The following is a 288,358-nucleotide window of genomic DNA, read 5'->3' as shown; positions in this document are numbered from 1 at the left end:
TACACCACCATGGAAGCAAGTCCTTGAAAAAATATGGCAAGCTATGAGAGTGGCAGATATGCAAACTCCTCAGCAGGAATGCCAGAAGAAAAACCATACTGATGAAGACCAGGGGAAGTTCTTTCAGCCTGTGAGAGCTTCCCTTTCATATACATAATTAAGTTATAATTTTCAAACTGGATGCTCGGTTTTGAAGCAAACCAACATCAGATGATATTGAGGGCCAACTGATGGGGCCTCATCCAGCCTGGGCTTCCAACCTGTCCTTCGGCATATTATCTGATTGCAAGGATGCCCGCCCCACACTGTCCCGCACCTCCGTTGCTTTCCTTTGGGATGGGACACAGGCTTTATAGGCTCTATGGACTCTTTCCTCATTGTTGGAGTTCTCTTATCCATCTCAGCTGTGCACCAGCCAATAGACAGACTCCCATACTGCAACAAGTAAGTACAATGCCAAAACCAGCCCAGGAGCTGGATCCAGCCCAATCGCCTTCTAAATCTGGTCCATGGACAGTCCAGGAATCAGCACATTTTTACATGAGTAGCATGTGTCCTTTTATTTAAAATGCATCTCTGTGTTATTTGTAGGGCCTGCCTGGTGTTTCTACATGAGTAGAATGTGTGCTTTTATTTAAAATGTACCTCTGGGTTATTTGTGGGGCATAGGAATTCGTTCATTTTTCTTTTCAAAATATAGTCTGGCCCCCCACAAGGTCTGAGGGACATTGGACTGGCCTCCTGCTCAAAAGGTTTGCTGACCCCTGGCCAAAACCACTGTTGCTATATAGTTTGAGGAAAGGAGGGTGGGCTATAAAGGAGCCTTTTGTTTCACATCAGAAAGGACAGAACAAACATCTCTAGCCCTTGACCAGCTGTTTAGTTAAAGCACAGTCCTTTCTATAAATTCATTTCTGACTAGGGCCATGTAGACTCGTAGCAAGACCATAGCTAGAAATATTATGGTAAGCAGGCTTAATGTTTGTTTAAAGTTCTTTGACTGTACTGCCTAGTAAGCTGTTGAGCAGAATCCCTCTGACACATTTCCCCTTATATCTCCACAAGTATGAAACGGTTAAAGAGAATTTCTTAATGGAAACTGGAATTTCGGGGGGGGGGGAGTAGGAGAGACTGGAATTCCTTGAGGAGGCTGGGCCTTTGAAGGTCCCCTTGAGGCTGCAGCCGTGAGTCACACAATGGTAGACTGCGGTACAGAGTAGCACTCCAGAACTGAGATACTGTTGTTTACAGTGGGAATGCTGCCTGCTTATGTTTAACTTGCATGATAACAAAACCCTAAATAGTAGTACATTATTTATCACCAGTTGTAGCCATCTGGCTCAAGAAAACAGCTCTAGCAATTTCGGCAGCTCATCTAGCTGAAGAGGTGTCCAAATGCATTCCCCACACAGTACGCAGAGACAAATCCTGGCTGGGTTTGCAGCCTGCAAAATCTAGGGAGATTGAGTATGTCGAATGCAAGCAGACTGCCTCTTTGGACTGAAGTATATATCCGTCCCAGTAGACATTGCTCTTTGCAAGGAACGGTGTGTAGGCCTCTGTGTTTTCTGCTTGGTTCCTGCTGGGAAATGAAAGCTTTTCTGTTCTTTGTCCCATCTCAGACCAGGGTTCCCTTTCTTTCTAAGCACTCTGTGAACTTAGGCTTTCCAAGCTGAAGTTTTGATATCTCAAGGTGTTAAACTGTTGTTGTTGTTGTTGTTTAGTCGTTTAGTCGTGTCCGACTCTTCGTGACCCCATGGACCAGAGAACGCCAGGCACCTCTGTCCTCCACTGCCTCCCGCAGTTTGCTCAAACTCATGCTGGTAACCTCGAAAACACTATCCAACCATCTCGTCCTCTGCCGTCCCCTTCTCCTTGTGCCCTCCATCTTTCCCAACATCAGGGTCTTCTCCAGGGAGTCTTCTCTTCTCATGAGGTGGCCAAAGTACTGGAGCCTCAGCTTCACAATCTGTCCTTCCAGTGAGCACTCAGGGTTGATTTCCTTCAGTATGGAGAGGTTTGATCTTCTTGCAGTCCATGGGACTCTCAAGAGTCTCCTCCAGCACCATAATTCAAAAGCATCAATTCTTCGGCGATCAGCCTTCTTTATGGTCCAGCTCTCACTTCCATACATCACTACTGGGAAAACCATAGCTTTAACTATACGAACCTTTGTTGGCAAGGTGATGTCTCTACTTCTCAAGATGCTGTCTAGGCCTGTCATTGCCCTTCTCCCAAGAAGCAGGCGTCTTTTAATTTTGTGGCTGCTGTCACCATCTGCAGTGATCATTGAGCCCAAGAAAGTAAAATCTCTCACTACCTCCATTTCTTCCCCTTCTATTTGCCAGGAGGTGATGGGACCAGTGGCCATGATCTTCGTTTTTTTGATGTTGAGCTTCAGACCATATTTTGCGCTCTCCTCTTTCACCCTCATTAAAAGGTTCTTTAATTCCTCCTCACTTTCTGCCATCAAGGTTGTGTCATCTGCATATCTGAGGTTGTTGATATTTCTTCCGGCAATCTTAATTCCGGCTAGGGATTCATCCAGCCCAGCCTTTCGCATGATGAATTCTGCATATAAGTTAAATAAGCAGGGAGACAAAATACAGCCTTGTCGTACTCCTTTCCCAATTTTGAACCAATCAGTTGTTCCATATCCAGTTCTAACTGTAGCTTCTTGTCCCACATAGAGATTTCTCAGGAGACAGATGAGGTGATCTGGCACTCCCATTTCTTTAAGAACTTGCCATAGTTTGCCGTGGTCGACACAGTCAAAAGCTTTTGCATAGTCAATGAAGCAGAAGTAGATGTCTTTCTGGAACTCTCTAGCTTTCTCCATAATCCAGCGCATGTTTGCAATTTGGTCTCTGGTTCCTCTGCCTCTTCTAAATCCAGCCTGCACTTCTGGGAGTTCTCGGTCCACATACTGCTTGAGCCTTCCTTGTAGAATTTGAAGCATAACCTTGCTAGCGTATGAAATGAGTGCAATTGTGCGGTAGTTGGAGCATTCTTTGGCACTGCCCTTCTTTGGGATTGGGATGTAGACTGATCTTCTCCAATCCTCTGGCCACTGCTGAGTTTTCCAAACTTGCTGGCATATTGAGTGTAGCACCTTAACAGCATCATCTTTTAAAATTTTAAATAGTTCAGCTGGAATGCCATCACTTCCACTGGCCTTGTTATTTGCAGTGCTTTCTAAGGCCCATTTGACTTCACTTTCCAGGATGTCTGGCTCAAGGTCAGCAACCACACTACCTGGGGTATACGAGACATCCATTTCTTTCTGGTATAATTCCTCTGTGTATTCTTGCCACCTCTTCTTGATGTCTTCTGCTTCTGTTAGGTCCTTTCCACTTTTGTCCTTTATTGTGGAAATCTTTGTACGAAATGTTCCTTTCATATCTCCAATTTTCTTGAACAGATCTCTGGTTCTTCCCATTCTATTGCTTTCCTCTATTTCTTTGCATTGCTCGTTTAAGAAGGTCTTCTTGTCTCTCCTTGCTATTCTTTGGAAATCTGCATTCAATTTCCTGTATCTTTCACCATCTCCCTCGCATTTTGCTTGCCTTCTCTCCCCCGCTATTTGTAAGGCCTCATTGGACAGCCACTTTGCTTTCTTGCATTTCCTTTTCATTGGGATGGTTTTCGTTGCTGCCTCCTGTATAATGTTACGAGCCTCCATCCATAGTTCTTCAGGCATTCTGTCCACCAAATCTAAATCCTTAAACCTGTTCCTCACTTCCACTGTGTATTCATAAGGGATTTGACTTAGATTGTATCTTACCGGCCCAGTGGTTTTTCCTACTTTCTTCAGTTTAAGCTTGAATTTTGCTATAAGAAGCTGATGATCTGAGCCACAGTCAGCTCCAGGTCTTGTTTTTGCTGACTGTATAGAGCTTCTCCATCTTTGGCTGCAGAGAATATAATCAATCTGATTTCGATGCTGCCCATCTGGTGATGTCCATGTGTAGAGTCGTCTCTTGTGTTGTTGGAAAAGCGTGTTTGTGATGACCAGCTTGTTCTCTTGACAGAACTCTATTAGCCTTTGCCCTGCTTCGTTTTGATCTCCAAGGCCAAACTTGCCAGTTGTTCCTTTTATCTCTTGACTCCCTACTTTAGCATTCCAATCCCCTATAATGAGAAGAACATCCTTCTTTGGTGTCACTTCTATAAGGTCTTGTAAGTCTTCATAGAATTGGTCAATTTCAGTTTCTTCAGCACAAGTAGTTGGTGCATAAACTTGGATTACTGTGATGTTAAAAGGTCTGCCTTGGATTCGTATCGAGATCATTCTATCATTTTTGAGATTGCATCCCAGTACAGCTTTCGCCACTCTTTTGTTGACTATGAGGGCCACTCCATTTCTTTTATGGGTTTCTTGCCCACAGTAGTAGATATGATGGTCATCCGAACTGAATTCACCCATTCCCGTCCATTTTAGTTCACTGATGCCCAGGATGTCAATATTTATTCTTGCCATCTCATTTTTGACCACCTCCAACTTACCCAGGTTCATGGTTCTTACATTCCAGGTTCCTATGCAATATTTTTCTTTACAGCATTGGACTTTCCTTTCGCTTCCAGGCATATCCGCAACTGAGCGTCCTTTCGGCTTTGGCCCAGCCGCTTCATCAGCTCTGGATCTACTTGTACTTGCCCTCCGCTCTTCCCCAGTAGCATGTTGGACGCCTTCCGACCTGAGGGGCTCATCTTCCAGCGTCATATCTTTTATATGCCTGTTGTCTTTGTCCATGGAGTTTTCTTGGCAGGGATACTGGAGTGGCTTGCCGGTTCCTCCTCCAGGTGGATCACGTTTGGTCAAAACTCTCCACTATGACCTGTTCATCTTGGGTGCCCTGCTCGGCATAGTTCATAGCTTCTCTGAGTTCTTCAAGCCCCTTCGCCACGGCAAGGCAGTGATCCTCTTCCTTTATTTCCCCCTTGGATTCAAACTGGAAGGACTAGTATGGAAACGAGCTTAGAGGCTCTTACAGGCCTCCAGATGTTGTTGGTCTTTAACTCCCATCAGCCCCAGCTAGTATGGACAATGGTCAGGGGTGATGGGAGCTGCAACCTTGTTGGCTATCCTTATGATAGGCAAGCTAGTCCAACCCCCTGCTCAGTACTGGAAATCCACAACAATCCCAACAAATGACTACCCAGATTCTGGTTGAATGCCTCCACTGAGGAAGAGTGCCACCCCCCACTCCTCTAGGTAATTGGCTCTGTCAAGATGTTTCTCCTAAAACCCACCTGAAACCCACCCTCCTATAATTTGTCCCATTAAATCTAGTCCTGCCCTCTAGGAAATCTTTGCCCTCTTCTGCATGAGAGCCATTCAGGTATTTGAAGAGGGCTATCCTGTCTCCTCTCAGTCTCCAGGCTAAACATACCCAGACCCTTCAACCTTACCTGATCTGACTTGTTTTCCATACCACTGACCATCTCCATTACCACCTTCTGAATCCACTTCATTTCGTCTACCTCCACCTAAAAGTACGACGCCAGCTCCCCTGCTTTTCATTATGGATAGACAAATCTGTCAATGTTGGTTTCTCTGTTTCTGATTTTTCCACTCTTAAATTCCATTCTCTGCATTCCCACAGCAGTTTGCAATGTGTTGTTTTGTTTTGTTTTTTTAAAAAAAGAAGAATCCTAGTGAAAATTTGTCAAACTTCTAGTGCAGGTTTCTCCTTATACTGTTGTATACAGTTTTGAGGATTATTCACATTTTTTGAGCATTTCCCCCTGATATAAAGCATGTTTGATGTTATTTTCACTGACAAATACATTTATAGTGTATGCACATTTTCCCCTAATGCATACATTTTTCTACATAGCATTTGCATGGAGAATTGCGTTGCAAAATTTAGAGAAATGCAAATTTCAAAGGATAGCTGGGTTTTGCTATGCATTTCGGTTTGAAAAGTATGAACTAGGTAGCTTCTCATTAAAATGCAAACAGAATTGAATTTCTTCTCCATCTCTACTTTTCATATCCATATCAATAAGGTAAGTGTTCTTGCAATCATCATCCAAAGGTCATCATTCTCTATTCATGTATTCTATTATAGTGTTATAGAGACACAATTCCTTCTTATTCCTTAAAGCAGTAGCACAAGGAGGTAGGATGTGGAAAAGGAAGAAATGCAGCAACACACACACAAAAACTCTGAGAGAATTGCATTTCCTGCATAATTTGCTAAATGTAATATATGCAATAAATGCAATATATAAAACTTTAGGTTTTAAAGTTCAGATAGGCCTGATCTCTATAACAACTGAAGTAAGGTAAGGTAAGAAACCCACAAGAAATGTTCAAAAGGTGATGACAAAGGAGAGGGCCTTTTAGGTAGTGGTCTCATCTATATAGGGATGCGGGTGGTGCTGTGGGTTAAACCACAGAGCCTAGGGTTTGCCGATCGGAAGGTCGGCAGTTCAAATCCCCATGGCTGGGTGAGCTCCCGTTGTTCAGTCCCAGCTCCTTCCCACCTAGCAGTTTGAAAGCACGTCAAGGTGCAAGTAGATAAATAGGTACCGCTCCGGCGGGAAGATAAACGGTGGTTCCATGCGCTGCTCTGGTTCACCAGAAGTGGCTTAGTCATGCTGGCCACATGACCTGGAAGCTGTACGCCAGCTCCCTCAGCCAATAAAGTGAGATGAGCGCCGCAACCCCAGAGTCGGTCACAACTGGACCTAATGGTCAGGGGTCCCTTTACCTTTACCTTACTCTATATGGAATGCTCTCCACAGTGAGGTCTACCTGGCACCAACATTGTCTTTTTGGGTGCCAAGATAATATGTTCCTCAACTCCCATGCTCTGAGTCAAGACTGGTGTATCTAGAGCTGACATAAGTCTCCCATAAGTCTCTGAGAGAGGGAAGGGGCAAAATTGGAGGGAAGACTTTAGTTGAATCCTAACACCATTCAGTCTAGTCACGTGACTTGGCAACCCAACAGAACATACACCAGCAGAAAGGCTGGTATAAGGCTTGTTTTCCCTTTGCTATGCTTGGGCCAGCTTGGCCAGCATTAGTCTCTTGCTCCTAAACCCCCTTAAATTATGGTGGCTTCCCATACTTAGCATTGCTTGCTAAATACCTAAAGCAGAGACCATTTTATCTCCTTGGAAAAGCTTGTTGAAACAAAAATATATTCAATTGTTTCTGGAAAATACAAATAGTGGGCAACTGGCGTATCTCAACAGGGATGCTGTTCCTCAGAATCCGTTGTATGACTGAATCTGCTATAAGATGCCCTGAGTCTTTTTCTGAAAAATGGCATCTCATTCAACAATCTAAATTAAACCATCCCTCCAAACAAAAATACCTCACAGCTCAAAAGTCATACAGCCTTCTGTCCTTAAAATGATCCTACCCCAGGTTAAGGTTACGAAAGCACGATGTTTCACTTTTCCTGTAGGGAGCCATCTCCTCAACCTTGAAATCTTCAAATGCTGCTCACATCCTAGCTAGCCCCTGACAGGGCACAATGGGAGCCTGGGGGCATGGGAGAAAGCAGGAAAAGAAAGGGAAACAGGATAAGAAAAACTGTGTTTTGAGAGCTTTGTTCAGTGCCTGGCAATAAATTGGTGCTTGTTTTCTGTTGTGGCTTTGTGGAGTCATGATTCAGCGATATGCTCTTCAGCTGTTTCTAGGCCCCTTCACCAAACTAAGAGGCTTCTATTTGTTTATTTTTATTGTCTATTTTAATGGGAGATTGAGAAAACAAAACCTGTCATTGAATGAACATGTGCCAGGCTGGGCCAGGGTCTTAAAGATAGAAACTGAGACACTGTCTACTGTGGAGCAAAGCCTTTTTTATTATTATTGACTTTCTTTGGTTTATTATGGAAAGGTTTCCCTCTCTCTAGATTACGTCTCACATTCACCAATTTGCTTTAGTTTCACATTTGGGAAACTGACCTTATGTCACCACCAATTTTCTACTTATTATACTCAGAAAGGGTAGGAATAAATGGAAGGGGGAACAAGGGCTTCAATCAGATTCACTTAGTCTTTCAATTCTCCTTTGCTTTTGTTTGATCTGTCTTCCCACTCCCCCTGTCCAAACATGAAAGTCAGCGCATACTGAACTGTTGTGGCCTATGAGTGACTGTTACCTTATAATTAACTGCAACTCATAGGTCCATGAGAGACATTTCTGAGCTCTTCCATTGCCTGGGTGAACAATGGAAAGTATTTTCTCAGTCTGCAAGAGTTTTCGTTCCACCCACCTCCTTCCTAGCAGTCTCCATAAGGAATTATAATCGGATCTGAGGAGTGGCACAAGAGAACAGCCAGTTTTACAAGGTGCTCAGAGATCAAGCACCATACATAATACTTCCAATGAATCATTCCTGTCTCCCATATAGCTTTTCATGCCATAGGTGAGGAGCAATGTATTTGGCTGTGGTCATCCCATTTGAAGAAGACTGGTCAAAAATTCAGAAGAGTGTAAAACTGGTACCAGATTTAGAAGAATGCATGACAAAACATTAAATAAGTAGGGTATCCATTGAGGCAGTATGGTATAGTGGATAGGTGTACAGGACTTGGATCTTGGACAACTACTTGTCACCTGCACACCCCAAGAGCACAACATTGCCTTGTCCCAGTCATTACCTCTCAGGCTAACTGTGGTGAGAATAAACTAGGGTGGTCTCATGTATGAAGAACTTGGAATGTCCCCTTCCACTTTAAAAGATTGCAGCATAAGGGTCCATAAGAGGGGAGGGAAGTCAAAGGAGATAAGATGCATGTACTTTGTTTCTTTTTTGTTGTTGTTATTGTTATTGTTTGTAAAATCAAAAGTGCAATAACGATAGATAGATAGATGATAGATAGATAGATAGATAGATAGATAGATAGATAGATAGATTACGAAATAGATAGATAGGTTACGAAATTCTGAAGAAGTGTGCATGCACACGAAAGCTCATACCAAGAACTGACTTAGTTGGTCTTTAAGGTGCTACTGGAAGGAATTTTTTTTGATAGATAGATTAGATGATAGATAGATAGATAGATAGATAGATAGATAGATAGATGATAGATAGATATGATAGATAGATAGATAGATAGATAGATAGATAGATGATAGATTAGATAGATAGATAGATAGATAGATAGATAGATAGATAGATAGATGATAGATAGATAGATAGATAGATGATAGATAGATAGATTAGATAGATAGATAGATAGATAGATAGATAGATAGATAGATATGATAGATAGATATAGATAGACAGATGATAGATAGACGATAGATAGATGATGGATAGATAGATGATAGATAGATAGATGATAGATGATAGATAGATAGATAGATAGATAGATAGATAGATAGATGATAGATAGATAGATAGATAGATAGATAGATAGATGATATAGATAGATGATAGATAGATAGATAGATAGATGATAGATAGATAGATAGATAGATAGATAGATAGATAGATGAATGATAGTAGATAGATGATAGATAGATAGATAGATAGATATAGATAGATAGATAGATAGATAGATAGATAGATAGATAGATGATAGATAGATAGATAGATAGATAGATAGATAGATAGATGATAGATAGATGATAGATAGATAGATAGATAGATGATATAGATGATAGATAGATTGCAGCATCCAAATGCAGAAAAGAGACTGTCTGTGCAACACGGCTTTGACTGAAACGTGGACTTGGATGTGCACCCTAGCAAACGTCTCCATCCACAACGGGATGCACATGCAAATGTCCATTCCACTGAAAGCAATAAAGTGCAAACACACAGGATCTGTTCTGGGAGGGACGTCTGATTTAGGCTGACAAATTCCAGTTTAAAGGATTCTAAGTATCGCCCCCCCCCCCAACACACAAACACAAAATCTGGATTTTTGCACATCTCTTGGGGATCCCTCTAGCCTGCCCAGACCCACTTCCTACCCTCTTTCTTGTTTTGGCATCCAACACATCTGCACTTGAAGCATCCTCTTCACAAGCCTCTTCTTCCTAAGGCTTCCAAATCCAGTCTGAGTGGTAAAACAGCAGCTGCCTGTTAGATACTGGGGTTTGGGAGGAGTGCAGGCCAGGTCTTATTGAAAGATAGATGGAGAAAGGGGAAACAGGACACTTCAGCAAGAGCAACTTGTAGTGTGATCCTTCATGTCTACTCAGAAATGGGTAACATTTGGGGCTTACTCTGTGGTAAGCGGGTGTAGGGTTGCCAACGAAACACAATGGTAAAAACAGAAGTGAACGAAAGAGGTTCCACCAGCATTTGACAAGCACACAGCTGGCTAAGAAAGGGAAGCTAAGTTTCAGGATCCAATGCAGGATCTTATTCAGAGCAACAGGGCATCATTTTAATACCTTGCCCAGAACATTACAATATCTATGGTCAGCCCTGCTGTCAGCAGTATGCATAAGATGGATATATACACACAGAGAAGGGGGGGTTGCATATATATGATTATTAATACTGCAAGTCTGTAGAAAGTGCCCAATGCCACAGAATATGGGAGCAGTTTAACATGGTTTGGATTATGAGCAACAACACTTCACAAGCATATGGAGCAACGGTGCCAAGACCTCCCACCTCATGCTGCAAGCAGAGATGGAGAAGGGGGCAGGGACTTAGCTGTAAGTAGAATGCCAAGAGTGCTGGAATCTAGAGGTTTTTCAAATATTGTTTTATGGGCAGTGGATAGATTGGAGAGACAAAGCATCTGAGAAAGTTTTGGGACTTGGCCTTATTTCTCATGAGTGAGTTTCAGAAGTCGGTCAATAGGAAAAACTTGGCTTAATTCCAAATACTTTGGCTTAACTGCCTTGTGGGTCAGACTGGAAACTAGAAACAGGACAGATTACATCAATATAAAAATGTCAAACTCAAACCACTGTGATCTGTGTTTATTTTTGTGATTAAAACCCCTTGAGTGCCACCAGTTTTGATCTCTTGAGGGTCTTTGACCTTCAAATTATTCATTTATGTGAGATTATGTGAATGACAATATTTACACAGTGATAATGCTGAGATTGGGCACAATCCGCCATGCACTATTTGTTTGTTTGTTGTGTTTATTGATTTGCCTTCCTTTCCTTAAGGTAGTGTTTATTACTCTCTCTCCTCCTCCATTTTATCCTGAGAACAACTCTGTGGGATAGGTGACAAGTACAATGTCACCAAGCAAACTTTGTGGCTGAGTGTGTCCTACCTCACCCACTCAGATGCAATTCTTGGCTTGAGACAACGAGAAAGCTCCATTCAATAAACCAGTACACAGTCTTAGGAATCCTGTGCTTTGAGCTAATGCTAAGTCTACAACAGATCTTTTAGGTTCATGACTAGATGATAGCTAAGATCCTGATGTGAAACTCCCACTCTACTTTTAAACAGCAAGCCAGGACCAGTCATTTGTACAGTTCTTTTTTCCAAGCACAAAGACTAGTTTGCAGGCGTAAGTTCCAGAGGATGGGCTGTTCATGCTAGTATAGACAGTGACATGCCTTTGGCAACAGGACTTGCATCTGTCCTGCCGAGTCCCCTTCAGCCTCTGCTTCAACCGGCCCTGCCAATTGGCTTCCCATCTCTACAACAACCATGGAAACCCAACTCTCTGAAGGAGGGGCAAACACTGGCACACAAGGTTCTCAATCCCCTTCTGTGACATCCAGCATTAATGGGGTGGAGATCTCTCTCAACTCACTACTTGGGCTTCCCCCATCTCCAGATCCTCCTTCTTCTCTTGTCAGGAGTGTGTGCAGGAGCCAGGCCCTGTGACTGGTAGGGCCTCGCAGGACTGGGGCCTTCCTCAGTTTGGCCTGGAAGGTGAAGCTTGACAGAAGACTCGTAGCACCTGGTGGCAAGGGCCGGGAGGGGTATGTAAGACCAGCATTTCCCTCTGGCTCTTTGCCACAGCAACAAGTTACCCACCTAGCTGTGCTTCAGCTTCCTGACTCCTGGTATCCTGATTCTTGGACCCTTGGCTTCCTGACTCCTGGTTTCCTGACTCGTGGACTGCCTGTAACCCAGACCGTGACACCTCTTCTGATACTTGCCACTCTTGCCCCTAGTACTAATCCAGCAATTCTAGCAGATTCTACTAATCCAACAATTCTAGCCACTACACTGTACTGGCTCTAAGAGGAGTGGAGCAGAGGAAACTTACAATGCAACGACAATGTGTCACATCTTTTGTTCTGACCCAGATCCCAACCAGTGACTTGGACACTGAACATAAAGGGATAGATGGTAGGTGTGTGACATCAGAAAGGCTGGTAGCACAGACCACTGAGGCACTGGATCAGCTCCTGACATTGAACCCAGCATCCAGGGACTTTCTCAGCCAAACACTACCCCATGAGCCAGAAGCACCCAAGCTGCAATATCAGAACAGAGCCAGCATCTCACCCTCACCCAAGGGTTTCATACTCTACCAAGTCCAATCTCCACTTGCCATTCCAGGTAGTGTTCCCAGTGTGAGATAATGGTGTTGAAGTGTGAAGCACCATGCTAGAGAACTTCCCCTTTAAGGGTCTCCCTTCCTTAGCAAGGGGTTGGACCTGGAAGGGGAAGTCAGACTCAGAAAGCCTATGAGTTAACACCAACCACTTGACCATACAAACCATCTGCTCCCTAGGACCTGTCCAGGGTTCTGAAGGACTTATCTCCTTGTTTTTCAAGTCTGGTTCTCTGCTTTTACGTACATTCTGCCTATTAGGACCCCTGTTCTTGTTACTGCTCCAGACCATTGCAAGTCCCATTTCCTCCAAACTCCTCCACTTGCCAGGACCAGGCAAAGACAGACAGCTTGTGGCCAACACAACTAAACCGCTTCTGGTGCAATGGAACACCGTGATGGAAGCCAGAGTGCACAGAAATGCCGTTTAACTTCCCGCTACAGCGGTACCTGTTTATCTACTTGCATTGACTAGTATGCTTTCGAACTGCTAGGTTGTCAGAAGCTGAGACAGAGCAATGGGAGCTCACCCCTCATGCAGATTCGAACCACTGACCTTCTGATCAGCAAGCCCAAGAGGCTCAGTGGTTCAGACCACAGCACCACCCATGTCCCCTTTACCTTTACCTATAAGACAAACGTGTTCTAACACATGGAAATCTTCAGTATTGGCAATCTGTGCTTCTGGCCTACGCCCACTACACTTCTTACTGCAATGCATCTAATGCTGGGGCAGTAGTTCTTTCCCATGTGGATGCCAGAGCAAACGAGGAACTTAATAAACAAGAAGGATGATAGAGAGAGAGTGGAGGAATTCATTTTTTTAAATAACCAAGCACATCTCCTCAAATTCTCTCCTTGCATCTCAGGTGTCTTCCATGAACATGTGCAAAGCTAATATCTAAGCCAGGGAAATTAAAGCAAATACTTATCAAGGATCAAAGCATGTATCTATTTCCCTTTTTTTATCCTCCATGCACAAAGCAAAGGATGCTTCAACCACCTGTTGACACAGTCAGGATACTAGTGGTGGCAAATTCCAGAGAGAATCCCCACCCCCAAAAGCCCAAGATCAGTTTCTAGAAAAAGGAAACTGATTTCCCCCACCAATCCATCAGGATATGTTTCATTTCCTGAATGGCTGAATGGCAAGGAAGGCTGCATCTTCTTCTATATACCCCAGTTCACTGGGAAATTTGGCTCTTGAGGACAAATGACTACACCATCCATATCTTCCTGATTAAAATGCCCACACTCGCCACAGAAACAGAGGAAAATTGTTTTGTGCAAAAAATAACAATTAGTACACGTGCAGGTTTTGAAATAATCATGACCGTAATTTAAATAGAACTACAATTATGTTTCTTCATCTGTGAATAGGGTTGCCATATTTCAAAAAGTAAAAACTGTGGGGGGGGGGGCGCAGGAAAGTTGTTGCACTTTCTTTTTACGTAGATGCCAAAACAAACACTCCTTTTCAATTGACTTGCCTAAGATCCAGGACAAAGCACCACCTTCCCCCAGGCATCAGTTCTGCCTTTGGAATCCTGGTAATCTCTGGAAGTATGGCAGTCCCAATCTGTAAACCAGACATGAACTGGATAGTCCTCCTTCAAATAGAAAGTTGTCCTCTGTAAAGAAATGCCATTATTATCGTCGCACATGTCACATAAGATGGGATACTGATTATGGTTTTCAGGAAAGAGGGATCATGGCTTATTAGATGTATTGATGGGGACGAGCCATAACTAGGAATGGACAAATTGCCAATGTTTGGGTTCTCTCTGTTTCTCATTTCTCCAATCTTACATTCAATTATCCACCGTCTTGCACTAGTTTACCTTTTTTCTACATCCTTACAGGAAAAAAAACTATTGACATTTTACTGCATATTTCTCCTACTATGCACATTTTAATGTATTTTTACCCAATATACACTTCTTTTACAAGCAATTTCCCCTAATATAAAGCATCCGGGGGGAGCAAACAGTGGAAGTGCTTTCCTTTCTCTTGTCTTGCTCTGCGAGGCCTTGTATTTATATTCTGATTTTAAATATTTATTTAAAATTTGAGAGCGCGGCTGGAAAGCAGACAGCAGATGGCCTCCTCCCATTATTTCAGAGAGGTAAGCTACACATACAGAGCTGACTTTCCTTGGGCTTAGGGTTGAAACTCCTTTCCATGTAGTCCAGTAAGACTTTGATGTGGTGGCTGTCAATTCCAAAATTACCCTGGGCAAGAAGGGAACAGAAAGAGGACAAGTGATTCTTGCATGAGCTCATCAGAAACCAGTGAGGGGAATTATCCACTTTAAAAGGGGGCTTGCATTACATGGTAGAACAAAGCTGCATCTCCACAGAATGCCAGAGCCTTAAGAACACCATAATTGCAGGATCTGAGGCAAAGTGTGCTGAAGCCTTTCTGAAACACCCCTGGAGTTGAAAGAAACATTTCTAAGAAAGTAGAACGCTACCACTTTAACCACCATTTTTTCCTCTTTTTATTCTGCTCTGGGGTACTTGCTATTTCCCCCTCAGCTGAGTCCCTCCCCCCCCTTCCACAAAATGTATTTCAGCAAAGCATTAATCCTTCCCTGAGAAACTAGGATTTTTGAAGAATGAGGAACAAAGGAGGCATTCTGCAGAGAGGCAAGCTAAATCAATCAGCATTTGACCAGCTCCTCTGAATACCTTCTAGCAATGTCTTGAAACAGAGGTGGGACTACTAGATTGCAGGGGGAAGGAATGCACTCATTTTGTCTGTCTCCCTTTCTCTTCCCCTCTTCCTTTCTTTCTCCAGCCCCCTAATGGATCTTCAAGTGCTTGCCTGGGTGCTTGACGGCTGGAGGCCTGGCTCCTTTCCAAAAGCTGAACTCTCCCTAGTAAGCCAACTCTCTGTAAATCACACGGATCGGTGAAAGGAGAGCATATCATAGTCCAACTCACCAGACTCTGTCTCTGAGATCATTGTACCAGGGACAGTAGGCTGCAAAACAGACACACGCCAAACATATTGTCATCACAGAATTAAAGTGGCTTTCCAAAAGTGATTCCCCCTCCTCAAAGAACCATAGATCTGTGAAGAGGCCGGAGATCGGGGATGTTGTAGAGGCATACTGCCTTCAACAGAAGAGGCAGATCATGGCCATTGTGACTAGTAGCCATTGAAGGTCTTATCCTCTTCCATGAATTTATCTAGCCCTCTTTTAAATACATCCAAATATGTGAACTGCTATAGAGATGCTAAGTGTTGTCTTATTACATTGCATGCACAGAGGAGGAACTGGTTTTTGAGATATCGTGTCCTCCATTGTGCTGCGGTGAGATCACTGTAAACTGTCTCTCTGTGGTAGGTATTGGACCGTTTGGTTGTCCGCAACACCCCATTGGTTGCCCCTCGGTTGCTGGGGCAATATTTGGCTAATCAGGATGGCTATTGGCTGCCAGGGGCTATATAGTTTGCTGCACATCGCTGGAGAGTTTCACTTTCTTGCGACGTGCAGCGGTTCACCCGCCCTCCCCTCCCTTTTGTTTGGGATGTTCTTTTGGCCTTGCAATGCCTGTCTAGGGGTCATCTGTTTTTGGAGCAGGGGCCCAGTAGGATTTTTGCCATTTGGTCAATTGGCTGGTGCCACTTGGTTTTTGCCTACTGTGTAGCAAATCGTCACGACTTTGTAAGGTTAGGCATTGGTTCAATGTTGTTCGGAGGGGAAGTGGTTGGCTGTGCCTGCCGCTCCATTGCTGCTGCTAGGGAATTCCATTAAAGGAATCCAGGGGCTCACCTTGCTTTTGTCTGAACCCTGTCAAGGGGCTAGGGCCACGCCAGAGCCCCTGGGAGCATCTGGGGTGAGCTGTGAGATCGAAGCCACTTCTAGTTCTAGTTTCCCTTACTGACATATGGTGGTGCCCAGTGTCAGTCCTGTCCCTGCCACCGTGCAGGTTCATGTAGTCTGGAACCAATGCCTAAGCAACCACTCACATGCTGCAATCAATAAAGTTGTGGCCTAAGTTATGCCAAAAACCTTAAATTAAATTCTGTTTCTATTGTGTCTTTATTTTGGGTGGTTTGGGGGAAGAAGAGCCTTCTGTAATGGGACTTCTTGTTGGGGTTAAACCCAGGTAGCTGAAAGGAGCCTTTGATATATTATCCCACAAAGAGAAGTCATGCTATAACGGCATCGAGGCCCCTGATCCCATGGGCAGCTGCATTCCATCACTACCACAATCACAACCACCACCACTGATTCTGAGCTGCAGGGCAGATGTGAAATAAATGGTCCAAACAGAAGGGGAGTCATGCCAAGCAAGCCCCCCCCCCCCGTCCTGTCCATGCGTAGATGGATACAGCTGAGGAAGTCAGCTTCTCATGTGTAGCCTGCCCCTCTGAAATATGGATGGGAGGCCATCTGCTGTCTGCTTTCTAGCCGGGCTCTTGAATTTTAAACAAATATTTAAAATCAAAATGTAAATACAAGGCCTTGCAGAGCAGGACAAGAAAAGGGAAAGCACTTTTACTATTTGCTTCTCCCGGATGCTTTCAAGACTTTCTCCTACCATTCCGGAGCCCCTCCTTCTCCCTGCCTCTGCCCAAGCTTAGCTGTGCCTGAAATCTCTATGAGGTGCATTGGATAATGGGCAGGAGAGTTAATTTTATAGTAGCTGGTGAAATAAATGGTTGCCAAGGGTACCCAAGACTGTACCCACTGCAGGCATAAGCAATGGTGGGGAATAGAAGAAAGTGGCGCCTTGTGAAATGTGGTTGGGAAAGTGAAAAATGAGCTTAGTAGTTGCATGGGGTGGGAAGGGGCAATTCTAAGGCATTAATCTGGTGAGGGATGGCAGGAGGTGTTGATGAGCAAGGGCACACACCCTACTCGTCTATATAAGGACTAACATTGGAAGAATGAGTGAGCTATTTGTTCCCACAGACAGATCGTACCTGGTCCATGACTTTCAGTTTCAATAAGACTGAATCACTAACTAATCTAGCAGGAAATCCCCATTCTTCATTCCACAGATGGGGATTAGCAGGCCCTGAATGCAAAACAAAACACACCCACCAAGCGTGTCCAAGGAGAAAACCTTTTATTACAGCCCAACGTAATGTCTCATCTCAAAGCTCTCTAAGTCCAACTGCCCCCCACTTCCCCAGGAAAGGGGCAGATCCAAGACCTTAGCACCAAACAAGGAATAGGCTGCATCCACAACATGCATTTAAAATGCACGACTTCCCCAGCCCAGCCCAAGACTCCTTAGACCTGTTTTGTTAAGAGTGCTGGGAACTGTAGCTCTGTGAAGCATAAACTACAGTTCCCAGGATCCTTTGGGGGAAGCCATTGTGCTTTAAATGAATGGCGGCTATAATTGGCGGATATGTGTGATCCATTCTCGCCAATGGGGGGGTCTGCAGCATTGGGAGGAAGAGGTTAACCTTTTCCTCCTGCAGCATTTCCCCCATCAAAATGCCCTCCTCCTTTGAGAGTTGCTACTAGTTGCTGGGGATTGGGGGACAAAACAGATACAATGCAGATATTCATCTTCCTTCTCTGCTCTGGCTAATATCAGCTTTAGGGAGGTATTTCTAGGAAAAGTACAGGGGACAAGGTATTAACCCCCTCCCCAAGCACCATGGCCCCAGTCCAAACAAGGCTCCCACGCGGCAGCTTGCAGGCAAAGAAAAAGATGCCAAAAGATCCCATTATAGATCTCCCATGATGTTTCCAGCCTGGCCTTTGGACCAAAACAAAAAACCCTTTTCCTGCCCAATACAATCCAATAGATTAAATCCTAAAATGGGCCCTGCAAATTACTTGAAAATATATCATTCTAGATAAAACTAAGGGAAATTGGCCCATGGCAGCTTTAAAGCTTCTCTTTAGATGTGGAGGATTAAAAGGGACTGTAGCAATCCCTCCTTAAAGCAACTTCCTTCCCCTTTCCTCTCTCCCTTTGGGGAAAGAAAGTGTGGAATAATCCCATCTTTAAATAAAATCCCATCTAAATCTTGTAGGGTTTTCCTGTATTTTCTTTCCAATGACTGCTGATTGCATAAATAAAAAATGTGTCAACACAAACCCCACATTCAGATTTCTAAGGCTGCGTCCGGCTGATATTATTCAGATTTAAACGCTGGTGCTGGTATCTTTTATTTTAAACCAATATTACCAGGGATATATTACACACATCCAAAAAAATAATAATTATGCGGCTTATCGCATGCTGTAAAAAATAATAATAGTAAATTCATCCAGTAGAGAGGTGCCAGAGAAAGAGCAGTCATGTTTTATATTGTCCTGTTAACAGCATTACTTACCACTTACTTGGATTCTTATCACTTGTGGTTTGGTGCAATTGGAGGGTTTTCCTTCTTCATTATGTGTCTGGAGACAGGCTGTAGACTTGGAAACAAAATTCTCTATGCGCTTAACTTGACACTGTTCTCCTGAGACAATCAATAAAGCTATCCATGGCTATGAGCCATGAAGGCTATATTCTGCCTCCACAGTGCTTCTGAATACCAGTTGCTAGAAACTGCAGGAGGAAAGAGTTTTCTTGCATTCAGGTTCTGCTTGCAAGCTTCCCATAATTATCCGGTGATCCACCGTAAAAACAGAATGCTGGACTAGATGGGCCATTAGACAGATCCAGCAGGTTGTTCTTATGAGACCCGGTTCTGGGCCAGGGTTGGCACCAGAAGTAGGCATCGTTGGTTACTTGCTGATGCCTATGGCTCGCTGACACTATCTTGAGGTCCTTTGTGTTGCTGCTAATTGTTCACCTGCCTTCTCCAAGCATGCCCTCAATGCCAGGAGTGCTGAAATGGAGGAGACACATCCTATACTTCCCTCTGGGCACTCGTGCATATTGGGCCAAGAGAGAGAAAGTGAATGGTCAGTGGTGCTTTGGAAAGGAGGAGGGGCACCACAGAGAGAAGGTCTACTGAAGCCCGCTTGGCCAAGGGTCCCACAAAACCTGGAGTCAGCACTGTTCTGGGAACCCAAGTCTCCACTGACCATCTGAAAAACAGCAAGGGAAGGATTCAGTTTAAAGGAGGGACACAGCAAGCAGGAGAAGGGTGCATAACCCATACGCTGTCATGGCTTCCCCCCGCCCTGCAAGTTCCTCCTTCAGCTCTATCATCATGTGCAGTTCCTGCTCACCAGATCACATAACTCACACGCATAAAAATAAAAGTTAATTAGTTTTGTTTTGCAAAAATCCTTGATCTTTGAGGATGTCCACTCACTCTTAAAATTATTCTCCTGTGGTGTGGAGACTAACAGATAGGCAACAGAAGTGAAACCTGTGAGCCCTTATGGTTGCAAAGGGATTTATTCTGCAAGGCACTCATCACTCACTGCCTTCTACATTTGAACATAAAACTTATGATCATCAATATTGTTTGGATACTTGCTTTGACACATGGACTGTCTATATTGTTTCATACATTTCAGCCAGGATTGCTGGGATATTTTTACTGTTAATGTCAGCTGATGATGTTCCTATATTTTCTATTTTCAGTTTTTGAAAATGAAAACACGCTGGTGAAGGGAATCCTTCGTTGTTCTGCTCCTCACTCAGCTCAGAACCAGGTTGCCACCAAATTATCCAGAGAGATTTTTGCTTGGACATCCCTGAATCTAAGTTGCCACCCCAGAGGGCACTGACAGGCTGCATGTTTTCAGTCACCAGCTTTGATTTACCGGTAGTTCTCCAGCTGAGAATGCGGAGTGGGGAGAGAACGTGTGTGGTTTAATGGGAAAGTCTGCCCATTTCTTACCCACTGAATGTAGAGCAGAGAATGGGCATAGCGGGGGGGGGGGGAGAGAATTGTCCTGATAAATTAGACACACAGTTGGGAATGAATAGAAGTGGGAGTGCAGGAAGAGCTGTGCTCATTTACAGCGGAAAAGGGGCGTTTGGAGTGTCAGTGCAGAAACCATTTCAGGGGGAAGCAAGGAGGAAACAGGCCTCTTTGGGAGTGACAGCATCACCTTTTCCTCCAGTCTCCAAGAGGAGGTTTTTCATTCCCTTTCCCTAGTGAACTAGGAGCTGGCAATGCTCATCAAGTCGCTCTGCAAGGAGAGCAAATATCAGAGCTGAAATATACTTTGCAGCTGGTACTGAAATGCTAGCCTGCTTCCAGACATGCTGTTTAATGAGCATCCATCCAGATTTGCATGGATGTTTTATGACTTCCGATCAGTCATTGTCCTACACTTTCTAGTGCATTTCCTCTTCACGTTCCCTAATACAAAAATACTTTTTTTAAAAAAAAGTGAAGGGTTTTGTGCCAGAGCCCCAGAGCACTTCAATTCACTTTAATTGTGTAAATCTAAATGTGTCTGTTTGCAGTTGTAACTCTTCTGTAAAATAGAGATAGTCTGGAAATGACTCTAGTTCCTCTAGCCTTTAAAACAGAAATTGTGAAGCTGAGACCATCCAGATGTTTGCTGGACTACTGAAAGATACATGAGAGACAAAGGGCAAGATTCGCCCAACCTGCCCCATCAACAGAGGCCCTCTACAAGGACTTTTGCTTGTGCAATGGGATTTCCCCTCTCCTCTGCCCATGTGTGTTCCTCCCCACCCCCACTGGCTTGGGGAAATGTGTCGGGGAACCCTCAGAAGAATGTATGATGGGGAGAGGGAAAATCATTCCACCAGGCAAGCACAAATACTTGTACTGACAGAGCAATCTCCTTAGCACTTATGCTGAATTCCTCCCAGTGGGTTGCATCCAACTACTCAGTGGAGAGCCACTAAAATAAATAAATGTAAATTAGTCATGCCCATTGATTTCAGTGGGTCTACTCTGAGTAGGACTAGCAGTGGAGACAACGCATTAGTTGAATCTGTCTTGTTGTGTTTTATTGCTCTTTAGTTTCTGAACAAGTTCCAGGTTTGTGTGTGTGCTCCTGTGAATACTTAAAGTCAAATATAATATTTATTCATAATAATTAATCCCAGAGAAATTTATTTCCAGTGAAGTATGCTTAGGATTGTAGCCTTTGTCCAAATGATTTCACATAGGCTGAAGTGGTTAAGCCATTTTTAACTTGGATTGTGAATCAATACCTGCTTTGTGTCACTCGTTCTGTGAGTACATGATGATAAAAGAGCCTTGTTCCAAAAATGTAGTTATAGCTTAAAAACTCCAGATATCGGGATAATGTCTTCATTAAATGTCTGCAATGAGGCAGATAGTTGGGTTGAAATCTAAAAGTTCACATAACTAAGAGATCCATTTGCCAGCCATTTCCCTATGCCTATCTGTACCTTTTTTATTTGTCACAGTGATATCTAAATTGCATGCAACGTACTTGCTAGGCCAAACCAGATGTCCCGTTTAAAAGAGATTAGAGGCACTCCTAATCTGCTGCTTGGAGGTTCTGCAGCACATTGAGCAAGCTGCCCTTTGGCACTCCTTGCTGCTAAGTGGGCATGCTGTGTTTCAGAGTGCTGTTTAAGTGGGCCAGTGCAGTGGGCCAGGAATTCTCCTTGAGCCAGCTAGGAGAATCGCAGAGTGGGCCTTGAAGGGTAAAGCAGGCCTTTCTGTCTGGCCATCCAGGGGCCCAACCTAGCCTTCCAGAAAATGGGCAGGCTGGTTTCAAAGCAGCCCACATTGAGATTGTCAGCTGTTTTACACTGCTCTGCAGTGGGGGGTGGGGGGAGAAATTCTGTTTGTTGTTGTTTAGTCGTTTAGTCGTGTCTGACTCTTTGTGACCCCATGGACCAGAGCATGCCAGGCACTCCTGTCTTCCACTGCCTCCTGCAGTTTAGTCAAACTCATGCTGGTAGCTCTGAGAACACTGTCCAACCATCTTGTCCTCTGCCACCCCCTTCTCCTTGTGCCCTCCATCTTTCCCAACATCAGGGTCTTTTCCAGGGAGTCTTCTCTTCTCATGAGGTGGCCAAAGTCTTGGAGCCTCAGCTTCAGGATCTGTCCTTCCAGTGAGCACTCAGGGCTGATTTCCTTAAGAATGGATAGGTTTGATCTTCTTGCAGTCCATGGGACTCTCAAGAGTCTCCTCCAGCACCACAATTCAAAAGCATCAATTCTTCGGCAATCAGCCTTCTTTATGGTCCAGCTCTCACTTCCATACATCACTACTGGGGAAAATTCTGTTTGGTTCCGCCAACAATACGCAAACAGAAAAATAACTCAAGTTGGTAGAGCGTAAGACTCTTAATCTAAGGGTTGTGGGTTTGAGCCCCACACTGAACAAAAGATTCCTGCATTGCAGGGGGTTTGGACTAGATGACCCTTGAGGGTCCTTCCAATTTTACGATTCTATGAAATGCAACCCATCCTTCAAAATTCACACTTCTTGCAGTGCAGTTTTCCAACCAAGGAATGCACAGGAAAATGCATATATCTGTGACGACATACAAGGCATTATAAAGTGGTACCTCGGGTTACATATGCTTCAGGTTACATACGTTTCAGGTTACAGACTCCGCTAACCCAGAAATATTACCTCAGGTTAAGAACTTTGCTTCAGGATAAGAACAGAAATCGTGCTCCGGCGGCATGGCGGCAGCAGGAGGCCCCATTAGGTAAAGTGGTGCTTCAGGTTAAGAACAGTTTCAGGTTAAGAACGGACCTCTGGAACGAATTAAGTACGTAACCAGAGGTACCACTGTATTAGGTTTGCAAAAATGTGTTTATTAGGCAAGATTGCATACAAAATTGTGTATGTTGGGAGGAATTCACACAAGATGCTGATGAATTTCCGTGTGGGTTTTTTTTTGGGGGGGGGGAGAATTCACAAACTAATGTGAAAAACTGAACTTCAGAAAAATGAGACACTAATTAAAACCAAAAATTGACAGGTAGCCCATTCCTACTGTGGAGCCTGGCATGTAGAAACCAAACAGCTGATTTTTTTCCTTCCTATCTCCATCTCCTTAAGTTCAGAAACATGAAGGCACATTTTTATATCTTCATCCTTTATGTCCAGTGTGTTCGGGGCTTTTACTGAAACAGAAGACAAAGGAGAGAATTTCCGGGTCTTCTCAAAAGAAAAACAAACAGCTATTCATTTTTATTTAACAGTTCTTGGCCCACAGCTCCGCACTTCTGCTCCAACATCTGGAGCATCTTGGATGCAAACTGGAGCACTAGGCCAGTGTGCTATGAATGCTATAAACAGAGAGGAAAATGCTTTAGATTTAAAAGGGGGTTGTGTAGAATGGAAAGCAGAGGCCATTTTTAGATGCACACATGTCAAAGATTTTCCATTTTATTTCTTGCCCACTCAGTGGGGATTCCTAGATATTTCCACATACTAAGAATTTCAAAGCTGAATATCACCTTGATGAAAACCGCGCTTTGAAGATTTTGTGCAGAAGCATCATGCTAACATTCCGAGGGGAGGGAATGTCTTCTAAGGCCCAGATAAGGAGCAGTGACACAATGATTCATGGGTTTTAGGCAAAAGAAATCCTGAGGACCAGACACTTGCAATACCTATACGTGTGACTTTGATCAAGTCACAGGAAATTAGATTTTTGAAGGAACTCATACTCATCTATTAAATCAGCATCTATTAAATCTATTAAACCCTTCCCCCACCTTAAATACTGGTATAAGATGGTTTCCTATGTTCCAAACTGAATGTCTGAATTTGCATTACTGAAAGGCAAAAAGGGGCAGGGTTTTACCAGAGCAACCAAGAAATCTGTCTCTGGTTGATAGGGACAGCTGGAGGATATGTCTCAGCCAGCCTTCAGCTGAACATCAGCATGCATCAGTGCTAGATTTATGTATAAGCAAAACAAGCTATAGCTTAAGGCCCCACTCTCTTGGGGGTGCAAAAAAAAATTAAAGGGAAAAAAATCTGGATTTACATTTCCAAAATATAAGATAAGTTCAACAATTACTTTGATAAAATACATATTTTGTTATGTGCAAATGGCACTAGATACCTATTAGGTCCATAAATTACCATATAGCATATATTCAACACAAAAAAACAGTGACAATTTGTTGTTGGCAAAGGACAGCTGGACATATAAAGGGCCCTATTACCTTCAGTAGCTTAGGGCCTCATCAAACCTAAATCCGGCCCTGGTATGTACAGTGGAAACCACACAATTTGTTTGTGGGTTTGTTTGTGTGTTTATGTGTGAGAGAGAAAGTATGGCATGCTATCATCTCCTCTTTTTTATGCCATTGGCAACCTTTTTGTGCTGACACCCACAGCATTGTTATCAAGATATGAGTACTAGCACCTCCAAAAAAGGTACCCCCAAAAAAGGACTGAATGTGCATATAATTTTTATTCAACCGTGTGTGTGTGTTCCCTCCATGAAATCGAGCTATGAGTGAAACCAACCAGCCACGAGACTGACACAAACTATGTGAATTTAATGAGCAATGTCACTCTGCTAGGAACTTTCTCAGTTGAGGTTATCACCATTATTTGTTTCTCTCCCACCCCCCAGCCTTTTTGAGGAGGAGAGGAAGAGGAGGGAGGCAAGGAGAGAGATTTGTGCTACTGGACCAGTGTCTGAAAGAGCATAGGGATGCTGAGCCCTCTGAATGTTGTTAGAATCAGATTCTTAGGTGTGTGGGTTTTTTTCAACCCCCACTTCGCACTCCCCTGTGCTATCGCTATGGACTTACAGATGTCCCGTTCATGTCAGAAAAATGTACAGTGCCTCAGGGGGCTCTGAAATACCAAGGTCTGGGCACTGCTCCTGACCTCTCCTGGCTGGAGAGTAAGGCTGAGATGCGCCTTGGGTCACATGTCACTGAAGTCTGGTATTTGCTCGGCTTGGAGCGGCCTCTGAGCAGAAGCAGGAAACATAAAAACAGGCTGAGCTGCTCCTGCCAGGAGTCGAGGCTGATGAGTACGAAGTGACTGCCACGTCTGTGAAGAGAAACAATGAGCCTCCTCCGCCACCGTTGCCAACTGTCTAGAACTGTCCCCAGAATATCTAGGAATTCACATATAATCTTCTGGATGCTGCTACGAGCAAAGCAGAGGGATGAAAGGAAACCCAGGAGCGGCTTCTGAAATGGCATTGGGAACAGGGCGCTAGGCTGATTTTGTTATCACCTCCTGGCCTGTTTTCTATGCCCTTGAGGGTTTATATTCTAGGAGTTCCTGTTTACGATTTGGTATAACACACACTACTGTTACTTGGCATTAGGGACAAGTTGACAGCTCTGTAGTCAATTAGACCCTTCTAAGTTAGTCTTCCAAGTTGTTGTGCCAAGGAATGATGCTTCTAGGAACACTTCCAACAAGACAGAATGGCCCTCCTTTGTGTCTCTCTCTTTTTCCCCCACCATCTTTTTTTGAAGATGGTATGGCAGAGGGGTGGCGCTGTGGGTTAAACCACAGAGCCTAGGACTTGCCGATCAGAAGGTCGGCGGTTCGAATCCCCGCTACAGGGTGAGCTCCCGTTGCTCGGTCCCTACTCCTGCCAACCTAGCAGTACGAAAGCACGTCAAAGTGCAAGTAGATAAATAGGTACCACTCCGGCAGGAAGGTAAACAGCATTTCCATGTGCTGCTCTGGTTTGCCAGAAGCGGCTTAGTCCTGCTGGCCACAGAGGCTGTACACTGGCTCCCTTGGCCAATAAATCGAGATGAGCGCCGCAACCCCAGAGTCAGTCACGACCAGACCCAATGGTCCCTTTACATTTACCTATGGCAGAGCCATGGGTGCCTACTGAGTGCATACCATCCCACAGTCATTCTGTGGAAGAATCTAGACGGCCACCAATTCCAAATCAACCTGTGAGGAGAAAATGGTGCGCATTGTGTGGTAGCACAACAGAACTCAGCAGTGGCGTAGCGTGGGGGGTGCAGGGGGGGCCAGCTGCACCGGGCGCAACATCTGGGGGTTAGGGTTAGGGGGCGCAAATCCATGGGTTAGGGGGCGCAAATCCACGGGTTAGGGGTCACATTCTCTTCTAGGCAATCCTCTGAGGCCCAGATGGAACTGGTGTGCAAGGCCAGAAGCAAAATGATTGAGGGAATCAATGTTAATTCAGACACACATCCCTCCCTGTCCTCCATCCAGGCAGACAAGAGGCATTATTAGAGTTCAAGGGGGCATTCTAGCTAGGCAAAAATACTCAAGGAGAGTGCAAAGCAAAACTGATGAGGGGCTGTGGCCTGAGGAGAGTTATAAGGGCCAGGTATAAAGTCCTGGAGGGCCACAATTGACCCCCAGGTCTGAGGTTGCCTAGTCTTGCTTTAGTTAGATCAGGGCAACTATTGAAAGGTTCTTATCTGTTGCTTTATCTGCATCAAGAAAAATACATGATCAATTCATTTCATTGCGGTTACGGGCCTTCTTGATTTTTAAAAGCTGTACAGTGCACATTTAGAAATATTAAGCTATAAGAACTAAGTAATCAAATCAGAATTTGAATGTATGTAGTCTGTCTTCCCACATTCCATAGACATTCTTACAACTGCAAACTTCTTATGTGTAAGCTGAAGAGAAGCTTCTCAGTCTGCTATTGATAGGTTCATAACTGACATTTGGCATTCACGCATTTTGGCACAATCTAATGTCATCCATTTTCACTGGTTGACAGATGTCATCGCACTTAAAAATATCATATCTGGATCAATGTCATTTCATAGTGTCCATGTTGGGGTTTTTTAAAGTCAAAGCTGTCAAAATGAATTACAGTATGTGGGAATTGTTGAAGTGAGTGTTTCAAAATCAGGATTGTTTAAATGAATTACAATACAACCTCATCACCAGTCCCAATAACCAAGAGGACATCCAAAATATTTAGATAGACTGAAGTGCTGTTTTTATAAGACCGGTGAATTTGGATAGCTAGATGTGTTTATAGTGAAGGACCTATTGCATTCAAGATACTGATTTTCAAAGGGCTAAAACCTAATGCCAACACTGTTCCAGGCAAAGATATTACTGAATGGAATTTCTCAAAACACTGTATCAACTTTTTGCCTTGCCTGTAATTGCACTTACATGATGAGTGACATAGAACTGGGCAAGCACCAGAAGAAAAGTAAGATTAAAGATGAATTAAATGAAACTCATATTTTGCATCAGAGTATTGAATGAACCTTTGATGTGAGATGCAAAGAAAGAAGTTGTCCCACAAAATATGAAACCCAAATGCTGGAAACCATTGGATATGATAAAAGAATTAAATACTGGGCAGTACAAACAAGATTGCCTAGACCTTGAGCCTGAAAGGGACCACACTGCCAGTCACCCTGAAGAGCCAATGAAGCTGGACATCCCTGCCCCTGCTGCCTGGCCATGTCTCATCTCCCTTGGGACTACAGGAACAAAGTAGATGGTGAGCCAGGCAAGAACTTCAGAGCTGCCACCATAGTGCTCAGCTACTAGCCAATGAAGCTACTCTGCAAGAGGGAGAAGCACATGGAAGTACCTGCTAAGATCAGAGTCTGGCTGAGAGCCATGAAGGGATGAAATGTCCAGAGCAAAATGAGGACAAACGACCAGTAGTTTAATTCTTTATTGGCAAAGCACAGACCTACACAGCTTCTAAGGTGCACAGAACAAGCACACACACTTCTGGCAGCTAAATAGCTGGTTTCCCCTCCCCAGGTTTCTGCTCAGACCTGGACTGGTGGAGCAACAGCTTAACCACTTATGTACTCTTGTTTGGTGAGGTGTGTGCAAGCAACCTATGACTTCTCCTACATGGAAGCTATTGCAGTACCTGACTCTTCAAGGTGCTCCTGGTCCTGGCGCATTTATTGTTTCTACTTCCACTACTGCCACAACTTGTAACAACTGTATTTTGCAAATATAAGCCCCTAAGAAATTCTCAACTTCTGCCAATTCTGAAAGGCACTGGGAAACATTTAAATTTTGGCTCATACCCAACATTGCTCATGGATTCTACAAAAACCCGAAATCAGTACTGTTTTGAAAAGTTCTTTCCACCATCTTGATTCAAAATGGCAACCAATTGTGTCTGAAAGTAGTCAAAAACCACCTCCTTGATCCCAGGCACTATTGTGCAAAATTTGATTACCATAAATAAAGAGGTATCCAAATGCATGGCAAATGAACAACTTTCCAAAATATATAGTAGAAACATAACTTCTTCTTTTTCAAAATTTCTCTACAGAAAAACTTTGGGGGAAAACGTTAAGTTAAATAGTGTATGAATGAATGACAACTGGCATTGTGGGCCCTGAGGGCCTCTATCCCCCTTTTTCTTTTCCCTTAGCCAGCTGTTCCTCCACATACATTATATAGTAGAACTCTGTAGTGTAAACATCATACTGAAGGAAAATGATAGCTCATAGACTGAGGCACGTTTCTGAGCCCTAGGGGGGTAGTCTATTACTTGAGGATGTCAGCTTAACCCAAATCACATTACTAATATTTCATGGTCAATTCAAACTTACACACATCCATCACTGAAGGACTGGATCAACTACAAATCTGTCAGGATGCATAATGACCTCAGCAGCAGAAAGAGGGCTTGGTAACTCCACAACTTAAGAACATAAGGGGATAAGAAGAGCCTGGTGGATCAGGCCAATGGCCCATCTAGTCCAGCATCCTGCTCTCATAGTAGCCAGCCAGATGTCTGTAGGAAACCTACAAGCAAGATCCACACGCAAGACCATTCCCCACTGCCGCAGTAGTCTCCTGCAATGAGTATTCAGAAACATGCTGCCTCTGACTATGGAGGCAGAACAGAATTATCTTGGCTAGTTGATAGCCTTATCAGCACAGCTGATTCCTCTCCATATATCAGCACAGCTGGGCCACCAGCTAAAGCTGATGAAAGGCACTCTGCACCACTGAGGCCACCTGAGCCTCAAGTGACAGCAAAGGATCCAGGAGTACCCCCAAGCTACGAACCCACTCCTTCAAAGGAAGTGTAACCCCATCAAGAGCAGGCAACCTCCCATCCATCTGGTCTAGGGAACTGTCCACTAACAGTGCCTCAGTCTTATCTGGATTGAGCTTCAGTTTGTTGACTCTAATCCAGTCCGTTACTGAGGCAAAACATCAGTCCAGAACATTCACGGCCTCGCCTGCAGGTGTAAAGGAGTAGAGTTGTGTGTAACAATGTGCTCCAAAATTCTGAATAGCTCCACTCAGTGGTTTCGTGTAGAAGAATTTCTATACTGCACACCCTCCAAGTGTCCCTATTTTCCAGGGACGTGCCTGATTTAAAGAAGCTGTCCCGGTTTCTGATTTGATCCCAGAATGTCCCACTTTTCCTTAGGATGTCCCTATTTTCATTGGAGAAATGTTGAAGGGTATGGAGTTATCTGACCCTCTGAAGGCAATCCTGTATAGGGAAATTTTTGCTGGGTCAACCCAGCAAGATGTGTCAGGTATAAATAGTATAATTATCATTATGAAATTGGACGTCCCTATTTTGATTAGAGAAATGTTGGAGGGTATGATATTGCCCTTCACCCAAGGATACGATATGTATGTGTGGGCTTCACAAGGGAGGCTTATTAATTGGCATTAAACTGCTATTAAAAGAATAAAAGAAGAAATAAGTAACCTGGACAAGAGTCATAGTCCAGGACCTGGCACTCAGCTGTGCAAGACTTAGCACCTTTAGCTAAGTTGTTCATCTTTCATTATGGAACAAAGAGGCCAAGAAAAATCTTTCTGACATATTCTCTGGAAATGTCTCCCTTGCTCCCACCTCAACACCCTCTAGTGATATCTCCCCTCCACTCCTTGTCAACACACACACTTGTTCTAAAGTCTGCTGGTGAAAGAGAAAAGTCTCCAAAAGTAGCAGGTGTCCTTAAGACCTGTCAAAACACATCAGGAGTGTATTTGGAACTCTGCTGGCCCTCAGCACTCAGGCTGACCCCTGAATCCAGCCGTGCCAACCTAGTCCCTGCGGCCCTGAGGTAATTAGGGCTTGAAAATGAAGTGGAGGCCAGTTAGGAATTCTTAGTGTCCAAACTAGTTAACAGGATTGTGTTCCCCTCTCCAGTAACCAGCCACACTGAACATGGTCTTCTTCAAGCCCACTCTCTCATGCGTACAATGAGCAGGTCCACACTAGCCAGTTTTTCTGTGCGCAGGTGGGAGTGGGGAGGGCTGTGTACTACTAGCAGGTTGAGGAGCAATACCTTATGCTATGGAGTCCCAGTCCGTGATGGGACTCAGAACCATTGCTGAGGTACAAAGGCCCATCACACTAGCAACATTTCAGCAGACGAGGAAGGGTTGTAGTTGTACAACACACGTGTTGTAGTTCAGCACCAGAGCAACTGCAATGCACGTAGAAGGTCCCAGCTGCAGTTCTCAGCATCTCCAGGTAGGGATGGGGGAGACTCCTGCCCGAAATTTTGAAGACCCTCTCCTAGGCAGCGTCAGTAATCCTGAGCTAGATGGACCGATGGCCTGCCTGGTATAAGGCAGCTCCCTGTGTATAAATATTTCCCAACACCTGACCACTTATGCTCCAATTCTTGGGGACAGACAAATGGGGGTGGTCATCAAACTGAAGATGTTCTTGTTTACTCAGGAATTTGCTGGGCATTAATGCTGGAGACTGCTGAAATTGTGAATAATGATTATTACATATTTTATATGTTTTTTTAACTGTTATGTACCCTGCTCTGGGATTGTTCATAACAGTGAAGGGAGACTAACAAATATTTTAAATGCATTAATTTATACTTGTGGGCATCTAAAGATACCCATCTCTCTCTCTCTCTCTCTCTCTCTCTCTCTCTCTCTCTCTCTCTCTCTCTCCCCACACATGAAAATATTGAAACATGCAGTGCCCACCCTCCATTGTGAAATGATGAGGTACCAAGAGGGTTCTCCTGTTCTTTTTCTGAATGCATACAATGGGCGTCTCTTAACCTGGCGATGGAAAACCTTGGACCCTGCAGATATTTTGCATAACTCCCATAAACACTGCCCATTGGCCATGCTGGCTGGGGCTGATGGGGACTGGAATCCAACAGAAACCAGTGATGGTGAACCTCAGGCCAAATGCAGTCTACCAGGTCTACCTGGCCCTTGAGACTCCCCCCAGGCCACAGCCTCTATTCCCAGTCAAGACCTTTCCATTCCCCTGCTCTGCACTTTCCTCAGGTGCTTTTGCCCAGCTGGAATGTGTGTGGGGCAGTGTGTGGGGCAGTGTGTGGGGCTGTATGTGGAAACCTCTACCTTTTACTGTGCAAAGGTAAGAGGCACACCTGTTGCTCCACCCACTTTGCCCCCTACCTCATCCATCCACCATGGGCAGCTGCCCTTCCCCAAAGGTTGTCAAATGATGGAATGCAGCGCTTAGGCTGACAAAGGATCTCCTGAGCTGAACCTTTAATGTACATCCTGACATGGCAAACCTATAAAGTGTATCCCAACCCCACAGTTCACTGTGGCTATGGAACTCTATTTAAATAAAAATAAAAATAAATGGTAGATCAGTGCATGAGTGGGACCTGGAATTCTCCATCAGATTCAAGACAATATTTCATCTGAGAGCAGTGAAGAGCAACAGCTCACAGGGAAATAACATGGGAGCTTCTATCTTGGATTTGACCCATCCTTCATCTGTTAGCAACCAGCACCAGATGTTTCAAAGCAAGTAATGATCTTTGCAGTAGGTAAGTGTTGTATAGGCTGTGTTTTTTCCTCCACAAAAGACTCTTCTGAATACAGTAACAGCCATAATTCTTTCACTGACATTGGGCCAAACTGTACACATAGACATCCCTCCCCTCTGACTTTTTTTTTTAAAGATAGTTCCTATTTTGTTGTTTTAAATTATCTACATCCCCTCTGCGCTTGGCTTTAGCCACAACTATTTGGCTGCACGAATGTCCGTCACGCTAACATCTGGCTTTACATTCCTCTCTCCTAGGCGATAGCAGGTGGCATGACCTATGATCCCCTAACCACTTTCATTTCCTTTGGGAGTTCAGCTCCGCCTCCTGCTACCATACTTCTACGATCTTGGCATAGATGAAGCATGAGAACAACCGCCATCCACACCTTTGACCTTATGATCAAGACTGCAACTTTTGACTGATAATGTCCCATATTCAGTCCTGAAACCATGATCCAATGTAACTATACAGCCATGTTTGTTCATTCATGTTTCTGCCCTGTAAAGGGTGAGGTGTGAGGAGGGGCCTCGTTTTTACAATGAAATGTACACAGATGTGTGGTGAGTTGTAGCCTCCTGCCTCTTGCTTGCTGCTTTCTATCACTTTTAGGCACTTTTCTCCCAAAGCTGACTCACTTTGTGTTATCAGAACCAGGCTGAGAGGAAAGTGACTGATAAACCTGACTGACTGACATTTCCTAAAACAATCAGCTAGCTGAAACACAGCCATCTTCCACAATTTGCACTTCTGCAGATCTTGCAAAGCACTTCTCCATCCAAGCAATGTGTTCAAAAATACTAGGTAAAGTGTGCATAAAAATGCATATAATTGTTATTTTAAAAAGGATACAAGGACATATAATATTATTGAAAACTGCTTTGCAAAAGATGTGTGTATTAGGCAACACTACATACAAAAACATGTTTGTTCGGAGAAATGCACACTAAAACATTGGCAGATTTTCATGAGGAAAAGGAGGACTCACAATCCGGGTAAGGTGGCCAAGAGAGTGCCTGTGTCGCTGCTGCTTTGCCAAAGCCCCTAGACATTCTTCTCTTTTTTTAATGTGTTTATAGTTTATCTTAACTTTCCATTTTGAAATTTGTTAAAGAAAAGTTGAAAGGAATTCAAATGCTGTTTTTATTCTCTTATATGTTTATAAGCTGCCTAGGAAGGACATTATCCTGTAAGGCAGTCCTTAAAAGTTATATTAAATAAACAAAACAGATGAAATCTGGAAACAGATCGTTAAGGTACTTGAGCCACATGCCCGGGTCTACTGAGAAAGACACCTAATGGTCACTGCACGGTAAAAATGGCACTTGTGAACTAGGTCTTAACGTTGGAAGGTTTGGGATGTTGTGCACCATCTTTGACCAGAAACGTCAGTGGCATGCAAACCAAATTCACCCTTAACATCCTTCAGGTCTCCTTTAGGATCAAGAATGTACGAGTGGCACAGAGTAAACCAACAGTGCCCCCTAGTGAGCTGAGTTGGTGGGATTCATTCCATTCTATAAACCAAAAGGCATAATCTCTGGAAAAAGTAGACCCAACCCAACAAAAGGTGCTTAGTCTTTTTCTCTCCCCCCCCCTCCCCTTTACATCAATTTGCAAATGCAAAAACTGCATTAGACTTAGAATATAAATACTGTTATAGTTTTCTCTGTAGTTTTATGACATCCACATATACTTGCAATGGTGTAAGAAGGGCATTGTAGTGCGTGAGTCATGTGAAAGCAGGCTGCAGTCTGAATGAGACAGAGGAAACATTCATTTCTTGGATCTAACAAGACGGAAGCCAAAGTATACAAACAAACTTTTTGCTATTCAAGTGCTGATCCCCATTACACCACTGTAAATCTTAAAACAGTTCCATTGACATCAAGGAATAATTCTGAAGTTTTGCCGATGTAGCTGAGTCCCTAGGGCCACGTAAAATATTTGCAGCCAAATCTAAGATGACATAAAACCCACAAAACTCAATTGGTTTTGGGTTTCATTTCAACTCCAGCTCTCAGATCAAGCCTCATCAAAAGATTCTTTCAGGTTCATGAACCTTTCAGTCAAATCTTGGCCTGGTTTCAAACTAGCCCTGCTCTGATTTACAGTTTTGCATTGGAATAATGTGCCGCTCATGGCTTTGGCTCATTGCGATGCGAAACTTGTCATTCTCAGCTGTGTTTAACTTTGAGATTGAGAGGGCCCAGAGGGTTAACCCGAAACTCAAAACCAAATTCGTAGATAGGGTGGCATGAGAAACTGCGCAGATTAAAACTAAATAAAACAGATGCACAAAAAGCTGAATGCTGAGAAGACTGAATGCTGAGTTCAGCATTGTAGACTATGACCCCCACCAAGAACCAAAATCAAAGAGACCCAAACCACATCTTTATGTGAACATTGCTCCAAGGTCTCTATCTATCCAATCCATACTGGGAAAGTGGGCAAGAGTTCAACTACAGCTTACTTGGCCAAAGAAGCACTTAGGATCAGTTGTATCTGCTGGATGTTGAAATGTGTGAAGATACATTAGTATAAAACCGTTTGAAAAATGGTGATGTATCCCCATAGGAAATTATGATGAAGTCCCAAAAGTACAGTAAAAAAAACACCAAACCAGCTTCCATTGTGTAAAACAACCTTCTTTTCAAACATTCAAATTATTATTATTATTATTATTATTATTATTATTATTATTATTATTATTATTATTATTTTCATGAGGCTCTTCAATGCAATTTACAATATAAGGACAAGTAGAACAGTTACATATATAAAAAGTTAGCAATCCTGTCATGCAAGTGGAAATCCTTGCACTGATAGGACCACGATTTATCTGGTTCACTCAAACCTTGGTTCCCGAACAGCTTCATTTTCCAACATTTCGGCTCCTGAACACTGAAAAACTGGAAGTAAATGCTCTGGTTTTCAAACGTTTTTCGGAACCTGAACATCCAACGTGGCTTCCCCTTGAGTGCAAGAAGCTCTTGCAACCAGTCAGAAGCCATGCCTCAGTTGTCGGATATTTTGGAAGCCAAGTGGGCTTCTGGAACGGATTACATTTGACAACCAAGGTCTGACTGTACTTTGAAAGTAACCCTGGGAATCCAATGATTATTTTTCACCTGGGGGCAGAGACACTATGGGAGTGGGTGAACCAACAAAACCAACTGAGTCTGGAAATATTTCAAAACAAGCTAATAATTTCCCAAATGTGCTCTAAGTCCCAGGAAAATATATATACTGTATATCTAGACTCCTGTGGTTCCCAGCTTTCCCGGATGCACCACCCTTGGCAAGAAGTTCATCGGATGGACTTACATAGCAAGGAAGCAGCCCTATACCAAGTGAAAAACTGATCCAACTAGCTTAGAATCGTCTACACTGACCAGGAACAGCTCTCCAGGGGTTCAAACTGGGTTGTCTCCTAGTCCTACCTGGAGATGCTGAAGATTGAACGTGGAACCTTCTTTGTGCCAAGCAGATACTTTACCACTGAGCTGTGGCCTTTCCCCTTCCACAATTGCACTTCAGAATTGTGGGTGCAGGTCACACAGCCGCACACCATCTTGGCTCAGTTACATAATGTGGAGGGTAACTGTGAGGGCCACAGCTAAGCATGAGGCCTCCTGGTCCTGGCCTGTGGCACGACACAATACAGTTGTACCTCTGGATATGAACGGGATCCGTTCTGGATCCCTGTTCGCATCCTGAAGCGAATGCAACCTGCGTCTGCACGTCTGCACATGCGCGGGTAATGATTTGCCACTTCCACGCATGCGTGTGGCGTCATTTTGACCATCTGCGCATGTGCGAGTGGCGAAATCCGGAAGTAACGCGTTCCGTTACTTCCGGGTTGCCACAGAACGCAACCCGAAAGCGCTCAACCTGAAACATATTTAACCTGAGGTATGACTGTATAGGACCCAATATGGATTTATCTTGGGATAAGATCTGGACCCCAAATGACCTGGAGTCCTGTCCAAAATGGACCCACATGAGAATGAACCATTCCATTTAGAAATTAGCACCACTATGCTGATATTTGCCATTCAACCATGTCCTAGGTTTGTCTACAATGGCAACTCGGGACATCATTAGTAAACAACACCAAGAGGCAGTTGCCAGGGCCCAAGCTTACCCCCTTTTAGAAAGTGGCTTGGTCTGGAAGCCACCATTTAAATTTCCCTCAATGCCATGAATTGAGGCTACATGAAGGAGGCTCTGCAAGCCTACCTGCCACTACCAGGCAAGCTCACTTACTTAGGAGAGCTCCTGTCTATAGACCCTTTGACAAGGAACCCCTCAAACCTGGAACCAAACACAAAGGAAGTTGCAAAGCACTGACAGAGTTCCAGAGGAGGCAGAGCCATGGATGGTCCCATTTAGCTGCTAGAGTCACTTGAGTGAAATACTTAGGTCACATTTTCTTTTCAGCATATGATGGAGAGAAGAAGCATTCATCCTACCACTCCTTTGCTACTGGAATGTCTCCACAGCAGAAGTAGGAAATGGGTCAGTATTCTTTCCCAGAGGCACTTTGGAGGAGGACAACAGCACATCTGCCACCATGACAAATTGCAACACACTCTTCATAATAATAGTTGGCTGGTGATTTGGCAAATGACTGATGATTGGATTTGCTGATCCATTAGGGATGACAGAATGATGCATTCATTTGTCTGTTGGCTGGCAGTGGTGGCTGTGCATATTATATGCAGGGGAAAATGTGAGGGGGGAGTATTCAATTAAAGAAATAATTAATGGCCTGCTTTCTCACCCCATGTGACTTAGAAGCTCATAAATCCCACAACATTCAGAAGCAATTACAAATTTGTAGATGACTCCAGGAGCGTGCCCTTTGGGATGTCAACAAGGAAGATTAGTAGTTCGGCAATGATTCACAAAAGAAAGACGGAAAGATACAATGGGCTGATCTTTAGGCAGTTATGGGGACTGAACAGAAGGCCTTCCTTTGGAGATATATTTATTCTGACTTGCCATGTTTTGACAACGTGGGCCAAACCCCGGAGTATGTAATGCAGGAGTGGTCCATCTTCCGAAATGGGCCTGCAAAGTTAATCCTGATAAAAGGTCGGAGCCAAATCCTGGAGCCAAAAAGGTTCCCCACACCTGGCTTGGCATGTCATCCAAACCCAGGTTCATGGTTAAGCTCTCTCCCACTTAATCATGATCTGTTGAGCATTCATTCTGATCTGTTTACGGAGAGATTAGATGGCATTGGCTATCTAATGAATATTCGTTCTGATTTGTTTGTGGGGAGGTTAGATGACATTGCATCAAAGCATGTGTTATTCGGCCCATTCCAGCTCATTTCCCCCACACTTTCCTTACTGCAAAAAGCTGGTTCTTTTGAGGAAGCAGGTTTGTTAAGTGAGCTTCCAGTCAACTGCAATTGCACAACCTGAATTTGCTGGGATGTGATTGAATCCCACCCCAAAACAGTAATAGTCTGAAAGCACTCCTTTTTCAGTGAATGCCAACCATCTTTTCTTGTTTTGAAGCAGACCTTCAATGTTCCTCTCATTCACCATCTGGCTAATTGTGCTTTAAACACTCAAAAGTCTTATGAGTTGTGTTGGTTCTCCAGTTAAGAAGTGATGTGGATTTCCTGCTTAGACTTATGAATGGAAAAGGAACTCTGTCAGGGAGATTGAAAGCCTGTCCTCGTGCCTCCGAAGAGCCTGGCTTTTCACAAGCTCCTCCTCCGGCAGTAATCTTGACTTGCAAAGCTTCATCTGGAGTGCACATATCACAGGAGGTTTAGGGAAATCAACCTTCCCCCAGTCCTGAAGCTTTTCTCCTTTTTTGCATTAAAATGTTGAACATGGAGCCAAACCAGATGAGAGGTTGGAGATCTTTAACTGGAGCTCCTATCTCTGCTAAAAAAAAAAAAAAAAGCTGTTGTTGAGGGCAATTGGATTGGGACCACAAAGCTGGAGAGAGAAGGTGAACCCTTCCCAAGCGTGTAGTTCTGCAAGATGTAATGTACCCCATTAGGGAAAGCATAGCATCCCAACAGTTCTCTTGATCCAATGGGGGGCCACAAGAGCTGCTTTAAAAAAATTGAAAGAGGCAAGAGATCTGGGCACAGGTCTCCAATATCTTGTCAACTTTGGCTCCAAGAGCTACCTGTTAGATGATTCTGAGGATGGAAAAGTCTATGAGCCACAGTTCCTTTGCATGTGCATGAGTATCCAATGGTAAACATTTAGCTTTGTGACTATGCTGTGGTTTGGAATCGCAGGTCAAAGACAAGCTGGGGGTGGGGGTGGGTTTCTAACCACAGTCGGTTGTAACTTTGTACACTTGTCTCTTTGGAAAATGTAATTTCCTTGTAGCTTTGCAGTGTGCAATGGACAAATAATAACCATGTTAAGCCAAAGCTGGTAGTCCTCAAAATGGCATGTGCTGTTTGATTTTATGTTTAATTCTGGTCCTGTATTTTGGTGTGGGGTGAAAAGGTTACAGTCCAGCCAGGGGGTCTTAAAGTGTGGTGTAAGTTTTGAAAGCCAGTGTGGTGTAGTGATTAAGAGCAGTGGACTCATAATCTGGTGAACCGGGTTCGCGTCTCTGCTCCTCCACATGCAGCTGCTGGGTGACCTTGGGATAGTCACACTTCTCTGAGGTCTCTCAGCCCCACTCACCTCACAGAGTGTTTGTTATGGGGGAGGAAGGGAAAGGAGATTGTTAGCCGCTTTGAGACTCCTTTGGGTAGTGATAAGGCAGGATATCAAATCCAAATCCAAATTCTTCTTCCTCTTCTTCTTCTCTCTCAGCAAAAAGGAGCTCAAGCAATAGGGCACCATTTACACTACCATCCCCTGTATGCCCACAGGAAGCTCTGTGGGTGTATATGTGCCCCCAGCAATATGTTGCCAGCACTAGACCTTGTTTCCTTGCAAGCCATTTCTGCTGGATCAAGTGCATAGGAGCACTCTCTAAGCAAAAGGACATGTGGCCTTGATGTGATTCACAAACATTAAAGCTCCATGTGGGTCATATGCATGACAACTTTTATATCTGCACACCTGGCTTCCATGCTATGGCAAGCCTGAGTCAAATTGTGGCATATCATTGTGCATACACAGAATTAAACACCCACACAGGCTGTTACAAGTGTGCAATCCTATTTACCCGAGAGTGAGCCCCACTGACTTCATTGGGACTTCCTTCTAGGTAGAGTGTACAGAACTGTCCTGTTAACGTGTCTTTCTCCCTTGCAGGAATTTGGTAACATTTGTGAAATTCACTTTGAAGCAAGTGTGTTTAGAAAGCAAAGAGCAACTATTCCCATTGCTTTTTAAAGAGCGGAAAACTCCTGAGATGTTAATTGAAAGTTGATTCTAGGGAACTGTAACCTGTTGGTGGACTGTAAGCTTGGGCATATGGCTATGATTGCCTGATAATTGTTATTTTTAATAATAAATTTTGATGCATCCCTTCAACTTTAATGATATGGTTGGTCATCATTCTGCAAATCTTCAGTTAATTGTCCTATGAAGCATCTCCCTCTCCCCCTGCTATGGCTGATCATTCGCTGCACATTTTTATTATTAGCTCAGCTGTTTGATAGAACAAGTAATCTATTGTCGTTTTCATGATGACTAATTTGAAGTTTGGTTGGATATTGCCTGTTAAGCTAATTGAAAGCATCTGCCAGCAAGCTGTTTCATAGCTTTCCTGTCCATCAGTGTCCTTTTGTCTTGATCCCTTGGCTGTAAGGTTTCAGGTTACCCAAGGCAAGCAAGATCATAAGCTAGGGCCAAGGTCATGCAAAAGTCAAGGCCAGAAAACCAGGATGAATCCAGAGCAAAATGAGCAGAGGAAGCCAAAACTGAAGCACAATTCATGCTCAGAATTAGGAAAGGGGGGAGATACATCAGAAAGGAATATTCCAGGAGGATGGAGGGGGAAAGAAATACATTTACATAGCACTTTGCAGTCTTCATTCCCTTTAATCCTTACAACAACCATGTAAAGTTGGCCAATAGTATAACCCGCATGCTACAGATGGGAAGGGTTGCTAAGAAAGAACAACTTGCCTAAGGTCACCTAGAGAATTCACAGCAGAGGCAAAAGATGAACCAAAGACCTTTCCATTCATAGTTTGGAGCTGTTCCACATTTGGTTGCTAATTTTTTTACTGGTAGTATCACTTCTTCCTTCTTTGTGATAAACAGGACAGACTGTTTTGTTGATACTGCTCATTTTGGCTCTTTATGCAAAGACGTTTTAGACTAGCATTATGCTGCCTTTTCCTGGAATTACTGCCTTTTGCTGCTGATCTCATGTGCATGGACATCGTAGTATCACTACCAGATACTGGTGGGAGTACATTTGTCCCTGAAAAACTGGTTCCACACTTCAGGCACCAGGCCTGTTGGCAGACTACATTACAAAAAATGTCTGCAAAACGGGCATGAAGGCTCACAACATCAACCCCCCCATGTGGGAATCCCTTGTAGATGACTGCTATGTCTGGAGACAGACAGGCCATGCATCCACAGCAGTGACCAGGCAAGGAATGGCCGCTGGAAGGAGCACAGAGAGAAGAAACACCATGAAGGATCTGCAGCAGCAAAACCAGACATCTTCATCTGCCCCAGCTGCAACAAAACATGTCTCTCCTGCATTGGTCTCTACACCCACAGCAGGTGCTGTAACTCCGTAACAGTTTGAATTCACTCCTCTGTTGTCTCCCAAGACAGATGGATGCCAGCATATCATTAGGTTGCTATGTGACTTATAATGATCAAGTTTTTACATATTTATTTATTTATTTATTCATTCATTCATTCATTCATTCATTCATTCATTCATTCATTTACCCCAATGGTATAGCATGGGTTGCCAGCATCCGGGGCCGCACGAAGGGGGTGGGGTGGGAAGGAGGGAAACCGAGGGAGTACACATGCACATTCAACTGTCTAACAGCCTTCATGTCACCCAGGAGATCGCAGCCGCAGAGAAAGGAAAAGAAGAGTCGTTCCATTGTCTGGAGAGGTTATTTTCTGGTTTGCATGGAGAAGCTGTTTTCAGCAGAGCCCAGTGACAGAAGTGCCCGGTGTATTGAGGCAGCACCGGGTGTTGAAATTTTGCACCCATTAAAAATTTTGCACCTGGGGCAACAGCCCCTGTGTCCTTCCCCCATGCGACCCGACTGAATTATCCCCACTGATTGCAAATGTGACAACCCGATCCTTTTGTGTGGGGGTACTTAATTTTGTTGCATTGTTTCCTATTTCTTTATTCCTGTTTACTACAGGAATGGAAAACCTCTTGCTCTCCAGATGATGTTGTTGGACTCCTATCAGTCTGAACCAGCACAGCTCAATGGTCATGACTGATGTCCTGGAACATCTGGACACCTGGAGTTCTGGAACATCTGGAGTGTCATAGGTTCCCTATTGCTGCATTGCTACAACAACCAGTTTGATGCTGTTCCAGAAAGTTAGCGCTGCTCTCTGCTTCTGTCCAGTAGCCAACCTACTAAGATTGATGGCACCCTTCCAACCAGGACAGTACTTACCCAATCCCCCTCCCTCTACTCCATTTATACACAATATGTGTTTGCTGTTCTCCCTTTCATTGCAGGTCATTCATTTCTGTTTCTTGGTCTCCTTCCTTGCTTTGCTCTCAAATCGCCCATTTGGGAACATCAATCTCTCAGCAGCTGATAAGTTCAACCTATCGAGCAAAAGTAATTCTCTTACTTGCTGGCACGCTAAGTGCAGAACATCACCTCTGGGAGAGAAAAGCTTTCTTGCTGGAAAGGATGAACCTATTTCTGGAAACCTCTTCCAAGTTGTAGCTCAGTTTCTTAAGCCCTGGCACAGTTCTTTCCTGACCTTTATCCCACCCCCCTTTCCAATTATTCCACTGGGAGATAAAGCAAAAGCATTTCAGGTTTAGAAACAGGTGGTGATGGTAGCTCTGTGCTAGGCCTAAAAGCGGGCACTGGAAACGGGATTAGGGGATCCTGGCAGAAAAGTACTACTAGAAATCTAATAATAATCCCAATTTATTTTTTTGCATTGGCTCCTTTATGCTCCTTTGTTTGGGGCCAAGACTTAGATTCACACCCCCAAAATGCCTTTTCCCCTATAACGCAACATTACGTAATCATCTAGGTCAGCCAAAAAATTATATTGCTGTAAATGAGAGCTGTGCTTATGACCTTTTTATTAAAGGATGCACCCATTCAAGTAAGGGGGAAAGGCAGGTTCTTTTCCTTGTCTCCATTTGAGAAGCGCTTCCCAGCGCAACCTTAATCCAGAAATAAAAACCTAATCGAGCCTCAAATTTTGTATTACTCTCAGTGCCCAGCAACGCAACCGTTAAGCTGTTTTGCCTCCACCTTCTCCTCTTCTGGGCTCTGACCTTGAGGGTTTCACTGTGCCATCAAAAGGACCCTGGAACTGCAGGAGGTGCTTTCATTAAGAAAGCTATGGGGAAATTCGCCTCCACCAGATTTAAAGCCAAACATCTCTGATGGGGCTTTTCCGTTCACTGAGCAGATCCGACGTTTGCCTTAAAATGGTGTTTTGCATCTACCAGTTAGCATCCCCATCGCAACACCAGCACCAACCCTCATAAACTGCAACACCATAGCTAGTAAGGATGCACCAGGGAAAAAAACATGTTCCCTTTAATTGGTGAAATCCCATTCCATTTCAGATTTTGCTTCCATATTTGTGCTCAAATTCATCTTAGAGTAGTTTTGAAAAACTGCTGTGAGGCTTTTGTTTCATTTGTTTTTCCTGCCTTTTAACTGTGGCAGGAGGCAGAACTTAAAGACACCCGTAACACATCCTAGTAGTTGCTAGGGGCAGAAGGATTTTGGTTCTCTCCATTTCTCATTTTACCTGTCTTAAGTTCAGTTCCAGCAATCTGCATTTTTTTAAAAAAAATCTGCATCAAAATTCTCCAGCATTTTACTACATACTGTATTTTTCCTAATAAACATGCAGTTTTGACTAATGTATCCATCGGGAGGACAGGGGTCCACTCCTGGCATCCAATGAAATGTGGACATGTTTAATGGAGGGGCCAATATAGCAGAGGCCAAGGAAGAGCAAATAGACTCTCGTATATTGTAGATTTTTTTGAGGGGTTTACTGAGACCTTTCACAGACACCATGTTGCTGACTCCTAAAACAGAAGGAAGGAATAGATGAACAGGCTCCAGCTTGTTTTGCCCTAAGTGAGGTCCACCTAAAGGTTCTGAAGTGGATCAGGCAAGTATGCCACCAAAACTGCCTTTATAAAGAGTCTCTCTCTCTCTCTCTCTCTCTCTCTCTCTCTCTCTCTCTCTCTGGCAAAATAGTTTGGCAGCTCTCTGGATGATATGAGAAGTGTTGACTGTAGCTAGCGCCCGCTGACAAGACCCCAGGGAGACTCCCGAATTAGCTTGTTTACTGCTCGCCCTTTCTTTTATTTTGTCTGGCCCTCGTTGTAAAACATTCCCAAAGACAACACATCAGAGAATGCATCCCTCTCCATTTCCTGTTTATCAGACTCGCCCAGCTGGAAGGCTTAAGAAGGAAGCATCGCTGATGGTGTCTTTGTTCAAACTGGACTTCTGTTGTTCACAAGGCCAGCAATGCTGGACTACTCATGTTCGTGAGTCTCCTGCAGCAGCGGCCATTGTCACCCTCCTTTATCCATGTCTTCACAAAATACCAACTATGAGTCTTGCTGTGGGCATTCGCACACCAAAAGAGAAGATCCCAACATCAAAACGACTCACAATCTCAGGCATTTTCCAAGTGTGATTATAGTCTTGTGAGACCCTTTTTAATGACAAGGGAACGCCAATGAATAGAATTCATCCTAAGTAAGTGAGGTGAGTTGTTTTGATACTGAGCATAACGATGCTGAAGTTTCCCTTCTTTATAAATAAAAAATGAAAATAAACAAATACCCCTGGCTAAATGCGTGCAGGAGAAGGGAAACAGACATCCTACCAAAAAAAAAATGGTAAATTTCTTAAAATCCAAACAAAGTTTTTTCAGTATGGCACATTGCTTAAAAATAAAATAAAATAAAACACCAGTTGAACTTCAAACAGGAGAGTGAGTGAGTGAGTGAGTGAATGACTGCTCTGCCCACTGCAACATGCACAAAGCAAAACTAACCCTGAAAGGATTTGTAGCTGCTTTTATTCCTCCACCCTTTTTTGCCTCTGGGCCTGCCTACCACTTGCACATGGCCCTTGGAAGGTTTCCCAGAAAGGAAAGTGGCCCTCAGGCTGAAAAAGCCATGGTTTAACCTACATCACAAGGTTGTTGTGAAAATAAATGGGGGAGGGAACCAAGCATGTGGTCTTGAATTTCTTTGAAGAAGGTTGGGATAGATATAAATAAAATCATCATCATCATCATCATCATCATCATCATCATCATCATCTGTTCCTAGCGGGGAAATGCAATGCAGGGAGAAGCTTTCACCTATGTAATTGCTGCTTAAAGGTAAGGGTCATGTGGCCAGCATGACTAAGCCACTTCTGGCGAACCAGAGCAGCGCACGGAACCGCCGTTTACCTTCCCGCCAGAGCAGTCCCTATTTATCTACTTGCACTTTGACGTGCTTTCGAACTGCTAGGTTGGCAGGAGCAGGGACCAAGCAACGGGAGCTCACCCCATCGTGGGGATTTGAACTGCCGACCTTCTGACTGGCAAGTCCTAGGCTCTGTGGTTTAACCCACAGTGCCACCCGCGTCCCTAATTGCTGCTTACCACACATTAAAGACATGAGAGCATGCCTGAATAAAATTGTGGCAATCCTAATCTTCCATATCTTTGTCTAGGAAAGGGGGAGGGGAAGCCCCAAAATGCCCAAGTAAAATCATCCTTAGGCCTGCAGGGAAAGCAACAATAAACAGCGGGAAACGTCTTCAAGCATTCAAAAAGAGCACTTAAAACAATGAAGAGTATAAACAGAAAGGATGCAAAGTACTTGGCAATGTCCTTTTAAATTACTAAGGTAATTTGAAAGCAGGTTACTTGTCTGCACTGCCATCTGGTGGTAGTCAGTCCCACAAGGCACCTGGCTATTTCTTCATAGCTTCAAAACAGGGATGAGGGTACCTTTGGCCTGGACTCCCTTAGAGATGGTGAGAGTGGTAGGTCAGCAACATCTGGAGAGCCAAGGGTTTTGAATCCCTGCTTTTCAACGACATGCAGAAAATGTTGTGGTGGTCACCCTGTTCTGGTGTTCTTTGCTCCCACGTTCAAGATGGGCTACGCTGAGCAGCTCTGCCCCCAGCCCTGCATTCCATCTAAGCCATCTCATGATGTTTGTGTGTACAGTCTGAATATCTGTAGGGATATTCACCTCCACACATGGTAGCTTTCATGGAATCTGCTCCCCAATCCGGCTCTGTTCCTTAGTCCCATGTTGTAGGACAGAGGAGTGAAGGATGTTCATGGAGGGGCTATGTTTCTCACATCGCATATGGGTTGCCATTTTCTGCTTAATGTGCTTTTCAACACACTCTTTGGCCAAAAATGCCCCCTTATATAAGATCAGTAAGAAACAAGGCAATCCTAGGTCTCAGGCTTGCAATATAAAACACAAAAGGAAAAGAGGTTGTGGAGGGGAGAGGAAAGCAAACGAACTTGGACACAAGTTCTTAAAGTTACATACATTCAACTAAGTTTTTCTCAGAGCAGACCCACTGAAATTAATGATGCCCACCCTATCTCAGGAAGCAGCAGCAACAATGTTACCAGGAGACCAGTGCCACAGAACCCCACCTCCTCACAGGCTGGTTGTAAATATAGAATGGGGCAAACCCATATATGTCAATTTGAGTTCATTGAATGAAAAGTGGGATGCATATCCCATAAATGAAGTTGGCCTTGTCAAAAATTAACTTTTCAGAGTAGTAAGGTAAAGGTAAAGGGACCCCTGACCGTTAGGTCCAGTCATGACCGACTCTGGGGTTGCGCGCTCATCTCGCTCTATAGACTGAGGGAGCTTCCGGCGTACAGCTTCCGGGTCATGTGGCCAGCATGACTAAGCCGCTTCTGGCGAACCACAGCAACGCACGGAAACGCCGTTTACCTTCCCGCCGGAGTGGTACCTATTTATCTACTTGCACTTCGTGCTTTTGAACTGCTAGGTTGGCAGGAGCAGGGACTGAGCAACAGGAGCTCACCCCATTGCGGGGTTTCGAACCACCGACCTTTTCGAACGGCAAGCCGTAAGCTCTGTGGTTTAACCCACAGCGCCACCCGTGTCCCTTTCAGAGTAGCAAGGTGCAGCATATTTGTGGTTCCTGATTTCAAAAATGTTAATTGGTAATTTAACAGAAGGGTTAACTGTGAATCCCAGCTTTGGCTAATCCATAACTATTCTGAGGTTTTTTTAATTCAGTGAATCCATCTGTTTCAAATTCTGTTTTGGCACATATGTTTCTAGATTACTACTGGCCTGCTGCTCATCTCTCCTTGTCTTCCTGCTTTTCCACTCCTCATCTGTATCCTCTTGCAGGCTGCAGACTCATTGGGTCACTGTGTGTTTGTACAATATCCAGTGCAATGAGGCAATGGTATTGGATCAAGCTTCTGTGGATTAGCCATCAGCCTCATCAGAAGGACAAGAACAGGGACATGTTGCATTAAAGGGCTGCCAGATTGGGAAGAAATCCTAAAAGGCATTTTTGCTAGAAATAAATTGGATATAATCTAGTTTCTAAAATCTTCTAATAGCTAAGAGTTCTGACGGATCCTAAAAGTTATCTAGTCCAACCCCCTGCTGATGCAGGAAATCCAGTACTTGAGATCTTTTCCTAGATAGGAGGCTGATGGGTCTAAACATCTGGAGGTTGAGGAGTTAGAATGCCAGAATAAAGCTGAAACTAGAAGTGACATTTGTCACACAGGGTAGTCTTCATGTGCTGGTCTCGGGGGGGGTTTACCGTGAGGCGTGGTCAAAGTCCGGTCCTGGGCCGAGGGTCTGGAGACTGTCCACCAAGGGGGAAGCGGGGTCCAAAGCAAGAAGCCGGGCGTGGTCGGGACTTCCGGAAAAACAGGTCTGGGTGCTGGCAGAAACAGGTTTCCAACGTCGTTGCTCCCGCAACCTGGGACTGAGCTGACTGGCCTTTATCTCCTCTGAGGCCAGGGGTGGTCCCGGCCCACAGGTGACCCGCCTCTCCTGGCCTTAAGGCGAGCACTCCTCCTGAGAGAACATAGTTCCCTCCGCCTCTCTGCCCTGAGCCTCTGCAGCTCAGGAGAGGCTAGAGGGTTACTGGACCCAGGAGCAGCTTCACCTTCCCCTGACAGGGCTGGGAGAGGCGCACCTGCAGGCAATGGGTCCTCAATCACCTCCAGAGCCAGAGTGGATGCATCTGGTGCCTGCTCCTGAGGATCCGGCACAGGTGCAGGCCCTTCAGATTCAAGCCCCAGCCCCGGCTCAGCCGGCCCTGGAGGCGGGGACTCCCGTGCAGGCTGGGACTCCTCAGATTCAGCTTCTGTTTTTTTATATATATATATATAAATATTTATTAAGATTTTTGTAAAATAAAAACATAAGTAACAAACAACATTGCTTATATCAAAACAGAATTTCATAACTTATTTAGACTTCCTCACGTCTCCTGCTCCCACTTACAGTGTTAAAAAGTTTTTTCAAGCAAATTATCATCTTGTTTGCAATCTTATATCCACTCGTTTAAATATAATCTAATAGTTCTCCCGAAGGGTTTGTCTTTTCCTTAATCTCACTTATCATCAAATTCCAATCTAGTTTAGTGGTGGCCAATTATTTATGGTCAAGCATCCTTCTTAACATTCAAACAAATTACAATATTTTTGTAAATAAATTTTAAATTTCTTCCAGTCTTCTTCAATCCTTTCTTCTCCCAGGTCACGGATTCTGCCGGTCATCTCTGCCAGTTGCGTATAGTCTATCAGCTGCATCTGCCATTCTTCCAGTGTGGGTAGATCTTGAGTCTTCCAGTTCTTGGCAATGAGTATCCTTGCTGCTGTTGTGGCGTACATAAAAAATGTTCGGTCCTTCTTTAACACCTTCTGGCCGACAATACCCAGGAGGAAGGCCTCTGGTTTCTTAGTAAAGGTATACTTAAATACCTTTTTCAACTCATTATATATCATTTCCCAGAAGGCCTTCACTTTAGGGCAAGTCCACCAGAGGTGAAAGAATGTTCCTTCATTTTCCTTACATTTCCAACATTTATTATCAGACGAATGGTATATTTTGGCAAGTTTAACTGGGGTCATGTACCATCTATATATCATTTTCATTAGATTTTCCTTCAAAGCATTACATGCAGTGAAGTTCAGCCCAGTGGTCCACAACCTTTCCCAGTCCTCAAACATAATGTTATGCCCAATATCCTGTGCCCACTTTATCATAGCAGATTTAACCATTTCGTCTTGTGTGTTCCATTTTAACAGCAAGTTATACATTCTTGATAGTACCTTAGTCTTTGGTTCTAACAATTCTGTCTCCAACTTCGATTTCTCCACCTGGAACCCTAGTTTTTTGTCATTTTTAAAAACTTCTTTAATCTGGGCGTAATGTAACCAGTCTCGCACTTTACCTTCCATTTTCTCCAGACTCTGCAATTTCCAATTGTCACCGTCTTTTTCTAATATTTCCCAATATTTTGGCCCCTCAGATTCAGCTTCTGAATCAGATTCCCAGGCCATCACACTTCAGCTAAGTGCTATTCCAAGTAGACTCATTGAAATTAATGAGCCTAAATTACTGATGCCTATTAACTTGAATGGCTTTACTCTGGGTAGAACCAACACGGAATACATCCTATATTTCACCCTTCCATGACTGACTTTTCTTTATAGCAAATCAGATAGTCCCAAGCCAGATTGGAACACACTTCAAGCAGGTCATTAGACATGTTGGACCTCACAGCTTCACATCAGAATTGCTGGTGTACAAAGCAGTTCACAAATGTACAATGTGGTCTTAAAATCCTATGGCTTTACTTGGCGAGCCGATGTGTAACACGCTGCCAACATCTGGCCTTAAAAGATGCTCCTCTTGTCTTTGAACAACAGCATGGCTGAGAAATATTCAACGGGTGTGACAGAATACTCCAGCCCTGTTAAAACATAACGCATCCTTGCCAGAGCTGGATTTAACTCAAGGGTCAGCCCCAGAACATGGTTTGAATGCCTCCATGGGAATGTATTGTGTTTTGAGGAAAGGACAGGTGATAGGAAAACACTAATTGTGGGTTTTCCATCTGCAATGGCTGTTTCAGTCATCAAGTAATGAGCACGAACATATCTCAACATTCTTCCAAAAAGGCAAGGCCATTAAATACGGAGTTCTCCCATTTTGTCCTCACCGCAGAGCAGTGGTGATCTCCATTGCTACCTCTGGAGTTCCTTGACTTATTAGTGATCTGAAGTTCACTGTTCCCAATTCAAACAACAACATTACAACAACATCTGTCTTTTCCACAGACACATCCTTAATAGTCCATCGGTAGTCATTGTGTCTCCAGAAGATAAGATGGAGCCATTTTCTGTGCCTTCCAGAATATTTATCTTCTGGACTTAGGCATCAGTGCAAGAATACATGTACCCTGAGGATCAAATGGAACATTCCTACACATTTTTGCAAGCTGGTAGTATCTTGAAGTTTAACTATGTCTCCCATTATTTCATTGGCTGAAGATCAGAGCATGTTTGATGAAAGCCAGAAACCAGTGCTGGCCTTTGCGAATAAATTCTTGAACTTCCCTCTAAATCCAGCATGTCCAGGTGTGAGTGCGCATGCGTGTGCATCTGTGTAACACACGGCCCTGTTTTTATTTTGTAAGGACAGCGATTAGCAGGGAGGAATGTTGCTCTTTCATTGCTGCTGTTCCTCAGAAACCCACTGGAAAATTCTCTTTCATGTTTCTCTAAAGCACCTGTGGTAGGATTGGGGTTTTTCATCCAGGAATGGATTGTAACTGCTCCAACCTGCTTTGCGTTAAAGTAGTCAGCTTCTTTATGAAGGTTAAGAGTTACCCAGAAAGTAAAATACAGAAATATGCATCAAGATAGGAGATAGGTCTGTCAGTGTCCATGAGGCAGATTCACTGAATGGAGCCTCTGTATTTAAGAACAGTATATCTCTGGTTACAGGTAGGTAGCCGTGTTGGTCTGCCGTAGTCGAAACAAAATAAAAAAAATTCCTTCCAGTAGCACCTTAGAGACCAACGAAGTTTGTTATTGGTATGAGCTTTTGTGTGCATGCATCTGATGAAGTGTGCATGAACACGAAAGCTCGTACCAATAACAAAGTTAGTTGGTCTCTAAGGTGCTACTGGAAGGATTTTTTTATTTTGTTTTGAGTATATCTCTGATTAGTGGATACTGGGAACAAACAACATGGAGAAGGAATCAGACTCTTGCCTTGCTTGTGAATCTCTAGAGAGCCCAGCTGGCTGGGGCTGAAAACCAAATGCAGAATTAGATGGGCCTTTGGTTATCTTGTGATGTACAGAGGGTGGACCATACATACTTCCTGGATATGACAATGTGAATTAGGGATCCAATATGCACATAATTTTTATCAGTATCATTTATTTCTTATTTTATCACTATTATTTATTTCTTATCTGACCTTCCCGCTACAGTTCCTGGACAGGTTAAAACAATGTAAAAATAGAATATTAAAATAAGTGAAAACACAGTCCAAAGCAGTAATACTTCTGAATGCCAGTTGTTGAGAATCACAGGTGGGGAGAACACTGTTGTTTTCAGGTCCTGCTGGCAGGGTTCCCACAGGCATCTGATCGAGAACAGTTCTGCTGGCCCAGATGGGTCATTGGCCAGATCCAGCAGACTATTCTTATGTTCTTAATTGGTCAGCGGCATCATCTGGGGGGGAGCTGAGGGCCCCCAAATTTTCAAGAAAGGGCCCGGGCCTCCTCAATATTCCACAGCAACATGCACAGATTACACAATTGCCATGCACCGTGCTCACATCACTTGCACATGCTACACAACATGCGCACAACATGTTAGCACATGGCATGCACATGACACAGCAGCACATTGTGCAGCATGTGCATGTGACAAGAGCATATTGTGTGCATTGGCTCTCTTAAGTGCAGGACTGGTCCATAAGAGATATATATCGGGGGTCAAGGGTCAGGGCTTCAGCATGTGACAAAAACTATACAAGGAAAGTGAGGGCTGCCGTAAAGATGCCCTCTCCCAAGCTGCCTTCCCCCAAATTTCTGAAGGTGGTGGAACTACCAAGAGGATCCCAAAAAGAGGCATTATAAGTGCAAACTACAGGCAATGCGGGGAAATGCGTCTATCGGTATTATTAAAGCTGAAAAGCATTACTGCCAGCAGCAGCAACAAAAACTTTGGAGAAGAATAACAGAATCATATAATTGCAGAGTTGGGAGGAACTCAGTGGGTCAACTAGACCAATTTTCTGCAATGCAAGAATCACAACACACAGTCCCCCATCCAGTTGGAAAGCACAAACTGTAAAGATAAAGCCTGTTCACACCTGATGATGCTTACAAGGTTCTTTCATCTCATGTGACCATACCACCACCAGGCACCAGACCCTAACAAAATCCAAGTATGGAGACCAATGCAAGCAATTCAGAGGCACTTCCTTGTGTCCTAGCACTGTGCTGCATCCCTACCTTGAGAAGATAAGGAGAGTTGCCTCCTTGCCTTGGCACCAAGGTGACTCTATTCTTCAAAGCTGCAGAAAGAAAACAGGACAAGCCAGAGTCAAGTGCTAGAGCAGGTACTCAGCTTGCCAAACATTCCAGGTTCGATTCTCAGTGTCTCCAGGTCTGGTCTGGTTGTGAGAAACTTTTGCCCGGCAGGCAGTTGCTTCTGGTTGGCCCTGGTGTGAACAGGATGCTGGACTAGATGGCCACTGGCCTGATCCAGCAGAGCTGTTCTCACATACTTATGCCAGTCAGAATTGTGGTGCTGGAGGAGACTCTTGAGAGTCCCGTTGACTGCAAGAAGATCAAACCTATCCATTCTGAAGGAAATCAACCCTGAGTGCTCACTGGAAGGACAGATCATGAAGCTGAGGCTCCAATACTGCGGCCACCTCATGAGAAGAGAAGACTCCCTGGAAAAGACCCCTGATGTTGGGAAAGATGGAGGGCACAAGGAGAAGGGGACGACAGAGGACGAGATGGTTGGACAGTGTTACAGAAGCAACCAACATGAGTTTGACCAAACTGCGGGAGGCAGTGGAAGACAGGAGTGCCTGGTGTGCTCTGGTCCATGGGGTCATGAAGAGTCGGACACGACTAAACGACTAAACAACAGATGGTATAAGCTTGGTATAAGGCAGATTCCCATGAAATCTTGATTAAGTAACCGGATGCCTCTCCTGGTGCAGCACTGGGATGGAGTGGGGATTCGTCAATGAGGTTGCAAACATCTGTACAGGAATTGATTTTGCATCCCTCAAATCATGCCCTGAATTTTTTCTGATGGCTGATACATCACCTCTGCCCTATCCTCTTTACCAAAAAGGACAATGCCAGACCAACAAACTGCCACAGGCATTCCTTTCCCATGTTGTTTCTTTGGTTGTTCCCGGGGAGGTGGTTGCTCTTTTATTCTTATGGTTACCCGCTGCGAGTGTGAAAAATGCTTTCAGCTGAATGGGTCTGGGGGTCTGGTTTCTATCTCATTTGAGAAAGCAGTGGGCCTGGAGCACAACCAGAAACAATAAACATTTAAAGATGATTTGATGTGATTTAGCCCTTTACAGCAAGGAGCTGGATTTATTGGCATAGGCGCCTCACCGAGGGAGCGACTTTGATGAACTCTCCCATCTCTCTTTGGTGAACTTTTAAACAAACTTTCACACATTAACAAGTCTGCATCCCCTGTGGTGCCGTGGTACTAAGGCTGATTCTTTTGCCAAGGTTTAGAGGTCTTTAGAGGTCCTCTGGGCCGTAGAATCCAGTGGAGAGAAGGGTCAGGACATGTTCAGCCAATGACCTGCAATCACAGAAGACCTTGTGTCTTGTGGGCCTAAAGCTGAAGGACTTGTAAGAAGAAATTGCAGCATTTTAGGTGCATACACATAACATTTTATTCTAGAATCAGTGGAGACTGAGTATTTGTTTTGCCTGCATAGTCCACACATTATCTAGATCTATTGCATTATATAATTGTTTGCCCTTGAAAAGCCCTTCTTGAGAAACTGATTTCATCCCATAAATTAAAGCTCATTGCAGATAGTTTCTGCACTACCCTGCAATGTGTCCATTTGGAAACAGATATAGGTGGTCCTGAAAAGATATATAGGTGGAGATATCCACACCTGCCCAATCATCACTTTGTCCTTCATTCATCTGGGGCATGTACACATATCCTGCAAGTGTCCTGTAAAAACTGGGACATCCCTGTTCTTTATCATGAGATAACAGTGGCCATTTTGGTTGCCATGATCTTGCACAATTTTACGGTGCCATCGCTTTTTTCATGGTCACAATCTTGTGCAGTGTCCTAGAACTCGTGTTTTAGGGCACCATGCCCCCAAAAGTGCTTTTTTGGAAGGGGAACCATGATGCGAAATTGCACGAGATCTTGACAACCAGAATAGCATCCAGGAAGATGGCGTCCCAGATTTTGACTTCAAAGTGCTGGAGCATATGATGTGCAGGGAGGGAAAGGTGTGGGTAAACTTATCAAGGGGTGAGTTTTCAAACACATATCCTGTGACCACACCCACCCTTGTGGACAGCAGGCTCTAAAATTTATCTAGATTGAAAGAAGTGTGTTGAGGATCATAGAATTGTAGTGGGAAGTGAACCAAAAGGTCATCTTGCCAACCCCTTGCAATGCAAGAATCACAGATCCTAATTGCACATGCTTTTCTGTTTGGTTTGCCTCCCATTTTGCAACTTTGGGAAACGAAGGGTTCATTCAGGTTTGCAAAAAGTGCAACACAGCTGTAGCAATGGGCTGTGTCTGATGCGGCTGAATTATGAGGAGTTTGGGGAGTTCTACAGCTGTGGGTTGCTGAATCTTAACTGAAATAACATGATTTCCCACCCTCTCTTGTTGTCCCTTCCCCGAGATTTGTCCTAACTTCTGCCTTCTGCTGGAAATATGGAAGAGGCAGGGGAGCTCACAAATGCTTGGAGGTATCCATCAGTAATGAAAAATAGAATCCAACTTATGTATTTTTATTAATATTATAATAGCGGGAAATTGCACATTCCTTTGGCCCTCAGCAGCTTCTCTTGGAACGAGTGCCTGGGATTTGGGTGACCTCATGCTGCTGGAACCCAGTTCCTTGCACCATAACCCAAAATTCTCTCCCTCCATGCTGGGACACTGGGTCACCGCTGCCTCTACAGAGAGGAATGTCAGCTCATTATACAGATTAAGAAGCTCGTAAGAGGAATGCCGTCATGATGTCACCCTTTCCATTTTAGATATGAGTCTCTCACATCTTCACCTTGATTTAGCCTAGTTATTCCCAGAAATGCCTTGCATTGGCTGGAGATTACAATAAACACAAATGGCACCTGTTAGCGAAATAATGCAGAGTGGAACAGTCCTGTTCTAGCCAGGCAGTCCTGCCTTCATTCAGGACACTCTATGCTTTCCCTGCACTGGGTTTCTGTTGCCATCTGCCCAAAAGACATTCAGAATTCTGCAGCCACTGAGCATGCTCAGTCCTTATTGGGCTGTTATGGGTGGTGGTTATGATGATGTATTTCCTTATGGCATTGTCTTTTAAAATTACGGGCAGAGTTGGTCTTGTTAATTCATTGTTAATAAAATCCTGTAACTTACTGGGGCTGCAAACCTGTATACACTTTGATGGGAATAAGCCTTACTGAAGTCATTTACTTCTGAGTGAGTAAATTATTATTATTATTATTATTATTATTATTATTATTATTATTTCTACCCCGACCATCTGGCTGCGTTTCCCCAGCCTCTCTGGGTCGCTCCCAACAGAATATTAAAAACATGATAAAACATCAAACATTGTAAACTTCCCTAAACAGGATTGCCTTCAGATGTCTTCTAAAAGTCAGATAGTTGTTTATTTCCTTGACATCTGATGGGAGGGCATTCCACAGGGTGGGAGAAGACCCTCTGCCTGTGAAATATACTCAGAGTCGCAAAGTGATTTCATGCTCTTTATTCAGCTCATATTGGTGAGGGGGAATGAATGAAAGTCCCCTCAAAGTATCTGCTTTATATACATTATTTACACAATGGGCTGCACATGATTGGCTAATTCTGGAATTCTACTGTAAGCCAATCAGGTTGTGGATTCACTTATATCTGGAGCATGATTGGGTGGTTCCTGCCAACCAATCATACTGCTGCATTGTTCTAGGACCAATCAGACTGCTGCATTCTGAATCCTATTGTTCTAGGACCAATCAGACTGCTGTAGTTTGGATCCTATTCAACTCAGTACATAACAGCCTGGTTCCCAGTAACTTCACTTCTCGCAGTGAGGGAACCATCAGAAGGCCCTCAGTGCTGGATCTCAGTGTCTGGGTTGAACGATGGGGGTGGAGACATTCCTTCAGGAATACTGGATTGTAGGTTTGTACTGAACATCTCACTGTGCCTAAAATGAAAGGGCTGTAACTCAGGGTGACAACTAGACATCCATGTTTGTTTGTTTTTTAAATGGAAATAGCTACAGCCAGTGCCAGATTTAGGGTGGTGCAGGCGGTTCCCCTGCACAGGGCACCAGACTGAGGGGGTGCAAAATTGAGAAGATCCATAATTAAGAAGGTGCATTTGGGGGCACCAAATTTTGGCCTTGCACAGAATGCCATGTTACAAAAGATTACCAAAGTCTACCCCTGCTATAGTCTATGCTGGTGTTGGGAGGGTGGCTCCAAAGCTTGGCCCCCGCCATGCTACAACACTACTGCCACTGATGCACTTTGCATTTTTGGAAACCTGCCTACCAAGTGTAAGTTGCATTTGATGTTGCCCCTAGCAGTTTTTGATCACATGATCAGCTTGCTGGCTATCCTAGGCTTAATTCTCTGCATTTTCTGGGAGAGCAGGAAAACAGACTCCAGCTTGAAAAGCTGGGAAACCTCTGCCAGTCTGTGTGGGAAACCTCTGCCAGTCTGCAGTCTGAGCTCAATAGCAACACCCTGCGTTCTCAAGCTGGCCTTGGCCACAGCTTTGCTTTGCACATGCGAGATCTGCTTCATGTGTGACCCTTCTCATTCTTCTGGCCCATGCTCAGTTTTGAGTAGACTAAGGAGGAGATCCTGCAAAGTGGTTGGAACCGTGACATTTGGCAATAGAAACATGCTCCTACTGTGTGTCGTTTTCCATCTGGTAAAGATGTGCCACTGCTGTTTTGCTAATTTGTTAATGTTGTGGGAAGTGAAGCACCTTCAGCACGCTGGTTAAGATCAACAGAATAATTCCGAGCATCCCTGAGGCTGTCAAGAACCACCTTTAACAAAATGCTAAGCAGACCTGCCAAAAACCCTGGGGATCCCAAGTAGGAAAACCAGCCACAAGGCATATTTTGACCTTGAGCTAGATCAGAATCCGGTGGCTTTCAAGCTCCTATCCCCTAATGGCTCAAGAAGCTCAAATGCAATAAACAGCTTTTTGAGAGAGAAGCAGAACTAGAATAATTTATAACAGATTCCCCTTTGGCTACAGCTCGCAGGGTTGTTTTGCTACTACAGGAATGCTGAAAGCTCTGTCCGTGGACAGCTACACTTCATTAATGGCTACTGCAATGTCTAGCCTTCGGGATCTTCTTGTCTGGATCTTACAAACCTGATTCATATACTGCAAGGAGGTGTTAGGTATATACCGTACACCAATGTTTTAACTGTATACACTTGAAAATGTCAAGTGGTCAGAGCCAACCTGAACTGCTGAATCAGGCCCCAGATCAGATCGGGGCTGTGTGTGTGTGTGTGTGTGTGTGCTCAGTCCAAGTTGTATCACATGCATGACTTCCTGGAATGGCAAATGAATACATTCTATAAAAGGTAACAGCTTCCTACCTGTTTTGCACTCTTACCCTCAGCCATCAATCCATCAGTAATTACGTATCACCAAATCTACCTTCTACCAGAGCTTGAAATGTTCATTTTCAAAATGAACTAGTTCAACATGTCCAAGAAGGAACTACCGTAGTTCCAGTTCACATCTGTCCCTTTCAAAAGCAAACATATTTCTTTACATTCAGTCCACTGTTCAATTCAAGTTCATCCAAATAATCGCTCATCTTCCTCCCTACCCTCCACCCAGCATTCAGAACATTACATGCTGCTGTGCTGAAGTATAAAATATACTTAAGACGACGAAGAAAGGGGTGTACAGGGTATTAGGGGAGGGGTAGTACCTCTGGTGGGGGACACGTTGTGCTCCTTCAGGGGTAGTTTGTCCACCTTTGGTCCCCACCATGCACTCAGCAATCACCTGTGGCCCCTAGAGGCTGTCCGCATGCAACAGCAGCACCAGAGCCCAGGAAATGGTTTTGACTGGCTGGCTAAGCCAGGTGAGGGTAGCTGATGGATCTCAAACCCCTGAGTTAGGGACTTCCCCTGCATACAAAGACAGGCTCTGGTGGATTGAGCAGATGAGACCAACAGTGGGTCCGACAGTCAAGAAGGTAGCCCATCTAAGAGAAGGAAAAGTGATTCTAAACCTCTGCTGCCTTGTGGTTATACTCATTCGTGAGAAGGATCTCAGGAGAAAAAGCCTAAAGTGTGTGTGTTTTTAAGCCATGTATTATTTGTTACTTTGTTTGTTTGTTTTTAAAAAACAAAGAGAGAATGAACTTGAAGATTCAATAGAAATTAGAGTTCTACCACAAAATGTTCATTTCACCCAGGAATTATGGGAACTACTTGAAGATGTAGTTCAGAGATTTTTGAACTAATTCAGTAAACTTCATTAAACTGAACTAGTTAATTTTGAGTGCTGCATTCTACAGACAGAGGAGATGAATACAAATACTACAAAACCTGGTTACATTTTTGTCTCTCCTGCTGGGCCATGGCAGAAGTCAGCTGGCTCCTGGTGGATGGGGCAGGAGTACAAATTCCTTAAGGAATAGGAATCCTCCTCCCAAGCTGGTGTCCTTTTCTTCCTAGGGCTTTGAGAAATTCTGAAGAATGCAGGCGCTGTCAATCTCTTTCCACTGAGTGTGCATCTTACCTGACTGATTCTTCCAGAGGTGAGGGTATGAGGAATAGGGAAGAAAGCATGCTGAACTCAACATTGACTCATGAAGCAGTCAATGCCAACATAGTTGTTTGGAAGCATACCAGTGTGGGTAGATAAATTCTGCAGCCAGAAGGTAAACAGAGTTTCCATGCGCTCTGGCTTCTGTCACATTGTTCCATTGCACCAGAAGCAGTTTAGTCATGCTGGCTACATGACCCAGAAAAGACTGTCTGTGGAAAACCCCAACTCCCTGGACCTGAAAGCAGAGATGAGCGCTGTACCCCATAGTCGAATTTGACTGAACTTAACTATCCAGGGTGCCTTTACCTTTACCATGAAGCAGAGTCAGAACCATACACTCCAGAAGCTCTTTCCATCTCTAGCATATAACTTAGCACTTAAGCATAAGCCCAGTCATGAACGCCCTGGGGAAGAGTCACAAAATAGTTCCCTAAGAGAAACAATGACACTCGTTCTTTCTGTGTTTTTATAAAACGTTACAAACATGTGCTTCAAAGATGTATATGATCTACAAACAATAAATAATAAAAACATGACACCATGACAAGGGTGGTCTGCCATTTTCCCACATGCATAGAAAGGAATAATTACAGGTGATAGCTGTATTGCGTTAGAGTCTACAATTTTCAGGTAAGAACGTCACTCCAGAAAGAGGCACATGCTGCTAGAGGTGCAGTTTGGGACCTTCTTTCTGAACACTGATGAAGAATGGAAATCATATTTTGAGGAAATCATCCTGTTTAACCATCCTTCTTGTCAATCTGTTTTGATGTGTTCTTCCAGAGCTAGCTGCCACCTGGGCTTCATAACCATACTTTAGCTTTTCAGTGTCAAACCATTTCCAGTTTTGCAACCATTAGTGAAAGAAGAGGAGGAGGAGGAGGAGGAGGAGGAGTTTGGATTTGATATCCCACTTTATCACTACCCTAAGGAGTGATAACTAAGCGGCTAACAATCTCCTTTTTCCTTCCTCCCCCACAACAAACACTCCGTGAGGTGAGTGAGGCTGAGAGACTTCAGAGAAGTGTGACTAGCCCAAGGTCACCCAGCAGCTGCAAGTGAAGGAGCGGAGACGCGAACCCAGTTCACCAGATTACGAGTCCACTGCTCTTAACCACTACACCACACTGGCTCTAGATAACTAGCAGAGCAATCCCAACCACCAACCTTATGATAGGCTGACATTCAGTGGGTGGGAGGTGCACTCATGTGCAGGTGGGTGAGAGATCCACTGGCAATCTCCCTGGCAGCAGGAAGTTCTGTAATAGGGTGAGGGCAGGGAGGAGGCAGCACTGAGTTGGCTCAGGTCTGGATCCAGCATCAGCATCTAACTTTGGGCTGGATCCAGATCTGACAGCTGTGCCAGCCTGGAGTTGGTGCAGGTAATTGACCCAATTGTGAACGTGCAAGTAGCAGTTCCTCTTAAGGTGGTAAATAAACATAGCAATGAATCCCATATCATCACAAGTACCTGATGTTGCGAATAAGTCACTTTATTCTTGTAACGGGTGGGCTTTTTGGGTCAAATTCAACTATATGGTCCCACCAGGGGAAGCCAGTGCAAGGACCCTCTTAACCTCAGGATCATGGGTTCAAGCCCCACGTTGGGCAAAAGATTCTTGCATTGCAGGAGATTGGACTCGATGACCTTTCATATGTTGGCAGTTTTTTCGTTGCTACCTTTACTTCTTTATCAGCTACCCTTTCTACTTTACAGGCTTTCAATATCTCCTTCTGGCTTACCCCACACCTGAAAAAATTGCCTAACTAAAATATGGTTTGTGAGAACAAATGTTGGAGATCACACAGATGAATGCAGATAAATCGTATCTAACGGAGGAGTTTTCTTCCCCAGTAGCTGGACAGCTATGAGATGCTTGGCAGAAGAGCAGAGAAATGTGGGTTGGCAAAGCAGAATTCCCAAAAGGCTTTGAACAAGGCTGGGATGGGGGAGATGTTTGCCCGGGCTCATAATTGTGATAGCTTTCATCCAGCAATGTCAGTTAAACGCAAACTTGGAGAAGGGAAGACTGAGAGGTGATATAATAGCCATCTTCAAATATCTGAAGGGCTTCCACATGGAAGATTAAACGAGCTTGTTTTCTCCTGCTCTGGAGGGACCTGAACAAATGGATTCGAGTTACAAGAAGGGAGATTCCCTCTAAATATTAGGAAGAGCATCCTGACAGTAAGAGCTGTTCACCAGTGGAACAGACTAACCAGAAGGTGGTAGACTCCTTCATTGGGGTTTTTAAAACAGGTGTTGGATAGCCATTTGTCTTCAGCTGTGTTTCCTGCATTGTGGGGGCTGGATGAGATGACCCTTGGTGCCCCACCCAACCCTACAGTTCTATGAATCTATTTTTGGTCACTGTCAATGCACATGTCCCATATACCTTGCTCCAACTGTGACATATGCTTGGATGATCAAAATCAGCTGCTGTGATGGCCTGGGATTCGGATTCGGATGCTGAACCTGAGGAATCTCAGCCTGCACAGGATTCCCCGCCTCCAGAACCAGCTGAGTCGGGGCTGGGGCCTGAGCCTGAAGGGTTCTCACCTGTCCTGGATCCTCAGGTGCAGGCACCAGCTGAGTCTGCTCTGGCTCCTAAGGGGGTGGAGGACCCATTGCCTGCAGGTGCTCCACTCTCAGCCCCGTCATAGGAAGCTGAGGTTGCCCCTGGGTCCGATAACCCTCCAGCCTCTCCTGGGCTGCAGAGGCTCAGGGCAGAGAGGCGGAGGGAACTAAGTTCCCGCAGGAGGAGTGCTCGCCTCCAGGCCAAGAGAGGCGAGTCACCTGAGGATCATGGCCGCCCTATGCTTCGGGGCAAATAAAAGCCAGCCAGCCCCAGTCCCAAGTTGCGGAAGCAACGTTGGTGGTTGTCAGTTCCTGCCTGACCCCTGCCCTGCACCCAGCTTCAACTTTTATGGACTGCCTTCATGTTGCTTCATTGACCACGGACTGGACTTGGACCTTGCCTATTGATTAACCCCCAGGACCAGCACAACTGCATGGGCAAGAGCAGTAGCTTAGTGGTACAGCATCTGCTCAACATGCAAAAGGTCTCAGGTTTAATCCTTGATATCTCCAGTTGGGCTGGGAAATATCTCTATCTGAAGCCACAGAGAGCCATTCAACATAGACAGTACTGAGCTACATAGACCAGTGGTTTGACTCAGTACAGTGGTACCTTGGCTTAAGAACTTAATCCATTCCAGAGGTCCATTCTTAACCTGAAACTGTTCTTAACCTGAAGCACCACTTGAGCTAATGGGGCCTCCCGCTGTCGCTGCGCCACTGCTGCCCAATTTCTGTTCTCATCCTGAAGCAAAGTTCTTAACCCGAGGTACTATTTCTGGGTTAGCGGAGTCTGTAACCTGAAGCGTCTGTAACCACTGTACAATAGAGCAGTTTCCTATGTTGTTGTTGTCTGTTGGCATCCATACTGGAAAAACCATGGGACTTGGAGACAGAGATCTGGAAGACCTTCTGAAAAAAGAAACTGATGACAAGTCTATTGTGAAAACCTGACTTGTATGAAATGCATATTTCTCCTCTCTTAAGCTGCACGTGCTCAGTTACTCTGAGGAGGTTTTCTTTTATGTCATTGCAGTGGGAACAATAATGTGGAAATCAGCCAGTGACACTGGACGTTTTCCATTATTAACTGTTTATTCAGTTTTTCAATCAGTTGTTTTGCTGCCAGTTAGCTGGTGGGCAGAGAATTACATCCTGCTCAGATCCCTACAGAGAGATCTACACCTAGCAGCTAATGAGTAGAGAATTTGCCAGTGTGTTCCTGGTGGGAATGCCTTCCTATCAGTCACCTGGCATCATTATGATGTCAGGTGACTGACAAAGTTGCCCACAGGTGATGGAGGGAGAGAGATCTGACCTTATGGACCATACAGGTCCCCCAACCTCTGTTATACATGTTGATGTCACTGTCCCACACTGCTGTAAATTCGCCTTCATTCTCACTTTTCATCCATATCACTTGTTCACAAACTGACACCACAAGCAAGTCTGTGTGAGAAAGGACTGTAACTCAGTGGTACAGCATCTGCCTTGCTTGCAGAAGGTCCCAGGTTCCAACTAGAGCTGGAAGAAACTCCTGCCTGAAACACTGGGGAGCTGCTGCCAGTCAGTGTAGACAAAATTGAGTTAGATGGGCTACTGGTTTGACAAGTAAAAGGTAAAGGTAAAGGTACCCCTGCCCGTACGGGCCAGTCTTGACAGACTCTGGGGTTGTGCGCCCATCTCACTTAAGAGGCCAGGGGCCAGCGCTGTCCGGAGACACTTCCGGGTCACGTGGCCAGCGTGACATCGCTGCTCTGGCGAGCCAGAGCCGCACACGGAAACGCCGTTTACCTTCCCGCTGGTAAGCGGTCCCTATTTATCTACTTGCACCCGGAGGTGCTTTCGAACTGCTAGGTTGGCAGGCGCTGGGACCGAGCAGCGGGAGCGCACCCCGCCGCAGGGATTCGAACCGCCGACCTTTCGATCAGCAAGTCCTAGGCGCTGAGGCTTTAACCCACAGCGCCACCTGCGTCCCTACTGGTTTGACAAAGTATAAGAAAAAACTTTCCAAGGCATTTGGTGGCTGAAGAATACTATTCTTGGAAGCCTTCAAATCATTGAATGAAAGAGTGGTTATAATTGTAATTGCTTTTAGAATATATTTTTCCCTGTAACTGGTTTTAGATGTTTTTAATTGTGTTTTTTTTTAAAAAAAATGTATAAATCTGTTTTATAATGTTTTTGCTTAGATAGATAGATAGATAGATAGATAGATAGATAGATAGATAGATGATGTTTGTTACCCTGGGCTCTTTGGAGAGGAATGGTGGGCTATAAATCCAATAAATAATAACTAAATTCAATAAATAATTATATTTCTAGCCAGCCATTTCCCCCCTCCACTCCCCTCTTGCAAATTCTTTCACAAAGCATGCAGGGGAGAGGATGCCAAAGGGCCTCTGTCTTGGCAAAGAGGATAAAAACAGGAGCCCTTCAGAAAGGAAGCCTACCCGAGGATGCTCTACCTGTCTGCGGGGTCCCTTTCATCTCTTGAGGCAGACATAGCATGCCAGGCACATTTGGCCACATGAAGCACCTACTGCTGCGGGAAAGAGGCTTAAAAGAAACTTGTGTGCAATTATCATGTAATAGGGCAATGAACCCCAACCTTCCCCACTTTCATCTCTGCCACATTTCATTTGTCAAGGATACAGATGTGCAGCAGATGTTCCCAGGTTATCAGAGAGTCGGTGGGGATGTGCAATAAACGGGGCGGTGGTTCTTAGCAGGGAAATCCTTTGAAGAAATGGGGAGAGAAATTTAATGTGAACAGAGAAGCTGAATTCTTGCTGTTGCGCACCATTTCCCCTTTCAAAACTGCACGTTCAAAGCAGAGGTTTTGGCCCAAAATATATAAAGCTCTCAAAGAAAGAGCCAGTTCAGACATCGCTGGCTTCTCCTTGTGAGGAAGCGCTCACGCAAGTGGATTACGTGCATAAGCAGTGTAACATCAGAAAATAGAACTCATGCAAGATCACCGCTCCATTACCATGAACACGAAAAAATTAACTGTTCTCTACTTGCATATTAAACAAATTCAGGCATCAAGAACACCTCTGACTATTGCAGGCTAAAAGAGCTGTGGTGGTGGTGGAGATGTCTGACTGTATCTGTGACTCCCTGTCCTCACTTTTAAGCAATTTCAGGGGACTCTGAGATATATGGAGTCAGAGGACCAGCACAGGGTAAAGTCATAATGTCCTGTGGCTTTCAGGGATCAGATGTGCTATACTCCTTACATTAACTGTATATATTTCTTCCTTTTTGTGGACATCTCTGGCAAAAGTTGTCAAGCAGTTTGCTCCTGTGATTAGTTTCAGCTGTTCTTCCTAATATTCAACCCAAATCTGCTTACCTGACTTTCAGAATCTTTAAAAGTACAGTGGTACCTCGGGTTACATACGCTTCAGGTTACATACGCTTCAGGTTACAGACTCCGCTAACCCAGAAATAGTGCTTCAGGTTAAGAACTTTGCTTCAGGATGAGAACAGAAATTGTGCTCCGGCGGCGTGGCAGCAGCAGGAGGCACCATTAGCTAAAGTAGTGCTTCAGGTTAAGAGCAGTTTCAGGTTAAGAACGGACCTCCGGAAGGAATTAAGTACGTAACCACAGGTACCACTGTACTAGGGGTGTGTTTGGACCCAAAGATTTACCTTGTATCTGTGTGGATTTGTAAATTCTGATCTGTTTCTGAGTTGTTAGGTACAGTCTTCACTTCAATCTATGTTTCAGCTTTCTGATCCACTCTGTATAAAACAGAGCTCTCTGGTCCTCATTCATTATGACAGGGAATGAAATTTGTACAGTCGAAGAAGCCCCTCCAGAGTGGCAAATTGCAGACAAATAGGTCCAGGGGTTTTCTGTGGGGGAAGTAAAAGGGTTTCACTTACTTCCACAGTCCCTTATGGGGTGGGAATAAGGATTTATCTGTTTCACACTTAAAATAGTTAAGAGGTAGCCAGGTAATGCAAATTCTTGTTTGTACTTTTTTTAAAAAAAAAAAGTTTGCAGCTTCACAGGAGCCTTTTTTCCTGGTGGTTGTTTGCATTCTCCTATAGGCCTTACAGCCATATAGACCTTGGCATGTCCCCAATGGGTCCTTACCATGGGAGACAGTCTAGAATGCTGCCTATGAAGTTCTGCAGAATGTCAAGTTTGTTTGTGCATTTGTTTGTTTTGTTAAAGCAGAACAATGCAGCATTAAGGGGGAAAGTTAACTGATGCTTTTAAGTTGTTGTGTTTTTTTTAAAAAAAAACTCCTCCACTGCTATTATTTTACAAAAAATAAATAAATCCAGACTTCTTCAGTGTTGCACAGCCTACATTTTGAACAGACTCACTTTTTGTAGAGCCCAGAGACCTAGGAAAATATATAGCTATAGAGTGCATACAGTACAGAAAAATCAGGAGCAACTCAATGGAGCAGCACAAGGCTTGTGGGGTGGGGGCAATCCAATTCAGTATACTGACATCACATTTTGACTTGGGAGTGCTGGGAGATCCCCAAATCATCCTGATTCACCTACTTGTTTTGTCCACATGCAGAGCCAATGCACACCCCTAATACATACCAGCTTTCTTGTTTTGCTACATTATCTATCAATTCTGTGAAACCTTTAGTCGACTAGGCATTCAGATTCCCAGACATTCAGATTACAAGTGTTTGGGAGCTTGATTTGATAATGACTCTCAAAGTTCCCATGACAAGCAAAGTGATTTAATGCAAACCTCCTTTGATCCCACCCATCTGAATGTTTTGCATTTCCCCACTGTGGTAAGTGACAGCGAAAGGAGCTGTGAACTTTTCCAGTGTCAACCCTCCCAATCCCTGTTTGGGACCATAAACAAGAGCCATAGAGGGTGGGAAGCTCAAACAAATGGGACGGATTTACTCTGCCCCCAAGTATTGTTCTTCTCTTTTTCTGCAGATCCGAGAGACATGAGACCAGATCATACCTCTTTGCCCACCCCAAAATCCTCAAGGATGTGGCAACTCCAGAGCTTGTACTAGAGAAATTCATATTCTGTAATAATGTTCCAGATTTCTGTGCTGAGAGTGCCTTGGCTATACAGCTAAAGGTAAAGGTAAAGGGACCCCTGACCATTAGGTCCAGTCATGGGGTTGTGGCGCTCATCTCGCTTTATTGGCCAAGGGAGCCGGCGTACAGCTTCTGGGTCATGTGGCCAGTATGACAGAGCCACTTCTGGCGAACCAGAGCAGCGCATGGAAACACCGTTTACCTTCCCGCCGGAGCGATACCTATTTATCTACTTGCACCTTGACGTGCTTTTAAACTGCTAGGTTGGCAGGAGCAGGGACCGAGCAACGGGAGCTCACCCCGTCACGGGGATTCAAACCACTGACCTTCTGATCGGCAAGTCCTAGGATCTGTGGTTTAACCACCCGCGTCCCCATGGCTATACAGCTACACAGCTGCAAATAGAACGTTTTACATGTATTTTAAGTGCACTATACAAATGCAACACTAGATGATGATGGTGAGCTTATGGCAAATTCAATATCTTTTTCAAAACGCTTTAAAGAAGCATTTTTACGGTGTTTTTAATACGTATCTAGATTCCACCAAGGGCTGGCAAAAAACAACACCCACTTTGCAGCACCAATTGGAGGCTGAGAAAGCAGAGAGGCATCTCGACTATTTTTCAGAGGATGAATTTCAAAACTCTTTTTTGGAAGAAAAAGATAGAATGGACACTACAGCTAGGTGACTTTAGAACACCATTTATTTACAAATATAAGCTGTTTTGACATCACCAGGACCTGCCTTCCATGACATCACCACCTGATGACATCCTAGGCAGCCCATCTGTAGGTCTCAAGTTTGGAACTTGAACTCTGAGAGTCTGAGATGCTCCTGACCTAGCAGCCCTAGTCCACCATCTTGGTTCAAAATGGCATCCAATTGCATCCAAACATAGAGAAAATCCTGCAGCTTCATCTCAGGAACCATCATGGAAAGTTGGCTATGATATCTTAAGAGGTGTCCAAACTGGCACTGCGCACCAACAAATAACTTTCTAAAATATACAGCAAATGATTCTATTGTTCTGCATTGCAGAACCTGAAAGAGGGGGTGCTTTATACATCATTAATGGTCAGTGGAGCAACAGCAGTGCCAGGTTGGTGGGTTGATTCATTGCTAAGGCCTTCTTGGCCTGTCATGTGGAACATATAAATGGACTTCTCTTCCTGGCTCATAGTCTATTGATTAGGTGCTAAGCTATTTTCCTGGCCATGTCCACTTGCAAAATGCTAGTGTGAGCTTTGTTCACAACATGGCAGTTGTGCTGTCCTTAATAGTTACTCGCGTATAAAAGAGGTGCTTGGCTCCAGAAAAAGCAGAGTTATGGGTCTTGTGTCACTTCCTTTCAGCTTTGGGGAAACGCAACTGAAATCTCATTTGCAAAGAATTGCTAGCTTTTACATCCTAGGACTTGTTCCTTAGAGGACAATACACTGGAAATCTCCAATGTGCTTTTAAATTGTTATGACATGTTTCAAATATCCAAAGTGTGTGTGTGTGTGTGTGTGTGTGTGTGTGTGTCTTGCAAATTCATTTCAGTGGGACTTCACTTAGGGTGGAATTCAACATAACACTAAGGAGATTTTAATGTCAGCTCAAGCAATGTTGTTTGCCCAATGCAACTATCTCCTCTCCCCTCCCTCTACATCCTGTCTGGGGGTTCTCCCAACCTTCCAAAGTGGTGCAAGGACATGTGGGCAAAGGAAAGAGGGGAAAGCCCCATTGAACAAGCAGGGGTTCTTGCATGGCTTTTCTCAGGGTAGCTGTATATCAGCCCAAGAACAGGAAATGACCTTGGGGAGTTCTGAAAAGATTGTTAAAGCAAAAGCATCACTCCTTCAGTGGGCCAATGCCAAGCTGAACCATGCAGGAGATGTGTCTGGCCTGCATCATCTGCACTAACTATCTGTTGAAATGGATGCATCTGTACTGCAGCTTTGTTCTCCTGTACCAACAACTGAACCTGGCTGAAGAGCAACCTCAGCACCGAAACATGCTGCACTGTATGCAGATTGAATTCTTCTGAATCCAATCTAGCAGTGAATGACTGAAGCTGCCTTATACTGAGTCAGACCATTGAGCCATCTAAGTCCAACTGTCAGCGGTTCTCCGAGGTCTCAGGCCAAGGTTTCCCCTTGCCCTGCTAACTGGGATCCTTTCAAGTAGAGATGCTAAGAACCCGAGTCCTTCTGCATGCAACTAAGGACAGGGACAGCTGCTACTAAGAACAGGGAAGGAGAAATGCAAGTCTAGGAGCCAAACATGGCTCTCCAGGTTTCTTGACCCCTGCTACAACCTTCCCGCAGTGCAGGTTTTGTGTTGCATAGGGTGCATTTTCATCATCCTGCAGGGTGGGGTGGCTAAAACACCTTTCTCCTCTTTCCCCTAGTAAGTGTAGGATAACCAGCCTCATATAACCAACATTCTTAAGTCTGGTTAATGCATGAAGGGGTTAATACAATAGAGTAAGCTGTCCTGCCAGGCTTAGCTATGTCTACTTCCCCTCACCTTGGGAGAAAATAGGTAATCAAGCCTAGTGTCCATCACCCCAGTCTACCTCAGAAGCTCAATATGTGAAAAGGTTTGAGCTGGTTGCTCCAGCTCAGGCCGCATGGCTCCCACCAGCCACTCTTGAGTTCCTATACCAATAATTTTGAAACTTTCACCACTTTGTAACTAAGGTTTACAGCCTGTGTTCAGTAGCATGTGAACCTGACTTTTGAAGAGAACACCCTTCTAAGTGTTCTTAAAACATACAGGTTAATAGCATCTGGTCTGCAAATACTCAAACACACAATTTGTTATACATAGATATATATGACACAGTGTATTTTATAGATGGTTTAAAATGTGTATGTCAGTGGCAAGGAGCCAACTCCTAGGGGCCAAGGGGTCTTTGTCCCCCCATAAAATATTTGAGGCCCCTCAAGTTGATGGACATTGCCATTCAAATGGTGTGTGTGCACCGTGTCATGTGATCAATTATGTGGGGCAGGGCTTACCTCCCCCCCCCCCCCAATTTTATTCATTTGTTTGTTCATTCAATATCTCACCTTTCTCCCAGTGCAGGCCCAAGGCGGCTCACAGCACAAATTAAAACAGATCCAGTTGGAAAAATAAATACACGGTTATTTCACCATGAAAGAATCCTGTGTGGAGGTCTGTAGTTTAGTAGCAGAGAACATGGTTTGCATGCAGAAAGAAGGCGACAGATTCAATCCTTGGCATCTCCAGGCAGAGCTGGAAAAGACTCCTGTCTGAAACCCTAGACAGCTACTATCAGTCAGTAGACAACAGTGAATACATAGACCTATGATCTGACTTCCGGTAAGGCAGCTTCCTAGGAAGAGCAATTCATGGATGTAAGACGGGCACCATAGTTTAACTAACATAGTCAGATGAAAAACTCATTATCAGTGCTCTTTCTTCAGATGTCCATGCTTGTACAAAGAGGGGGCTCTTTCTTCTTTTGCAACAATACTCTGGTTGGTTGGTTGGTTGGTTGGTTGGTTGGTTGGTTGGTATGTATGTTTGGCTACTTGTGAATCTTTTGTGGTATGAACAACAACCCATGTACTCAAGATGCTGCTCAATGTCTATTTTCCAGCAGCGGTTATTGTAGCAGATGCAGCAGGCTCGTGTTCTCCTTCAGTGTGTCAAGTTGATAAAGGCCTCTTCTCACGCAGATACGGATAGCCAAGTACAAAGCCTATGGACGACTTGCTTTTACAATTAAGGCAGTGTGTGTGTGTGTGTGTGTGTGTGTGTGTGTACAAAATACACAGAGACAAGGGTCCCTGTTCCTTTCCCATTCCCCACTTCTACATATTTTACAGGGGAAAGCAGCACTTTCAATGGGCCGGTGTATGTGTGGCTCCTGTGAGCAGATACCCATGCAAAACGTCATCCAATAAATGACTGTAAGTAAGGTAATCCCTTCTTAGTATAAGCAAAAGGACATTTTCCAAGCAAAGCCTTCTGCAGGCAGCAGCCCAAACTCCACTTTCAACTGGAAGGGAAGGAACAATGTGTGTGTACACACATACATACATAATTTAACACAAAAAAGTATTCCAGCTGCAATTCATCACTGCAAGATTCCCCCCCCCCCCATATAATAAGGAAAGCAAATTTGGGCCAGTGCTTAATAATAATAATAATAATAATAATAATAATAATAATAACCCTAACATTTCTGTTGGCAGGGCAGCCAAAAAGGTCCATTGCCTTACTCAGGCAAGCAGGCAGGCAGGGTTAACAACAAGCTGCTTCAGACCTCTTGGAACAAAAGGTGTCTTTCATAACCCCTTGCATTACAGGGAAAACCATTTTGTGTGTGTTTTCCTTCACTTCCCCCACCCCACTCCCTGCTTTCCGGGCAGCTGCTTAGGAGACCGAAAATACGCCGAGGAAGGCCGGCGAATAGTTGCTGCTGCAAATTCCACAAGAGATAGCACCCTGGAAAAGGAGGTTGGGTTGGAGTGGATAGAGGAAGAAGGAAGGGGGAGAAGGCGATCTTGAAAACTCATTTGCAAAACAGCCTGAGAATGTACTTTTAAAAGAGAGCAGCTTGTGGAAACCCATTAGCTGCTGCTGTTGCAGGAACCATGTCAAGGAGCGTTTGCCTGCTGTGTGTTCTGTATCTTTCATAGCCCCATTAGTCCTTGGAAGGGCATCAAGTGAGGAGGGGGAAGCAAGCTGACATTCCTGGTAGAACTAGAGATATTGATCCTAAAAAGGGCATTGTTAAGAGAATTTTTACCAAACAAGGAAAGCTGTGGGACCCACCACACACACAAACAAGGAGGGGAGAAACTGCGAGGAGGGGGAGTCCTAAAAGCCAACCAGATGCAAAATGTCCCTCCAATGAATCCCGCTGTTCTTTCTCAGAGGCCAGACTGTGGTCTAGGGTTAGGCATTCCACTGGTGCTATAACAATATATGTACATAAAGGATAGATATATCTGGAGAAGCAACACCTGGCAGGGTGAGGATGGGGGAAGACGAATTGGGGAGGCAAGGGGGGAAAGGGAATGGAAGATGCTCAAAGGGACCACCCAGTGGGTTAAACGGCAAACTAGCTTACCCATTGATATTACCACAGATGAAAAACCACTGCACAATAGCAAGCTAAGAGCATCTTGCTGAACCAGCCCATGGTTCTGTTTGGTCCAGAGATATGACCCTCCAGATGTTGACTTCAGCTGCCATCAGTTGTGGTCTGACAAATTAGTGGAAGTCTGTCACATTCCAAAGGCAGGGGAGAGAGATTCCCAGCTGTCAGAAACCATAGCAGTGTTATTTTCTTAAAGCCCATGACTTCCTTTTAGCTTCCAGATGATAGGCCCATTAATGGTAAGCAAATCAGCCAAATCATGGTTTCACAGCCTATTAAGAGCTGATTTGGCCATCTTGGCTGATTTCACAGGCATCCCCTGAAAGCTCTGATTTACATATGGAAAGCAGGCTTCAAGAGGTACCCCTTCTGATCCCATGAAACTGTGGACTGGATATTAATCAGTTCAGTTCCAGGCTGCTAGACCACCCCTCATCTTGGCTAGAAGAATGAGAGCGTGAATTTAAAGGTAAGAAGTAAAATGGCTTTTTATCGCTCTCTCTACTCCAAATCTTTCCCGTCATGCCTGCTGCATGGAGAAATGTTGGTGCTATTAGGAGTTGGAATTTAAGCATTTTTTAATAAAAACAACACCACACACACACACACACACACACACACACAAAACCTCCCAGCCCCTTGTGTTTACTGAATGTTACTGACAGGAATATGACATCATTAGAAACCAATGGGAAAACTCCATTTCTCTGCTGGTGAGGTCTCCTGCTATTTCACATGGTGTTTTAGCAGTTCAGTAATAGGATACAGATCAAGCACACTCAGTTATCAAAGTGTAGTAAATAAGATTTTAGTAGTCATCTGGCACTTATTTTATATGTTATAGCCATCCTTTAAAAAGAAATTAAAATTCAAGAGTCGGGGTATTTAATTGCACCAGCAGCTTTCTGGCTTTGGCTCTCTCTCATCTGATGATAATAATAAAGGAAATAAATAAACATGCTTCAGTTACAAGGGGAAGGGGGGAAAACAGAGTTTGGTGGTGTAGGGAGTAGGGGTGAGGGAAATTGGATCACTTTTTAGATTTATGGCCAAATGCAGAAGCCTTAGAAGCTGTAAGGGCAGAAAAGAAGTTCTTTGGTGCTTTGAAAAAGACCAGCGCCATCTTAAGTCTGTCCTCCTCTCATCTGACATCCATGCGTTCAGGCAAAGCTATGAATAAAAACCAGTGCACATACCAGACACATATACTGTACATAATCTCTTTCCTTGCCACAGAGAACCCTACAACCCGCAAGATTCTTGGTCATACACAGAAAGCTGAGGCAAGGGTTTGTCTTCGTCCCAAGGTGCAGAAGTCAAGAGGCGCTGGAACTCACCATAAACGCCTCCCTTGTTTGTTTGTTTGTTTGTTTGTTTGTATTAGTTTTTATTAAAGTTTTTGTGTTACAAAACAAGAACGCCTCCCTTGTTGTCTTATAATGGCACTGGCACCCACCTGAGAGGCGCTGGAACTGAGTTCCGGCAAGTTCCAGCTAAAAACAACAACAACAACAACAACCCTGGGGTTAACCTTCCTCTGCTGATCCCCGCCCCCTGCATGTGTCATCAAAAAGAGCTAAGCTCAACTTGAGGAAAAATGATGAATTCTTATTATCAGCTGAGGGAGGGCTAATGTTTGTGGATTTACGGTATTTATTTTTTTCGTTTCTAAGCAGATGTCCTTATCTGTGATGGTTTGTGTATGCTCTTCGCAATAAGCACCCTCTGCTCACTCAGAGACGTATTTACAGTTCTTTATTTTACATACGTAGGGACACAGGTGGCGCTGTGGGTTAAACAGGGTTAAACTTGCTGATCAGAAGGTCGGAAGTTTGAATCCCTGTGACAGGGTGAGCTCCCGTTGCTTGGTCCCTGCTCCTGCCAAGCTAGCAGTTCAAAAGCACATCAAAGTGCAAGTAGATAAATAGGTACCACTCCGGCAGGAAGGTAAATGGTGTTTCCGTGTGCTGCTCTGGTTCTCCAGAAATGATTTAGTCATGCTGGCCACATGACCCGGAAGCTGTACGCCAGCTCCCTCGGCCAACAAAGCGAGATGAGCGCCGCAACCCCAGTCAGCCACGACTGGACCTAATGGTCAGGGGTCCCTTTACCTTTATTTTAAATATGTACAAACAACACAGTACAACATGCATCCAAATCGTCCAGTTCAGATTCGGGGAGTGGTCTTCTCCTGCTTCTCCTCCAGCAGAAGAGGCGGGGAAGCCTCATGGGGCTCTCTGTCTGTCTCTGAGCTCCCTGTGCTGTGCTAGGGCTCTGCTTCAGCATCAGAGAGCCTTGACACCTCCTGGCTCCCTCCTGCTCTCTCCCCCTCTCCCCCTTCCGTCATTTCCTGACCTTCTCCTTCTGACTGTTCCCGCTCTGACTCTTCTCCTCCCCCAGACTCAAAGGCATTCCTTGGCAGTCCCGTGACAATATGTCAGATGCTACATCTGGTATAATGGTGTTTCATTACCTAAAATGCACACTAGCACTTCAAAAGGGGGGCCGTGAGATGCTACCTTCTCTACCTATAGTTTTGGCTCCAAAACTATTGGTCCCTCCCTGTTCCCCACTAAGCAACTCATGGACTACATCTGGCTATTGATGCTCTCTTATCAGCCTATACTGCTGTTTATCTTTCCTCTGCTCTCTACCATGTTGTTGTTATCCAACCGACTAACCATCAAGGATACCTCTGCATCTCCTTAGGGCCAAAGTGATGCTGAAGGCTTGTTGCTGTTTGTTGTTGTTTAGTCATTTAGTTGTGTCCAACTCAGTTTGGTCAAACTCATGCTGGTAGCTTCAAGAACACTGTCCAACCATCTCGTCCTCTGTCATCCCCTTCTCCTTGTGCCCTCCATCTTTCCCAACATCAGGGTCTTTTCCAAGGAGTCTTCTCTTCTCATGAGGTGGCCAAAGTATTGGAGCCTCAGCTTCAGGATCTGTCCTTCCAGTGAGCACTCAGGGCTGATTTCCTTCAGAATGGATAGGCTTGATCTTCTTGCAGTCCATGGGATGCTCAAGAGTCTCCCTTGTCATGGCGAAGCGGCTTGAACAACTCAGAGAAGCTATGAGCTATGCCGTGCAGGGCCACCCAAGATGGACAGGTCATAGTGGAGAGTTTTGACTAAACGTAATCCACCTGGAGCAGGAACCGGCAAGCCACTCCACTATCCCTGCCAAGAAAACTCCATGGACAAAGACAACAGGCTGAAGGCTAGAGATGGGGAAATCTATCCATTTCAGGTTTCTCTCACTTTCTCATTTTTCCAGTCTTAAATTCGGTTCACCACATTTCCGCGAGTTTGTGAGCTATTGTTTTCAAAGTGCTCGTGAAACTTTGTCAGCATTTTACGGTGCATTTTCCTTAAATGCACATCTTTGCATGCATTTTCCCTCGATACAATGCCTTGTGTGTGCTATTTTCAACGATGCTTGCAATTCATATGCACTATCCTCTAATATACAGCTTTTTTTGTACACACAAGTTTTGAAGGATAACTTCCTTTTGGTTTGTGTATTCTTCCAGAAAGTGTGAATTAGGTAGGCTTGCATTAAACTGTGAACTGAACTGAATTTCTCCCCCATCTCCTGAGGATGGCATTCTGTATTTACTCACAAAACATCTGTCAACCACATGTTACCATGGCAACTGAGCACAGCATGCAGCAAGATGCCTGCGCTGGATGTTTGCCAATATATTTCCCCCTCAGCATCCATCTTTGGCATTCTTTAGGGCTGTGAAGCAGTATGGTTAGTTGACTCCAAGCCATGCCTTACTGGAAAAACAATCATAGCTCCTCATTTCCAGAGGGAGAAGAAAAACCAAGCTCACAGCTCTGTTATGCTGTTTGTTTGTTTGTTTGTTTGTTTGTTTGTTTGTTTGTTTGTTTTTATTTAGCAAAATTTATATACCACTTGATTTTTTTTAATAAAAACACACACACACACACTTCTAAGTGGATGACAAAAACAAAAGATTAACACTATTAATTTTAAAAAGTTACAAACAACTGTTCGAAAACACTCAAAAGATTATTAAAATCAAAAGTAACCAAAGAGAGATAAAACCCATGCAACGTCTACATGACTGGATAGGCTCACCTAAACAAAAGTAACTAACAAATTCAGTAAATAAACCAAGAAAAATGTTTTAAGCAGGCACCAAAATGAATACAGCACAGGAGCCTGCCTGATGTCAATGGCATCTTGCGAGTGGATATGGAAGTCACCCAGCAGTATCACCTTGAGATCCCCCAAAACAACACCAGAGACTCCCTCAGTCAGCTTGGGCAGGGATGCCACTGGGGAACAGGGTGATTGATTGACCAGCAGCCTCCTCAGCACATCTGGGATGAATGGACATTGTCTTCCAGGTGAGGAGATGAGTGGTGGAAGCTATCATTCCATCTTCTCACTGTAACCTTTCCCCCCTTGCATCAGAATGGGTACCATGAGGCTAGGGCAGGGGTCAGCAACCTTTTTCAGCCATAGGCTGGTCCACCGTCCCTCAGACCATGTGGTGGGCCAGACTATATTTGGGGGGGGGGAATGAACGAATTCCTATGCCCCACAAATAACCCAGAGATGCATTTTAAATAAAAGCACATTCTACTCATGTGAAAACACGCTGATTCCCAGACTGTCCGCAGGCCGGATTGAGAAGGCGATTGGACCACATCCGGCCCCCGGGCCTTAGTTTGCCTACCCCTGGGCTAGGGCCTTGCAGTTCTTGATTCTGTAAATCCATGACAGACTGCTAGAACATCCTACAACTTTCTTTTCAACCTGCGGGAAGAGAAAAGCAGCAGCACCATACACGCATGTGCTGCATCTCCTGGCTTTTTAACGCCAGGGAAGGAAACATGTTTGCATGGTACTCACTCATTTGGCATTTGGGTTTCAGTAACTGATAAGTGTACGTGTGTTAGAGGGTGACATTTCTTCTTCTTCTCAGACTGTACCATGTTTGTATATTATCAGTAAACCTCAGTATTGAGGATCAACTTTGTTTTTCACTAGAACCCCGAGGGTGCTGATAATGCCAAGGTTTCAGGTTCGATCCCTATTTCTGCATTGCAAGGGGTTGGACTAGATGATCCTCAGGGTCCCTTCTACTGCTAAAATCTTCCTAAAAAAAAGATGGCACAAAATCCTTTCCCGGTGTTCCTCTTTGCCATTTTTTTTAAAGGGATTGCATTATTTGCATACTCTAAAACCAATTGCAAGTTTATTTATTTATTTTGCAGATAAGAAAATATGCCGAGTGTGACCTATATTCGTTGTAGATGGCTGCTGTGGTAGCAGCCCTTCAAAACATATTTATGGAGCTGGAACTTTCCTCTTCTTTTAAATTGCTGCAGGTGAAACAAGGAGCATGTAATTGCAGCACCCTCTCCAGGACAGATCAAGAATTTCATTCCCCTGCTGATTTGTGGGGCGTGAGTGTTTAAAGTTTGGCAGGGCAGATGAGAATTTCAAAACTTTGTTTATTGCTGGAATGTCTTTAAATAGTTATTATATATAATATTATTATCCATTTCTAAAGCTGCAATCCTAAACACAATTACTGTGAAATAAGCCGCATTGAACATAGTGGAGTAAACATCTGAGTGAATGCATAGGATTGTATCTGTAAGTATTGCTGCATATCCTAAGTTGTCAAAATGTGCTGAACTAAAAATTTAAGACTACAGTAACTCAGAAAAAGATGAACAGAAAAAACATAATACAGTGGTACCTCAGGTTACAAACGCTTCAGGTTACATACGCTTCAGGTTACAGACTCCACTAACCCAGAAATAGTACGTCGGGTTAAGAACTTTGCCGGTGGCACGGCGGCAGCAAGCTAAAGTGGTGCTTCAGATTAAGAACAGTTTCAGGTTAAGAACGGACCTCCAGAACGAATTAAGTATTTAACCCGAGGTTCCACTGTACATATTTATTTTTTACATCTATATTGTTGTGGGTTGGTGGGGTGTCAATCTGGATGGTGCCCTGAGCCCCTTCCAATTCTTGGGATCCTGTGCCCAGTTGGGGGTTAGATTCTTAGAATCTACTAGAGGAGGTTGCTGAACTTATCAGATTGAGGGAAGCCAATGGGATTAAAACCCTAAGTGAGTGAGTGAGACAGTTCCCCTGCAGGCAAAAACAGGCTCTGGAAGATTGAGCAGACAAGACCAACAGTGGATCCAACGGTCAAGAAGGCAATTTCTGCATGTGCTTTAGAGCAGGGGGAGGCAACCTAAGGCCCGGGGGCTGGATGTGGCCCAATCGCCATCTCAATCCAGCCCATGGACAGTCCGGGAATCATCATGTTTTTACATGAGTAGAATGTGTCCTTTTATTTATAATGCATCTCTGGGTTATTTGTGGGGCATAGGAATTGGTTCATTATTTTTTTCAAAATATAGTCCGGCCCACATGGTCTGAGGGACGGTCGGCTGAAAAAGGTTGCTGACCCTTACTTTAGAAGGAAGTAAGGGACAGGTGGGGCTCATCTACCTGGGAAGATATCCCATCTAGGAGAAGGGAAACTCTGATCCCAAACCCCTGCTGCCTTGCGGGATAAATTTTGGAGAAGGGAAGGCTAAGGAGTAAACCCTACACAAATCTGAAGTGGAGTCCCTAAGACACCTTGTACGCCTCCTTCTGGCAGCTTCTGTGGCCAATGTGGTGCCAAACATATTGCTCTGCTTTCCTTTGGACCTCATCAGCAAGGCTGAGAAGGGGGTCTTGTCATCTAGGCAGCCCAGGACCTCCATGTTCACTTACCAGCCTTGCGCTCCATGTCTGTCACTTCAGTAGCTAACACAGCTGAAATATACTCGGAGTTGAGAGTGGATTTCATACTCTGTATTCAGCTCATAGTGGTGAGGAATGAAAGTTTCCCCAAAGTATCTGCTTTATATACATTATTTACACAGTGGGCTGCACGTGATTGGCTAATTATGGGATTCTCCTGTAGGCCAATCAGATTGTGGATTCACTTCCATCTGGAGCTGGATTGAGTGGCTCCTGCGGACCAATCAGACTGCTGTATTCTGAATCCTATTGTTCTAGGACCAATCAGACTGCTGCATTTTGGATCCTATTCAACTCATTACATAACAGCAGCGGTTTGACTTCACCCTCCAGAGCTGCACTCTGGGGTCTCAAGACACAGTTTTTAGTCAGGGTTGGCTAAAAATGGAGGCTTTCTTGCTACCTCTCAGAATCTTCTGGAAACCAAGCAGATTTTGTCTGCCTCAGAAATCAGCGCCCAAAGTTTCCTTCCTTCTGTATATCACATTCAGCTGTTTCTTCCATATTTTAGGGGGAAATTGGCCTTTCCATCTACAGAGCATTATACGTTGGAAAGCAGATTCTACGGCTGTCTTGAGGAATGTTATCTCATGAATGAACCAGAAAGTTTTGCCATTAGTCACCGAATATTTACATAAAGTTAGGATGTTAATAACAGGTGTCCTGAAAACGTCCCCCAGTTTGTTGGCGTTACAGGAAACTCCCCCCACCCCACCCCAAGGCACAGAGCCTGTGTGGTATTTTTTTTCTAGCCCAGGCACATATAAATCTGTTACACAGGCCACAAACAATATTATTGCTTTGGTTTTAAAAATAAAGAAAAGAACTCTTTAAAAAATTGTAACTGGATACAAGTGCATGCAGTGAATGTTTGGCTAACAGTAACTGACTGACAAATGCAGTAACTCCAAGGAATTCTGGAATTCCGGCTGATGATCTAACATGATGTTCCAGGCTTAACAACCCCCTGTGGTGGGGAGTGAAACTAAGGCCAAGAAATTGCATCGGATGGAATTAAAAGCAATCAGCGGCTCGGTCCAGAATTTCAGTTTGAATTCCCAGTTCCAAGTAAGCTGAAAGCCTTTAAAAAGAAAATCAAGTCGAAAGCTTTTTGGGGGGCATTGTTTTGTTTATGCATTTGTGTTCATTCAGACATTTCAAGTCCATTGCAAACATGGCTGCCCCCCACCCCACCCCGAAGTCCTGGGAACTGTAGTTGACCCCCCTCGCAGAGCCACAAATCCCAACACCTTTAGCAAACTACGGTTCTCGTTGTTCTTTTTGGAGAGGGAGTCATGTGCTTTAAATATGTTGTGTGTACGCAGCCAAACAGGAGGAGCCTTGGAGCTTACAGATACCTACACCTGCAGAAATAATCTTGCACTAATGGCGTGCTCTGGTCCATAGAGTCACGAAGAGTCGGACACGACTAAACAACAACAATGTTGATTATTCTTTGTAGGAGAAGCCCATGTGGAGGGTAGCAACACGAGCACATGCCTTTTCTGCAACGGCTCCTTGCTTGCGGAATGCTCTCTCCAGTGAGGCTCGCCTGTTGCCTCTATTTCATATATTTACATAACGTCCAACTTTTGGGGACGGGAAAACAGGACATCCACACGCTCTCCTCCCTCCCCCCCCCCTACACCCGAGCCACGCCCCTCCAGCTCATGCCGTTCCAAAGCCTCCCTCCTGCTCTCTTTGAATCTGCCTCCTCCGATGTGAACGACGGAACCCTCAGCCAATCAGCGGAGTACACATCCTCCCAGCCGCTCCTCCCTTTCGTTAGAAGCAATGTAGCCGGGGGCGTACCATGAACGGAATGGGAAGGGGGGGGGAGAAAGAAGGAGAGGAAAGCATCTGAGCTTTCGCACCACTTATTTCCCCCGAAGTTCGAGTCTTCGTGATTTGCCGTACCGTTTCCTAGGAGCGGAGGGAGCGAGGTAATCGGACGCCGGGGTACTCCGTGAACGGCTGCCGTGATAAATGGTACGTTCCGTAGCTCCGGGCGGAAGTTGGGCTCTCCTTGGACCTTGGCGTGCGGAAGGCGGCAGCGGCGGCGGCGGAATAATGGCGGTCCCGGGTAAGGAGCGGCGCTGAGGTGGCGGCGTCGGCGTGGGGAAGGGGCTGCGGCCCTGTCGAAAGGGCGGCTTCTCTTCGCGCTTGCGGAGGGGCTGGACACCGAGAGGCGCAGGGTTCTCCTCAGGGAGGCCTCCGGAGGGGCCTTGGCACGGTCGGAAGGGCCGCTATGGCGCTTTGCCGTTAGGCTTGCGACCCTCTCATTGTCCCCAATACACACACGGGGGTGGGCAAGGCCGGTGAGGAGACTGCAGCGCTCCCTTGCCTTCCTATAAGCAGGTAGAAAGGCAGCCGGTGAAGTTGGGTGGTAGGAAATAAGATATTCCCCCTGCCGGATTTCTGCCTGTCGAAGACGAAAGGAGCCTTGCAGGGAAGCAGCCGGCTCGCGTTGAAATGCACGCGATGGGCTCTCTCTCCTCTTCCCCAACCCTGGATAATTTCTATGCTGCAGCACAATCGCTGGCAGGATAGAATGCATGCTCTCGGAAGTCTACACTGGTGGTCCATCTGCCACATGGCCAAGCCCAAAGTGTTAACTATGGGTATATGAAGCCCTTTGCAACTTGGGGGCAGTTTGCCCTTACCCATTTCGCAACAGCTTCGAGCAGATGAACTGGCACTTTTATTACAGGTGCCGCATTATACCTGCACCGCATCTGGGTTGCTTTAGTGTGGCGGCACAGACATTTCAGTCAGCTGACCAAGGGACCTTGCTTCTCTTAACCTCCCTTGCCACAGACTGGTAGAAAACAATGGCAGGATGAAAGTGGCATTACATGAACACATACACAAATATACAGTTATAGAGAACACATAAACCCTTATACGTTAAAAAGGTCAAGATTGATAAAAAGGAATGTAAGGCACTATCATGATATGTGCATCAAATTGTTTTGTTGATTGCACAGTTTGGTGGTCATGTGGTGGGACCTTCTATATAAGGTGTCTGATTAAAGCTAGGTAGATAGCATAATCACCTGCTTCAGTAAAGAAGGCTATTCAGAAGGCTGTATTCTCCATGGAGACATTAATGAAACACCTATTAAGGTTCCTACCTCTTTTTTCTTTATTTCCAGGGTATCTCACCATTTTCATCTTGGCCTTAATATTTGTGGCCAGCTTACAGGCTCTGACTCCTAGCCATTATCTCACAAAACATGATCTTCAGAGGCTACGAGCTTCCTTGGAGCGCCCCTTTACTGATCTGGAAGGAAGTTATTACTCCATTGTAGGACTGAACAAATTAGGAGGGCAAGTGGCTGATGAAAAGGTAAGAGTGTGTCATTGTGGAGTTCAGAAAGTTATCAGACTATGAAGAACGAGCTGTAAGTGTCTGTACGTCAGTAAACCAGCATAGAATCTGTTTAACTCTGGCAGGTAATAGTTGCTTGGTTTGTTTAAGACATTCTCTGCTGCCTGGTGCATTTGCAGAGCTCCTCAATCACAGTGCTATGTGGTAATATCAGGAGCATATCCTGTTTTATATAAAGCAAGGATGGGAAATGTAGCACAAGTCTATGGTTGTGATTTTCTCTCTCTTTGTGTGACATGCAGATAACCACAAAAGAGACAGATTGAGAGAGAGAGAACTAAAACAGAGAGTTGCCATAATGGTGCTTTGGAAATACAGTGCAGTATTATGATTGCTGATCACCTTGATTTGTTCCCTCTTCCAGAAGGAGAGGGTGTGTACATAATGGCTTGGGTCCAAAGATACCCTTTTGCAAGCAGAAAGTCTCTTCCTTGGAAAAGAGTTCTCTGACAAAAGCAGCACAAACTTGTTCCATTTGAATAAGCTTTTGAACAAACATTCTCAAGACCTCTCTATAGCCTTTGAAAGTATGTGTGCTACAGCCTTCACCATGTTTCCCAAATTCTGGCATTGCCCTCAATCGTTGTGCTGCACTGTGAGAAATCTTTCGCTAGGTAGCTTGTGCAATAGTTCATAAAAAGCACATAAGCATTTTCTCCTTCTGCTTACCGATCTTTGGATCCAAGCCATTGGAGCTAGGTACAGGTAGCGCGGGAAGCAGTGACATCCAAAATTCAGAAGTCTTTCCTATGTTGCAATCAGTTATTTAGACACACAATCCTATTGAAATCATTGGCACAGTGCACGCCTAAAACATAGGATGAAAAAGCAAATAATGCAAGAAGTGCAGTAGTGTTGTATGCTGAGAGAATTGCATCTACAATATTTTACTGTAGTAAACATGACCAACATGTTGTAGAGGCAGCCAGATTTCATCAGGAATACTGTAATGTTTTTGTGACCAGTTTAAATTTTACTAGTGTAGCCATAACAATACTGTCTATGGGAGTAATTCAGTGTCCAACACCAATAGATAAAATGCATTCACTGTAAATCCCTTCTTAAACGATACAAAAAATATTTGGACAGGGCTTGGAGATTTTAATACTACCACATGACACAGAAAGATCAGGAGATAGTATTGTTCATATACACTGCTAGGATCTTGCATATGAGTCTTTCAAGGGCAAGAGTATGCAGGAACTGGAAACAGCTTTGAACAGAGTATTGGGTTAGAAATGGGAAAATGCAAAGTTAGATCCCTACTTGTCACGAAGCTAACCAGATGGCCTTGAGCCACTCATTGTCTTCTCATCCGTTTGGGAATAATGTAATATTGTGTACTGTCTTGGGGTCTTGTCTGCTGCCTTGAGCTCCTTGGACATAAGTGAAAGAAAATGTGCTGTTTTTGACAGTATCCTGAGCCCAAGACAGAGTCCACCAAGGTTGTTAGAATGGAGCTCCCATTGTTCACCCCACTGCTGGCCATTCATTCCAAATGAAGTTGCCTTTTATTGAATCAGACTGTTGAGCCACTTTGCTCAGTATTGTTTACATTGACAGTGGCTCCTTAGAGTTTCAAGCTGTGGATTGGAGATAGTTTGCACCTGGGCTTTTATGCATGCCAAGCAAGTGCCCTAAACCAAGGTCCTTTCCTGCTGCTTTTTTGTTGCTTTTGCTTATCACTTCTTCAGGCTATTTTAAAAATCCAATTGTTGCCTCCCTTTTGCTATTTCAAATAGGTAGCTGTTTTCTGTTGCATTGTAAAAAATATTTTATCTTGTGCTGAAGTTCTTGGGTGTTGTAACAGAGTTCTACCAGTAGATGGTGCCAAGGCTTAACCTGCTTCCTTTTTGTTCTGTCTTTATTTATGTTAGTCTAGTTCCCCAAATGGGGGTAGGGTAGCCAGATTTGCACATTATAGGAATTACTTTAATTACCCCACTTAAATACACCCATTTGGTTTCCCAGTTGCTTTCTGCCTGCTGTCACCAAAATCACACAAACCTGAAGAGGGAACAGCCTCATCCTAGGAAAAAGAGAACCTGCCCACCCCTTACATTTATGCCTGCTTTCACTTGAGACCCATCAGCCACATGAGGAATTGCTATGATGCTGCCTTCCTAATAGAGGTAGCTCAGTAAGTACATCACTGAGCAAGATGGATTCTCGTTTCATGTAGACAGGCCCTTGATTCTCATCCTTGGCAGAGCTGGTGCAAAAGAGCAATAGCTGATAATAAGCAACAGGGGTATCACCTGCCATCCAAGCCCCCACCCCACAGACACCAAAAAACCCTGAAACTGGAACTTGCACATACAAAGCATGTGCTCTTTTAATGAGCTGTATGGTCCCTAGGACAGTTAATGTATCAGATGGGCCCTAGATTTGCACTTAGTTTTGTGAGCGCTGTCATAGGAACATAGGAAGCAGTCTTAAAACATTGAATCAGATCATTGGCTCATCTAGTTCAGTACATCTACAATGAGTGGCGGTAGCTATCTAAGGTTTCAGACATGGGCGTTCTCAGCCCCACCAGGTGCTTGTAACTGGGACCTTCTGCATTCAAAGTAGATGCTCTGCCACTTTGCCCCTGGCCTTCCACTCTGTGCACTCTGGGCTTTTACTAGAGAAACCACAGTTGTTTAAAAAAGGAACCAGTTTAGGTCTCTCTCTCTCTCTCTCTTTTGCAGGTGATGGGGGACACTGGCACGGTAGAAAGTTCCACTGTGTTTTGAATGTGGCTTTGGGAAATCAGATGGTGTGGTTGCATCTGATGGTTTGCACAAGTGTTTGTAGTCTTGGGAAATGTATTTGTGAATTCTTCTGTGTTAAAGCCTTTCATTTGTTATTTGCTCACTTTGAATATATTCCTCAGAAATTCTGCTTCTAATAACCATTACTATTTTGTTATTGTTTTTTCTCCTTATATTCTCAAATGACATGTGTTCCTTTTTGAATTAGTAGATATCTGTAGATTGAATATAATACCTACATGTCTACAGTCAGGATGGTTAATTTTATATTTCTTTGCATGTGTGTATGTGCAGGCTGCCTGTAACTTCATAAAATCAAAGGTGGACCCCAATAGTGTTGATTCCCTCTTCTATGCTGCACAGGCCAGCCAGGCATTGTCTGGATGTGAGGTGAGTTTAATTCTTTGTAGAGGAAATGGTATTAATTCTCCTGTTGTGCACATCTGTCTTCCTGAGACAGGCAAGTCTGAAGGACTCTTTACCCTCACCATCAAATTGCAATTCATAGGTAAATAGGTAAAGGTAAAGGACCCCTGGATGATTAAGTCCAGTCCAAGGCGACTATAGGGTTGCAGCACTCATCTCACTTTCAGGCCGAGGGAGCTGACATTTGTCCACAGACAGCTTTCTGGGTCATGTGGCCAGCATGGCTAAACAGCTTCTGGCACAATGAAACACCGTGACAGAAACCAGAGCACACGGAAACGCCATTTACCTTTCTGCCGCAGTGGTACCTGTTTATCTACTTGCACTGGTGTGCTTTCGAACTGCTAGGTTGGCAGGAGCTGTGACAGAGCTACGGGAGCTCACCATGTTACAGGGATTCTAACTGCCAACCTTTTGATTGGCAAACAAGCCCAAGAGGCTCAGTGGTTTAGACCACAGTGCCACCTGCATCCCTTGCCCTGCAATTCATAGATGAAATGCTGAGCATTTCTGACCATGGCTTACGAATACTGCAGAACTAACGGTGGGAAAGAGGGCTGTTTAACAACGAGACAATGTTTATCTTTCTTAGATTGCCATTTCAAATGAAACTAGGGAGCTGCTGCTTGCCGCTGTCAGCGAAGATTCCTCTGTCACCCAGATCTACCATGCTGTTGGAGCCCTGAGTGGCTTTGGGCTCCCTCTTGCCTCCCAAGAAGCCCTGACTGCCCTGACTTCTCGTCTCAGCAAGGAAGAGAACGTCTTGGCGTAAGTCTTTTAGGAAATGTACTAGTTAACTTGCTTGCCTGTGGGTTCCTTCTGTCATTCCACTTGCATGCAGCCACTCTGTTTGCATTTGTAATTCATTTGTAAATGTATCTGTATATTTGGAGGTATAATGATAGCAAGTTGGTACACTGGTTAAAAGACTAGGGTTGAAGGGACAATCCAGCTATCGTGATTTCATTATTGTTTTAACATAAGCTCTTAACAGCACTGTGGATTAATGCAAGAAATAGTTCCTGGACTTTTGTGGGGATGGAAGGCTTTGCTATACACATTTCAGGGGTGTGTGTGTAGAGAGAGAGTGGGGGGGGGCACAAGTAGGATACATTAATTGTAGAGACTGTGGTCCAGTTCAGAATAGTGGGCTGGCTTTCTTAGTGGCTACTGAAGCAGGGCCTAATTTCAAAAGCACCCTGTTCATATCTCTGGCAAGCCTACTGGGTGGGGGCGAGAAAGGGAAATGGGCCCACATTATACAGATAGGTTTCCACCATCAAATTGCACAAATTGTACAGGGAGAGATGATAAGAGGAAGTTTAGGCTTTGTATCTAATTAAAATCAATCTTCCTTCAGTGACCACATGTGAAATATTGAAATCTAAACATTATTTGACTTGGTTTTATTTTTATTAATAAAAATACTAATTTTAGGTAAGCTCCTTTCATTGTGCTGTTTTTGATGCCTGCTTAGAACTCATATTTTTAGGTGAACATGTAGTTTTATGGTAGTTTTATGTAAACTACCAAACATGTAGTTTTATTATGTCTACTGTACTTGTTTTTAAAGTCCACAGATTTTATTGGTATTTTTTATGACTATTTTGTATCACTATTTTGTATCACTGTAAACAGCTTGGAAAGTTTTTTTTTAATTAAGTGTTGTGTAAATCTTCTTAGTTAGATAAATAAATCTTTAGCTTAGGGTATAATATTGAATTTCTTCCAATTCAGTAAGATGTCAGTTAAAGGTCTGTGCCATTCCATGCATCCCCTCTGCCAAAGGCACTTTCATTTTCATTCCCTGACTCAACAGACAGTGATAGTTTGTGGTTCTTATTTGATGTTTCTGTTCTTGGCGAATATCTTTGAAACCTCTGATGAGGCCAGTAGTCTGCCTTTAACTGGTGAAAATTATATCTGTATCTAGTCTTTTCTCCTCCTCATACTCTGGTTTCTGTTGTTTCAGAACAATTCAGGCTTTGCAGACGGCTTCATACTTGTCCCAGCAGGCTGACTTAAGAGGCATTGTGGAAGAAATAGAGGTATTTATTGCAGGTGTCTGTTTATTTTTATGACGCACCCTTCAGCTCAGAAAGCCCCAACATGACCCAAAATATAAAATCAGTTAAAAACCATGCTGTAAAACAGTTAAATTTATTACAAAACCATGCAAAGATACAGGAAAGATCAAACAGCACTCGGCTTCCATCCATTCCAAATGCTTGATGGAAGTAAGAGTCTGCTTTCCAAAAACACAGCTAGGCAAGTCGTCTCTCAGTCAGGGAGTGGCATTCCATAATTTGGGGCCAATACGGAGAATCCCCTGTTCCTGTTAAAAGATAACCAAGGTTCCACAAATGATGGAATTTGTGAATGACACATCCACACCATATATTTAAAGTTCATGTATACCACTGTAACAGTCATGCTCCCCACCCCAAAAAATATATTCTGGGAGCTGTAGTTTGTCCCTCAAAGCTACAGTTCCAAGAACCATTAAGAAACTACAGGATTCTTTAAAATCCATGTGCTTTAAATATATTGTGTGCATTTGACCTAACTGTCTAACTTGACAGTCACATACTTCAGCTTTCCTTCAAAAAGCAACTTTATCCTTGAGACAGTAATTAAATGGCTTTGATGATTAAATGGCATATAAATCTTGCTCAATAAATAACAACCCTGTGTAGTGGCAGAGAGACTGCATGGTGCTCATTTTTATATTTGCTTCCAGAAAAAATCAGTTTGCAAATAACACAGAAATAAGCACTAAACTTGTGCTACATTCTGCCATATTTCTGGAAGTGGCTTTTGCGTCATGTGAAAGTTCAAATACAATGTATAAGAATCAGGGAAATGTCAGGAAAACTGAATAAACGGTAGTATGAATGTAGCCCTGGTGGCTGTCATTCAACTGCCTCAAAGTTCTTTGTTATAATCCTGTTCTAGGATCTTGTTGCCCGACTGGATGACCTTGGAGGGGTGTATCTGCAGTTTGAAGAAGGACTTGAAGCAACTGCATTGTTTTTGGCTGCTACATACAAACTCTCTGACCATGTAGGAACAGAGCCAGCAATGAAAGAGGTACTCATTGAATGCTGCTTCTTTCCCTGATCTACAGTACTATATACTTTTTGGATAAGATGTGTGTGAATAATTATTTATTCAGGCATAAACTACAAACCTGAAGCAGAAGAATTTAAACTGATGCATGAAGGAGTGAAGTAATATCTGCCATCGTTTAACCACTCTCTTAGCTAGACCTCAGAACAGCTTTTCTTTCATTTATCAAAATAAATGTTAATATTGCCTTGTAGCAGAAGAGTAGCTGTATTGATCTGTAGTAATGGGAGGGTATAAAGCACAGAGGTAGCGTAACAACGTAGGGCTGATCTGACTGAAAAGGGTTGGCTGTGCATTTGCAGCACATATGACCCTTTGGTCCACATGTACCAGTGACTTCTTAACAGTCCCCAGGCCAAAAATAATTGGAATAGGAAAACAAGGGATTGGTTTTTTAATGGATGTGCCTGGAAAGGTTATGACATATCCACCCACGAATTATCCTGATGATGAGCACAGCAGAGTGGTTAGAGTGTCCCCACTAATGGCTGCATCCAGTGGACACAATCCACTCCCACCAGGGTGCAGCTCCCATATTCAGAAGATTCTGATGTAACTCCGTAGAGGTCTGTGGTGTGCATCACCCCACCCTCTACCACTTGTGAATGTGCATGGGTACATGGGCAGGCATCATGATGTTTAGGGAGTCGGGGGGGGGTTGCTTTCTAAAATCGTTCCCACTTCTCTCTCTCTCTCTCTCTCTCTCTCTCTCTCTCTCTGCCTGGTGCAATATTCTCATGCCTGTGCATGGACATAGGGGAGAAGAGAGGAGATGAGATGGGGCTCAACTGAGCAGTGCAGGGGTGTACCTAGATTGTGCCCATTGTGTCTGTTCAGTCATGCAGAGCTTTAAAAAATGACAGTTTTGGATTAGGTGTTGTTTTCGGTCCTTCCTCACCCCTGGAAAAATCTAGATCAAAAATATGCTATGAGCATATGCAGAATTTTCCAAAGGAACCTGTACATTTCAGTGCATGCAAAGCTAACTTTAACGTGTGTTTGAGTTGGGGCAGGAAACGTTTCGTGGTGATTTGAGGTCAGGGATAAAGAAAGCCAGAACTTCTAATCTAAAGCGAATTCATTTTCTAAACTTTAGTGGCAAACTGAGTTATTTTTATGGCATAAAATAACAAATAGATTTAGGTTCTTAAAATGCCTCATGTGCTTGGGCATGCCATAGTGACATGATGGAAATAGTGCATTTTAATAAATTTAACAGGAAAGACTGTAAATGAGTTTCTGCTTTAAAAAAATATGATTGATCAGGGCCTTAATTGGTGACCTCATAAAGTAGAGACAGACTTGTAGAGCTTTTATGTGCTGTCCCTGGGACATGTTTTTCCCCATGGTAGGTTAAGATCCTAATCATCAAGCTCTTTCTCTGAACTGAAAATACAATTAATGTCTAGCATCTGTAATTCTAGTATAAATGCTAATAGGCTGAAAATGCCCCAGGTTATGAATGGGGAGCTTTCAGTCACCCTTCTTCTGCAAAAAAAAACTTGATGTGGAAACACTCTTTTGCCATTGTGGCTTGACACCATCATTCAGGTAAATCTAAGATGGCAAATTATAGACTGCCAGGCATCAAACAATGGTTTAAAAAATAATAATTCCAAAATTGGCCCTATTAAATATAATTACTCAGTATGGATTAAAAATTATGTTGTCAGAAACTGTTGTTGTTGTTGTTGTTGTTTTGCATATAAATTTTCTTTTGTTTCAAATAATAACCAATATTAAAAGAAAACAACTTCATTTTAACTGAATGAGGCAATGCTAGTTTTCAAGCCAGTTTCAGGAATTATTTGAACCCATGGTAAGGTAAAGGTAAAGGGACCCCTGACCATTAGGTCCAGTCGTGGCCGACCCTGGGATTGCGGCGCTCATCTCACTTTATTGGCCGAGGGAGCCAGCGTACAGCTTCCGGGTCATGTAGCCAGCATGACTAAGCCGCTTCTGGCGAACCAGAGCAGCGCACGGAAACGCCGTTTACCTTCCTGCCAAAGCAGTCCCTATTTATCTACTTGCACTTTGAGGTGCTTTCAAACTGCTAGGTTGGCAGGAGCAGGGACCGAGCAATGGGAGCTCACCCCATCGCGGGGATTTGAACCGCTGACCTTCTGATCAGCAAGTCCTAGGCTCTGTGGTTTAACCCACAGTGCCACCCGCATTCCTGAACCCATGGTAGGGTATGGCAATTTGCCATTTTGTTAGAAACAGTGGTGGCGGTGGTGAATTATCTGGGCCAATGAAGATCTATCTCACGGGTTTGAAGACTGTTTACTGAGCCGCAGGAACATGAGGAAATGGGGTGCACAAACCAATAATAGGAACATAGGAAGCTGCCTTATACTGATTCACACCATTGATCCATCTAGCTCAGTATTGTTTACTGGCAGTGGCCCTCCAGAGTTTCAGGCAAGAGTCTCTCTCAGCTCTACCCGGAGAAGCTGGAGATTGAACCTGGGACCTTGTACATAGAAGGCAGATGCTCAACCACTGAGTCACAGCCCTTCCCCCGCTCATTCTACCCATCATCCCCCAAACACTTTTTTCCTTGTTGTCTGTAAGGATAAATGTGACTATAATTAAGGGAACAACCCATATCTAGTTTAGGAAGTTAGGTCCAAACAGGAGGCAAGGCTAGAGTGAGAAATAAGCTAAAGGAGAGACAACCTGTTGTACAGTAGAACCTCTACTTATGACCGCCTCTACTTGGGCCCAATCCAAGTTGCGACCGCAGCAGACCCAGAAGTAAATACTGGGTTTGCCGTGATTCACGCGTGCGCAGAAGTGTGCTGCTGCCAAATGCGCCTGCGCACAATGGCACTTCTACCAGCGACCTGGATCAACTTATGGACGGACCTCCAGAACTGATTACATCTGTAAGTAGAGGTTCCACTGTACTTCCTTATATAATAAAACCATTTCTTATCTTAATTCCTGTTGCCTACTCTCTATTAAAAGAGAACATTACATTGCTTCTCCCTCTTTCTTCCTCTCCTCTAACCCATTGGCTTCCAGGGCCTTTAGTCTGCACATGCATAATAGTTTTATGATTTTTCCTTTTTCAGGATCAAATCATCCAGCTGGTGAATGCAATTTTCAGCAAGAAGAACTTTGAGGTTCTTTCTGAAGCTTTTAGTGTGGCTTGTGCTGCAGCTTCCCTTTCCCAGAATCGTTACCATTTGCCAGTCATTGCAGTCCCTGATGGGCCTGCTGCCGTCTCCCACCACCAGCCCATTTTTAAGGTGAGTTGCTAGGCTGTGATCAGTTGTGTTACTTTAACCTATAATTCCCCTGAGTCTGAGAACTAAAACAGCCTAGGGAAGAGAGCACTGAAACTGTGTCATAAATCAGGGACAGTCTACATGCCCAGGGTCATGAAGCACTATCCAAAGTGTATTCAAGAGCCTCAAGGGTCAGATAGAGAGGGCTAGTCTATGTGACAGAGTATAAATTTGGAAGCTGCCGAAATAGGAATGGAGGTTTCTAGGATCCAGCTGAAACTGTAATGCTTCCTTGTTGTTTTTCCAGTTGCCAAGAGGTGTAATGTTGTTGATGTAATCTTGTAATATTTGTAGTACTGAAATGTTTCGATATGTTGTTGTATTGCTATTATGTTGCTACAGAATTGTTCTTACGATAGTTGACTTTGAGAAGTATTCCTGTTTTCTTTGTTGCAAGCTGCCTTGAGCATGATTCTTTTTGTGGAAAAGGGGCGTACAAATAGAATTACAAATGCATAAATGAAAATATTGCCCCTCATTATGTTGTTGTTGTTTTTTAATCACATAAAGGGTAACAATGGAGGGAAGTCTGTATACATGCTCCACCGTTGACCATTCTGCACTAAGCAGGAGGACTGAGGAGGCTTGAATCACCTGAGGGCTCTTAACAAGCCTGCCCCCAATCAGGATATCTACGTTAGTGGGCTTCCCACTTCCCAGCCCTTTCAGCCCTTCCTGCTCCATGCAGTGGATATTAGACATGGAACTGGTGTGACTGTGCTTCCTTATCCTCACACCTTCTTGTTAGATGCATGAGTGGGCTTTCAGTAAAAAGCTATGTAAAAGTTGATATTAGTCTTTGGCAGACACGCACACAAAACGCGTCTGCAATTTAGCGGGTAAACTTCTGTTGCTGTGGTTGTGGGAAATAATCTAATCTTGCAAGTCTTTCTCATTCTCTAGCTCCAAGTGACCAATGTTATGTCACAGCCCCTGACTCAGGCAAGTGTGACCTTGGATCATGCAAAATCGGCTGCTACTAAAGCCACAGTCCTTCAACAGTCTGCCTTTGCCCTGTCTGGGTAAGGAAATATATTTTTGCTTTATTTTGGCTTCAGTTTTATTTTTTTCAGGGTGTGTACAGAAGACAGTCTGTTTTGAATTGTCTATTTTCTGGTACCCTAGGAAGAACTGAGAGAAACTGGGGCAGGTAGAAAATACACATGTTCCTCAAGCATACTGTTACTTAACTAGTTTTTTTGTTTTGGGGTTTTTCCCCAAATTCAGAGTAGAACAACTCTGTAGGCTGTGATCAGGTGCTTTGTTTATTTGTTCATATTCCAAAAGCATCGACCAGGTTTGTGATTTTTTCTTTGTGATTTCTTTCTCCCCCCCCCCCCCCCATAACACCAGAACATCCAATTAAGCTGAATGTTGGAAGATTCAGGACCAATAAAAGAAAGTACCGTATTTTTCGCCCTATAGGACACACTTTTCCCCCTCCAAAAATGAAAGGGAAATCTGGGTGCGTCCTATGGGGCGAATGCAGGCTTTCGCTGAAGCTTGGAGGCTTCAGGAAGACATCCGCAGCCTAGGCAGCCCTGCGGGAGTTTCCTTAGGGCTGTCTAGGCTGCGGATAGTAGCCTGCTTCCCGGAGCATCGGGTGCCCTGAAAGCAGAGCGCCCGGCACTTCGGGAACACATCCGCAGCCTAGGCAGCCCTGCAGGAGTTCCCCACAGGGCTCCCCACGCTGCGGATAACAGCCTGCCACCTGGCGGGCAGGGTGCCCTGAAGCAGAGCGCCCCTCGCACCGGGCAGACATAGGCCAGCCCCACAAGCTCGGGGGACAGCAGGGAGGCGCAGCGCCGCCATCCCGCTGTTCCTCGACCTGGTTCGGTTTCCCCGACCTGCTTTTGGGGGGGAAATAAAGGGGGTGAATTTTCCTTTATTTCCCCCCCAAAAAACTAGGTGCGTCCGATGGGACGGAGCGTCCGATGGGACGAAAAATACGGTATTTCTTCATGAAGCACATAGTTTAAATTACGGATCTCACTTCCACAGGAGGCAGTGATGGCCACCTACTTGGATGGCTTTAAAAGATAATTGGACAAATGCGTTGAGGAGAAGCCTGTCAGTGACTGCCAGCCATGTTGGCTATGTTGTACCTTCACCTTCAGAGGCATTGTACCTCTGAATACTTGTTGCTGGGAAGCACAAGGGGCTGGAGTGCTGTTGAGGTCATATCCAGCTTGCAGGCTTCTCACAGGCATCTAGTCAACCACTATGAGAACAGGATGCTGGAATAGATGGCCCATTGGCCTGATCCAGTGGCTGTTATGTTCTTAGTTGGTGACTCTACCTTTGTTTGTTTTGGTCACTTTGGCGCTGCTTCACCCCCCAGAGACTCCATTGTCTTGCAAGATAGGTAGATGCCTGCAACAACAATACAGTCATACCTCATGTTACGTTTGCTTCATGATACGTTTATTCAGGTTGCGTCCTGCGGTGACCCGGAAGTACCGGAAAGGGTTACTTCCGGGTTTCGCCTCTTGCACATGCGCAGATGCGCAAAATGACATCATGCGCAGAAGCGGCGAATGGCAACCCGCACGTGCGCAGATGCACCGCTGTGGGTTGCGTTCCTTTCATGTTGCGAACGGGCCTCCGGAACGGATCACATTCACAACCAGAGGTACCACTGTATTTGAATCGGTGTAGCTTTCCTCTGCCAATTTTATCTAGCTGCTTCTCTTTTGATTGGCTTGCTATTTGAAGCGATATGTTCCAGAAGCATCATCTCACCTTCTGATGACTTTTTGTTGGACACATGGCTACCAATATCCTGCAATTTTACCACTGTTCTTCTTTTAACAGAAATGCCTTTGAGCTGAATTTCATGAGTGTCAAGCCTGCCAGTGGGTATTACGATTTCGCGATCAGTGTCGATGGGGACAGTCGCTTTATTGCAAACAAAGTTGAGGTGGGTATATGTTTTGAATGCATTTGGAGTCTTTATAATCATGGATTGGAGCCAAGTTGATTTACATTAGCTGGAAATGTTTCTCTTACCAATTTATATCCCACCCTGCAATGTTAAAAACATTGTCAGGGCAACTTAGCAAAATAATAAAATATGGAAAAATGGAAAAGATAAAAAATAAACAGACAATTTTTTTAAAAAACAAACATTTCCATCATGGATTTTAAAGGCTGAAATGATTCATTTTGGGGCAGGACAGGACCCACCTAGCATCCTATTTCAATACCCCTGACCTTGACTCCGCATCTTCCTATGCAAAATTATAGTGCAGAGGGGAGGGAACTTATGACCTTCCAGATATTGCTGGGCGACAACTCTCTTCATCTGGAACCATTAGCCGTGCTGGCTGGGGCTGGTATCAGTTTGAAGTCCAGCTACTCAGGAGTCTATTTTGGAGGCACAATGAATAGAGAAACTGCCCAGCAACACTGCAGGCAAGGGTTCAAACTTTTTTAAAAAATGGCACCTCTCAAGCAAGCTATCTCTCTCATGTAGGAAGCAACCTCCCTCTTCTGAAAAACTTGCTGTATTTTGTACTGCTTGCTGACCATTACCCTCTCATTCCCTGACTTTTGTGGCCTTTGCTGAAAGACCAGGTTTTTAAATCATGAACCTATTTGGTCCTTGCTCATTTAGGTTTTAATGATATAGGTGTGGAGAGGAGCTGTGTTTTCCTTGTTAACATTTGGCTTTTAATATAAAGTTAAAACAAGAAGTATCTGCTTATCTTTGTGTAAGAACGAGAGGTGTGTTATGTATATCTCTTTTATGCAACTTATTTTTCTCCAGTTTCCCTTTAAAAAGATGTTATTTCCAAAGTCACGGCAGTTTCAGTAACTGCAAGCAACTGGTGTTTGTGTAGGTTCTTTCAAATGCTGCTTACGCTACATGTTTTGGTTTGGGGCTCTTTTGCCCTCAATTGCCTGTTTAATTGAAAAATTAGCATTTAAGTCTTGCTGCTCACTCAGCGTGGAGCAGCTCGAAGAAGGCACTTGTTTACAAGTGCTGACCTCTGCCATACATATCAAAATCAATGTGGTAATTGGAGTAATAATCTCCCTTCAAGCATCAGAAGGGGATTGATGGTGCTGCTTAAACACTCTGGAAGCATGGACGAGTGCTAGTGGCCGTGCATTAATGGTGATGGCTTTGTACGAACACGGCCTCATAATAAGCCACATTGTTCCTGGAGAAAGCTGTTGGGAGAGCTGCTTTTTAGAGGCTGTCATTAGCATTAATTCTACTTAGTGCACCAGAATTTTTGACAATTATGATCTAAACTTGGAGGCTAGCGTGCTAAGCAGAAAGAGACTGCATTTCCTGACATTAGTGTGTGTGTTATATGAGTAACACACACACACACACACACACACACACACACACACACACTTTAAAGCAGCCATGCTTTTCCAATGGTGCTATGCAATCCTAATCCTTACTTGTTCATACAACAGTGTGCTTGGTGCTCTACAGAACAACAAGAGAGGAAGCTACATGCATGTGCACATACACACCGTTTCACTTGGAGCTTGAAGAGGTTTACCTTCCTATGTTTGTTATGCGTCAACCCCACTTAGTATCAACAGCCATTCTCCTAGTGCTGGAGCTTCCCAAATAGTGTCCACATGTATCATGGTGCCCTTGAACCCTGTCTCCCCCTTGGTGCTTGCCAAGGCTCCCAGTGTACCCTAGTATTTATTCATTTAAATAAGTTTAGGGGGTGCTTTTTTTTGTTTGGAGAGGGATTGCATATTTTTAGTTGTTTGAAGGGGTTATGCACTCTCTTTTTGGTCCATTCTCATTGTTGTGGGTGGTAGCTGTTTTTGAAGAGTTTTCTTCTTCTCTGAAATGGATTCCCCCCCCCCCCACACACACACACACACACAAAGGATGCCAGTGGGCTCCAATGGGTGTCTTGCACTTGTGAAAGATGTTGAAAAGAAATCCTGAACATGAGCCTGGGTAATTTGAGGGGGAAATACGCAGAGAGGTTTTGTCTTTCTTATAAGGTTCGGGCCTTGTACATAGCAGGGAGACATAACAAACCTACAGATGAAAACTCTCAGAGAACTACCTGACCAATCCTACCTCTGCAAAGATAATGCTAAGCAGTACCTCCACCATCACTTTGGTTAACTGTCTTATTAACAGGACAATTAACCCTTAGGTTAGAAACTGAGTGATCTTGGCCGTCAAGCTTCCATCACTCCTTCTGAACAGCAGATGCATCATTCCATGAGTTCCTGTCCTTTCAGGAGATTGCAGTAGTTATCCTTGAGCTGCAACTTGGTTAATGCACCTGCATCCATTAGCTCTATAATCTCTTGCTCCTGTAAGTCTCTTAGGTGAGGACTTTACATGCTATTACTGCATAGGAGAGTGTGCGGGAAGATATTCCCTTTGTTGTTCTGCTTGTCCTTCTGAACTCTGGTTCCGGTTCCTGAACAGGGTCAGGACACACACTCGTATCAGACCCGCTCATTGAGATTTCTGCTTCTTGATTGGTTGGTTGGTCTGGGTCCTTGTGTTGGCTCATGCTTGCAGGTAGGATTTATTCAGTGTTTGCTGGTTCCACGTTGCCTGGTCTGGATCTTTCATCAAAGTAAACACAGTGGCTTACTAGCACCTTGCACGTCTTGGGCTGGTGGGTTTTGTACCCTTTGCACTTTTTACCGTACCCCACCAAGACATCTTTAGACACTCAGTCTCCCTGTTTCGAGCACTTTTCACTTGGGACATACACATGAGCTCTGATGTCACTTTGGCCTAAATTTGGTTTTGCCAATGCCACATCTCTTGTGGGGTCATCTCAATTGCCTTTGGGGGCAGTTGGTCCTGTAGGTAAGTAGCCGCCATGATTGCATCTCACCAAAATGAGTTGGGAAGGTTGTCATCTAGCATCATGGCTCCCGCCATGTCTACCAGAGTCTTCCTCTTTCTTTCTGCCACTTGGTTCTCTTTGGGGGGCACATGGTACTGTGGTCTGCTGCTCAGTGCCCTGTTTGTTACTTGAGGAACTGTTCCATTTCTTTCCCCGTGTGCTCTTTCCCCATTGCCAGTGTGAATTATGTCTGGTTTCTGCTGGAACTTGTAGCTGGTCAACACTACAAGTTTCTCCAGCACCTCATTCTTGTGCTTTATGAGGTATGTGGTGTTGTATCTGAGGTAGACATCAATTAATGTTATGAAGTATCTGTTCCTGGAGGGATTTGGTGTCTCCATTAGTCCACTCAAGTCTCCAGTGGGCACTTGGCTCTGTTTCGGCTGATCTTGGGCAGTGGCATCCATGTCATCTTGGCCTTCATGCAGCATGCATACTTCATTTATGCAGGGCATGCTGGTATCCCCAGGTCCTTTGCCGAGTGTTTCTTCACACTAATAATAATACCTTTATTGTCAATGTACAACCTTTGTACAATGAAATTAACCGAGCCTCCACACACACACACACACACACACACACAAACACTCGATCACATTGCACTCTGTGTGCTTGTCGCACAATACACCAACCCCGAAAGTCAGTTGCACTATATTATTTTCCATTCAGCAGCCTACTAGCCCATGGATAGAAACTTTTTTAGCCTGATTATACTTCTATATCTCCTGCCCGAGGGTAGAAGATTAAAGAGGTGCTGGCCGGGGTGTGAATCATCCCTGAGTATTTTTCTCGCTCTCCTAAGGCAATGATCCCTTGCGATGTCATCTAGCAGGCTCAGGGGACAGCCCATGATATCATGTGCTGTGTTCACCATCCTCTGTAAAGACTTTCTGTCCGTGGCTGTCAAGCCAACATACCACACTGTGATACAATATGAGAGGACATTTTTATTGTGGACCGGTAGGTCATCAATTGTTGTTTAACATTGTTCTTTTGCAAGACCCTGAGGAAATGGAGTCTCTGTTGGGCCTTCCTAACCACCTGAGTTATATTGTTTTTCCAAGTGAGATCTTCACTAAGGTAAACTCCCAGGAATTTAAAAGAAGAGACTCTCTCCACACAACACCCCCCCCCCCCCGGATATACAACAGGGCTAATTCCCCTCTCTTCCTCTGAAAGTCCAACACCATCTCCTTTGTCTTGCTAATATTTAGGTGCAAGTTATTATCTAAGCACTGTGTAGATACTTTTTGAACCACCCCTCTGTACGTTGATTCATTTCCACCTGTAATTAGACCCATTATGGTAGTATCATCTGCAAACTTAATAATTACAGTGGATGGATCAGATGAAATACAGTCATATGTATACAACGAGTACAGGTAGGGACTCAGCACACGTCCCTGTGGGGAGCCAGTGCTGAGCTTCAGGGAGGTAGATGTAACAGGCCCAATCCTCACTGATTGCATTGTCGTTTCTGTGCCCTGGGCCTCTGTGCTAGAAGTGGATGCACTTGTTGTGGGGGTATTTGGCAGGCTGTTCTGACTTTATTCTCACCACTGATAAGCTTGCATAAGTGGTCATCTACCATTCCCATGGCTATAATATCTTCCCCTTTCTGTTAATAATAACCTTCTGTTAATAATAACCAGAAGAAAGTTTTCTGTAAGACTTTATTATTCGTATCACAAATGGATTGTTTTTAAAATGCACATGTTGAAGTTTTGCAGTGTGCTGGGAGCCTGTTACCCGATCAGTCTACAAATCTCTCTTTTGTACGCTCATTCCTGCAGATTAGTACTGTTCTGATTAGCTTTTACAATCCTGTCTATGCGCCTGTTTGTGTTTAGTTGGCTTCCCTATGATTAATTTTAAGAAAAGGGACCCATTTCTATTATTAGCATTTTAAAAAGAGAGAAATATATAGGCAGTTTTTAAAAAATTGTAATGATAACTAAAATAGTACTTTTTGCAGGCAGCTTTATCAGAATGGAACAGAATTTTGTCATCAGAAAGCTAGTTTGGTATAGTGGCTCAAGTGCTAGATGGATTTAAATAGTGGGAAACCCCTGTTCAAATCCCCACAAAGCTTGCTTGATGACCTTGACATTCTGGGGGACTGGTTGCTATCCTTAACCTACATCACATGGCGGCTGTAAAGATAAAAAGAGGTGGGAATGGGGGAAGCATGGATGCCACCCTTGGAGGAAGGGCGGGATAAAAGTAGGTAATGATGTCAGCATTCGGCACCTTGCTTTATCTGCACCTTACAGTTAAATTTACTTATTTGCAGCTGAAAGTCAAGGTCTCCACAGAAGTTGGCATTTCAAATGTGGATCTCTTCACTGTGGATAAAGATCAGAGTATTGCACCAAAAACTACCAGGTAAAATACCAGTAATTCAGAAGGGCAGGACTTTGAATCTAGGCTCTTTGCTAACCTTTTTTCATGGCAAGGGTTTTTGGTTGGTTGGTTGTTTTTAGTTTTTTTTAGGTAGCTAGTGTTTGTGATAGGCACAAATGCCTATATACTAAAAATGATTAGAATTTTATCACATTCCAAGACAGTAGTCATGTAAAATCTGGGGGTGCCAGATTGCCATCGCTGACTTTGGCTACATTCCCATGATACATTTAAAGCAGTATTGGCATTCCATCATTCCAGTCCTGATCCACCCCAAACCATTCAGTCTCCACCCATCTATCTTCACCCTAACCTTTCTGAACGTGCTGGGGGAAATGGTCATCTTTCAGTGGTGTGCTTGAGTCTCTTTCCTTCCCTCCTTGGAAAATCTGGTCAGTTCCCAAGATTTGCAAAAGCAAATGCCCCTGAAATTGACACTGTATGATTAGTCTAGAGGTGGGCAATTAGCAACCTGTACATAGACACACCATCTTCCTTTCTAGCAGATTTGGGGGGCAGCATAACCAGCTCCAGACAAACCGCTTTCTTGTCATGTCTCACTCATTTACTGGAAGGGCAACATTCTGGTCTGCGACTTGAAGGCTCTCTCACCTGTCAGTATGCTGCAACTGGTACAAGTTCCTCAGCGACACTTCGTTATTTTGTCTTATTATTTTCCTTTTCAGGATCACGTACCCAGCCAAAGCCAAAGGATCCTTCACTGCTGACAGCCATCAGAATTTTGCCTTGTCCTTCCAGCTGGTCGATGTGAACACTGGAGCAGAACTCATCCCCCACCAGGTTAGCTGGTCCACACAGTTACCTTGTTGTGCATGCTTGCTACCCATAGAGATCACTTGGGCAAGGGAGCCCTTTGGAAGGGTTTTTCCGAGGCTAGTTCATTCTGAATTAGATGGTGACAGAAAAGTTGGAGGGGAAATTCCGCAAACTTGCCATAAACAGTTTTGAAGTAGGGGATGCAATTTATTAGGGTCAGGGGGAGATTGCGGTATTCTAGAGCAGCAGAGGGGGGCTGGATTCAGTCAGCAAGCCAGATCCTTTGAGATACAGTTCTCAGCTTAAAAACGTACCAACGTGTGTACAAAGAATGCATATTCTGCGTGCAAAAAGTGCATATTCTAGAGTAAAATGCATTGGAGTTTTACAAAAGTCACTTGTGCTTTCTTGCGGTAGAAAACGTGGCACAACTGGAGATCCACTAAAAACATTCTGGGAAATATCCTGCAGTGAGGATCTTTGCTTCCAGCCAGAACCAGGTCCTAAATTCCTCTCCGGAAAAGTGGGTGTCATGTGACAATATACAGCCTTCTAATTACATTATGATAGTAAAGGTGCAGAATGTAAAACAGAATGAGGTGGTCAACTTTCCTCCCCTGAGCCCTGCATAATCTGCAGCGGCTTCTTTAGCGATGTTTCCGGCAGTGGGCAGTCATTTGGAAAGTTCATTCAAACTCTGAAAGAAATGAGGTGGTGCCCAAAGCCTTATGATGGATGTTAGGAGATGAATGCTAGCACGAGTTTAAAATCGCCTCTTCCTCTTCAGACCTTTGTGCGACTTCACAATCAAAAGACTGGGCAGGAGGTGGTGTTTGTTGCAGAACCAGACAGCAAAAACATCTACAAGTTTGAACTGGACACTTCAGAGAGAAAGACGGAGTTTGATTCAGCCTCTGGAACCTACACCCTGTACTTGATCATTGGGGATGCTACTTTGGAAAACCCAATCCTCTGGAATGTGGTATGTTGCTCCATTTGCACTGTGCCCTGCCTTTGGTTTTAGTGTTATGCAGAGAGAAGTAGCTGCAATCAGGTGGAATTTCAAGGAACCAGCTTGTCTCAGACACAAATAAAACAGATTGCTGCATGGTTTTTCTGCATATAAAGGGCGGGCAAACAGAAATTGAAACCATTCCTCTGTTGGGATGCAGTGTGCTTATTAACAAGCTACCTCAAATAGTGTAGTGATGTAACTTGAGGTGTCTCTGCCATATGCATACTTTATTTCATCCCCCAAAGCTAATCACAGTTGTCTGCTCACAGTTGCTAATGCAAGTTACTACTGGTCTATTCTAAGCCTTGAGCTTGTCTTTTATTTCTTTTGCACGCAAAAAACAAAGGTGTTTTCCCTTGCTTTAACTTGCTTGGATGCAAAAGAGATTTAAAAAAAAAATAATACAATGAGGTAACTTCATTTAGGTTAATGTATTTTGACTGTGTACCCCAGGCATCCTCAACCTTGGCCCTCCAGATGTTTTGAGACTACAATTCCCATCACCTCTGACCACTGGTCCTGCTAGCTAGGGATCATGGTAGGCCAAAAACATCTGGAGGGCCGAGGTTGAGGAAGCCTGGTGTACCTAGTAACCACTTGGTTACCTAATCTGTCCTGACCCTTTTAAAAAATCACAGTGTTATGATATTCCCTGTTGTGAAGTTGTTGAAGAGTTACTCCTTCCGGCCTTGAAAGTTGGTCTGGTGCAAATCTTCATTGTGAAATTGCATCTAGCCAGATCCAACGCTCTCAGGTTAAATTCTATTGAGAGAGGTTGCCACCTTCAATGTGAGCTGGAAAGCTGTAATGTTTTAACTTTATGCAGAACTTCCTGTTTCCTTTGGTTTTATCTGCATACACAAAATAGAATAACTTCCAAGACTGTATGAGAAGTTTCTCTCTTTAAATTTGCCCTTACCTATTAACAGAATGAATACACATTGAATGTTTTTACTTGTGTAGTTTTAACAAGTATATGAATGTAACCAGGTGGGTTGGGTTTGGCGAACTCATAATTCAATCTCATTGTTTATGGAAGAACTATTTTAATCTACAGTGGTACCTCGGGTTACATACGCTTCAGATTACATACGCTTCAGGTTACAGACTCCGCTAACCCAGAAATAGTACCTCTGGTTAAGAACTTTGCTTCAGGATGAGAACAGAAATCGTGCTCCGGTGGCGCAGCAGCAGCGGGAGGCCTCATTAGCTAAAGTGGTGCTTCAGGTTAAGAACAGTTTCAGGTTAAGAACAGACCTCCAGAACGAATTAAGTACGTAACCAGAGGTACCACTGTACTTAGAATGTGAAGGAAAGTTCTTTTTTGCAAATTAAGCTACGTTAGTATCATATGTTCTCCACGAGGTGTAAATCTTCATCTAGTAATTCCACTTATATATGCGCATAGGCTGATGTTGTCATCAAGTTCCCAGAAGAAGATGCTCCAGCCACAGTCCAGTCAAAGAGTCTTTTCACTCCCAAGCCGGAGATACAGGTACAGCATTTAGAAGCCAGGTGATAAGTTGGCTGTATTTCTCTATCTAGGATGGGGAACCTGTGGCCCTTCAGGTATTGTTGGACTCCCAAGTCCCGTCACCCCCAGCCAGTATGGCCAGTGAGCAGGGATGATGGAAATTATAGTCCATCAACATGTGGAGGGTCTCAGGTGACCCATTGCTGCTCTACTTGTATGTTTTGTTTTTAGCTGTTCCAGCAGTTGTTTTAAAAGTCCTCTAGCCTTAGAGGAATCTGCCCTTTTAAATGTTGTGTTTGTAGAACTTGGTTTTCATGCTGAGTCGGCATAATTGTGCTGTCTGTCTGTCTTCTTGTCCTCCCTCCTGCCTCAGGTGTTAACACACGTCCATATAATCCATGTCTGGGGCACTGAGGCACTTCCCACTTGCTTTAAGCTTGCATTCTTCTCTGCCATGCAGAGGCAAAAAAAAACCCTAATTTTATCCAGAAATGTCTTGCACACTCATCTCCTGGACAGCCTCCAAAATTTGCATTGGGAAGTGCGTTAGGATGATGTCTAGTAGGTCCCTGTCAGAAGATGACACACAAAGGAGAGAGCCACCTCAAGAGGAAGAGAGGCTCCTATGTCACTCAGCAGACTACAGAAGCCCCAGCTTTAATGTGCAACAGTGTAGATTCCAGAATGTATCATTTTGATGTGGGTGGATGTCCTGGTTCCAGGGTTACCCTTCTTACACATTTTATCCATGAACTCCTCTTTATAGCACCTGTTCAGAGAACCTGAGAAGAGGCCTCCCACCGTGGTGTCCAACACATTCACAGCCATGATACTCTCCCCACTGCTTTTGCTCTTTATTCTGGTAAGTTTCTCATATCCAGACCAATGTATAGCCTTCAGACAACTGATACCACCTCCTCAGCTTCTAACACAGGTAGTGCAACTCTATGGCAAGATATTCAAGGGGCAGTGCCAGCATTTTTTGCAGTGTGTCCTAGTGCTCGCTGCCCAGTAACTCTGCAAACTCAGCCTTACCCAATCTGGTGCCCTCCATAATATTTGGGCTACAGCTCCCATCACACTCAGCAAGCGTGGCCAGTAGTCAGGAGTGACAGGCTGTGTAGTGATCTGCAGAGCATCAGGTTGTATATCTAAATCACCACCTTACATATCTACAGTAAATCTATCCCCCTTATATAGCTCTGTTGGAATCATAGAATTGTAGTGTTGGAAAGGGACCCTGAGGATCATCTAGCTAAATCTCTACATTCCCAAATTTCTGCCTCCATATGGGAGACCCCAGACTTACGTGGCAATCAATTAGATGTTTGAATGCTGGGCCACATATCTTAAACAAATGCTATTTTCTGAGTGAAATTGAAAAATCTAATGTGTTGGAGGGTAAGCATTTGCACACACGCTATATAATTTGAAGCATTTCTGAAGGTCAATTTTGTTTCGGAAAAGGTCGGTACAATCTGGATTTGGTTGTCCTCAGGGCTTTTTGTCTAAAGTATGTTCTGTACCTTTTCAGTGGATAAAGATCGGAGCCAACATTTCCAACTTCAGCTTTGCTCCAAGCACCATTATCTTTCACCTGGGTCATGCAAGTAAGTGCCAGAGAAATTCCTCCCTATTTATCCTTTTTCACGTAGGCTTTGCAGGCCGGAGCCTGATGACAAAGTGCCTCACAACCTATTAGCGATAATGGGCATAATAGCGCTTCATTCCTCCCCCCTTCCTCCAATCTTTCAGAAACACGTGTCACCCATCATTTTTAACAGCTGTCATTAGACTGGGCTTCGCTTGCTTCCATTTAGATGCATTTGATAGCACAGTGTGTTCAGAGTTTTCATTTCAGTTGTTTATCCTTGGTCCACCCACAATTATGGCAAGAGAGGCTTGAGGGATGCCTCCTTATATCCCTTTATTTAATGGAAACATTAAGTTTTCTTTATGCTCCTTGTTCAGTGCCAAAGCTTAGGTTCTCTGCAGCCAATTTCTAGCATCGCTTATTTGCCTAAAGAGGACAAGTTGCCTCTTTGCAACTTATTTCGGAGAACATTGCTTTGCCTTTACAGGACATGGCTTTGGCACCTGATACACAAACACACACACACACACACACACACACACACACACAAATATGAACCTACCCTTTTCTCTTTACTATAATTTGTTTTAAACTGGTTTTAATACTATATTTTAAAATTGTTGTAACCCACACTTGAGACCTTATGGTGAAAGGTGGGTAATTAATAAAGAAAGAAACATGTATTTGTAATTCCTGGTGTTCCTGAGAGGCATACTGTCCTTTAAAATCCTGGGGAAAGTCCTTTTAACATTCTACATCACTTCATATTTTTCTGGTGAAATGAAAAAGCAGTGCCACTATTTTAGAAATTCTGGGTTGGATTCATTCTGTTAGTAGTAGCTCATGCAAGGGCTTCTGCTACTGCAACAGGGCTCCCCCACCCCCCCGCCCGATTGGCTCGGGGTGGGGTCAGAAGAACCCTCCAGAGGGAGGAGAAGGGGGGTTGTTCTGTCTGGCAAGCTGAACTACATGCGCTTGTGGAATAATTGCCATAGTGCTGTGTTGAATTCCTCCTGGTCAATCAGTGGGTGCTTGTCAACTAATTATTACTCAAGAGTAAAACCAATTTAAATGAATGAACATGACTTAAGTTAGGTCCATTAATTTCAATATGTCTACGCATCAGCTGTAGCAAGTTTCATTATAGCGTCTGACTCATTTTTTCTAGTCTAGAGTTCTCGGTTCTTCCATATCCATGCAGGGATGTTGGTTACCTGTCTACCGTAAGAAGCATAGAGGGTTGTTTAGACAGCTTGCGATGTTGGTTTGGGGTCTTAGCACTTTTCTCAATATTTAGGCTTATTAGGGTCCAGACACTGACAGGAATACCCAGTCACTGGGAATTAATATGCAGTTATCATATGCTGCCCATTGCTGTGGATTTTTATTATGTACCTCCTTTTCCAATTTAATCTCACCCACTATGCCTTGCCTTTTCCTAGCAATGTTGGGGCTCATGTACGTGTACTGGACTCAACTCAACATGTTTCAGACCCTGAAGTATCTGGCTATCCTGGGAAGCCTCACTTTCCTAGCAGGCAACAGAATGTTGGCTCATAAAGCAGTTAAAAGGTAAGGCGACCAAAGTGGGGGTTATAACAGAGACTGTCTCCTTGAAGAGAGCTTGGCTGAGTAGCAGACCAGTCATTTAAATGTGGGGTGTTAGGAAGAAGTCCAGAGCTGAACATTGAGCTGACATTCTTAAGTGATAGAATATGGGTAGAGATGCCTATCTGCCATACTGGCTTGTGATGTCAGTAATTAATGGAGGGCTTCTGCAGGGCCACAGAGTAGCCACCTCTGACTTAGGATATCCTAATGTTGTATAAATGAACCAGGAACTGCTACCTTGTCTTATAAGCATTTATTATGGAGACTGAGAGAAATGCAGAAGGGGACCTTTCTGCACTGCAGGCATGGAGTCAGCTAGAAACTGCTTCTCAGCCTGGTAAGCCATTTTGGGTGTTTCCACTTCAACATGTCGGCTTGGCTTCCATGTGGCCATCAAATGTTGTCAGGGATGGTGCAGAGGGGAACCATTTCAGTCGAGATCAATCAGCACAGCAAAGCTGACACAGACAAAACAGCTTTCAAATGTAGTTTCAGTTGGCTTCCTGTGGTGGTGAAGGTAGTAAAAAAGTAAAAGCAGGCCTAAGTTTCTGTTTTGTTTCTTCCAGGGCTTCTAGTAGCTCGAAAGGATAATCAAAATGCTTTGGGCATGTTTTGATGGTGCATCAAGTTTGCAATTCCTTTCTTTATTAAAAACTTAAAATAGTTATTTAGCTGTCAACACAGATAAAAGAATTCAGTATATCCTCAAATGTCTAATAAAAGTCCATGTAGTAAAACTGCTATCTACATGGCTTTGCCCAGGCCAGCGTCACCTAAACCCATGTCTGGGGGCAAGAATTCTCTTTGAACATGTCGCAAAAGGGTGGCAGTCCTCGATGCTCACCCATATTTCAGTAGAGTTTCTGGAAGGCCTGGTTTTGCTGCCTGCATGCTTCTCTTTTCTCTGTGTTGTCTGTTCCTTGAGCAACGTTGCTGTCCTTGCCTTTACTGTCCTCTCTGAACCTTTTCCCCATCTCTCCTTTTGGCAGGATCGCTGCAGAACAGAGCAGTAGGTTGGCAAAGTATAGAACGCTGCGGTAAAAGGGGGTTGTGCTAGTGACCAGCTCTTCCTAGAAGTAAGGGTCCTTGGATGTTGCCTGTTGCCCAGCCATACTAGCTGCTTCCATTTCATGCCTGTCAGCCGCCTCTCCCTGAGCCAACATAAGCTCACCTGAAACCTCTTTCCACCCACCTTGTATGCCTTTGAACCTGGGCAAGGGGCACATTTTTTAAAATTAAGGTTCATTTTCAAGTTATCATCTCACCGTTCAGATTCCTCCTTGATACCTTGGTTGGCCATCTTACACATGCATCCTTGCTTAGTAAGGCTCTTTACCAATTTTTTAAAAGTTTTAATTTCAACCTCTGCTTGTTAATTAATCAGTTAAAAATTAAATACTTGCTCAAAATCCAATGTTTTGTTTATAACCTGCTTTCCTTGCATTAATGGACTGAGGAGGCTCAAGTGGTCTACTGAATTGCAGATCTGGCTTAAACTGCCCCTTTTAGTATCATACCTGGGGGTTGCATCAGTAACTAGGTCCAGCAGCACAGGATTTCACCTAAAAGTCACCCTTGATTCCACCACATACACACACTGCACAACTGCCCAGTATCCCACATATTGTTTCCCCTTCTACATTTCCAGTCAGGCAGATACCAGATTTATTTTATTATTTCATTTAAATTTCATGTATTTATGTTCCACATTTCTTCCATCCTGGAGCCCAGGGGGATGTGCATGTGGTTCCCAGGCAATCTCCCATCAGGATGGCTGTGGCTCCATCTGCCAGAAGTAAAGTACTTTGCAGAAGTAAAGAATATTCATATTTATTTAGATTGCACACCTGTGGCTTTGAACAGTTGAGACCCTTGGAAGATTGAGTCTGGATTGACCACAAAGTCTCACAAATCCAATATTGTTTTCATGTGGCGGATATGTCCCATCTCTGCCCTGAGATACTATGTGAAATTGGGCTGGCTGGCACACTATTTGATTTTTCACCCCTCTGCATGTGTGTAACACCTTCATTTCTCATATTTTATCCATTCATTCTGCCTGGTCTGGGAAAAGGAACTTGGAGAGCCTTCTAAGCATATAATAGCTTAGAAGCTGAAAGCTAGGTGCCAAAATACCCACGCTCTTTGCTTAAAAAAACCCCTCCTCATTCTGTAATCACAATAAGTTTGTACCAGTTAAGTAAATGTAATAATTTTGCTGCTCAGATTTGTTTTTTAAAGAATATGGAGAGCCTTCTAAGCATATAATAGCTTAAAAGCTGAAAGCTAGGTGCCAAAATACCGTATTTTTCGCTCTATAAGACGCACCAGACCACAATACGCACCTAGTTTTTGGAGGAGGAAAACAAGAAAAATAATATTCTGCATCTCAGAAGCCAGAACAGCAAGAGGGATCGCTGCACAGTGAAAGCAGCAATCCCTCTTGCTGTTCTGACTTCTGTTATAGCTGCGCAGCCTGCATTCGTTCCATAAGACACACACACATTTCCCCTTACTTTTTAGGAGGGAAAAAGTGAGTCTTATAGAGCAAAAAATACGGTACTCATGCTCTTTGCTTAAAAAACCCCCTCCTCATTCTCTATTCAGAATAAGTTGTACCAGTTAAGTAAATGTAATAATTTTGCTGCTCAGATTTGTTTTTGAAAGAATATGGTATGTTGGCTGGAGGCAGACCAGATAGAAATGATAATGGGTTATAGAACAGAGTGAGAACTGTACAGGGCAGTGAAACTTGGAGCACTGAAAGCTGTCTTATAAGTTTCCATGTTTTGACCAGCCCACTGCCCACATATTTCAAAGTTATTTTTTAAAAAAAATAGCAATGAGGGTTAGAAAGGTTTTTCTTTGAGAATGAAAGATGATTTTTTTCAAGATGCCAAATTCAGCATCAGATTCTGTGGTGATACGGTGCCAACATGGATGAAATATTTTGAAGCCAATCTAGATTGTGGATATAAAACTTAGGAATGTACACGCCATTTATTCTCCTTTGCTTTATAATGTAAGCAAACATTCTTGTAAATTCTGGGTTTTGCTCCTAAGTCCGCATACTGAAAGCACAGATGCTTAAGAAGTTGTTTCACAGAAGTTGTCCCTTCTTAAATTTTCAAGAACGTATGGGCCCAAATATGCTATGTGGTATTAGCTACAATCCTCCATGTATATATTTTGGGGAGGGGTGATGATAATCTCTTGTATTGCAAAATTAGGGTTACTATTATCATTCTGTTGAATATACTGAAAGCAGCACCCATTACATGCCAAAGGAAAGACATGAAGCTACCAGGAGAGAAGTATTCAATCATACTGAATATCTAAGAAACCGTGTTGCTTTCAGTATTATGCTCTGGGCTAAATGCAGATATTTGCATGGGTGTTTTTTCTTTCCAGCAACTTTTTAATGCATCAGAAATGCATCTGTATGTGTGTTATTCCTATTTCCGTTGTCCAGGGGCATTGCATGTCGGATTTCAGAATTTAGAGCCTTGCTGTCTTAGTAACCCATCACCCTCATCCTTTTGATGCAGGTGTTCTTTATGTACTTTATACTATACTACTTGGGGCTCAGAAAGATAATGGTCAGTTCATATTGATCAGTAAAAACCAGTTTTTGCCTTTTTTTTGTCCTAATAGTTAAGTTTTAACAACTCAATATTGGCTGCCATTCTGTGCACACTTAGTTGGAATACCCATTAAATACAGTAGGAGCTGACATCTGAATAAGCATCCATAGACTGGGCTATAACAATTTACATGTTTTACCGTAAACACCGTTTTAGTGCATGTTTTGTGCATTCTTCAAGCTTTTGGCCATCCCTGAATCAGGCTTCATAATTTTCATTATGATGCTAAATTTATATATTCGCTGTGCCAAAAAAAGGAGGGCATCTACTTAATACATGGAATTGTTATTCTGCATCTGCATTTTTAATTTTGCAAGTTTTCTGTGTGTCCTTCCAGAACTCACTGATGCAAGAAGAAAAACTTGAAAGAAATCCAGTTTCAGCTCCAGAGGGAAGGAGCCAAAGAAGAGTTTAAAATACGGAAAAGAATTGCCTCTAATACGGAAAAGAATTTTGTTGGATTTGTTTTTGTTTTTTGTTTTTTTTTTAAGAAACAAAAATTTCCCACATTTTGTATTTAACTGACTGTTTAAGTGCTTTGAGTTATGGCATAAACACCTGCCTGCCATCAAGGATTTTAGAAACTGTCAGGCTCCAAGAATTTGTTTTCCTATTGTCTCCTTTATTGAATAAAGAGGATGAGACAAAATGAACTGTACATTTGTGAGGGGTTTGCAGATGTGCAGCCTGGCTTATGACTTGTGTCTGTACAGGCCACTTGGTTGTTTGGACTCTCCCCAGCCACACACCCCAAGCCACTGGCTGAAATGTGTCCTTTTGAACTCTGATAATGCCTTTTGCTTGCCTGTATGGAGAATAGAGAGTTCTGTGCAAAGGTAAAATACATATTTGTTGCTCCACCTACCACTGATGCACAGCCCTCAAGTTCAAAAAGTTTCCCAGTCCCTGCCCTATTATATCTGGGCACACTTTTTGTGTGTATTTGAAAGAATTCTCCGGATAGCAGCCCTGGCCTTTGCAGTAGTCATGGCAATCTAGATGAAAGTGCTTTTTCTACTGCTTCGCTTCTTACTGCTCTCCTTGCATGTTTGTTCCTTTTTGGTCTCCTAAGCCTTTCCTCCCTGATCATTTCTGATGATGCAGTGAATTTCCCTTACATTCCAAAGTTTGGCTTTCTGCATTTTCAGAATTATTTTGTTGCCCTTCCAACGTTGTTTTGGCTGTAGTCATTTGGTTGGTTGATGTTCCCTTTATTTCTAGCAGCAACACATAGTGCTGGGTAAAAGCTGTCCATGGTCCTGAAATCAGAAGTCAGTCATATGCTTTCCAGTGAACCCCAAGGTCAGTTCCCAATTAATTCATTGGCAGAGGCCCCCATGGCTAATATTTGATATTACACAACTCTGTGCCTTTATGCAGTGTAGGGGAAAAAAGAGTTTGGATATATATATGATTGCTATACATCAGGGGCATTTATTTTCAAACTGAAGTGAGGCTACATATTCAACAGTCAAACTGTAGTAAGCACAGGGAACAGAAGTCCCTCACACTTTGTTTTCCTGATGGCATTCTGGACAGTATTGGTGCACATAGTAATATGTCTGTTTCTTTGTACTGCTTCAGAAGCAGGAAGAAGAGCAGGGTGCTCTGAGAGTGGCACTGACCAGAATGAAGGACAAAGCTTATTTACAGTTCCATTAGCTTGGTTAGGACACTGACAAAATCCTCCAAGTGGTCATCATTGATATCTTGAGACCTGAGGTGGAGAAATAGAAATAAAACAACTTAATGTAATGTAAGCCATTTTGTTTGCAGCGGGACAGATTAGTAAAGATACCAAGCTGTAGGTATTTGATTGCACAAGATCAAGTTATAGGATTACGCCATAGGAGCATACAAAGCTCTCAGACTCCCTTGCCCATCTTGACCATTATTGACTGGTAACATGTCCTTCTAGGCTTTTGACAGAGTTCTTTTCCATCACTTGCTATCTGATCTTTTGGGCCTGGGAGCTCCTGTTCTTTGGGCATGCAAAGCTCTTGTTCTCCCACTCTCCCTACAACCTCATGAACTCAAGGGAATCTGTATACTAACCTTTGATTCTGCAACATGGCTCCCAAGAAATTCCTCAGTACCATCTGCTGGTGATAGCGACTGCCCATCAGGATGCTGTCAGACTGCCTCCGGGTCATGAATTCGTGTTCCTCATCCCCCAGGTTGCCTTCCCTGTAATCAGCACGATGTAGATTAGTTGAAGCCCCTGCTTAGTTATGAACTTCAGATTGACCATGAACAAGTTGTTTGACCTGTCTTCAATAACATGTGATTGCCTCATATACACCCACCCAACATAGAGAAAGGGTGAGAACACTTTCAGCTGAAAGATTGGCTGTGATTTAGAATGATTTAAAAGTGCTTTAAGCAAGAAAGAAGGAACCCATGACCATCTGCATATGGTTGGATTCCAACCCCCATCACCCCAGCCAGCATGACCAGTGGTCATGGTTGATGGGAGGTGTAGTGCAGCAACATCTAGAAGGCCATAGGTTTTCTGCCCCTGCTTTAAAGTGTAATAAGTGTAGCAATATCTTCCTCTAATGCAAGAATGGGGATCTTGTAGCCCTCCAGACATAGCTAAACTGCAACTTCCATTATCCCTGATCACTGGTCATGCTGATTTGCAGTGCCAGCCCAACCATAAGGCAAGAAAAGGCGACTGCCTCAGGTGGCAGGATCCACAGGAGCTTCCAAGGCATATATTGCCTGCCGGTACTTTTAATAGCAACAACAGTGGCATGCTCCCTTGTTGACCGGATCTCAATGCTGCCTCTACAGTGGCCTCTTGGTAAATCAGAGGTGCTGCTGGTTTCCTCTCACCCTTGTTCCCAATATAGATCTTCACTCACCCCTTCTTCCTTGGTGGGGGTGCCATTTTGTAGTTCACCTCAGGTGCCAAAATGTCTTGGGCTGGCTCTGCTTATTTGGATAGATGGGGCTTGGACTCCAGCAACAGCTGAAAGGCCACTTGCACTACTGGCTTGCGAAGGAATAATACACTCAGGTCCCGCTAATCAAATGCTCATTATAAGAAAAGGAATTAGTACCCAAACCTCACTATACACACTGAATATTAAGATATCCAAACAGCTGGACCTGTGTGTAGTACTGTAAACAAATAAGCAGCCTCAAACAAGCCTTGCTTTTGTGTTTTGCTAGTCGTCAACAGCTGTTTCGCCAAAAACCGTGGTGGGTGGGAGGGAGAAAGATGGGACAAATTAGTGCATTTCCACCCTTGTTTCTTTGCCTTTTGGAATGTTCCATAATAATAATAATAATTTATTATTTGTACCCCGCCCATCTGGCTGGGTTTCCCCAGCCACTCTGGGCGGCTTCCACAGAAACCAAAAATACACTAAAATATCACACATTAAAAACTTCCCTGAACAGGCTGCCTTAAGATGTTTTCTGAATGTCAGGTAGTTGTTTATCGCTTTGACATCTGATGGGATGTTTCAGAGAGTTTTCCTGGGTTTTTTCACCATTTGGGGGCCAAATTTCCATTGTCAAGAACATATTAGAAATTTTCCCATAGGAATCAATGAAAATTGCCAACTCATTATTACAAGCACTCACATAATGAACAATTTCCTGAGAAGGCATTGTGTTCAGTTAGTGGGACCTGTGTGTACTTTCCAATTAATATCTTTTGGGCATACTGGGAATTTACTATCTGCAGGAGGCAAATCAAGAATAAAAGCCATTAGCAATTGGCACTGAATGTTCATGTGTGTTAAAAATCAGTCAGAGGACTTACATCTTAAGTTCTATGCTTATGCTATTGGCTACGCTGCCAGATTTTTGTAAATGTACAGGAGATTCCCTCCAGTGCAGGGCTGAATGTGGCTCAAAATATAATGGGCATATTACTATAAGAATGAATCTGCCTTGTTGTTGCCAATTGTGTTTCTAGGACATGTCTAGGCAGGAGCTTTTCAATCACAGGTTCTGTGCCTAATCGAAACACACAGCTTGCACCCTATGCCTTATATGTAGCAGACTGCTACAACTAAAGTAATATGTAATAAAGTTCCACTTACCCGAGTCTTTTCCCAACGATGCCTTGCAATAACTTCTGGGCTGACATCTTACCCCGAACTTTGCGGTAACTATCAGTAAATATTGCATCTGCATGGCGCTGCATCCTAACAAAACACAGACATTTTGTTTATCCGCGCCTACCTGGGACAACATGCAAATGATGGCTTCCTCCCTTTACTTGGATGGCGAGAGCAGTTTCACATATATCGTCCCTGAGAACAGGAAGCTTCCCATGCTATTAAAGTGGATTAAGAACTACTCCTGTTGGAGCTATGTGCTTCTTGGCACTAGCAGGTTGCTTGAAGGAACTGGGGGTGCAGCACAAAGTGTACTGTGTGTGAGAGTGAGAAACAGCACATAGGTTATGAATGAGGGCACAGATTTACTGGTTGCAGCTCCCACTCTTTGAAATGGCACAGAAACATAATACTCTTTCTGCATTTGTAAGAAATCAATCTTTTAGTGTGGCATCACACAAAATTTGGAAGTACTTTCCTATAGACATCAGGCTGGTGCCGTGACTGTACTATTTCATGCCTGCAAAAAATGGTTTTGCTTAGTCAAGTCTATCCAAACATGCACAATATTGACACATGTTTTAATTGGGTTTTATAGCTTATTTATTTCAAAGTGTTTTTTAGGTTTTAAATTGTTTTTAACTTCATTGGTTTATTCTTTTTGTAAACAGCTTTGAGGGGTGTGTTTGTCTGTTTACAATCAAGATGTATATACATTTTAAGAAATAAATAAACAGGGCAGGTTCTTTTCACTGAGCAGTCTACTGACCTATATCACCCTCCTGAGTGCTGAGGTTAGGCAAATTTATTTTGTAGAGCATTCATGTTCGGAGACAGTATACCAGTATATACCATTTTCTAGGAAGCAACAGCTTGGGGAAGTTGTCATATCCATGTCCTGCTTGTGAGCTTGCCAGAAGCTGAGTGACCACTGCCTGAAATGGGAATGCTGGACTAGATGGGCCTTTTCAATCCAGGAGGGGGGTCTTATATTCTGATTTGCCACTTTTGACTACTGGACGTGGGGTGCTGATATACCCACCTTTTCTCAGCAGGGTCGGTGAGGAAGTTCTCCTCCTCCTGCTCCTCTACTGAGAGGTTGTGGCTTTGCACAGGACCACTTTCTTGCAGTTGAAAGCTCACTGCCTTGCCAGAAATGGGGAGTGGACTATATCTGAAACACATCAAGAGAAAGCAGAAAATACCCAAACTGCAATACGCATGTTTCTGATGGCATGGTATATGGAGACGAGAATTGGCAGACAATGGTAGGGGGTGGTCATGCAGCAAAAACAAAACAAAAAAACCCAGCTATGCATCTTGTTGCGCCAGGCAGAGAAATTTCTCCTGATATACAAGCTGGTAAGGCTTGTGAGACAAATGAAGGCAGCAGTTAAAATTGTGGACTGCTGGGCTAGATGAACAAAGACAGCTAGCTCCCTGTGTTCTTAAATGTTTGTAAGGTAGTATATGTATAGCCCTAATCACAGGGAAAAACCTCTGTTTCAGAAATTATATTGGTGGTGTAAGCAGTGGCTTAGCGTGGGTTGTCAGCACCCAGGGCAAGGCAAGTTATTTGCGCCCCCTAACCCATGGATTGGGACGCAGGTGGCGCTGTGGGTTAAAGCCTCAGCGCCTAGGACTTGCCGATCGAAAGGTCGGCGGTTTGAATCCCTGCGGCGGGGTGCGCTCCCGCTGCTCGGTCCCAGCGCCTGCCAACCTAGCAGTTCGAAAGCACCTCCGGGTGCAAGTAGATAAATAGGGACCGCTTACCAGCGGAAAGGTAAACAGCGTTTCCGTGTGCGGCTCTGGCTCGCCAGAGCAGCGATGTCACGCTGGCCATGTGACCCGGAAGTGTCTCCGGACAGCGCTGGCCCCTGGCCTCTTAAGTGAGATGGGCGCACAACCCCAGAGTCTGTCAAGACTGGCCCGTACGGGCAGGGGTACCTTTACCTTTAACCCATGGATTTGCGCCCCCTAACCCATGGATTTGCGCCCCCTAACCCATGGATTTGCGCCCCCTAACCCTAACCCCCAGATGTTGTGGCCGGCCCCCCCTGCACCCCCCACGCTACGCCACTGGGAGTAAGAGAAAACCCAGGCCTTTTCGGAAAATGCAGTGGCCACCAAATTCTGATGGCCTGTAATCTTTGAGAAAGATGGAGAGTAGATTTGTTACGAGCTGCTTTTCAACTATTCTTCACCTGCCCTTTTAGATAGATAGAGCCACTAACTGTGAATGACAAAGGTCAAGTCAAACTTCATGTTTTCAATAGGCAGGAAGGTGAGAGAGAAGATGCGCACCTGAGTGCTGGGTAGAGAGGAGACGAGAGGGAACACATGATGAAATGGAGGAAGAGAAGGAGAACAGCCCTGTCCAGCATTCTTCACTCTTCTGGGGCAATCTGCAAAGATATAGAGGGAGGGGGGGGGAGAGAGAGAACACTTGGTTTCATTAGAGTAGCATAAGTAGCCTCATGGCAGAATTTTAGTCATAGCCGCTATGCAGTCATTTTTCCCCCTGGTAAATCAAGTGGGATTAGTGCTTTCGGCTATGTACTCACAAAATCTTAAAAGCATGTTCTTTCCCTCAAAGAATGCTGGGCACCATAGTTTTCCTCTCACAGAGTTACTACTCCAAGCAACCCTTAAAAAATGACAGTGCCCAAAATTCTGTGAAGGAGGGAAATGAGCTCTAAATGTGTTTTAAAGTTATTATGTGTGTATGCAGCCGTAGTTTGGAGTAAATGACCTAAAGGACAGTTGCTGAGCACCGATATTCAGTCTTCCAACCCTTGTGTGACGAAGGGAGTGGGAAGAATCAAAGCCCCATTGTGGAGCCTCTTGTAGCCTCTTGTAGTAAAATACAAGTTCCAAAAGGATGCCTGTTTCAGAAATATGTTGATACAAATGGGACCTGCAGCAGGATGCCGCTGTATTGACCCTACAACAATCAGTGTGGGCACAGAGTATGCTCAGTCCCCCTGAATTGTTTTGCAATATTTCACTGCCTTAGGCTCGCCCCCCCCCCCCAAAAAAATGTTTTATATTTCTGCAAACTTGGCTGATACCTCCCTTTTGTAAGTGGTGGTGGTTGTTTTGACTACATAAGCACTTACAACCAGAACATAAGAGATAGAGGGAGTTGCTGCCACACAAACACAAAAGCATACAGAGCTATTATTTCTCAGTATAGCTGAAAAGCTGCAGACAAGCTGCAGCCTCAAGCTGGATCTCTTGCCTACTGTTCTGGAACTGCCATCGCTTCAACTGAGCTAGCTTTCAATAGCAGAGAGGAATAGAAAGGGCAAGAGAGTCCGTTTTCAAAATGACTCTTTGCGCCTTTGATCTACAACCCTGTGTAGTCTGGAAACATCCAACTCGGATGCTTCCAATAGATAAGTGACTCAGGGGAAGCAGCCTCACACAATAAAACCATTGTGAGCATTTCAGGGGATGTAACATTTAGATTTTCAGGGCTGTATGGCTGAACTCTTAATAGACTTCTGTTTCTTTCCATCCCAGTTATTTCCGTTAATCGACATTCCCTGTTCAAAAATTATGGTCACATTAATCTTCCTGTGAATGGGTTGGGAGCACCTAATTTTGTACCAGTGAACTTAAGATGGCAGGACCCAATCTGTGCATAAGGTGCCATGAAAACTCTTAAGTTTTCAGAAGTAGCATTAAAAACAGTAACAACACTTTTATTCATCACCATTACTCATCTGCTGGAGGGCAAGGTTTGAGTCTAAGCATCCTGATGTTTCAGAAGGTAAAGGATTTCAATCTCTCTCTCCCTAAGTGAATGGGGCTGAGTTGACAGCCCAACAAGATGTCATTTGAGAAACTGAAGATGCTATGGTAGCTTAAATCCTCTTTCAAATCAAAAGTCTTTAATCCTGAAACACAAATTTATTCCTGTTAATTTTTTAGCACTTCTGTAATTGGTGTGAGTCCTAGCAGAATCTAGTTGTAGAGATAATGACAAAATGGTAGGCAGAGGCAGACAAGCAGATAAACTGCTGTTGACTATGTCATGGATTTTACTAAATCAGTCTGGTAAGCAATGCAAACATTGTGAGATTAAGATGTGTAAGGCACTCCTTTAGCCTTGTAGTATTTTCAGGGTTAAAAAAAAAATGCTGTGCATGTCAGATGAAGACTGTAGTCCTAGACATACTTTGTCAGAAAATCTATTTGAAATCAGCGGAATTTGCTTCTGGGTAAACTTTGGCTAAGACCTGGCACACACCATCATAACACAAAATACACAAAATAGCTGCCTAAGAATGAAATGAATTCCAAAGGCATAGTTAAAAATTTTTTTAAAAAAGTTTAGCTGCCACTGAATTTTATGATTTTTGCCTACATTTCAAAAGTTTACTCTATTGAAAGTTTTTTTCAGTAAAATGCCATCTCCTCTTGTGCCTTCTATCTCTAGTAAACCAGACATCTCTGCAACTCACTTTTCTTTTTGTCCATAAGCAAATGGGTAGCTAGAACAATATTACTTACCCACTTACTTTCCAGAGACAAAGAATTACAAATAAAATGTAAATGGCTGCTTTAAACAGCAGGTTTCTTTTCTTTCTTTTTTAACAGCATTTAATAAATTCCAACTCATATCCAGATTAAGTACCTGTCTAGTATACATCCAGATTGCTTTTGCAAATCTTCTGAAATATCCTAGAATTATTTGCGTAGTTGGAGTCCCGTTAGGAATATTTAACTCTGTAATTTACAACCCAATCCTATGCATGTTTGCTTTAAAAAACATGCTGTTGAGTACAGTGAGATTTGTTCTCAAGAATGCGTGCGCAAGACTGCAATCTTAATCAATATACAAAGCATCCTGCAGACAGGAATAGTTAATTCACTTTTCCACCATGAAGCGTCTATTCATTAACAAACAAACAAAGTGTTAACTTACAGCTCCCTTCAGGAAAATGGTCCTCTCAAGTCTGCAACCTTGTTCTTGGCCTTCTTGCTTGCCTGACAATACTTCCGATTCTTGCTGTGTCCCAGGAAATAGAGAAAATCCTATCCAGCTTTTTCTAACCAGAGTGGCGAGTCTCTAGCTGTTGTGGGTATTGCCACACTCTCTTTTATATATTCACTCCCTCATCAAACCTGCAAGCTCCTGAACGTCAGAGAATCAATTACCTTCCAGTCACTCAAACAGCTGTGTTTAGCATCCTAACTGGGCTTACTAAAAGACAAATTTGCTTTATTAGATAAGCTTTGCATTTCTTTAAAATGGACATTTGAATCTGAATGCCAACTAGGGTGACTGTTGACAGGTCACCCAAAGAAGGAAAAAGGAGGGTGCAGATTTGCATAAAAAGGACAAATTCGGAAATAATTACGGTACTGTACTTTAAAGAGAAAAAAACAACGTGGTGGGAAAGACTTCAAATTGAAGAGCTGTCAGGACCGTCCTCTAACAGAGGACTGCCCTCTCTAAAGTAGGACACATGGCCACCTTAAGATCAACAATGAGCAAGGGTTAACCATTAATATTACTTCCTGTCCCTCTTGTTAAAAGATTCATGAAATATTCTTATCTTCTCTTTATCAGCATTGCTATCTTCTTATTCATTTTTCACCTTTCTATACCATCTTTCCCTCCCTGGATCTCAAGATGGTATACAGAGTTGTCCCCTCCAAATTTTCTCCTTTCAAGAGGTAGGTCAGACTGAGAGATAGTAACTGGCCCAAGGTCACCCACTGAGCTTTATTGCTGAGTGGGAATTTGAACCCTGGTCTCCCGGGTCATAGTTCAACACTCAACCTGTTACACCACACTGGTTCTCCTTTATTTATTGATTCCCCCCCCCCCCGTTGCCTTTGTCGCTCCTACCTGCTGGCATTAGCTGAGTATTTTACACTTGGTCCTTTACAAACACCAGCAGCTGTATGCCAGGCAAATAATGCATCTGAAGTTCCTCACTGGGGACAAACCCACAGACAAAACAAAGCTCATGCTCAATAGGTCATACTTAAGAACCAGCAAGGTTTCAACATTGTCAGGCAACCCAATCCGTGTCTTCAGGAGGTTGCAATCAAATGTGCTGGTTTGCACCATGTTCAGACAGTGCCCAGCAAACACCATAGTAACAAATGAGATTGCTTACACTATTGAGTTGCAGCAAGATGTTCAGATCTCCATTCAGATCTGAAGGAGCATCTCCACCCCCATCGTTCTGCCCGGACACTGAGGTCCAGCGCCAAGGGCCTTCTGGCGGTTCCCACAATGCAAGAAGCTAAGCAAGAGGGAACCAGGCAGAGGGCGTTCTTGGTAGTGGCACCCGCTCGGTGGAACGCCCTCCCACCAGATGTCAAAGAGAACAACTACCAGACTTTTAGAAGACATCTGAAGGCAGCCCTCTTTAGGGAAGCTTTTAATGTTTGATGCATTACTGTATTTTAATATTTTGTTGGAAGCCGCCCAGAGTGGCTGGGGAGGCCTGGCCAGATGGGCGGGGTATAAATAATAAATTTATTATTATTATTATTATTATTATTATTAGACCTGCCTCAGAGCTTTTTCAGTTTATACTAACTGCTTACATCAACCCAAGCCAGTGCATGGCTTAGTGTTGGTAGCATGTGATTCAATCAGAATCCAATCATGCCTTTCAGTGTTCACTCTTTGTCCCATGTTGCAGCCTAAACTCATGTGAATTGTTCCATTATACTACTATCTGCACCTGGCTTAGACCAGCCTTCCCCAACCTGGTGCTCTCCAAATGTTTTGGGCTAGAACTCCCATCATCTTTGACCATTGGCCATGCTGGCTAGGGTTGATGGGAATTGTAGCCCAAAACATCTGGAATGCACTAGGGTGAGAGAGGCTGTTAGACCTCGGTTGCTAGAGCTACCTCAGTTTACACCACGAACAGCATTTCACCCAGGGGGCTAAGCAGACAGCAAAACATCAACCAGCCAGTAACAAAAAACAGAATCCAGGAAAACACCTTGTAATCTTCAGATATTGATTTTTTCTTAGACTTGATGCCTTCATTCTCCTGCATTCTTTTTTTAAAAAAAATGCTTTAAAGAGTTTTTAAAAAAATAAAAATAATGTGAGCTCCTCTTGCACCTATACACTCCAATAAGCCAATCTGAACATAAAATGCTGGTCGATAATACTGTGCTTCAGTCCAGAAGGCTAGCAATATTTTCAGCTCCTCACTTCTTATCTCCAAGCAGCAGCTACAACGAAATCCCCAAATCTCTTCTCAGCTGGAGTTTCCCCCGTCTTCAGCATTCATTCCACATTATCATCTAGTATCCTAGCTTATGCTATTAAAGACTCTTATCATTTATTGTGGTCCTCCTTAACATGGGCAAATAGATTAAAATGGAAATCATATACTCCACAATGTACACATGGTTAAAATATAGACCTTCATGATTTTTACAAGAATGAATTAGGATACATCCAAAACATTCAATTTATTGTAATAGGTTTTAATGAAAAAACTTGCATTTATTTTTCTTTTTATCTTGTGAACCACTCTGAGATCGTCCGAAAAACGGCAGTATATAAATTTAATATAACAACAACAATTTCTGAATCCTGATTTTACCCTCTACAACCCTTTGTGCATGGTAATAAGATAGGAAATTCATTGAATGTTGAATGTGTTGTTAAGGTTTGTTTGTTTGTTTGTTTGTTTGTTTGTTTGTTTTCCTATCCTTAGGTCATCTAACTGATTGGTTCTTTGTGTGTGTTTATGAAATTATTCTGAAGATATGAAATTCAATAAATGTTGAGTGTTTAGTTTTGTTGTTGTTGTTTTGTCCTAGCCTTATGTTATTGAGTATCCCACTGACCATTTTCACTGGTGATTCCATTCCACTGGAGATAATCTGCAAATTTTGGTGGTCATAGCAGCCAGCCTGTCAGCACTAGTAAAAGTCAGGTAGTCAGAGACACACCTGATTTCCGCTTAAATCCAAGGCTGTGGCTATGGGAGAATCAAGACCAGGCTTCTTCAACCTCAGCTCTCCAGATATTTTTTGAGACTACAATTCCCATCATCCCTAACCACTGGTCCTGCTAGCTAGGGATCATGGGAGTTGTAGGCCAAAAACATCAGGAGGGCCGAGGTTGAGGAAGCCTGATCAAGACCCTCTTGGGTGTTATTGCTGTGAAACTCTCCATCACAGATTCAGGTTGTATATATGTGTAAATAAACCAGTATATCATAAAGACACCACAGTCTCTGCTGTGCCTCATTCCAAAGGAAACACAGACTGGGGGAAAGTGCCTGGAACTCCAGGAATCTTACACCGCTCAGAGACTGGGGTGGCATGCAACATTGTTACCATATTTAAGCAGCTCCTGGCTGCTTTTCCTAGCCATTGGCACTACTGGAACTGGCCCTTTAATGTTTTCTGTACTGCTTTTGGCCCAAACCCATATACTCTATAGCTATACCCACTCCACTGTTTGTCCTTTTCCTCAGTTTTATCAATCCAATTAGTAAACATGTGCTTTTGCACACACAAAAGGAAACTGCAATTAACATTTAAAAATTCATCACCCACATCCTGCCTCTTGGTGGGGGTGGGGTGGGGAACTAGAAGTGCAGTAGAGGATGAAAAAGTTGGAACTTTTATTTTAAAATGAGCTGGTCTTAAGTTGCTTTCTAGTTTGAAACAATATCTAAGATTGTTTTTCTCTTGCTCATTTCAAAGCTCAATGGGGTCTGCTGGAAAAAAGGAAATGCAAACATGGTCAGCTGAAGGAATTTTGCAAAAAAACAATTCTTGGTGTTTGTGTATTGAGTGGTGTGGAGAGAGCCTGGAGTATGGAAAGTGAAGGGAAGCAAAGTGGGTTAAAGTGAGCATAAAATGGCAGTTGGGGTGGAAATGGTGCTAATTGACACCATTAGCTGGATGGAACAGGTCTAGGATATTACTAGGCTTAATCACAACCATCCTAGACTTCAGCTTGCTGTGAATTCACTGATCCTCAAATAGTCTGTCAATGAATTTCACATTTAAACTACTTGAACACATATCTTAGTATGCTACACCTGCATGATGTTTTTAAGAGTGAATGATACCAATTCAGGATAAACTGTCTAGTATGCAAGCAGATCGGGTTAGCCTGAGTGAACATGCCACACTCAACTCTTACTCAGTATTATAATATTTTGCATTTCATTTAGTAGGGTAATTAAATTGTTGTTTTGAATCTTGTCACCTACCACACATCTCTTTCCTGGCATGGATTGGAAATATAAATGAATGAAACCAACAAAGGTTTATAGTACTTTAAAGACTAACAAAGTGATTTCAGCATAAGCTTTCATGGACCAGAGACCGCTTTCTCAAATGAAGAAAGAAAGAAAAAACCAGTGAGAATTTTCTGAAATCTGAATACCACCACTACTCACCACCAGATGTCACTGTTTAACAGTTTGTTGGTATTCCAGTTGTACCACTATTACTTTGTATTTTGCCATTATGTGGATGAGACAAATGTTGTCACCTGGTTTTTTTATATTTCAAATATTTCAAAGTGGCTGTGGGATAGCTGGACCTTCCCAGGAATTTGCATTAGGCACCACATAGCACCAGCGGCAGACTTCAACCCCTGCTGCCACCAGCCTCTTCCCTTTGGCATCCTGTTTCTTTCAAAAGTCCTTTTGCAACAAGGTGATGCCAAGCAATGCTTGCTGCCCCTCTCTCAAACGATCTTCAAAATGGCCCGGTGCACTTTTTGCTAGCTACCACCACCATTAACATATTGCAACAGGACATATCTCCTGACTTGATTTCAAGGTCAGTTTAGCAGGGGCGCATCCCGCTTTGCTACGTGGGTCGGTTCCTGTTTCCAGGACAAGTGATTCCCCACCCTCCCCCAATCTTTGCACTTCTAGGTTCGCTAATTGATCGGTTTGTAGATTTAAAACATTTGCACATCGCTAAATGTAGATTTCGGGGAAGTGCAACCCCTGGGCAAAAGCAACCTCTGCCCATAAGGTTTGACGGCTAAACAGTTTCAGGTCAAGTGAAAGCATCAGGCGCTGCAGTTCCCGAAAGTTGCACTCTGCACCAGCTCAGAAGCTCTTGGCCTAAGGAGCTAGCATTTTCCCAGTCGAGAAGCGAGACTGAACCGTGGGACGGGAGGCGCGGCCTCCTTGGCAACGCCTCGCCGGCGGCGGTTGCTAGGGTTGCTGGAACAGGAAGCGCTTCCTAGCGAGATCAGAATCACTTCCGGGGGCTGAGGCTCGGCTGCAGGTAAGGGTTACACTTTGGTGGGGCAGAAGGAGTGGGGCGAGGCGCCTTAGGGGGCGCCTAGGAGAGCTTTGTACGGGATTGGGGGGGGGCGCAGGGGAGGTTTCCAGCTCCACGCCTGTGGTGAAAGGGGGTGGGGGAGAAAAGAAAAGCTCTTCTGTTTTTAGGCGATGCATGCAACTCGGTGCAAATCGTGCACCAAAGCTACGTTTGCATTAAATCGCCCTCAGGTGTCATAGAATTGTAGAGTTGGAAGGTACCCTGAGGATCATCTAGTGCAGGAAATTGCAGTTGTCCCATACAGGGATCGAACCTTCACTCTTGGCGTTATCAGCATCACGCTCTAACCCACTGAGCTATTATTATTATTATTATTATTATTATTATTATTATTATTTATAATAATAATTTCCATCCCTACCTCTTTTGCTCTCTCTTTCCTAACTTCCTTTGAAGTGCCGCTTTCCCTGTCCACAGAATAACTAGCAATTAGTTTGGTTCTTTCACAGAGGCTGAAAGAGGGGAAGTAGGTCATGAAATGTTATTTTATTGCTTCAGTGTTCTTTCTTTCTTTTTTTCTTTCTTTCTTTTTAAAAATGTACCCTCTGGAAATGGGGAGTGGGTTTAGGACAGTGGAAGCAAACGTGCTGCTGTACCAGGAGGCACAGGCAAGGCATCAAAAATACTTCCCTTGGAGCCTTTCATGGGATCAGTGGGAGCGTTTTCCAAAATGGGGTTTTCAACTTGACAGTTCTGATAGCAAACAAATGTAGCGTTTGAAGTGGGTGGGAAGGAAGTCACGCAGATTTTTCTACTCAGACATAAAAATCATCCTTATAGCTTAACTTGAAATGAAACTATCCTGCTAGCAGAGAAACACGCACAGGAACATAGAGGTCCTGTCTTATACCAGGTCAGGCTTTTTGCTCATCATGCCTAGTATATTCTACTCCTGACTGGAGGCAGCTTCCCAGATTGATTCAAATGAATCTTGAAGCCACTTACAAACAATAAATAGCAATCAATAAATAATGTTTGTTCTTTTTGTTGCAAAAGCAGAAGAACGGAAATTGTTGAAGGTGGACTTGTGGACTTGTGCAATGGCTGCTGAGCTAGACTTCTCACCCCCTGAAATCCCAGAGCCTACGTTCATGGAGAACATCCTGCACTATGGCCTCTTCTTTGGTGCCATTTTCCAACTCATCTGCGTACTGGCCATTATCCTTCCCATTCCAAAGACACACAAAATGGTAAGGCGTTCTTATCTGCAGAGCGAAAAAGTGAAATTGCTCGTTCTGCAGCCTGGTAATTTAAGAAGGATATTGACAAACTGGAAGGTGTCCAGAGGAGGGGGATTACAAAGATGGTGAGGTCCCTGGAGGTCACTTCATATGCGGAAAGGTTGAAGGAGTTGGGTGTGTTTAAAAGGCGATCGGAAAGCCATCTTCAGATATTTGAAAGGGTATTGCACAAGATGGTAGAACAAATTTGTTTTTATGTTGCTCCAGAGGAAAGGAGTTCACAAAAAAACTTAAAATTACAAGATCCGGTATTTCTGCTTAGCATTAAGAAAAACTTCCTGATGGCATGAGCTCTTCAACTGAAACAGACTACCTTGGAAGATTTTTTTTTTTTAAGCAGAGGATGGAGGCCCACCTATTGGGGATGCTATAGCAACATATTTTCTTCACCAGCAAGGAGTAGGACAAATGGCCTTTGAGATCCCCCCCTGTTCTTTGTCCATCCTGTCTCTGATTAAACATATCTGATTAAGGATTGTCAGTACCTTCTGAGGCGCATCGTCTCACTGTCAAGCAGCTCAAATCAGACTAGCATTTAGTTTAAATCCAGTTTCCTTTTCATTTGAAGCCATTGGTTCTGTTCCCACCCTCTGGAGCAATAGAAAACAAATTTTCTCCATCAAATTTGTGACATCCCTTCGAATAGTTGAAAATGGTTACCTTTTGCCTCTTGTCTTGTCTTTAGGTTTTAAAAAAAGATTTTAAAAGGTTATTGAAAGACTAGTTTAATCCAACAATAATAAGGCTCACAAGGTTTATGGTTAGATTGGAGATTAATACAAATTCCTGGCTGAGTTGGTTGATGATTACCCAATGCACAGCTGGTGTTGATGGTATTCTGGAGTGTTATTATTATTTACTAAATTTCTTCCAAAGGATCCCAGGGCAGCAAGCAGCAAAGTAATAAAACAGTACAACTAATTTTTTAAAAAAAGGTTTAAAACATTAAGACCATCTAAAAACATTAAAAAACAACCACATACCCTCAGATCTGATAATTTCAAGGTTGCCAGGAACAGTATCTTTCAGCCACCAAATGCCTAGGTAAATAGGAACATTTTAAAATTCCTCCTGAATGTTAATATGGGAGAGAGAGAGAGACACCTCACCAGGGAAGGAATTCTACAAACAGGGAACCACCACCAAGAAGGCTCTATCGTGTGTAAGTGCTAGCTGGGCAATATCCAGCAGCAGCTCCAACAGGTGCCCTGTGATTGTTTTAGAAGTGACTACTTGATCATTCTCTGATCTACTCAATTAATAGATAAAACTGCAAATGGAAGATTCTGGCTTTGAATATAGTTACTCTAACCAGCCTGGACTTAATTTTGCGGATCTGGTGATGCTTACAGCTGCATCTGTAACCATTGGCAACCTTTGCCCAAAACAGAAGTTTATGCCTCTTTTTCCAGTCTGCTGATGGTCATCCTTTTCCCTGGTGTCCCTTTGACATGACTCATCTTTTCTGCCTTTCATCCAGTGTTTCATAAATGTAGATATAGTATTACTTTGGGGGAGGGGGGTAATATGTCAGAAAACCAGCTGTGGACCATATGTGTGGCAGCATTTCGACTTTTTTGGGGGGGAGGGATTGGATGGGAGCTGTTTCATCTTCTGTAGGTAGCCTAAAAATAAACTTTCCAGTACTTAACAGAAATATCAGCCCACATTTATCCTGTCTTTGACCTAGAGAGCTTTCCTCACAGCAAAACAACATACAAAATGACAAGAGTAGTGTCTACAAAGTGATTGAAATATGTGCCCCGAGCCCCACAGCTTTCACACAGGAATCATCTCTTTTTTTCTCATCATCCAGTCCTGCCCCATGCACACCCAAATGATGCACCTGCGGTTTGGCTACCTGTATATATTGCTGCATCGGCAGAACACCTGACTGACTGACTGATTCATACATGCATCACAAAATGTTCGGGAGCTGGGAGAAATCTGTAGGTTGACCTGAAATGATTCAGCAGTTTTTTCCTATACATTTTAGGATGAAAAGGGACACTTTTACCATCAAGCATTCTAACTAATCTCTAAAACTGTGTAGGCTGGAATGATTTAAGAACAAAAGCTGGGATTCTTGGAGCATCTAACAGAGCTAATGTGGTGCACAAGGAAGCCAGCTTTTACATCCTCTAGATGCAGTGGGTAGCTGAGCTGGTTAGAGCGTAGTGCTAATTAACACCAAGGTTACAGGTTCAATCCCCGTATGGGCCAGCTGCATATTGATGATTACCGAGGACCTCAGGACAGGATCCCTTCCAACTCTGCAGTTCTATGATTCTAGATCAGATGGACCATCGTGTTCAGTATTCTGTACTGGACAGTGATCAGAAACCTGAGAGTGATGGTCTCCATTGCCTTTAAAGTATAGTGTCACAACAGTCATTATCTCCAGTATCAGAGGCAGTACACTTTTGAATACCATTTTCTGGGGAACACGAATGGATACTGTTGTGCTAATGGCCAGCTTGTGAGCTTCCCATTGGCCTCTGGTTAGCCACTATGGAGCCAAATGTTGATCTGCAGCCCTTTGTGCTTCTTAAATGGCTTATGTAGAGGACTCTCATGTTCTGTCTTGCTCTTGTGGGAGGAAACTCTTCACTTTGGAGAATCATAGAATCATAGAGTAGGAAGAGACCACAAGGGCCATTGAGTCCAACCCCCTGCCAAGCAGGAAACACCATCAGAGCACTCCTGACATATGGTTGTCAAGCCTCTGCTTAAAGACCTCCAAAAAAGGAAGAGCTTAGAAGTTTACATTCTGCAAAATCTCAGCACCGCCTGATGACGACAACATACGTTGAACATGTTTGTAAAGCTGACGGTGGGTTCCTTGGAGGGAAAGGCAGCAGATAAATTTAATAAAGAAAAAGAAAGATTGATAAAGCTCACTCATTATAGACCAGGGTTGGCTATGGTTCCTTGGTGAGAGTTTGCCATGTGTTTGTTGGAACTAAACCCTATTTTGTCCAATGGGGTGCAGTCTTAGGAGAAGTGCCCAGAGCATTGCATGTGCTGAATGGGTTTTCCTAATTATTTCCAAAAATTGGTTTTACTGCACAGTTGTTTTCAATGCGTGCCCTAAGTATGGTTAGTAAATTATTTAATAAATGAGTTTTACCTCGCTAAAATGGCTGGAGAATTGAATAATTGGATCACTTGAATGAGGGTTGTATTGCAGTGTACATTATGGGGGAAACCAGACATAGAACCCTCTGCAATACGCTGTTGTATTTATTTCTGATTCAAATTATATTGATTCTGAACAATAAGCTAATAGGCAGGCCTGGATGCTCCTTATTTAAGACACCAACTCTGCCTGCTCCAGTCTGCTTCCTATTCCAGGCAACTTCCATACATGTAGGGGAATCAGCTTTTGAAAAGACTCTTTGGATTGAAGATTAGAAGGCAGCAGTCATCTTCTTGCAGCTGCAATGAACTTGGAGTCCCTGAATAATAAATGCCTCCTTCCCCATTTCCCTAGAGTGTTGAACTCTTTTGGCCGGCTTCCTGTGGGTGAATCACATCCCTTAGGAAGCAAGCCAAGTCTTCCTTCTTGGAATGCCTCGTGAGTGTGAATTGCAATAGCTCTGTAACTTGAGAAAGATTCAAGCCAAGCTCATTGATGATAAAGATACTATCAAGCTGTTCTCCTCCCCCTGTCTTGTTTGGACCACTTTCTTAGAAACTGGAAGCTACCACAGATCTCTCTGCCATTTTTCTGTGGCCTTTCCCAGTTGGCACACATGGATTTTGAGACGCTCTAGAAGCCTAAAACATATTTAAACCAAAGCTTGGTTAATGAGGGGAAGCAGTCTGGGTGTGGTTTCTTCCAGGAGCCTGGCTCTGTTCCCATGCATTTGTGAGATTCTTCTCTATTCTTTTTTCTTCTTTTCTTAACAAGAGGATGAGATGTCGGTTCCCATAGCAGAAGTGTTTTCTGCGATCGTCTCTCCCAGTCAACAGCAAGATCAATGGGCGAAATGTGTTGTTAACAAATTCTCCAGTTCTTTATTTTAATTTGAGATGAATAAATCTGAAATTACTCTCTACAGTTGCCTATCTAGTTTAAATATTCATTTGCATCTATTTGCTTTGGTGACCTGAATAGCCAGGTTTTGTTTTTTCTATTAAAGATTTGAAATTCCTACGCATTGAAACTTACAGAATTGAGCAGTCCTAAGGATGGACATCTGTGCTCACTTACCATGCCAAAGAACTTGCCAAGCCCAAATCTACATGTTTTATTGCCCTCTGTATGTACAGTATATACAGGAATGATCCTTTCATACATAAACAACATGGAGTCCAGCAGCACCTTAAATATTAACATATTTATAATGGCATGAGTGTCTGTGGACTAGAGTCCAGTTTTTGCTACAATAAACTAACACAGCTGTCCCTCCTGTATTTATCACAGAAAGCCCTTTAGGCATGTGCCGTTATGCTTGTATTGACAAAATAGCAAAGAAAAGATACTTTGGTGTATTACAGACATGTGCAAAAAAATAAAATCCACCTAGCTGAGATACTACTTTTAACCAGAGATTGCTTGTTTTTTTCCATAGCTTTTGCCTCCCTGCACCCCATCTCTCTCTCTCTCTCTCTCTCTCTCTCTCTCTCTCTCTCTCTGGGGCAACATCCATTTCCATCCTTTTGCGGCACCTCATTCTCCAGTTCCCTCAAAACCCATATTGCTAGCATGGTCTTTATTTTCTCTTTTTCTGCATCTTTGGCTGGCTGCTGGCAGTTCACCCTTCCCAGCTCTTTCTTTTTCCTACTCACTCAATTTAAAGAGCTTAGGAGCAAGCACTCAAATTCTGAAAATTAAGGGGGGGTTTCCATACACAGCTCTTATTTAGTAGTTGCTTGTTAGATATTTCTGTTGCCTCGTGTGATGATCCTTCAGGTGACATGCAGTTCAATATAAAATATTAAAACATACAAAATGCAAACCATTCTAAAGCATGCAGCCATTCAACAAGAGAGAGAAAAACAGGTATGAGCATCAGCACAATCACATTAACAACTCCAAATGCAGGTTAAGACTAATTGTGATCCGATTAAACAGAGACTAAAATTAGAGGCATAGAAACAACATTAAAATCTTAAAAGACCTGGGAGAACAAGAAAATGTTTGACTGGTGTCGAAAGGACAGTAAAATAGGAGGCAAGTGACCCTGTTCAGAGAGAGTGTTCTATAAATTGAGGAGTCACCACCAAGAAGTCCCTCTTATTGCCACCCTACATTCTCTAAGCCTGCAACCCTACACACACTTTCTTGGAAGTAATTGCTCAGTATGTGATTCTGCTTCTGAGAAAATATGCATAGCATCAGTCTACATAAGCAATTTTTTGAATTTCTTGCTTAAGTTATGTGAAAGTAAAGCATCTAGTGATTTAGCAACTGAATGCATATTAGATTTTTAAAAAACGGCTCTCTCCCACTTTCTTTCCCACCATGACAGCCGTGGGATATACCAATAAATAACACAAGAGGGGCTCATAACGCTTTTAGTGTGCTGTCACCCTATGAACAAAATTTCTATTGACCTTATTTCCCTTAACAAACTTTTAACAGGACACTGAAAACTATGAGACAAAAACTTCAGAAGTGGTAAAGAAACCCAAAGCTGCCACAGCATCGTTGAGCAAGAAACCCAAGAAAGAAACCAAGAAGAAGCGGTAAAACAGCTTAATGATGAAACTTTCAAGACAGGGTTACTATCGACCATTGAGCTTTCGTCAAGACTACATTGATGAAGTACAACTTAAATGTAACACAGTTTTGGGAAAGCTATGCATACTGTTTCTGGTCAAGAGGAAGTAATGGCTTGAAGAGTATTGTTTCATCTGATCTGTTGTAAATACATTCATGGTTTACTGGACATACCTACGTAGCATGGAAGATCTTAGCAATTACTGGGGCCTGGAGGGAGCAGTTCATCTCTTTTGTGATGCTCAAGATTCGAAATGCAGGTCCCATGAAATGGGTTTTGGCACCACAAAATGCATTTCTCCATACTTCTAAAAGACAGAGGGGTCATTCACTACAGCTCATTTTGTGTATCATTGATGAAAGGGATCAGCTGCTACAGCTTCTTATTTTGTATGCCATTGATGTGCTTAATATACCTGATTTTATATCCGAATGGGTGTGTTTTCACGTCAATTTTTTTTTAAAAAAGACAGCTGCTAATTATCTCCCTGTGAATATAACCTCCCTTGCATAATTTGTTCCCAGCCAGATTAACTGTCTTCCCTCTACTGTTCGTGCCTAATTACATGAGTAAGTCACCTCTGTCATCCCTGCTTTGAGATGTATTTGAGCACTTTCTTTTTTAGGTTCAGGTGGGCTGAATGAATGGGAACTATAACTCATATGCCGCGAATGATGAGTAGTAATGAAATCTCGCAGTAGAGGTAACTGTAGGGCAGTTCTAAAATTTCCTCTAATATGCAGGTTTCAGTTCTGTTAAGTAACATGGCCTTCGTCACTCCCTTTGATAGCCGCACCAAGTTATGATGACAGTGTAGCCAAAATGGAGCCACTGAGAAACAAAAGATTGCTTGGGCAGCGTGCTTGGGCAAACCTAGGAAAAAACTCTAGGGGAAAAGACTCAGACCTCCAAACAAGCTGCAGAATGGGGGGAGGGGGAAGCAGGAAGGTGGGGAACAGGCTTCTGGAAGAAAATATGCCCTATAACCCTTGCTGTTGTACACCTCCTCTGTCTATGAGCACACAGACATAGTGGGCTGCTTTATCCTTTTAAAAATGTCATTATCTTAGCTGACATTTCATGTATTATATTTTCATCATGTATTAACCAAAGTTTTCGGGGACTGATCTAACCACCTTGGAGCATGTGGGTGGTTGTCTATTCCATTCTGGATTCAGCACTGAGAAAAGCCTGAAAGAGCAAAATTGACATACGATGGAACCTTGGTTTTCGAACGTAATCCTTTCCGGAAGATCGTTCGACTTCCAAAACGTTCGAAAACTGAGGATCAGTGGGTGGTCAGCAAAATCCATTGGAAAAAATGGAAATACATCCAGCAGAAGCCATTCGACTTCCAAGGTGTGTCCAAAAATGGAAGCAATTACTTCCGGATTTTCGGCATTCGGATTCTGAATTGTTAGTCAATGGAGACGTTTGTGAACCAAGGTTCCACTGTACAAACATTCTGAGGTACAGTTGATACGAGTCCAGTTAGATGCTGTCCTCATATTTTTTACCACGTTTTGGTCCTCTCTCCAGTAATGTACTTGATGGCTAATAACCTTCTGTATTTATTGTCCCTCTGGGAAGAGACAACCATTTCCATTTTGTCCACTGTAGGGAGTTACTAGGAATTCTGTTGTCTACCCATCCAAAGAGATTAAGGTTGGTTTCTTCTACCTGTGTTTTCTTCTGTGTGGGTTTTTCTGAATTGGGTGACAACCTGCTTGAACTTCTCCAGAAAGACTTTGTTTTTGTGAATATTAGAACCTCCAGTATTACCTGTTCTGCAGCTTAAAGACTACTTGTAACAAATGAATATCAGAATTTTAGTCTCACTGAAATGGATCATCTTGCTGGTGTCATAAAGATAAGTTGCTGAAGGTTCCTTCCTGGGTGCTATAAAAGACAGGTCTCTGTTATGGGTCAGTAGCTTTCTGGTATTTTTAGTATTCCTGTCTAGCAGCTTCACGTGAATAACACTCACTGTTGCTGTTCCTGGATAATAAGTGTGGGTGGCCTGTTTTACCATTCTTCATTATTAAATGAGGTCATATCACACATTGCATCCTTAAAGCCACCTCTCTTCATTATAACCCAGGCATAGCCAAACTTGGCCCTCCAGCTGTTTTGGTCAGGGAGGATGGGAATTGTAGTCCCAAAACAGCTAGAGGGCCAAGTTTGGCCATGTCTGGTAACCTAGAAGTACTACAGCATTTTTATTTTTTTTTTATGTTCTAGTAATAAGAAGCTCTCCTGAAGCCTAAATACTGCAAGACTGATAAGAAATATTCAGGTGAATGGCAGATTTCCCCCATTGACTCCTCATTTTATTGCCCTTGGAAGTTTCTATGGCAGTTTAGAGAATTAGCATAATCTATATAGAAATTAGAATTGGCTTTTCTTTCTTTTCTTTTCTTTTTTTAGGAGTTCTGTCTCCTTACAGTTAATAATAGAAACAGTAGAAGGTTCTCACAGGCTCCATTGAATCCAGTTCTCCACACAAAGCACACACAGCCACATTTATTGCTTTTAGCAAAAGGCCTTTGCAAAATGTATGATAACAAGCAGTAGAAATGTATTAAAAAGAAAAGGCTTTTTTTAAAATTATGTCACCAGCATTCATTACCACCACTCCTGCCCTGAACAAAATAGTTCTGTCATCTAATGTCCTGTGTAGTTAACAGTAATCTTCGTAAAAATACCTTCTCCTTAATTTTCTTCATGGCAATAACATGGAGGGCTACATACCAAGTCATGTAGTCACGTACAAATCATCAAAGGGAGGGAAGAATACATCCATTGGACTCTGGTAAGACAAATTTTTAATTAGAGGTGCAAAAAAAGCTGCTCCTTGGGATGATTAAACATGAGCTGTCATAAAATGCATTGGGTAAGAGCCTGAGGCTCAGTTTAATCCCCAACACTAATACGCTGGAGGGCTGGAATTTACCATCTTCATGTTGCACCTAACTCCCGTCCTCCCATCTTGGAAGAGAATATTAAGACTATGCATGCCTGCTCAGAAGTAAGTCCCATTAAGTTCAACGGGGCTCACTTTCAGGTAAGTGGGTCTGGGATGGCAGCCTAATTTAAATTCTTTCTCCTGGGGGGATTCTTCTCCGAGAGGAGGGAGCAATAATTAAAAGGCTGCTTGAGCCCAGTTGTGCTGCTGCGTTCCTTCCAACTCATTTTCGCCAGGCCTACTTTGGAGGTTCCCAGAGGATAATGCCCCAGATTCCTTCAGCGAATTCTCTCTCCAGGACTCCCATTTTCTCCCTCTCAGTAATATGCAGGTAGGTTGTGTTGTGTTAACAGAAAACATATTTGCATATTGTAGGGTGGGGGTGGGCTTTCCCCTCCTCCTTTTTCCTCCTTCCCCACCCTCCCTTTGCAACACATCGCCACAAATCAGCAGCTCTTCATTATGACCTAGCTACATTTATTGTCCCTTCGAGTGAAAGTGATTATGTTAACAATGTGCCTTTGTGGGACTCCTGCGCTGGTGGAACAATCCCCTGAGGCCCAGTAATAAGTAGCTCATGACCAAAAAAATCCTGGTGGGCACAGTTCATTTAAATCCCTATTAATCTTATTCAGACCTCATTTACTTTCATTCCAATGCACTCACTCGGATGCAGTGTGGAAGAGGAACGGAAGACGCCTCTGGGCTGCTTTGAAGCAGACAGGTGCCTGCCTTGATTTCTTCTCGACTCAGTATCAGAAATGGATGGCTTCAAGCTGCCTCTCAGCAGGTTCTTTCGAAACAACATGCCGGTGCTGAAAATGTACATGAAATGAGAATGCCCTGTTGGCACAGGCATATATACGTTCAAATGCAAGGGATTGGGAGTGTCCATTCATTCATTCATTTGATTTATATACCGCACCCCTTCCCAAGGTCCCTGAGCAGCTGTCTGGATGCTCTCTGAAAGCAAACCAGGACATAACCCCAACGAGTTGTTTAGGAACATGGGAACACAGAAGATGCCTTATACTGAGCCACAACACTGATCTATGTAGCTCAATATTTTGACTGGCAGCAGCTCTCCTGGCAGGATGTCGGACAGGGTCCTCTCAAAGCCCCACCTAGAGATGGTGGGACTTGAACCTGGGAACTTCTTCATGCAAAGTCGATGCTCTACCACTGAGCTACAGGCCTTCCCTGGGACCTGAAAGGGCCACACTTCTTTATTTCCAGAGGTGTTGTTTCAGGTAAGGTTGGGATGCAGGTGGCGCTGTGGGTTAAACCCCAGAGCCTAGGACTTGCTGATCAGAAGGTCGGCGGTTCAAATCCCCGCGATGGGGTGAGCTCCCATTGCTCGGTCCCTGCTCCTGCCAACCTAGCAGTTTGAAAGCATGTCAAAGTGCAAGTAGATAAATAGGTACCGCTCTGGCGGGAAGGTAAACGGCATTTCTGTGCACCAGAAGCGGCTTAGTCATGCTGGCCACATGACCTGGAAACTGTACGCTGGCTCCCTCAGCCAATAAAGCAAGATGAGCGCCACAACCCCAGAGTCGGCCACGACTGGACCTAATGGTCAGGGGTCCCTTTACCTTTACCTAAGCTTGGGACAGGGAGGCAAGGTTCAAAGACTTGCTGTTGGATATAGTCAGTGTTAAAATGGAAAACAATTATTTAAGTACAATTGCACCTAGCCTCTTAGCTGTGTATTTTAAGGCAGGGGTGGCCCTCCAGACACTGGAGACTGGTGCCCATAGGGATTGGTAGGGTAGAAAGCCAGTGTCAAAGGCAACTGTAGGTGAGACCAGAGCCAGTGATAGGCAGAGCCAAGGAATTATAGTTTTGTCCCCATCTTCTTCCCAGCTGTGTTGTACATGGGCAAACTTTGAGAATGAGGAGGAGGAAGCTGGCAGATAGTTGTACCTCTTGCTCTGGTTGTAAGTTAGACAGCAGGGAGGTGAGGGCTGGCTGAGGAGAGATTGAGGTTGGTGGGGCATTGCCCCATTTCCCCCAGTACATCAGCCTCTACTGCCTCCAGATGCTGCTCAACTGCAACTCTCCAATCATACTTGACCATTGGCCATGTTGACTGAGTCCAACAGCATCTGAGAAGCCACAGGTTAGCAACCCCTGTTTTCACGAGAGCAAGAGGGATTAGTCCCTCAAACAGTGGCACTTTTCACAGCCACTGTTTCCATGGGCTGTTGCTTCTGTGTCACACACACCTACACCCATCTGTGATTTCTCCTTCCTTGGGTATCCCCAACCAGATCATGTTGTTGGGGAGAAAACATGGCTGAGGGAAAGCAAAACCAAACTAGAGCAAGGGTGGTAATTCCTGGTCTGGTCACATGTGTGGCCCTAAGCAATCAGGAAGGCAGTGCACGTCTCACGCCCACAAAGAAACTCTCCAACCTGAGAAATCTAAGCGTTTGCACCTATTTTATTTAGTTATACAGTGGTACCTCAGGTTACATATGCTTCAGGTTACATACGCTTCAGGTTTCAGCCTCCACTAACCCAGAAATAGTGCTTCAGGTTAAGAACTTTGCTTCAGGATGAGAACAGAAATTGTGCTCCGGTGGCGCGGCAGCAGCGGGAGGCCCCATTAGCTAAAGTGGTGCTTCAGGTTAAGAACAGTTTCAGGTTAAGTACGGACCTCCGGAACGAATTAAGTACTTAACCTGAGGTACCACTGTATATTTAACAAAAGCAATTGGCTGCTTAATCTAATAATCTCTAAAATCTAAGATCTGGTGATACTCTCTACATAAAATACCTGTTTCAGGGAACCTGGGGCCCTCTAGATGAGACCTGGGAAACCTTTGGCCCTCCAGATTTTGCTGAACTCCAACCAGCCCTAGCAAGCAGGGTCAATGGCCAGGATTGATGGGAATTGTGGTTCAGCAACATCTGGAGTGTCTAATGGTTCCTCACACCTCCTGTAGATAATGTTAGACTGTAATCCCCTTCATCCCTGACTACTGACCGCACTGCCTGGGGCTGATGGGAGAGGTAGTCGATGACCCCAGAATCCCATCCAACTCTATGGTTCTATGAATATCTGGAGGTTTAAAAGTTTCACATCCTTGATACAGCACTTGGGTCTAAGTAGCTGAGTGTTCTTTGCAGGACTGGAAGCTTTTTCTGAAGCTCGCTTGCTGTGTCAGGAGGGAGATTTGGGAAGGTGGTAGCAAGGCTAAGCTCTTTCTTTTAAGCCTACTTTCAAATCCAAAAAAAAAAAAAATCTGAAGAGCCAGCCACAGGTTCCCCATCCCCGACCTAATTCTTGGCATTATGGACACACCTACACTAAAGCCTTTGCGGTTCCTATACTATTTTAATTGACACAGCTTTCACGAAATAATTCTGGGGATTCTCATTTGTAGAGGATGCTGAGAATTCACAGAAATCCTTAGCCACTCTTACAGGTCTTAAGTCCATGGAGTTTTCTGCAGAGAATATCTGAAGCACCGCTGGAATCTGAATCTTCTATCTAAACCCTTGTCCAGTATCCCATGCACAGGATGTTGATGGTATAGGAGCTTTCACATAACCAGCCAGTCTGAAAGACAATACAGCGTGCCACATGCACCCTGGGGACAGAGGGAGACAATATGTGCCAAGCTCTTTTTAGAAAGCCGCCACTTCTATTCCTTCCAGTAATTATGCCCATGTCTCCTTAACTGTAGAAGGCTGATCGCCGAAGAATTGATGCTTTTGAATTATGGTGCTGGAGGAGACTCTTGAGAGTCCCATGGACCGCAAGAAGATCAAACCTCTCCATACTGAAGGAAATCAACCCTGAGTGCTCACTGGAAGGACAGATTGTGAAGCTGAGGCTCCAGTACTTTGGCCACCTCATGAGAAGAGAAGACTCCCTGGAGAAGACCCTGATGTTGGGAAAGATGGAGGGCACAAGGAGAAGGGGACGGCAGAGGACGAGATGGTTGGATAGTGTTTTCGAGGTTACCAGCATGAGTTTGAGCAAACTGCGGGAGGCAGTGGAGGACAGAGGTGCCTGGCGTTCTCTGGTCCATGGGGTCACGAAGAGTCGGACACGACTAAATGACTAAACAACAACAACAACAACTCCTTAACTGTCCTAGATCTCATTCACTCGTTTGAGAACGACGTGCTGGGCATTTTGCACAACGCTCTGTGTCAGGCTAGATGGCCCAGAGATCGCTAGAATGAAAATCTGATGCTGTTGCTCTGTCCTTTTTCTAAGGCGTGTGTCCTTCACATCACCTATAGGCTTTACTTCTGCCCAACTTAAATAGCCTTCCTGTCTTCTTGCCCAACCTGGCAGGAACAAGAGAAAGGTTGGCATGCCAGATGTGTTCCTCCTCCCTCGTTGAATCATTCCACCCTTAGAGAATTGGGGGCCAGAATTGTCAAAGACTTCTAGACAGGTGAAACACAAGTTCTGGCAAACTGTGGGACGCTACCCTCCCTTCTCAAAATCCCCCTCCCCCGTCACTTCTTTTTTTAAAACCCCCCTCCAGACACAGCATGTAGACTTCAGGGGGAAATATCCCATTCACATAAAAGTCATTCCACCACTTGGGCCCAGGTGCTATATCAGGGTGGGGGAACTTTGGCTCATCAGAGGCTGTTGGACTACATCTCCCATCAACCATAGCCAGCTTGGCCAATGACAGGGGATGATGGAATTCGTAGTCAATCTCTAGATGGTCACTGGCTTCTCAACCCCGTGCTATATAAATGCAAAATATTATTATTATTATCACTAATGTAACTGTTTTAGTATGTAATCACTATCTTTTTTTCAAATTATTTTTATTAGTTTTCCAGATTGTTACAAATCAAACTAAATTACTTTAATTTAATACAATTTCTTTTTTAAAAATGAGGTTTCCTGCTCCTGTTGCAAACATGTGTTCATCAATTTCTCCTGTAGCCGCATCATCGCTTCTTTAATATGCATTTCATCCTTTACTTGTTGTTGTCCATTTTTACAGCAAGCCATTATTTCCTCCTCACTTATAAATATAAAATCCATTTCACCTGTGTACTCCTTCATAAACCTTGTTGTGTCAGACCTGGTGTGCTGGGAGAGTAGAATATTATCTTCCTTTGTTCAGTCTTTGCAGTGTTTACAAGATCGCATTCCAACTTCTACTGTTCACCACTTGTGTACAGGCTGCGGAGCATGAAAGCATTATCACCCACCAATGTTTCCTCACTCCCCCAGCTCCCCTTCCTTTATCCTGAGTGTCACCTGTCTTGATCTTGGCCACAGACATCCTTGTGAGATGAAGGATTAGTCAAACTGGCAGAAATATGTCCTGACTCTTTGCCAAGAGACCGAAAGAAACGTCTCACCTTGAGAACCTTCACCTTGAAAACACCTGAAGCGAGGCGTCTCTCGTCCTGGAGTGGATTTATAGCCCTGATGAACAGGGGTGGCTTGAGGTCACCCACTCCCCTGGCTGGTCCAGGGCAGTTTTACATTTGATTTATGCACCAGCACACACCCCTTAGTAACATGCTCAGAGAACACAGCTGCAGTCAAGAGTGAAATGAGCCTCTTCATGTGGGCAAGTGAAAAAGCGCAATTGTCCATATTGGATTTGCAGTGTTTAGTGTTTTGTTTTTTGTTTGTTTTTTAAGAAGACTACTATAAAACTTTATTGATGCATAATTCACAAAGATGCTGTGGCTTGGCTTACTTCAGAGAAAATATAGGCACGGTCATAACACAAAGTGAAAGGATTCAGTCAACAGAAATTTAGGTTGCATATCTATAAAGGGGTAGATTGGAAGTCACAGGGGCTGAAATGTAAATCTCCTTCCTCTGAGACACAGATGCAATAAAAATGGTCAACTCCCTTGAAAACATTAGGGACCACTGAGGAATGGCAGGGAAGACAGCAACCTCCAAATTTAATTTTACATACCAGTTTCTGCAACAAATTTTAAGGACTAAGAACAAATGAGCTGCTTTCCAGTAAGATGGTAGTCCTTTTTAAAAAAATAATCCTTGCAGTCTCCAGCAAATGTACCATGGTGGAGATGGGATCATACTTAAAGCCATACTTCCTTCGCTCATAGAAGAGGTCTGTTTTTGAGCTGCCCAGATTGCCAATCTTGGGACAGCCATCTCGATCTTTCTCCTGGATGGTACATTCTTTACAGTAGTATGCATCAGAGACATCAGGACCTCCACATATCACACAGCGCCCTTGATAAGACCCATAGTTGCACTCATCACATATGTGCACCAGTGTGCAGGGCCACACATAAGAGTCACAAATAACACACTTGCCATCACAGTTTTCACATAGTCGTCCAATAGCCACGCCCGCCCGCTTGCGGCAGATCAAATACAGGTGAGAGAGAGAGAGTTTGGATTTGATATCCCGCTTTATCACTACCCGAAGGAGTCTCAAAGCGGCTAACATTCTCCTTTCCCTCCCTCCCTCACAACAAACACTCTGTGAGGTGAGTGGGGCTGAGAGACTTCAAAGAAGTGAGACTGGCCCAAGTTCACCCAGCAGCTGCATGTGGAGGAGCGGAGACGCGAACCCGGTTCCCCAGATTGCGAGTCTATCGCTCTTAACTACTACACCACACTGGTGGTGCTTGGCCATCCCTGAAACCCTTCACCTCACGCCACTGTCATTACTCTTTGCAGTGTTTAGCTGAGGTTGTTTGCCTCTTTAAAAAAATGTGTGGAATGGCTTTCTGATGATTCCTGCAGTGTTGGAATTCCTCCCTCTGAAAGTTACAGTACCAGTTCAATTAGGTTAAGGACACAAGAAGAGCTTGCTGGATCAGGCCAATGTCCCATCTAGTCCAGCATCCTGTTCTCACCATGGCCAACCAGATGCCTGTGGGAAAACAACAAGCAGGATTCAATCATAACAGTACTTTCTCCCTACATGGAAACCACTGTCATAAAGGGAAGAGTATTGGACTACCAGCTTGGAGACCAGCATTCAAATTTCCACTCCGTCATGAAACTGAGTGACCTTGGCCCAGTCATTGTCTTTTGCCTTAACTGACGCAGGTGGCGCTGTGGGTTAAACCACAGAGCCTAGGACTTGCCGATCAGAAGGTCGGCGGTTCGAATCCCCATGATGGGGTGAGCTCCTGTTGCTCGGTCCAGCTCCTGCCAACCTAGCAGTACGAAAGCACTCCGCAACCCCAGAGTCGGCCATGACTGGACCCAATGGTCAGGGGTCCCTTTACCTTTTTACCTCAGAGACAGAGGTGGATTTAGGGGAGCACAACCAGTTCGGTCACACGGGACACGGAGCCTCGAGAGCACTGCAGGAGATGCTTCCACTACTATTTAGAATGGAGCATGGGGCGGAGTTGCCAAATTTTGGTGTTGCACAGGGTGCCGCTGAAATTTGAGACCTTAGTATCAAAGGGTTGGTGTGAGGATAAAATGGAGAATTGTGGATGCACAACTTGACCTCCTGGAAGGAAAGGTGAAATAGAAATGTAATAATAAAAAAATTACTTCCAGTAGCACCTTAGAGACCAACTAAGTTTGTTATTGCTATGAGCTTTCGTGTGCATGCACACTTCTTCAGATACACTGAAACAGAAGTCACCAGACCCTTATATATAGTGAGAGGGTGGGGGGGTATTACTCAGAAGGGTGGTGGGAACGGGTGATTGGCTGATAGGTGTGGTAAACCTGTTGACTGTTAACGACTGCAATTGGACTTGCAGGAAAAAGCAAGGGGTGAGATGGCAAAAAATAGCTTTATCATGTATAATGAGATAAGAATCCAATGTCTTTATTCAGACCAGGTCTCTCCATGGTTTTAAGTTTGGTAATAAGTTGCAATTCAGCAACTTCTCTTTCCAGTCTATTTCTGAAATTCTTTTGTAATTACACAGCTAATTTGAGATCTTGTATAGAATGTCCTGGGAGATTGAAGTGTTCTCCTACTGGTTTCTCTGCCTTGTGATTCCTGATATCTTACTGTAATAATAAAGTAAGGAATAATTAAATAAACCCTGAAGTCCACACACAGATTGCTACCCATGGTTATTGAACCAGTGGATATTTTCCTACATGTACATAGATTGGGAAATATGGCTTCATAACATATTATTGGGGAGTACTTGGCCTGGGAATTTTTAGAAAGCAAAAAAATACTGTGATTTTTAAACTGATAGTGTACAGTGGTACCTCTGGTTACGAATGCTTCTGGTTACAAACGCTTCAGGTTACGAGCTCCGCTAACCCGGAAGTAGCTGCTCCTGGTTGCGAACTTTGCCCAGAAATCGCGCACCTCTGGCACACATGCAGCAGGAGGCGTACCTCAGGATAAGAACAATTTCAGCTTCAGAACGGACCTCTGGAACAAATTAAGTTTGTAACCAGAGGTACCACTGTAATTGGTGAGTTTGAACCAGCTACACCAAAAATTGGGTAAAGTCACACCAAAGTCACATTTGAGTCCACCATCTTGATTCAAAACCATGCTTGGTACCCAAATATCAATGAAGACCCCCACCTTGGGAACCCTTCTGCCACGTTTGACTCCGATAGCTCAAGAAGCAGCCAAACCTATGTCAAAAGACAGGTGAAGTCATGCCAAAGTCACATTTTGGTCCACCATCTGATTTTAAAAGGTGACCAGCATCCAAACATGGATGAAATCTGTCACTCCACCTCAGGAAACCTCTGTGACGCATTTGGTATCAATGTCACAAGAGGCATTTGAAAGCATAGAAAATGGATAAACCGTTTTCCAAAATGTATTGTAAATGCATGCCATGTAGAAATTTATTTATTCCATAAAACTTATTTCCTGCTTGGTTGTTAAAAAGAAAAAACAAAACCACAAAACTCAAAGCTGTAACATACAGTAAACACTATTGTGATTGTGACATGTGACAATCCACATGTGCTTTTGTACTTTTTTTTCTGTACTGGCAGGAAAAAAAAGTATAAAGCAGCTTAAATGAAGATTTTTATAAAGCATAGTTCAGGAAAGCACAAAATATTGCAACTTTGGTTTTAAGGTAAAAACAGCAACACTATTACAGTGGTACCTCAGGTTACATATGCTTCAGGTTACATACGCTTCAGGTTACAGACTCCGCTAACCCAGAAATAGTGCCTCAGGTTATGAACTTTGCTTCAGGACAAGAACAGCTATAAGAAATTGCATCTTACCCATTGCACCTCTTTTGTGAACTGTGCTCCTTTGATCTTCATGAAACCAACCTTATCAAAAGACCCACATTATTGTGTTGTGTCAATCAGAGCTGCCCCCATACCAGGAAATGAACATCTCTGTCGACTTGTACAAACCAGTCTGGCCACTCTCTCATTACAGCTGCCTCACACTCAGCCACGTGAGCCTGTACATTCCACCTGGGTGTATGCAATAATGTTGCTTTGCTTAAGCACCACTGTCTGGTCCTCTTTGTGCTAAAACCAGACATTTGTTCTTGATCTAGTAGCTTCTACTTCTAAATGCTCTTCCCTTCATACCTTTTTGGGGGGCAGAGGTGTGCTCAAAGCAGCCATCAGAATTAGGATGGCCAGTTGAAAACGAGGACAGGGTTTCTGCACCTTTAATGTGTCAAAGAGTGAATCTGAGCTTGCGGAACAAACTGCACACCCATCAGGCTCCTCCCTCATCTATCATCAACTATTCCACCAGGCTATTAGGAGAGAGAAGTGGCAATGCAGGGACTCTCTGTCAGCTCTGATGAAAGGCCAGAAACTTTTGGCTCCCTTTTCTCCTTGAAATCTTGCAGTTCTGGCTGATCGTTATAAGAACTCTGAATTTAAGAACAAGAGTTGGGTTTTTATTTCCTCCTCCCTCCAAATCCCTTTTCCTTTTCTGTGGTGTATTGTAGATTGTTGCAGGGATGCGTTCATCAATACAGTCGTACCTTGGTTGTCAAACGGAATCCATTCCAGAAGTCCGTTCAACTTCTGAAAACGTTCAGCAACCAAGGTGCGGCTTCTGATTAGCTGCAGGAGCTTCGAATGTTTGACTTCCAAATAACATTCGCAAACCAGAATACTCACTTCCAGGTTTGCGGCGTTCAGGAGCCAAAACATTCAACTCTCAAGGCGTTCGGCTTCCAAAGTATGACTGTACAGTGGTACCTCGGGTTACATACGCTTCAGGTTACCTACACTTCAGGTTACAGACTCCACTAACCCAGAAATAGTGCTTCAGGTTAAGAATTTTGCTTCAGGATGAGAACAGAAATAGTGCTCTGGCGGCGCGGCGGCAGCAGGAGGCCCCATTAGCTAAAGTGGTGCTTCAGGTTAAGAACAGTTTCAGGATAACTACAGACCTCCGGAACGAATTAAATACTTAACCCAAGGTACCACTGTATTTTTATCCCCCCATGAAGGGTAGGATAAAAATGCTATAAGCAAACAAACAATTAAAGGATTAGGGCCTCATTTTCACCTGGCCATACACGCTGTCCTGGGATTGCTGTGGTCTCCTCCCCCCGCCCCCCCCCCCCCGCGCCCCCAACCATAGCCCCCACTCAGCAGATTTTGTGCTGGATGCATACCCTGGTCATGACCCCATTGATTTCAATAGGACTAAAGTGTTTGTGACTTAACTTAGTATGGATCAAATCCAGCATCTTTTAAGATTGTAGCTTCAGGCATGTCACTATCTCAGCCTCAATGTCCCATCTTCAATACAGGGATAATTATATTGACCTTACAGCATTGTTACAACAAGTATTACTGATATAATTAATGGAAGCAGCTTGAACTTTTAAAAATCATTAGCAGTAATAGTAGAATCATAGAATTTTAGAGCTGGAAGGGACCAAAAGCATTATCTAGTTCAACCCCCTGTAATGCAGGAATCTTTCTGGTCAACATGGGGCTTGCACCGGTGACCTTGAGATTAAGAGACTCATGTTCTACCAGCTGAGCTATTTAGTTTCCTGTTTAGTAGTGTGGCTATGTTACAGGGATGCTTTCTTATAAGACTTTCTGCTCATTCCATAAAGAGCATTCTGGTTACTCATGTTTCTCATAGTGCCAAAAGTTATACATTGGAAGCATCCCAGAAAATGATTAAGAAAGAGTCACAAGGACCAGCCCATTCTTAGTTCCTTCCTTGTGCAAAGAAAAGCTATGTTCAAGTCCCAACACTGAACATTCTCTGCTGTTTTAGCAGTGTTTTTGCAGCAGCGACAGCAGTAGGTACAGTACAATCTTGGGAGCTGAGTCATGCCTCCTGGAGCCAATTAGGGCTACTTTTGTTTCCCTTGAGGGGCTGGCTTTTCAGCCAAACTCTGCTGTTTATTGATTCATAGTGTAGCAGGGCATGTGTGAATATTTGTTGATGGTTATCTTTGCTTGGTGAGAGTATCCTCAGAGAGCTGATTCCAGTGATACACTGCTCTGCTTACACATTGAAGATTTTAAAGGGGCATGTTGTTCTGTCCTGTATGCAACCAAACTACATCAAAATATATATGCATCAGGGGTGGGGGAGCTTTCTAGGCACATTGCCTTATGGGAAACCTCCCAAAAGCCACACTGCCAGAAGTGGGGAGGCCAGAGGATACAGTAATCTATGGTTTGGAAACTCAGGGTTGGGCTATTGCAATGCCCTTTACACTGGGTGCCTTTGAAAACGGTTTGGAAGTTTCAATTAGTGCAGAATGTGGATACTCAGTGGATGACAGGCATTATATAATCAATCATATAATATAGCATCAGTTCTGTTACAACTACACTGGCTGCTGATTATGCTTCTGAATCCAACTCAAAATGCTGGATTTGAACTATAAAGCTCTTCAACACTCAGGACCTCAGTATCTTCTGGGTCACTTTTCCCACTATGAATCTATTGATGTGGACCATTAGACCTTCTTTGGAGGCCCTTCTCCATCCCCTTTCGATGAGGGATGCTCAAAGGGTGGTGATGAGGGAGACTGTGGAACGCACTCCCTAGCAAGGGTAGCCTGGTACCTTTGTTGACATCTTTTCAACTCCAGATAGAGCAGTGTCAGATTTAGGGCAGTGTGAGCAGTTCCCCTACACAAGGCGCTAAGCTGAAGGGGCACAAAATTGAGAAGATCCATGACTGAGAAGATCCATTTGGGAGTGCCAAATCTTAGCTTCACTCAGGGTGCAATATTACCAAAGAGGACCAAAGTCCGCCCATGGCAAAAGGCTTTTCCCAAGCATTTTATAGACAGAGATTATGCTGTTTTGTTATTAGTGTGCTGGCAAGCTTCCAGCGGCTGTTATGGGGCTTGCTTGTTCTGTTTTTATGGTCTTATGTATTTATAATTATGCTTTTAATATGCTGCAAGTCACTTGGAGACTGCTGAGTAACAAGTGACTAACCAGTTTAATAAATACATTTTTATCTGTTGTTGTTTTCCCAGTGAAGAACTTTTAGACTTGAAGGGCCATACTTGTGAATGTTGTTAGTGTGTGGGCAGAGAGCAGTGGATATTAATTTCCACCTCAAATGCACACCTAAGGTAGCCTTTTTCATTCCATTTACAGACCCAGGAAATGCAGGAGGAAATTCAACATGCGGGACGGCTTGGGGGGGAGCTGCACACATGAGGAATTCAGTGTTGGACTGTTATGGTCGTTCTGTCAAGTGCAAGCATTTCTGCTTGCCTTATGGAATTATTATTTAAAATTTTATACCGCCCTTCATCTGAGGACCACAGAGTGGTTTACAATATAAAGGTAATACTCTCGGTTCTCCTTTCCTCTCCCTGCATATAGGACTCAGCTTTGTTGTTGTTGTTTAGTCGTTTAGTCGTGTCCGACTCTTCGTGACCCCATGGACCAGAGAACGCCAGGCACCTCTGTCCTCCACTGCCTCCCGCAGTTTGCTCAAACTCATGCTGGTAACCTCGAAAACACTATCCAACCATCTCGTCCTCTGCCGTCCCCTTCTCCTTGTGCCCTCCATCTTTCCCAACATCAGGGTCTTCTCCAGGGAGTCTTCTCTTCTCATGAGGTGGCCAAAGTACTGGAGCCTCAGCTTCACAATCTGTCCTTCCAGTGAGCACTCAGGGTTGTTTTCCTTCAGTATGGAGAGGTTTGATCTTCTTGCAGTCCATGGGACTCTCAAGAGTCTCCTCCAGCACCATAATTCAAAAGCATCAATTCTTCGGCGATCAGCCTTCTTTATGGTCCAGCTCTCACTTCCATACATCACTACTGGGAAAACCATAGCTTTAACTATACGAACCTTTGTTGGCAAGGTGATGTCTCTACTTCTCAAGATGCTGTCTAGGCCTGTCATTGCCCTTCTCCCAAGAAGCAGGCGTCTTTTAATTTCGTGGCTGCTGTCACCATCTGCAGTGATCATTGAGCCCAAGAAAGTAAAATCTCTCACTACCTCCATTTCTTCCCCTTCTATTTGCCAGGAGGTGATGGGACCAGTGGCCATGATCTTCGTTTTTTTGATGTTGAGCTTCAGACCATATTTTGCGCTCTCCTCTTTCACCCTCATTAAAAGGTTCTTTAATTCCTCCTCACTTTCTGCCATCAAGGTTGTGTCATCTGCATATCTGAGGTTGTTGATATTTCTTCCGGCAATCTTAATTCCGGCTAGGGATTCATCCAGCCCAGCCTTTCGCATGATGAATTCTGCATATAAGTTAAATAAGCAGGGAGACAAAATACAGCCTTGTCGTACTCCTTTCCCAATTTTGAACCAATCAGTTGTTCCATATCCAGTTCTAACTGTAGCTTCTTGTCCCACATAGAGATTTCTCAGGAGACAGATGAGGTGATCTGGCACTCCCATTTCTTTAAGAACTTGCCATAGTTTGCCGTGGTCGACACAGTCAAAAGCTTTTGCATAGTCAATGAAGCAGAAGTAGATGTCTTTCTGGAACTCTCTAGCTTTCTCCATAATCCAGCGCATGTTTGCAATTTGGTCTCTGGTTCCTCTGCCTCTTCTAAATCCAGCTTGCACTTCTGGGAGTTCTCGGTCCACATACTGCTTGAGCCTTCCTTGTAGAATTTGAAGCATAACCTTGCTAGCGTGTGAAATGAGTGCAATTGTGCGGTAGTTGGAGCATTCTTTGGCACTGCCCTTCTTTGGGATTGGGATGTAGACTGATCTTCTCCAATCCTCTGGCCACTGCTGAGTTTTCCAAACTTGCTGGCATATTGAGTGTAGCACCTTAACAGCATCATCTTTTAAAATTTTAAATAGTTCAGCTGGAATGCCATCACTTCCACTGGCCTTGTTATTTGCAGTGCTTTCTAAGGCCCATTTGACTTCACTTTCCAGGATGTCTGGCTCAAGGTCAGCAACCACACTACCTGGGGTATACGAGACATCCATTTCTTTCTGGTATAATTCCTCTGTGTATTCTTGCCACCTCTTCTTGATGTCTTCTGCTTCTGTTAGGTCCTTTCCACTTTTGTCCTTTATTGTGGAAATCTTTGTACGAAATGTTCCTTTCATATCTCCAATTTTCTTGAACAGATCTCTGGTTCTTCCCATTCTATTGCTTTCCTCTATTTCTTTGCATTGCTCGTTTAAGAAGGTCTTCTTGTCTCTCCTTGCTATTCTTTGGAAATCTGCATTCAATTTCCTGTATCTTTCACCATCTCCCTCGCATTTTGCTTGCCTTCTCTCCCCCGCTATTTGTAAGGCCTCATTGGACAGCCACTTTGCTTTCTTGCATTTCCTTTTCATTGGGATGGTTTTCGTTCCTGCCTCCTGTATAATGTTACGAGCCTCCATCCATAGTTCTTCAGGCATTCTGTCCACCAAATCTAAATCCTTAAACCTGTTCCTCACTTCCACTGTGTATTCATAAGGGATTTGACTTAGATTGTATCTTACCGGCCCAGTGGTTTTTCCTACTTTCTTCAGTTTAAGCTTGAATTTTGCTATAAGAAGCTGATGATCTGAGCCACAGTCAGCTCCAGGTCTTGTTTTTGCTGACTGTATAGAGCTTCTCCATCTTTGGCTGCAGAGAATATAATCAATCTGATTTCGATGCTGCCCATCTGGTGATGTCCATGTGTAGAGTCGTCTCTTGTGTTGTTGGAAAAGCGTGTTTGTGATGACCAGCTTGTTCTCTTGACAGAACTCTATTAGCATTTGCCCTGCTTCGTTTTGATCTCCAAGGCCAAACTTGCCAGTTGTTCCTTTTATCTCTTGACTCCCTACTTTAGCATTCCAATCCCCTATAATGAGAAGAACATCCTTCTTTGGTGTCACTTCTATAAGGTCTTGTAAGTCTTCATAGAATTGGTCAATTTCAGTTTCTTCAGCACAAGTAGTTGGTGCATAAACTTGGATTACTGTGATGTTAAAAGGTCTGCCTTGGATTCGTATCGAGATCATTCTATCATTTTTGAGATTGCATCCCAGTACAGCTTTCGCCACTCTTTTGTTGACTATGAGGGCCACTCCATTTCTTTTATGGGTTTCTTGCCCACAGTAGTAGATATGATGGTCATCCGAACTGAATTCACCCATTCCCGTCCATTTTAGTTCACTGATGCCCAGGATGTCAATATTTATTCTTGCCATCTCATTTTTGACCACCTCCAACTTACCCAGGTTCATGGTTCTTACATTCCAGGTTCCTATGCAATATTTTTCTTTACAGCATTGGACTTTCCTTTCGCTTCCAGGCATATCCGCAACTGAGCGTCCTTTCGGCTTTGGCCCAGCCGCTTCATCAGCTCTGGATCTACTTGTACTTGCCCTCCGCTCTTCCCCAGTAGCATGTTGGACGCCTTCCGACCTGAGGGGCTCATCTTCCAGCGTCATATCTTTTATATGCCTGTTGTCTTTGTCCATGGAGTTTTCTTGGCAGGGATACTGGAGTGGCTTGCCGGTTCCTCCTCCAGGTGGATCACGTTTGGTCAAAACTCTCCACTATGACCTGTTCATCTTGGGTGCCCTGCTCGGCATAGTTCATAGCTTCTCTGAGTTCTTCAAGCCCCTTTGCCACGGCAAGGCAGTGATCCATGAAGGGGTAGGACTCAGCTACACAGCTGCAAATAAAATGTTTTAAATATACAAATGTGACACTAGACGGCGACAGTGAGTCATGCCAAATTCAATGCATTTTTCAAACGTTTTTTTTAAAAAGCATTTTCACAGCGTTTTTTACGTGTATAGATTTCACCATAGTTTGGGGAGTTCTCCTAATTCCCCCCATCAGCCAATTTAAGAGGCAAATGGGGGAGGATGGGGGGAAACCTTGTTGCGCTAGCAGGACTTATTATTTCTACTAGTGCAACTATTTAGTTGAATCCAGCGAAGAAATGTTATTGAACAAAAGGTTCTCCTTCCTGCAATGATTAGTAGAGAACATAGGATTCCGCCTTATATGGCATCCTGACATCTCAGCATTGTCCCCTTGATCTGGCAGCAGCTTTGCAGGGTCTGAAGTGGAGGTCATTTTCATCACCTGCTACCTGATCTTGTTATAACTGCCAGGGTTTTTACCTGTTCCTGGCAAGGTGTGTGCTGTCTCTGGGCTACAGAGCTACAGCTACAGACCGATATCACAGGGGCAGGCAATGTAATAACTCTGGGTGCACAGGCAGTGATAATAAGAGTGGAATTGGGTTTCTTTGTGACTCCTTTGCTCCCCATGACTCACAGTTGTGTTGGCTTTCTGCACGATCATGGGAAATTATGAAATGAAAAGGTACAGGCAGTTGGGTTGAGAAGCAACGTCATTCACCGGGGGGGGGGGGGCATGTTTTTTCTTTCCTTCTGTTGCTCAAGGCAGGTTCTTGTGTGAAACAGCATGTTTCTCAAATACAGTTCAAGAGATCCTCTCTGTAAGGTGTTGTTTTCTCCAGGTACACAGTTAGTAGATTGGGTTTTTTATTACCTGGTGTAATGGCTCACAGAAAACCAATAAGGGTCCTGAGGATCTAATAACTCCTTGGTTCACCCAATTTATTCTTTAAAAAAGAAATGGACAGTAACATGGTAAGCAAAGACTTGGTTGTTGATTGTGCAACATATGTGTTAGGGAAAGGGAGGGGTTGCATAGATTCTCAGATGATGGATCAGTATCTTATAAATGTGCCCATCTAAAGATACACTACCTTAAACACACACAAACACACACACAGAGAGAGAGAGAGAGAGAGAGAGAGAGAGAGAGAGAGAGAGAGAGAGATGTACAACAAGTTGACGGTATAGCAGATGAATAGCCTTCAAAGCTAAATACACAACAACCTAGCTTCACACCTCATCTGATCCTATCACCATTCTACACTCAATGGTCACGGATTAATTACTTCAAAATCCCCTTGTGCTAGTGCAACTCAAGGATCAATCAGCAGAGGGAATCTACAATGGGAATCTACAGAGCCACTATTCCACTAGGCAGAGTTGGAAGATTGCTGTGGAAGACAAACGGAACAAGAACATTATTATCACTTTCCAACAGGAACAGGAAACACCTGTTACAGATAGGTAGCCGTGTTGGTCTGCCATAGTCAAAACAAAAAAAATTCCTTCCAGTAGCACCTTAAAGACCAACTAAGTCAGTTCTTGTTATGAGCTTTCGTGTGCATGCACGGAAGGAATTTTTTTTGTTTAGAAAACACCTGTATCCACCCAAATGCAATTAAGTCCAGTGCCACCTAGTGACTAAACCTTGTAATGGCACTATCCACCCAGAAGTGAAGTTTTGCCCAGATCCTACGCTCATTTATCAGTCAGTTCCATCCTACCTCTGATGACGGCATGTTTTGCCTTTAAGAAAGGTGGCTAAAATTAAATACATTTAACACAGTCAATAAAGAGTTCCCGATGATTGACTCTCCTCTACTCCACAACCGGTCATGGCACACTAACAGGAATATATAATCCCCAGAAAGGGAAGACAGATCTGAAATAGAAAAATCATGCATCATTTTCTGCATCACACTGCCTCTGTGTCTAGAGAACTAGGAAGCCGCAACTGGAAATGATGGTGGGAAACTATGAATAGAGAGTACATGGCAAAAAATCAGGGATGGAGAGGTAGGCTGATTTGCAAGACCCACTGTGGATCATTGTGGGACAATTGTAAGTTGCTTTAAGCTGTTTTTAATATTGTGTTGTCATGTTGTGTTTCAGTGTTGTAATCTGCCCTGGGATTTTAGGGAGAAGGGGTGGTAATAATAATAATAATAATAATAATAATAATAATAATAATAATAATAATAATTTATTATTTGTACCCCGCCCATCTGGCTGGGTTTCCCCAGCCACTCTGGGCGGCTTCCAACAGAGATGAGAAATACACTAAAATGTCACATATTAAAAACTTCCCTGAACAGGGCTGCCTTCAGATGTCTTCTGAATGTCAGGTAGTTGTTTATCGCTTTGACATCTGATGGGAGGGCATTCCACAGGGCGGGCGCCACTACCGAGAAGGCCCTCTGCCTGGTTCCCTGTAACTTGGCCTCTCGCAGTGAGGGAACTGCCAGAAGGCCCTCGGAACTGGACCTCAGTGTCCGGGTAGAACGATGGGGGAGGAGACACTCCTTCAGGTATACTGGACCGAGGCCGTTTAGGGCTTTAAAGGTCAGCACCAACACTTTGAATTGTGCTTGGAAACGTACTGGGAGCCAATGTAGGTCTTTCAAGACCGGTGTTATGTGGTCTCGGCGGCTGCTCCCAGTCACCAGTCTAGCTGCCGCATTCTGGATTAGTTGTAGTTTCCGGGTCACCTTCAAAGGTAGCCCCACGTAGAGCGCATTGCAGTAGTCCAAGCGGGAGATAACCAGAGCATGTACCACTCTGGTGAGACAGTCTGCAGGCAGATAGGGTCTCAGCCTACGTACCAGATGGAGCTGGTAAACAGCTGCCCTGGATACAGATTTGACCTGTGCCTCCATGGACAGCTGTGAGTCCAAAATGACTCCCAGGCTGCGCACCTGGTCCTTCAGGGGCACAGTTACCCCATTCAGGACCAGGGAATCCTCCACACCTGCCCGCCTCCTGTCCCCCAAAAACAGTACATCTGTCTTGTCGGGATTCAACCTCAATCTGTTAGCCGCCATCCATCCTCCAACCGCTTCCAGATACTCACACAGGACCTTCACCACCTTCACTGGTTCTGATTTAAAAGAGAGGTAGAGCTGGGTATCATCTGCATACTGATGAACACCCAGCCCAAACCTCCTGATGATCTCTCCCAGCGGCTGCATGTATATGTTGAAAAGCATGGGGGAGAGGACAGAACCCTGGGGCACCCCACAAGTGAGAGCCCAGGGGTCTGAACACTCATCCCCCACCACCACTTTCTGAACACGGCCCAGGAGGAAGGAGCGGAACCACTGTATGACAGTGCCCCCAGCTCCCAGCCCCTCAAGACGGTCCAGAAGGATGTCATGGTCGATGGTATCAAACGCCGCTGAGAGATCCAGCAGAACTAGGAAACAGCTCTCACCTTTGTCCCTAGCCCGCCGGAGATCATCAACCAGTGCGACCAAGGCAGTTTCAGTCCCATGATGAGGCCTGAATCCCGACTGGAAGGGATCCAAATGGTCCGCTTCTTCCAGGCGTGCCTGGAGTTGTTCAGCAACCACTCGCTCAATCACCTTGCCCAAGAATGGAAGGTTTGAGACTGGGCGATAATTGGCCATCGTGGCCGCATCTAAAGATGGTTTTTTAAGAAGCGGTTTAATAACCGCCTCTTTCAGCGGGTCTGGGAAGGCTCCCTCACGGAGGGAAGCATTCACCACCCCACGAAGCCCATCGCCCAGTCCTTCCCGGCTAGCTTTTATAAGCCAGGATGGGCAAGGATCCAGGAGACAGGTGGTTGGCTTCACTCGTCCAAGCAGCCTGTCCACATCCTCGGAGGTAACAGATTGGAATTGATCCCACACAACTTGACCAGACAGGACTCTAGCACTCTCCCGCCCCGGCCCTGCTCCCACGGTGGAGTCTACTTCTTCCCGAATCTGAGCGATTTTATCTGCAAAAAAATTTGCAAAATCATTGCAGGAGAACATGTGGCCCGTACTGGGCCCCGATGTTACAGGTGGTTCCGCTAAATTGTGAACCACCTGAAAGAGTCTCCTGCTGCTGTTTTCTGCAGATGCAATAGAGGCGGTGAAGAAAGTCTTCTTCGCCGTCGCTATCGCCACTTGGTAGGCTTGACGTTGAGCTCTAACCTGTGTCCGGTCAGATTCGGAATGAGTTATCCGCCACCGGCGCTCTAGCCGTCTCAACGATTGTTTCATTGCCCTCAGATCCGTGGAAAACCACGGGGCTCTCCGGGCTCCATGCAATCGGAGAGGGCGCTTCGGAGCCAAACATTCAATAGCCCTGGTTAACTCCACATTCCAGCGGGCCACCAGGGAATCGGCTGAAAGGCCATCAACATGGGATAAAGCATCCCCTACCACTCTCTGGAAACCATTTGGATCCATTAAGTGGCGGGGGCGGACCATACGAATCGGTCCCACCTCCCTGCAGAGGGGATGGGTCGCAGAGAAGTCCAGTTGCACCAGGAAGTGGTCTGACCATGGCACTTCTTTCATTTCACTTTTACTTAGTGTCAGATCACCAACATCCGTAGAGGTAAACACCAGGTCCAAGGCATGTCCGCGGCTATGGGTTGGGCCAGACTTATTCAGGGACAGCCCCATGGAGGCCATGCTTTCCACGAAGTCCCGAGCGGCCCCTTGTAAGGTCGTGTCGGCATGGATGTTAAAATCCCCTAGGACAACCAAGCTAGGTGTCTCCAGGAGAACATCCGCCACGACCTGAAGCAGCTCAGACAGGGAATCCTTGGTGCAGCGGGGAGGTCGGTACACCAAAAGGAATCCTGTACTGCCCCTATTGCCCAACTTCCAGAACATGCACTCAGAAAACTGGGTCTTCCCAATAGGACGCCTGGTGCAAACTAATGACTTCCTAAAAATCACTGCAACCCCCCCTCCCCGCCCACATGACCTGGGTTGCTGTGCGTAAGAGAAACCTGGTGGACAAGCAGCGGCAAGGACAGGCCCATCTGCTTCATCCAACCAAGTCTCTGTTACACATGCCAGGTCAAGTCCTCCATCCATGATCAAGTCATGGATGGCAGTGGTCTTATGAATCATTGACCTGGCGTTGCACAGCAACACTTTCAGGTCATGTGGGTATCCCTTGCTGATTCTAGTATCCATCCGGTCAGGACCAGACCCGGAGGCAGGGATAGTCCTCAGACAACGACTAAACCTGCCTCCTCTGTAATGACATGGTCTGGTCTTAGCGTAACTCCTCCTCCTACCCGTGATCACTGAGATCGGTTGTCCCAGTGCATTCCCCCCTGTGAAACATATCCCAGCCATTTTGTGGGCTGGGGCCCATTCCCCGGCAGCCCTGACCCCTCCCCTTAAGAACAAAATAACCCCTTAAAAAAAAACCACAAATAAAACAGTACAAACAAAAAACAATAAAAATTACAAAAATTACAAAAACATAAAATCAAACAAATTCCCAGGCCCAATAAACATCCACCCCACGCCACCCCCCCACATACAAAAAATTCAAAATAAAAATTTTAAAACATTTTAAAAGCACTCTGCACCCCTCCAGCAGTAACAGCAACTGTCCTAGTGAGGCCCGTCAGGCCCAGCCCTGGGCCAGGTGGTAAGTGGCAGGAAGGAGCAGGGCCCCATACACTCACAGGCAGGAGAGTCCTCCTGGGCAGCAGAGCGCAGCAGTCCTTATGAGGCTTCAGGCCCCACCCCAGGCCAGATGGTGAGTGGCAGGAAGGAGCAGGGCCCTCAGACACTCACATACAGGAGAGTCCTCCTGGGCAGCAGAGTCCAGCAGTCCTTAAATTAAACAACAATGGTTGCCAAATTGTGGGACAAGTGCTGTTGTGGCTATTTGGTGCTCATCGGAGCCCCCCAAAAGAGGACTCAGGACAGCAGCATCGGCAGATGTGGGTCCTTGGCTGCTGCCTGTGGATGCCACCTGCTTGCGTCAGGCCTGCAGAATCAGTGATGGGTGGGGACCAGTGTTCTTTTGAGAGACTGCTGCCATTGTTTCCCCAGGGCTCTTGGGTATCATCCACAAAAGACAGCAGATAAACAGGTGTAGCAATGCCCAGCATAGAATTTGCTGTGCGGGGAAAGATGTCTTTGTTTCTCCTGTGTCATGGTGAGCAGCAGAGTTACCCTGTAAGAACAAATAGGTTTGCAATCCCATTTCAGTGTGATGCTGTTACAAATTAGGGCACTTCCAGATGACCTGTTTATGGAGCACTTATTCTTATTTGTTTGCAGGGAGGTTAGATGACATTGTGTCAAAGCAAGTGTTACCCCACACTTTCCCATCACCCCCCCCGCCATCTTTGGGGGGTTTTCTGCACAAGATGACCCCATCAACTATTATTGTGCAACCTGAATTTTCTGGCATGTGATCAAATCCCACTTAAAAATAGTAACGCTCTGACAGCGCCCTTATTCCAGCTCTCATGCTGTTCAGTTAAGAACAATATCTGTTAATGATTGACAGTAGATCTTAGATGCCTTAACCTTAGCTGTCTTCTCATATTAGATGGCACTCATCTTTGAAATCACCAGGGGGTACACACAATGAGGATATGTGCCAATGGGTCCTCAGCAGCAATACCTCACCAGGAATGAGGGTCTGTATGCTGCCCTAAGGCCTTGCCACAAGAGCAGTAGCAAAAGTATTCAAGGGTAGGAGGAAGACTATCTCAGTAGCTCTGTGTCCTCCTGCTCCTGCCCCCAGTTAGAGCTGCTGCAAAAATGAACCGCATAGATTTGAATCACAACATTGCTTGAAACATAGCACTGTACTATTTCGCCTTGGTCAAACAACACCTGGAATACTGTGTCCAGTTCTGGGTGCCACAATTTTAGAAGGATACTGACAAGCTGGAATGTGTGCAGAGGAGGGTGACCAAATGACTGAGGGTCTGAAAACCAAATCTTACGAGGAATGGTTGAAGGACCTGGGTATGTTCAGCGTAGAAAAGAGGAGACTGAGAGGAGAAAAGATGACCATCTTCAAGATGGAGCAAGCTTGTTTTCTCTTGCTCTGCGAGGTAGGTCCCAAACCAATGGATTCAAGTTACAAGAAAGGAGATTCTGACTAAACATCAGGAAGAGCTTTCTGACAGTAACAGCTATTCAGCAGTGGAACAGTCTGTGATGGCCTGGGACTTGGGCTCGAACTCGGAACCAGAGGAGTCTCAGTCTGCACTGGATCATTTGCCTCAGGTATCATCTGAACCAAGTCTGGGGCCTGATCCTGAAGAGTCCCAGTCTGCACAGGTTTCCCTGCAACAAACCCCAGCTGGGCCGAGTCAGGGGCCTGAGCCTGCCCTGGCTCCAGATGAGGGGATTACCTCATTGCCTTCAGCTGGGCCATCACTTACAGCTGCTCCACTACCAGTTTGGTCAGGGGAGGCTGAGGTGGCCCCTGGGTCTAGTAACCCACCAACGTCTCCTGAGCTGCAGAGACTAAGGTCTGAGAGAAGGAGAGACCTGAGTACTCGCAGGAGGAGTGCTCGCCTTCGGGTGAAACAGGGAGGTGAGTCGCTGGGGGATCAGGACCGTCTGTTACCCCGACAAAGATAAAAGGCTGTTGGACCCCGCCCCAGGTTGCGGGAGCGACATTGCTGTATGCCAGACCCTGCCTGAGATCCTGTACTTGTCCTTGCCTGGTTTCCTGCCCTGTCGGACTGACTCCTAGTGGAACCTACGGATTCTGGACCAGACCTGGACCGTGGTTCTCAGGTTACCCCCCAGAGCCCAGCACACAGTCTCCCTTGGGAGGTTGTGGACTCTCCTTCCTTGGAGGTTTTTAAGCAGAGGTTGGATGGCCATCTCTCATGGATGCTTTAGCTGAGATTCCCGCATTGCAGGGGGTTGGAGTAGAAGACCCTTGGGATCCCTTCCAACTCTACCATTCTATGATTCTAACTAAATTTGGGGTCCTAAAGGCTGCATCTGTCATATGAGGATAGCACAGAGTCTTCTTGACATTCATTGCTCTGCACACTTTTGCCTCTGCCCCCATTCACCATTGGCCTGTGGCCCCCGGTTGAATAAAAGGAAACACAGCCCTCAAGCTGAAAAAGATTCCCCACTCCTCTCAAAGCCTAATAGATGTATTGCAGCTTTAATGGACTAGAGCCAATTTCGTCAGATGCATGGACTCTATGGAAGCTCACACAACAATAAATCGAATCATCTTAATGTCTCTTAACTCCTTTTATTGCTTTTTGCTGTCACAGACTAATATAGCTACCCATTCTGAAATACATCCCATTTGCAGGGTTAGCACCAACTGATCAGCGAAGAATAAAATAAAACATTTAAAGTATGCAAAGGGTGTGTTTCCTTCTGCCGGTGTGCACAGATAGCGCCTTATCCTATGCGCCACTTACTTGACTTGAACATTAACTCCCACTGAGCTCAATGATGATTTCTCCCAAGTTAATATTCATCAGAGTCCAACCTTAGAATTAGAAGGTGCAGTTTCTGGGTCAGGAAGCTTGACTTCTAAATCCAGGCGGCTTTGAGTCCCATCATCTCATTTTTTACGAATTTAATGCTGGCAACATGCAAACTAGGTTACTAGATCAGAAATCAAATGGCAATGTAATGCCATACTGAGAGAGATTGTTAAAACAAAGCCCTGTCATTATGAACATAGGAAATGTGAATCCTTGAGGCGGGCAAACAGAACTAGTCACAGGGAGGAAAGGGGGCTGGGGAAGACAGCTGGAAACTCCTTAAACCGTGGATTAATAAATAATAATACAACAGATTATTCAGGCTTTGCTGGAAGGAAAAACATGCATTTATAATATTTCGCACAAGGTTGTGATCTGCCTCAATAGCTCAGTTGCATTCCGTGAAACCTAAGAGCAACTGCTCTGTTTAGATTTCAATTCAGCGTTAGCCTTAAGGCTCTGGATGAGTTACAACATACTTAAAAACCAACAAACCAAAATAAAATCATTGCATACTAGGTGCCCACATGTAAAGTGGTTCCCCATGTTTAATTTCTTTTCCTCTCACAACAACTTTAGCCCTAATCCATCAGGAAGTCCTCTTGTACAAGCCCTGCTGAAATCAAGGCGACCAGGCCACATTTGCACTTTGTACTAGGGAGGCTCTGGGTAAAGCTAAAGCTGCAATTCTATGTTCACTTATCCTGGTGTAAGTCCCTTTGAACTCAATAGAATTTACTTACAAGGAGCCAGGCTTATCAGAGTTATAAATGCTACGCGTGGTTATAATTAAGAATACTTAGTATTTACACTGAATGCAAAAGCAAGTTGCTTCACAGATATTAAGCTGCTGCAATTCTCGCAACAGCCCTGCAAGGTTGGTCAATATTATTATTCTTATCTCGCAGATGGGGTGCTTAAGGCTAAGAAAAAGTGACCTGCCTAAGGCATTCTAGTAAGTTCATGATTCAAACTGAGGACTTGCAGCTTTGTGGTTTGGTCTCTGGGGTGAATGTCATACCAGATCTCTGAAATACATCCCACTGAGATCACTTTTCTTAGAGAGAAGCACATCAAATAAGCTGAGCAAAGGAAAAGGTACGCTACACTGGTATGCATGGCTAAGGGCTAAACTGCCACAGTCCCTTTATTATCACCAGCCAAAATATCATAACACAGTGAGCAAGCATTTGAGTCCACCAGAGATCTTCATCAGGCTGGGTGTTATGCAAGGGGGCTTGCTATTGAAGCAATAACATTTGCATTGGTTTGTTTGTTTGTTTTTTAATTTAGAATGGTCATTTTTGTTATAGAGTTACAGAACTATAAAAATCAAATGGGGAACAGCTTGGTTGGTAGAGCATGAGATTCTTAATCTCAGGGTGGGTTTGAGCATTCCTGCATTGCAGCGGGTTGGACTAAATGACCCTTGTGGTCCCTTCCAACTCTACAATTCTATGATTCTAGCCTATGGCTCTCCAGAAGTTGTTCAACTCCAACTCCCAGCACCCCCAATAGCATCAGCAACTGTCAAGGATCATAGGAGTTGTAGTCCAATCACACCTGGAAGTTCCCGGGTTGCCTATATTGTACCTCTTAGAGAACTTTTAAAGAGGCGTGGCTGTGGAGGCATGAATTCACCACCACACCTCTGAGTCCTATGCACACATAACTGGCAGAAAACTTCTATTTCACTCATGCATGGGGACTTCAGTATAAACAAGTATGGGGAGTGGTCAGGCTTCACAGCTGCCATCCTAGGCATACTTCCCTAGAAATAAACCCATCAGTGGGATTTACTTCCGAGTAAACGGACCTGGGCTGCTTGGTTGCAGCTTAGCCCGTCGCGCAAGAAGGGGGAACAACTGGAAAGCAGGGCCGACCACCCCACAAGGCAAGCTGAGATCTTGTCTGCGTAATTCTGGGCGCTGCGGAACCTCGAAGCCTGTTCAGATCCCTGCCTAAAAGTCCACCATCCCCCTCGAGCCAAGCCTTCTCCAAGCGCTGGCCGAGCCGAAAAAAGACACCCACGACGTCAGTTCGCAGCTTGCGGACGTCACGCCTTTGCTCACAACTACGCCATACCCTCTCCAACTCAACTCCCCCGGCAGGCAGGCAGAGCCACCGCGGGCTCCATTTTTTTGTTGTTCCCGTCGCTTCTTTTAGAAAAACTAAGCGGGTGGATGATCCCCGGTGGTGATGATGATGATGATGATGGAGGTGGAGGCGAGGAGGCGGCGGCAGCTAGCGAAGGAAGGCGGGGGAGTTCCCCTCCCTCCTTAAAAGCCGCTTCCGGCCCCGCTGCCATATTCCTTTTTTGGAAGGGGGAGGAGGAAAAAGAAACCGAGAGAGAGAGAAATGAAATACTGTATAAAACAAGGCAGTCGAGGCTGACGGTGGTGGCAGCCGCGGCGTTTGGAGAGACTCTCATAGCGTAGCGCGTCGACGCCAGGGCGCCCGGTGCCACGGGGACGGGCCTAAGGAGTGGCGCTGGTGGCGACGAAGCTTTGGATTCCTTGCTGGATGCTTCTGCCGGAGAAGAGCTTGAGGGATCTCTGGCGCGAGGTGGGGGCGGAGAGAGAGGAGACGGTGTCGGAGGCGCAGGCGGGCGTGTACCTCGGCTGCTGACCTCACTTCTCGAAAGCGCTCCAAGTTCACCATCCCTTTCCAGCCATTTGCTGATCTCCAGCCTTCTGCGCACCGGGAAAGGTTGCTGTGGGGCAAAGGCATCAGCAGACCGGCTCTGTAAAGGCGCACGCCTCTCTGGAAAGAAAGAGCGAGCGCGAGAGCGCGCTTCCGGCGCGCACACACACGCATCCTCCCTCCCATTCACTGGCTCGCTCCACACAAAGCGAGCGCCTTGGTTTCTCTTCCATCTCGGCTCTTTCCAGGCTATATGTGCGAGAGGAACTCCGGGACGCGCCGGCTGGCCAGCGCCTGAGCTCTCCGGGTCCCGCCTTTGCGCGCCGTCTCGCCTCTCTGCGATCCCGCCCCCCGCCCGCCTTTTTTTTTAATCGGAGCCATCGATTCATTTGTTTGCTCCCTGCTTGGCCCCGCTGAAGATCTGGCCGGTTCCCGTGGTCGGGAGGAGGAGGAGGAGGAGGAGACGGGGCGAAGGAAGGAAGCCAAGCGTCTCCATCTGGCCCCCGCGATTCTTTCTTGCCACCAGGAGACTTGAAAGAGAGAGGAAATAAAAGGAAGGTAAGTGTCTGCCGGGTGCTGCGGGGAGGGGATTGGACTGCTGTGCTTAATATCCCGGCGTCTCCGGCCGGGCGTGATCTTGACTAACTAAGCCTTGGTTGCAACTGACTAAGCGAGCTTTGTTAATATCCTGTTCTTGGACAGAGGAGGAGGAGGAGGAGGGAGACTGCACGCGAAAATCAAAGCCGCAGGACCAGCAAACGTTATTGCTGCTCCCCCTGAACCCCTCGATTTCTTTTGATAAAGGCAGCAATCATTCCCTGCGAGTGGCACGGATGGATTAAGTCCCGAGGTCTTTTTGGTTTTATAAAGGAGGCAACGAAAGGTGTCTCCTGATACGAGTTGTTGTGATGGTTCTGCTTGCTCGGTTTGGGCTTTTGTTTGGGGAGGGGCGCCTGGAAGGTCGAAACCGCCCGGAAAGGAAGCGAAGAGTCTTTCCCCGGATCGTGTTGTGCGCGACTTGGTTCCGATACTTTCTTTTGTTATGATTCTCCGTCTGCTTCGGCGGGCATGATGCGCCTAATCTAGGACTGTACTTTCTCTCCCCCCACCCCACTCCCACACACTCCCACTCTCGTAGTATATATTCAACCCAATCTCTTGGGCAAAGGAATAAGGTGGGGGAGAGGGGTAATCTGGGAGCTGTATCTAGGCCAAAATATGAAATATTTATCATGCCCGCTTCGGTGGTTTTTCCAGTCCAGCTCCTTTTATTTTTTAATTTGCGATTGGTAAAATATTCATTTTCAGGGGGGCGAGAGAGTACGAGTGTTTGTGTTTATGTTGTGGCAGTATCGTTCTAGGAGCACGCCTACAACGCTTCTCTTTAACCTGGTCACGCCTTAAAACTGGTGGCAGCCTGGCAGGATTTAATCTCGTGCAAAATTGGGGTGCTACTTAATTAACTAATAAATGGGGAGATCGCCGCCTCGTAACTTCTCGCTGCTGCTTTTATTGTGTGCGCGCGCGCGCGCGGCGTGAAGCCGGCGGATGCAATGTGAGGCAACCCAGTTTATTGTCACATAAAGGCGACGTCCGTCATTCTCCAGGAGCGGAGGTTGGGCAATCTTCCCGAAGACCTTTAAGTGAGAAGGGCAAAACGGTGTGTGCGCGCGCGCGCTACTCTGAAAAATTGCAAAGAATTCGAGAGGGGAGCAGAGTTAACTCCTTAGTAGCTGCCAGAGAAAAGAGCAAACTGGTATGTTCTGTCCCAGTGGAGAGAGGATGTCCTCTGTAGGAGTGCCTTTTTTTTGTCACTAGCAAGGCTTCAGGTGCCATTGTTGTTCTCTTGGGGGCTCTTGTGTCCAGTAAAGTTGTGTGTTCTCCCACTGCAGGATCTTCTTCTCCCTTCAAACTTGCTTGGAGTGCAATGCATAGAGTGTCCAGTGCAAATCAGGACATCTTTCTGTCCGTTTTATCTCTGTCACAAACTCACTGGGTGGCCTTGGTCAAGTCTCTTGCTTGTCTCAGCAGGCATACGGAGAAGATCCTAGACCAAGCTTACAAGGTTTGTTTGAAGTCCTGCTGTAACATGATGTTACGGGAAGTGCTTCACACCCGTGGAATGTGCTGCATAAATGCGAAGGGTGAATATAATGAAGGGTCCTTTGGATTAAGGCTTGTGCAACCTCCTCCTCTTTGCAGCCTCTGGGAACCCATGTAAAGCCTCTCCTGAAGGCCAGGGAACCCCTGGCATGTGAGATGGCATATGGGGAAGAACTGCAGCAGAAAGAGTGGTGGGGAATAGCAAAATCTGGTTGGAAGCAAATGCACTCAAGCAAGCTCAAATCCAACCAGTATTTTGGGGTGACTTACATGCTGGTACTTGATGTGTGCATCAATACACAATAGGAAGGAGGAAGAATGTCTTGATGGATCTCTGCTCCGATTAGGGTCATCCAACACCCTCCTTCCAACAACAGTCAGACAGATGTCCCTGGGAAGCTTAGAAGCAGAGCATGAAAGCAACAGATCCTCTCCTGTTGTGTGTCTGCAGAGCCTGGCATTCAGTGGTATATAACATTGTTAATACTGTTGTCGCTATTAATCATCATCATTATTTATTAAACCTAGTAGTTACTTGTCATCTGAAAGGTCTCCAAGTAACTAAGCATTGAAGAACATATATTGAAATACTTTATAAAGTTAAAAAATATATCATATAGATCATTGACATTCCATACAGCTTATAAAAAACCAGCCCTGCCAATAACAGGGATAATAGCATTGACAACACACTAACAAAAAACCCAGACAAAATGATATTCTCACCCACTTACCAGCAAATAAAAAACAAAATTCAAACACTGATATGCACCCTTCCCTAGCCCAGAAGGCAGCCATGTCAACCCAGGATATATATATTTAAAATCTCCCTACCCCTTGCCAGAAGTCTTGGCCACAGGTTCAGCAGCTGCCAATCAGTGGGGCATGGGTCCCCCAAGGACCTTCCTTGCAAGGAGAGCAGCAATAAATGCAGAGCCAGGAGAGATGGCAAAGGTTTGCCTGCTCTGCAGGCTTTCTGGCTGTTGCTCCTCTCCTCTCATTGTTGGGGGCCTAGATCGGCATAACATACTGTGCCATATAGATCTGTGGTCACCAACCCTGTGCCCATGGGCCCAAGGCATCTCCTAAGACTTTCACTGATGCTCCTGGCATAATCTGGAGGGTCACAGGTTCCCTTATCCCCACCCCCACCCCAAGCTATCTAAAGTGGCACATAGGAATCCGCCTTATACCATTGATCAGTATTGCCTGCACTGGTTGGCAGCTGCTCTATGGAGTTATCAGTCGGGACATTCCCAGTCCTACTGGGAATTGCCAGGGATTGAACCTGGGACCTTCTGCATGTACAGCAGATGCTGTACCACTGAGCTACAGCCTTCCCCAAGGGCCATGGCCATCATTCATGTCAGTGAATTCCACAAGGTAATTATGGAATGTGTGTAGAGTATTTTCCCTTTTTGCCTGTCCTAATTTGCTGCCAATCCACTTCTGATGCAATGTCAGCATATGGGAAAGAACTGAAAGCTAGGAGTGCTTTTTTAAAACAAACGAACAGGAATAAACGTGACAAGACCCCTTGGAGACTCCAACATTTTTGGGTGGCATAAGGCTAAGCCCCTATAATTTTTACAATGCCCATTGCAATGAATCTGTAGTCCCTTTTTAAGGTGCCACAGGGCTCCTCCTTACCTGTGCTGCTGCCGTTCCATGATAGACACGAGAGTTCCCAACACCAAGGACTGACTCACATGCATGCACACACCTGCCAGGGTCTGATCCTGCTCTTAATCTGGCTCACAGATGAGTATGTGTGTTGGCTATTTTGATAAGCATTGTTCTTCATGAGTCTGTAGGCCTAGCTTCAGAGGCTGGCAAGGTTGGGCATTTGCCAGGGTGCAGGATCCAGAAGAGGGTCCACATCCCTTCCCATTTTTACTTCACTCAGGATCCAGGATGTGGAAACCTATGACAGTTTTCAGTTTGCATGCCTTCACTCTTCCAGGCTAGGGAGACCCATGCCCGAGAGTCTTCAAAATCCTGGAGGCGCCATTGGGCAATTGTTAAGCAGTGGCAGCTTGGCCATCAAGATGAATGGGACATTGCCCCACCAACCTCATCTACACCCCGCCCCCCCCCCGCTGTCTACCTCCTTACTTTCCACCAATGCAGGGGTGGCACAGCTATCAGTCTCCTCCTCCTCAGTCTCAATGTTGCATTTGAAGAACTCTGCAGGGAGGAGGATAATACCAGAATTACCAGGTTCTGTCTCACATTGGCTCTGGCGCCACCTACTGTTGACCTCCCAGTCTTTTGCACCACTGGTGGGTTGCAGCCGTGGAATGGGATAAGTGTTTGCTGCTGTCGTTAGAAAGTATTACTAGTAGGCCTCTTTTGAGTAGATCTAGAGATCAGTTCTTCCATTTTTGGGTGGGGGAAGTGAAGACAGATGGATATCTAATATGAAATGAAACTGGCTTAACAGCAGGGAAATGATTCACTTTTTCTGCCCTGAAGAATTCTGTAAGCATGTTGACTATTGTTTTGGTAGTCTGAATCTTAGCTGTACATCTTAGACCCATAAAACTGTCATGTAAATTGAAAGCCGGGTTAATGATGGATAGTGGTTGGCATAATTGCATGTTTCGTGGTCCATACTTTCCCAGAAATGAGTGCACACCTAGGTACATGTGTATCTTCAATCTGGAATAGATGTGAAAGTGATTCTTCAAACATGGAACACATGGAAAATGAAGTTAATTGTCCCAATCAAAACAGTTTTCATTCTGAGCATTCTAGAAACATTGGTTTCTTCAGTAACAAAGTTGGGTGCTGTTTAGGAATGATAAAATATCTTTCAAACCACTTGTTTGAGGCTGACAATCCAGTGAAATACTATTCTGACATGGAACGTGGAAGTAACAGGTCATTGGAAAGTCACTGGTGACTTGCTCATGGGTGAAGTCTGGAATTCCCCTCCATCAAGGGATGACCTGGCAGTTGCCTAGAGGTACCTATCGAAAACAATGAATCACATGTCCCAATTATCACTATTCACATCTTCTCCTGAACAGGAAGGGATAATGCATATACACATACACACCATTGGGTATTAAATATAAATCATTTGGGGGCTCAAAAGCAGCATTCAAAACTCCCATTGTTCTAGACGCATTTTGCGACATGGAATTTCATTAGTGCGAGCAGGTCCTGAACTCCGGGCACAGTCCTGCGCCTAAGATTTCGGATTAAAACTGCAGAGTGGAAGGAAAGGAGGACCTTTTTCTGCCTCCCCACTTCCCCCACTACTCTCTGAAGACTGGAGAAGAGACCCTCTTAAGAATATTAGGGATAGGTGGGCAGGGGAAGGACTAGTCCATGTGAAAAATGAACATAATATTTTAGCTGCAGTTCATTCATTTTCAGCTTTGTATTCTCGTTATAAAAAAGCGTGTCCAGACATTCTGTTGTTGTGCTCATAACCTAGGTTTAAGGTGCCATTTAGCTCCCAGCTTTTATATCTCAGTTTCTAACACAGCTCGAAAGAACAGGTACAAAATGGAATGCACACATTTCCCTAGATAAAGAAGGAAATGAACCACTGGTGTGTTTTATTGTTCTAGGACTAGATGAGGTCTGAAATGATGCTTCAGTCCTAAATGTGTGTCTCTCTGTGTGGGAGCAGCTCTGAGCAGTTTGCTGTGTTTGACATGTAGCTTTTCAGCATCTTCCTAGCTAACAGTCCCAGTCCAGATGTTGTGCATCCTTTTGGACCAGAATGCAGCCTGCTGACCAACTCTCCTATCTTTCAGTTTTATGCTCATCTAATGTTACTGGTAGGGATGCGGGTGGTGCTGTGGGTTAAACCCCAGAGCCTAGGACTTGCTGATCAGAAGGTCAGCGGTTCAAATCCCTGCAACGGGGTGAGCTCCCATTGCTCTGTCCCTGCTCCTGCCAACCTATCACTTTGACAGCACATCAAAGTGCAAGTAGATAAATAGGTACCACTCCGGCGGGAAGGTAAACGGTGTTTCCGTGCGCTGCTCTGGTTCGCCAGAAGCAGCTTAGTCATGCTGGCCACATGACCCGGAAGCTGTACGCCGGCTCCCTCGGCCAATAAAGCGAGATGAGTGCCGCAACCCCAGAGTCGGTCACGACTGGACCTAACGGTCAGGAGGTCCCATTACCATTAATGTTACTGGTAGAAGGGTCTGGAGGAACCCCTCCAGACATCTTTTTTATTGTGCATTCATGGTGGCATCAGGGTGGTTCTGTGCTATCCCACTTTCCATACTCCAAAGGTTTTGGGGCGGTCATAACTGTTTTATTTCCAGACTGTGCATGTCCCATAGCTTCCTGCTGAAATCTTGGGCTGGTTTTCTCTTGTTCTCCTTTTGTTGCACCGTAGTGCAAGAGTGCCCTTCCAGATGCAGTAACATTAGGAAAACATTGCAGAACAACTAATACAGAGGAAATATGTGTGGATGGTCCAGTATAAACCCACCATAGGGACACAGGTGGTGCTGCAGAATAAACCACTGAGACTCTTGCTGACTGGAAGGTTGGCCGTTCAAATCGGTACAACGGAGTGAGCTCCCGTTTCTCTTTCCCAGCTTCTGCCTACCTAGCAGTTCGAAAGCACACCCGTGCAAGTAGATAAATAGGTACCACTGTGGCAGGAAGGTAAACGGCGTTTCCGTGTACTCTGGCCACATGACCCGGAAAGCTGTCTATAGACAAAAGCCAGCTCCCTCAGCCTGAAAGCGAGATGAGCGCTGCAACCCCATAGTCACCTTTGACTGGACTTAACCATCCAGGGGTCCTTTACCTTACCTAAACCCACCATTAATGTGCTGCTATTGTGCCAATGCCATATATTTGTGCCAAAAAAAAAATGGGGGGGGGAAGGGGCTTGAGAAGGAAGTGCGGTGGAGAACATCTGGAATTGCAGCGATTTTAACTAGATTTATCAGAGGGAGAGGTGATTCTGAGTTCTGTCTGCCTCTGAGTCTCTGCAATCTGTAGGAGTAAGTGCTGTAGTGCGGTGCCCATTCATTTGCGCTGGGAAACTGCCCTGGTGCATTTTGTGTGAGGAGATTAGATTAGCTTTCTTGGTCATTCATGAAATCCTAGGTTGAGTACTTATTATTGGTTTGCTAATGAGCACCAGTCTTTTTGGGAGGAGTACACAGGCTGAGTTCCCTGAAGTGACCTGATTTAATCCAGCTGCCTCTCTTTCCTTTGATAGACTTCTATTTTTTTTTAAAAAAATATTTATTACTTTTCCAAGAGTTTAAACACTACAAAAAAAAAATCAAACAAGACAATACAAAACAAAAACAAAAACACTACATAACACTAACACATTAAACTAACAAAACAAAACAGAAACAGTTTAAAACACATCAAACAATTTCAATATCTTATCTTTCATTCACTTGTTTCAACGACCTCCTCACACCTCCCTTTTTGTATTCCACTTCTGTTAATTGTTTCAGCAATTCCTTTCCATCTTCCTCTGTTTTCTGTCCTATCTTAACATATTCTAACCTTATTTTTTCCTTTAATACACTAATAATCTATTTGTACTTAGTTCCTTATAACATTTCTACTAAAGCCATATAACTTCATTCCAACATTTTTCTAACATTCATTATTTTTACAGTATTTCTGTAAATAGTCTTTAAACTTTTTCCAGTCTTCTTCCACCAACTCTTCTCCCTGGTCTCGGATTCTGCCAGTCATTTCTGCCAGTTCCATATAGTCCATCAACTTCATCTGCCATTCTTCTCGGGTGGGTAAATCTTGTGTCTCCCTTTCCTTTGATAGACTTCTAAAGGAACACACACGCTATTTTTAAAGCCACTTCTACTAATGACTACACTTTAAATTTTATTTCTGGCATGAATTTAGGGAATTTGAACGGCTATCCAAAGATCTATTGTTTCCTGCACTGCCTACTTTACAGCTCAGTTTGTAGCTGGCGCTTTTATATCTGGTGGAGAATCTCAGGTGACCTCACTTGCTCAATGCTTCTGGCCTCCTGTTGCATAGCCTTGCTGGAAAGCCTCCTGATGATCTCTTGCTTCAGCTGGTGTTAAAACCCTTCACAAGTTTGCTTGAAAAGTCGGCACCTCTCTTCTGATTCCTCTAAGCTAGTGGCTGTAGTCCAGCGGGTGTATTTAAAATGAGCTATTTGGAACTGCTTGCTAGAATGAGTTCGTCAGAAAGCCTTTCCCGGAACTTCTGGAAGCAGCTTGTGGGTGTGAAGCCATCTCCCTGACACTCAGTTTTTATTACGTGCAGGGTGTTTTTGCACTGGGGGAGCTTTCAGACATGCAGCGCTTCACTTGTACCTCGAACTGGAGCGGTGCAGATTCACAATGTTATGTTGCTGGTTTGAAAAATTGAGTCTTGGCGATGCTCAGGCCTGAATATATGGGGGTGCTTCTGACTGGAGAGGTGACTCTTTTTTCATCCTTTCATGATTTGATGGTCAGTGATATTAATAAAGCAGCCTTCTCTCAACTGGTATTCTGCAGACGTTTCGGGCTATAACTCCCATCAACTCCAACCAGTGTGTTCTGCATTCCGTATTTACAGGTAATGGAGACTTGGAACCCTATGATGCAACCTTCAAAGCATTCAAAGAACTGAAATCTAATGGACCCCCCCCCCCGCTCCAACCTCACCATGGCAACTCCACAAGAGGGAGGTGGTTTAAACCACAGAGCCTAGGGCTTGCCAATCGGAAGGTCAGCACTTCAAATCCCTGCGACTGGGGTGAGCTCCTGTTGTTCAGTCCCAGCTCCTGCCCACCTAGCAGTTCAAAAGCACGTCAAGTGCAAGTAGATAAATAGGTACCACTCCAGCGGGAGGGTAAACGACGTTTCCGTGCGCTGCTCTGGTTCACCAGAAGCGGCTTAGTCATGCTGGCCACATGACCTGGAAGTTATCTGCGGACAAACGCCGGCTCCCTTGGCCTATAGAGCGAGATGAGCAACCCCAGAGTCATCCGTGACTGGACCTAACAGTTAGGGGTACCTTTTGGAAGTACTGTACCCTAGGTGTGTGTAAGGAGATCTGTTTAACACTGCGAAGCAACTTGAAAAGCCACTCCTAAATTGTAAGCAACATTTCAAGGGAGGGGAACCCAGCTATTAGGATCTGCTTTAGCTTATTCCATCTCTTGAAATGCACATTGCTAATCAATTGATTTTGCCGGGGGGGGGGGGGGCAGAGGCTAGTTCTAGGAGCTAATTCACACAGCTAGGGCTGGTTCACAAATACTTCCTAGCCTAAGTGATGTAATGTAGTCCACCATTTGGGATGTCCCAGATGATTTGGAGATGCTTTGCTGAACTGGTCCTGCCATGTAGGAGCATAGACACATATCCTATGCTTAGCTCTGTGGGAGCGTCTTGAAATGGTCTGCTCTCGACTGCTGCCTAGTCCATTTCTGCAATGGATGTCCTTTTGTTTTGAAGGATTAATATAATGATCCATATTCATCTTGGCTCTAAACACAATTAATGCCTCGCATTTTGAAGCATTATGGCACCATATGGCAAGCCACCCAACTCATAATGTCCCCTAATCTTCAGATTTTTGCATAGCAACCTTAAAGATCAGGCCATTGTTGCTGTTCAGAGTCTCATCAGTGTGCTTGCTATCCATTGCTAAATGAGGTACCATATGTACTTCAGGAAAACTACAAACAAATCAAACTGTGGTCATGTGATCTGAAGTGTGATCATAGCATAAGACAGGGAAGTGGGAAGTTTTGAGATCTAATTCTGTCTGTGATGTGCATTCCGCTTAGGAAATTTATTCAAACCTCTGTTGTCATCAACTTCCCCTTTAGTAATATGAAGTTGAGATTTAGTGTATCTCAATCTGAGAAAATGTTTTTGAAAAATTGGCTTCCGAGAGTGCTGTTTGTGATGCTCCAAATGTACAGCTATTGGTAGGACTATTTCCAGACTAGGAAACAGCTATTTGTCTGGTTACCTGAAGCAAGCAACAGTCTCCTGGGTAACAAGACAAGGGAGCCATAGCTGGGTTCTTCCAACATGCTCTAACATGGGGCTACTTTTGAAAACCTTAGAAAGCTTCACCTGGTCCAGAATGCAACCACAATGACGTTGTTGGGTATGCATACCTATCCCATTCCACCAACATCTGCACTGATTACCAGTTTGCTTCTGGGCACAACGTTTGGGTGACTATCTTTTATCGAAGTCCTAAATAGCTCCGGTCCAGGATACCCTGGGGATCATCCTGCCTGCTCCCTAAGATCAGAAGGAGAGGTCCATCTCCTTGTGTCACCTAGGATGAAAACGTATATGAATGAGACAAGAGAGAGTGAGCTTTCTTGGTGGCTCCACCTGTATTATGGAACATTCTGCTCCACAAAGTACAGTTGGCTCCTGTGCTTTTTTTTGCTGGTTGTCAAATACTGCATTATTTCAGCAGGTTCTCATCGTATGTGGCAGATAATGTCCCCCCCGCCTTAGTTTTAATTGCTGATCCTGCCTCCTTGGCTGATAGTTTAATGTTTTTGTTTATTTGAGATTGCCATTTAAAATGTTGGGGAGCCAAGGGCCACATTCCCTTCTGGAAAATCTTTCAAGGGCCACGTTCAAGTAGTGGGTGGGGTCAGAGGCAAAGGTGAGCGGAGCAAGACAATGTAAATGCTACCTTTTGCTCATTGGCCAGTTTCTGGACATACTTGCACAGACCTCCCCTAAAGTTTACAAAAATAGTATCTGTGTTTAGGAATTGATTCCTGTAATTCTCTGGCCACTAAAATTATTTCAAGGGCACAATGTTGCAGTGCAGCAGGTTTTTGAAAGTCAGGCCTGATTGAGATTAGCATAATTTCATAACACTTTGAAGGAAACAGTTTTCTCATCTTCTGTTCAGAGTACTAAATTGTAATCAAACTCTTAGGAACATCGGAGCAGCACCCTTATACATAGCCAGACAGTTGGTCCATCTAACTCCCTACTGTCTACACCAGGGCTAGCCAACAAGATGCCCTACAGATGATGTTGGACTTCCAACACCCTTCACCCCAGCCAGTGTGGCCAGTGGCCAGGAATTAAAGGAGCTGGAGACCCAACAACATCTGAAGAGCATCATGCTGCTACTCCAGGTCCATAATGACTGGCAGTGGCTCTCTAGGATTTCAGGCAATGGTTTCTCCTAGCCCTACCTGGTGAAGGTGAGAGTTGAACCCAAGCCCTTCTCTGTGCAAAGCAGATGCTCTGAAAATGAGCTTACAGCCCTTTCCTCTCTCTCTCTCTCTCTCTCTCTCTCTCTCTCTCTCTCCAGTTCTTAACCAGATAACCTTGCATCAAAAACCCAGCTTCATCACCAGATTACACAAGTCATTAGGCGAATCTGCACCATTATGGTCCTGCAGCTATAGCCTTGCCCTCGTGGTGGATTGAACCAATCCTATCGTGCATTGTCAGTAGCGCATGCCAGTAATAGGCGAGGCCTTACCTGGCTTATGCCTCACCATGTTGCTCATGACAAACTACTTTCCCCCCACTACGTTGCTTACTCATGAAATACAAATAATGTTTGCTTTGGGCTAGTCATTCTGATGTTGAGGTTCAGTCTACTTTTTTTCATCTCGTCGTTTATTGTGAGAACAGGATGTTGGACTAGATGGGCCGTTGGCCTAATCCTGCAGACTTTCCTTATGTTCTTACGCCAGAGTTGCTGGATCTGAAATGGATATCAGAAGCAGTGGGAGTCCTAAATCTCTCACTTTCCTTCCTTGGGCATGGCACACGGATGTCCTTAAGAGTTGCAGAACCCAAAGCAGAGGGGTATAAATTTCTTATCAGAGCCATCTGGGCTGCCTTAGGTGTGACGCTGGAAGGGAGTTGCAAATGAACAGAACAGCATGCATTCTAATCACCGCCTGGAGAAGTTCTGTTCTGCGTTTCTGTCTTCCAGATTGTGCATAGGCTTCAGGTGCCTGCAGATTGCTGCTGCAGTCATCATCTGCTTGGTGGGTGGTCTCTCGGGTCTTGGGAATCTGCTGCCAGGATTGCTGGAGAGGCACCCCTGTCAGATGAGTTGTGGGGAGGCAAGGGAGACAGGGTGGAGTTGCGAGGAAAACCTGGGAAAGGATATTCCTTGAGCACCAACTTTTGAGTGCAACACTGTGCACTTGCTGGGAGGCGGAGGCAGGGCAGCAAAATCTTGAGTGGCTGCGGGACCTGATTCCAGTGGCGTAGCGTGGGGGGTACAGGGGGGGCCGGTCGCACCAGGCACAACATCTGGGGGTTAGGGTTAGGGGGCGCAAATCCACGGATTAGGGGGCGCAAATTACTTGCCTTGCCCTGGGTGCTGACAACCCACGTTACACCACTGCCTGATTCTCAGCATAATGGCTAAGAGCCTGAGGGTTGTCTCATCTAATGCTAGTCCTACTCAGACTAGACCAGATGAAGTTAATGTACCATAAGTTAGTTGTGTCTATTAATTTCAATGGCTCTGTTCTGAGTAGGGCTAGCATCTCAGCTACAGAGTGGGAAGTCCCTAGTCTAAACCAGGGGTTGGCAACCTAAGGCCCACAGGCCGGTAGCAGCCCACAGGGCTTGTCTATCCAGCCCATGGCGAACCCTGCCACCCCCTGCCCTTACTGGCGCAGCGCACGGACCGACTTCTGGGTTGATGGTGCCTGTACACGGGCACTTCTCTGACCCAGATGTGCACCAGAAATAGTGTGTGCACACGCGTGCGGGATGGAGAAGAGCCCATGCACATGTGCACACGCTACAGTGGTACCTCAGGTTAAGAACTTAATTCGTTCTGTAGGTCCATTCTTAACCTGAAACTGTTCTTAACCTGAGGTGCCACTTTAGCTAATGGAGCCTCCCACTGCCGCCGCACCTCTGCCACACAATTTCTGTTCTCATCCTGAAGCAAAGTTCTTAACCCGAGATACTATTTCTGGGTTAGTGGAGTCTGTAACCTGAAGTGTCTGTAACCCGAGGTACCACTGTATTTCCAGCACACATCTTGGTCGGAGGAGCACCGGAAATACGTGCGTGCAGGGGCACTCCTCCAACCTGGAAGAGCATGTGTGCGCACATGCTCCGGTCCATCCTCTGACAGAGTGTGGACTGGCCCATCATCTGGTAAGCTTGCCTACCCCTGGTCTAAACTGTGCTTCTGCTATGAGCACGTAGCTTCAGGCAGTTCTTGAATTACAGGAAGGGATATCTTTTTGTTATTGTGCCCCCTCAGCTGCTGCTTCAGAAAGTGACATAGTATGATTTGTGCCAAGGCATTCGGCTTCCAAGGTATGATTGTATTGAAGAGTATTCAAATGCTGATATGGGGATAGCAAAGGTGCGAGCCGAACTTTTCCATATTGTCAACAATTTTATTCAGGGGTTAATAGGAGCGCTCAGGAAAGGAAGTCCTAGAGTGGAACATGGATCAAGGTTGGCTGTGCTGTCTTGCATTGGGGGAAACTGGTCTGGCTCTGACTCCAGACTTGCACTATTTACCTTTCAGAGTTGAGACTAAACATTCTGGAGTGTTTAGCCTGCGAGGTACAAAAGCAAGGAGAAATCCTTTGCTTTACAAGAATAGAGGTTTGATGCAAGAACTAGGGGAAAATATTATGCTGCTCCCTTACAAGTAAGCAACTTGTACAGAACTGCTGACCGGATCAAGTGACAGCTAGGCATTTTGTATCCGGGGCCCTTCATTAGGGAAAGAAACACTGTTTCTTCAACAACTTATTTAGCAGCATAAATTAAGTGAATTTGCCAACGTTCTGCCCGGACACTGAGGTCCAGCTTTGAGGGCCTTCTGGTGGTTCCCTCACTGTGAGAAGTGAAGTTACAGGGAACCAGGCAGAGGGCCTTTTTGGTAGTGGTGCCCTCCCTGTGGAATGCCCTCCCATCAGATGTCAAGGAAATAAACAACTATCTGACATTTAGAAGACATCTGTTTAGGGAAGTTTTTAATGTTTGATGTTTTATCGTATGTTTAATATTCTATTGGAAGCTGCCCAGAGTGGCTGAGGAAACCGAACCAGATGGGTGAGGTATAAATAAATAAATATTATTAAATGTTTGGTCATGCAAATCAAGGCTCTGCTTGGAAGACCTACAACACAGTCCTTTGCATGTTTACTCAGAAGTAAATCACATATTCAATGGAGCTTTCTCCAAGGTAAGCGTGCATTGGATTGTAGCTGTAGATTCTGATTTCGTCATCGGTTCCTGGGTGACCTTGACAATTCCTACCTCTGCATTTAGAGCTAATCAACAAGTACTTGTCATGGTTGCCAGTAAGAATTTGTATTGTATGTAATTAATTGTGTGGCAGGGTAATATTGTGGTGCCACCCACACAGCAGTGAGTCCAGATACAATGCTAAATGGAAACCATTAGCCTTGATTCTAAACTGGTGGCTTAGGGCCAAGGGGTTCCCTTGGTTAGCTAGCTTTTGTCTGTTTGAGGGTAATACTGCCAATCAAAGTTGAGCAGGGTTAGATTGGCACATTCTGCATTTGTCTTAAGATAATACAGGATGACAATGACCTGGTGATGGCATTGTGTGGATACCTCATGATAGGTAACTAAGCAAAACATGCTTGTTGCACACTAAAGTCTAGTGTGGAAGCACCCAGAGACAGACGGGCCATTGGCAAATTTCAGCAACCAATCAAGGAGGTTAAATTTGAGAACCGGGAGAGATTTCTAATCTCTTTCTAGTACCAAAGACAGAAACAATGAAGGAGTAATTTGTATCTGTGTTTATGCAGGATGCTTGAAATAGTGGGACAACTAAGTTGCTATTTAATGGAGAATCTAGCCCACTGTTTTAGGTACGTTGGATCTTTAGTGAGCCTTTTGTTTTGTTAGGCCTTTACCCACGATAAGTTATATAAACTTATTCTTGATTACATTTTTCACAATGAACCATCCCAGGGAGCAGATTTCATTCACAGCTGGTGATTTTGACAGATTGATACACTGCTTATTGGAAATTTATATTATGAAAAAACCTTAATATGACCACCTTGGGAGTTGTCCTCTGTGGCATCAGTAATTCTGCTTTGTTAGTTGCAACACAGGATGGAAAAGTCCAATATGCAGCTAATTATCAAACGTATTGATTTGCTGCAAAGATGGGATTGGTTTGGAAATTGAAAAGCTGCAGGTCTATGGCTGAGTGGGGAGAGTATGGCATAGCAGTGAATCAGTAGTGCTGTAGAGTAAGCTTTCATGGGTAAGACTTTTAAGTAATAATAATAATACTGTTATTTATGCCCCACCCATCTGGCTGGCTTTCCCCAGTCACTCTGGGTGGCTCCCAACCAAATATTAAAACCTGTAAGTGGCTGATTAAGGTAAAGGGACCCCTGACCATTAGGTCCAGTCGTGACCGACTCTGGGGTTGCGGCGCTCATCTCACTTTATTGGCCGAGGGAGCTGGCACACAGCTTCCAGGTCATGTGGACAGCATGACTAAGCCGCTTCTGGAGAACCAGAGCAGCGCACGGAAATGCCATTTACCTTCCCGCCGGAGTGGTACCTATTTATCTACTTGCACTTTGACATGCTTTGAAAATGCTAGGTTGGCAGGAGCAGGGACCGAACAACGGGAGCTCACCCCATCGCGGGGATTCAAACTGCCAACCTTCTGATTGGCAAGTCCTAGGCTCTGTGGTTTAACCCACAGTGCCACCCATGTCCCTTATAAGTGATTGATAGCCAGGTGCTAAATGCACCTGGGACCTTGCTAATTTTGAGCACTGCCAGCATCTTTAGACAGGACTGGGAAAGACTCCTATGTGAAACCTTGGAGAGTCATTGTAAGACAGCATGTAAACAATACTGAGCTTGATGGACCAATGGTCTAACTCCTTGTAAGGAGCTTGTGAGAGACTGCTGGAGCATCCAGTGCATGTTTACTGGGAAGTAGGTCCTGCTGTGTTCAATGAGGCTTTCTCCCAGAGAAGTGTGCATAGGAATGCCACACAGAAAATCAGTGTTAAAAAACGTTATTCCTATGTTTTAATTAATATAATGGACAATTGAGTTTTAAAGCACACAGTGAGTAGGAAGTCAGCATGTGCAAGAACAAGGCTGTTCAATTTTGATAGATGTTTGTGGGTGGTAAGTGAGAGAAATGAGCACATGTGGGGCAGCTGTTAGGTAAGAAACTCATCCCAACTGGCTTGGGGCCTCTTTGTTCAGCAGCCATCTGTTTATCTCCAAAGCAGACCTACTCACCACTAGTTGCAAACTCCTAGGAAAATATTTTTTGGTGGGGAGGGTGGGTGGGTGATTCATGGGCCCTAGTCCAGTCACTATTATAATCTACCTGGCTCTCAAATGCACCTATAAGGATTTTAATAGTACAGCATGATGCTATTAGTCACCAGCATTTTCAGAACATGCAGAGCAAACAAGCTATCTAATGGTAGCCAATATGGTACCCTCCAAAGGTTGTTGGACTACAACCCCCATCAACACCAGACAGCATAGTCAATCATCAGGGATCAGCAACTTGTGGAGGGCACCATGTTGGTTATCTCTGTTCTACAGAATACCTACCTGCCTTATCTGGGAAACAGAAGCTGTTGCCCAAACCAGCTGAGAATTTCAGTCTGTTAGTATTACTGAAGACTTTGCTGGCATGACCAGTTGTGTGTTGTTTTTCACAGCCAGGGGAAACGAACACCTTAAAGAAAATGGTAGGTTTCATCTTCCTGAGCCCATGAACTACAAAGTGCCCCTTTCAGACCAGGGCTCTTTAGATCTCCCAATTGCTAGGCCGAAACTCCTTTGTAGAGCATGAGCCAAACAGCATGACGGAATAAAGAGATGTGTTGCATGTCGATGCATGCAGTCTTTGAAGGTCCAGGGGAAACACAGTCAGCCTAAACAAAGATGTTTGTTTTTAAGACTTGAGCTAGCTAGCCTTGGCGTAGAAAGCAGAGCATAAAAGCAACTGCTTTCTGTAGACTATTAATAGCTATGCTAGATATCTTCAGCAAATACTTATTAAGTCACAGAAAGCTCACAATTCTGTTGGTAGATAGGAGAGGTTCTCTCTTCCCCAAGAAAAACATGCATGCATGTGATGTTATACCCCTAGAGATGGGGAACGTAGCAATGGGTAATGGCAAACATTTTCTCCAGTTGTTACGGGTTGAAGCTTTAGTTTGTTCTCTAGGTTGCTTCCAATTTCTTATGTACCTGAGTGTTAGCCTGTTTAGCAAAAAATGTGTTCCAGGCCCACAAAGTGAATACAGTGGTACCTCAGGTTACATACGCTTCAGGTTACATATGCTTCAGGTTACAGACTCCGCTAACCCAGAAATAGTACCTCGGGTTAAGAACTCTGCTTCAGGACGAGAACAGAAATTGCACGACGGCGGCGCAGCAGCAGTGGGAGGCCCCATTAGCTAAAGTGGTGCTTCAGTTTCAGGTTAAGAACCGACCTCCAGAACAAATTAAGTTCTTAACCCGAGGTACCACTGTACGTACAGTCATACCTCGGGTTGAATGTGCTTCAAGTTGAGTGCTTTCAGGTTGCGCTCCACGGCAACCCGGAAGTAATGGAGCGTGTTACTTCCAGGTTTCGCTGTTCGCGCATGCGCAGGCGCTCAAAATGACGTTGCACGCATGTGTGAAAGTGGCAAAACGCGATGCACCGACGCATCTTATGTTCTTTTCAGGATGCACACAGGGCTCTGGAATGGATCCCGTTCGCACCCCGAGATACCACTGTATCTATCTGACCCTGGGCACTCTCTTCCAGGTCACCCCAAACCACCCCCTTCCCCTGCTCTGATCTGCACTTTCTTTCATTTTTTTGGCCTGGCTGGACTGTGTCCTTGAGTTTTGATAATGCTTTCTTGTTTGTATGATGGAGGAGACAAGGAAGGAAGGAAGGAACCAGCTTACTGTACAAAGGTAAAATTCACGTCTATTGTTCTGCCTACTTTCAACTATGGCCCCATCCAGTGCTGGCATATTGCCTGTGCAAGGTTGCCCAGAAGAAAAAAGACCCCTCCCCCCAACTGGAAAAGGGTTTCCCACTCCTGCTCTAGGGAGCTCTCACCCAGACATCTCTGGAAGAGATTCCCAGTGGTTGGGAACCTGCACTCTGTGGGTGACATGGCCCTGGCTTCATTTCTTGAGATTCTCCTGATGGTGGCACATGGTGGGGGGTGGCACACAGCTGAGGAAGTGTTCCAGCAATAGGGGGGCACAGAAGAAAGAGAGGGAGCTGTGCGATCCTGCAGTGCTGGAAACTTCACTCACATTTGGCTCTGCCCTGGCCACCAATGGCATGTGGCCTCTGAAAAATTATCTCCAAGCAATGTGGTCCTTGACGGGGGGGGGGGGGGAGATTTCCTACCCTCTATCATTACTGAGCACAGATAATGACAGCTTTAAAATGACAAAATAAAAGGGCAGTTCCATCTCTTCTGATACTGTGAGAGCAGCACAGGAAGGCCTGATAATATCAGATTGGATATTGACCAATTAGTGTTTGCTTAGACATTTGATCTAATTGTAAATGGCAAGCTTCCTACTGGGAAACACAATTACATGAAGTCTAGAGGGCTCAACAGTAACACCTAAGATGTCTTTAAGATATCGTGTAAATGACTCTGAAAGCGATCTAGCAAGAATTTCCAGCAGCCAGGAAAATAAATGCAGCACTAGGAAAATATCTTATGATGACTACCATTCTTAGCAGGGGAATTCTAGGAACCAATTTTTTGAAACGACAGGCAACTCATACAGCTTGGTAGCAATAAGGTGTGAGCATCTCATTGTTCCATCAGGGTTTGAACCTATTGTGGGTCTTGAGCCTTAGAGACATTGGACAATAATTTTGTGTACCCCCACTGAATACTGGCCCAGAAGGTTAACTACAGCATGGTTAGCCAGGTCACAAGCATATTGAATACTGCAAGGACAGAGAAGGTCACATGACAAGGAGAGCTTCCTATAAACATTTCCAAGCCAGGCTTGTTCTGTAGTCTGTATGCAACACGTGGGGTCTCTTTTTCATGTCAGGGAACTTTTAATATCTGAATTTGAAGATTGAAAAAAAAATATTGGCTTATAGAAAATAGGATAGTTGGATGTTAATGATGAGTAAATGCTATATTAAGCTGCAGGACAGAGTCTTTTAATCCTTTTTCATTTTCTTTTCTCTTTTTTTCTTTCTTGCCTCTGTCCCTTTTTAGATTACATTTTTAAAGTATTTCTTTTATTCTGGTGTATTATGAAAAGATACTTTGTATTGGGTAGGTCTTTGGAGAAGTATCAGTAAAAACAGATATTTTATTTAAAAGATACATTGTATTGGGTAGGTCTTAGGAGAAGTATCAGTAAAAACAGATATTTTATTTAAAAAGAGAGAGAAATAATCTTAGGATGCAATTGTAAACATACTTCCAAAGGAATAAGTCCTACTGAATCTTAAGTAGAAACATGAATAGTCAATATAACTGCAATTGACAATACAATTTCAATTTATTTTAAATTATCTGTATTTATTCGCCCTGCTACATTGTTTGTCACCAGATCAGGATGGGTTGTATCCTACATAAAATGAAAAGACTGTATTCTAAATGCTTTTATCTGTCAGATTTTGCCTGTCTTCTTAAAAGATGTGCAGATACCAACCAATCAAACCAGAACTTAGTGGGTGTTAAGAAACTCCACTTTTCAGATGTTGAAAAACTGCCAATGGTGTTTTTGACATTATTAAAAGAAAAACATTTATTATTATTACAGTGCCAAAAGGCTCCATAGTGAATACAGATAACCATAGCAAACTAGATTTGTTGATATGGATTAAAAACTGTTTGCATCTCAGGCAGCAGCAAAACTCACTCCATGACTTGTACAGTCAGAATGCTGAATCACTCCTCTTAGCCAGCAAAACTTCCTGCATCAGAGAGCTGGTCTGCAAAACTTCCAGCATGTCAGCTGCCAGCAAGCCAGTAATGACAGTTCTACACCACGCCTCCCTAGGGCTGAGCCAATGGAACAACGCCCGGCTATCTACATGTATACAGGAAGCTGTCCTTCCCGGGGCTACACAGAGGCTGCATTGGAGGTACAACAGCATTACACCATGGGACTTTTACTCAGCCGGATTCAGAGTTTTTTGCAGAGTTTCTATGGGACGGAGGCTCATAATCTCCTGCTGGGCCTGGATGCAGCTGGCAAAACAACCCTCCTCTATAAGCTGAAGCTGAATGAAACCATAATGACCATTCCCACCATTGGTTTCCATGTGGAAACAATAAGGCCCATCAACAACATCTCTTTCACCATTTGGGATGTGTGTGGTCAAGAATGGGTCAGGCCGTTCTGGAGGCATTGCCAGCCCAACACAGACGGGCTGGTATTCGTGGTGGACAGCGTGGATTACGTTCGCTTTGAGGAGGCCAGGTCTAAGCTGGAAGCCCTGCTGGGTGACGAGCTCTTTCAAGAGGTGCCTGTGGTGCTGCTGGCCGCCAACAAGCAAGACTTGCCCGGAGCGTGGCCCCCCCTGGAGGTGGCAGAAAAAATGGGGCTGAGGGGGCATGTGCAGGGCCACCGGTGGCATGTGCAGGGCTGCTCTGCCCCGACCGGAGAAGGGATCTCCGAGGCAATGGGGAAGCTGGCCAAGATGGTCAAGCTGCGTTGCAAAGCCCAGGGCACATAAGTCAGTTGGAGAGGCTTATCAAGATTCCTAGATATAGTAGAGTAGGGGTCAGCAAACTTTTTCATCAGGGGGCCGGACTATATTTTGAAAATATAGCTCCCAGGCGGTGTGCACCACACGCTGCGACCCATTGTCCAAGGCAGGGTCCGTGGGCAGGCCGTGCACGCGGAGCGCTGGGCAGGTGGCACACAGCTTGCCCTCTCGCTGCTCCAGCATGGCTGCCAAGCTCGCTGCCAGCAGCAGCACCAAGCCAGGCATGGTGGCAGCAGGCGCACAAAGCTCTGGCTGAAGCCCCGTGACGCGCCCTTCACAATGCCCATGGCGCGGCCCAGACCTGCCACCTGCCCACTGACCTCTCCATCCATGGCCGCGCCAGGTTTACCTCAGCGGCGCCAGCGTCACCGCCCACCCAGAAGCTGTGCTAGTGTCATGGAAATCAGTCCCTGTGCGGCAAGGCATCCGCAGAGCATGGGGACTAACCGAGTGGGCGACAGGGTCCATGGGCCAGATTTACGAGCCTGGGGGGCCTGGCTGAGATGCCCTTGCCAAGGTTGCTTCAACTGCACAAGGTCTATATGGAACACTATTCTGTTTACCAACTGCTGCCATGGGATTTTGGAGAAGGCACACATGCTGTTGTTTCTTGGACACCGAATCCGGTGTACAGTTCACAGGACTTTCGTGATATGTAGTTTGGACCAATAAAGGCATTGGCCTAATTTGGAATGTCTCTTATGGGCCGACATTGCTGCTTTCGCTTTTTATTCAATGTATCGTTAGCCAGAATACATAACCAAAAAAAGAAAATTCATGGACTTCAAAACCCCACCAATATCATCTCTGGATCCTTGGCTATTTGAGTGCTTCTGCAATGTAAACGAAAGTTTATCATTTTGCCTTCTACATCCCCACTTGTTCTGTTTGGGAACTGGAAAGGCCCCTTCCTCCCCGCTCATTTTATACCTATAGCCTACCTGATTTCTTTATCTTCTTTAATAACTCAGCGTTTTGCCACTTTGGTTTTATAATGTTTTATTACTGTTGTGTCCAAGCTTTTGTGAACCGTTTAAATTTCTTTCAATGAAAAGAAAATATACTAAACAGGATCTATGAGGGGGGAACAATTATCTACATTGAGAACAAGGGTGGGAGGAGAACCTGCTGAGAAGGGGGCAGATTCGGCCTCCAAGGAATGTGTAGCAGTGGACAGTGCATTCCTTGGAGGCTGGATCGGCTGCCCCTCTGGATTCTGCCACCTGAGGCGTTCTCCTCACCTTGCCTCATAGGTAGGCCGGCCATGCTACTCGTCGCAATGGCTGTGTTCACCCGCCAGTGTTGAAGATAGTGCGTTTCTGTGTACCAGAGTGCCGACTGGTGATAACTGCATAGCTGTCAACCTTCCCTTATTCCAGCACCGTTTTCCGCTGCTTCCTGCTGCTATCCCAGATTGTTAGATATCCCGTAGACTGTCCCCGGGACTGGTGAGGCTGCTGATCCCTTATTTTCGAGGCTGCTGATCCCTTATTTTCAAATCTGAAAGTTCACAGCTATGGATAACTGTGGCAAGATTCAGGTAGAGCTGTGTCGTCGCGTGTGTTTGTTTTTCTCCGTGACCAAGCTGTGACGAATAGGCTGCCGACAGCCTCCTCTGTGTCAGAATCAGGCCTGACTTCCTGTGGTCTTACCCTGTGGTGTGACTAATGTGTAGGGAAGAGGAGAGATGAAGAGAGAATCAAGGTGGGGCTCTTGTTATGAAGAATTGCTGCTGGAGAACAAATGGATTCAGTGGAGCAGGGGAGTGACTGGTGGTCCTCTTCATTTTCTGCCTCTCACCCTAAGGACAAGCCTATTGTTGCTTTTTAAGGATGAAGGAACTGTGTGAGGATGAGGTTCATGCATCCATCTTTTATTTGTGAGGGGAGAGTTAAGCCTATAGATCTCTCCCCCCCTTTCTCTTTCTATCTTTCTCTCGATCTCTGGACAGGTTCTCTGTCCTGGAAGACCACCATATCCTTTCTCATCACTGTTGCCGTTTTTCATGCATCTCTCTCCAGCTGGAGTAACAAAGGTGGGTGTGCCATTGTTTGCAAGTGCTGGAGTCCACACACACAAACACACACGCACACGCACACACACACCCCTCCATCCTTCACCCCGCTGACATTCTGTGCAAGCTGTTGTATTTCAGCATTTGTTTCCAGTCACTTTTTACAGGAGATGTCACGAAATGGATTAATCCCTTTCCTTTTAAAGGGGGGTGGGGGGGGAGTCAGTCAGAGCATCCTAAGGATTAACCCAATAAGGGTATTGCCGGGGGGGGGGGGGGCTAAACCATCCAGCAGGAATCCTCAGGAAGGCAGTCGCCCTGTTAAGTTGGTGCTGTCAGAAAGATAATATTTGCATTCAACTAGGATTTTGCCCACAAGGGTTAATCTTACCATTTGCCCTCTGTCCTTTCTTTAAATTAAAACAGCGATCTGAAGCATGGTCAGTAAGCCCTCTTTGTCTGTGTGGGTTCTACATTAAACCATCATTAAGTACCCCCTGCCTTGTTTCTTTTAACAAAGAGCTGTCATTAAAAGGTAAAAGGGATGCAGGTGGCGCTGTGGTCTAAATCATGGAGACTTTTGGGCTTGCCGATCGGCTGTCATTATAGCTTATTGATAAGGGTGGAATACAAAGTGGGGGGTCCAGGGCAGAATGGGTGGCATGTAGGATGGTCTTTGCTTCTTGAGATACTTCAGAATGTCCATTGCTTGTAGACAGGGTAATCTCTTAAATTTATTTATTTTTAAACACTTGCAAAGCCATATATGACTTTTAAAACAAAACAAAATTTCAGAAACTAGGCACAAATACATAAAGTTCTATATTCCACAATAAATGTGCCTTAGGGCATTTATTAGAAATCGTCATATTTCTAATTAATCCAGGTTGTACCTTATCACCGTTGTGTTTCCTCATATTAAATCAAAGCAATATTGCCTTCTTGGAAATAAAGCATTCTGGGTACAAAATCCTATGCATGGTTTCGACTTATTTATAAATATATCTAATGTTCGGTGCATTTTCCTCAGCCTTATATGGTTTGGCAATTTAGCCATTACAGCTTGCTTCCATATTTTATTAATCCGCTCCCATCCATTCATCTTTTTTAGTTGCTTCCAATATTTAGCATGTAGCTTCTGAGCAGCTGCTAAAATAAAAAAAGGACAATATTTAAAACTGGTTAATTATGTAGTATCTTTTATATAGGGTGACAAAAATAATAATGGATGTATTTCAATATTTTTAAAAATGCAAATTTTAAACTGGCCATTGCCTAGAACTGTTGCCAGCTGGCTGAGTTTCTTTTTATTTGGCTGTCTGTGGATTCAAATGCATGTTCATTCATACATAAAGTAACATACTTGGTGAGACGATTTTGAGGCTGCTGGGTGGCAATTCTGCTTAGGAACCAGAAATCTTTTTCTGCGCTGATCTTTTGTGGGTGCTAAATTTAATAAAATGCTTACTCGTGCTGAAATATACAAAAAAGCAGAAGGTTAGTAGTACAGAACACAGCAGATTGACATATTGGATGATTATGAAAATCAGTTTCTTATGACAATCTGTAATGAGTTTGTGTGTGTTTGTGTGTCGGCTGCACCCTAATCTGATTGCCACATGGTCTTGAAGTGAACAGCTGGTCCTCAGGCGTGCATGGAAAGCTAGCAGAATGTTGGCATCTCTATTCTCTCTTACATGGTGTTGCACTAGAAAAACAAAACCCAAGTCCAATTAAACATTTCTCTCCTATAAGCATATGTAGACTGTGTTTTCTTATCATAATTTCTGCACTCTTTATATATTTATTCACTCCTCAGCCAAATGCCTCTGGGAAGCACACAAACAGAACGGAACGTGAAGGCAACAATCTCTTCTCCTTGGTTGTTTGTCTCTAGCAAGTGATATTCTGAGGCATCCTGTGTTAGCCAGGCCCTACCAAGTGGCAAAGTGTGTTGGCTGCCTCACAAGAAGCCAGTCAGTGAATGCTGGAATCTTTTGAATCTAGCCTTCTTGTTGTTGTTGTTGTTTAGTCATTTAGTCATGCCCGACTCTTCGTGACCCCATGGACCAAAGCATGCCAGGCACTCCTGCCTTCCACTGCCTCCCGCAGTTTGGTCAAACTCATCCTGGTAGCTTCGAGAACACTGTCCAACCATCTCGTCCTCTGTTGTCCCCTTCTCCTTGTGCCCTCCATCTTTCCCAACATCAGGGTCTTTTCCAGGGAGTCTTCTCTTCTCATGAGGTGGCCAAAGTATTGGAGTCTCAGCTTCAGGATCTGTCCTTCCAGTGTGCACTCAGGGCTGATTTCCTTCAGAATGGATAGGTTTGATCTTCTTGCAGTCCATGGGACTCTCAAGAGTCTCCTCCAGCACCATAATTCAAAAGCATCAATTCTTCGGCGACCAGCCTTCTTTATGGTCCAGCTCTCACTTCCATACGTCACTACTGGGAAAACCATAGCTTTGACTATAGGGGCGTTTGTTGGCAAGGTGATGTCTCTGCTTTTTAAGATGCTGTCTAGTGGCAATTACTAGACGTTCTCCATGAATTTGCTCCGTTCATCTTTCTCGAAGCCGTCTAAGCTATCGTCACATCTTACGGTAGCAAATTCTACAAACAGGTTATGCCTTCTTATCTATCCATCAAGCAACGGATCTACCAAGCCAGCAGCACCCTTGAACTGGGCTTGAACGCTGCCAAAATTTGTCCTCTGTTTTCTTGAAAGCTTTCCTCCTCTGAGAAAGAGGCTTCAGTTTTATTGCCTCATTCTCAGGGTGCTTGAGCATTTCTTCAGAATTTAATAGGGCAGTTCGGCACCATTCAATGCACATTTAAAGCACATGGCACCCCCCCACCCCAAGAATCCTGGGAACTGCAATTTGTTAAAGGTGCTGGAAACGATAGGTCTGTGAGAAGGAAGCTACAGATTCCCAGGATTCATTGGGGAAGTCATGTGGTTTACAGTAAATGTGTGTTGGGTGTGCTTTAGCTTTATAATCTGGAGCTGTCCCAGGTAACCTCTTGTGCTCTTGCACATAAGAAGCTGCCAGAATACCTGTCAGTCTAGCCCACCACTGTTGCCTGTTTGCTCTGAATGACAACAGCTCTCCAGCATCACAGGCAGAGACCATTCACATCTAATCCTTTTAACTGGAGAGACCAAGGATTGATTCTGAAACCTTCTGCAAGCAAATAATAGAACTGTAGTGTTGGAAGGGATCCTGAGCATCATCTAGTTGAACCCCCTGCAATTCAAGAATCTTTTGTCCACTGTGCGGCTCAAACCCACAACCCTGAGATTAAGAGTCTCGGGCTCTACTGAGCTATCCCAGTGCATAATAAGTCAGTTAAAGTCGCTCCCTTAAGGAGGACCCTGCCCAGAGTTCCCTGGGATGAAGTGCAAAGTCTGAAATATTAAAGCAAAAATGACCCAGCACCGCTCTGCTTTTCCACTGAACCTCATTTAATGAAACTACTTAAAAGGTTTGCCTGAGGCAAACAAAGAATGAGGAAAGTGTGGCTCTCTCAGACAATGTTGCGTTGGCACATGAGTGTGTGCTTTTGTGCAAGGTACATTTCATGCTTACAAATACAAGGTTCTGTGTCCAAGGTGTCATCAAGTGGTAGAGATTGGGAGTGACATGATCTTGATCTCCCCGCCGCCTCACATGTTGACTATTTTTGTGCTTTGAGAACAAGCCTCCTGGTTTGATTACTTCAGATCCAGCATCGGATTCCCAATTTTTCTACTACCAGAAGGACAGGATCCTACCATCATGGCCTGCATCTGGCCATTGCAGTGTTTCCCCTCTTTTATCTGTGTCAAAACCTTAACCCCACCTGTATGTCTCAGACAAATGGGTCCTGATTTACCTCCCCAATTACATGCCCCATTACAAAGTACGAGGGGGTGACATTTAGGTGCCTCTCTGATTTTTTCCAGGGATAGTTCTGCATTGATCGGTAGGCTAAAATACTCATTTTATGACACACCTTTGCTGTGTTGTGTGAGAATATTTCCTTGCTGAAATCAAACACTATGGACCTGAGGTATGAATGTCTGCTCTAGAAACTCCACATCAAATTTTACCTTCCTCCCTCTTATGCCCTGCTACTTCTCCACAGAAGGACCATGGTCATAGCTGTCAACTGTCCCTTATTTGGCCGGAAAGTCCCTTATCCCAGTGCCGTGTCCCGCTGCTGTCCCTTATTGATGATGTCCCTTAAATTTCCCAGGTTTCAAAGGAAGCAGCTCCTCTCCCTCCCTCCCTGCCAGCCAGGGAGGAGGGAGGCTCCAACTGTGTTGCTTGGCTGTGTTGCTCACCCAATAAGGAGTCTAAGAACGACTGCGGGGTGGAGCTTGCATGCTTTGTGCTGATCAAATCGGCCGCGTTGCCTGAGGACTCGCCTTTGCTCAGAGCTTCCCAGCGGAGAGGTGATGGTGGTTTTCCTTGCTGCGTCCCCTTTGCCGGGTTGCTGCGCTGTGGGAACCACCGCTTGAGGCTTTGTGTGGCTGCTGGCTGACTAAAATCCCTTATTTTGGCTGCTGATCCCTTATTTTTGAGGCTGCTGGTCCCTTATATTCAAATCTGTAAGTTGACAGCTATGACCATGGTTCAGTGGTTCAGCCTCCAGGTAGAGCTCTGAAAGACTCTAGCTTGAAACCCTTGAGAGCTGCTGCCAGTCAGTGTAAACAGTACTGCGCTAGATGGACCAATGGCCTGAAATTGCATAAGGCAGCTTCTTGTGTTCCATTATTTTCTTTAAAGAAGACTAGATGCTGGCCCAGCCCTACCATTAGACGGTGAGGCAGCCACCTCATGCAGCCAAGTGTTACCTTTTAATATTTTTTTTTTTTTTTTTACTGCCAGGGAGGAGTGTTTGTGGTATTTTCTGCACCAGGTGCCAAAATAATTTGACTGGCCTTGAGTGGTACATTCTTCGACTAGGGGGAAGGTTCCCGTTTGCTTTTCTCCCTGTTCTGTTTCAGACTGTAAAAGGTCTTGAGCCAGCCGCAACTGAAAGTACCTCTGCTCCCTGAGATCTGCCAAGTTTCATCAAAACACACTCTTAGAAATTACAATGCATCTGGAAATGTGTGTTTGCTGGCTCTGCTTCACAGCCTCATTGAGTGCTTTTGGAATGTATCCTTGAGTAGTGATAACACCACACTGCTTGCCTGGCTGAAGAGGGGTGGGTGGGTGCAAACCGGACCTTTGAGTGGCTAAAATGTAGACTACTGTACAAAGATAAGAATCATATCTTTTTCTTTTGCCTCTGCCCCTCACTGCAAAGTGACCCCTGGAAGGTTACCCACGTGGCAATGCTGCTCTCAGATTTATAAATATTTTGATAAATCAATATTCCTTATATCTTCTGTCCTTGGCCTTATGTGCCATTTTGACGTAATTTGTGGTAAAAGAGGGTTTCAGTGGCCTTGCCATAGGCATTTTATTTATTTGAATACTGTCTACCCCACCTTTCCTCTACACACACACACAAAAAAAAAACACACACAAGAAAAGAGCCAACCCTCAAGGCAGCTTTACAAACCAATAAAAGGAATATAAAACTCCCAACAGTAATAATTAAAACACCATACAAAAACCAATGCAGCCAGGGAAAAGGGAGCAACTGCAGGCAGTAAACCATAATTGCTTCTAAAAGCTCTAGCAAACAAGAGAAACTGAAATTGGCATACAAAAAAATGATGATGATAGTGCCAGACAAATTTGGGAGAGGAAAGGAATTCCATAACCAGAACACCAAATAAAGGCAACTGGGAGTAGGAGCCAGTTGTGTTTAGTGTTGTGAAAGGGAGGGCTTTGGGTACTAGGGGGAGAAATTATTTGGTTTTTCTACTAGATTTGCAACATGTGAAAGTGTGATTAGTGGCTACTGTTCTTAGCTGTTAGTTCAGGATTTTTTAATTTATTTTTTTAATGGTATCACCCACAATTTATTCTTCTGTGTCGCCTCATCCTTGGATCTGCTTGACTTTCCAGCCATCATCTCTGAATCCATGGTCTGTTTTTTGTTTCTTTCACCCCCTGAGGCTAACCAGCAATCAAAGGGGTTAGAGCTTTGTGTTCATGCCCTAAAAAGTAGATCTTCTCCCAACAGCCTGTGAGTCAGTGGATGGTAGAAGGGCTTTTGGAATAAACATGAACTCAGAGCACAGCAAACAGGAGCAATCTGCTCATCATTACTAAGATTCTGCTTACTTAGTCAGCTCACTTTGTGTGTATGTGGACCCAATCAACCTTCCTTGTAGAGGTGCTTCCAAAGTACAGCGGCAGAAAGCGAACTTTGCATTTTATTTGAGGAAATGGTTGGTGCCAAAACAGCAGCTTTCAGGAACAGAAGAATCCTTTTCTCTTTTAAGACGATGAAGTTCTCCGTTTGACCCCAAATAGCTTTCATATTTCTTTTATTAAATTGGCAAGTTGTTGTTTTTTTTAAGCGCTGTAGGCTTTTCTTAACCAGGCGCAGAAGTTCATTTCTAAAAATTGTGGTGTGTTTCTGGGCAAAATGTTCAAGGGGTTGAACAACTCCCTTATGTGGAAAGGTTACAAGGTTCCGGGCTTTTTAGGCCAGGGGAAAAAACGGGGAGTAAGGGGAGAGACAGAAGATCTGCATAAAATGAATGTATGCTGTGGAGCAGTGTTAGAAACTGGGATAGAAAAGCTTGGAGCCAAATGGCTCCTGGGACCTGGGTTGTGGGCGCCAAAATAGAATGTCTAGTCACCATTGAGGAGCGGTCAGCAACACCTTTTATTTATTATTTTGATAATAATAACACACAATTCACATGTGACACATGGTTAATATCACATTTTTAACAGAAATTGTGAATGCATGTTTAATTTGGTGTTCACGATAAAAAATATTGTCGCCATACTTCAGTTTTCAAAACACTCCCATTTATTTTTAAACTCCTAACATATTGTCTGTCCTTAACGTATACTTTGAGGCTTCAAGGCACATACATTTCAGTAATCCTTAAGAGTCAGCCAGGCGCAAAAAAAAATGGCACCTAGACTTCTTGAGGTGCTCGCAAATGGAGAATCTTTAGGCGCAAAATGTACCTGGCGTCCTGCTAATTTCGAACCGTGCTGTGGAGAACTGAACTAGATTATACTCGGTTCACGCACATGGAGTTCAGTCCAGCTTTCTGTATGCAGCTGATCCAACCACGTATCATGTTAGCTGTGGGAAAAGTAGACACAATTGTAAACCATAGTTTCCAGGTTTAAACAAACGGGAAACGGTAGTTAATGGAAGATTTGTGCACTCATGTAAACGGCTATGTCTAAAAGCACAAGGCTCATTCACATCTTGCCTGATTAAGCTGAGATATTAATGCTTTTTCCTGGGGGGACGCAGGGGGATGCATACCCCTAAACATTTTGTGAATCTAAATTTAGCCTCACCGAGGGGCAGTATTTCAATATGAGCAGGAAAATGAGAATACCCCTAAACATTTTTTTTTTAGAAAAAAGCACTGGATATAATTATCCAGATCTGTGTGATCTCATTCTCTGAATAAGAGAGGGCAGTTAGTTTATGTCCTGCATGTTGTTAAATAGATAAACAGCATGTATGGTTCCTATAGTACTTTAGCGGACCAATTTTTTTGAAATGGGATGCTGGACTAGATTAGAGTGCCAATGTGTCTTACTTTAAAGGAATGCATCCTCAGTTTGATGGAGTGTCTGATCCAAGTCCAGGTTAAATATAACGAACCAGAAGACAGGAGAACAGAGGCTTTGAAGTTGCATATCCACAGTTAACATCTGGGCTGCAGACTGAGCTGGCACAAAGTTAACCTGGTCACAGCCTTCCCCACTGTGGTCAGATGTCTTGCAATTTTTTTATTTTAAACTACAGAATTCAGATGTACATATGCAAATTTTATGCAATTTTATGTTTACTTCCATCCTTTACTTTATTTGGTGATGAGCAAGTGGTCATTCTAGATCAGGGGTCAGCAGCCTTTTTCAGCAGGGGGCCGTTCCACTGTCCCTCAGACTATGTGGTGGGCCGGACTATATTTTGGGGGGGAAATGAACGAATTCCTATGCCCCACAAATAACCCAGAGATGCATTTTAAATAAAAGCACACATTCTACTCATGTAAAAACATCAGGCAGGCCCCACAAATAACCCAGAGATGCATTTTAAATAAAAGCACACATTCTACTCATGTAAAAACATCAGGCAGGCCCCACAAATAACCCAGAGATGCATTTTAAATAAAAGCACACATTCTACTCATGTAAAAACATCAGGCAGGCCCCACAAATAAACCAGAGATTCGTTTTAAAGAAAAGCACACATTCTACTCATGTAAAAATACACTGATTCCCAGACCATCCACGGGCCGGATTGAGAAGGTGATTGTGCCACAACCGGCCCCCGGGCCTTAGGTTGCCTACCCCTGTTCTAGATGGATATGTGGCATGACCTAGCAAGGATCTGTTGTTGTTGTTAATGATGCTAGATTCAATTGAATAATAGATCATTAAAAAAACTCTTGAAGTATTTTTTTTTAATCCCTTTGTAGTCTCAGGAATTTCCTAACTACTTGAGATTCAGTATCAGGTCACCAAACAAAATAAATCAATTTTTTTGGGGGGGAGAGGTTCCTGATATGATACATAGATTAAAAATGACTACTTTGCTTGAACACACTGGATTCAGCTAACGTTTCCCCGAAATATTTTCCAAGGCTTGGTAAAGGCACAATCCACTCACAGGTGCCTTCCATTCACTAGACTAGCTCAACACTTGGGAATTTATTGAAGTCTACTTGGCGCAGGGAACAAAGCCACTGTGTGATAGACAGGGAATCCTGCTCTATCTGGGGATCATTGTAAGTTATGGGAGAAATGGGGGAAGTTTTTCTCTAAAGTGGAATATCTAAAAATAAAATAAAATCTTTCCAATTAATATAGCTTGCAGACCCTTTTTTCTGGCTTGGAGATCAAAGTATGTGTTCTCAGGGGAGGAGGGAATGCGGAAGAAGATGGGAAGGCTATAGTTGCCTCTTCTCTTCAGCTCTGGCAGTAAACAGGGGCCAAGAAAGCTGCATTGTTCGGTGCTTTAGCTACAGGAGCTGCTTTGATTTCTCACAGCAGGAATTCTTGGCTTTGCATGAGTGAGGGCCTCCAAGTGCAGCTATGAAGGGAGTTTTTCTCTCCTCCCCCCCCCCATGGGTTTGAAGCACATTCTACTGACAAAGCTCTGCTTCAAACTAAAATGAAAGGGGAGTGGAGGATATAAAAGGGGGCTTTAATCATTGAATTGGAGATACCCTGTATCAAGGGGAGTGAATCTGAGCAGCACCAAAGAGTCGGAATAAGGCCAGTGTGCTGTCAGGTGACTTGATTGTCTTCCAGAGCTCATAGACAAGATGGCTTGCCTAAAGATCAGTTACCCCCTTTAATGTGCTCAAACCATCTTTTTGTACCTCCATCAGGGCAGTTACAGACTGCTGTTCCTCCTCCTCTCCCTCTCTCCTCCACTGGAATTACCCAGTTCCCTATTAGCAAGGTATAATCCTAATAATCTGTTACCTATTTTGTGCCTGCTTTTCCTTCTACTTTTTTTTTTTTTAAAGGAAACCTGTTAGGTTACTGTTTTCTTTTTCTTGCAACACAGTTTTCAGAAGTGTGACTTGCTAAAACTGCTGTGGAGTTTCTTTCCTCTCTGAGAAAGCAAAGGAAACTGTGTTGCTCCAGAAGGAAATCCCCCAAAATCCATAGTTGGGCAATACCTTTCTATGATAACTAACAAAAACAAGACAAAATAAGGAGCTAACTTTCTTCAGAACTTTCCATCAGGCTAGATGGGACACACATCGTCTTTAGGCTGGATGGAACAAAGAAGCATACAATGCCATTTCTGAAAATACAAAAACCCAACAGTCCCCCAGATCTGTCTCAAATTTTTGTGACATTTTTAGCTGTCCTGATGCCTTACTGTGGATTGGTCCCACCCGCCTTCCTGCCCCTTGTTCTCTAGAAGTTACCGTAACTCTCTGAGTAAGTGTGGAAGGGATGCATCATGCATGTAAGCTATGCATGAATATTTGGCATTGAGTTACATGTTACCAACTAACTTGGGTACATGAGTACCTCCTCATTGCTGTGAATATGCTGCAGGAATGGAGGGAAGGAAGAAGAAGATCTTCTATGTTGGCACACTCAGATTTGGAACTTTGGGTTGCATCCAATTTTGCACTCTGTGAATGTTCCGTCAGCACAAGGATTTCTGCTTCTGCAATGCAACGTTCTCCTCACCCTCCACGCACCCTAAATCTGTTCAGAAGGTTCCCCCCAACTTACCGTAGTAGATTTGGCAGGAGGAAGGAAAAGCAGGGTGTACATGAGCCCCAAGGCTTCTTGCATTGTAACACCAAACTATGGTTTTAGCATTATGTGCAAACACCACCAGTCCAGAGAGGCATGTTAGGTCCAAGCTCTGCGGCCACCTAATCATAGTATAAAAGTCAGAGGCCATAATTTGAGGGCAGGTTGTTTGGTAATACAGGTAGCTTGTCTTGCCACATTGGAAATGTAGGCCTCTTGTTTGGCAGACAGCCCAGAAAAGAAGGGTGGTAAAAACTTGCCTCACCAGACCAAAACTACACGATTTGAAAATGTAGCATGTAGGAAACTGGCAAATTGTACCCATGAAGCGTTTCAAAGAGGGGGAGCTTGTCCACTGTCCAGTGAAAGTTCTTATTTTGCATTTATATAAATAAACCGAGTAGATTTGATACCTTGTGTCACCGGTGACTCTCAAAAATGCAGGTGTTCTGAAGGATTTTTCTTGCCTAAGTGCTTGTATGTGGTAGGGGATATTAATGTTCCTCAAATTTATATTGCAGCTGCAGTTCACGTTTCCTTATTTTCTGGTTCCTACAAATTCCACTCTGCCCAGAGAATGCAAACATTTATAACTCTGTGTTGTGTTTGTTTTAGGCGATAGGGACTGAGCCTTTCTAACTTAAACCAAAATGTTTCCTCCAATACATAGTCCTTGTTTTCCAGCTTCAGAAATGTGTCAAGATATGGGAAAAACGCTGCTTCACAAGCTTACATCCTGCCTGGTATGTAAGCTGGCCCAGAATTTTCCGCATCATTGTCAGTCAAGAAGCAATTTTTAAAATTTGCTTGATTCCTCTTCAGCTGAAAAATGCAGCAATCCCAAGAGCAGGTTCAGACACAGATCAGCATGCTGCAGTTTCTTTTGACTTGTACCACTTCAAAGAGCAGGTAGAAAGCTCACGTCTTGAACCGCTCCCTTGTGCACAGGGAAAAACAAAACAACTCCCTGAACACAAAAAGTTGACCTTCTCCCTGATGTGCTGTCTTAAGCAAAATGTTTGCTTTTGTGGTTCTTGATTCCAGGAAATATTTGTTCCTTGCACATGAATCTTCCATGTGGCTCAGTGCATGCCTTCTTTGTGTGCTTGGAAGCCCTGAGTCTATTGGTAAATGCTTCTTGTCATGTGCAAGGTGGTCTGAGAGACGCCAACCTGTGCATGATTCTCACAGCTCAGCTGATAGAAATATTGTCCGTTCCCCTATCTTTTGGTCACTGATTCCTGAGCGCAGCAATGAATGCATCCCCCTTTTAAAAAATGTGCTCCTTGTCTCTCAAAATCTTTGTTGGAGAAGGGACTGCTATCCAGTTGGAGGACACAAGTTTTGATTGTAGAAGATATTGGGGTCAAACCCTGCCATCTTCAGTAAAAAAGAACATTCTGGCAAAACCTTTCTGCCTGAGACCTTGGAGAACTGCTTTCAGTCAGAGTAGGCAATGGCTGTGAAGCAAATTACTTTCCCCAAAGACAACTGAGAGCTATAGTTTACCCTCATGCAGGTACAGTTTCCAACACCATTAACAAACTACATTTCCTGTAATTATTTTGGGGAACCAGTGGACTTTAAATGTACTGTGTGTATGCAGTGAATATCTGTGCTAGGTAGGCAATTAGTTTGACTTGGGAGCACTTCCAGACAACTTGTCTATTATATATCCTGATTGGTTTGTCGATTGATTAGGCAATGTTGGCTATTTCATGAGCATTACTTTTGTTTGTGGGGAGGTTAGATGACAGTTGCATCAAAACCAGTGTTCTGCCGCACTATCCAATACATTTTCTTTCACTTTCTTTATTCCAAAACCCCCTGATCTTTGGGGAAGGTGGTTTTCTGCGCAGGACCACCCTATCATCTACAATTGTGCAACCTGAATTTGCTGGTGTTTGAATAGGTCTGCCATATGTATGGGATTTCCCAGACATATATGGGATTTGTCCATTGGAAATAGCATCTGGGCAGAATTTCCAAAAATTCTGGGGAAACCCTGGTGTATGGCAACCTATGTCAGAAGTGTTGATTTTGGGGGGCAAATTTCCTTAAAAATAGCTCAAGATTTTGCAGAAAAAGCTCAACAACTTTTGTGTCTGGATTTTCACTTTGTGGAATATGGCAAGCCTATGTTTGAATTCCGCTTGAAAACAGTGACGATCAGGAACGGCCTTGGTGTCAGGCAGTTTCACTGTGTTTCAGTGATTTGTCTGAAGGGCACAAATGAAAGTTAATATATAAGCAGTTCCTCTGAAAGGAAGGGTTCTTCCCTTATTCCTTCCCTTCGGCCACCTGCCCCAACTCCTCACTTCCTCTGGTGTCGCATCTGGGCAGACTCAAAGCAATCCAAGCTATTGCCTCGTGTGCAGCAGTTTCTGCAGGCAGAAAATGTGGTATCTGTTTTTTTTACTGTGGCTCAGAAGTGTGGGGACGGGTGTTCATGCCCACGCAGTGGGGAACCAGGGAGTTGGAATGTGGAGCTTGACAGCCATTGTCACTGGCAGGTTATTTATTTTTTTAATGTAATTGGTTCTTCCCAAAACTTAAGCTGCTGCTCTGCGTAGGGGGTCAGGAATGGGTCAGTAGGGTGCTAAAGATAATTAAAGAGAAGCAGCTTTCTGTGGCACAAACCCTTAATGAAGGAAAAACACAAACTCCAAGCATATACATACGCACACAGCTGTTGATGACAGCATGGAATTGAAGAAGGAAGTAACATGTCTAGACAGTGCCGGATTAGAAAGCAGGTGAGGCTGGCGGCTGAGATGAGAATCAGGTATTTTTCGATCACTCAAAGTTATGTCACCAACATGGAGTTGACTTGTGGGTTAAAATAGGGAACGCTGAGTTTCCGAGGGCAGAGGTGGGGGAATTTGCTGCTTTTGGAAAGTCCCACTCTCCACACAAAGCTGCTCCAGCCACTTCTTCCCTGAGCTGTACCCAATGGGACCTCTGCCTGTGTGGAAACTCTTCCTGTCAGCTGGGATAGCTGAATCAAAACCTCCATCATCAGAAGCAGTGTACCTCACGCCCTGCTGTTCAGTTTTCCAAGGCCATTTGGCTGGCTTCTGTGGGAGACATAGGGCTGACCAAAGAGAGGTGTCTGAGGGTGCCATGGTGCTCACAGGGACTCCAGTTATAGAATGCCCAATATTGATATTTTCTAGAGGGGAGACCTGCTTCAGCTCTACCTTCTTCTGCTCCTATTTTCATAGTCCTGTCCTGGCCTAGTTTTTTATTTTATTTTATCTATACAGTGGTACCTCGGTTTACGAACTTAATCCATTCCGGAAGTCCATTCTTAAACCAAAACTGTTCTGAAACTGAGGCGCGCTTTCCCTAATGAGGCCTCCCACTGCTGGTGCCCTTCCACCATTCGGTTTCCATCCTTAGACCAAGGTGAAGTTCATAGACTGAGGTAAACCTCTGGTTTTGCAGAAGTTTGTAACCCGAATAGTTCGTAAACAGGGCTGTTCTTAAACCGAGGTACGTGTGTGTGTGTGCGTGTGTGTGTGGCTGTTTACAGATCTCTTGCAATGAATGTTTCCTGTCTTAGCAAGTAGCTCATGTCCTGCTCACCAAGTCAAAATACAACTGGTAGTGACAGCAGGATTGTTTCTCTAATGCCCCAGGATGACCATGGGTGGTTTGTACAGTAACATCCAAAACTCCTGTTTGCCATCTAATCGTACAGACAGGCCTCAAGATGTTTGTTTCTTCAAGGCTTTCCTGACCAGACTAAGTTGATTTGCTCTTTTCAAAGGCTGTCTGCTGTCTTTTTCCTAGTAAAAAAGCCTTTTCCTTTGCTTTTTTTTGTCTCTTTCCTCTCTGTGGTAAGGGAGTCAATGCTCTGATATTTGTTTTAAATCATCCATTCTTTCTCTCTGTAATCTTTGACCTGCAAGGTCTCACTTCAAATTGAGCTGCTGAGATTTGGACGGGGATGCAAATACGCTTGCGTGTGCTTGAACAAATGCCATCCGTGATCTTAAACTTTCTGGCAGAGGTATATCATGGTGCTTGCTTCTATAGGATGACAAGGTTGGCTGGCTGTCTGCAGGCAGAATTGAAAGATTGGCCTGCAAATATCACGAAATAGGCCCCAGTTAGGCGCATTCACACATTAAAAGCACTATTATGGACTATGGATTGTATTCAATGCAGCACTAAGTCAGGGTCCTGTCAGTGCAAGGATTATCACTAGTGCAAAGGGGCTATCACCCTCCTCCTTTTGTGTGTCCCCTAAATCTGTACTGGGGTTCCCTCCAGATTTGCAGAGGTTATGGGGCACACATGGGAGGAGGGGCACAGGCCGTTTTAGGGTAGCGTGACCGGTTCAGTCACACTGAGCGCTGCCACAAAAATACTATAGAACAGGGCATGAGAGGTGGGGGGCGGCGCTGAATTTTAGCTTTCACACATTTAAAAATGCATTTTGGTTCCTTATTGTTTTCGTGGGGCAGAGGATTATGTTATAAAATTCAGAGCACCGTGAAGATAATTATGCTATGTTACGAGCCAGACTTCCTGACCACTGATTAATCTTCCTTGTAGACTTTATTTCCTTAAAGACTTTGTGCAAATAACTCATATTTTTGGTGTGGTCCCCCCCCTTTTTTGTATCTTCCTCCTTCCACCACTGTCTCCCATTGTGAAACACAGATGAAAAGCTAGCTTTATTTCCCTTCCTCCCTTCCATGGTGTGTGTGTGTGTGTGTGTGTGTGTGTGTGTGTGTGCGTGTGTGCGTGTGTGCTTAAAAAATAAAAATAAACTCATACTGTTAAAACTGCATTGATATCGATCTAGCCTTGAGATATTTGGGCGCAACAAGCATTCTCTTATGTGCGAGCAGCAGACGACAGTCAATCAAGAGCGTCTCCCAGACAGAACTGAATGAACACTTCACTGCAGCTGGGTGTCCTTGGGCTGCAGCCATTGATGTGGTCTGTCTGCATCAAGGGAGGTGCTAAGTGACTGGGCTGGCTTTTTGCTCCTCTCGCCAGCTCTCTTGGTTTGTATCCCACGGGAAGGCTAGGGCAGGAAATTGTGGTAAGATGTACAAATTGCAGGAAGGTGATCTTCCAGCCTTATTGCAGGCAATGCGCTAGCTCAGCTTTCTGCATGGGAGGAAGCATATTATCATGTCATGGGTTTTTTTAGTGGCGTTTGGTAGCATTTGCGTATAACTCCATTTAAAATAGGTGGGACATGGGTGGTACTGTGGGTTAAACCACAGAGCCTAGGACTTGCCGATCAGAAGGTCGGCGGTTTGAATCCTTGTGATGGGGTGAGCTCCCATTGCTAGGTCCCTGCTCCTGCCAACCTAGCAGTTCAAAAGTACGTCAAAGTGCAAGTAGATAAATAGGTACCACTGCGGTACAGACTTCCAGAATGGATTCCGTTCGAGAACCAAAGTATGACTGTGCCTCCGATGGGGATCTGCCTCTCAGTTTAGCAAATCACTGGTTTAATGAATCCTTCGAGTGCTTTAGCTTTTGTGCTGTTTTCCTTAAAGATGCTTTGCATCTGTAGTGGACTCCAGTTCTGACTGCAACTGCAGGTTACTTGGAGCGTAACATTCCCCTTGCAGCCCTGGCTTTTGACCTGTGCTCTGGGTGAGGAGAAACGACTCCTGCAGTTTCACTCACCCAGCGTACTTCATCATAACCACATGTTTTATGTCAGAGCAAACAAGGAAAGCACCACCTTGGCTTTTCCCCACTACCTTCTTCTCTTTTTGGCAGCTGGACCTGCAGTCGTGTGAGGAAAAGAGGAGGTGAAACCAGTCATTTTCATAGAGAGAACAGAAAAAGAAACCTGGGAGCAATTTCCTTGGTTTGCCCATGAAAAGCAACTCAGCTGGTTAGATCATGGTGCTGATAATGGCAAGGTTGCAGATTTGATCCCAACACAGTTCCTACAGAACAGCCATCCTCAATCCTTCAGATGTTTTGGACTACAACTCCCATCATCTCAGGGAGATCTCATGGTGGCTGGGGTTGATGGGAGTTGTAGTCCAAACATCTGGAAGGTACTAGGTTGGGGACAACTGTCGCAGTAATGATAAGCAGAATGTGAACAGACTTCTTGGACCCTTTCAATGGGTCTAACTCCCTTGTACCCCCTTCTTTTTCTTTCCATGTTGGCACTCTGTTTGCTCATCCATTGGCTCATCCAAATTAAGAGTGCTGAAGCTTTCAAAGACTTATCCTGGATCAAACAAGGATATTGTTAGGAGTGGGAGAAAGAGATATTGTCTGTGCTCTGATATTGTCTAAGCTGCATTTTACAGCTGACTGTCTTGTTTTTAATTGCTTTGGTAGAGGGTGGGTAGCAGGCAGCATTGAGAGACCAGTTGCAAAGGTCTGCCTTGTTATTTTGCCTTCAGAGAGAGAGAAAATGCATGTCTCAGCTTATGCAGAACATCCCCCACTGCTTAAAAACCGCCATGGGGAGGGGAAATAGTTAGCTCCTGGGCTTTCCAAGCACAAACTCTCTTTCTGTAAGCTGGTCAGCTGTGCTCTAAAAATTCAAATAAAGAGTTTACTGGGACATTTGTAATAAATCCTTGGCTATTCAGTATCAGAACAGGAGGGTGGAGAAGCAGGAAATCACTCTCTTTCCCATTAAAAATAAGGTGCTGCTAGGCTTACCGTGTTTTACAATCCCACCTCCTTGCTGCTAGTATTTTCTGGTGCTGATGAAATGGTAATAGAGATTTATACAATTATAAACCATGTAGAGTATGAAAAGATGGAAATCCATTTGTCCACACTGTTCCTTAGAGTGGCATAATACTAGAACTTTATATGTTTATTTATTAATTTGAATAATATTAATCCTTTCCTCCAAAAGACAAGATTCTTGTGATTATGGGTTAGATTGAGAGTTGGTGACTGACACAAGGTCACCCTAATGAGCTTCATGGCTGCATGAGGATTTGAATTGGGGTCTCCCCTGTCTTAGTCCGACATTCTAAGCAAGGGGTGGCCAATGTAGTCCCCTCCATACTACATTGTTGGACTTTGCTGGCTAGAGCTGGGAGTTGGAGTCTCATGTCTTAGCGTTTTGGGGGTTAAATATCCATAAAAATTGTCCCACTTTCTAGATACTCACAATCAAACTATTTTGCCAGTGATATAGACGAAAACAGGAGTTGACGTTGTATAACGCAGCCCTCCCCCCAGCACCACAGGTAAAAAACAACAACCCCAGCTCCAAATATTTAAGACATGACCTTTATTCAAAAGTCAATTGCAATAGCACAAAAGGGGACAGGGAAGGCCTCATTTGTATGTGCTGCAGCCCTTAGTGGAAACACTTAATTCAAATGCCTGTCTTTACGCAGTACAATTATTTCTAGGGAAATATTAGTCAAGTACAAATTATAACCCATCCTCTTAAAGTACTGTCAGTCAAACACTGCTTATTTTCCTAATCAAGCACACTTTTAAAATTGCAGGGAATCGCTGGTGGAAGAAGAATTGACATCGCAAACTAAAGCACTACTGCAGTGTATAATCATTGTGCAAGGTTACCACTTTTAAACAAATGTCTGAGTGTAATATTTCTTTTCTCCCACCAGGACACATCTAATGGGTATAATATATTAGCTATTTGCTCCCCACGGGAGTATTCAGCTGTGTGTGTGTGTCCTGGGAACAATTTGTGCAAAGTGTAGCCCATCTCATTAGTGCCCTTTATTGGGATACTGTATCACTTCATAAGGGACGCAGGTGGCGCTGTGGGTTAAAGCCTCAGCGCCTAGGACTTGCTGATCGCATGGTCGGCGGTTCGAATCCCTGCGGCGGGGTGCGCTCCCGCTGCTCGGTCCCAGCGCCTGCCAACCTAGCAGTTCGAAAGCACCTCCGGGTGCAAGTAGATAAATAGGGACCGCTTACCAGCGGGAAGGTAAACGGCGTTTCCGTGTGCGGCTCTGGCTCGCCAGAGCAGCGATGTCACGCTGGCCATGTGACCCGGAAGTGTCTCCGGACAGCGCTGGCCCCTGGCCTCTTGAGTGAGATGGGTGCACAACCCCAGAGTCTGGCAAGACTGGCCCGTTCGGGCAGGGGTACCTTTACCTTTACCTATCACTTCATAATTTGCGCCGTTGTTGTTTTTGATAGGAGGGTATTTCATTAAAAGGGTACTTGCTTCTCCTGCCAAAATCCAAACTTAATATCTGGCCTCATCTTCCTCCGCTTCGCCCAAATAAAGGTGTTATCTGTTCGGAAAAGTTAGAAATGTAAAGAGCTTATAGACAAGGGCCTGAAGAAACTAAAAGTATTCCAGCTGCCTAATGTGATTTTTGTAGCTAAATGTGGCAGTTTGGCAGGTATGTATATTAATTGTTAACAAATGTGAACACAAATACTCTGTAGTCACTGTTCCCAGCCTTAGAATCGAGTGTCAGTTCTTCTATGCCAAGGGTGGGGCATAATTAGGCTCACCAGGCATCCATTTTTGGCCCATGAGGCTGTTTAGGCCAGGCCACGCCACCCTGCCCTACACCTGACATCAGCTGTGGGTCAGGTAAAATTGTGGATTTGCTAATTGGTGGTGCTTCCAAAGCTGTGTGCACAGCACCCCACAGTACTTTGCAAGTACTGACAATCAGCTGATCAGCAGTGCTCACAGAAAGTGGTGCACGACTGTCGGGGCTTCAAAGCGCTGTACACTACACAGGGCCAAAATAGGTCACCTGACACCATTGTGAGGGGATTGATAGGGGAGCAGCCCCAGCCGCCTGTCAAACCTGACCTGTGAGGAAAGACGGAATTGAGAATTCAGCCAGATGTAGTTCCCCACCTCTGTTTTAGGCACTCGGGAGACCAAACTCATTTATTCCCATATGTTTTGGGGCATGCAAATCCCACCAGCAGCACTCATTTTCCCACCTGTGTGTGTTGAACAGAGTTTTAAAATATTATCATTAGCAGCAAAATTTAAAACGGATAAATGGATATCCCCAGCCGATGTGGACAGACTCCTCCGAGCTGGAAAGCCCACCACCTGTCCTCTTGACCCGTGCCCGTCCTGGCTGATTAGAGCGTGTCCAGACAAGGTGCGGGCCCCCCTGGGGGATATCATCAATCTGTCCCTTGGCACCGGGACATTCCCAGGGGAACTGAAGGAGGCAGTGGTGCGCCCGCTCTTAAAGAAAACATCATTAGATCCCTTAGATCTGTCCAATTACCGCCCGGTTTCGAATCTTCCATTCCTGGGTAAGGTGATTGAGAGAGCGGTTGCTGAACAGCTTGGTAGGTTTCTGGATGAAACATCAGCTCTGGATCCATTCCAGTCCGGCTTCCGCGCTGGTCATGGGACCGAGACGGCTCTGGTCGCCCTAACAGATGATCTCCGCAGGCAGCTGGATCGAGGCGGGTCGGGGCTGCTGATTCTTCTAGACCTGTCAGCAGCCTTTGACATGGTCGATCACGAACTCCTGGACCACCGCCTTGCCGACGTGGGGATCCAGGGCACAGTCCTTCAATGGCTGCGCTCGTTTCTCTCTGGTCGGGGACAGAGGGTGGCGCTTGGGGGGGAATTGTCACCCCGCCACTCCTTGGTGTGTGGTGTGTCCCAGGGTCCAATACTCTCCCCGATGCTTTTTAACATCTTTATGCGCCCCCTCGCCCAGCTTGTCCGGAGTTTTGGGCTGGGCTGCCATCAGTATGCTGATGACACCCAACTCTATCTGTTGATGGACGGCCACCTGGACTCGGCCCCAGACACACTGATCAGATGCTTGGAGGCTGTGGCTGGATGGTTACGTGGGAGCCGGTTGAAGTTAAATCCTTCGAAGACAGAGGTCCTCTGGCTGGGACGGGACGACATGGGACTGAGGGGGCAACTCCCATCTCTTGCGGGGGTGCAATTAGTGCCAGCACCGTCCGTTAAGAGTTTGGGTGTAATCTTCGATACCTCCCTCTCCATGGAGGCGCAGATTGCAGCTATAACAAAGGCGGCATTTTTTCATCTCCGCCAAGCTAAGCAGTTGGCTCCTTACCTCTCTCACCCTGACCTAGCCACTGTGATCCATGCGACGGTCACCTCCAGACTGGATTATTGTAACTCGCTCTACGTGGGGCTGCCCTTGAGACTGACCCAGAAACTCCAGCGGGTGCAAAATGCCGCAGCGAGACTCCTTACGGGGTCTTCGCTTAGAGATCACATTCATCCGGTGCTATACCAGCTGCACTGGCTCCCGGTGGAGTACAGGATCAGGTTTAAGGTGCTGGTTTTAACCTTCAAAGCCCTATACGGCCTAGGGCCCTCGTACCTACGGGACCGCCTCTCCTGGTATGCCCCACAGAGGAACTTACGATCCTCAAATAAAAACACCTTGAAGGTCCCAAGCCACAGAGAGGTTAGGCTGGCCTCAACTAGAGCCAGGGCTTTTTCGGCTGCGGCTCCAACCTGGTGGAACGCTCTGTCACAAGAGACAAGGGCCCTGCAGGACTTGACATCTTTCCGCAGGGCCTGCAAGACAGAGCTGTTCCACCTGGCCTTTGGTCAGGGCGCAGCCTGACTCCCTCCTTTGGCAATCTTTACAAAACTTTAGTTTATGGTTGCCACCAATTTTTGATTTTAATTCATTTTTATAATGTTTTATAATGTTGTACTGTTTTAGTGTTGTTAGCCGCCCTGAGCCCGGCTTCGGCTGGGGAGGGCGGGATATAAATAAAATTTATTATTATTATTATTATTATTATTATTATTATTATTATTATTATTATTAAAACATAGGAATTAAGCTGAAAAGCCTTGTTTTGAGTAAGTCCAGCTATACAGTAAGCTGGCCTCTCTATTCTTACCCTGCTTAAGAAAGAATCAGGCAACAACTTCTAAAGTAAGTTTAAAAGTAAAATTTACTAACTTTATAGTCATCCATTGGTTTGCAGCAATGATATATATAAGCAAATATAAGCAATACTTATATTTACATTATAACCAGCTACAGGCATGTACCTAAAGATGAAGCAAACAGAGGCATATCTGCATCCAACGATGGTCAAAGGAAGAGAGAGAAAAGGAAGTAGTATATGCTCCTTTCTTTCCAGGAGAGGAGGTGAAATGACACCACACAGAGCCCTCTCTACCAATTGTATTTCTATGGCCTGAGTCTATCAGCAATACAGCTCTGTGGTATTAACCCCTTCTCATGCTAACTAGCAAGAATGTGCATTTGTTAGATTTGGCTCTAATCTCCCACAACAGGGGCAGGAACAAAAAAGCTGGCAGTGTCTTGAGAGCACTCTGCAGAAGGAGGTAGAACCACAATTCCTGTATAAGCATTGGTTCCTGCTTTCTTTACCTCAGGGACTGCCTATGGTAGCAACTGCAGAAGGTTGCTTGTTCTGCTCTGTGGCTGACTGGCTTCAACAAATTTCTCAAGATCTAGATACTCCATACAGATATGAGAAATAAGTTTGCATAACCACCTTCAATTTACCTTCATTTCCCCCCCCCCTTCAAGGTAATGGGCTTGCAGCCCAGCCCCAGATAAGGCTTTCCCTTCTTTCCTCTCCTTATCCTTGTGCTCTGTCTTTTTGCCGTTTTCCTTGACATGTTTGGACAGGCAGGAAGGTACTGTAATAAATGCTTTCCTTCTTCCCTGCTATTCTCTCTAGGAAGAAAAAGGCTGCCAAAGCCTTCAGTCCAGTATGAAGCCTGATTTTAGGCCCAGGAAAGGGATGAAATTTTAAGCTGGGCAGTTGCCTAGCAACCCTTCTGCATTCTCTTTGCACTTCTAGGCCTATGGCCTTGCAAAATCAGTGTGCCAAACCAGCTTGACTGGTCCTGAGGGAAAGGTGACTTAAGAAGGAGGTTTGAGGCAGAGATTATTAGGTGGGCCAGCAACCACCACTTTGAGGGGCACGGACTCTCCTCCATTGAATGTCCCTAGGAAGATAGTCAGAAGAGACAAACTTGGTACCATTCGTGCTGTGAAGACAAGGCCTGTGCCATGGAATGAAACTTTCTGCTTTAACAATACTTGTGGGTGTTCAAAGCACATTGTAAACTTGTAGTAAAATTATAATAGCTCTGTAACGTAGGCAGATATTGTTGCAGGTGTGGGACTAAGAAGTGGTAAATTCATGATGGAGGCGAAATTCAAACCAGAGTTGTTGTGATGTATAGGTCGGTCTTTTTAGGTACTATGCTTTATATATTCCAAAAAAGATGCAATTTTTCTAATTCTAACCTCTCATCTCTTCTTATTAAAGGTTTGTGGGGTAAAAAAAAAAGCTCTGTTAACCTCAGGTGGCTGATACAGTCAAGACAATGATCAATGTTAGTTACGTACTTTTCGAGAAGTCAGATTAGTGTTAATCAAACAATTATAACTTTCCAGACACAGCAAGACAAGAAAGGTTTCAAACCTACAGTCCATTTTAAAATAAAAACAGGATTAGCAGATGCCATCTAGCAAATGGTGAGGTATGTAACAAACAAAAGCATGTGCAGTAATCCTGTTGTTCTTTAGATGGTGGCCAGCCAGATGGTTTTAGAAATCCCACAACAGATCTCCCCTGTTCCTTACTCTTGCTATCAGGCTGGGTAAGGGGTTTGATGGGTTTGACGAGTGTGATGGGGACTCCTCAGTTCAAGAAGCACACTCCCTGATTCCCAGGTGCAGGTAGATATGTACAAGGAAGACCCATTACATGCAGCAAAAGCACTTTAAGAATGTTGCCCTGGCTAGTATCCATATTTTATAACTGTGTATTTTGTCTGTCTGTCTGGATACCCTCTGGGCTCTGGATAAACATAGGATTATTTCCTCATCAAATGCTCTGCAGTATAAGCTTGGTTGATAGCCTTGGGCTGCCAACAGCCACCACCTCTTTTTCTTGCCCTGTTGACTTGGTGAAGTGGAGCAGAGAATTGTCCCTTCTTCACACATGACAGATCAGAAAGGCAATCTGCTGCCTCCACCCATTTTCAACTATCTACAAAAGAAGGCTCACAAGGAGCCTGTGTTGTGCTTTTATGCCAGATTTAGTACTATGCTGATTTCCTTTAAGGGTGCCTCCAGACTGTCCTTGTTTTGCAGGAGGGATTTAGGTTTGTTGCCATTAAAGTGAATTAGTGTGCTCTATCACCCTGGTGCAACAAATCCACTTTTTAAAAGGCCACAGAGAAATGCATTGAAAAGTGTGGGATCAACAAATGATTAATGGGAAACCATCCCAAAAGCAAATCACGATAAATGCTCATTGTCCTACAACTGCGCCACAAATAAATCAGAACAAATGCTCGAAGACTGGATATAATCTAACCTCTGTGTAAGCTTTGTGCAAGCAAATCAGGTTGAATGTCCAATAAATAGGTTGCTTTAAAGTGGAATGTGTCAGGCAACTGTTTTAAAACTGATATAAATTGCAGATTTAGGCCAATTTGGGAACAATTTGGGGATGGGAGTGGCGTTCAAGACTATTTATTTGATACATTGAGAGCAATAATAGTGCGATATTTTATAGTGTGACATCCCAAAGTATTTCCTCCATATAGTTCTGCTCATGTATGGACACAATGTTTCTCCAGTAAAAATTGCTTCTATCACTTCCAGATATTTTTGACTAAAACATTTCCTGCCTTTCCATTCCAAATGGGACCTGTACGGCTACTAAGAAACATTTGAAATAAAACAGGAGAATAATTTTTCTTGCTGTCATGAACGTTGAATGAAACAAGGTTGTGTGAGTGTCATGGGGATCTTAATGGATGATAGCATTGTTAACGCTCCTGATAAGTGGCAAAAGTCTTTTCCCCATCATTATTTTGTGCACTTAAAAAAAACCCAACTTATTTCACCATGTTTTAATGCATGACATCTAAAATTAATCATACTCTGAGTAGGCTCATTGGAATCAGTGAATTTAGGGACCTTAAGATACAGTGAGCTGCATTGCTCCCCCACAGCTTCTTGGCATTAAGAAAAAGATGTACCCAATCGTAAGCACACTACTTTCAACATGCTATTAATGAAACGTGGTTTAGATGCAAGCCTTGCTTTTTAACGTTTGCCTTTATTGTCCGTGTGTTTTTAGTGAATATTTTAGATTGTCATTTGCAAACGGCTTAGAGATATTTCGTTCCAGTAAGCACTATATAAATTGATTAAATAAATAAGTACATTAACTAGGGAGTAATCCCCCATGAAAGGGACGTGGGTGGCGCTGTGGGTTAAACCACAGAGCCTAGGACTTGCCGATCAGAAGGTCGGTTTGAATCCCCGCGACGGGGTGAGCTCCTGTTGCTCGGTCCCAGCTCCTGCCCACCTAGCAGTTTGAAAGCACGTCAAAGTGCAAGTAGATAAATAGGAACCACTCCGGCGGGAAGGTAAACGGCGTTTCCGTGCGTTACTCTGGTTCGCCAGAAGCGGCTTAGTCATGCTGGCCAAATGACCCGGAAGCTGTACGCCGACTCCCTCGGCCAATAAAGCGAGAAGAGCGCTGCAACCCCAGAGTCGGCCACGACTGGACCTAATGGTCAGGGGTCCCTTGACCTTTACCTTAATCTCCCATTGGACAAGTGGGGCTTGCTTTCAACACACAGTGGTGCACACTTGCTTGGAAGTAAGTCCCATTGAAATAACTCTGACTTAATTTCAACCTCACATGTTCAGGGTGGTGCTGTAAGTCATGTAGTCGTGTTGTTTGTTTTTTGTGAATTCTTAGCCAACATTCCATGTTTTTCTCTTTTGTAGATTCCAGGAGAGCTGCGCTGATTGATTTGTCTGCCACCCTGTCCGCCACAGAAAGCTCTGTCAGGTGACAGCGTATGTGAGTAATTTCTCTCTCTAAATTCATACTGCCAGTTCAAAAATATGGAGACCCTCCTCTAAAAAATGATGATAATGATGGCTTTTAAAAAGCAGCCTTGAGTTGCTTACACACTAAATGACATGCATTTTGGAGCACCAAACAGAGGCCTTTTTTCCAGCTGGAACTCAGTTCCGGCACCTCTCAGTCCCCTCTTGGTCCTGGGAGTCAGTGGAGCAGGAGGGGTGGGGTCAGGAGGAGGAGATGTGGAAGCCCTTGACTCTACACCAGCCTGACCTCTCTGTCTGTCTCCCTCCAGTAACTGTCCTTCACTGTCCAGTCCTGCATCGTCTCCTTCCTCTGACTCCTGGCTGTTTCAGGCTTCTCCAGATCACTGGATCCCTTCTTCCAAGTCAGTCTCCAACCCCCCTTCTCCTGGTGCCCATTCAGAACTATCCAGCCACTACTCCTCAGTGTTCAACACTTTAAAAGTTGTTGAAAACTTGATAGGGAGTGAAGGGCCTTGCATTTTAGGCCTATTGGGGCCAGGAAACATTTCTTTCTCACACCTGCGTGATCTTGAGTTTTATTTCCATAATTAGGGAAAGGATAGTGGGTGTTTGCAGAGAGAGAGAGGGAGGGAGGGGGAGAGAGAGTGCCCGAAAACAGCCCAACTTCTACTTGCTGTGTCTTCAGTCTGGAAAAGTGTTTTGTCCATACTCCGAGCTTAACTGATTCTTCATATCTGAGACTAGGAATGAATTTTCCCCCAGGTAAGATTGGCTAGAGGCTGCTGTAGAACAGGGGTCGGCAACCTTTTTCAGCTGTGGGCCGGTCCACGGACTATTTTTGGGGGGGGGAAGAGGAACGAATTCCTATGCCCCACAAATAACCCAGAGATGCATTTCAAATAAAACCACACATTCTACTCATGTAAAAACACGCTGATTCCCGGACCATCCATGGGCCAGATTGAGAAGGCGTTCTGGCCCCTGGGCCTTAGGTTGCCTACCCCCGCAGTAGAATGTAGCCTTGTTCCTTTGGGATGTTTTCTTCTTCGGGCACTTTTACAGATGATACCTTCACTGCCTTTATGACATATTGTGGCCTGGATAGCATTGGTCAGTTGGTGGCAGATAACTTGCCATGCCTCCATGGAAGGAGATTATACTAGGCAGCCTTTTAGTACTTTCCCTATTTCCATGCATATCAGGGCACAGAGCAGAAAATTCAGAGCCCGTTCCAGCAATAGCCTCAAAAGAGTTCTGTCCCTTTGCAGTTCTCTTCCCTGAGGCCTCTGCCAGTCTGGGCTCGCCTTCATTACTAATCCTGTTGCAGGAAAGCCTCCCTTATTATGCCATGTCTAATCAGTCAGAAACGAGCCTTTTGAGAATGCTGGCTGCTTCCAATTACACTCCACTTCACCTTGGCATAAAGATGCAGGGAAGATGGCGGGAGAGAGTGTAAAAAAACCCCTAATAGTCTTGTTTGATCCACATCACTGGCAAACTAGGTGTGAAATCAATTGCAGGCAAGTTAAACAAAATGAAGGTGGATTTTTAAAACTGTTTTTATAACACATACCTTGAGAATATATTGGGGGGACAAACAGAGGGTATAGCATTGGGAACCATCATGATGTGTTCCTGCACTTTAAAATTTACCACCACACCAGTGCTGTGAGTTATAGTAGTTAGGTTACTGTTCACGAAATTTGGTTGGCCACTGTGAGACTAGGATGCTAGGCTGTTTGTGCCTTTGGTCTAACCTAGCAGAGTTATTCTTACAGTTTGCATTCTTTGTTCCTTGATTCCATTTTTGTTCCTTCGTTCCTTGATTCCTACAGTGCTTCATTTTCAGTTCATGTATCCTATTTTTTGTGCCAAGAGCCCTGAAAACATGAGCGAGGAAAAGGCTGAGTTCAGTCTTCTCAGAGCAGTGCATTTTCAACTGTGGCTTGGCAGTAACCCATCTGAGAAAGAAGCTTAGTGCAAGATGCTCAGTCATGCATAAGTCTGAACCCGCTATTGGCATTTACCCAAAGTGACTGATATTCTAGATATACTGATTATTGAGCTAAACAGAACAGGTTTTGAAAATCTGAGGGAACGAGCTTTAAGTTGTTTCCTCTGACCTTGAAGCCTCTTCTCTCACCTATGTCTGTTTCCTGAGCTGGAAATAAATCCAAGAAAACCAAGGAGAAAGAAAGAAAGAAAGAAAGAAAGAAAGAAAGAAAGAAAGAAAGAAAGAATATTCCTCCAGATCATTTTCTTAAATGCACATTTTTTTAAAAAAATCAGTATTAAGGCACTTTATTCAAAGCTCAGCAGCAAGACTTTGTAGAACTGCATCCAAGATATAATTTATACCCTGCCCATCTGGCTGGGTTTCCCCAGCCACTCTGGGCAGCTTCCAACAAAATATTAAAAATACAATAAAACATCAAACATTAAAAACTTCCCTAAACAGGGCTGCATTCAGAAGTCTTTTAAAGTCAGGTAGCTGTTTATTTCCTTGACATCTGATGGGAGCGTATTCCACAGGGTGAGAGCCACTACCGAGAAGGCCCTCTGCCTGGTTCCCTGTAACTTCGCTTCTTGCAGTGAGGGTACCGCTGGAAGGCCCTCGGCGTGGGACCTTAGTGTCTGGGCTGAACATGGGGGTGGAGACTCTCCATACAAAGCACAGTCTTTCCTGCAAAGAATTCTGGGCAGTGTAGTTTACCCCTCACATGGTTACAATTCCCAGCAGCCCTTCACAAATTACAGTGCACAGAATTCTTTGAGGGAAAGAACAGGTTTCAAATGTCCTTTAAAGATACAGCGTACGCAGAGCCTAAGGCCATCAATACCTTGGGTTGCCTAAAAGAATCATAGTTTTAATCAAAGTTTACTTTGTAAGGGAGTTGACGTTTTGCAAGGACCACAAGACGCTACCAGGTCTTATTGTCCTTTTAGCCCAGGATTATCGACTCTGACTGGCAAAGGCTTTCCAGAGTCTCAAGCCGTTAATTGCAAATGACACTGGCTGGACACATTTTGCTGAGGGATGAAGAGTGAGGACAGGATCACAGTGGAAGGCCTGCCTTAGCCTTCATGTGTTGAATAGACTGCAGAAAAAGGCCCTGTGTGAGTACAATCTTTGTGATTGAAAACACTGTGTTTTTTCTTCTCCTCAAGACAAGAGCTTTCCCTCGCCTTCCACTGAGTTGGTGCCTTCAGATTTAAAACCTAAGATATGCTCACCACAGGAGCTCTAATTGTCACATGATATGGAAAGCAGCTACTAGCTTAGGTGTCTTTCAAAATCATGAAATAAATCACAACTCTATTGTTGGCTGTTACGCACTGGAGGAGCCAAGAATGAACGCTCCATAATTTGCTTACAGTGCAGAAAGTTCTGTGTTTATTCTTCTTCAATCTCAAACAACAGCAATCTGCAAGTGTTCAAAACACTTCACGTTATTTTAGTAATCCAATAATTTGCTCCCCCCACTTCTGCCCCCATCTGCATTTCCTTTTGCGTTGCTGATCATTTTAGATTGTAATTCTGAAGGCAAGGGCTGTGTTATCTTTATTGAAAGGTCAGCTGCCCTGGGAGCAGTGGTGGACCTTCATGCTCTGACACTGGGGGGGGGGTGGAGAGCAGGCGGGGCTGGGGCACATCCCAGGACCGTGGTGTGCCCCCCGTGGGGGCGTGGCGCCCAGCGTGGGAAGGGGCAGCTGCAATAGTACCCCACCAGGATCGCGCTGCCGGGGGCGGTGTGCTCCCCCCACATGCCTCTTCCTCCTCCAGTGCCTTGGAACCTTTCTGGTTGAAGAGTGAGAAATAAATGCTCTGGATAAAGAAATACCCTATTTTTGCTCCATAAGACACACCTGACCATAAGACACACCTAGTTTTTAGAGGGGGAATGCAAGAAAAAAAATATTCTTTAAAGGGATCGCTGAGCAGAGCCTGTATGCATCCCAGGCTCTGCTCAGCGCTCCCTTTAAAGAGCCGCATGGAGTATGTGTGCAGCGCTTGCAGGCTTCTATCCGAGGAGGGAGAAGCCCCCAAGAGCCACACACACGCTCTTTAGAGGGAGCGTGGCTCTTGCGGGAGGTGGGGGGAAGGGACTGAGGGGCTAAGCCAGAAGCTAGAACAGCAAGTGCGAGCGCTGCGCAGCTATCCCTCTCGCTGTTCTGGCTTCTTGGATAGCCGCGCAACGCCTCCTCAGAGTAGCAGGATGAAGGCTCCCCGTGCCCTGAAGAGGCTTCACGCAGCTAAGCCAGAAGCTAGAACAGCGAGAGGGAGCGCTGCACAGCGATCCCTCTCGCTGTTCTGGCTTCTGTGATAGCCACGCAGCCTGCATTCGCTCCATAAGACACACACACATTTCCCCTTACTTAGGAGGGAAAAAGCGCGTCTTATAGAGTGAAAAATACAGCTCCTGGACTGTGCAGAACATGAGAAAGGCACGACTACATTGCTACATGGGTATGCATAGAGGTCTGGCATTTCACCTGTATGAACATATTGAAGCTGCCCTGTGCAACACCAGATTTTGTTGGTCCACCTTACTCACTACTCCAGCAGTTCACTGGGGTCTTGCACAGAAGGTCTCTCTTAGCACTTTTCTCTGAGATTATTTACTGTTGTTGATGGAACTGAACATGGGTCCTCCCTTTGTAAACTGTGCTCTCTGTTGCTGAGCGATGTTGTACCAGTTGCTGGAAATCACAGGAGGGGGGAGGGGTCTTGTGCTCAAGTCCCACTTGCTATTTTCTCAGAGGCATCTAGTCAGCCACTGTGGGAACAGGATGTTGGACTACATGGGCCATTGGCCTGATCCAGCAGTCTCTTCTTACATTCTTAGTGGTTGCGCTATACTTTGCAGTTTTTCCTCTTCTGCACGCATTGACTGAATGTGTGAAGGGGAATCTGAGATGATTACTCTAGTGAGATAATGGCTGAGGTGAGGGTTGAACTTCATTGCTTGCTCCTAGAGCTCAAATGTGTTCGTTCAACATTTGTCCCACTACGTTCAGCGGAGCTTATTGCCAGAGAAGTGTGTGTAGGATTGTACATTTAGGCCGTTTGCTAGACTCGCTCCTTCTTGCCCCAAGATTAATCAAACAAAAGTGATCATTGTGGTGTATGCTGAGCTTACGGAAGCCTTTATTTCTGCGTAAGAAAAGCTTAAATGAAAATGACAGTGCCTTTTCAAGTCGAAGTTCCCAAATCTCACAATAGGTTAGCAATAGCTACATGATACCTTAATATCTCGAAGTGGGGAAATGGCTGCCATCTGTTCCTGATGATGGCTTCACACACAGGGAACTGGTCTAATCTTTTTGAATCTTGCTGTGACAATTCCTCCCTCTTACTTCAGTCGGGCTGACATGTAGTCATGTCACTCAGCAACTGAGATCCCGGCCCAACCAGTGTGTAAGTAATGAAGCATCAAGAGCCTCACATTCCCTATTGACTGAAGTCGTCCAGACAGAACTGACTTCTCTGTCTAGCTGGGTTCATTGACCTCAGAGTCCTTTGGCGAAAAAGAATTCTGCAACCACGCTCGCCATAATATTTGTTTCTGTCACCACCCCCAGTTTGTATTCCCTGTTCCTTTTAAAATAAACTAAGAGGAATACAGTGGTACCTCAGGTTACATACGCTTCAGGTTACAGACTCCGCCAACCCAGAAATAGTGCTTCAGGTTAAGAACTTTGCTTCAGGATGAGAACAGAATTCATGCTCTGGCGGCGCGGCGGCAGCAGGAGGCCCCATTAGCTAAAGTGGTACCTCAGGTTAAGAACAGTTTCAAGTTAAGTACGGACCTCCAGAATGAATTAAGTACTTAACCCAAGGTACCACTGTACTTCTTTTTAAAAATCCTTCTTTATAGAGCTGTCTAGGTTTTATGAACTGCAGGAACGGTCCTGTTGGCTGTCATACCACCATGGGAAATTTGCCCTGTGTAAATCCTGTGTGAGAGAGGGCTTTTCTAGACACACACACACACACACACACACACACACACACACACACCGGTGCATCTGGCCAAGCCATTGTATACATTTCAGTGCTGGGTCAAGATGCACCGATTTGCACAGGCCTTTGAGGGTGGAGAGCAAGATCAGAATTCCACCTCTCCATTTGATGTTTGAGTATTACATGGTTTATTGTATTGAGCTGTACAAAAAGGGAAACGAATCCCAACCAACTGTAGATGTGATTTTTTTTTTTAAAAAAGGGAGCAAAAATTGTCACAAACTAATGTGAATGTGTATGGTAAATAAAAATATATTTTATGAATTCTGATTACAATTAAAAGCAAACAATATGTATCTTCCAAGATCTAGTAGCAAAAGAATGCAAACGCCAACAATGCATGCTGCCAAAGTATCAAGAAACTGAACAGATGTAACTCACAAAGTATCACAGAACAAAAACACATTTTGACCTTGGTCTTCTTCAGTGGACTAGTCCCCCTTAAAAAAGCTCCTGCCACAATAAAATGATTAATTTGGGTGGAGTATTGTTTAGGGGGTCTTGTTGCGTTACTGATATTCTTTTTTCTTCCTCTTTAAATTCGTTTCTTAATTTTTAGTTTGGAAATTGTGAAATTTGGTTGTGCACTTTTTGTTGTGTTTTATTGTTTATTACTACTTTTGTCCTGTTTGCAATTATGTAGATCTTTTCATCTTGTAAGCCGCCTTGATCATGGTTTTAACTATGGAAAGGCAGTATACAAATATGGTGATGACTAAGGTGTAACAGGAGGACCCTGTAGTTATTGCTGCACCTGACTAACATGTCTACCCCGCCACAATCTGTTTCCAAGGATTCTTATTTATTCCACAAAATTTTTAACTTCCACCCCAATGATCTTCCAACAAATTTAGAATGGAATGAGTTAACAAACTTTTTTAAAAAAGAAAAAGCATCGTGGGTAGTGCCAGAGGTGGGGTTTGCAACCAAAGAAAATCTTCTCATGCCAGTTGTGAGATCTAATTGTTCTGAAACAGTGTTGACAGAGCAGAGTTCACCTCTCCAAATGCAGCTGCCTAATCTTAATTGTTCAGTTTTTGATCTTGCAACCCTACAAAGTGAGATAATGTTTTGTGTCCTCCTGAATCCAAGAACTTGCTCATTCAGAGCAGGCCGTAGCTTCATGTTTCCTGTCTGCTTCTCCTGTAGCTTGAATCATGGGGAGCAGTAAGAGCAAACCCAAAGACCCCAGTCAACGGAGGCGCAGTCTGGAATCCACAGAAAATATCCATGGTGGTTGCTCTGCCTCTCAGACACCCAGCAAAACCACAGTGTCAGATACTCATCGGACTCCCAGTCGTGTATTTGGAACAACTACCACAGAACCAAAACTCTTTGGTGGCTCAAATACATCTGATATGGTTACCTCTCCTCAGCGCTGTGGACCTCTGGCTGGTCAGTATAATTCCTACCATGAGTAGACCTTTTCCAGACTTTTTTATAGCATGTATAATGAACATGCTTTTGGAGTTGTGGCAAGAAGGCTCTGTTCCCCAAAGTAGATGTGTGTCTAGAAACGCAGGGTCTTCAGTCCCATCACATGCACAACTCTTTGCACAGGGATCTTTTTAAGACTTTCATATACCATGATGGGGCCATTGACCTCAGTGCTGCTCTTCCTACTTACATGTAATTGTATGTGGTGTAAAAAGTACTCATAAGGGGCTTCAACATATTAATTTCCCCAACACACGTTGCTCTTACAACAAGAGCCCTGACTAAATTTGATATGCAATGGTGTTCAGCCAGTTGAGAGCCAGTGTGGTGTAGTGGTTAAGAGCGGTAGTCTCGTAATCTGGGGAACCGGGTTCGCGTCTCCGCTCCTCCACATGCAGCTGCTGGGTGACCTTGGGCTAGTCACACTTCTCTGAAGTCTCTCAGCCCCACTCACGTCACAGAGTTTTTGTTGTGGGGGAGGAAGGGAAAGGAGAATGTTAGCCGCTTTGAGACTCCTTCGGGTAGTGATAAAGCGAGATATCAAATTCAAACTCTTCTTCTTGTCTTGTTGCAGGTGGAGTCACCACCTTTGTGGCCCTCTATGACTATGAATCACGAACAGAATCAGATCTTTCTTTCAAGAAAGGGGAACGCCTCCAAATCCTCAACAACACGTAAGTACCTTTTGCCCGGGTGCTGAGCTAAGGGATGCATTTAATTTTGTAGTAAACATATTATTCCGTCGTGCTGCACAGCATCTATGCCCATGCTGGGAAATAAGAAAGGACAAATTCTTCCTTCTCCTTTCTCTTGCTTTCTTGTTTCCAGCTCTTTCTGTTAGATGTTAATAGGATAACTTGGGTCAGTTTAAATGCCTGGGCTTAGAGAGCAGGGGGTACCATTTGGGGGACAAAATCCATGTTTTGATGTCCTACCGTCTGATGTTCCAAGTTGCATCCCGTGCTGATCCTAGGTTTATATTGATTTCCTCTTCTGCCCTTCAAATAAGCTTCCAGCTCATTTCCCCAGTACATGCAGGGAATCACTGGCTGCCATACAGTCACTGTAAATGAAAACTTGCAGTCAGTTCCTCCTTTTCCTTCTTGCTTTCAGTGCTGCCCCAGAATGACTTTAGGGTTCATCCTCCAGAAAGGACTCTCCATATAGCAGTCCTCACCGGACTGAGAGCCCAACTACCGTATTTTTCACCCTATAGGACACACTTTCCCCCCTCCAAAAATGAAGGGGAAATGTGTGTGCATCCTATGGGGTGAATGCAGGCTTTCGCTGAAGCCTGGAGAGCGAGAGGGGTCGGTGCGCACTGACCCCTCTCGTTCTCCAGGCTTCGCGGACCTCTCCGCAAGCAGCGGGAGCACTCCTGCTGCTTGCGGAGAGTTGCCTGCATGCAGAAGCCTGCGCGCGCTGAGCTCAGCGCGTCCAGGCTTCGCAGACCTCTCCGCAAGCAGCGGGAGCCAGTGCTGGGCTCCCACGGCTTGCAGAGAGCTGCCTGTTTGGGGGCTGGGGTCAGGGGAAGCTCAGGCCTCCCCCGCCCCAGCCCCGCACTTGGGGGGGGGGATAATTTCCCCCCCTTTATTTCCCCCCCAAAAAACTAGGTGCGCCTTATGGGGCGGTGCGTCCTATAGGGCGAAAAATACGGTATGTGTTTCACGGCATTACGTGGCTGCTCACTCTCCACATTTCCTCCTCCATTCTTTCTTTCCATACATAAACTCCGCTTCTTTGGCTGCTGCTTGTGGGAGTGGGGAGAATGCTGTGCCTAATGTGGTCGCGTGCCTTATTTAACTAAATAATACCAAGGAGGCTAGGGGAGCGGGGGGGGGGGGAGGTGGCAGCCACATGTCCCCTGTAACGTGTAATTAGGCCTTGACCCACTTATTCAACATCATCAAACAAGGCAGGAGCAAACAACGTGTACCAAACTAAGGAACACACGCCAAATGGGTCAAGCCTTGTGCTTTGATCAGCATGCGAAGCATGTGGAATAAGCTTGTGCTTGAGTTTCTACCGAAAGATAGAGATAAGAGGGAAGCCATGGAGGTCCAATCGGTCAACAGAAAAGCCTGTTTGGGGTTGTAACAGGAAGTCACAAGTCCCAGTTTCCAAGGTTGGTACAATGGCTGCACTGGAATTCTCAGCTAAGATCCCACTGTGATTTCAATTGTAAAACGTCTGCTTGATTTCCCCATGCAACTCCTATGGCATTTTTGCTGTGGACTGCAACATCCTTCTGCGGCATGGAAGGAGGAGAGGGAGCATCTATGGGATGGCTTGCGGAGTGATTCTCATATGTGTGTATGCACCTACATCTTGCTGCGATGGGCCATTTATGCAGTTGGGATATTGTGAAGTGTAACTTTTCAGCGGTCCAGATTCAGCTCATAGGATACTTGGCAAACATGGCAATGAGATATTTTTACCCAGCCGGGGGGCGGGGGAGGATATTTCCTGGGAGCATTTAGCAGTCTAATGAAAAAAGAGAGTAAACTGTTGCATTCTGTCCTAGGTGGTGAGAGATAGTATTGTCCTACATCGTAGGATCATTGTGGAGGGAAACGGGATGAAGACAATAGAGCACTTAGCACATTAAAAGCACATTGTAAACAATTAATGATATTATTGCCATATGACTGCGCAGATGGAAGTGGCCTCTTCATAGCAGATGTTGGGCCCTCCCCCTGCTTCCTTCCAGCAAACGCATTTTCCACTCATTGCTCTGCTGTCTAAATATTGCTTCTGCCCTGTGGGCTGTCTGGGCTTCTCTGGCCTTCTGGAGTCCTCCCACTCCTGCCTTAAAGTTTCCCAGAACAATGGGAAACCTTTAGAAAAGGTTGTTATTAGTTAATTTTATTTTATTCCTTTTAAAGGTATGTTTATTTAAACTGCTGCCCTTTCCTGTAGCAGGCAATGGGTGACTTGGTGCAAGATGCTGGGGACAGACAGTATGTGGGGGATGGTTAATCATCATAAACTACTTGTGAACTTTCCTGTGGAACCCATTAAGGGACATAGGTCTGGACCTTTTGGGTTGTTCCAATGCAGCAGTTTTCATATGGAGAGGAGTAAAGGTAAAGGGACCCCTGACAGTAAGTCCAGTCGTGACCGACTCTGGGGTTGCAGGGCTCATCTCGCTTTATTGGCCGAGGGAGCCAGTGTACAGCTTCCGGGTCATGTGGCCAGCATGACTAAGCTGCTTCTGGTGAACCAGAGCAGCGCACGGAAACGCCGTTTACCTTCCCGCTGGAGCGGTACCTATTTATCTACTTGCACTTTGACATACTTTCGAACTGCTAGGTTGGCAGGAGCAGGGACCGAGCAACGGGGGTTCACCCCGTCATGGTGATTCGAACCGCCAACCTTCTGATCAGCAAGTCCTAGCCAACCTAAAGCTACAAGTCATTTTGACACCTGTAGTTATCCCCTCAATTAAAGAGATGACTGGAGTCTTCTAGAGTGAGCAGAATTGAGTTCCTGCACTCTTCAAATCATAACTTGAAATGTTTGTGGCTTGGCAAATGGAATGTTGCAAGTTCACTGTTTCACATTCAGTGGAAAAACCCGTCTTGAGGACTGGAAGCTGTTCGTTGTCCTGTTACTATCACAGAATCACTGGAAAAGGTGGCAGTTAGAAATGTTCTACATTGATTCCCATCTCCATTTGTGCACCAAGAAACCTCTGTGTATTCAGAGAAACCTGAGCTGGTTAGTTCATGCAGCGCACTGGCTAGTTTTCTACCTCAATATATGTTCTTATTGGGGAACCACTGATAAGCTTTTTAGGAACATCAGAGTTCCTAAGAATATATTTTGAACACCACATTATTATGGCTATTAGCACTTGTGTATGCATCTTTCCCATTTTGAAAAGCATCTCAAAACTGCATTTCTTTTAATCTAAGCCCTGTCTCTTTCTCTCTTATATCCTGCTCCTCATGCTTTCATTTAGGAGAAAGGTGGATGTCAGGTGTGTATCTTCTATTTGATTGGCATAAGCAATAAAAGCTAACCTGATCTTTGATGTCTAAACTATGGGGGAAAGGATTGGGTGGGTTGCACTTTGGGGCTGGGAGGGAGAGCAATGTTATGCATTAAGTTTAAAGTCCTTATGGTTCTTCTCATTTGCAGACTCAGGAGTTTTAACATTGGTTTTGAGCATTTTTACTTTTGTAACCAAGCAGATGATATATTCTAGAAGTGTTGTTTCAACTGAATTTTAGATTTTGGAGTGTTATGTATGCATTATTATTATTTGTTTCCAACTGGAATGTGGGGAGCGGAGGTGTCTGAGTTAGATAAATTCTTAGTCATGGTGATCAACCTTCTAATAGGAGAAAAATCAAGAGTTCTGGGCAACAAAAACAGGCATCATTAAGTACCTTTGTATGACTTGTCCAGTAGCTCAGGGGTTTCCAGACTACGGTCTGTGCACTACCAGCAGTTCATGAGCTTCATTCAGGGAGTCTGTTACATTGTCCACATTACATATTGATTTTGATTTTTGATTGCATTTTGACTGCCTCTTTTGTTATATTGCATTTTACTTTGGAATGCAAATTCAATAAATACGATAAAATACAATATAAGAAATAAAAGAAGCAGTAAAAAGACAATTAAAAATCATACAGCATGTTGCACAGCAGATGACAATTGCTACAACAGGCAAACAAAACAGTTAAGTGGTTCAACAAGAATCAGCAATTTTCAATTCATAGGGGGAAATGGGACCCACTAGTAGTACCATATGCCCTACTTGAGTAAAGTTTGCATATGCTTTAATAAGAACTGAGTATATAAAGCTGGCTCTGCTCCCTCTGAAGAACATTAAAATCATGTAGGTATATCCCAGACTTCTTATTGTTTTGCTTGTAATCATATGGGTAGATATTCTTCCTGTGAGGGACAAATGCAACTTGGGAAGGAGATGAGTAGATGTTACTCCAGTTGAATGCACAATAAACCATGGAGGAATTGGAACAGGAGTGGGATGCCAGTGCCCCCCTAGATGTCCAAATAACTCAGATTCAGATGACTTTGAGAAAAATAATGGTGCACTATGGACTATTGGTTGAATTGTGGTGTTACAGGGAAGGAACTGCCTATGTTGTCAACTGAGCTGGCTGTATCCAGGAAAGATTATGAGTGTGAAAGCACCATTCATTTAAGCTTATTATTCCAGCTCTTATATGATTTCATTTATCTCTTCTCCCATTCATTGCTTACTTGCCTAGGGCTATAATCCTACACATACCTAGTCTGTTTAAATCAACTGTAATGGGATATAGGCAGATAAGTCTGCAAGTTTTTTTTCTTTCTCTCTATCTCATGGGGAAATGAAGGTGACAAAGGGTGTGTTCCTCTTTCTGTTCTGCACATCTGCTGTTGAGATTCTTTTCACTGACCCAACATCATGTTACTATCCTCTGAGTGCAATATGCATTCTTGAAGTTCATGACAGGAGGTGAGAAAATGCTGCAGCAGAAGGTTTTTATATTTGGTCTAAACACATTTACCCATGGAGGGGGTAGCCAGCAAACATTATATACCTGTTGAACAGCTGCTTTTCCTGAGACCTTGCTGTTTGGCCCGGCCAAAATATATGCTCTGCACAAGTCAAGTGGTTCTGACTTCTCCCTTGTTTTCCTCCACAACGTTTCTTAAGTTCTAAGGCAAGTAGTTTTCTTAGTCAAGGTCAGGCCAGTAAACGTTTGGAGCTAAACTTTCTCTTGCAATATTAATGTTTTAATAATCTATTGGTGGTTTTTAAAACAATCCTATGATGGTGCAAAGGAAATGGAGCTCTGCATGATGTTCTTCTTCTTTGGAGCCCTGACTTGAGGACTTTTATTTGGACCAGGTCAGAGTGCTGGAACTTATTTTCATTGTCAAGGGCTTAGGCTTTGAAGATAGGAAGTAGCAAAAAATTGTTTGAGTGTGTGCAGAGTTTTAGAAAATGTTCTTCTTGATACCACCGAGCAACCCCCACTAGCCTCCACATTTCAGGGATACATCAGACAGTATAGAGTCAGGTGCTTGCACATGGTGATATAATGAACCCCTGCAGCTTATGAATGGAAGTATCCCAATAGAGGTTCTCCATGTTATGGTGGCTTAAAGCCACTCCTACTGTTTTGGCACAGTGGTCAGAAGTGGTTCAGCTTGTGCATGTGGGGCATCAGTCGTTTCATTCAGATTGCAAGAATAGAACTTCCAGATGGCAGCTTTTAAAGCACCATTTAGGCTGGCAGAGTGAGAGAGACGGATCTGTCCACCAAGACCTGCCAAAAGGAGTTGCACAAAAGCACATTAGTGCTGTTGCCTAGCTCTCCCTATCACAAAAAAATGAGTCTTCCACTGGATAGCATCTGGGTGGACTGTGAACTGTGTTAAAAAGAGGAGTGCCACTTGGTATGGCCAAATTATCATGATGTCTTGGCCAGCTCTGCCAAAATGGCAACCGCTTGCCTGCCCATTGTTGTAGAACTATCCTTGAACAGGTTTGCTTCCTTGAACTTCTCACTATAAAAAACGTAAGTATTGCTGATATCCAAACTTGAATTCCGCAGGTAAGTATTTATAACGTAAATATTTTCCTTAATTTTTAAAGAGCAGAAACAAAAATAGACATTTTTGAATACTGAAAGCTCTGGTCTTTGGCTATTTGGCATACTTTCCAGGTACAAAGCAAGTGTGCATTCTTTCGCTTCAAATGAACTAAATACAATATTGTGAACGCTGGCAGCTTCACAGCTGCCTCTGGTATAAATAACGCCGAGAACAGAATGGCCCTCATAGGAAGATGAAGTGGTTTTTTTAAAGGCTTTGTACTGAAGCATGTAGAGGAGAAATGAGTCTCAAGCTATGTATTTCACAATATCCAATATCGCTTCACTGTTGGAGTTTAGGATAAGAGTGTGTTTCTCACAGAGATACTGTAGCAGTAATGAACTGCAATCTTTTGAATAGCTAAGGTGTCTGGCCTTCTGCCTAGCAACATGTTGCGAGGGGAGGAAGTTTCTGAGAGATACACACTGCATTTGGCAGGTTGTGCTGACCCAGCCATATAATTCCATAGCTGTGGCTGTAGTTGCCATGTAGGAAGCCATTTTTGACTGCCTTTAGTAGAAGTGGATACCTTTACTTGAAAGATAGATGAACATAGATAATCACTTAGTACCGTACAAGATAGATTCAGAAGTTCTAATCGTTCCATTTGTTGCTTATGTTTTTCGAAAGAAAGCAGCCTCATGCAGTGCCTTGACCTAGCAGCTTGGCTCTGGAAAAAAGTTTTATCTTAATAAGCATTCTGTTTTAAAATTCATTGAGGTTTCCCAAGCAATGGATTTGCAGTGTGTGGATTAAATTGACCCAGATAGAAGTTGACTCTGGGTTTCCCCATTCATTCCAATGGAGAGGTCTATCTGTAGCCCTCTCATAGGAGCTGGCATGTCCTTCCTCTGAAGTGGATGGGGAAGCACATATACCCTGGGGAACTTCTGAACCTCTCTAAGCAGTCACCAGATTGGGAGTGGTTATTAGTATTCCGACACCCAAAGATGAGAAGATAGCATGATCTCCCTACTTACAATGGATTTTCCTGGCATGTGCTTGCTCAAGCTGTACTTCCCTGTGACATTATTCAGGACGGGGAACTCGGGGCTTTCCTTCAACTTGGATTTTTCCTTTTGCAGCTTCCTCTTCCTCATTTGCACCTCATTATCTTCCTTCTGTTTTACACAGTTTAAGAAACAGAGCCTGGGTGAGGGGTACCTGTTATTTTAGAAGTGGTAGCTCGTGCATCACTGCATAGCAGCGTTTAGATGCTTTCTGGCTGTGCACTATGTGAAAATAGTGCCATATTAACAGCTAGCCAGGCATACTTCGGATGACTTTAGCCTGCAGATCTATTATAATACATTGTCCCTCTGCCAAGGCCAGCCAGATATTAGTTCCACACACCTGATATACTGCTATGCACCTAGGAATGTTTGCATTCATGAGTAGCCCCAAACATGCCCAGAACTCCCTGTGTTTGGACTTCATTAGCCTGCGTGGCTCTATAAACCTAGTTGTGGGGGTTATGGTAGAGCTGCCATACGTCTCGAATTTCCCAGACATAGATGGGATTCGACTGTTGAAAATTGCATCCAAGAGAATTTTTCTGAGGAATGTCTGGGGAAACCCGGATTTTCACTTTTTGAAATATGGCAACCCTAGGTTATGGCCATACATCCAATGTTTGTATTTTTAACTGGGACACTTCAGGGATAGAATGGGTCTAAATGCACATTCTTTAGACTTCACCCTATTTGCTGTTACGGTTCTGTCGGGAGGATGTGGTGGTGAGGGGAGAATCTGCTTAAGAATTGCACTGCTTGCAGAAGCCATCTTCCCTTCAAGAACTGCAGGGCAATCTCATAAGCCATCAAGTCAACCCCCTCCTTTATACAGTGGTACCTCTGGTTACATACGCTTCAGGTTACAGACTCCGCTAACCCAGAAATATTACCTTGGGTTAAGAACTTTGCTTCAGGATGAGAACAGAAATTGTGCTCTGGCGGCATGGCAGCAACAAGAGGCCCCATTAGCTAAAGTGGTGCTTCAGGTTAAGAACAGTTTCGGGTTAAGAACTGACCTCTGAAACGAATTAAGAACTTAACCCGAGGTACCACTGTATTAGCCAACTTTGTGCCCTTCGCCCATGAGTCCTGGCTGGGGCTGATGGGAGTTGTAGCCAAAAACACCTGGAGGACCCCAGCTTGGCGAAGGCTACCTTAGAGCACCTTGAGCAGACAGTTGACAGGCCCTGCTTGAAGACCTCCAGCGTGGGAGAGCCCACCGACCCCGTGGGTAATAAGTTCTCTTGCCAAACTGCTCTTCCTTTCCCTCTACTGTTCAGTCAAATTCTACCCCTCTAACTTAAGCCCACTGGATCTACTCCTGCCCTCTGCAGCAACAGAGAACAAGCCTCTGCTCTCTTCTTTGTGTACAGTGCTATCATGTTTCTAGCCTCCAGAAACAATAAATAGGCTGAGCCTGGCAAACTTCAGTTGGCAGAGCATTCTTTAGGGAAGTCACCACTCAGAGAAAGCTCTGTCCCCGGGAGTGTTGAGGAATCCAAGGTGGAGTCGCCAGTGATGAGGAGAGAGTTTTTGCACTGAAAGGGTTTGCTTTGTAGCCTTGTAAACCCCCCACTGCTTCCACACCTATTTGCACCCCACTCTTCCTCCCATCAGCTCAGGGCAATGTGGCATATCTTCCTATTTTTATCTTACCCCTTTTATCATCCCAACAACTCTGTTTGCTTAGGCCACTTCAAACCATTTATTTAAGTGGTGTACAGTAAAATCGATCCCAAGTAAGGATTCCCAAGCTGCGAAGACAGGGGTTGAGGCAGCCTCTTGTATTGTATAGGTAGGTTAAGCTGAGAGGAAGAGAGAGAGACCAGCTTGTTGAGAGCCACTCGCTTTTCATCGGGGCTGAACAGAGCTTTGAACCCAAGTCTTGCCAGGCTCCAAACCAGGAAGATTTATCCTTCACAATTTGTGTCTGCTTAGTTATTCACTCGTCAGGAAGGTTGTTCTGAAAAGTTTATAATCTTCAGAAGGTCTCCCTCAGGACTGCCTTGGAAGAAATTGCAGGGGTTAAGAACGAAAAGCTCAGTTTTCCCTTGTGGTCGCAGCAAATTAAACAGGGACAGCAAAATATCACAGAAGGAGAGAAGGGGAGCATCACTCATTTCTAATATTCAGGCTGCCTCTTGCAGCCTCTTTCTTGAGTGAATAACATTCCTACTGTTCTCTGGCATTCTTCCCACTTCTGCCCCAATTACAATAATTCTCTTGGGTAACAGCCATGTGTGTGGGGGGGGGGATATCTTGGAGCCCTTTTTAACGGGCTGGCATACTGTCTTATTTTGCCTGTCATTCCAAACCAAGTATTCTTTCCCATAGGAATGGATCCAGTTTCAGTGTGCTGGCACTATAAGGCCGAAAACAGTAACCGAAGCATTGTCAAAATTAATAAATCAGTTTGTTAACAGCAAATAAAATTTGGACAAGTTACATAAACAATATCAACATACTGCTCCCCCCCCCCCTATTTACATAATAGTCTGCATTCTGGGCAATAGCTGGGTATTCTATTGTGAGAAAATATGTAATCACTAGGAATAAGGAGTTTTCCCCTCCAACCCTTCAGGTAGCAGAGAGATGGGGAACCTTCAGGCCAAAATGCAATCCCCAGGCTTATCTGTCTGAGCCTCCCCAGGACACAAACCCTCACCAGCCACACCTCCTTTGCCCAGGCCATCTTTCACCATTCCTACTTTGCATGATCATGAGTGTTTTTGCCTGGCTAGAATGTGCCCTTGGTCTCTGATAATTTTTTTTTTTGGGGGGGGAATATTGTCACTTTCCCCATTTAGTATAAATCTGCACCAGGGACTAGTTTCTGCTCAGTTCATGTTGGGACTGCAGGTGTCAGGTGTGCTGATGGAACATGCCTGAGGTTTAGAAGACCCCTCTGTCTAAAAGCCTGCTATCAACCCATGCTCCCAACGTAGGTGGGAAAGCTTATCGCATGCAGGATTTACCAACCCAAACAAACATTTGGGCATTGATGTAACCTTGAATCCATCGTTTTATATAACTTCTCCATGGTGAGGTATCTTCCTGATACACAGATTACATACTGTACTTCTATCCGTAGTACTGTGAATCTCCCATCAAACAACCTGCTGAACTGAGACATTAAGTTGGTGTGCACCCACTGTGTAGGCAGCATTTTAAATAGCTCCCCTTGTTGGCTACTTCTGTGTACACCACTCTGTGGTACATGATTCTGCAGGGAATCATTTAAAACAGCCTCCATCGGCAGCTGTTTTGTGTGCATTGATCCTTGCAGTTCGCTGTGGCATGCACATCTGGCTTTACCAACTCATTTGCACATGTGGGCGGGGCAGGGTGTTAGCATGAAAAAGATGGCTTTTAGTGCCAGAGGCAGAAAAACCAAATGATAGCCCCATATATAAAACACAAACAGTGTTTTATAGTGCTGTAAACAAAAATCTGCCCTTTTCCCCTTGTGGGGTATCCAAGAGCCCATACAGAGATAATAAACACTAAACTATTTGCTACACTTTAATCAGTCACCTGCTGCCTTATTGCTTAAGGTTGGCATCATCATGTGAACCAATTTTGTTTTCTATGATGGGGCAATTTTATGTATTTGCAGAGGAGAGAAACTATTTCACATATCCTCCCCCTATGATAATGGTGATGTCACATGTTGCAATGAGTATTGTTGTCCCATTTCCTCATGGTACCTGTGTTGGCCAGGCTGGTGCCATGATTTCACCAGTCTGATTTTCAGTTGCATCAATATATAGGTGGGGGGGGGGGGAATAGGTTCCTTTATCATTTCCAATCTGCATGAGTTTCTGGTTGACTGTCCCTGCAGAGACGGACACTGGAAGCTAGAAATTTGTTCCTATTCAACTAGGTAAACATGAGCACTGTGTCAAGGATCCTGCACCAGTACAATTCCATGTGCCCCTGAGTATGGATGATGCCAGGAAAACTCATGGCAGTTGCATATCACGTTGCAGATACGACATACCTGGAGCGAACTGCAGATGGCCATTAAAGTTTGATAAAATAGCTAGCATAAAAATTGTCTTTGCCACCACTTGGCTCCCCCAAACTAGTTTTTCTGGAGTTGTCCACTAGACCTTGAGAAAGCTGCTGCCAGTTGTTGGCTGCTAGATAGGTCAGTGGTCCGACTCAGTGTCTCATGATGTGTCCAATTTCAGATGTTGCTCACTTTGCGGAGCTTCCTTCATGCTTCTTAAAAACCTGTGAGAGAATGTGAGAAACAGCACTTGATTGTCTTTTGGTGGTGATGCATAATGTGGCTTGTTTTTGAGGTTATGTATAATCCTTACTATACCTTCCCAGGATGTGGGGAAGATTTTTCCTTTTGTTTAGAAAGTTACCGTATTTTGTGCTCTATAAGACTCACTTTTTCCCTCCTAAGTAAGGGGAAATGTATGTGCATCTTACGGAGTGAATGCAGGCTGCGCAGCTATCCCAGAAGCCAGAACAGCAAGAGGGATTGCTGCTCTCACTGCGCAGCGATCCCTCTTGCTGTTCTGGCTTCTGGGATTCAGAATATTTTTTTCTTGTTTTCCTCCTCCAAAAACTAGGTGCGTCTTATGGTCTGGTGTGTCTTATAGAGCGAAAAATACGGTAACTCCGTGACAGGGGAGTCAGTAAAATCCAGAAACCTATGGAGGAAGAAGCATTAGGTTGGCACTTGACTGGAGAGTACAGTGTCCCCCCCCCTTCCCAGGCATTTTGGAGAGTTAGACCAACTATTTCCCACCCACTGCCTCCTTGCCAGTGGCAGTCTCTGTGTGATTCTGCAAGATAAAGACATTCCAAGCCACCTGGACATTCCATGAGTGCTTTGGGGCTTAGTCATTTTAGCACAGAAAAGAAGAATGCAGGCCTGGGGATTGGGATGGGGGGGGGAGTAGTCCTGCCTGCATTCTTCACCCTCTGACCTGCTTTGCCCCAGGATATATAGTGCTATGTCCTGTGTGGGATGCAGATAGAGACTCAGATTTCTTACCTGACACTACTGGGCCCAGAACATATTTGGTGTATGTGTGGGTATTGCACTTATTCTGCTTTCCTAAATCCACAACAAACCATTCAGAATTCAACACTTCTGCAGTTTGGCATTACTTCGTTTCTTCTAGGAGAGACAGCAGCTTTACATAATTTGGTAGAGTGATGGAGTGTGGCTTTGAACATCTTCTCAATCAAGTCTTGCTAGTTACAATTTCTGTAAAAGCCTGAGCTCGCTGCTTCTGAAGTCACTGGGTTGTAAGCCATTGCTCAGAACAGATATGACTTACTTAGGTCCATTGATTTCTATGCTTGCTTCCTGCAAGTATAATGTAGTTGGATAAAACCCAGCATGGTATGAACATGTGTCCCAGCGAATCCTAGGCTGCAAGTAGAATTGCAAAGTAAGATACTGGTACTTTGCCTTACAGCTTGTTTTACTCAGTTCTGATCTCTTCTACATCCTTCTCCAATAAGCAGTTGGTTAATAGACATAATGGCCCCAATCTTACAACCATGGTTTAAAAAATTGGAGCGGGGTGTAGAATTGCGCATTGATTCCACCCTTTCTTGCCAGCACATACCTTAATGTTAGTTAATGTTGGTGCTGATATTTTAGGTAGGAGGGGTGCAGTTTGCCTGTGGTGAGGGGAGCGCAGGAGATCACAACTGGCTTCTGATCTCCAAACTGTTAAGAGAGTGGCCCATTTTGCCTGTGCTAAACCCATGGGCATAGCCAGGATTTATGTTGGGTGGGAAGGGGGAAGCAGAATCAATGTTGGGGGGGGGGGGCAGAACCAAGCTATCTGCAACACAATTGGTTAGTTAGTTAAGTATTTGTATTTATTTATTTGATTGGGGAGCAGCTGCCTCCCCCCCCCCTTGGCTATGCCCATGACTAAAGCTATTGAGAGCGACTAAAGCTAAGTTTGTTAAATGTGTGTTTCACATTTCTTTGCCTTTACATTTCTGCTTGATGGAGGAGTTCTGTACAACTCAGAAGATTGCATATTCCCCAGACTACATTGCCTTACCTATTCTGCATAGTTTAGCTTATCCAACCAAGTAGCATTTTGTCTACCGACTTCAGATGCAGCATGTTTGTGTCCTTTTCTAGGATATAGTTTCTCCTTCATTTCTTATTCTCTCCCACCACCACCCCTGGGCTGCATGTATGTACTCTAATGTTATGTTCCTAGTATTGCTTTTATGCTCTTGTGCGTTTTTTAAAAAAACTTTTGCTTTTGAGCTGTGTGTTCCCTTTTTATTATCACAATTTTTCTTTTTTTGTTTTGTTTTGTTTTTGTGTGCCTATTTCCTCCCCATTCCCAACCCTGCTTTCTTGGACTTCCAATGCTTCATACAGCAGCCAGATTTGGTTCAGATTCAAATGGCTCCAAAGGTATTTTCAATGGGTACTTGACATGCCTTTTTAAGTAAGGAAATTCCTTATTTAAAAGGATCTTGTGTTATTTGTCATTTAACCAAACTAATAAGGTGCCAGCTGTGGAATCTCAGATAATGACACAGTTCAGTTGCTATGGAGACCACCTTATTTGCTTGAGTTATCCTCATTACCGGCACTCCAGTCATGGGTTGAAGAGCTCGCTGCAAAGAAATCCTGCATTGTTTGATTGGAATATATCACATAAATCATGCAAAACTGTTTTTGTTGGGTGAATAGGTTTTTATTTAATCAACATCCTCTTCTTTTTGTCTAAGCCAGGATGGCCAATCCATGTTCTGCAAGCTTAGGGATGGGCACTTCTGTCTATTTTGGTCTGTGTCCCTTTTTGCATGGTTTCACCTGTAATTCCATTCTGATTCATTTCCACATTAATCTGACTTTTAATTTTTTTTAAAAAAAATCCTCTCAATATTTATTTAAGTATGCAATTTAATACATATGTAAATGTATTTTGAAAGAATATAGATATTTAAAAGTGTGTTTTGAGACATTTACATTTCCAAGAACAGTGTTGCAACTTTTGGAGAAGTGCAAAATACAACGAATAGCAAAATTCCAACCTGCAGATTGACCCCAAGTTATTTGTGCAGGAATTCACAAAGGCTGAATTCCTCAAGCATCTCTAGTGCAAATCAGATTTGGCTCCCAGCAGCCCTGCCAAATTTGAATCAATGTATGCTTAAGCCACCTTGGCAGAATTTTTATTCAGAAAGGTGGGATATAAATGCCTTAACATAAATAACATAAATAATAACAACATTTCATAAACTGTATGTATTTTCTGTACATGTAATGTTGCTTTCTCTTATACCTTCTGGAAAAGCAAAGGGATTACCTACTGATCAGCTTCGAGGGGAGGGACAAGATTGTTCAGGAAGTACCTTCATGTAGACACACACACACACACACACACACACACACACACACACACCTCTGTTGGTTACCACCAACTACTTTGTTGAGTTTCACCATCCACGAAGGGGTTGCAGAATTCTGACCCACAAGCAAACATAGAGTAGGCCACAAGTATACAGTTTGACTAGCCTTAGTCTAAGCAGTGGGGTCAAGAGGAGCTGGATTGGAATCAGCAGGGGAGTCTGGGGATGCCAGTGAGTTGGGAAGGTAATTTGACCTATTTTATCTTCACTGATACATTTCTTTGTTTTGTGTTTTGCAGGGAAGGAGATTGGTGGCTGGCTCACTCGCTCACAACTGGCCAGAAAGGCTACATCCCCAGTAACTATGTTGCACCCTCAGACTCCATCCAGGCTGAAGAGTAATTGAAATATTTTAGATAGTTTTGATAAACAGTGCAATGCTTCTGCCAAGCCTTCTAGCTTCTAACCCAAGCCTTCTAGCCATAACAGTCAGGGGCACCCCTCATTTCCCCAGATAATTCCTGACTTTGTGTCAGTAGGATAGTTCACACATGTATTTATCCTTTAGTTGCTGTGTGGAAGAGTGGTCTCAGACTGAACACTGTATCTAGAATTCTCGTATCACTTTGGACACAATGCTCTGAGATTGAATCAGTTCACTCATACATCTTTAAGCCAACTTCAGTGGTCAAGAGTGGAGTAATTGAGTGATGTGTATGGCTAATTGGACCTATAGCAACTTGCTGGCTTTTAAGATATGATTAGTCTTGCCTTCCTATTAGATGTTCAGCGCCATTTTTTAAAAACACTGGTTTCTTCTGTGGGAAAAAACACACTAGTGAATACCACAATATCTGGAAAAAATAATGTCAATGATTGTATAAATCACATGCATCTCTCAGAGAGAGACCTAACCATTTGTTAACTATTTACTATGTGTTTCTCACTCCCTACACCTGGCTTGGGGAACTTCTGGCCTTCAGGATGTTGTTTGACTACAACTCCCATCATCCCTCACCATTGACCATGCTGGCTGAGGATAATGGGAGCTAGAGTCCAACCACCTCTAGAGGGTGACAGGTGCCCTAGCCCTGCCCTCAGTGAACCTTTCATACCATCCAGTTCTGTTTATGACGTACAGTTCCTCCATGTACCTACTGAAGCTATTCAGTTTATTTAATACTGAAGTTTGCTTTCCAACTAAGTCACTTTTGGATAGTGCACTACTGGATATTTCCACCTTACTAGTAGGTACTAAATTTTTGAACTTCTGGGCAGTTTAGCATTTGACAGAAATGTTTATGACCATAAAAAAAATATGAGCTTGCTCTATAGTTTGTTAAAACCATAAAGACTCATTCATACATGGAGGTTACCATTTGATCATTACAGTGGAATAAGCATTTATGTATGAGTGCTTCCATGACATTGGTGTGCTTCTTAGAATGGGTTCAGAATCTTCAACATTTTTGCACACCATCCAGGAAAATTTCACAGGATTTTGAAACACCTCCCGACTTTGTGGCCTGTTTCTCCAATCCTCGGATGACATTTTGGTGCTTGGAACAGGTTTTGTTTTTCACATTGCAGCTTTTGTGGCAAGGAGAATCTAGAAAACTGTGGTGACGAACCCCCCCCTACTTTCCAGTGATCTAACTTACTATCTGTAGATGGAATAAAAGTCTGTAAATGAGAACTCCTTCATACAAAATGCTTTCCCCCCACACTGATAGCACCCCTGTGTAAGAAAGGAGCTGCAGATGATTAGGCCCTTCTTAGAGAAACACTGTAGAATGAGTATTCAATACTTCTGGGACCTGGTCTGGCCCATAGATGCCTCTCACAGGACCATGGATCAGGACAATGTTTTCCTGGCATGAAAACACATGAGCTTCCTTCAGCCTTGGCGTTCACATATTTATCAGGCTTTAAGGAGTTAAGAATCTATCAGCCCTTGGCAAAATTTAGTGCATTTCAGAATGTTGTCTTTTATCCTAGGATAAGTGATTTATGTAAGAACGTAAAAAGAGCTCTGCTGGATCAGAACAAATGTCCATCTATTTTAGTATTGTTTTTCTGGAAGAGGCTAGTCAGATGCCTCTGGGAAACCCACAAGCAGTGTGTGGAGTATTCCTATGCAGTGCCTTCCTCCAGAAAACTGCAAACTTATTCTCCCACAACCTGCGTTTTCCAGTCGTCGTCCCCCCCCCCAGCAGTCAGTCAGCATTTTATAATGACTGTACTTAATCCTTATTTGCACACTTTTTGGTTCCCCCATTTAGTTTCTCCCCCTGCCCCCAATGATATGTTACTTCTACAAACCTTCCCCCAAGCCTACCACTATCTCTTTTGTTTGTGGGCAGTGCTATTTTGGTAACATAAGCAATGACATTCATACTTGAACATTGGAAATAGGAATTGTAGCCTTTATACTCCCATGAATTTGTCTAAAATCCTCTTTTAAAGCCAAGTGAGCCAGCGGTTTTCATCATATCTTATGACAGTGATTTTTCACATATGGGTTATGCATTGTTGTACTTCTTCTTCTTTTTTTGTCTGTCCCGAACCTACTAACTAATTTCAGAGTTGCAAGGTATTCCTGGGGAGGTCATAATTATTCTTACATTTTATAGAGCCCTACTTTCAAGCTCTTGACCCAAAGTATGAGGGCTTAGCACTTCAGTTCAAACATTCAGAAGAAAAGTGTGTAGTGTTGCTTCCTGTTGGTCAAAAACCCTCATTTACAGACTTGCCATGTAGAAGCTGTGCACTAATAAGAAGATGATTAATCCTTCAGTATTTAAAAAAAGTTAACAGTGACTGGAAGAACTTGGCAAAATGGGATCTCTCCCTTGCTCATGTGTATTCCACTATTGTAGGTGGTATTTTGGCAAGATAACCCGCCGAGAGTCAGAACGGTTACTACTCAATCCAGAGAATCCCCGGGGGACATTCTTGGCAAGAGAAAGTGAGACAACAAAAGGTAACGGCAATTTATGAAGAAAGTTAACATCTCTCGAAATAGCAGTTTCTATGAGAACAAGCTGGTGTTCAGAGCTCACTCCCCTTGCATCCGGGACAGTATTGGCTTTTCCATGTTCTTAAAAGACCGCTTCCTAAACTTCTGATAGCTGAAGTGCATTCTTTCTTTCCGAATTTAAATTGGGAAGTAAAGCCCAAAAGACTTACTTTGGCAGGTGTAAGAATTAGGTGGGCCTCAGATGATCAATGAAGTGTGTTTCTGGGCGAGTTGCCATTCTGGGTGTGCGTCTTGACTCAACTAGAGGTGCACTAAAGAACTGCTTCCAAGTGCAGGTGTTTCTGCTGCAAAGGGAGGGTGAGGAGGGGCCTACAGACCCAAGGATATGGACGGCCTTGGGCTGCTGAAACTACTTGGGGAAAGTTCAGAGTGCTAGTATGAACTTGCCCCAGCTGGGCTCTTATCTTAACTATGATAATAACAAGCAATAATAATTGGTGAGTAACGCTGGCAGTTCAACATTATAGCTGCCACAAATGTGCATGGGCTCACTTTTAATTATGGATTGGAAGTTTACAGCATTGGAAGTTTTCAGTTCCGGAGCCCTAGAGCTTGTACAGTCTCCTGGTCCTTTTTTGTTCTGGCCCAAGGCTCTTAATATCAGGTACCTTAACCTAAGAGTGTGTGTTATTGCTATGTCCATGTTCCCCTCATCACCCTCACCCTCTCTCCTTGTATGCTATCCATAGTCTGTTCTATCAACCAAGCAGTACACTCTCTGACTCCTGCCCTGTTCTGATTTGATTGGTGGAGAACTGGATGGGATTTAAATATCTAACGTAAACAGAGATTCTGGTCCTGTGCCTGTCCTCTTTACAAAGGAATGGTGCTGAAACTGGGTCACTGAGCTGGGAATAGCTGGGTAACCAATGGCAACAAGGAACTCTGCAGTTCCCTCCTATCCTTGCTGCCAGGGGCAGTTTGTTGTTGCATTTATAGGAGTGGTTTAATGAAGTTTGTGCTTGGGTGTGAGTGGCATTGTAGGAACCAGTTGGTGGTAGCAACACACGCGTGCCAGAAATAAAAGCCATGCGAGCAGAGTTTAGCTGTGGATGTCCTTCCCATTTCTGTCCTATGTGACTGGCATGTCAAGACAGGCATAAGCACATGGAGGGATCAAGCATCATTGCTGTGAACAGGTCAGATATTTATTAGAGTGAGGAGAGAGGCACTGGAGATATAGTAGGAGTGGTTACTTCAGCAGTGACAGAATGTCTGCCAGGCACATTCTGTTCAATATATTCAACTCAAGATTTCTCTGCTCTTCTCTGAAATTATCTCCAATGTCATATATACAAAATCGTCGTGTGCGATCAGCCCAGGAAACTAACTTCTAGTTCTTGTGGATGTGAGAATAGATTTGAGAACGGGCAAGCAGTGCCTCTTCAGTTGTGCAAGCTGGGGAAAAGGCTAAATAAGATTTCCAGATGTTGGAGGAAGACCTTGGTGCTATGCATGATCCCTAGCTCCTCCTCATGACTAGTAGAAGCATTAAAAACCTAAACAAAATAAGGGAAAACATGCTTAATTTGAATAATTCATTCAGGTTGCAGAGTTCAGCTTTTTCTCACTTCAGAATCTGGGTACCTGGTGCTGTTGCCAATTATCTCTGCATAGAAAGTTTTGCTCATGCAACCTCTGTAACCTGGTGGTTTATTATGTTGTGGATGTTTTTGCCTGGAACTAAAGTTGGGAGCTGACATACAAATAATGTGTGATGTGCGAGACACTCTGTGGCTAGCCACAGAGCAGAAGGAATGGGGTGGTGGTGATTCCATTGAGGACAAAAGCAGCAGCCAATGTGGCCAGGATGTCTTTGGTACCTAGCTAGGTATTTGTCTTCCTAACAGGGATCACTCTCTAAGGAAATTCATTTGCACAACAGAAGCTCCAGTTTCTTTTCTCCCTCCCCCCAACCTCCAGAGGGGGTCCCCATCTGCTCTGGAGGGCCCCCCCTCTGGAGCAGATGTTAGGAGCATACTAGAAGCCAAAGGAGAGGAAGAGTTAATACTGTAATCCTATGCTTTACTAATGGCCTTAAACTTTACAGAACATTAATATCCCATTCAGGTACTAAATAGTTCGTTCACATTATTAATTGCAGTCAATGTGTTACGGGTAACACACAAGAAATTGAGGACTGAGCTCTTTTAAAAAGCCAGTTTCAAAAATGCTGCTGTCCTGTGTTTTGAAAACCTTTGCCCAATAATCCTAGCTTCCACAGAACTTGTGTCAGCTTTTGGGTGTTAATGCAACAGCAGTTTCCCCATATAATTGGTGCATAGCATTAGCAATACAGGAAGAAAGCACAGTTCCCTATAGATTTGCTGCCAGTACCTATTTCCCTCCCCTTGAGGTGCTGCAGCAAAGGTCTCTGAGCTTTACGTTAACCCTGCACAAATTAGCTGCTGAAGTTTGACAGGATCAGAGTGGAGGCTGAGCCAGCTGGAGGCCATAATTAGACAGACCTGGCCTTGCCAGCTGCTTTTGTTCTTCAAAGGTATCTACTCTGCATCCTGCCCCCCTCCCTTCATGTGAATTCTGCTGTGAAGTTACTAACCTGCTGACGGCAGCACCAGCTTCCTTTCATGGACATGTCATAAAGACATGTGAGAGGCTTCCTTGAAAACCTGTGTGTTCAACATTTCCTCCATCCTAAAGCGCCACAAGGAAATGATGAGTAGATAAGGTTTTTAATATATTAGTTTTCCTATACTGTACTTTGTTCTCATTTTTTACAAGATGGACCATATTGCATCCGTGCTGGCTAAATCAGGGTATATGCATATGCTACATAGGAACATGGGAAGCTGCTTTTTATTGAGCTGGACGATAGGTCCATCTAGCTGAGTACTGTCAATGTTGATAGACAACGTACTTCTAAAATCTCAGGCGGGTTTCTCCCAGACCTACCTGGAGATGCCAGAGACTGAGCCTGGGACCTTTGGTTTGCAAAGAAGCATAGCTGTCAACTGTCCCTTATTTGGTGGGAAAGTCCCTTATCCCAACGCCGTGTCCCGCTGCTGTCCCTTATTGATGATGTCCCTTAAATTTCCCGGGTTTCAAAGGAAGCAGCTCCTCTCCCTCCCTCCCTGCTGGCCAGGGAGGAGGGAAGCTCCAACTGTGTTGCTTGGCAGCGTTGCTCAGCCAATAAGGAGTCTAAGAACGACTGGGGGGTGGAGCTTGCATGCCTTGTGTCGATCAAATCGGCCGCGTTGCCTGGGGAATCGCCTTTGCTCAGCGCTTCCCAGCGGAGAGGTGATGTGGTTTTCCTTGCTGCATCCCCTTTGCCGGGTTGCTGCACTGTGGGAACCACCGCTTGAGGCTTCGTTTGGCTGCTGGCTGGGTTTTCTGCCTTTGGCTTGGAGGGGCTCAGAAGTTGAACATACCTGTGCTTGGAAAATCCCTTATTTTGGCTGATCCCCTATTTTTGAGGCTGCTGGTCCCTTATTTTCAAATCTGTAAGTTGACAGCTGTGAAGAAGACATCTGAAGGCAGCCCTGTTTAGGGAAGTTTTTAATGACTGATGTCTTAATGTATTTTTAATCTTTTTGTTGGAAGCCGCCCAGAGTGGCTGGAGAAACCCAGCCAGTTGGGCAGGGTATTATTATTATTATTATTATTATTATTATTATTATTATTATTCAGGGACTCTACCACTGAGCTACAGTCTTTCACCTCTTCTTCGTTCCTTGGGCATCTAAACCAGGGTTTCCCAAACTTCGGTCTCCAGTTGTTTTTGGACTACAACTCCCATCACTGGTCCTGACCACTGGTCCTGCTAGCTAGGGATGATGGGAGTTGTCATCCAAAAACAACTGGAGACCCACTTTTGGGAAACATTGATCTGAACTTCTGCAGCGTTGTTAATATTTTATTCTAACCTTTGAAATAATGAATAACGTATAATATTATTCTAATATTATTACGTCTAATATTATTCTAACCTTTGAAATAATGAATAATGTCTAATAATAATGAATAATGAATAACTGGTAGTAAGTTCTGCTAAACAGCGGCTGCAAAGTATCTCTTAAACCCAATCCTGAGCTGTGTCCGCTTTTTCTTGGTAGGTGCCTACTGCCTCTCTGTCTCAGATTTTGACAATGCCAAGGGACTCAACGTGAAGCATTACAAGATCCGCAAGCTGGACAACGGTGGCTTCTACATCACTTCCCGCACACAGTTCAGCAGCCTTCAGCAACTGGTGGCCTATTACTCCAGTAAGTGCCATTTTGGCTTCAGATAATACAGGATTTCATTGCAGAATGCAGAGGCTCTGTCTAAGGTACCTTGAACTAAAAAGCAAAAGTGAACATACTTGGACAGCATCTTATGGGCACCATATGTACTTACAGAGATTGCCACCCACTACCATAAAACAGCATATTGGCTCCTTATATTGGCTCCCTGTATATTATTCCATGATAATTAAGCAGACTGATCCATCATGATCTTGAGCATCAGTGTGTCTGGCTTGTAACCAGAAGGTTGGTGGTTCGAGCCCACCCAGGGACGGCTATGGGCAGAATTTCCTGCATTGCAGGGGGTTGGACTAGATGACCCTGAGGACCCTTCCAACTCTAGAGTTCTATGATTTCATGAAATCAAAAGGTTGTAATGGTATTATAGTCAAGCTGCCACTGCACCGCAAAGCCGCAAATCTCAGTTTGCCTGGCATCAAGCAGGATGGCAAGATGGCAAGACTGAACAAGGTGTGCCCTTTCAAGAGGTTTCTGCTGAAGAAGAGAATAAGTTGGAAAGATACATATTTTCTGGATACTTCTGACCTGGGTAGATACTGGCACAGTGTTAGAGACAGGAAGTGATTGTCAGGTGACGGTGAAGAATGGTAAATAGTGAGAGAGATGGGATGAAAAAAGAAAGTCGGTTTACATTTGGTAATCGAGATGGTAGGGAAAAGAAGCTGGGCAGCTTCTTGGATGATGTTCTGTCTTCAGACATAGATGGTTCTGATCATGTTGGTAGTACTTCACTGCATCCAAGAAAATGTGCAGTTCCTAATTGAATTATGGGATAACTGTTTGCTTTGAACTGGCCCTAAGCTGACCTGCCACTTTCTGAGTCCCAACTGAACAACCATTCAGTAGTCTTCAGAGCTTTAAGATATTAGTTGTTCCCAACAATGTGGACTTCTAGCTGATAATGTAGAATTGTGGGCAATTATGAAATGGTTATAAGATTCTGGCAGCAACCTGGAAATTCTAGTAGGCAATCAGTATGAAATCAGACCAAGACATAGATATCTGCCTTTCATAACTGTATTTTAAGATTTTAAAATCTTTCACTTCTTAGCATGGTAAGATGTTTGATGGATCATAGATAGTGCTTCTGAAGTTGTGATAAGTTTCTTTCTCTTACATTGGAGTCAGTATCTGGCATTAGGAACCTGGTTCTAAGAAGGCGCTTTTTGGGAAATAACTGTTTTTTGCAATTTCTTTTCTCTGAGTTAGGTAGAACAATTAAGTAGGGCAATGAATCCTTATAGGAAATGCAGTCTGAGACACCTTAGAAAGTGTTCTGGTGCTTGTCCCGTGCTTGTCCCATTTAAGTGTTTCCTTGGGATTTGAAGAACATTTTATATAGAAAAATCACACACACACAGAGAGAGAGAGGGGGGGGGGAGGGAGAGAGGGAGTATAAGGAATAGAGACTCAAGGAGATTTAAACTGGGTTTGAGAAGGAGATAAATAGTTCCATATTCTTAAGACACGTTTCACTTAAAGTGGTGTTTCTTATACTTTATTGTGATATCTATGTTCCTCTTCCCCAGAACATGCAGATGGCTTGTGTCATCGTCTCACCAATGTCTGCCCAACCAGCAAGCCTCAAACACAAGGTCTGGCAAAGGATGCTTGGGAAATCCCCCGGGAGTCGCTGCGGTTAGAGGTGAAGCTTGGGCAAGGCTGTTTTGGAGAAGTGTGGATGGGTAAGGATTTCTAGCAGGTACCTGAGCCACAAAATTCGCCTTCTAGTCCGATGGGCATATTTCAGGCCATGTCTTTCAGCAAGGGGAAATTAGGCAAGGCCCCCGACTGCACAAACCCTAGGAGGCATGGTACCAGCTTAAGTGTTCATTAGTGAAAAGGATGCCTTGTTAATCTACTTATATTTCTACTCTAGGGACCTGGAATGGCACCACCAGGGTGGCAATAAAGACTCTGAAACCTGGGACAATGTCTCCAGAGGCATTTCTGCAGGAGGCACAGGTCATGAAGAAGCTGCGCCATGAGAAGTTGGTGCAGCTCTATGCTGTGGTTTCGGAGGAACCCATTTATATTGTAACAGAATACATGTGTAAAGGTGAGCAATGCATTAAGGGCAGGCATTAAGGATGCCTTGTTTGGATGTTCTCTCCCTCAGACTGAAAGGGCAAAATTAAATGGGCTAGAAATCTAATGTTGGGAGCAGAAACATTTTACCCCGTCATTCAGAATAGGCAGCATTTGGAAAATGAGTTTGTCAATTAGGCATCATCTAAGCACCAATTCACATAACCCAGGCATAGGCAAACTTGGCCCTCCAGATGTTTTGGAACTACAACTCCCATCATTCCTAGCCAACAGGACCAGTGGTCATGGATGATGGGAATTGTAGACCCAAAACATCTGGAGGGCCAAGTTTGGCCATGCCTGACATAACCAAATGGATGTGTTACAGATGTGGGCTGAATTGATTTACACAGTTGTTTGTGTGGTTTTATTGTATCTGTGTGGGGTTTATTACCTGTTTGTAAGTTGCTTTGAGGGATGCGGGTGGCGCTGTGGGTTAAACCACAGAGCCTAGGACTTGCCGATCAGAAGGTTGGCGGTTCGAATCCCCATGACGGGGTGAGCTCCTGTTGCTCGATCCCTGCTCCTGCCCACCTAGCAGTTCGAAAGCACGTCAAAGTGCAAGTAGATAAATAGGTACCGCTCCGTCGGGAAGGTAAACGGCGTTTCCGTGCGCTGCTCTGGTTCGCCAGAAGCGGCTTAGTCATGCTGGCCACATGACCCGGAAGCTGTACGCTGGCTCCCTCGGCCAATAAAACGAGATGAGCGCCACAAACCCAGAGTCGGCCACAAGTGGACCTAATGGTCAGGGGTCCCTTTACCTTTACCTTAAGTTGCTTTGGGTTGCTCTAGGCAAGATAAAAGTGACTTTAACAAATTTAATAAATAAGAATAAGCACTGAAGAGGCCTGGTGATTGTTTGGCAAACCACTGACTTACAATTCAACCCTTGCTTCCCATGTTGCTGCAACATTTGAGGAGTGTAAATTACAGTTCAATCAAGATGTGAGAAAAAACTAATGAAGGGTTTTTGTTGGTGCTTAAATTCTTTCTAGGCTCTGTAAAAAACAGCTCGTTGGCTCAGTTAAATTGTATTGTTTGCTCTGTGAGATTGAAACAGCTGCAAATTCTGCAGAGGGAAAACATCTGCAAGGGTTTAGGGTTTGCTCCAACTTCAATTACTGACAATTGTATGTTCTGCTCTAGGGAGCCTCCTGGATTTCTTGAAAGGGGAGATGGGCAAGTACTTGAGGCTGCCCCAACTGGTAGATATGGCGGCTCAGGTGAGTGTAGCATGCTTTAAGAGCCAATCTACATATGCTGTAGGCTTGGAGGATGCTGCTTTTCCAGATCTGTATGACTCTAGGCTGCTGGTGGAGGATTGCCTATTTTGCTTGTTTGCCTATAATAGTATCTCCCTGCATACAAATATTTAGCAAGACAACCAGCTGTTGTAAAATCTGCCTCCCTGACATGCTGCTTTTCTGTTAGCGGGGTTGTTATTGGGGAAGCATTTTCCAGTGCCCTTTGGGTTCCTTTAAACCAATATAAGATCTCTGACCATGTCTCTCTCCCTTTTTGGCATTCAAGCCTCTTCCCATATCTCATTTTCTGTGTGCGCCAGCTGAGACAGAGTGCTGGTGAACATCTGTTTCAGTCAGTGCAACATTAGCAGCTATGCAAGATAGGCAGCCCACATGATATTGGCTGACAAATACTTCATTTTTCATAGGTTTAGCTTTATTCAGCCCCTCTGCTTTCAAGAGAACTGTAGGCTCATTTGACTCCAAGTTCATTGCTTTTGCTGGTTGGTTTGACATTTAACACACACACACACACACACACACACACACACACACACACACGGCTTTACTACATTAGTCTATATCTTCATAAGTTAACTGAATCCTGGTAATCCTGGGCTGAATAGAGCTGGCTGATTTGACTAATGCTTTACGGGTAAGCTCTGATAGATCATAATAATCATTCATGCAAATTCGTAATGTATATTTTTTACTACATTTATATCCCACCTGAACTTCAAGGACCTCAGACTGGTATACATAGTTTTCCTTCTCCCTGTTTTATCCTCAGAACAACCCTGTGAGGTAGGTTAGGCTGAGAGACAGTGACTGGCCCAGGGTCACCCAGCAAGCTTCATAGCTGAGTGGGGATTTGAACCCTGGCGTCCCAAGTCCTAGTCCTGAACTCAGAGCTTTCCAAACTTTTCAAGGTGGTGACACACTTTTTGGACATGGAACCTTTCACGACACAGTAATTCATTTTGTGACATGGTAATTCAGTTTTACTAGCCAACCGGAGGTTAAACTAACCCTTTCCAGCCCAGGAGGAGTGTGGGGAGCATTCGTGCAACACACCTACACACTGCAACCAACACACTAATGTGTCACAACACAGTTTAGAAAGCTCTACCTTAACTATTCCACCACACTGATTTTCTTTTGTGTTTGGGATTCTTCCAGATTGCATCTGGCATGGCATATGTGGAGAGGATGAACTACGTACACAGAGATCTCCGAGCTGCCAACATCCTTGTGGGGGAAAATCTGGTGTGCAAGGTAGCTGACTTTGGACTGGCCCGGCTGATTGAGGACAATGAATACACAGCAAGGCAAGGTATGAGCTGCACTTTCCACTTGGAAGAAATAAGCAGCTGCAAACTAGTTAGTGCTTCAGAGCGGGAAGAAGTCTGGGTAGCAATGCAGAATAAAAGCCCCGCGGCCCAAAAGCAGGAAGCGTTATCAAGACAACGTGAAAAGGCAGCCTTCATGCCAACATGACAAACTGTTGAGTACATTTCTATGATTCTATGTCCTGGATTCCTGCACTTTTGCTACTGCTGGTGAATGATGCAGAAGTAGTGGAAGACTTGGTTGCCAACATCCTTCATTTCTTCCTTTTGTGTTCGCTGAATAATAATTTTTTTTTTTTTTACAATATGCTTGTCTGTCTTGTTCAGGTGCTAAATTCCCCATTAAGTGGACTGCCCCAGAAGCTGCTCTCTATGGCCGATTCACCATCAAGTCAGATGTATGGTCCTTTGGAATACTGCTGACTGAACTGGCCACGAAGGGCCGAGTACCATATCCAGGTAAGTGGTTTTTTTTATATACCATATTTTCGCTCCATAAGACGCACCTGACCATAAGACGCACCTAGTTTTTAGAGGGGGAATGCAAGAAAAAAAAACCTATTCTTTAAAGGGAGCGCTGAGCAGAGCCTGTATGCATCCCAGGCTCTGCTCAGCGCTCCCTTTCATGAGCTGCGTGGAGTGTGTGTGTGGCGCTTGCAGGCTTTTCCCCGAGGAGGGAGAAGGGCAGCCTGTCACTGATACAGCGATCCCTCTCACTGTTCTGGCTTCTGGGATAGCTGTGCAGCCTGAATTCACTCCATAAGATGCACACACATTTCCCCTTACTTTTTAGGAGGGAAAAAGTGTGTCTTATAGAGCGAAAAATACGGTGGGCCTTTCTACAGGTGCTCAAAGGGGCCACAAGACCAGCTATAGCAAACTACTCATTCACTACTCATGGAAAGGGACAGGGATCTCCAAAGCAGAACAATACTGTCTCCTACAGTGCTAATATCAGAGATAAAGCCTGCCTGCTCTTTAAGAGTGAAAGTCAGCAATTTACCCACCCACACCTCCAACACTCTGTGGAAATGTATGTCTGATCTTTGTGGTGTGTTGCTTAGCTCCAAAACTAGAGATAAAAAATCCCTCTGCCTGTTCTTTACAGAGGATCTTTAAAGAGGAAGCAGAGCATTTTAATGCTGTTTAGATCAGGAGATAAAAGTTGTGAGGTTGCATCCGGTGGTTTGGTAGAGTAGATGCAGCCCATGGACTTGTGGGTTCGCCCAACCACCTTGGTTTTTCCTGTTCTTTCCATTTTAATATATTTTGATCGTTTTTATTTTTAATTGTTGTACGTCATTGTGAGTGGTGCATGGGCGCTAGACAGGTGGGATAGATTTTAATTAATTAATAACTTTGGGAAAAGGAAGCTAATATATGATTTGTGGAGGATATACACCAACAATAAGACCTTTCACAATTATGGGAGACAAAATCAGGAAGCGTCTCATGGGAAATGGATTTCTCCAGAGTTTTAATTCCTCTGTAGACTTCTGCTTTCCTTCTGAAGCCCCATTCATATATTACTGTAGCCTACTCCCTTTTATTCATGGTTCAGTTCCACATCAGTAATATTATGGGTGACTCAAATCCCTGAAGTGGTGTACAGCATGAGAAAAATGACATTAAATACAAGAGAAGTTTGATAAACAATAAAATTGTTTCTACAGAAAATAAAAACATCTGTATGTTACAAACACATTACAGGATTGGGCTATGGGGAAAATCCCTGCGTCCCATACCCAGCTAGTGTCTAGTTCTCTGTTTGCTGGCAGGAGAAGAAGAAAGGTAACAGGCTCTGTGTGAGAGATGGGAAGTTTGTGACCCTCCAGGTGTTATTGGGCTCCCATCATCCCTGGAGGTTGTCATTGCTGGCTGAGGCTGATGGGAGTTAAGAGTCCATTATCTGGAGGGCCACAGGCTCCCCCTCTCTGCTTGATGCCAGACTTTAGGAACACTACTTAAATCGCTCCACTGTAATGCAAATGGAACTGTACTTGGTAAACAGGAGCATACGTTGTTAGCGACACTTCTGTATATTTTTGCTAAACTGTTCTACTGAAGAGCCAGGTTGCATACTCCTTTTCTGAGAAGTGATAATGTCTTGGATCCAGGAGTGGTATGCATGTATGTACACTTACATGCAAGTAGTACCAGTACTCACAGTGTTTACTGAACACCTGTCTGCTTTTGTACCAATAGGTATGGTGAACCGGGAAGTGCTTGATCAAGTAGAGCGAGGCTACCGGATGCCCTGCCCACCAGAATGCCCAGAGTCTCTGCATGATCTGATGTGTCAGTGCTGGAGGAAGGATCCTGAGGAAAGGCCAACATTTGAGTACCTTCAAGCTTTCTTGGAGGACTATTTCACATCAACAGAGCCTCAATATCAGCCAGGCGAGAACCTATAGATCTGGGAACAGAATTCAGTGCCAAAGACTCTATGCTGCTCCTACTGCATATGTGCTCAAGCGAGAGACTTTGAGCCATACTTGAAACATGTCTGGAGCACGTGCCAGGGTCTCTTCCTCGTTCTGCTGATTTGCCCTTCCTTTTGAGGATGGTACGGGGCGCCCTTTGTTAAACAAATGTGGTGCCCTCGGCTGTTATGGGTTACTTAAGGCCTCAATAGGTCATAAATTAGCAGTGTCATGGTTCTACTTTTTGATATGAAGTTGGCTACGGTGCAGAAAAACAGGGTTTCAGAAAAGCCAAGTTCTTCCAGAAGAGAAGAGGCCAAATAAAAACCAGGGATCCTATTCCTGTGGGCCGCCTGCCCTCTGGAGTCTGCCCTCCCTCCAAACCATCCTTCACATCCATCAGCAAGAACATGGCAATGCTGCGTTGATGGTGATGATGTGGGCTACTTCATGGCTGCATGGCTTCAAAGCACTTGGGTCATCTCTGATTGACTTAGTGGTGATGCTACAGCATTATGCCTTTTCAAATTCATATGGCTTCTGTTCTCCTTTATGTCTGAAACCAGCACAGTTTCCCCTTTCCTTGTCCCATCCAAACCCCACTGCGTGGAATTGGATTGACTGTTTCTCTCCAGGGAAAAATGGCAGCCCACTTATATTTGGAACATGTCACATTTCCATGTACTCATGGTCCTCTTTTTTTATATGTGTATATATGTACAATCTGCCACTGTTCTCTTCTGGGCCATTGAGGATGTGTCACTGTCCGCCCAGTCTTGTCTTGTGTGTGTGTGGTGCACTTGCTCTTAGCCATAGAAGAAACAGGACTCAGGGTGCTGAGTTTGCAGTTCAGTTGTAGGGTTTGGTTCATCTTTGCCTTGGAACAGCGATAGCAAACATGGTGCCCTCCAGATTTTATTGGACTATGATTCCCATCATCCCTGATCATTGACTGAATTAGTTGGGACTGACGGGAGATGTAGTCCAACAATATTAGGAGGGCACCACATTTGTTACTTTGATGTTGAATTGAAGGAACTTCTTGAGGAGGTCATACTCTGCAGTTGATTAGGGATTTTAATTTTGATGCTTGTGGTAGTGGTGGCTTGTGCATTTTTTAGAGCTGTGTTTGTTCTTGGACTGCAGGCTTGTCTTCCAGCCTAGCCTTTCAACCCTAATAAAGTGAAATTATGAACAGAAATGTCTTAGCCTGGCAAGAAGGGATATACTCTACCTGGGTCGTAAGTCCCCTAAATGCCAGCTGTTAGCCCAGGGAATAAAAGTCTTCCACATGGCATTTTAAGAATTCATCAAGTACATGGTTCCTTCTCTTTTCACATCAGTGCATCTTAATCTTAACCATTTCTAAGGCTCCTTGGTCCCTCCGGGGCGTAATATTGCTGCTGGGTAAACTTCAGCTGAACAAGTTGCTCTGCAGTGCTGCCTCAGCACAGTGGGTGCACTTCTGGTTCAGACAGGGTAAAGAGGCCTTGCATTGCCCTGCCATCTGAGGGCAGCCCCCTTCTCCCATACAGTATATGAGTAAGTGATGCACATGGGGAAGAACAAATCCAACAAAGAAAGTAGCAAAATACATAGAACCCCACAAAACTTGATTTTTGTCCTCCCTCACTAAACCTGTGTCCCAGTGCTATATGATCCCCAGGATGACCCCTTGCTGGAGAGAATTTTAGATCAGGGGTTTAACCCAGCCCTGTTCTAAAACTACTGATAAGAGCTTGCAATCTCCACATAGGCCCCTTCTACAGAGCAATCCTTTAAGAAATGCAAGTCCCTGTTTATGCTTCTGATTTGGTTATGACCTAAAACTAGTCCCAATTATTCCTAGGGTACAAATCATGCCAAATGTCCTTGTTTTGCCTCTTCTATCTTCCTTCCATCTTTTAAAGCCTTATTGGCTGAAGCAGTGGGGGAAAGTGAGGACAATAGCTGAACCCTGTGAAGTACTAATGAGCAAACTGCACATTACATTCCACTGCCTGTATTTTTTCCTCTAGTAAACTAAAGGCAGTCACTAGGCTGTGAGTTTCACCAAAGGAGCATTAGGGGGAAGGGCTGCTTAAACCTGTACGTTCTGGCTGTCTTTCCGTTAAAATTACCCCTTCCCGAGCTGATTCGGAGTGGAGGGGAAACTGGGAGGGAAATGGTTAAGCTGAAGTGCAGGTAGATACAGATCATGTGGTGTTACTCTGCTAAAAACTCACAGCACAATAAACTGCTTTCAGTTCAAAAAAGCAAATGTCAGAGAAGAGTAATATGCAACTACATTCAGTGTATGGTTTGGCCATAAAAGCCCTTAAAAATGGATGTTCAGGCTTCTGCTGGATCACACCCTGTGCAGTCTCTTCCTTGATCACTTGTCACTTTCCACATATCCTGCAGAGCTTTCCATACTCATATCCATCCTGCTGCACATCAGGAGCTGTTTTTAACAGCAGCTGGCATTTGAGCAGCTGGTTGCAGTTTACATTTCAGCTTGTGCATATGCAACAGAATTCAACTTGGCAATCTTTGCACTGTTGGAGGGGGGAAGCTTTTAGAATCAGTCTGTTTTAAAATCAGCAAGATGACGCGTCTCTGAATGCATGCCAGAATCATCCCCTTCTTGGGAAAGAGCAAGGAACCGAACAAGATGGAGACTTGGGCACCAGTACCTAGTCCCATCAGCAGCTGGTGCTGCAGTGACCTTACTCCATAACCTTCACTCACACGGAGGAGCAAAATATATAAAGCTGCAATGGACTTGGCTGGAGCATGCCTGTTACATTAGCGCTTGTTAGGCCAAGGAATCTGCACCCCAAGGGCAGATGGAGTAATTGTGCACATCACGCTAGGGGAGACCTGAGATGCACTCCAGGAGCTGGCATGAGAGTTCAGACTTGGAGCCATGTTGATTTGTTAACTAGGCTAATTCTACAGACAACACACTGCATCCCAGACTCACAGCCTCAAAGGGACTGAAAGGGCGATTTTTCCAAAGTGCCTGTTGTGAGGGCCGTGAATTGAGGCTGATTATTTTTTTTTTAAAAAAAAACAAGATTGCGTCAGCATCTTAACTTTTTTTAAACCAACAAGATTGCTGCAGCATCTTGTCAGAAAACTCTCACTAGTGAAAGGTGGGTCTCCTTGTCACTCAAGGTAAGCTTTCAGCTGTCACTCCCTCAACAACATGCAGTGTGCTTGTCTATCCAACTAAGTCTTACTTGGAGGAGAGCAATTGAAATTAAGGAACGTGAAATAAATGAACCTAAGTTAGTCATATTCCTTAATTTCAGTGGGTCTTCTGTGAGTAGGACTAGCATTGGCTACAAACCTTATATTTGGGCATTCCATGATTTCTACTTAAACATTAATGGACTAGAGCCAAGTGCCTCTGTGCAAATATATACAGCAACATTTGACCAGGTTTGAACCCAAATAGTTACACTTGCTTCGTTTGACACAAGGCAGATAGCTGAATGATTTCCATATGTAACACTTGTACTGGAAATCCCAAATCTATAAAGAACTAGCCGTCCCTCCCCACTTTTAAAGTCCTATTAAAACCAATTAAAGTTGTTCAGCCACAAGTATGACTGACTCTCTCTGGCTTGAGGCCTATGGTTGCCACTAAGTCTCAAGCCTACAGTCCACGAAACAGCCCTATTCCTACAGAGAACAGCAGTTTGAAGCAGCATTTGGCCCATGTTTGGAGTGGAACCTTGCCATCGTCACACTGCAGAGCGAGAAAGTGTAATGGACGCCAATTCCACAGTTTTCTCCAATGTGGCCTGCCACCATCCACAAAACCCTTTCTAAGCGATATGCAAAGAGATCTGCCTTCTGTTGCAATGGTTATTTCTAATGTGCAGAAAACCCTTCTGCAGTGCACCACACTTTTTATTAGGAGAATTTCTTAACAGCTGTAAAATAGCCCCTCCCCCTTTGTATATAGCTCTTGAGTCCTCTGAGTTGTTGCTCAGTGGCTTTGGATATTGATTTAAGTGCATGTGACTCTTAAAAGTGATAAGAATGTTTGTTGCAATTGTACTTAGCTGGAATTCATTGTAGTCGCCGTGCCATCACTTGGTCGTCTTACTTTTTCATGCCTAAAGTTTGGATGGTCTCCAATGTGCCAAAAAAAACCCCCAAAACCTCCAAGGGCAGAATCCCCTCTCCATTTATCCGATTTTTCCTTATTCAGGACCAATTTCTGGCAGGACTGGGTTTCCAAGAACTTAATTGTTTTAGACAAGTAGGTGTTGTGTTGCTTCATTCTCTGTTTTGCCATCTCATTTGAGCAGGATGTTTTTTCTGCTGTTATCAGCTCGGTGTTAGACTGGGAAAGGGGTTTTGGAGGGCGGGGTTTTGCTCAGAAAGGTCCAAAGTGGAGATTTGATACCTCTTATCTCATTCAAAGAGAAAGGTCCACAGTTTTTGAACAGAGGACCTCTGTCCACCTCAAAGGTAATTTGACTCAACCAGAGATTATTTCTACCAGAGATAGAGCACAGCTGAGAAGGCACCAAAAATGGTATGAAGTTATGACAAGATATTGTGTGCTTCCCCGCCACTCAGTCCTGCACCCTTGCCTGTTGGCAGGAGAAGGGACCTGGAATGGGGCAGAGTTCCCATATTTTGCACAAGCTCCTTTCCCAAAAAGTCCAGATTCAAGTTTTCATGATGCTGAAGACCAGACCTCAGTATCTTTTTGAGGTTACTGAGCCAAATCTCCATCTTATGCCAAGTATGTGTGTGTACCTCAGAACCGTAAAATGCTCAGTGCATCATAGCAATAGTGTTTAAAATTCAGTCATGGGTTCTCTTAGGTGCCTGTACTTTAAAACAATTGCTTTGTTATATGCCAAAATCCCCACCTCCTGCAGAATTTCTAGTAAAATGCATACTTTTATTGTGTTGGGAACAGGGTCTGCTTTCGTTTCTCCAATGTGTTGTAGGAGGTACGGATAAAGGGCAGCAACTTACCCCCTGCCTTTCTGTATCTCTTCTACACTGCTTATTCATAATATGCCTTATGCGTGCTTTTTTCCATATGTACTCAAAAGACTATATGCTGGGTCTTTTTTTTTAAAAAAAGAAAAATTTTCTCAGATGTATTGAATTCAAATTCTGCTCCTATGAGGATCACTTCAGCAACATACCACATCAAATGAGAAAGGAACTAAGCTGGGAATTCAGGAGACTGTGCCTTCCCAAACCTCAAAACATTCGGTTCTCTTTCTATTCCTTTGCCAAGCTGAACATTCCCTTGTACCTCCTTCACATCCAGGATTGAGAATGACTTTGTCCCTTCAGCCTTTTTTTTTTTTTTTTTTTTGGTATTCCAGTGTGCCAATGTATATTGAATTCACACCAGAACTTTCCTTTGTTAAAGCATGGTTATTTGGAACACCAATGTGGGCTGACAATTAGCCCGCATGGGAAACAGCCTTTTGTTTTGTATTTATTTTTTTGGTGGAATGCTGCTCCCTCTAGTCTTGTTCGCTTTCTATACTAGTCCATCCTAACTGAGGTGGCAAATCTGCAGATCTGTGCCTGGGTTGTGCCACTTTTGAACTGAGCAAGGGCTCATAGGATTGCAAGGTTTTCCCTACAATAAAGAAAAATAATCCATCTACAAAACTCTTTTAAAGTGGGGAGTAGGCGAAATCCCTCCTGATATTTAATTCCCTGTGCAAGGGGGGAGTTGACCGTATGACCCGCCTGCAATTTACAAAGTGCAGCCTAGATGCAAGTTTTCTGCCTCTCAGAACTAGACCTAAAAATCCAGTCTCTTAAATCTGTGATCGAGCCATTTCCTCGCGGTGTAATATTACTGTATTTGGGGTTTTTTTCTTTAGCAGCATTCATTTGTGAGCAGGACTTACATTGGGGTATTCAAATTATGTGACCTGGGTTGTTTTTTTGTACAAGCTGGAACAGTTGTTTTACCGGAGTGATGGGGTGTGTGGCATCCTTCTCTCCAAGGATATGCCAGATTTGTTGTTTCTGTTCAAGTATGTCAAGAAACCCTTTTTGCTGAGATGGAAGGAAGGAATAACTTTATTTTTAAATGTCAGCCACCACGGAGAAACAGCTTCTTGACAAATACAAAACGAAACATATACCTAACTGGGAAATGCTTCAGTGTAGGAGCTAAAACCAGTCTCTGTGTGCGTATGTGTACGTGTGTGTATATATAATATATAGATATTAATGTATAAAGAATCCTTTTTTCCAAGTATGTACATTTTTTTATATATAAAAATCAAGACAAGTAGATCAGTTTAAATTCACAGATTTCTCTTCTGCTTTTGGTATAGCAATAATGATTATGAATACTAATTTAAATGGACAGTGTACTTAATCTTACTTTTCTTCTTTGTCACACACAAATTTTTCAAAGAAAAATGAGTCAAGATTCCCTTGTGTGAACTTCCCCGTCTTCCCCCGCCCATCATGCATGGCATAGGCGACTTTGGTACACAGGAAGGATGCTTGTATACTGGAGTCCATCTTCAGATCAGAGCCTGACCTTTGCAATGAACTCATGAACTGAAGGAAGCATTAAGAGAGCTTCTTGTGTTGGCCTTGTTCTTCCTTATTCACGTCTTCAGTTTTTTTAAAGCCCACAATGTGTGAATCTGTCAGAGGGAGGCTCTGGCACTGGCTGAATGAAGTTTAAACAAGTCCTTACATGGATTTCTTCTGCTAATGTAATTGTGTGTGTGTGTTGGGGGTGGGGACTGCACACATTTTGTAAAATCTCCAGAAAACTATGCAGAGAATGTAATCAACTTTTTCTCTGTGTCTCTTTCTCCCGCCCCTCCCTTTTTAGTGTCAGACTACTTAACTCTTTTTTTGAAAATAAAATTGCTAAATGTATGGAGATGAAAGTCCTTTTTTAATTCAGCGGTGTATGTCTTTTTTTCTTTCCATTTTTTGCAGTTTCGTTAAATACAAGTAAATGGTACACAGGTGTGGGTGAGAGAGGGAGAATCATAGAATTGTGGAGTTAGAAGAGACCCCATGTGTAATCTAATCCAACCCCCTGCTTTTCAAAGCGATAAATGACCTGCCGTCTCAAATGTCATGCAAGTCCATATTGACATCATTGGGATGCCATCCACCATGATGTTTCTGACCATATACGATTTTGTAAAACTCAAAAGAGAATCTGTGTTTTTGGCCAGCTCAGCTTGCTGCTTCTACATGCTGAGTGACAATGTTTATAAAATATTAACAGTGCAATTCTATATGTGTATACAGTGGTACCTCGGGTTAAGTACTTAATTCGTTCCGGAGGTCCGTTCTTAACCTGAAACTGTTCTTAACTTGAAGCACCACTTTAGCTAATGGGGCCTCCTGCTGCTGCCAGAGCACAATTTCTGTTCTCATCCTGAAGCAAAGTTCTTAACCCGAGGTACCATTTCTGGGTTAGCGGAGTCTGTACCTGAAGCGTATGTAACCTGAAGCATCTGTAACCCGAGGTACCACTGTACTTAAAAGTAAGTTTCACTGAGTTCAGAGGGGCTTACTCCTAGGAAAGTAGGTACAGGAGTGCAGCTCAAACATAATGGACTTGCGTACTTAGTACACATGCCAAAAACACAAATCATGTTGGTGCAAAAAGGGATAACTGCATAGCTCTCTCCTCCACCCTGGAAACTGAAATGGCAATCCTCTGCATGGCCAACACTACCATTGGTAGGGCATCGAAACAATCACTTTGGGTCCCTAAGCAGGAAGGTGCTGCTGCTGCTGAAATGTGGCCTGGATACTCAATGTTGGGGAAAGCTAGCTGCACATTTACCATCATTGGTGATGGAAGAAGTAACAGGAGGAGAAAAGTGGAAAGGCTCAGGAGAACTGTTGCTACTCGTTGATAAAGGGGAAAAGCTGGTGAGGTTGTGGTGTGCACAGTATAATAGGATGTATTTAGATGAATTCTGCATAAGGAACCAGGAGTCATAGCATTGCTGGTGTTTTAAACACTACCTCCCCCGCCCCCATACAAATTATAAATCATTATGGGGTTAGGCAAGTGTAGCACTGCTCACAATGTACCTGTGGTGTGCTTTGGCCTTCACAACTTAATATAAACATGTATGGAAGTCAAACACAGGATCATCTGCTGGTATTGCTGCAGGTGGTGGAAGTACAAAAGTGATCTCACAGATCACTTGCCATGTGCTGAGTGCAAAAAGTATGTCCATAACATGCGAAGCACTTTTAGATTTTCTGTGCTTGCATGCACAATGTATCTATATTTCATTAAGAAGCTGCCAAGACAAGCACACCTGCTTCTGGGTAGTGGGCAAGGGGGTACTTGGGGGTTGGCTAGGTTGGCCCCTCCCAAGGGCACAGGCCCAATGTGATGCAAAAATTGCACTTACCCACTCCGGCTAGGAGCCCCTCCATGTGCTCCTCAAGCTGCTCCTCCACTGCTCTGGGCAGCCGGGAGAGGTACATGGGCTTCTCTGGGCACCTTGGCAGAGGATCGCAAGGGACAAGGGGGCGCTGATACAGCTCCTTGCCAAGAGTGCAAGGGAGCTTAGGTACGCCTCTGGTAGTGGGTAGGAAAAGAACAAGCTTGAGGTTTCCCTCCCTGGCCTCTGGAAGTCTCGTTTCACTTCCTGCTGCCTCCTGTAACTTAAAACTACTTCTTTTCATTTGTTCAGGATTATTTCACTACCAGGTATCAATTGCTGCATTTGCACGATGTCACTGTGAACATGCGAAATACATATAACCCGTACATACCATAGCAAAGCTGGGTGGGCCTGAGTACAGAAACATTTCTCTGTGTAAGAGCAATGGCTTTGCAAAGCTGCTTCTTCAGGACACCAACATTTTGTGGCTGGAGCTGGTTTCAATTCTCATCAACATGTCTCATTTGCTTTGGGGCCAGAGGCTCGCTCTGTCTTATCTTAGCCTACCCAAAGCCCTTTCACATCTGCTTTATATATCAAGACTGCAAAGTGCAGGCAACCCTGTTAGCCTGCAGCAACAGAATCCATGGGAAGAGAATGACATTGGCTTGGTCGTCTCAATCAGTCAGTGAACTTCAGCCACTGCCAAAGATTTCTGCATATAGGCAAACAATTATGAGCTTGCTTCTGTGTTATATTATGTTTCTCCGGGCCTGTCAATATGAGTGCCATGCCAGATTTTTAAAAGCTGGATCAGATGTTTTTTCTGGCACTTTCAAGAACCTCCAAGTCATCAAAAATAATGGCCTAAACCAGTGATGGAAAACCTGTGGAGCTCCTAATGGTGCAGGACTACAACTCCCATCACTCCTGACCATTGATCATGTTGGCTGGGGCTGATGGGAGTTGGAGTTCTGACATCTAGAGAGCCACAGGTTTTCAATCCTTATCCAAATCTTTCAGGTGTGATTTGCTTTATCTGGCAAGTTGTGGTTTTAGGGCGCTCTCCTTTGTACTGTGTTCTAGAACCCCATATGGCTAAAACCTGACTTGAAATTTCCTTGATACTAAGTTTTGACCTGTTCAGACTGCTCTTTTGAGATTATCTGTCTCTTTTAAAAATGCAGAGTCTGGATCCCTGCAGTTCTGCTTCCGTATTTGCCTGCTGCCACCTGGTGCCCAGCCACAGTGCAAAAAAATTCCCAATTACATCCCTCATCCTCTAAAGTGTCAACCTTTTGCAAAGCATGATAACCAAAGAGGGTCAGTTAGATGTAGGTGTCCAGAATCTTGCCTGTACAGTGGTACCTCGGTTTACAAACTTGATCCGTTCCTGAAGTTCGTTCTTAAACCAAATCTGTTCTTAAACCGAGGTGCGCTTTCCCTAATGAGGCCTCCCGCCGCCGGTGCCCTTCTACTGTTTGGCTTCCGTTCGTAGACCGAGCTAAAGTTCACAAACCGGAACACTACTTTGGTTTTGCGGCGTTCATAAACTGAATAGTTTGTAAACAGGACTGTTCATAAACCAAGGTACCAATGTATTATATCTCACATTTATATCTGCATCCTTTCCCTAAGAGTGGCATGTTGTTGTTGTTTAGTCATTTAGTCGTGTCCGACTCTTCGTGACCCCATGGACCAGAGCACGCCAGGCACTTCTGTCTTCCACTGCCTCCCGCAGTTTGGTCAAATTCATGCTGGTAGCTTCGAGAACACTATCCAACCATCTTGTCCTCTATTGTCCCCTTCTCCTTGTGCCCTCCATCTTTCCCAACATCAGGGTCTTTTCCAGGGAGTCTTCTCTTCTCGTGAGGTGGCCAAAGTATTGGAGCCTCAGCTTCACGATCTCTCCTTCCAGTGAGCACTCAGGGCTGATTTCCTTCAGAATGGCAAGGTTTGATCTTCTTGCAGTCCATGGGACTCTCTCCAGCACCAGAATTCAAAAGCATCAATTCTTCGGCGATCAGCCTTTATGGTCCAGCTCTCACTTCCATACATCACTACTGGGAAAACCATAGCTTTTACTATACGGACCTTTGTTGGCAAGGTGATGTCTCTACTTTTTAAGATACTTTCTAGGTTTGTCAAGAGTGGCATACATATGGGTTATTTCATCTCATCAGACCAGTCCCACTAGTAGAAGCCCACACAAGGGCTTCCACTATGCAATTGGGCTTTCCATCTCTCCTGCCTCTACTCCACCACACCCAAATCAGCTTAGGAGGTCAAGAGAACCCCCATACATTTCCTTTTTCCTTGGGCCCCTAGGAAATTTCTAGCCAAGTTCACTAATGCACTGACTTCTATTGGCCTTGAGGCAGCTCTGTCTTGTTTAAATTCGTATAGTTATCAAGGCACCAAATGATGTGCCATCGTTCGCTCATGCTGCACTTCATACATAATTCTCTGTACAAAGCCTCACTTCTGAAAAGCCACCAAGCCCCGGAGCCCTGTTACTTGCTCAGTTTGCAACCATTGATTTCCAAACTTCCACCAGCTTGTTTCTTTCCCCCTGTTCCTCTGATCTACCAAGCTGGTAAGTGAGTCATACTCCTTTTTTAAATGTTTAATATTTTGTATTACACACCCTCTTTAAAGCAGCTTACAAAATGAAAGGGAATTTCTCTCTTCAGCAACATCTTCCCTGCAAGTCCCTGACACATGGACTGATTGCTTAATTGGTGCATCCATTTCTACTGGGGAAAAGGTAAAAGAAGATTTCTGCCAGCCATTATTCCTCTGAAATCTAAAAAACACTGAGGCAGCATGAGGCTGGGAAGAAAGTAGGGCAAAATGCTGAGCACAGCTGTCTCTTAAAGGAGATGTCATAAGGAAGGTTTTCCTTAACCACCATGAAACTCTTTGCAATCCAGAGGCTTCTTAGGAATTATCGGTTGTTGCTCTTGACAGTTGCAAACTATACTGTGGGAGGCTGGTGGGGAATATATTATAGTTCAGGGGTGCGGAAACTGCATTCTCCAAATGAAGGTTGGACTCCAGTTCCCAACAGCCCCAGTCAGCATGGTCAATGGTAACAATGTGACTTGTAGTCCAAAAACATCTGGAGGCATGGACATAGCTAGATTTTTTTGTTGGGAGGGTAGGCCTTTTGTTTTTGGGGGGCAGAACCTCAGTTAGCTATGTATTTTTAATTGATTTTTATTGATTTGGGGGCCCATGTCTGGAGGGCCACAGGTTTCCCATCCCTGTTCTAATGCCTTCCACTGAACCATCAGTTTTAGTGCAGTAAATACACATGTGTCTGCATTAGTTTTTTCTGTCCACTTATTATTGTAGTGCTGAGGTTGCACAGCACAAGAGCTCATCCAATCACTTGGTGCCAGTTTTAATATATGAAAATATTGGCTGAAAAGCCATTACCCTTGCCATGCACCACTCTGCCACTTCATGAACCATTTTTTAAAAAGTTTTCTTTAACTGTATCATTTCTTTAACTGGGACTACAGTATTGGTATTGAACAGGTCCTGCCCAGCTTCTACATCTCACAGATGGAGGATTTTTATTTTTATTTTAAATCATTTGGAAAGGCTCTTGATTCCCAGCCCCCCTGCAAATACGCACAATATAATGCTGTGCAATGGCAACATCTCACTCCAATTTCTTAATATGGATGTTAAGTGCGCTGCTACAAAGGTGGAAATGCCTCTCATCCAAGGCCTCATCTATTTGGAGGAAATGGATCTGCTGCTCCCTGTTTCGACCTGGATGGGGCAGTCTACACATTCAAGACCTCCACACCTCTGTGCTAATAGTGGAATACATGAACAGAAGGGGTTTCTAATTCACATCTTCATCCTTTGTCTTCTGGCTGGAAGGTGGGTGTTGTTTGCTGAATACGACATTGGTTCTGTGGTGTGAAAAGCATTATTGTACATTCTGCTAAATGGGAGCAGTAGAATTTCTTTCAGGGACCAAACAGTCAACTTTCCGATTTTACCTTCTACTGCATATTCCCCTCTCCAAGCACCCCCCACCAGCCCCAGAGCCTACTGACCTCATTTCACGTAGCACCATAGTAATATATCATCCACAGGTCAGGACAGTTGCTAATCTAGATCTGAGCTGGCTGATGTGCCTTTAGGGGATTATGTTAATTGGCTAACTAATCTTGCTGTTTGTGTTAGCATTTGATCACTTTGGAATCTAGGGGTAGGGTGTGAAAATTATTGGCCTGAGATCACAGAAGCAAAAGAGGTGTCTAGCAGATCTCCAACTCCTTATGTTGTACATGAACAAGTGAGTTGTAGTATTTATTTTTGTAGGGATTCTGCAGATACATGCAATTATTTATTTCTGCACTGTACAGGTGTCTGTGTGCATGCATGCAGGTGCGGAACACTGCTTATGGGGAAGAATGTCTCCTGTGATTTCTACTAGCTTCAATGTGTTTAAAAGGGGTTAAGCTAAATGGAGGATAAGGCTCTTAGCCCTAGTTATTATAGGTACCTCAAGGATCAAAAGCAGCCAGAATCTGAATACCAGTTGCTAGGGAACAAAAGCAGGAGAAGGCTACTGCCCTACTTCTGGCCTTGCCAGAAGCTCTGCTCACCTGTCAAGCCTGGTCCATAAAGGGTGGGGAAGATAACCACCTGGCTCACCAGTCACAGCCTGTTTCCCACCCCTGCTCTATACTGAAGAAGGGGGCTGTCCTGATTCCTGGCCAGCCTATGATGATAGAGACTCTTATCTGAATTTAAGAAGATCTTTATTGAGGGAGAAAAGAGATGCAGGCTCAGAAGCAGGTAATGACTCCTAGGAGCTGCTATGCTCAAGCTAGGTGGCATTCTCCATATGCCAATGAAGAATTATCTGATGGTGAGAGCTGTTCAACAGTGCAATGAACTACCTTAGAAGGTGGTGGTGGTTCATTAGAGTTTTTAAACAGATGTTGGATTAGATTCTTTAACTGTGATTCCTCCATTGCAGAGGGCTGGACCTATATTACCCTTGGGGTCTCTTTCCAACTCTACAATTCTATGATTCTAAGGGAAAGAAGCAGTAACAGCAACCACCTCCACCACCCAAGTATATCCATTCTGAAAATAGGGGCCATCCTATATCAGGTGGCCTGAAGAGTAAAGGTAAAGGGACCCCTGACCATTAGGTCCAGTCGTGGCTGACTCTGGGGTTGCAGTGCTCATCTCGCTTTATTGGCCGAGGGAGCCGGTGTACAGCTTCCGGGTCATGTGGCCAGCATGACTAAGCTGCTTCTGGCGAACCAGAGCAGCGCACGGAAACGCCGTTTACCTTCCCACCGGAGCAGTACCTATTTATCTACTTGCACTTTGATGTGCTTTCGAACTCCTAGGTTGGCAGGAGCAGGGACCGAGCAACGGGAGCTCACCCCATCGCGGGGATTCGAACTGCTGACCTTCTGATCAGCAAGTCCTAGGCTCTGTGGTTTAACCCACAGCGCCACCCGTGTCCCTTTCACTCCTTCATAGCTGTTTCTTATTCCTGAGCTGTAAAGGTAGGGAGGCACAATTTAGGTTTAGGGGTTTCTTGCCAGTCTTCAAGCACCAGTGGCAGCACCAGTTTTCCTCTTGTGTCTCTAGCTCCTAGCCATGCCAGGTCAGATTATTTGTCCAGCCTAGTATTGTCTACTCTGACTGGCAGCGACTCTGCATGGTCTTGGGTAGAGCTCTTTCACAGCACTTCTTATCTGCATTTGTTGATGCATGTTTCTGCATCTGATGGAACTGGTGAGGTTTATTTAGTTTTATCATAGGTAATGAAGGAGTGACTATTTTAATAGGGCAGCTCTTTACGAGATAGACCATATAGCTCAGGGATAGGCTTAGTATGCAGAAAGTCTTTGGTTGTGTCCCTGACGTCTCCAATTAAGAAAGAGTGTCTGTGAGTCCTGAACATCTGCTTGCAATTGGGAGTACTGATAGGGTACGCTGTCCTCAATGGACAAGTAATTGGACCTGGTATAAGGCAGCTTCTTAGGTTCCTATGAGCAGATGTTCCTGTTTGATGATGAGCTGCACAGTGCAGTACTACACATTATGCTTACTGCAGGAAATTCATGAAGTCTAGAAATAAAGTGTGTGTGTCTGTCAAACATCTATTTGTCAATACACATCTGTGAAACCTAATTGGCTGCTTGCTCTCACAGTGTGTGAAGAAACTAATGCTGAAGCAAACTGTATTAGAGGGACATCTGGTGGCAGAATATTGGTATTACAACAAACACTATGGAAGGGAGAAGTATGTCCCCTGTCTCATTTAAGTTTCACTTCTCTAGTGAGCTCAAATCACTTTACATGTGGAGTCTGGGAGTGGGGGGGCAGTCTTGGAAAACTACAGAGCTAGACTTGTTTGGCTTCAGCAGCAGAGCTGTCTAATATTCTTTTGGACCATTGTGTTCTATTGCACAGGCTTTATACGATTTAACAAATATTTTATCCCTAGCACAGGTCCATATGCTGCTTAAGTTATATCTCCCCACTGTGAGGCTGGGTAGCTCAGAAGGTAGCGCATGAGACTCTTAATGCCAAGGTTGTGGGTTTGAGCCCCAAGTTGTGTGAAAGATTGGACTAGATGTCCCTTGTAGCCTCTTCCAACTCCTCAATTCTCTGATTCTATTATTTTAGTTGCTGGGGTGCTTATTTGTATGCTTGATTTTATATCCCTTTTCTGTTAACTTTGCTTTTTTGCCAATGCAAGGGAATGTAATGCAACTGTGGACAAGGACAAATAAAATCACAGTGACTTCTGAGCTCTTATATGCCTGCTTTCAGAAGTGGCCTTTGCAGCCACAGTAACACAGCTGATCAACTTTTTGTAGTGTTGCCTCTTGCTCACCTTAAGTATTAAACTAATTGGTATCATGACCTTCTGTGTCAGGACTGATAGCCTCATTAACACATCAGCAGCCTGACTAGTAAGCTTGAGTGAAATGAGGAACGATTCGACCTGAAGGACAGGACTGAGGAAGGTGTGGGGAGAAAGAGACTGTTTCAAATGACTTTTGACTTGCAAGCCTATAAATGGGTCAGTAAGCGAATCTGAAAAGGGGTGTACTTGCAAGTTGGTGTAATTTCCATTGAGTTGGACAATTTAAGACTGACAGCCAGGCTGCCTGTAATTGTAGGGCTAGTGTTGTGATCTCACAGATAGGAATCCTGGAGAATCATAGGGCGTAGTGAGATGGTAAACTTGCATCTTTCCTGTACTGCTGCAGGTGGATGCTCATATCACTGAAAGCTCCTCAGTATCAAAATCCTGTCAATGTAGAAAACTAGATCTCAGTGAAGGCTTGGAGAACACTGCTCTATATGGAAGATTTTAAATTTATTTATTTTGCATGGGGAAAACATATTTTAGAACTACACTGGGGAACCACTAGTGTTCCTGACTTACAACTCCCACCATCCTTGAGCATTGCCATTTCTGGCTGATGGGAGTTGTAGTTCAATGTCAACATGAGCTGGGGGGGGGCTACAGGTACCCACTCTGCACTCTGATGGGTTTCAGAAAGGGTTGGCGCTATGTGCTTGTGCTGCACTGGCCTTATTTACTGCAGTATCTTCTGGCCCTCTGTGAGTTCTTCCCACACGGCTGATATACAAATGGTTCCATCTACGCTTTGCAATTTCCCCTCTGTTGTCATGGCTCACTGCTGCTGACTAAGAGCATTCTCATGTTCAGTTCTCATCTCTTCAAGATACCTCCTCCCTTGCCATTTCTCAGAACTGTTCAGCAGACCATTAAGGCTCTCTAGAGATCAGCATGCAAACTGACTTTCGAAAGAAAACAAAAGCCCTTCTAAAACAATTGTTTAAAGCTGTCATTGTCTTAAAAAAGGAGGGTGGGAGGAATTGTTCTCATGTAATTGGAATACTACGTTATAGCCATGGAAACAGTATTTAAAAATCAGCAAGCAGGGTCAAACCAAATGCTACCCCCATTTCCATCATTAGCATATACCTACTCTTCAGGCCGGGACACGAGTGGCGCTGTGGGTTAAACCACAGAGCCTAGGACTTGCCGATCAGAAGGTCAGCAGTTCGAATCCCCGCGACAGGGTGAGCTCCCGTTGCTCGGTCCCTGCTCCTGCCAACCTAGCAGCTTGAAAGCACATCAAAGTGCAAGTAGATAAATAGGTATCGCCACATGACCCGGAAGCTGTACGCCGGCTCCCTAGGCCAATAAAGTGAGATGAGCGCCGCAACCCCAGAGTCGGCCATGACTGGACCTAATGGTCAGGGGTTCCTTTCCCTTTCCCTTTATGAAGGAGTGAAAACAGCAATATTTCTTCTAAAATTAAGGGGCAGCTGAAGGCACAAGTGGCAGGTTTAGGGATGGAAGGGACCTAGGATGATTTAGTTCTTGCAGAGCCAAAGACTCTGTGAAAATGTGGGCCAGAATTAAACAAAAAAACAGCTAACCTACTGAAACATGTTGACCTTTTTTCTTCTCTTTGAACAGCTGACTCCCATCCCGCAAGCTGCTTTTGAAACCCATTCCCTGCAGTCCAATAAATGTTTTATGGCATTCCGTGCAAAGCTCCTGTATGGGAAAACCAATAGCCAAAGTCTCTTAGGACACTGGTTTCACAGTTCTTTGGATCCTAGTGAGTGTCTACAGAAGGGTGCATTGAAAGTCTTGCGTTTTAACTGAAATGTTCAAGGACAGAGACTAGAGAAGCAGAGCAGAAGTGTTGTGCCTCCGTGCTCCTGTGCCCCCTCCCATGCTTTTAAAAATTCTGTCTTGAAGTGTCTGCTGTGCTTTTGGCTGCATCGCTGCCTGTCACACCCCTCACGGGAGTCCTCCACAGGCTGAGTCAAAGGGCACATTAGCTTGTCAGTGTAATTGCAGAGCAGCAGGCAAGCTTGTGCCATCAAGTGGAGTGTTTCCGAATACAAAGTGAAAGTGACAAGCCGGAGAAAAAGCAAGGAAGGAGGAAAGTGAAGTGCACAAGGCCAGGCCCCGCTGTTGAACAATAGCAACAGCCTTTTGCTCTTCAATTTTGCCCCCTCACATGCTGAGAAGTTTCAGGCCACTACCATTTTTTGTGAAGCAGGTCTGTCATCTAGCCATTTTTAGGGATAGGGGGGTGAATTCATAACCTAACTGATCAGCCTTCATAATCTGGAACAGAAGGCTCATAGCCCAGGAGAAATAGATAGGCAAGGCCTTAAGCAGTAGGGAGACTCTTCTCCCATCTTACCATCATAGTTTCCTTGTTGCAATTAAGAATAGCCCTGTTGGATCAAGGCCAGTGAGTGGCCTTCTGCTCCAGCATCCTGTTCTCAGAGGCCACACAAGCAGGACCTGAGCGCAACATTACTCTCTCCTCCTGTGATTTCCAGAAACTGGTATTCAGAAGCATACTGCTCCGGCCGTATACAAGAGTACAGTATGGGCAAGAGTACAATATAGCCACCATGGCTAGCAGCCACTGATAGTCTTCTCCTCAATGGATTTGTCTAATCCTCTTTCAAAGCCATACAAGTTTGTGGCCATCACTGCCTCCTGTGGGAGCAAAATCCCAGTGTTTTTGCACTATCTGAATAAGTATTTCCCCGCTGTCCTGAATATTCCAGCATTCAGCTTCCACAAGTGTCCACGAGTTCTAGTAAGAGGGAGAAAAGCCTTTCCCTATCCCTATACAATGTAATAATTGTATATACACTTCTTTCTTGTCACCTCCTACTCATAGTAATCAAATCCCATTTATTATTTTGGTTGTGCTTTTCTGAACCTGTTCCAATTCTAAAATATCATTTTTGAGATGAGGCCTCAAAACCTACTTGCTCTAATAGCTTAGTTTACAAACTATTTTGTTATTGCTTGTTTGTCAGTCTTACATGGCTGACCACCTATTGCCACTTTCTAACACCTCTCCTCTTTTCTTTGCCTCTACCACTCTGAGTTTTTGCCAAACATTTCACTTGCATATCAGCTAATTCTCCCCATTCTGCTGCCCACTAAGCCTTCGAGTTTGTGGCTTGATGAAAATATTTGTTTATTCCAATTCCTGGATTTTGGCATTTACATTAAACTTACTTTTTCTGTTACACACACGAGTTTAAATTGCCCTGTTATTTCAGGAACACAAATTGTGTTTTGGGTTCCACATGTGTGTGCTTTTAATGTTAAAAATAAAGAAGTTTACACAGCCCAGCTTTGATCGCACATAATGTCAAACTGATCCAATGGCGTCCAGATAGTAACAAGCAACAGATAGAGAACACAAAAAACCCAGAGTGCCCCATGCCAATGGCCAGGAAATATAACTGCAATGGGGAGAGAAACACAAAACATGAAAGCTAATCTTGGCAATGGCTGCAATCAAAAACCCAAGCATAACTATAAACCATACACAGAAAGCAAAACATAAGTTAGATGGGTAAATCCATAAGAAAAATGCCAAAATCCAGAGTCAGACAATTCCTTTATTAGGGCCAACCAAAATGTCACAAATTAGTGAGCACACATTCATCAGGATGAATGTCAAGCAAAGTGGGGAGCAGAGAGGGAGAAAAGCCGCTTGGTGTTGAAGCCATAGCTCATTTCAAACAAACAGTTTTGATCTCCACCGCCTCCACTAGCTTGTAAAATCATCTCTTGCAACTAAGAAAGAATGCAGCTCTAACAATAGTAATAGAAAGGGTTGCCAGTTCCCAGCTGGATCACAGTTCTTTTGTGTGTAGAGAATTGCAGTATCAGATATAGGAGCTCAGAAAGTCAATCAGTACAGTAGTCTAAAACACAGAACTTACCCATATATACAAGTTCCAAAGACTTGCACATTAGCTGTGTTATTCTACTAAGGGGGGAAAACCCAGTGACTACTTGGGGGTTCAATGCACTAAAAGCAGCTTCATCTTCACCCCAAATCACCTCATCCCATGCCAGTTCAGAAATGGTGTCCTCTCTCTTTCTTTTTTTTAAGCTGTGTTGTCATCCAGCCTGGCTGCTGCCACTTTCCCCAACTATCCTTTCCACTGTACCCTCCCCTCTGGTTTCTTGCTTATTGTTTCCCACTTCCATTCCAATTTTATAGTTCTGCAAGCACTGACATAGCCTAGGTGGTAAGTTATTCCCCCCCCAAAATATATATATATATATATTGCTTTCTGAACTCAGAAAAATGATCATCAAAACACTTTGTGAGAAGGGTCAGCAGGTCAGTGTCTGAACTGCCACATGAAAGTGAATAAAACAAGATGAACTCTATTCTTTGCTTTGGCTTCCAAGCAAATTGTCCTGGGAACAGAAGCAGGTAGGGGGAAGAGGAGTTAAAATGCTGCAAATCCGAAGGCCTTAGTCCAACAAGAGTGACTGCATCATAAATGGCACTAGTCCTCAGACCAAAGTTTATAAAGCTTTATTAAACCTGTTGAACAGCTGTGCAATGAACAAACAAAAAATAAAAAAAAATCTCTGTGGAGGTTTCACGATTGGTTTCTCATTTCCAACTCCCCTGGAAAGAAAAAGCATTTTCAGCAATGCTCTTCCAGGGAAAGATTGTGCAGAGCTAAACAGGTGGCAAAACAAGAGCATAACCTTGAAATGTTATCCAAAAAGTGTATGCCTGCTTCCCCCAAAGGACTAGCTTATGCTTCAGTGAAACAAACGTTTCCTAAGGAAGAAGCATATTTATTTTCTGGAAATTACTGATGTGCAAGAGAGTGAAAGCTTGAGGGTGGGGATAAAGCTATGATCCAGGCATCACCACAAAAAGGTTTCCCAGAACCACATGAAGAGCTGCAGCTTAACCATTAGTTGCTTTCTTCCTCCCATAAATTCATGCACAGGCTCATTTACTTGTGATGAGCGATAGTAATAATACTCTTGGCCTCAAAAGGGAAAAAAAGAAAGAAATAAAGCAGCAAGTCACTCAAGTGACAACTCCAATCCAGTTTCCAGAAGCAGCCCATACCTCTCATGTCAGGCTTAGCACATACAAGCTTCTCTACTTGCACTTGCTGTTTGCCTTTTCAGGTTAGAAACACTGAGAGCTTAAAAGTCAACAGCAAAAATAATAAGAGGGATCCTGAAACATTACAACAGAGCATGCTTCTTTTCAATTCAAGACCACTGGTAAACTGTGGATATTTGGCTGGGTGGGGTGGTGAGGCAGGCTCCAGTGCCTGTGTAGTAAAAGTGGCATCATGACAACTCTGGGATTTTTGAGCTATGATCTATGCAGATAAGTATTTTGGAAAGGACTCAGGCAGTGCACACATTCCAGTTTGGCCTGCTGTGATGAATCAGCAGCCCCCTGGCTCCAACAGCTTTTAAACTTTATTAGCCATTTGCAAATCCCCCCCCCCCCGATGTTCGGAATGAGAAACACTAGCTCTTTATCAAAAGCAAAATGGAGAGAAGGCTTTCCAATTTCAACAGGATCAGATGACACATGTTCCAGAGTACTGATGGTTGCATCCTCAACTAGGCAAGGAGTGAGACCACTCCAGCGTCAGGCAACAGTCAAAACGTCTCTTCACCACCAAGTCAGAAATAGAAGGACCAAACGCAGGTAATACAGGGCAGGAAAAATGGGGTGGGAAAAGGCCACCCACCAACTGCTCTGTTTCAACCCCAGGACAACGTTATCACCATAAACAGCTTTTGTAAAATTTTACAGGCAGATTGTGGAAGGGCAGGTGATCATGAATGAAACACTTTAATCCAGACATACAAACAGGTTGCTTGTACTCTAATCACATGCCTTATAACCCCTCCTTCCCATAAAACCGTCCTTTTAAAAGAAAAAGAAATAAGGAGCTTGCAACCAGGTAGAGGGTTTTAGGTGCCAACCACATTGGGATCATGAGCAGAGTCCGGCAGCTGGGAGCCAGAGCAGTGATACAAGAAACAATTCCCCCAGCAACTGTAGCAGATGAGGAACAAGGCGGCCAAGAAGACCAAGGCACAGATTGTGCAAGGTTTCCGCTCCAACAGAAAGCTCAGTAGGTAGAAGCCCATGAACACTGAGTGACTAAACCACAAGGCTGGGTTGAGGGGCTTTGGGATGAGGAGAACAGGCAGTAACCACTGGAGGCAGTACATGGTGTTTAGTGATCAGGGCGTCACAGTGATGGCAGCAATCCAAAACGGCAGTGTAAAACGTCTCCTCTGCGCATTCAACTCTTCCAGAATCAGATGGGCTGACTTCATAAAAACGTGTGGTGATATATGAGCAAGTCTTAACAGAAAGGTGGGGGGGGAGGGGAAAAAAGAGGGGACAAGTCAGCAAGTTGGATTTTCCAAGTGTTTTAGATTTGCATTGTGTAGTAATCCAACCCAGCTCCCCAAACCCTACTGTAGTTTTCACACTCCAAATCCCGAAACCTCATTCCCCCAGCTGCCACTTCCCTGGGTCCATGCAATCCCAAGCTCTAGTGCAGGGGTCAGCAACCTTTTTCAGCCATGGGCCAGTCTACCATCCCCAGACCATGTGGTGGGCTGGACTATATTTTTTTGGGGGGGGGATGAACAAACTCCTATGCCCCACAAATAACCCAGAGATGCATTTTAAATAAAAGGACACATTCTACTCATGCAAAAACACGCTGATTCTTGGACTGTCCACAGGCAGGATTGAGAAGGCGAATGGACCGCATCCGGCCCCCGGGCCTTAGGTTGCCTACACCTGCTCTAGTGGTTCCTTCTTGTAGCCTATGAGGGAAGAGACAGAAGATGCATGAATCTATCGTGGCGTCCTTCTATCTCATGTGCAGGTGATTGTCACAGGTGTTCCTATGTAGTTTGATAACCATTAGGCAACCAAGGTCAATTTCATTCTACCATGTTGTCAGTACTTGAGAACACTGAGTGGCTGGGGAAACTCAGCCAGATGGGTGGGGTAGAAATAATAAATTATTATTATTAATTATTATAACACAGCATCTGAACACACACAACAACTAAATTAATTCACACACACACACACCTCTCTCCCTCGCTCACAGGGACACTGCAATAAAGTTGGAACATGAAAAGATCAGCACATCTTCAAAGTTCTTCTTGATTTTATTTTCTTCATATTTTGAGACCACTGTTATGCTATATTGGCCAAGTGTGAGAGCTAGCAAGTACAGTGGCACCTTGGTTCTTGAACTTAATCCATTCCGGGAGTCCGTTCGACTCCCAAAACAGCTCAAAAAGCAAAACGCAGCTTCCAATTGGCTGCAAGAGCTTCCTGCACTTGATCAGAAAAAGCGGAAGCTGTGGTGCACGTTTGGCTTCCGAAAAACGTTTGCAAACCGGAACACCCACTTCCAGGTTTGTAGCGTTCAGGAGAAGATTTGTTCAGGAACCCAGTCATTCGAGCACCAAGGTACCACTGTATCTGGTTCAAATCTTCCCTCAGTCTTGAATTCACCAAGTTGCTTGCCCAATGTTACTACCTCTCTGACTCTGTTGTAGGGACTGCTGAAAATGTATATGAAGCACTTTCAACTGGTGACGTTCCCTATCAAATATGTTTAGTGGGTAAACCAGAGATTTGTAGAGCCCTGATGAAGAACCCTACATTCTTGGCCATTTGCATCCAGAGAAACTTCCTACTCTCAGACACCTTTCACTGCCCTCCCCACCATCAAAGGCTTCTTGCCTTCTCCAGATAAGCTGCAGCTCTCAGTCATCATTGCTCCATCCACAAACAGGAGGCAGAAGCAAGAGTTGGAAAGAGAATTACTGAAAAAGCCCAGTTCAAATAATACACAGCTCCCCCGAATGCAAGTATTACTAAGGCTATGGCCACTGCAGAGACAAATGCAAAGGAAAGCCTAGAACTGCATGCCCTGTCACTTGAGCTTCAGACAAGAGGAAGCAACAATGTTTTTACATTATGAATGTTAAGCAACAAAGAGGAAAACTTACTGTAGCCCTCCCAGCAAATAGCTAATTGTTAAGAAAGGAAGGAAAAGAATAACTCTTTATTTTCTTAAGGCCAGCCGTAAGAAAACAGAGAGATCAGGACACGCTGGGCTCAATCCAGGTGGATTTTCTATATACACTCCATTGTGAAGAATTTGTCTGATGTCACTTGCTTGCTGGGAGACACATAGATGAAGATAATCACAGCCTGTGTCTAAAGTACTTCGGTTTGAAGGAAGAAAAAACTTTAAATGACAGAGACTAATCAAGAAGTGTTTTCTTTCTATCTAAAAAATGATTTACAGCTCAACATAAAGGCAAAGGTCTTTTGGAAAACCCATGTTAAAGAGAATTTAGCCATAAATTTGTAGAGTCTGGGCAGTGAAATTTTCCCCACCCAAGGATGGGTTCAATTTTCCTTTATCAGGTATGTGACATGAATGAAGGGAACAAAACATGGCAGATCAGGTTTGTACAGTCTTCTTGATGCATCACACACACCAGTACTGTCAGCAACAAAAAAGGAATGACAACCCATCCTACAATTAACAAAGCTTTAACCATAATAAGCCATAGTTTAATAAATGGGGTAGTTTAATTGGATGGTGACACAAGATACAGTTTTCTCAGTAGTTTCATGCAGCATTGTGGAACTCCCATCCAGGGAAAATTCAACTATCTCGCATGTTTAGAAGATTCAGGTACCAACTGAAAACATATTTCTTTGTCTGGGCTTGGAACATTATGCATTGGACTCTACCCCAGCAAAGTTTTATTGTCCTTGTACTGTTTTCAGTTCTTGATATAGATTTTTATGTTTTATTTATTGCTTTATCATGTTTGTATTTTATGCTTGTTGTTAGCCATCCTGGGTTCCCATGGGATAAAGGGTGGGATAGAAGAATAAACAACAATATTGTTCAGTTGTTTGAGTGTAAATATTGTTTGGGTGCAAAGTTGTCATCATGAATTTAACAGAGCAAAGTTACCAACTTCAGGAGATATTTTATAGTGCTCCTTGACAATGGCTTTCTTAATGCTAGTCATAACAAAACATGAGATACACATGGCAAAATCTGCCCAAGATTCATTTGTAGGTAAGTAAAAAAAAACTTTGTGAATAGGAATTTCTCTTTTGTGGCACCAAAGAGTGCCTCTCAGGAGCAATGAGAGAGGTGACAAAGAACTAGCAAAGGGATGCAATGCTGTTTCCCTTAACTCTCAGATGAAAAGCTATCATACATAGCTCTGTTGAGCTGTGCAGTATTATGCACATTGCCATGGAAACATCAGATAAGACTAGCTTGAGGACATCTGATGATCTGGTAGAATCCTACTCCGCTGACTACATCAAATACCTTGCTAAGATCAACAGAACTGAGGTAGACTGGCTTACTTTGTTCTCTGCATTTCTCTCATAGCTGGTGCTGACAAAAGATCATATTTGTTTTTGATCCGCTTGCACAGAAGTGGGACTGTGCCTACCAAAGCACTGAAGCATAAAGTTACTGGGAGTACCCTCAAAAATCATTCTGGCAAATACTCTCCCTAGGGTGCAGATGAGAGAGATTCCAGTGCCTCTGGGGTTGCCTTCATTCTTACACAGCATGATAATGTTAGAACCACATGTTCAGTAGAACTACTTCTTTCCTCCAGCAACAGAACTAGTTATAATGGACTGTCTGATTTTTCCACTCCCATGAACCTCAGCTGTAATACCAATCTTCCCAGGTACTCTGTCTCTTGCCAAGGACTCCATGAGTTGGCTCTTTGTACTATCATTCTTCATATGTGTAAAGTATATCTGATTTGAGGGCTGTCTTGAGATACATCTTTTTCATAAGAACATAGTCTGAAGTAGTTTTCTACTTGTGAGATGCAGCTGCTTGTTCCTGTAGATCATGCTGCTATCCAGGGTCTGACAGGCAGGAGACTGCTGAAGTGGGAATGAGAGTCTGTCATACGTTACATGACTGCTCCCCAAATCAGAAGCAGTTTATATATGATATAGGCCACTGTTTCCCAATGATGGGTCTTCAGCTGTTTTTGGATTACAACTCCCATCATCCCTAGCTAGCAAGACCAGTGGTCAGGGATGATGGGAACTGTGGTCCAAAAACAGCTGGAGAACCAGGGTTGGGAAATACTGATATAGGCTAATCCACTACAGATTTATACAGCATCTAAAATAAATGCTTTCTATACTGCACTTTTTGTTGACTTGAGTGTCTTGACCAGGTTGTATTATTTCCCTTGGCATACGACATTTTAATTTCAGTAGGCTTTAAATCAGTTATTTCTAGTCATCTTGCCAAAAACTGTCTACCGCTCTCCCATATATTGCTGTGTTTAGAGAAAGGAAGACCCACAGCTCAGTGATACAGCACATATTGTGCATGCAAAAAGTTCCATGTTCAGTTGCAGACATCTCATGTTATGAAAGGATATTTGACAATAGGGTGGGGAAGGCCTTCCACCTGAGACCCTTGGGAAGCAATGCTAGTCAGAGTGGATGATACCAAGCTAGTTGGAACAATGGACTGACTTAATACAAAGCTGATTATATAAAAGGCACAAGGCACACCTTCAGGTTTAGATCTATACAGTTTCAGTATGGAATAAGGGCAAAGGGCAAACAAGAGAATGGAAAAAGTTAAGAGTGCAAGTGCTGTAGGAGAAGTAAGAAATACACTGAACAACCACATCTCCTGCTAATGCCAAGATCATGGTGATGCTAGGTGCCACCACGATAACCTTTGCCAATTGTCACTGATATTGCCTATGCTATGTTGGCCAGCACATATTAGGGCTATGACTTGCATTTTAATCAAACCCTTCCATTCAAATCACTGAGAAGAAACTATATGATAGTAGATGTCCAAGCTCTCACAACTGCAATAGCATCAAAGTACAAGAAAGTGAAAATGGCAATTTTAGGCTTCTGCCTCAACGCTTATCCCACCATTCCCCAGAACCACTTCTCTATTCCCCTTACCATTTAGAAGCAGTTACATGCCAACTATGTGAGAGCAGCATGTGGGAGTGATATGGAACAGGTTGTAGCCTGCCCTCTCAGAGTCCCCCACTCAATATCCACGAGGAAAGAGAAATTGAGGATTGCGAAACTAACCATGCTTGTTGATTCCAGATTATCTGGAAAAGATATACAATGAAAGCCCTAAAAAACGACACCCTGTTCACTTTCAAAACACACACAAATCCAGTTCAGCACTTTCAATACTTTAATATGGAAACAATAAAAAGATCACTGTTTTGCTGATAACTAAAATTATTCTCTGCTGGCTTGATGAAAGAAATTAGGATCTTCACCTTCATGCACCATTAATAAATACAACTGACGACAGGAAACAACTCTGTCAAAACAAAATTCAGCCACTAGGAATGTGCAAAGGATAGAGCCTCTACAGCCCTCAAGTAATCCCTGTTGCTCCAAAAATTATCTGAACAAACCCTGCTGTTCTTATGCAGCTTGTAAAATAAATAAAAAATAAAAAACACTTTAGCAATTGTAGCTGCAGGCCACTTATTAAAATCTACCACCAAGGACACCTGGACTGTAAGTAAAGTATGTTTAATACTAGCAGGGGAGTAGACAAGGTAGATAAAAGCATGCTCAGCTTCATCATAAATGATGTCTCTTTGCCTGCTGCTTCCATTTCCCTATTCTCTTTGGTGAGGTTTCTGGGAGTCACGTCACTCTGAGATTACCCGTAGCCTTTACTACATTCTCTCTACAGGTTTTCATGTCAGTATGCTTCAATTAGCAAAACAAGATATTCAGCCTCAAAGGTTTTCCCCTTTTTCCTTTAGCAATTGCATTCTTAGAAGTTTAGAGGATGCTGTTTTACTGTGACAACCACACAGTAAGAGACCAAGATTTCAGAAAAAGAAGGAAGAACAATTATGGGTGCAAGATGTGGATTTAATACCCAAATAACTGTTCTCTAATTTCTATGAACTACTGTATAAGGAAAGATGGATCACTAGTTAGTAAAGCATTCCTTCTAAAAAAAGGGCATTGTGTTATTCAGCAATATAAACTTTTTGGATAAAAGAGAACAAAAACCTGTATTAACCTGCTTTGCAATTACAGTGAAGTAACTATCTTGAGTGATTTTCTTCACCAGATAAACCTCAAAGGGAACAATGGAGAAATGCTTAGAATCCTATGGGCTTTATACCAAGATTGACTTTAAGGCTTTATAGGCAAGTTGAAATTTCCCTTCACATTTCCCCCATTTATACAGTAGCAGCTGACAGTGGCATAATGCAAAGTAGTTTACCTGTGTCAAAATGAATGAAGGTAAGCTAATGGGCTGGCACAGGTGGAGGGAAAATAGAGAGATTTGTACCTCCAATTTTCTTAGTGTGCTTGCTGGCTGTGGGGGATAGCATTGTAGTTGGATGCAGAGGATTGATGGGAGGAACCAGTTGGGAAGCCACCAAGGGAAGAAGGCTCAGAGCTATGGGAGTGGTGGTGGGACAACGATGAGTGGTCAGAGGGAGAAGACTAGGAAGAGAAGGTGTCAGTAGCTGAATGGCTTAGCAAGCTGGGGGAGTCTGTGGCAGAGTGAAGTCAAGAATCAGTAGCTAAAGCTGGTGAGTGGGAGGAGAGAGGTCAAGAGGCAGATATGAGCCAGGCTGGGGAAGAGTCATGGTTGTCTCCCTCTCCTACTGCAAAAAGCTCCCTTCCCCCTCTGTCTGCCAGAACCAGAAGAGGGCTGAAAGGGGCAGAGCAGTGACAGGATGCCCACAGGTGCAGTCTCCAATTGCTTGGAAAAAACCCAGAAGAGGAGCAAACTTAGACGGTTATGGGGAGGCAGGGACTTTCAGTGTCAACATCTGCTTTAGTGGAGCAAGACAAACAGGGAATGAATTGCTGTGCTCGTTAGGCCTGACACTTAGCCAAGAGATCATGCGGAGATCATGTTTTCCTAATAAAGAGTTAGCTCCAAATTTGAATTGTGTGATTTACTGGCCAGCTCACTCTGTGACAATCACCAGCAAAAGAATTGTGCTATCAAAATAGGCAACTGGGTGCTCTCCAGATGTTGTGGATCAATTTCAACCCCTAACTCTTGACTATGCTATCTGGGACTGATGGGAGTTGTAGTCCATAACATCTGGAGGACACCACATTGACCACCACTAAAAATTTTTTTAATGTACTGCAGCCTTCAGCAATCTGATACTCTCCAGATATTTTGGACTACAACTCTCATCAGTCCCAGCCAGGATAGCACACATCTGGAAAGCACCAGATTGCTAAAGGCTGATTTACTGAATGTGTTAAGCACATGCATGGTTCAGCAAAAGTGCTGCTTCAGAGTACCTCAGGAGGAGAGAGACAACTGTTACACAATTGTCAACTTCAACCTGGCATCCAAGGAGGAGATTTTTGCAGGCTGATATACTTCTGTGCTGAAGGAGGTCACTTGGGGGAGGGCGAAAGAGGCAAGGGAAACTGAAAGAGAAAATATACAAAGTAAATGTAATTTTAAAAACTGCCTTGGAATTGCAAAAACATGGAAAGAAGATTGCTCCTCAGATAGGAAGTACAGCAAACAGTGACATTCCAGATTTTAATTTTTTTTTTACTCTATAATAATAAAGAATTGCCACTGAAGTGCACTACAGTATTTACTTTGTTCAACCTCAGAAACTTGTGAGGTGGACAAGCCTCCCTTTCCTCCTATGTTAAAGAACCAAGTCTGAGAAAATATCACTAAGGATGTTTATGATGGAGAGAATCAAACTTGAATCTCCCAGGTTCAAGCCCACCACTTCAAACTAAACTGTCTTGTGTGACCTCTAGAATTTTCTTCCAGTTATCTCAAGCAGCAACATTTTAGACAGCAACTCCTGTATAGGCTTCAGGCTGTTTATCCATCATAATTGCATAGAAGCTTCACATGTAACTAGCTAAAACACAGGTACCACAAAATGAACCAATATGGAATGAAGATGTAGCAGAAGAGTTACTTCATGCTTCTGTTTCCAAGAAAGCATTAAGACTTACCAGCTGAAGAACTAAAAGCCACATGTTACTCTAGTTGTAGAAAGCTGTTTGCCGCTATTTTGCAGTTAAAGGAAAATTTCTTCCTTTTAAGATCTTTAGTGCTTTTTAACAGGTGGGGGCACTAAAAATGTATTCTCATCCCCAACCCATTATATACCTACTGAGCCACACACACACTCTGATGAAAAGAAAAAGTACTCAGAAAATGAGGTAGAAGCAAATCTAATGTTCAATGAGCTCTTCAATTAGGTCTTCATTATTGCAAAGGCTGCCAAAATCAAGGATTGCCTTGACTCCAGAAAACACAGGAAAGTTTTACCAAACAGATTCTGCCATTTCTACAATCCATTTAGTTTTGAAGTATCCATACTTTTAAATATTTGGTGCCAACTGTGCATGGGGTCCTGTACAGAACATAGACAGTGATCAGAAAGGAAGTTACTATGCATAAGGAGAATAATGGGGGGGGGGGGGCAGCAGCAGTCAGTGTGGTGGAACTATGGAGCTCCACACTGGTGCTGTTGCAGTTTACCTGGACAGTGCTAGGGTGGGGCATGACAGCAATGAGGTTGGGGCTACACAGATGCATTGACAAAGCTACGCTGGTGCTCCCATCAGTTTATCTGTGCGGCTCAGACTAGCTGTCACTCTGCCCTATGTCCACACCAGGCATAAGCAAACTCGGCCCTCCAAATGTTTTGGGACTACAACTCCCATCATCCCTAGCTAACAGGACCAGTGGTCAGACCCACATCTGGAGGGCTGAGTTTGCCAGTGCCTGGTCCACACCATTCAGGTAAGGTGCACCGCTACTGCCAGTGGTGGGGGGAGAACTTGCAGCCCTTGGGCTAATGCCATGCATGCAGAGGGGGAAATGAGAAGGAGGAGGGATGGCAAAAAAGAAAAAAACAGGACAGAGGAAAAGAGAAGAGTGGTGCCACACCCACTGTTCATTCAGGCCCGCCCACTACTGGCATTTAGTTTCTGACAGATCACACAGAATGGAATTTGGTCATCTGAAAAAAGACTCACCACCCCTGATTTAATGAGAGAGTAATATTTTAGGATTAGGCAACTACTGTTACTTGGCAACATCAGATCATGGTCTTCTAATGACAGTCCACCCTCCTCCTTTCATCACTGCCCTGCCAGATGCCTCTAAACAGCACTCAGGCAATATATGAAGATGTTGCTCTTCTCCAGCACCTGGTACATCAAGGTTCCATTTAACTAGCATGGCCAACAGGCACTGACAGACCCACAGGTTTGTCTATTTGTGTGTGTGTTTTTGTTTTTTTAAAAAAAACCATTTAAATACACATGCACAAACACACACACACACACAAACACCTTAAAAGTTACAATTTAATTTGTGTTTTAAATGAAATCTAGGCAGCTGTGGTATACTGGCATGCTGCTGTTTATCTTACTCTCCATGCGAGCTACTTGAGCCATTTCTTTTGAATGGGAAAGCAGCAATGTCTTGCAGCCCCATCTGATACTATTGCAACTCCCAGCATCACTGATTATCACCTACGCTGGCTGGGGGCTGATCGGAGTCCCAACAACCCCTGGAAGGCCACGAATTCTCCACCAGCTAGAGAGCGGGCTTATTAATCCAAGCACACAGTTGGGAATTCGATATGCCAGAGGTTGCCAACCTGTGTGTGGCCCTCCAGATGCTGCTGAACTCCCAATTTCCACCAGGCTCTGTCAGAACATCCAAGGGGCCAGGAGTCCACAGGGCAACGACACCTGGAGGGTCCACGATGTTAGAATTCCTGGAACTCCTGACACACAACACCTGACATGAGCCGATCATCACTTTTAAACAGCCAAAGGGGGGGGGGGGGCAAAGGAGCAATTAATCTGGTCCAACCCCGACACACCGCATGTCAATTTTCACTGGACGCAGAGCGGGCGGAGAGGGAGCAGGATCGGCTCCTGGGCCGTATCCGGCCCACACCTGTGGACACGGCAAAGTTCCCAATGAGGAGGCCTCGGTTCAAAAACACCAATGGGGGGGATTGAGGGGGGTGGCGTTCCCCTGGGGCACAAAAGACACGGCTGGGCATGGGATGGGGAGAAGCGAACAGAAAGGAGGCAGACATTCAACGGGGGGCGCTGCGGATTCCTCGCCGCCCCCCACGGCCGAACCCTCGCGGGCTCCTCGTTGGGTTTCGGAAAAACGGCACTTCCCCACCCCCACCCCGAGGGACGGTTCCACCCTCAGAGCTCAGGCGGGGAGAATTACGACCCAGGCAGGAGCTGCCCCCTCTACCGCCAAGACATTCCCTCAGGCGCCCCTTCTCCGTCCCCCTCAGCCGCATTACCTGCGCTCCTCGCCATAGCGCTGCCTCGCCGCTGGGCCGCTCTCCTTCCCTCCCTCCCTCCCCGACGCCCTCGGCTCCGTCTCTGCGTCTGTCACTCCCCGCAGGACCCCTCCTCCTCTCCAACTGCCCACTCAGGACCAGAGCCGGGCCGCCCGCGCCGCTGCCTCCTTTCAAGGCGCAAGCAGCGCTACACACCCACTACCCCTTACCGAAGGCCTGGGTGGCCTGCTTTAAAGACGGGTCATATTCCGTCCAGCGAAGCGGCGCCGGGTCGCCGGCTCAACCGTCGCGTTGTGTTTGAAACAGGCATTGAAGTAGACAGCCGCTTCAGTTTTGCTCTAGCCCGTCGGCGTAGCGGCGCGGAGCGGGCCTACAGGCTGGCTCGACAATTCCACGGTGATGAATATGCAATAAGGGGGCGGGGCCCGGACTTGGTTGCCGGCAGGAGGGCGGCTCGTGCGCGAAACGGGCGGCCGAAGTTGGTTCCTCGTGTTTACACGGGTGCGGAAGCAGCAGGCTGAGTAAGCAGCCAAAGTTTCTGCTCCTGCGCTCCCAGAAAAATAATTTTGTTACCCAGAGGCTGGGCCCAGGATGGATTCCGACCACTTCAGGAGGCAGGCATAGATGGTGCTTTGGAATGATTTTTTTTTTCAAATGATTTTTTATTAATCTTCCAAATTATTACAAATCAAACCAAATTACTTTTTATTACAATTTATTAAAATCAGGTTTCCCGCTCCTGTTGCAAACATATGTTAATCATTTCCTCTCGTAGCCGCATCATCTACTTTTGAATGCTTCTGTTGTCTGTGCAAAAAAAAAAAACACACCCCACCTTGGAGGGGGGGAAAAAGTGAAGCGACAAGGCGCGCTCCTGTTCTGGTTGCTGAAGCTTTTTGAAGCGGGAAGCGATGGGAAACGCGGTACCTGCAGTCTGGAGTGCTGCAAACGCTCCTTCACACCGGTGTCTATAAGCGAGAGAGCGTGGACCCGTTATTTCCTCTTCCCGGTTTTGTAGAACAGCATCCCCTTTTGAGATGCAAAGGGGACCCGCTGTGCTGTATATAGTTTTCAGAAGCAATTGGAAGACATTTGAGTTTCAGAAAACTTTTCAAACTGGCTGAATTTTTATTTTTAAGGTCTTTCTGCCTCGGGTGTGTTCCCCCACTCCCACCCCGCATGTTTTTAAAAAAACTATTTTTATTGTATGCTTGCAAGTCAGGTTGCATAAAGCATGTGAGAAAAGCCACCATCATTGCACGTCGTATAGATGAGCTAAATATTTTTGCTGCCTCTGCTATCAGACAAGAATGCTGATGTCAGCAGCTATGGTAACACCAATACACCTGCAGTGGGGGCATGTTTATGCAATGCGAGAAGCCTTCAGGCGATAGTTGTTTTTAGGCTACTCAGCAGCTCCAGATCAGCACAGTAGAGACCACAGGCAGCACCTGCTTGATCTGCAACAGGGCAATGGCAATGAAAGCAGATGGCGATGAAAATAGTGCAAAATCCCACCCCAGGTCAGTCAGTACAGTGGTACCTCAGGTTACATATGCTTCAGGTTACAGACTCTGCTAACCCAGAAATAGTACCTTGGGTACTTTGCTTCAGGATGAGAACAGAAATCGTGCAGCAGCGGCGCGGCAGCAGCAGGAGGCCCCATCAGCTAAAGTGGTGCTTCAGGTTAAGAACAGTTTCAGGTTAAGAACGGACCTCCGGAATGGGTTAAGTACGTAACCACAGGTAAGGTAAAGGTAAAGGGACCCCTGACCAAGTCGTCACCGACTCTGGGGTTGTGGCGCTCATCTCGCTTTATGGGCCGAGGGAGCCAGCATACAGCTTCCGGGTCATGTGGCCAGCATGACTAAGTCACTTCTGGTGAACCAGAGCAGTGCACGGAAACGCCGTTTACCTTCCCGCTGAAGCGGTACCTATTTATCTACTTGCACTTTGAGGTGCTTTCAAACTGCTAGGTTGGCAGGAGCAGGGACCGAGCAACGGGAGCTCACCCCGTCGCAGGGATTCGAACCGCCAACCTTCTGATCGGCAAGTCCTAGGCTCTGTGGTTTAACTCACAGTGCCACCTGCGTCCCTAACCAGAGGTACCACTGTATAATAAAACACACAGCAGGGTACCTTTCTGTCAGTCAGCTTCTCACATTTGGGTTTGTGCACTACTGTACCAACTAGGAGCACCCAGATTTGCCTTTTCCAGACTGCTGAATCTTCACCATGGCAAAAGACATGGACATTCAAGTCTTGTAACATTTTTGCACAGCCTAATGCGTCAAACCTACACATGCTTCCCTGTGCGTAGGTTCCTTTGAACTCAATGGTATGCATGCACTTCATCGTAGAACCCAGCCTTGTGCATGAATACTAGCTGGATTGTAAAATGCTTGTGCTAAAAAATGTTAAGAGTCCCCAAGATAAATATATATTTATGGTGGAAAACAATAGGGATGGGGAAGGGCTATAGGTCAGTGCTAGAGCAGATGCTTTGCATGCAGAAGGACACAGGTTGAACCCCTGTCAGGTACAGGTAAGGTTGGTAAAAATCCTTTTCTGAAATCCTTAATAGTCACTGCTACAACAGAATGCTGAGAAAGATGCAGCAAGTCAGACTTCGTATAAAGCAGTTTCCTGTGTTCCACAAATGCTACTTATGATAGTGATTTAGGAACACCTGCTGGTTAGGAGGAGACACTGCACACAACTGGGAAATAGATCAGAAAAAAGGCATTAAATCAGAGATAGTTGTACCTTGGTTCTCAAACGCCTTGGTACTTGGATATTTTGGCTCCTGAACACCACAAACCTGGGAGTGTTCCAGTTTGCAAACGTTTTTGGGAAGCCAAATGTCCAATGTGACTTCTGATTGAGTACAGGAATCCTTGGTTTTCAAACCGTTTCGAGATCATGAATGGGCTTGCTATATGTCACAGTGTGCCAGTTAGTAATCAACATAGTTCACAAAGGAGTTAACTTTTTATTACCAAAACACAACAAAACCATGATCTCCACAGACTTGGCTAAGTGTCAGACCTAAGGAGCACAGCAGCTCATTCCCAGTGGTCTTCCTCCATGAAATCAGTTGCTGAGACTGAAAGTTCCCACCTTCCCACAGCTATTTAAGTCCCCTCCTCCTCTCCAGGGGTTTTTCCAAGCAATCAGAGACTGCGCCTACACACAGCCTATCGCTTTCAGCCCTCTCCTGGTTCTGGGAGACAGGTGGGCAGCGTGTCGCAGGAGAGGGAGATGCTTGTGACTCTTCACCAGCCTGACTCATCTCTGTCTCTTGGCCTCCCTCTTCCCACTCACCTGCTTTATCTTCTGCCGATTCTTGACTTCTCTCTGCCACAGACTCCCCCAGTTCACTAAGCCCTCTTACCCGGTCATCATCTGACACTATCCTCCACAGCCAGCAAGCACAGAAAGCAAATTGGAGGTGTGAGGCTCTCTGTTTTTTCTCCACCAGTGCCAGCCCAGTAACTTACCTGAATGGAATTTTATTCATTCACCTGCATGGAATACCTGGCCACTTATAGCTACCAGGGGACATGTTAAGTACAAAGCTGATTAAAATCCATGTTACGGAAGACATAATCACCACACAGCATTTATTTATTGAATTCCTTATCCATCTCTGACAGTTGTTGTTTTTGTCTTCTTCTTCTCTTATGCAGCAAACAGTGGTTATTCCCATCACCAGCAGATATGAACGCAAATCAAATTGGCATTGACTCGCACAGCATGGTTTCCCTTTTATTTCATAATGTCCCCTGTGCCCAGCCTGACCACCCCAAACCCCACAGTCCCAAATGAACCCCCCCTAGCAATTTTCTTTTCCAAATTATAGCTGCCTCCTCATATCCTCACTTACTCTCTTCTCCAAAACTGCAAGAGACAGCATGCTAAAATTAGATAGTCTGAGGCCTAAAATGCTATTTATTCTCTCTGTTGCACTCTCTCTAGTTGCCTTCAGCATTTTTTCTGCGAGCTTTTTTTCTCTGACCTGAAAAAAGGTTCATCGTTCCAACTACATCCATTAAACAGCAGCTCAAAAAATGATAATTAGCACAGCAATCAGTTGCTGTGGAAGAAAATGAAAATGAAAAACAGGTTGGTGAGTTAAGTGGTGCAGGCTCTAGCGTTTGGGCAAGGCCAAGGTGATCATAGTTCAGAAACAGGTCATGTATATTTCCAGCGTTTTTCTGGCAAATGGAAGTTCTCCTTAAATTAGCAAGCTTCATCCTTGGGCATTTTGCTCTTGCAGTCCCAGTCCCAGTGATTGCTTCTCTTGCTGGTGGCAGGCAGGCACAAACAGCAGATTTATTGGCTGTGAAGGAACTAGAGGGCAAAACAGGTGTTACATCTGCCTTAAGCCCACCTATCCTCTTGCAGCTTTGTCCCAGCAAGTCTTGGCAGTAGAGATCCTTGACGAAGCGGCTGCATTGCCTGCCCTCAAAGAAGTGGGACGCCTCTCATTTTACGGATTATGTTCGCCAGTCGCTTGGCTAAGCCTCCCCTGTTAGGTTCTTCTACATGGAAGGTTCTGGTCAGCAAGTTATAGAAGGAGCCATAGCAAACAGCTACCACTGTGCAGGTCAAGCAAATGACATTATACGGCATGCTGAAGTCTGGCGTCGGCAGGTTCACCAGCAGCGGTTCTGTGTAGAGGCGCACAAAGTAGCTGGAGCCATCCAAGGAAGGAAACCTGGGGAATAGGAAGGAAGAGATCAGCAGAGCTCTAAGGGCTGATTCAGATAATGATGTGTTACCACCCTCGTCTCCAAGCATATCAGATCAGGAGATTAGGCAAGAGTGAAGGAGTGCCACATATTTGAGGGCAGCCTCAAATTGCAAATCACAAATGGAATATTCATGTGAAAGGTTTCGATCCGCAAGTGCTTTTCAAATAAGCAACACCCTGTAGACACTGTGCCACATGAAGAACTCAACTGGTTCTCCGTCTTCTGCAATTCCCTCTATGCAGATTCCCCTGCAAAACTACATGTACATACACACACATTTCCATGCATCCCATACTTGTGGAGAGGTCAAGCCTTCATTGCAATGCAGCATGCGGAAGTCCAATATCTTGCAACTTTGGCCAATGCCTCTGTCTCATGCAACCTTACAACCTTAAACTTACCACAAAACCTTAACACTATTTGATTCCAAAAGTTGCTTACAAAATCAGCACGAACTGAATCACTGCTATTTGGTTTTAAGTTGAAAGTATAACGGCAACTCTGTTTCCAGATTTCCCGCACTTTGAAACCAAGGCTAGATCTACACAGCTATAAAAATGCTCTGCAAAAAACCATTGCAAAGTTCACAACTGAAAATATAATTTGAGTTGTGATTTGAGCTCTACTGTGCCATCTGGTTTCATAATGCATTTATAATGCTATATTTTGACTAATGTAGCTGAGTCCCCAGTGGCAGTCTCCTTTTCTGCAGCAATGAATGTCCAGGGCGGGAAGGGAGATTTTCATTGAGACCACTGTTTGTTGTGAAAGGATTAAACAATACCTTTCCCTCCCTTTCACTGCACTTCAAATCATGATTGCCTCCCCTGCCACAGTTTTGGGGAGAAAAAGAAACAAAACAGACATGCTAGATTAGGAGCGTGATAACCCGTTTCCACCTGGAGAAATTGCACAGCTACTCTGCTGAGTGCTTGATTTGAAGGGGGGGGGGAAGCAATACAATTTTTTAAGTGGGATGGGAGAACAAACTGAACAAGGAAAAATGTGAAGAGGGTGTTTTGTTCATGACATCATGTGGTTGCCCTGTAAAATGCAGATCAGCAAAGCGTGGCTATTTCACAGTAAATGCCAGTGTAGAAGCAGCCAAATAAATAATTTACTTCTTGAACCTGCTCAAAAATTTACATTCAGTTCAGAACTAAATTTCAGATTGACCAAGGTTGTTATTTCTGAAAACAGTTCATGAATATCTATGTTTGCAGAGACTTCTGTCATGTTGGTCTAGCTACAGCCTTTGCTAGGTTAATCTGAAATGTCTGGTAAGAAGCAGTTTCCAATAATCAACTGAACTACAATACCAATCCCACACATCTCATTCCCACCCTTCTCTATAGTCATCAAATGCACTCACAGTGAAGCAAAGAGTGGACTTTGATCTTCATCTTCCTCTTTCATCGCAATGACACTGGGCACTAGGGCACTCAGAACAGATGGGCTACAAACCAAAGAAAAAGAGATTACTTAGAACTTCTGCCCAAGCATGGGGAATCTGTGGCCCTTTAAATGCTGCTGGGCTCCCAGTTTCCATCATCTCCAGCTGCTCATCATACTGGTTGGGGCTGATGGGAGCTGGAGTCCCAACTACATTTGGAGAGCCATATAGGTTTCCCATCCCTTCATGGGTCCCTCTTGGAGGAGAGGGGGTTTATGAACCTGGTCACAAGGGATGCAACACAGACAAACCCAGGGCCGACAAACTCTGATGGCGAGTGGCTTGAGGACAGCCGCAGCCTTACCTCACATAAAACCCATGGTTGGGGTCAGGAGTGTATTCTGTCCACTTCAGCAAGGCTCTCTCAAACTGGATGGTGATCTTTGTGACAGAGTTTGCCGGCAGCTGAATCAGCATTTCCAAGAGATGGGCCCGCTTTCGGTCCTGAGCTGGCTGATAGTGGATGTAACCTAGCACCAAAGACATGCTATCATCGCACACCACTTGGGTCAACATGAATAAATAAAACCCTCCCTTAATGTTTACATAATGCCCTGAGGAACACTCTTAACTTAGGCCTGACTGAGATCACAATATATTTCTCCATTTCCCTTGTTTGGAATACGAGCTCTTACGCACAGAGATCAGTCAAAATACTGTACGTTAAGGCTGTAGTCCCGTATCCGAAGGGCAGGGAACCTTTTTTGGCCAAAGGCAGCATTACCAATAAAAGCTGCATTCCAGTGGTGGATGAGGCCAGATCCATCTACAATCTCTCACAAACACATAGCCATTTCCCATGGGAACAGAGACATATATAATTCATAACCACTCAAGTTTCACCTTCCATTTTCCTTCTGTTGTTTTAACCAAAGTTTCTTTAAAAAGAAAAAGCAGCTCTATAGCACCAGGTCTTTGGCCAAGGCACAGTCTGACCCCCTCCTTCGGTAATCCACAAAGAACTCTAGCCCAATGGTTACCATTAATTTGATTTTGAATTGATCTTAGAATGAATTGATTTTAGAATGCATTTCAATTAATTGATTGTGATTTTATATAAACTGTGTTACTTTAATTGTTGTTAGCCACTCTGAGCCCGGCTTTGGCTGGGGAGGGCGAGATATAAATAAAAAATATTATTATTATTATTATTACATAGGTTAATGATAAACTGCATCAAAAGGGGGGTGGGGATGGGCTTTGGAGCTCAGCAAGCCAAATCACTGAACACATAGAAAAAGCAAATTACTACGGCTAGCCTACATATCCAGTTGTTGAGAAATGCATATGTAATGCCAGATGTACTTAAGAGATGCTCCTTAAGGGGTATAAATATGTATGCATGTCCTTAAGGGGTATAGATATGAAGGCAAAACTTCATGCTTTTCAACTCAGGCCTCCCTTTCTGAATCTGCTCCATTTCCCTGGCATATCAACTTAGAACATGATCCAGTACATATATTGGAACACAGAAAGCTGCCTGCACTGACACACAGAAGCTCTTCACTGCATTGTTGTCTGGGGCTGGTGGAAGTTGCCATCTCAAACATATGGAGGGTATCAGGCTGGGAAATGGTGGCTCCTTCTTACTTGGTTTGTTTTCCTTGCCCTTGGTGATAATGGTCAGCGTGTGGATGTAGAGTCGCAGATACCAGGGCACAGTCTCCAGCAGAAGCACAGGGAAAGCTCGGTATGGGTGTGTGTTATAGATTAGGGTGCTGATTTCTCCTGTCTCGAGGCCATAGCCACTCACATAGCGCTGGGCATGGAACACAGGTACTGCCAGATCCACTGCAGGAAGGAAATGAAACCAGGTTAGGAGTCAAACTCCAGGAGTACCACCAAATGCAAGAATATTATCTCTGGGATAATGTGAGTTCTGAACTAAGACAAGTCTGGTAGCAGTCCCAGCAGAAAAGTAGCTGTACTATTTTTCTGCTGTGACTACCACTAGATGTGTCCCGGTTCATAAATAAACAAGCTTAAATGATGCACAGCACGAGTCTCTCGCATTCAAAGGGTGTCCATTTTCTAGTGCTCTAAGAGAGGACAACACATTAGAGACAGGAAAGCCATTGATAACTCACAGCCATCCTGAGGCCGCTTCCATTTTAGTTGCACGTTGAGGCTGCGAGAGCCATTAAAAAGTCCTGGGTTCAGGAGATCATAGACTGCGTATGTTCGCCTGTCTCCTTGGACGGATGCTTCATGTACAGACAAGGGAGCTGGGGAAACTTCAAGTAACTCTTTCTCCTGGAAACATAAACAAAATAAAGCAAAATCATTATTAGCCATCAAAAAGATAACCAGCCCATCTATGTCATATATTTGTGTATATTCAGCACGTGGGCAGGGTATGTGGGAGAGACTACCTTCAACTGGCCCTAATTCTCTTATTTATTTAAAAACTTTCTGGCCTGTTTTACAGGATAAAAACATCTCTGCAGAGTGCATTACAACATACTTTGAAATGCAGGGGGCGATATCCCACCCTTCCCTGCAAAAGGAGCCCAGGGTGGCAAAGGGCTTAGATTCATTTATTTCAATGGATCTACTCTTGAGTATAACTAACACTGGATATCACCCAGAAAGAAGCAACCTGTGCACCCAGCACAACAACTGAAAAGAAAGCCTATATAAATCTGTACTCACAATTGCAGAGGGTTCCTAATTAGGTGAAGAACCTACATGCTTACGGATGCAGGCATGTAGTTTCTCCTCCCAATCACTGCTAAACACTGGTGTTTGAGGGTATAGCCAGTGGGGTGGGGGGTCCCATTCAATTATCCATGCATTGGATATACACACGGAGATTATCCTAGTAGCCCTCTACTCTCAAGACTCTGTAATATTACTGGAGACACAAAGCACCTAAAAAACTGTAAGCATTTGATTAAATCCTCTCTCGATTATATATATTCCGCTCAGTTACATCTGAGGTTTCCATCAAGCTTTGTTCACCCAGAGAGAGCTCTGAGTAAGGTGGGCATCTCCTAAAGGTCCTGATGTCCTAGTCCTATTGGAAGGTTACTGGGGAAAGGATAGGTTACCTGGCCTTTACTGGAAATGTCAACGTAGACTTTGCTTTGAGATGCCAGTGGGCACGCTTCAGTAAGAGTGCGGGAGAAGATCTTGAAGAGGGACCAATCTGGTGGGAGAATGGCACAAAGGTCATTATTAAGAAGTGAGTAAACCACTGTAACCATAGCAGAGTGGTGATGTGCTGCAGGGCGATTTGCGTTACCTTTCTTTCCATGGCCGCTGGCAAAGGAATCAAAGACAACTGTGAGGGTCTGTCTGAGCTCCCAGGACATGCTCAAGCAGGAGGCATCCTGAGAGAGAAGGAAAAGCATCAGAAATGGCAGGCTTCAAGCAGGAGCAAGGGCAGCTCTAAGGCAGGCATCCCCAAACTTGGCCCTCCAGCTGTTTTGGGACTACAATTCCCATCAACCCTGACCACTGGTCCTGTTAGCTAGGGATGATGAGAGTTGTAATCCCAAAACATCTGGAGGGCTGAGTTTGGGGATGCTTGCTCTAAGGTAAGGCTTGTGAAATGTGATCATAGGTTTTGGCAGATCATAGGTGATTGGGGATGCTGTCTCCAGCTCTTTCCACCAATTTATGACACAGCACCAAATCCTTCAAGGACTCACCCTGCAAATGGGGCGGATGTGCACAGCTTGGGAGTGGTAACTGCTGTGGAACAAGCGTTCAGCCTTCAGCAGAACAGCCAGGCCAGCCTAGGAAGAAAAAAGAAAATACGGCTGAACGTTTGCTCCGTAGTATAGAACATGATCACTGCAGATGGTGACAGGAGTCACGAAATTAAAAGACGCCTGCTTCTTGGGAGAAAAGCAATGACAAACCTAGACAGCATCCTAAAAAGCAGAGACATCACCTTGTCAACAAAGTACCGTATTTTTCGCTCTATAACACGCACCTGACCATAACACGCACATCGTTTTTAGAGGAGGAAAACAAGGGAAAAAACATTCTGAATGAAACAGTGGATGTATCATTTTTGTGCTTCATGCTGTGGCTACAGACATGTGATCTGATGGTGAATTTGGGCCAACCCAATGCAAAAATCCTGAGAATCCCTGTGCATCCATGGTTTGTAACCACGTTTTTGCACCATTGCAGCCCCAGGCAACAGTGGGTGCGTGATTTTGGGGGGGCAGGCTGTAGCCATGGACATGCTATGTGCTCTGATGGTGAATTTGGGCTGACCCAATGCAAAGATCCTGAGGATCCATGTGGATCCATGGTTTGTAACCACGTTTTTGCACCATTGCAGCCCCAGGCAACAGTGGGTATGTGATTTGGGGGGGGGCAGGCTGTAGCCATGGACATGCTATGTGATCTGATGGTGAATTTGGGGTGACCCAATGCCAAAATCCTGAGAATTCCTGTGGATCCATGGTTTGTAACCACGTTTTTGCACCACTGCAGCCCCAGGCAACAGTGGGTGCGTGATTTTGGGGGGGCAGGCTGTAGCCATGGACATGCTATGTGCTCTGATGGTGAATTTGGGCTGACCCAATGCAAAGATCCTGAGGATCCATGGTTTGTAACCACGTTTTTGCACCATTGCAGCCCCAGGCAACAGTGGGTATGTGATTTGGGGGGGGGGGGGCAGGCTGTAGCCATGGACATGCTATGTGATCTGATGGTGAATTTGGGGTGACCCAATGCCAAAATCCTGAGAATTCCTGTGGATCCATGCTTTTTAACCACATTTTTGCACCATTGCAGCCCCAGGCAACAGTGGGTGCGTGATTTTGGGGGGCAGGCTGTAGCCATGGACATGCTATGTGCTCTGATGGTGAATTTGGGCTGACCCAATGCAAAGATCCTGAGGATCCATGTGGATCCATGCTTTTTAACCACATTTTTGCACCATTGCAGCCCCAGGCAATAGTGGGTGCGTGATTTTTTTGGTGCAGGCTGTAGCCATGGACATGCTATGTGATCTGATGGTGAGTTTGGGGTGACCCAA

The 288,358-nt window shown here is 44.3% G+C and overlaps 6 protein-coding genes and 1 pseudogene across 17 annotated transcripts in view; 4 read left to right on the top strand and 3 right to left on the bottom strand.

Annotated features, from left to right (window-relative positions):
* The first annotated feature begins 79,612 nt into the window (after nt 1–79,612).
* Nucleotides 79,613–109,853, top strand: RPN2 (ribophorin II). 2 transcript variants are annotated; one of them, XM_083746216.1, is made up of 18 exons: nt 79,671–79,913; nt 80,986–81,179; nt 84,272–84,367; nt 84,996–85,171; nt 86,376–86,451; nt 87,359–87,493; nt 90,610–90,786; nt 91,729–91,847; nt 93,640–93,745; nt 98,980–99,071; nt 99,776–99,890; nt 100,654–100,848; nt 102,290–102,376; nt 103,122–103,217; nt 103,890–103,965; nt 105,392–105,521; nt 106,550–106,636; nt 109,542–109,853. In XM_083746216.1, the coding sequence occupies exons 1-17, from the start codon at nt 79,817–79,819 to the stop codon at nt 106,599–106,601; spliced, it is 2,019 nt and encodes a 672-aa protein (XP_083602342.1). In that variant the 5' UTR covers nt 79,671–79,816; the 3' UTR covers nt 106,602–106,636; nt 109,542–109,853. The 2 variants fall into 2 exon arrangements, with proteins under 2 accessions (XP_083602343.1, XP_083602342.1); XM_083746217.1 differs by lacking the exon at nt 106,550–106,636 and having other exon boundaries at nt 79,613–79,913.
* A 760-nt stretch (nt 109,854–110,613) lies between these two features.
* Nucleotides 110,614–142,890, bottom strand: GHRH (growth hormone releasing hormone). Of its 5 annotated transcripts, none has more exons than XM_083746366.1 (7): nt 122,694–123,056; nt 118,214–118,492; nt 115,585–115,685; nt 114,323–114,454; nt 113,263–113,367; nt 111,260–111,391; nt 110,614–110,921 (listed from the first exon to the last, which is right to left on the bottom strand). In XM_083746366.1, exons 3-7 carry the CDS (start codon nt 115,662–115,664, stop codon nt 110,852–110,854), a joined length of 519 nt encoding a protein of 172 aa, XP_083602492.1. In that variant the 5' UTR covers nt 115,665–115,685; nt 118,214–118,492; nt 122,694–123,056; the 3' UTR covers nt 110,614–110,851. The 5 variants fall into 5 exon arrangements, with proteins under 5 accessions (XP_083602492.1, XP_083602493.1, XP_083602495.1 ...); XM_083746367.1 differs by having other exon boundaries at nt 118,214–118,423; XM_083746369.1 differs by lacking the exons at nt 118,214–118,492; nt 122,694–123,056 and adding an exon at nt 142,753–142,890.
* MANBAL (mannosidase beta like) lies at nt 123,128–130,999 on the top strand. Of its 4 annotated transcripts, none has more exons than XM_083746392.1 (3): nt 123,128–123,540; nt 124,594–124,787; nt 130,429–130,999. In XM_083746392.1, exons 2-3 carry the CDS (start codon nt 124,638–124,640, stop codon nt 130,534–130,536), a joined length of 258 nt encoding a protein of 85 aa, XP_083602518.1. In that variant the 5' UTR covers nt 123,128–123,540; nt 124,594–124,637; the 3' UTR covers nt 130,537–130,999. The 4 variants fall into 4 exon arrangements, with proteins under 4 accessions (XP_083602518.1, XP_083602520.1, XP_083602519.1 ...); XM_083746394.1 differs by having other exon boundaries at nt 123,481–123,540; nt 124,600–124,787; XM_083746393.1 differs by having other exon boundaries at nt 123,494–123,540; nt 124,597–124,787.
* Nucleotides 142,891–160,061: 17,171 nt separating the features above from the next.
* On the top strand, nt 160,062–250,567 carry SRC (SRC proto-oncogene, non-receptor tyrosine kinase). Of its 2 annotated transcripts, XM_083746265.1 has the most exons (14): nt 160,062–161,171; nt 208,552–208,627; nt 215,792–216,037; nt 216,654–216,753; nt 220,044–220,061; nt 231,372–231,470; nt 233,952–234,055; nt 238,186–238,335; nt 239,907–240,062; nt 240,257–240,436; nt 241,612–241,688; nt 242,889–243,042; nt 243,386–243,517; nt 245,264–250,567. In XM_083746265.1, exons 3-14 carry the CDS (start codon nt 215,800–215,802, stop codon nt 245,470–245,472), a joined length of 1,617 nt encoding a protein of 538 aa, XP_083602391.1. In that variant the 5' UTR covers nt 160,062–161,171; nt 208,552–208,627; nt 215,792–215,799; the 3' UTR covers nt 245,473–250,567. The 2 variants fall into 2 exon arrangements, with proteins under 2 accessions (XP_083602391.1, XP_083602392.1); XM_083746266.1 differs by lacking the exon at nt 220,044–220,061.
* On the top strand, nt 180,567–181,553 carry LOC310847490 (annotated as a pseudogene). Its single transcript has one exon. The product of its transcript is annotated as an uncharacterized misc_RNA (transcript).
* Nucleotides 250,568–264,321: 13,754 nt separating the features above from the next.
* Nucleotides 264,322–277,274, bottom strand: BLCAP (BLCAP apoptosis inducing factor). Of its 2 annotated transcripts, XM_083746396.1 has the most exons (3): nt 277,150–277,274; nt 274,130–274,261; nt 264,322–267,100 (listed from the first exon to the last, which is right to left on the bottom strand). In XM_083746396.1, the coding sequence occupies exon 3, from the start codon at nt 266,962–266,964 to the stop codon at nt 266,701–266,703; it is 264 nt and encodes an 87-aa protein (XP_083602522.1). In that variant the 5' UTR covers nt 266,965–267,100; nt 274,130–274,261; nt 277,150–277,274; the 3' UTR covers nt 264,322–266,700. The 2 variants fall into 2 exon arrangements, with proteins under 2 accessions (XP_083602522.1, XP_083602523.1); XM_083746397.1 differs by lacking the exon at nt 274,130–274,261 and having other exon boundaries at nt 277,150–277,205.
* Nucleotides 277,275–280,758: 3,484 nt separating this feature from the next.
* The window catches only part of PIGT (phosphatidylinositol glycan anchor biosynthesis class T), a 13,110-nt gene continuing 5,510 nt past the window's right edge, over nt 280,759–288,358 (bottom strand). The window contains exons 5-12 of the mRNA XM_083746240.1: nt 287,013–287,099; nt 286,604–286,691; nt 286,410–286,507; nt 285,447–285,612; nt 284,950–285,150; nt 283,664–283,829; nt 283,279–283,362; nt 280,759–281,869 (exon numbers count right to left, since the gene is read on the bottom strand). Of these exons, the coding sequence (XP_083602366.1) occupies nt 281,617–281,869; nt 283,279–283,362; nt 283,664–283,829; nt 284,950–285,150; nt 285,447–285,612; nt 286,410–286,507; nt 286,604–286,691; nt 287,013–287,099 (1,143 nt within the window). The 3' untranslated portion in view covers nt 280,759–281,616. The remainder of the gene's footprint in view (nt 281,870–283,278; nt 283,363–283,663; nt 283,830–284,949; nt 285,151–285,446; nt 285,613–286,409; nt 286,508–286,603; nt 286,692–287,012; nt 287,100–288,358) is intronic.

The sequence above is a fragment of the Podarcis gaigeae genome (genome assembly GCF_964106915.1).
Source record: "Podarcis gaigeae genome assembly, chromosome: 6".
In the NCBI taxonomy this organism is placed as follows: Eukaryota; Metazoa; Chordata; class Lepidosauria; order Squamata; family Lacertidae; genus Podarcis; species Podarcis gaigeae.
This window is presented reverse-complemented; position numbering and strand designations above follow the sequence as displayed.

Bases quoted from the DNA above. Each gene is read 5' to 3' on its own strand.
- RPN2 (XM_083746216.1), top strand. From the start codon at position 79,817: ATGGTACGTTCCGTAGCTCCGGGCGGAAGTTGGGCTCTCCTTGGACCT. The intron at 93,746-98,979 runs GTGGGTATATGT...ACTTATTTGCAG, and splicing joins TTATTGCAAACAAAGTTGAG to CTGAAAGTCAAGGTCTCCAC. The intron at 100,849-102,289 runs GTATGTTGCTCC...ATATGCGCATAG, and splicing joins ACCCAATCCTCTGGAATGTG to GCTGATGTTGTCATCAAGTT.
- GHRH (XM_083746369.1), bottom strand. From the start codon at position 115,664: ATGCTGGACAGGGCTGTTCTCCTTCTCTTCCTCCATTTCATCATGTGT. The intron at 114,455-115,584 runs GTGCGCATCTTC...GATGTGTTTCAG, and splicing joins CCTCTCTACCCAGCACTCAG to ATATAGTCCACTCCCCATTT. The intron at 111,392-113,262 runs GTAAGTGGAACT...TGCTGATTACAG, and splicing joins ATCGTTGGGAAAAGACTCGG to GGAAGGCAACCTGGGGGATG.
- MANBAL (XM_083746391.1), top strand. From the start codon at position 124,569: ATGTTTGTTCTTTTTGTTGCAAAAGCAGAAGAACGGAAATTGTTGAAG. The intron at 124,788-130,428 runs GTAAGGCGTTCT...AACTTTTAACAG, and splicing joins TTCCAAAGACACACAAAATG to GACACTGAAAACTATGAGAC.
- SRC (XM_083746265.1), top strand. From the start codon at position 215,800: ATGGGGAGCAGTAAGAGCAAACCCAAAGACCCCAGTCAACGGAGGCGC. The intron at 234,056-238,185 runs GTAACGGCAATT...TTTTCTTGGTAG, and splicing joins AGAAAGTGAGACAACAAAAG to GTGCCTACTGCCTCTCTGTC. The intron at 240,437-241,611 runs GTGAGCAATGCA...GTTCTGCTCTAG, and splicing joins AACAGAATACATGTGTAAAG to GGAGCCTCCTGGATTTCTTG.
- BLCAP (XM_083746396.1), bottom strand. From the start codon at position 266,964: ATGTACTGCCTCCAGTGGTTACTGCCTGTTCTCCTCATCCCAAAGCCC.